The sequence below is a fragment of the Rissa tridactyla genome, chromosome 3, assembly GCF_028500815.1.
Source record: "Rissa tridactyla isolate bRisTri1 chromosome 3, bRisTri1.patW.cur.20221130, whole genome shotgun sequence".
NCBI lineage: Eukaryota > Metazoa > Chordata > Aves > Charadriiformes > Laridae > Rissa > Rissa tridactyla.
The window spans coordinates 7,757,628-7,964,609 of NC_071468.1; the positions used below are offsets into that span (position 1 = coordinate 7,757,628).

The 206,982-nt window shown below is 40.1% G+C and overlaps 2 protein-coding genes across 7 annotated transcripts; one reads left to right on the forward strand and one right to left on the reverse strand.

Annotated features, from left to right (window-relative positions):
* The first annotated feature begins 11,791 nt into the window (after positions 1 to 11,791).
* On the forward strand, positions 11,792 to 61,405 carry RTN4 (reticulon 4). Of its 6 annotated transcripts, XM_054194468.1 has the most exons (8): positions 11,792 to 12,367; positions 27,904 to 27,960; positions 46,111 to 46,318; positions 50,894 to 51,032; positions 57,767 to 57,836; positions 58,475 to 58,521; positions 59,782 to 59,840; positions 60,297 to 61,405. In XM_054194468.1, exons 1-8 carry the CDS (start codon positions 11,929 to 11,931, stop codon positions 60,337 to 60,339), a joined length of 1,062 nt encoding a protein of 353 aa, XP_054050443.1. In that variant the 5' UTR covers positions 11,792 to 11,928; the 3' UTR covers positions 60,340 to 61,405. The 6 variants fall into 6 exon arrangements, with proteins under 6 accessions (XP_054050443.1, XP_054050444.1, XP_054050442.1 ...); XM_054194469.1 differs by lacking the exon at positions 27,904 to 27,960 and having other exon boundaries at positions 11,793 to 12,367; XM_054194467.1 differs by lacking the exons at positions 11,792 to 12,367; positions 27,904 to 27,960 and adding an exon at positions 28,787 to 31,237.
* Positions 61,406 to 64,025: 2,620 nt separating this feature from the next.
* On the reverse strand, positions 64,026 to 199,926 carry EML6 (EMAP like 6). Its single transcript, XM_054194466.1, has 42 exons — positions 199,677 to 199,926; positions 198,307 to 198,987; positions 156,496 to 156,655; positions 151,418 to 151,516; positions 149,326 to 149,394; positions 146,373 to 146,558; positions 144,350 to 144,485; positions 141,902 to 142,103; positions 127,265 to 127,402; positions 124,346 to 124,602; positions 123,764 to 123,976; positions 122,686 to 122,853; positions 121,686 to 121,792; positions 118,688 to 118,806; positions 117,721 to 117,907; positions 116,910 to 117,015; positions 112,765 to 112,858; positions 109,310 to 109,410; positions 106,828 to 107,030; positions 105,334 to 105,445; positions 104,473 to 104,600; positions 102,730 to 102,871; positions 101,389 to 101,541; positions 100,983 to 101,114; positions 99,165 to 99,253; positions 98,351 to 98,527; positions 98,039 to 98,240; positions 97,686 to 97,812; positions 81,225 to 81,303; positions 79,858 to 79,987; positions 77,903 to 78,001; positions 76,094 to 76,267; positions 75,169 to 75,377; positions 73,066 to 73,223; positions 72,258 to 72,372; positions 70,814 to 71,002; positions 69,540 to 69,712; positions 68,791 to 68,953; positions 67,995 to 68,098; positions 66,672 to 66,825; positions 66,185 to 66,285; positions 64,026 to 64,356 (listed from the first exon to the last, which is right to left on the reverse strand). The coding sequence occupies exons 2-42, from the start codon at positions 198,501 to 198,503 to the stop codon at positions 64,332 to 64,334; spliced, it is 5,877 nt and encodes a 1,958-aa protein (XP_054050441.1). The 5' UTR covers positions 198,504 to 198,987; positions 199,677 to 199,926; the 3' UTR covers positions 64,026 to 64,331.
* Between the last annotated feature and the right edge of the window lie 7,056 nt (positions 199,927 to 206,982).

Sequence of the window (206,982 nt, forward strand, 5' to 3'; positions counted from 1 at the left end):
TTAGAATAAGGTTGTGCTCCTCAGGCTGCAGAGCTGCATAGAAGAAAAGCTCCCTCTGGAGAAACGAGGGGGAGATGATTTGTGCAGGGCTGCTGCGCGTTCAGAAAGTGGTCCACAATCCACAGTTCTCAAACGGATGGAGCAGGGTTTCAGATCTGTTCTTGTGGTACTTCAAACCCTCATGAGCATCGAGGATTATATTAATATTGGTAACCTTATGTTAGGACAATGACAGCTTCTTTGTAAGTGTCCTTTTTCTCCCCCTGCTATCTGTGGTTCATATTGCTTTCCCAAACTCTTGCCAGTTTAGCTCACTTGTGTTCCTCACTTCGCTGCACCAGTCCCTGGGTTCGAAATGTTTGTACTGGAGTCATACTTACTTCCGCTGAAGAAGTGATGAGTTAAATAGCTGCATCTCTTGCACTGTTCATTTCCAAGTTCGAACGCCTTTTGATTTTTTTTCCCCAGCTCTCGTGTGCTTTCTGGGTTTTAGGTGGAATCTTTCTAAAATGCTTTAATCGCACTAAAGGTTTAATCATAATAAAGGTTTTGCTTATCATTATACATTCTTTTCAGTCTTTTCAGCTTTTATTTGTGGCTGGGTTTTTTTGCTTAATAGTAATTTGAGGACGAATTCATAGTCTACAAGAAGTTTAATCCTAGTGGTACACATAAATGCAGAGATTCAAATTTGTTATTATCCATTAAATGAATGCATGGTTATTTCAGAATATTGCCTAACTTAGGGCAACACCTTCCTATTTTAATACATTTATATAATTAGAATGAGCAGAATGGAAGGTCAAGCTGTGCGGTGAGTCCTCATCATACTAAAAACACAGTAACAACTCCCTCTCGATTTATCTTGCACCAGATTTTAGTCCTCTTGCCTTCCGCTATCCATAAACAACGGCATTTTACTGTAGTAACACTAACATGCAACATGCACATGCCTGAATGAAAAATTGGTCATTCGAAATAAGTTTTGAATGAGAAGGGAGAATAAAGAAGAATATAGGCTTACATGCGTATCTAAAATAACTATAAATACATTCAGTGCAGCAAGGTAACTTGAAATTAGATTTTTCATTAGTTTTTTGTCTCATCTGTTTTTCTGCTTGGAAGGTGATTTTATGCCCTTTCCTTTCTTCTGTCTTCATTTCAAATAACAGAACTGAATCCAACTATTAATACATTCAGTGCAGCAAGGTAACCTGAAATTTCATTTTTCACTGTTTCTCTGCGTCATCTATTTTTCTGCTAGAAAAGGGGATTTCTTGCCCTTTCCTTTTTATCTTCATCTTTTACCATTTCTGTATATTGGGCTCATGATTCATTTAACTCTTTCTCTCCTACTCATCTCATCTCTGACCACAGACCTTTCTTTCAAAAACTTAGGGATACAGGTTCCGTTTTGTTCTATTTTCTTTCTTTTCCAGCTGCTGCTGACTGATACTGCTTGGCTGGTCCTCCCAACCAGGCTGCAAAGCACCGGGAACTTGCTCAGCTATCATTCACAGTTTCTGCGCACACATTCCCACCTTTCTCAATTGCCATGTGAAACTCTTCCCCACCTAACCATTGCCGACAAGCCCCAAAACTCCCGGCTTCAGTATTGCGTTGCTCTTCCTGAGAAAATGACTGCATTCAGAGACATGGACAGGAACAGCCAGCTGTTATTCACGCTTGCTATTTTAGATGGCCATTATTTTTGGAAGAGTACCACACAGCTTATGGCAGCGTCAGAGTTTCTGTGTAGTAGCGCTGAGAACACAAATACTCAACACTGTCTCTTGAAGTAATCTTGTGCGTTCCTTATCCGAGAATTGCCAAACCCCAAACTTGCCTATCTTGTCAAATCCCGTGTGAATTGCCCCAGGTGACATGGCTACAAACATTGCCTACACATATCCCACACATCTGTGTGTTGCCAATACTCAGAAAGGATTTTGAAGTCAGTCAGTCATGTGCTGACATGAAGCAGAATAAATGGAAATTGAATTGTTCTGTATATTGTGCCATTAACTTCATCGGCATGATGATTCTTCTAAACTTCCGCAGTGGGAGTTACCAGCGCGGGGTTCGGCAGTGCTTCCGGCTGACGCGTTTGGCCTGTCTGCAGCGTTGTGAGAAAGCTGATTGAAAAAGGAAAACATAAGCCCATCCTGGCAGGAGGTATTTATAATATCGATGCATCATACAGAGGCTGTGATCAGGGTTATGGGTTCGTGCTGTTACGCTCTGTAAATAGGAGATTATGTCGTCTCGCCTTAGAAGCTTACAACTGAGGAGAACTCACAGAAGTGTATGCCATTAGCTATAATAATATATATAGTGCCTGTATATGTTTGTTATATTCTGGTCTGCCTATGTATCTAAACTTAACATTATGGGACGCTATTCTTCGCTCACTGAAGATCAATTTTTTACCCCCTTTTTTTTTTTTTTTCTATGTAGGTATATATTTCCTTGCTTGCTTCTAGATCTATCTTTCAAATCCAAGCAAATCCAAAACATCTGCAAGAGAAATCAACTAACCAATAATGGTAGGTGGCAAACTGCCTGCTCTTTTTCCACTGACCTCTTTGGTTTGTTGTTACCTCGTTTTTCCAAAACACCCCTACGCAACATGTCTTTCATCCACCTGTTGTATTGTGGCTTATGAACTATGTGTAGGAGGAATTGACTTCGTAACATGCCAGTGTGTTGCATAATACAGTGAGCCTTGGTACTTGACCAGGAAGCCTAAGCACTCCACAGGGTAAACATGAACCTAATTAAACAAAGCCAAACAGCCGGTCAGGCTAGAGACAGTATATTTTGCTTTTTTGGTTCACACTTTGCATATGCTTTTATAAATACATACATATATATATGCCACACACAACCGTGAATGCATAAGTACTTAGGCTGAAGGAATATCCAAAATCTGAACTGAAATTTCCAAGCAGAGGAAGACAAAATCCCTAACACCGTGTGTTTAAAAACGACATATTGTTAGGAATGCAATAAAAATTTAAATGTCATCCAATTGCCATAAAATGATCTAAAATTGACCCAGTGTATCGTATACTATGTATTTATATGGGGGCACCTGATTTTATTGTTAAAGCAGTTAAAATAGCACTTGCTATTTCTGAAAAATATGGGAGATTGTATCCTGTACTATTTTTAGGAATGAGATGTTTATCTTTACTTGGTTGCAGTTAGATGGATGCTATATGAAGAAGTAAGAATTAACCAGTCCTGGGCTGTTTTAGTCTGAGGGAACTGCAGTTAATAGTTTCAGATTGTGCCAGTTGCCAGGGCTGATCTTTCTATTCCGTGTGTCAGCAGCTGGAGGTCTAGTCCATTTTAGCATCTCTTTTTGTCTGCTCCCAGCTGTCTTTCCTCTTATCCCACAGTGGGATACATAAATTACTTGTAAAAGTTCAGCATCCTGCGCCAGCCACAGAAATGGATTTGGAGAGGGGGCGGGGGGCAAAGTGCCTGAGATCAGGGCAGAGAAACTGAGTCTGCAGTGAGGCTGAGTCGGCAGAGGTAGTAACCATCACCCACTTCACAGGAAATCCAGGATAGAAGTTTTGATGAAGTATTACGTTTAGTTAGTATAAATTGCACATACATCTTGGTATCTCACGAGGTTGTAATGTGCTTCATCAGAGATATCTGCTCAACTTTACAATAGCACAATGCAAAATTTACAAGAACTCTGTTGAATCAATTTAGTTGGATAAATCTTAAAGATCCGCTAGTCCTAAATTCTGATTTTATTTTCTAATGCTTAAAGTGGGTAAGATTTTGATTAGAAACAAATAACATATAGCTAGCTGCCTCTAAAGCCAAACTGATTGTTTGTTTTTCTCAATTTACCCGGGCATTTCTGCCCAGGATATGGTCATGTTATCATTATTTCCAGGCTCATACATTAAAACTTGCACTGTTTAGCAACCTGATTCTACCTAATTGAATAAAACCAGTTAATCTTAGCTAGTAGCCTAGTAATTTAAGCAGCTGTTACATGGTATTCAAGTAGTCAGTTTTTACTGATATATGTTGGTTTTTCACAAGTTACAATGAGAAAATTAAAAACTATATTTGCACTGAAAAAAAGGCATTTGAAAATAGCTTAGAATAAATGATACATGCCAAACATCACACCCGAGAAAGTCTAAAGAACCTTGATTTTCTTTGGGGAATAAAGTAGCCCTATGTAACTTCTTTTTCATGTACTGTTTTTTCAAGATCTTTTCCTTTTGTTTCTGCTCCTTTTCACAGCATACATCAGAGAGAATTCAGCCTACAGGATTTATTTCCCTTCTTTTTTTCCTGTCCTTGCCAAAACTGTAGCTGCACCTAGGTAGCCTGCACCACAGTTCCACTGGCATGACTCACCTAAAATACATCCCTATCTACAACAGTCAGAAACTAGTTCCAAAACCAGTAAAACTAGTAAATTCAGGTTTCCTGTAGCTTCAGGTCTTACATTGTTTGCATCTCTATCCTGGAATATCTTCAGTCATTCTCACACCTCTCTCATCCTCCTTTTTTGGTTTTGCCATCTCGGTGAAAGACACACACGCTTGTAAAAACTACATACTAGCTGATGGCTCCCAAATGGAATGGGGTAACAACTGAATTCTCCTGGCTCCCTTTCCACAGGAGAGATTATCAGCTGTCTGTAATTTATCCAGCTGCTGATTTTTACAAAACTAGCAGGAATTTTATAACCTTGAATCTTCTGCCACTGCCATATTTAACGGAAATTGTTCAAAGTGTTCAAAAGCTGGAGCGTTCTACGTGGAGAAAGGTGAGGTAGATAAAGGGCTTCAGGTATGATCAGCTTGATGTGATACTGACAAAGCAGGGTAAGCGTGTTGAAAATTTTTTTAGCTGTCCTATCTTTGTCTGACCCAAATAAAAGGAAGAGCTCCCTAAACGCTTGTAAGACAGAAGCAGCGGTCACAGCCTTGGTGTTGTCTTCCAAAGCTGCCATACCTTCTGTCTTTGGAAGTCAAAAATGCACTGCGACCCCAAAACACCACCATAACTCCAGTGAAGACTCCAGCTGCTGTAGTCTAATGAAAGCAGTTACGAGGGGCAAGTTATTAAGCAGTGAGCAAAGTGCCGGAAGATGGTGGGCTGGTACCTTTCAAACGTGAGGCATTTAAAATCAGTACTGTTGCTTCCAGTGTAAACCTGGCTTGTATCTTCAAGTTTTATAATCCCAGTAGCAATGCCATCAACCTTCTCTATACTAATGGTGAAAATGTTGCTACTATCAATCTGTTTACTCCTTGGGCATATTTGGAGGCCAAGGGAATAACCCTGAATATTGGTAACTAGGCTGTTTCTTTTCCAAGTCAGTAAGTATAAGTGCATAAAAAGAGCAAAAATTGATTTCTAATTTAAATTATATGCACTTTTCCTTTAAAAAAGCAAACCATTTAAAATCCCAAATTATTATAACATTTATGAATTCCTAAGTTTTAAAAAAGACATTAAAATAATGTAGATAAAATACCATGATTTCAGGTAGTTCGTTCTTGCTGTTGGAGTTGTAAATTCTGGTCACCAAGATAGTAGCATCACTTGCTCTGCATCTGAAATCAGAACAGTGGTGCTGCCAGACCAGATATACCACCTGCACCTTCTCCTGAATACGCAGGGAATGTATTTTCCTCAGTTGGCTTGTTCAGCTAATTCAGCTCAGTCACTTGCTACATTCCAAGTTAAGAAACCAGGCGTTGAGCATCTCTGGTTTAGACAGAGGTTAGATACTCTGAGCGTGGAACGTGCCATCCAAATTCTGTTCCTGCTCTAAAACTACACCTGTAACTTGTAAAACTACTCTGTGCTCTAATTTGCAATGTAATGAATACTTTGTACTTCCTTCACTCCCTGGGAATTGAACGTCACGAATATGTCAGTCCAAATGACCTGAAAGGTACTGGGCATCAATGGACCTTCTTCCCTCCATTGAACCCCCAGACACACAGGGAACAAACACTGCTGGTTCATTACTTTAATTACCGTGTGCGGCATATTCACATAAACCAGAGCAGAACTGTAATAAAACCCTTAAAAAAAAAAAAAAAAAAGCCACGTATTCAGGCTGAAAAGTTTGATTTTAGACATGTCCGTGGGTATAGATTTAGGGATGCTGAGATCTAAACTTGATACTGATTTTAAGCATTCCTGTTTAAATGAAAAGTAAGAGGGGAGAACATGAATTAGAAAAAGTAATTATGATACTATCTTGATCCGTTTGCATGAGGTATTAATAGAGAATGGATTTTTTGTGTCTAGGTTCAATGAAGCTGGGGGTCCTTACGGTTCCTTGAGAGTGTGAAGTATTACGGCCAAGCTGGTAAGTGAATAATTTAGTTGTATTTATTAAAAGTGTGGAGGGCTGAAGAGTAGCAATATTAAACCTGAAGCGGGGAATTACCTGTATTCTGGATAATTTGAAAAATTTTCACCATTCATTCTGATTCCTTAGAAAAGTTTAGGAATGCTCACAGAGAGTCTCAGAAGACTTCACATTCTTGTACCTTTAAATTTTCTACAGTGACCTGATGGATTTAGAAAGTGGTATTAAAAATTGTTTAGCGTACATCATTCTGCCACATTCCCATGGCTTTGTTTTCCTAATATACTATTATTAACATGTGAATAGAAACATCTGATTCAATTTTGTTATTAATATATTGCATCATTGTAAGAATGAAAGGTAAGTCTTTAGTCTTAGTTTCCACCTAAGGACTTTTCTGATTGACTACACACTCCTACAAAGTGTCCAACCCTCACCCCTCTGACCAGGCAGAGAGGAAAGAACTTCAAGGAAAATATTTATTTTAAATCCACACTATCTGCTTGTTGGGAACTTGTTAGTCCTACAAGTTAGGCAGCCTTCACTGGGGTCAGTATTTAGATCGGAGGTTATCCAAGAACATGGAAGTGCCACAGGAAATGTTCGAGGTTTCGCACAGAAGTCTCATCTCTCTTCAGTGTAAACAATGTCTTCTTTGGGTGTGGATGGACCCCACTGCTCAGGGTCCTGAATGTCTGTAACATGTAAAATTGATAGCTTAACTGTGTATCATCTTTTTAAGACCTAATGGTTTTTTGCAAGGAAAGAGTAGTCACGGCAAAATCCAATTAACGCTGGATTCCTGTGCGGTTTTAGTGAGGTGAATTCCTCAAGTCATAGTCTCATTTGCTGGAGAGCATCGTGTATTATCAGTCGGTGCTTTGATTCACTTCAAATGCTGGTGTATTTTAATGGTGAGCAAATATATTCTTGTTCACTGTCGTAACATCATTTTTTGGTTCCTTTGAGTGAAAGCTTAAACATACCAAGTTGTGCCCTAGGAAGAAATTACCTGGATGTAGGAATTTAAAGCTACAGCTAAGGGCAACTTGGCACACATGGCAGTTGGTGTAATTGAGAGCTGTCCCTAAATCGCTCTAATTTATGCAGATGGACTGGCTCAGCACCCAGCTGGCTGACTGAAGAAGTTTTAAGGAATGTTTTGTGACAGATCTGAATCAGGGTATTGTATATTGACACGGTTATTAGGACATTTACTGTAGAAATAGACTGGTTTGATTTATCAAGATTATGTTGGGGGGATTTAAAAAAAAAAAAGTGGAAAAATTGGCTCCACCTAAGTCAGCCTATGGGGTGTTAGAAACAATTCCAGAATAGGAAGTGCCCATAACACTAAAGGACATAAAAGGTTTAAAAAGTGACTGTCAAGAAAATGTTAATTATTGCAGAAGACCAGGCTGAAAGGCAGGTCCCACAGAAGATCTGATAAAGCTGAACCTGACTGAGTTACCATCAAGAGATGGCAATCCATCTGTACTATTGCTTTAACACCTTTCCCTCCATATGCTGCATTTGTATTAATAAACTAAACAGTGATTTTGTCACGATATTGCACTACTGATCTTGAAAAGAAGTACAGCATGTTCAAATGAAGACAGGCTGAAGAAGGCACTGTAGCAAAGGCATAATCTGAAAACAAAAGAACGGGAGAGTTTTATCCTTCCAGAGATAAAGACATGATGCCTGGAACCTGGAGGATTGTACTTTGAGCGTAAAAGGAGGGACAGAAATCCAACCATCCCTGCAATTATAACTCCATCTTTTTAAATTGCTGACTGCTGTCTGAAACCAAACGTGTTTTTTCTGTTTGATGCTGCTGTGAAGCGATAACATTGTATTTGTCCCATCACAATTATTTTTCTAGTCTACAATACGCTGTGATCTCGTATTAGTTCTGTGTAAGATCAAGCAGACAGTGACAGCGGAAAGAAAAAACATCCAACTAGTACATAGCCATTGTCAGCACTGCTGTGGAAATTCAGAAACACACCAACTGGTGCTTCTCTTCCATGTACTGAATGCTTTTCTCCCTAAGCTTGCTAGATGAAAACACCTCATGGAAACTAAGTTTGTGAATTAACTTGCTGAATATCTGTGAAGTACTCCTACTTGCTGACAACTTTCATATAAGAATTGTAAAAATATTTTTCTAAAGAGCAAAAAGAAAGGGTGTTTTGCAGTACAGCCTACTGATTGGAGAGCTGTATTTTTCTCTTACTTGTTAATTTGACTGGCTTAGGCTACCTGGAACTCCCTTCCTGTTTCCCTTCAGGACCTTTAGTCACTTCCTTTCTCTAAATAAAAAACGCTTTCATTTGTCTTTAACTGATGATGGGATTCTCTTGCAAACATTCTGATAAAATCAGCCAAACTATGTATAGATTTTTGCTGCTTGCAGATGACCAAAAATCACTGCAGTTAGATATGTTAAAATTAGTTTCAGCACTGTGTCTGTGCTCAAAATTTTACAAAATTTTAAAGGTACCTTGTTGCCTTAGGGTATATTTTAATGGAATGTTAAAATTCCATTTTCTTGTTTAACCAAGAGATGCAAAAAAGATTGTCTGGTGAAATTATAAAGAACTTATTCAAAGTTTTTTTATTTGTTACACAAAAAAAGTGCAGATTTACAATACAAAAATAAATAAAACTCTATTTCCTTTCCTGGTATGTAATAAATTAGTGACAGATCTGAATCAGGGTATTGTATATTGACACGGTTATTAGGACCACACAGAAAACGTGAATTTTCCTTTTAGTAAAATATTTCAGGCCTGGTCATCTACTGTGAATGAGGTAAAATGCCACTGAAGATTACAGACTCTTATCCATCCATAAGGTTATTAAATCTGGCCTGTTTTGTTTGAGGTTTTTTTTTAGATAAAAGCCATCACCAGCTTGTTACTCAATTCTTAATGCAATTCAGTATATTAAGCTTCTTCAAAATGTAAAAATGTTATGAGAATTTACCTTACCCAGAACTGAGTGCTCTCCATTTTCCAAACTGACTAGCTGGTAGGAAAAGAGAGGGAGTATTGTTAAGATTTTCTTTGCATGCACTTACACGGTGGCAGCTGGTGTAAGACACTGGGTAGCAATAAATAAGTAAAAAGAAGACTCAGGTCAGTACTGGGACCAGTGCTGTTTAACATCTTTGTCGGAAACACGAACAGTGGGATGGAGCGCACCCTCAGCAAGTTTGCCGATGACACCAAGCTGTGTGGCGCAGTAGACACAATGGATGCCATCCAGAGGGACCTGAACAGGCTTGAGAGGTGGGCCTGTGTGAACCTCATGAAACTCAACCAGGCCAAGTGCAAGGTCCTGCACCTGGGTCGGGGCAATCCAGGGCACAAATACAGGTTGGGCAGAGAATGGCTTGAGAGCAGCCCTGAGGAAAAGGACTTGGGGGTCCTGGTGGATGAGAAGCTCAACATGACTCGTCAATGCGTGCTTGCAGCCCAGAAAGCCAACCACATCCTGGGCTGCATCAAAAGAAGTATGGCCAGCAGGTCCAGGGAGGTGATTCTGCCCCTCTACTGCGCTCTGGTGAGACCCCACCTGGAGTACTGCATGCAGCTCTGGAGCCCTCAGCACAAGAAGGACATGGGCCTGTTGGAACAGGTACAGCGGATAGCCATTGAAGATGATGCGAGGGCTGGAGCACCTCTGCTATGAGGACAGGCTGAGAGAGTTGGGGTTGTTCAGCCTGGAGAAGAGAAGGCTCCAGGGAGACCTTACAGCACCTTTCCAGCACCTAAAAAGGGGCCTACAGGAAATATGGGGAGGGACTCTTTGTCAGGGAGTGGAGCAATAGGATGAGGAGTAATGGTATTAAACTGAAAGAGGGGAGATTTAGATTAGATATTAGGAAGAAATTCTTTACTGTGAGGGTGGTGAGGCACTGGAACAGGTTACACGGGGAAGTTGTGGATGCCCCATCCCTGGAAGTGTTCAAGGCCAGGCTGGATGGGGCTTTGAGCAGCCTGGTCTAGTCGGAGGTGTCCCTGCCCACAGCAGGGCGGTTGAAACTAGGTGATATTTAAGGTCCCTTCCAACCCAAACCATTCTATGATTCTATGAACCAAATTAATTACTGGCTCAGTGAAGTGGAAGTGCTGATACTGGAGTTACAGCAGAGATCTTGGACTGTGATCCTCCAAGTCAAGACCCACCATTTCTACCAGATCAAAAATACCATTCAGGGATAACTGACATAATTCCATTTCTGTGTTGCCATCCTGTTTTTCATAAAGTCCCCGAATGCTGGAGATCTAACCCAAGTTTCATGCTAGAGACTCTTCCCTCTGCAGTATGAAATGCAGCCACCCTCCATGCATTTGGGTACGCTGAACAGAGCACACTCAGGAACCTCTCCTGTTGCCAGGGTGTCATCAGTCATTCTGCTTAATGGGACGTCCCACCTGAATATCCATCTTTGCATACGCTGTATCTGACATGGCCAAACGTAAGTGGCAGGAGAGTTGTTTCTTTTCCTTAAGGCCTTGTGTCGCACTGAGCTTGCAGTTTGCTTGCTGTCAGTGTTTCCATGAACTGATCCCTTTATACAGCCGCATGTGGGAGAACAAATCATCTGTGGGTTAAAAATCCATAATAATGTTGGAAGAATATTAAATATAGAATTGTAAGACCTTTTGGTCTTACTGTGGTAGCTGTGTGGGTGAAAATTGCATCAAAATATACACCATTTTAGTTAAAGTGTTACCCTCAGGGGCTCGGCCAATGTTCCGTCTCTGAGCAGAAAGCAAGAGACCACACCAGACCCTAGCACGGCGGCATACGCCAACTTTTGCTTTGTGAACAAGCTGCCATTTGCCTCCTGCACAAGTTGCCCAACTCACATTCTACAGAGATGGCTAGATCTGTTCAGATGGCCGATTTAAACCCATACGAGTGGTTAAACACGTTTGTCTCTGTTGAAAATGTCTCCCCTCCGGTCTATTTTTTTCAGACACAGTAAGTAGTTTTGCATGGCGTTCTGGTTAAAACTTCCATTGCCCTCGGAGGAAGGCGCCGACCGGCTCCACCCACCCAAGAGGTGAGGATCGGCGCGATGCCGGAGCGGCACAGGGAAGGAGCCTCACCCCCTGCGGTGCCCCGGGACCCTTCGGTCGCATCCACGGTGAGACAAACCGGGTTACAGCCGACGCGTACCCCGCAGCCCGACTCCCCGGGAAGCCCAAACGCGGGCCCCACCCCGCACTCTCCGCGCTGAACTTTACCCGACTTCGCCGTCCCCTCTCGCCCCGCCCACACGCTGCATATTCATGAGGCGGCCGCACCCCAGCGCCACGCCTCATTGGCCGTCCCGCTCCCTCCTCGCGTTCCTACTGGCCGTCGCCGCCGCCGCTCAGCGCCGCGGCGGCCGCGCCCCGCCGCCTCCCCCAGCGGTGACTCAACAGGGCGTGGGAGCCAGGTCCCGCAGCGGCGGCGCAACCCCAGCCCTCCCCCCACAGTCGGCAGAGGCACAGCCCTAGCGCCGCGCACTCATTGTTCCGCCAGCTCCAGGCACCATGGACGAGATGGACCAGTCGCCCTTGGTCTCCTCCTCCTCCGGGCCGGCGCGGCCGCAGCAGCCCCAGTTCAACTACCAGTTCGTGCTCGACGACGAGAAGGAGGAAGAGGAAGAGGAGGAAGAAGACGAAGACTTCGACGAGCAGCTGGAAGTGATGGAGAGGAAGCCCGCCGCGGCGCCCGCCGCAGCCCTGCAGGAGCGGCCGCCGCAGCTGCTGGACCTCGGCGGCCCCGCCGAGCCGCCCCGCCCCGCCGCCCCAGAGCCACCGCAGCCCGGCTGGAGCCCCCCGGGAGCCGTCTCCTCCTCCTCCTCCTCCGCCACCACGCCGTCCCCCGCGCAGGAGCAGCCCTCGGACCTCGCCCGGCCCGCTCAGCCCCAGCCGCCCGAGCCGGCCGCCGCCGCCCACCGGAGAAGAGGGTCCTCCTCCGGCTCGGCTGGTAAGTGCCTCCGCCCTGGGCAGGGGGGGGGAGGGCGGCAGCGGTCCTCCCAGCCGGGCGCATCCGCCCGAATCGCTCCGGTTCTGGCTCGTCGCGGCGCCGCCGTGAGGTTCCCTTTGTCTGCCGGCCTTCGGCCGCCTCCTGCGGCATCACTCCCTCTCCTCATCCGCGTCGGGACGCGGCCCCGCTCCCTGCGGCCCCGCCGCAGCTCGTGCGGAAAGAAGGGCTCCCCCTCCCCCTATTTTATTTTATTTTCTAAAAATTTCTTCTCTTTCCTTCCTCCTCCCCTCTGTGTTACGCTAATGGCGGGCGGGGCGAAGCGCCGCCTCGCACATGGGCCGCCGCCTGGCAACGGCCGCGTCGCGGTGGGGGGGGACGGGGCGGGGGGCGTCCGCCCGCCCGGTTCTCCCCCTCCCCACCCCACCCTGAGGCGCAGCTGCCGCTTCCCTGTCACCTGGCTGCGTTATCTCGGGCACGGTTCACCCCGGGGGGCGGCCCGACGCGTCGGGCTCCGGGGCTGGGCGTGGGGGGCGCCGGGCAGCCCTGCGGCTGGCGGGCGCGGGGGAGGAGGGGAAATACGGATGCCTGTAATCTTACTCATTTTTAAACAAATCACCTCGCTGGGAGGGGCGAGGGAGAGGAGTTCAAGAGCAGCGGCTGCCGCCTTTCCTAGGCCTGCCGTGGCGAGGCGGGGAGGCCGGAGGAAGGCGAGTGGGATGGGCGTCTCTGCGGGCCCGGGAGAGCCCGCAGCCCCGCGGCCAGCCCCGGTTTGTGGGGAGCGCCGCGCCCCGCCTCCGGACGGCGAGTCTGAATCCCCGAGAGGGAACGCTAAAGTGGTGGAGGGCGTGCGGGAGCACAAAAGGCGCGCAGGCTGCGCTCCGCTGTAGGCGTGGCAGCGCTGGGAGGAAAATGTCAGCCTCCCGTGTGCCTCCTGGGTGGCCGCAGCTACGGCCGTAGCTGCCACCTGAGGCTTGTCTGAGGGGATCACCCCTCAATGCCGGGGTACCTCGAGTTCAAAAAACGCTGCTGCCGGCGTGCCAAACCCCTTGCAAGGGCTATTGCAGGAGCTGACCCGGCGTGACTAACGTGTTGCATGCGGATTGCGATCGTGCCTTGGCTCCCCTTTTGCTCAGTGTAAAATACAGGAGCTAACGTGAGGTCATTAAAACAGCGGAAATTAACAAATCAAGGCGCCTCATTGTCATGATGGTGCTTTCTTATAGTCGTTGCTGTTGTCATATTTGTTATGTTGTGTATGGTTTAAAGATGCAGGATTTCAATAATAACTTGATGTCATGGTAAGAGTGAACATGATACTCGAGATGTAATTTACAAAAAAAAAAAGCATCTGGAACAATGAGAAAGCCTGTTGTTTAACCTGAACTTAATTTTATTTACATATGTGACATGACTTCATGGTTAGCTGAGCTTTCATGAAACCTGCTTTTTTTTTTCTGTTCTTCTGGTAGCTCTCCGTGTAGCAATATACCGAGGAGGTTTTTTTAAATTTTTATGTATTTCCACCATTTGGAGGGCAGATGCTGACAAAAACTTGCAACAGATTTAAGAGGAGGGATGCTATGTGATGGGTGAACAGATATTTTTCTAGGCAAGTTATTTGAGTGGAGCCATGGAAGGCTTGAGCAGAACAGAATGGAAGGAACAGGATCAACCAAATCTTACTGTTGCTTTGAAAAGTTGGGATAAAAGTGTGATTTCCAGAGCTGATTTGTTTTTCTTCTCCCTGATCCCTGAAGGGTAAGGCAAGGAGCACAATAATTCCTGAAATATATCTTGTCTAATAGAGTAGAGGAAACCTAACCATGTGAGAATTGGGTAGTGTAGCTGAGGAGTGGTGTCAAAGAGTTATTTTATAAGACCTAATTTGAGGGGACAGAACTTGTCAGTGATTAATTTAGAGCTTTGAAGTGAGGGCCGTCATCTCTGGGAGGCCTGGTTTCCAAAGACAAGGTGTTGTAACCCATAATGCTCATCTAATGATGGGCTGGGATATTAGAGGGTATGTCTCAAGTACTTGATACTACTAGATGAGAAGAAATTATTTTGATAAAAGCATCGTCTACTTCTGTCATGAATACTTCGGTCCTCTCAGATGCAGGAGTATTTAGTTTTGAGCGTGTTGAGCATCCATTTAAACATCTAGTATTTTTTTATTTTTGTATTTAGCAGGTGGTTAATACTGCTAATTACCAGCACTAGTAATACTGTTAAAACTATCTCAGTCAATATCTAACTTGGGTTCAAATTAGTTCACTTTCAGTCTTGCTGTGAAATTGGCAAAATCAGATTGATGCCCACAACTTGTGGCAGGGTGACTGTGGTGTGGATAGCCACGTGTTTGCAATGGTTCCCTCTCATCTGGAGAGTTAGGGTTTCATTTACTTCCAGCTGTTGTATGAGTTTAAGGTATAAGTGAAGAACTGCAGTTCACAATCCAGAAATTTTGAAAAGGTTCTGTTCCCTTCGTATTTAAAATTAAGGCTTTGCTTTAGTGAGGATTTGAGGTAAATAACTTTGGAATTCTATTTCCAAGAGGAGAAAATAGTACTGCCTGTAGCAAGTGAAGAATAGTAGGGATTCTTTTATGTGCAACAGTAGGCCATGATGCTGCTTTTTGTCAGTGTAACAATAGAGAAAATGCATGGACTACTTGATGGCCCATTACAATGTATTATTTGTATATCTGGAGGTGTTTTAAAAAGTAAATCTTTGTAATTACTATTAGTTACGTACTTCGGAGTATTCAGTATTATTGTTACAAGAGACTGTGACATAATTATCTGTAATGCAAGTCTCTGGCTGTGTATCAGCAGCCTGCCTTCTTAAGAGCTAATATAAATATTTGCTGGAGAAGAAAACAAGTAAGAGGACTGCAGTAAAACTTAGACTCTCCTGGACACTTTTTTTTGCTACTCACTGTTATGTGGATAGTAAAAACTACAGTTCTTCTTGAAAGATTGCTACTTTAATATTTCGATGGCCTAAATTTACATACAGTGCAAAGAAAAGTAAATTTGAGGTAGTTGTACATGGTAAAAACAATGCACTCTTTTTTCTTTTTTTTTTTTCTTTCTTTTCCTATCTGTCCAAAGTAAGATTACTCAGTAAATTATGATAAGGTGTTGCTTTCCATTTTTAAAGCCCTGGATCCTAGCAGCGCTAGATCCTGCTTTTAAAGGGAGGTCATATATCACTTCCCTGGAAGACACTGTTGTGTTTTGAAGTTCAACTGCACTTATAAGAAACCCGTATAATAAACCCACCGTATTGGCCACAGACTAGCATCCAAAGTGAACGAAGATTTCTCCGTATGTGTCAGTTGCCTGCAACTTGGCCACGGTTCGATACGTACACAAATGCTGTGAAGGGTCAGTTTATTAATTAGTCGTGTTTTTCCATTTAGTTTTATAGGAGTTGGTTTTAATTCATCGATGGTGAGGAGAGGTTTCATGAACAGTTTGCTTATGTGCCAGACAGTGTCAAGCAGAGGTCAGCAGGGATGGCCCAAGCTGTACCAGAAGCACACAGACTGTTCTGTATTAGAGTTGACCTTCACCAAGCTGATTAGATGGAGTGATCTATACCTGCTTCTGCTCACTCTATAGAGTGTACCTTTCGTCCCACAGTGGAGTTACGCAGATCCTGTAATTTGCGTTTTGTACAAATTCTAAAGCAGCATATATGCTCCTCAGATATTTTTTTTTTTTTTCCTGTGTTGCTGAGTTTTCTGGTGTGCTGCTATGTGTGCATAGACACATACAGAGGAGTTGTGTGGATTTTAAGGACAGAATGCAGCATGACTTGGTAAAATTATAGCTGTCCTTGAATACTACCGCTGGTGACTTTCATTTGCACCCTTCACTTATTAAAATATATTGCCGCTGATCTTCAGTGTTTCTTTGAGGTGCAAGATTTTTTCTCTTCCCAAATGTAGTCAGTAAAGCTGCAAAGGGAGGTGGTCATAACCTAGGTATATCAAAGGTAGAATGTAATTTTTTTTCTACTACACAGTTTCCGTTATAGTGACATATGTCGAGGAGAGTAACCAGCAATTTGACTGGTATAGTAAAGCTAGTATCTTCGGTTTTGTATTTTGTGTTCCCATCTAGGTGAGTTCAACAAGGGATCACTTTATTTATTTGGTTTTATTTATTGTTGCGTGCACGGGGGGCCTGCTTTGTAATTCAGCTAGTATAAGTTTCTAAGGCAAAACAGCTATTTCTTCTGTTAACCTGAAGTATGTGCAAGGATAGTCCTGCCATGTTTGATAGTGTATTTGCTTTGCATGTGTACCCTTTGACTTGCTTTCCAGGATAAAACCGCACAGCTTCCACCTACCGTATCATGATGTAGCCCTCAGGGAAGTTTTGAATTGTGTTGGGAGTTTTCCCCTTGGAGATGAAATCCTACAAACTGCAAGTTAGGAGCCACAAAGAACTACTGCTTGTTTGCCCTATTTTCCCTTCCTCCCTATTTGTACATAAGGAAGTTTGCAGTGTGTCTATGAAAGTGACGACTGTCTTGTCCACCCAGTTGCATCTCCATTGGTGAGCACTGAACCTCTTTCTTATCTCACAGATAACCAGTAACAAAACAACTCCTGTAAGTCGAGGACAACATTTAAGCCTCCCAGTCAGTGTTTTTGTCCTGCTGACTGGTACAAAATTGCCAGGAAAGTGTCAAGTCCTATTGTAACAGCTGATCGATAGATGGGTTAGAAATGAGCGGTTGTTGGACTATAAAGGCCTAAGGCCAAGTGACTCAAACCTTGCAGCTCACGAGGAGAGAAATAAGCTGTTGGCAATTGGCAGGGTGAAAAGGCAATCTTAAAGTAGATCTGTGATTGGCAAAAATATGATTTCTAAGTGGCTTGCAGATGCGTCTTGTGTTAGTTCAGCAATTTGCGGTGCACTTTTCTAGTATAACTTTCTGGTTGGTGTATTGTGAGGATGTTATTTTCACTTTTCCTTTCTCTTCCTCCACTGCCCAAGATGGGGAGGATGAGGATTTTGGAGAGCACTAAGTAGCACTGGCTACTTAGCAGAAGGCATATAGGCATCCTTCTTCTAACCCCGGAGACCGGTTTTCCCACGCTGTTAGAATCCTGTGGGGTCTTTGCTGCTTGACACCCAATTTTGAGGGAGGTTAGTGGCTTTGATTTCCTGTTTCAGTGTCCGTTTTGCCACACCCAACCGCTTGGTAGCTCTCATCAGAGTAGTCTGGCCTTGGTGAGCTGGGAAGGTACCAGAATAACAAAGGGCAGTTAACCTACAACTTGAGGCATGTCTTGGTGTGCTTGGGTTATGTTTTTCTTTTCCCTGTTAATATTTTGAATGAAATAAACTTTTTTTTTTTTGAGCTGGTGTGTTACTATAGCAACTACAAAGCTCAGATACAAAAATTAGCAATGCATAGTTCAATCTGAAAATGTCTTTCAGGTTCTAGATATTTTGTAAGCAAGGAAATAATTCTTGGTCTTTTGCTGGCTAGAAAATGTAAAGCAACATGTAGCTTACAGATAAATTGTCCTGAGATATTCTGAAACGCTTGTGCGTGAAGTAGGAGGAAAATTGTGTAACTATCAAGCTGCATTAGAAACGAAAGAAAAAAAGCTATTATTACCAAGTAAAAAAACAGTGAACTGTGAGACCTATTCTAAGTAGAACAGTCAAGTATGTTTTCAGGTGGGTTTTTTATTTCTTGTTTTATGATCTAAAATAGCAATTACTCCTGTTTATGCTTTGAAAACACTGCATAATGTTTTCTAAGACCGGCAGCACAGTACAGCTAGCACTGAGATCACTGAACTACAGCCCTATGACGTACATTTGGTGGATAGCTTTTAAAATTGGTATTTCCATCCGTAAGAGCTATTACAATAGCAATAAAATAATGGGCTTATTAATATTCACAAAGCCTGAAAGAGTAGAATTATCTCAGTAGAATGTTTGTATCTTTCAAGTGGAAATAATCAATCTGCTACTAACTGTAGCTGTCAAAATATGAAGATTTTAAGTTAGAGATGTTTTTAAATTAATATTCTTCCTCATGGTTTTTAATGGGTTCGTCTCCATTTATTGCCTTCTGATGTATGAAGACAGCATACTTTTTTTTTTTTTTTACTTGCTCACACGCACGTGGAATTGTTAGGAATACCAGTTTGACCCTCCCTGGTTTTGCTGGAAGGCTTGATTTGTGTCTTAGCAATGTACTGTGAACTTTTACTTGCAGTTTTTAATAAACGCGGCAATCATGTCATCAACTTCGTTGGCTAGGAAGAATACGTTAATGGAGAAGAAACAAGACTGAGATGCTGCTGGTCTAATGTCAAAATCCTACTGCTTATCCCGTCATTACTGGTTTGTGACAGTTTTTCTTGAACTCTGCTATTCCCTCTTTTCTGACAGAAGATAAAATTCCTTAATGCCTGTCCGTCTCTGTCCTTTATGTGTGAGATGGAAATGAATGCCACGTAAAACAGATGAAAGAGCATGTGCAAGGCCTTCAAAAGTAGGTTGTAGCTGCAGAACTGAAAGGAAAAGGAACAAGCAAGGTCGGAAGGAAGCAGAAAGATGCACGTGATAGAGGTTGAAGAAAGGTCACGTCATTCTTGCTCTTCAGCCTGGTCTTCAAGTATTCATGCCTTTGGCTTGAGAAACGCTGTTCAAAGGGCAAAGCAATTAATTTCTAGTGTTTTAAACACAAGTTTTCTTTAAAAGACCACATTGCTAGATAAGAAGCTCAGTTTTCCCGTGTGAGTTGTTTCAAAGTGACAGATTGAAGCAGATAGCTAAAACCTGTATTGACCAAAATCTGTTGCAACCCAGGAAGTGGTGCTGTTAAATATCTGATGATCTCTGTTGAAGAGGAGGGTATCAGGTATCATTTTTTCTCTTTTGAGATAAAGATATCTTATGCATCTACTTGTTTTTATTTTACAGACTATAAGCTCATATGTCAGAGGCTTGTCACGCAAGGTAATGTGTTGGGAATAGATGCTAAAAGAAATCAGTAGCATTTCTTCTATGTTCTTTAAAGATTAATTCCAATTTAAAGATTAATTTTAGTTTAAAGACTAAAATATATTCTTCCACAATGATAAAGTTGATAATCTAAATGCTGCTTGATTTGTTTAATTGTGGTGAAAGCAGAGAAAAATTCCATCTGTACAAATTGGTGAAAGGTAATCTTATGATTGGTATAGTCTCCAAAATTAAATTGGATAATGTCTGCATAATGATAGGATTTTCATGGCTCTTTAGACTTCCTGTCTTTGAATAAGTTCTGCTGTAATTATTATATTTTTCTGCTTCGTGGCACTGCCAGAACCCAAATTTCTGTTTGTTACTTCAACATATGGTTATAAAGAGTCTGGGTCTGAAGGAAGCCTTATTTAGTTTTTAGAGGAATTATCTAGTATTTGTTTTATTACAAATATTGTCCAAGACTGAATACTTATCTTTAAAGCCATATCTAGCTGGACACGTGTTTGCAGCTGACTAGATTGTTTCTTTCTGCTTCTTTCTTTTTAATTAATGTATCAAAATAAATTAAATTGGTGACTGTGAATGTGCATGTCTGACATTGTTCTAAATTCATTCTAAGCTTTGCTATTAAATATATTTGTGATTTATATATGAAATATAGTTGTATTTCAAGTCATCAGAGATGGGCTGTGGACAGCTGAAGTTGATTATTGTGGCCACCTGACTTTATTAATTGGAGGTATTTACCCACCACCTGATGTGAACTCTGTAAAGAGACAGAATTTAGGTGATTACTGTCAGTTGATACTCTTGGGGGAGAAGGCACGGGCCTTCAGGGCACCGTTAATCTATGTGGCACTTCCTCTTCTGTGAGCTTAGTTTATGCTCAGAAGCCAAATGGTTTATCTTTGTTCTTCAGAGGATTTAACTTTCCTCATGGTGAGCCACTGTGGACTGCTGGTCCGTGATAGGTATGTGTGTCTCATTTCGGAGAATTCCTTGTTCTCTTGTTATACTTGGTATAAGAATAATGAAGGCTTCTTTGGAGCTGATGTATGTGACTTTTTTTCTTTGTTCGTTTACTTTTAATAACAAAATATGCCAGATAAAATTCTGTCCCTGCTCTGAGGAGATAACGGTGGCACTCATACGGATGAGGGGCATTTGATAGGAAGTGGCATTATAGAGCCATCCTCTGAAATGCCTCTTGGATCCTGTCTATAGTGTTATCGATCAAAATGCTTGTTTGCAAGAGTGAGGTGAGGCTGGTGGTTACGTGTCTGAAGTATTTAATGGGGTCTTAAAAAAACCATGGTTGTAGTGCATACTTATTTTGACAATCTGGGAATTGTAATGGAAAGAGTTGTAGCAGAGCCAGAATTAATGTATCTTCCTTGTCCATCTGTTCTTGCTTTGGTTGGCAGTTGGGTATTGCAGGGGAGTGGTACCGTCTTTCTTGCTTTTTACTCTATAGCTGATCAAAAGAAGATGAAATGGCATATACCTTACCTCTGTCATTGTACACTTTACAGTATCTGCCTTGCTGAGCAACTCACCTCAAATGTAATTTTTCCAAAAGAGGAAAAGTTGCTGCAAGTTGGACCATGTAAAAATGATATTGGAAAAAAAACTTCCTTAAACCAGCTTGGTTATAGGTTTCTGCTTAGACAATAAAAAAGTACTTGCTTCTTGCTGGATACACGTATTTCCATAAACGGACTATTTAAAGCAGCAAGCATTGTTTGAAATGCTTGTTTTGAGTTTGTTTTCTCATTTCATGTTACTTGAAATAGATGGAAGAAATCTGCTGTGCAGCATAGTGCAACTCGCTCTGCAAGTGATGCATGATACCACTTTGCAGTAATTTCTGTGAAGACCTGAGACGACCTACAGCTGCCTCTGTTAATAATCAAAACTCTTGGATCCTTTTGTGATCCTAGCTCTGATACCCTCAAGATGTTAAAACTAGAGCTCCTGTTTTCACGTAAATCTTCAGCAGTCTCCATCTTGTGTAGCAGCTTGTGTACTTTCCTCAAAGATTTCCAAGCAGTTTACAGTCTGAGTTTCCTAAACTGGAAGAAACTTCTCTTTATAAACTTACATATAAAACTAAAAAGAGCCAAATGAGGAAACCTAATTATTTGCTGTGGCTCTGCAGCTTGATCTAATGATGTGAAAATATGCTATTGATAGTTAATGTTCTTTATCGTTAATGCCTTAAATATTTGGTGAAATACCATATTTAGAACAATTGCATCATAACAGGAGATGACTTAAATGGAGTTTGTGTAGGCAGCTGCTTTTCTCAGGAAATTCTTGTGAAGTTGTGTGCCCTTATTTACTCTGGAGTAGGAATTAGGCATCCAAGAACTTGACTCTCCTTGAAGTAATTTCATTTAACTTTTAAATGGCCAGGTGTGTTGTCTTTCACTCTTTATGCCAAGAGTTAACAATTTACTCGTAATAATTTGATATCGATGCACACAGGAGGGGAAAAAAAACCCCAACCATGGCAGTTCCTCCCCATGGTTATGAAGTGTGAGGGTGTACTGCATTGCTCTGCAAAAGCCCTGAGGTTTTTGTAGTTCTTGAATGTGTAAAAGAGTAAAACTTCATGGTAGTACTACGTATGTATGTTTCGCTTAGCTAACGGTTCGAGATTGAGAAACGCTGCTTGGGGCAGTCTCCACTGTGGACAAATCAACAACTCAGTGCATTGAAGAAGCAGGCAATTTCTCTTTCATATCTGTCCTAAAGGTATTGCTGCAAATGTTACTCTTACACTACGTATGAGTCTGGTCACAGATGCTGTTCCTTTGAGTACTAATTTTGCCCTGTTTTCTTCTATTTGTTAAATATTTATATTAACAGGAGAGGCCCTTCAGAATCAGTGTCCCATTGTGGTAGGTCTGTACGATAAAAGCAGTCCCTGTTGTGTTCGTTAGGCATTTTGCTCACTTTCTAAATATGCAAAGGTGAAGTGGATTCTTAAACTTTATTTTTGCCAACTGTTTTTTGTTTTAGAACAGCGTACATTTTCCAGTAAACTAATCTGGGAAATATTTTTTCATTTTTCTGAAGACTGAAACTGCCAACTAGCAGTCTCATACAATCTCCTACCAAAGCTGAACTGCATCAGGATGAAGTTTACTCTGTGTTTATATGTAGAAAATAAAATATTTAGAATTTTTTTTTCCCAATGCTAAGCTCATAGGTAAAAATAAGGAGAGTATCAGAACAGCAAACCTACCTTACCACAGACCTGATGCTTGGAAGGAGTCACATGCAAGAGCAGGTGGAAAGGTATCCAAAAATCCAGTGATGAAGGATAGAACGTGTTATTTCTGAGCTCTTATTTTCTGTGACTAAAGTCCTCTGCTTTCTGTTAGCAAGTATGGCTTTTTTGAGGGGGAAAGAAAAGGCAGTTTTTCGTAAATGCTTTTCTTGGAATTGTCAGTTGACTACTTTTTCATTTTACTACTAACTTTAGTACTTTCTAACTTTACTAACTTCTTTCTTAGTTGTCTGGGGGATCTCCCTCCATTTATTTCTCTGCCTTTTATCCAAAACTTTGATATTAAATTTAAAGTTTTATGTGGCTAATATCAGTATCTTGTAACAACACCAGTTAGTGGTGTTAGTGGACAGTCAGCAAAACTGAGTTCAAAAGGACACCTCTTTGTCATGCTGGTGTCAAGGTTTTTTTATTTTTAAACAAAACTGAAATCTATTTTTTGTTGGTGAAGCTCATGTTTTAGCTGAATCCATAAGATAAAGTTTTAAGTATGAAAGTCTGTGCTAATGAAAGGAGAAGCTACAGGGTTGTTTGTGTGTGGTTTTGTGGGTTTTTGTTTTGGTTTTTTGTTTTTTCTAGGGAATATTGAATTTGCAAAAAGTCAAGGTAAAATTTGAGAATGTTTTTGGTTAAAAATAGGACTGCAACCAGAATAAATCACTTTGTGCATCACTTTGTTCATTTGTTTCTTAAATGCTTTTCCTTTCACTTCAGGGGAATGTTCGTATATGTGGACATTGGAGTGTGTGCTAGTGAGCAAAACTGTTAACTTTCTTGTTAGGCACACTGTAGTCATGCGTTTGGTAATGCGTGGGTGTATATGTTTGAATACAATATTAGTATTTTACTGAATAAGATCACCTGAGCAAGGTTGAGTATGTCTATAAAGTTCTCTTTAAAAGCCATTGATGGGACTACTTCAGTAACTAATATAAAGTAGTACCATTCACAAATAGCAGATCTGCCTTTTTCTTAACTGTAATGCTGAGAGTAGGTTACTAACCTGCCTCCTTATGGATTTTTGGCAGATAAAATTTAGAGTAAAGACTCTCTTCTCCTGGAGACTTAGTGTTCACGCAGAATCACAGAAAGAGGTCATTTGGAGGTCTCATTCCTCTGTATTTCATGAAACAAAATCTGTCTTCTGATGGAAATAGTAATTGAGCAGTTTACCTTACTAATATTTTTTGTTGTTGTGATTTGTAAAAACTGAAGACTTGTTTACCTAGATTTTCTTTATATCTTTGGATGAAGCTTTGCTGTAGCGAAGGCCCACTTTGTAGGTCAAGAAAGGAGTTTTGGATATGCACCTTTACTTGAAAATAATCTTGCTTAAAGCTTGATACATTCTGAATTTTTTTACTTGATTCTAGGAGTAGTGTACTACTTTGTTTCAATTACCTAATTTCTGCCATTGATGTGCAAATAGGAAAAGCCACCCTCAGTGATCTGTCCACCTCACACTTCTTTTACAAGTGAAGTTATCCCACTAAACATAGTACTTTATTAGAAAACTTTATTACATCTGTAAGCTGTTACCAGCGCTACCTCTTGAGCCATGGGTGGGAAGAGGCAGCTGGTTTTCTAGACTTCTCTGCAAGTTTTGGATGAAGTACCGTGCAGGTCCTTGTGGTATGCCTTTCAGCCTGGCAGTCTTGCTGTGTGCCAGGCAACGGTCTGATAGATGCAGCTGCATTTTTATTTTTTTTTTTCCCTTGTCTACAAAAGCACCCACAGAGTTCTGTTTCTAAAAGGTTTCTACCTCCCAACATCAGAGGTTAAGACTTTTCAATGTGAATGTCATTGCTGAAAAAAAGCACCATTCCTTTCACCATGTCATTGGAATTACGATTAGAAGAGAACGGGTGGTTCACATGCTCTCAGCAGTTATGCTGATGTGAGAGTTGCAGAGGTTCTACTCTGTTCTCCCTGCTTGCCTGGAGGTGTTATGCAGGGCCTAGAGCAGGAAAAAGTCCTTGTATCTTCATCCTTTCAGCAGGAAGAAATGCCGTTCTGAGGTGGGCGGAGGGAAAGTGGGTGGTTCTCCTTGGCTGGTTAGGAAATACTGCTTTTATGTAATCACTTTTCACACTCCAGCTACGCGTGGAAAATAAAGTTTGGGTGTGGGCATAATATCCTTCCATTAAGAGGACCTGGGAATTCAGTGACTGGCATAGCTATTGTATGTTTTGGTGTTGAGTAAATGGAAGCCAAACCTGAGAAGGAGTTTCTGCATTGTTCTGTCTTAATGGAGCACTGAAAAAATCAGTGCCCATGTTCCTAAAACCAGTGTTCCTCATCAGAGGCCAAAACCTCTCTCTTCTGGGGTTGAGAAGTATTCAAAAGATTTTAAGTCTAGAATTTTTTGTAGAGATTGCTGCAAGTGTACTGCACCTTCAGGGGCTTGTTGTGTATTTTCCTCTTTGCCTCTTTTTCCCAGTGGGCTCTGTATTCTTTCTTTGCCCTTCTTTTATTTCCATGTTCTCAGCACCTCCACTCCATTGACTTGTTCTTGGTTTCCCTGTGAGACCCCTTTCTGTTGCGCTGTCTGGGCTCTCTGTCTTCATGCCGCACAATCGGGTCTTGAGAGGGGAGAGAAAGCATCAGGGACCTGACCTCTGCTCCAAAGTGTAGACCCTTTCCAGCAAACAGACGTTATGCTGCTTTGGCACAACCTGGAGGAGGTGACAGCACGTGGTTTCAGGGAAGGTACAGGCTGAGAAGTAGTCTCTGTTACCACCTTCCTGGTGAACTGCCACATCACAGGTCCCTTGAGGGTTTGGACATGGTGTCTGTGTGCAGTGCTCCAAGGGGATCATGCCACATGTGGGTAAGAGATGAGGTGATAGATTGACACAGGCTCAGGCGTGGAGTTTGTGGACGCTACTGCTCCCTTTAACCAACAAGTGATTAGGTATTTCAGCAGGATAAGCATCCAGTACACACGTAGAGGGACACAGTTCTACATTTGTGGTCAGGTGTTGCTTGCTTGGTCCATCTAGGCATAATGTTGAGAGAAGAGGAGAGTGTGCTGCTGCTTGGTGCAAACCCTAAGGCTCGCTAGCCTAAAATCTAAAGTCCAACTGTAGCCCTAGATGTAGCAGGCACACTAGAAACTGAAGGAAAAACTTCTGATATTACTGCTAAAAGCCTAATTTTGAGGAAGACAGAGCCACTCTGGACTGATTAGTCCCAAGCGGCACTCTCACCGAAGCCCCTTGTTTTGCTCTCCAAACCAGGTGACTTGCTGACTTGTCTCATGGGGTGGTGGGCCCCTAGTGAGCAATCCTCTTGCAGAAGAGATCCCACTGAGCCAGAGCATGCGAGTCGAGCTTCTTCTGAAATAAAAGCCATACGTCATGTCAGCGTACAGATGAACGTTGCAGTTTTGTGACTTAGTGTCACATATTGATCAGTTGTTCTCCAGTGTGGTTTTTGGCCTTAAAAGCTTTTGCTGCCACTGGTTTAATGTCTTCAGAATTGAGGTTTCTCTCTGTGTGGTCCTTAATGGGAAAATGTAATTTCTAGAAAATGGAACAGAAATCCTTTTGGCCTGGCAGGACTTGAGGAAGCTTCTAAATACTGAGTCCTACACTCCAACTTTATTACCAACTTTACCAACTTCATTTCTTATGTCTTGACATATTTTGTGGGTTATAAACATCACTTGAAGATAGCAATGGTCTGCAAAAGAAAACCAAACCAACCGACTGTATATTGTGATGGGAAATGTTGGTTGTGAGGAGACTTGAATTTTGGAAAACTGCTGGTGGGATTAACTTGAGCAAGCCAGACAGGTCATGAGTATCTCGAAGTGGCATTGCTTTTGCAGAAAGTCATGGTTCAACAAAAATTACCTTAATGCTTTGCTTTACTGAATTATTATGTAAGTGCTGCCAGGTCTACCATATTTCTCATTTTTTGTCTTTTAAAATCAATTGCTTCTATTTTTCTTTGCTTTTAATTTAAAAAAAAAAGTTCATATAGTCATTTTTGTCCAGGCAAATAGCAAAACTAAAGGTTGTTGATGTCTGTACTGTAAATTCATAATTTAATTGAAATGCTTTAATATAATTTTTGCATTCTAGTACAACTGATGTAAATTGCAAATATTTTTTAACAGCCTTAATTTGAAACATTTATGCACTCCTCAGAATGAAATATATTTACCTTAACGTAACGCCAACAAGCCACAATGGACCTGGGAAAAATACTGCTGCTGACACAGAAATCCAGAGATGGACTGGTTTTGATTTGGCCTGGTTCCTTAATGATGCCTGGTATTGGTGCTTCTAGGCTGTTTTTTCATTAAATGCTTCATGCAGCTTAGTAAAATGTCGCAGTTGTATGCTTTTACTTCAGATAATGTGCAATATGAAACTCTGGGATTGTCTGGCTTCTCACCATCATGCATTGGTGAAGGAGGGTGTCTTCCTTAGCTTAGGAGAAGGGTATTCTTTCTTAGATTTACTTAGTTCTCTGAGTGGAAATTGGAGAGCTGGGATTGTCTGGTGAAATATTAAGGTTAAAAAAAACCAACAAAAAACTACTCTGCAAAGCAAAATATGCCCCTTGGATCATGCCGAAGTAGGCTTTCAAAATAATGGCTTCATTTGGAAGCTTGTTTACGTTACAACACAAAAATAGTAAAGACATGAAGCAAATAGTGCAGTCTGTTACCAATTTGATTGAAGCAAATAGTGCAGTACTGTTACCAGTTTGATCAGTATCAGAATGCCTGATCAGTGCTCTGTTCGTGTGGAGTTTCTAAGCTTACTTTAATCACTTTAACTTTTCACAATTTTTCGTTGAGTCTCCTTATCGCTGCTGTTCTCGCACAAGTTAGTTGGCGTTAGGAGACCCTCTGGACAAAGTGAGCTGATTGACACTGACACACTGTCCTTAATGGCAGGTGTTCTTTCTGGTGCTGGAGACACTGTAGTTGCTCAGTACGCGTGGAAGTTTGAAGAATGAAAATAAAAAGCTGTGGTGTATCTTACCCTAAGACTGGTCCCTGGCTTGGAGCGTGCCTCAGTAAAGATCCCATTGTAAATAGAGAATTCTGGGCGTTCCCTCTCTCAAATTACCCGGCTTGTATTTAGTTCTGTGGTTCTCTGTGGGTGTAGATATTGGCTATGGATCTGTTTGATTGAGTGGGAACTGACTACTTGTGTGCTTTCTCCCCTCTTCAATCTAGCCTTTATTTCTGCTGAGGTTATTTATTTGTTTTTCAGATGAGACCCTTTTTGCTCTTCCCGCTACATCTGCGCCTCTGATGCACTCCTCTGCAGGCAAGTTCTTTCTGTTCACCTTTGTCTGAATACATCCTGCATTTCTGATCTGATCTCATTAACTCTTTCTGATTAGTCTGCCTTTACTAAAAGTCAGCATGGGTCCAAGAATAGCCTCTATTGCATTTTTCAGTTTTGACTTTTCAGTTGATCTATTCAAGATTTTAATATGCATTCATTTCTTTACATGGTAAACTGTTTTATAAACAAGCTACAGCCATCTGTGAATTCTTGGACCTTTGATCTAGGAGAGAAGTTATTAACAGGTTAACACATCAAAGCATAGTTGCTTTACTGATTTAGCAGAAAGATTTAATACATAGTAACTTTCTGCAGTAAAATTTGTACCTCTGTGATTTTTTTAGTGGTTTTTTGTTAGCTACGCTGTCCGCCAAGTTCCCGTTTAAAAAAAATGTTAAAAAAAGACTTCTTACTGGCATGCACGTTTGTGCATGTGTTTATGCACAAGCATATACACAAACCCTCTCTCTGTCTCTCCTTGCCACCTGACCCTCCCTCTCTCACTTAGTTAATATGGCCTGCTATGCTTGGATGCTCTGTACTTGTCTGGCATCTTCAGCTTTACTGTGATCTTTGCGCTGCATAAAGTTGCTGCTTCTCTAGCCTCTTGCATACTTCTCTGCTAGAAGTGGTGAAATAGAATAGCATACTTTAACTGATACTTTGTTTTAATGGCTAATAGTATTTATGATAGAACTTGGAAGAACCTCTTAATAACTAACATCATGTGAGCCTGTCATGAAAGTTTGCTTTGACTTTAAGAGCACTTGCATTCTCTAACTTTCCTTTCTGTCCACGGTCACAGAAAAAGTTATGGACTTGCAGGAGCAGCCAGTTAGCACTAAGTCGCTTGGTCAAGAGGATTTTACTGCAGTCCCACTTGATACTGCTCCTTCTCTTCACTCCTTCTCTCCTATCTCAGCTGATTCCTTTAAAGAGCATTCAGCCTTTGATACGCTCTCAGATGGATTACCTGCAAGAGGCATTTACAAAGAAAATGCAAGTGAGGTTTATAAAGAGAGTATGGAAAAGGCAAGAAATCCATTTCTTGCGGAGGGAAATGAAAAAGACATTTCAGAAATTAAATACTCGGAACCTGCATTTGCTAAAGCAGAAGCAGCCATTTTATCTCAAGCTAAAAATGAAATGCAGCTAGAGGGCCCTAAAGAATTACCTAATCTGGAGAAAATGCCTGCAGAGCAGCTGAAAATATCTCCAGAAACTCCTCAAGATTCGTTTGAGAAAAACGAGGAAGATCTCTTTTATAACAAAGACAAATACGGAGGTGGTGATGATGGCGAAAAAGGAGCATTGAAAGAAGACCCTCTTAGGAGAGAGGAATATGCATATTTTAAACCATTTGAGCCAATATGGGAAGTAAAAGGTGCTAGTCACGGACTGAGCAGCATGAGAGAGGATGCTGGAAGTAAGACAGATGCCAAACAAGAAAGCATTTTAGATGAGAAATATGCTGTAGATACGCTGGATGTGCATAAGGATTATGAAAGAGAGAGTGAAGGCAGTGCTAAAGATCTCTCTTTCCCAAGTACCCCAGAAGCTGTAAAAGAACCTTCGCAGAGTTACATCACTTGTACTAAATTTGAATCCTCTATAAGTCCTGATGGTAACAAAGTCAAACCTCTTTCTCCACTAGAGAAAGGCACTTCAGAAAATAGAACCGATGATGAGAAAAAAATTGCGGAAATGAAAGCTCAGACAAGCCCAGAACAAGGCGACTTTAGCACTGGAACAGTTGGCAAGCAGGAAGGCCAGGAAGCTGAGTATGCTAAAACAGAGAGTATATCAACAGTGCCATCTGACGCTGCAGCTAATATGCCTGAAGGTCTTACTCCTGATCTAGTACAAGAAGCATATGAAAGTGAAATGCATGATGCGGCGTGTACAAAACTTGCTTATGAAACAAAGATTGATTTAGTTCAAACCTCCGAGTCAGTACCAGAGACTCTGAAACCCGTGATGCAACTCTGTCCCTCATTTGAAGGGTCAGAAGCTGCTCCATCGCCAATATTGCCTGATATTGTTATGGAAGCCCCAGTGAGCACTGGGACTGCTGGTGCAGAAGCATCTGCTGTGCAGCTCGAAGCTTCCCCATTAGAAACATTTATTCCTACTGCTAATTATGAGAATGTAAAAGAAGAGGCTGAAAAACCTCCCTCATACCAAGAGGCTGCGAATGTACCACTGACACAAGCCCAAGAAGCAAAAGAGACGCTAGCATTTAAAAAACCTGATCATGAGAGTAGTGCCAGTCCTGAAGATATAGAGACTCCATATATATCTATTGCATGTGACTTAATTAAGGAAACAAAGGTCTCTGGTGAATCTGCTTCTCCATCCTTTACAGATGATTCAAAGATGCCAATAACAGAATGCATTTCTCAGGATGTGCCTGAACACAAGGAACTTGTTGAAAAACTGTCTCCGCAGTTTGGAAAATCGGACTTGTTTAATAGCCAGGTGATACCTGACTTTACTGAGAAAGTGAGTGAAGATCCATCCCTCATCTTAAAAAGTAAATCAACTGAGAATATTGTAACTGATGATGAACGTGAAGAACGACTGGTGGATTCAATAGCTGCCACAGGCAAGCCTTATCTGGAGTCTTTCCAACCTGAACTGGACTCTTCCAAAATTGTTGCTGCTGTGCCGTCTGAGCCAACACCTACAAAAATAGCCAAGGCAGAGAAGATTCCTCTTCAAATGGAAGAGCTGAAAGCTATGGCTTATTCAGCTGATGTATCTGTTGCTATGGAACCAAAACTAGGAGACAACAAAGCGCTCTCACCCATGGAGTCTTCCCCAGTCCCAATGGAAGAAGACTTTGTGATGTTAGCTCATCCTAAAACCGCTCCCGAGTTTGTGGCAGAAGCCACTGACAGAGAAGTAATGCATAAAGATGAAAGTGAAGAGATTGGTAAGGCGATCAAAGGTGAGAACAGGCAGCTGCCTTGCCCAGAGCTACCCTGTGATCTCTCTATAAAGAATGTAGAAGTAAAAGCTGAGGAAGATACTAATGCCTTGAAAAAGTCCTTGGAGGCTGTGGACAGAGAAGTGCCTGAAGTATCCATGATGTCCTTACCAGACACAGATACCTCACCTTTACCTGCTGAAAAAGAGATAGTCAGTCTAGTAAAACCAGAAACCTTTGAGAAGGAAGCTGAGCGAGAAGCTGCTTCTGTTAAAGAAAAGAAAAAACCTACTGCTGTATTTTCAGCAAAGCTGAATAAATCTTCAGGTAATCTGTGTATGCTGTCTTGCAGTTCAGTAATCTGCATAATTCTTTAGCTAAACTTAAGCATGTCATGACTTAACGCTTTTTAAGTCACTTTCTGTAAACTTCTCTATGTAGGCTGAGGGTAACAGAAAATGTTAGTGCCTGCACTTTTACCTTTTTGCATATTCTGATTGCTTTAGTACGCTTTTTTTTTTCTGTTTATCAGGAATGGTCTCACTGTCTCTAGTTTTCTCCTTCAGTTCTCCTGCTGGTGATCTGTTAATACAGAAATAAGTCAGAACTCACTACAGTCTCTTCTATGGTTGTCTACAGGCTGGGCATTAGGTGGCCTTCCAAACTTGCTCTTAGTAAGCCAAGGATGGTGTTTCAGTCTGCTGTGCGTACACGATTTGAAGAGGCATTTCTTTTCCACACGCAGTTCAGATATCAGACTTTGACACTTCGGAAGATACCCTTGCTGCTGCAGTATGTACAACTTGTGTCTGGGATCTGGAAAAGACCTGGCGCATTTCTGCTCACGTGAATTGCAGCTTGCACTAGATGAAGGCCAGGGTTTAAAATAAATAGTGCATGTGAGGGAGCTTAGTATTGAGGTTACTAGGAAAGTGGCCATTAAGAAGCTGAGTACCCTGTAGACATTAAAATTGGTTTGTACACAGCACAGATAATAACTTCCATTTTTCTTTTCAGGTGGGGCTTTCACTTCAGTGTTGTTTTTTTTCTGGTAAGGTGTAGTTAAAGTTGTGGAAAGTTGAAGGAAGGTTAAGATCATTGTTGCGTTGCATTCTGTTCTCTAAACTGAACGCCTCATGAAGTTAATGCTCTTTGTAGACTAGAGGAATATTTTGCTTTTTAATATCGCAGCACTCTGCTGCTACTTAAGTCTTGCACCGGAGGCATTCCTGCTAAAAAACAGTGACTGCAGAAAGCGCAATTGCTCTGTTCTAAACAGAAAATCAAATGTTAGTTTGACTCAGCAGTAGTGTATTTGTGCAGTAGCTGCAGTCTGCAGTTCATAAAATACTACATCCCTAATGTATGTCTTCTACATTGAATGTGTTTTGGAATGGAATAACACGGGAGCGTCAGGGTGTTGGTGCAACTGAAATAGGGTTAGGAAAATAAGGTAGATGTAGTTTTTATGTTTAACTTTGCATGATAGTTGCCATTCCTCCTGTGCCACCTTTTCTAGCCATACAGGTAGGCAGAGAGGAGAGAGTTTCCCTTTTCCCTTGTATTGAAATTTCAGCAATACCTGCACTGTTAAAACTCTGTGTTCTATGAAGACTTTGCTCCTTGCACTCAGGCTTCCAGCATATAGTACTATCTAGAGAACAGCTGCTGTGTATTTTATACTTTATGTCAACGGGCTAATTGTTTAGAGATCACACTACTTTAAAAAACAAACAAACAAAAAACCCACAAAAACAAAAAGCCCAAAACATTGCCCTTAGTATACTAGCTTTTTTGTTAGTTCTTTTAACAGGAAGCCTTTGCAGAGGTGTCTTTAATCATTGTATGGATGCAGCAGACTGGGGGTGGCACATCGCTGCTTTGGGAAGAAAGACTCTTTCTTTGGGTCTGACAAGGACACAGCTGCTGCTGTCCGTGTGAAATTGCCGGAGAAGCTGCATGTGAAACCATTTGCCATAGCAGGAGAGGAGAGAGCTGAGCTGTGTCTTCGTTCTCCCGTGTAGTGTCACAGCGCTGGGCCCGGGCACAGATGTGCCCAGCACGGGTGTTAGTTGAGGGCAGGGAGCTGGGCAGGCGCGGGGCTGGGCTGGTGTACAGGGAACTGGGGCACCGTCCACGCTGTTTCTGTCAGTGTTGTGCTCACTCTGTAAAGCAGTTGCAGTTTTACTTTTTGACATCCTGTGTTGCTTGGGAAGAAAGATACAGTTTTTTGCCTTACTCTGGAGGAGCACTTTCTTAAAGTCGAATAGATTGAGAATACTAACTCAAAAACATGGTCTGTTTTTTCTAGTTTGTTTCCGCTCCCCTCCCCCCCGCCAGTCTGTGCTATTTACTTTTTTTGCTCGCTTCTGCTGTATTATAGAATACAGAACTGGACTGCTGAGACCTGCCTGAAGAGTCTAATGTCAAGCCATGAACAAAATCGGTTGTCTGCTTTTAATACCACATCACTTCCGCACAATTTCATAGTAGCACCAAAGAACTAACAAATACTTGTCTTCCACGCTCTCAGAAAGGAGGGCTAATTCATCACAAGGCGAAGAAGTGGATCTGTGCATATGTTTGGCCTTCTAAGTCTACCTCTGTTGTGTGGGGTGTTTTCTGTCTTCCCGTCAGCAGAACTGAAATAGATTTTACTGTGCCTCAAGACTTCTGGAAATCAGCTGGTGTGATTGTATGACTGATCCTTGCTAAAACATTAATATGAACTGCCTTACTGCTACACTTAATTTGAGATTCTTGAATGCTTACTTAACAGCGTTATTGTTTTGAAAGCTAACCTAAATGCCAACATATCTATGTGTACCTGAAAGTGTAACTTCCAACAGTCCTAGTGGACTGCAGGGAGCTAAGAGAAACTCTAAAGGGTTGTGGATATAGTTTTGTGGTTGGTTGGTTGGTTGTTTTTTTTTTTTTTAAACTCCACCCCTCCAATAAAACAAATGTAAAGCTTTGAACAGCCTCCTGAGTAGAACGAGGTTTGTTTAATGCTGCATGGCAGACCCTTGGGTAACCTGTTTTGTTTTGTAATGAATCAGACCACAGGAACCTTGTACTTCATAGCTGTACAGGTTTTTAAAAAACAAATCAAAACCAATTCAAAACTGTAGTTAACTATTAAAAAAAAAAAAAAAGCCTCTCCTTGCAAGATGCTCCTACTGATAACAACTTCAACAGCAAATACCACTTATTTTCCCCCCTGCAACACCAAAAATTGCTACTGTCCTGGATACAGAGATCCTTTGTTTTGGTTTGTTTGGGTTTTTTTTTCCTTTTTCCTTCCCTTTCTTACTGCATGCTGTATTTAGCTTCCTAGCAGATAACCCTTCTGCTTCACTGTCACCAGACTCTAAAATACACGTTTCTGATCTCCATAAAAATACTGCGTATTAAGATGTGACTTCAGAGTGGCTCTCTCCCGATTGTTCGGATGCTGTGCCACAGCCGCCGCGGCTCCAGCTTCTGCCAGCTTGTGCTGGTGAGGTGTGTGGACGTCGGGACAGCATAGCAGGGACGAAGGAGTCCTTTTTTAAGGCATGCCCATAAGAGGGCTTTGATGCCATCTAGTGTTTGTAAAGGAACTGTAACTCCAGCACACTGTGCTTTTCCAAAGATTGCGTCCCAGGTTTTGAGAAACTCTGAACTGTGGAAATTAGTTTAATATTCTTAGAATTGAAAACTAAATATCCGTATTGCATATCTTAGCCCTTCTGTTGTACAGGCTTTCTTCACTGATAACCCATTATTTACTTTTGGATAGAGATCATTAATTGTCACAAATAGGCTAGAAGACCATTCTTTCTTTCCATAAACACTTTTTTGATTGGTGGAACACAGAGGATTTTATATTATTAAATTAAAAATTCAAAATATATTGTGGAGACTCCCAAAATCTGAACCTCTGACCATGACAGAAAGTTGTGTGCCAAAACGTAACCACAGTGACAGTTTAAATCTCTCTGTATATTCACGTAGAGCCTTACAATAAGATTGAAACATGGCTTTGAGGTCTTGACTACCAAAGCAATCGGTTTCACAGGAAACCCCTGTTGCATGGCACTTTTGAACATCAGGCTCTGTAGACATTCATCTCAGATTAAATCTTATGGGGTTTATGGATCTCTTGTTTTCATAAATGCCACAGGGCACTCTGTAACTGAATTACAGAAAGGCAGCTAATTACTAATATGTTACATTCCCCAGATTTTCTTGAGGGAGCAAATTCAAAGGTGAAGTCCAGGTGGGAAATCCACTTTGAGAAGGTGTCTGAGCAGTTGTAGTGGTGAAGCTTTTCTTTTTTACTCCTGAATCATGGGTGCAGAAATAAAATACATCTTGTGATTCTGTAACAGCAAATCAGGTCATTACAGTTGTGTGAAACTTAAAAGAAGTTAGAAATGGTGCCTTACGCCAGCCCTGTACCCACTTGGTTCATTTCTGGTAGTTTTCCATATTTGTACTTAGTCAAATAGAACTATTCAGCAGATGGGAAGTGTTTGCTTTGGTTTTGTTTGTTGTTTTTCACTGTTGGAAAAATACCTTGGAATACCTCTGGAGTTTGTTTCAGGAGCAGATTATTTGTAAAATAGAACTCAAAATCTCATTTTAATTTCATTTGATCATATTCTTAGATTCTTTGGTTGTTCAGGTCTTCCTTTCTGCTACCGGGTAAATAATAATAAATGGAGACTGCTGTTTCAGGCTGGAGAATTTGGGGAAGGGTAGGAGGAATTAGGAAAACAAACCAAAAAACCCAAAACCTTGAGTGAAATTTTTCTGAAGGAAAGACCTAGAGCTGCTGTATTTCATTAGAGCTCTCTTGTCACTCCTGTTGAGAGGCAAAGGCTGTTACCAGAGCAAGGCATTTGGGTAGTTACTTGCAGAGTGGCAGAATTTTGGAGAAAATGGAGCATTTGGGGTAAGTCATCAACTTTCCTAGAAGCACAGATAGGTGGCTAGCACTGAATGAGGCTTTGGGTGAGAGCAGAATTAGGTAGTCATCCAAAATGCTTTCCTGTGGGAAGTCAGGAACACTCTTCAGTACAAAAACGCTGTTGTTAGTCTGTCTGCTCAGGGTGATTCAACATCTACCTTGTGATTGAAGCACTCACCTGGCGGGCATGCAGCCCCTTCGAGCGTAGGTGCGGTAGAAAAACATATATAGAATCAATCGTCTGTTTTAGTTGTCTGGGTGATTTGATAATATCGTTTTGTAAGTAGCCTGTTAGTTGGATGGTTCTTGTTTAAATGTTGGTGTAGAAACAAGCATGCCATTTCCTTAATGGAACAATAAAGCTTACACAGAAGTTTGTTGATGGTGCTGCTACTCGGTTTATATGTAGAATAGCGTTACGTGGGTGTATCTTGCCTGAAATAACAAATGTGAGTACAGAGGGACAGAGACTTAATTTTAGGTATCATTTGCATGGAGCAGTAAGAGTGAATATTAAGTATGCAAAGAGGAGGATCTTGAGGACGGGGAGAAACTCCTGTGGAGGGAGTTAGTGGCTCATTTGAGGTGGGAGGATATGGACTGGTAATGCAGCCATTCTCACGGTCATCTTCTGGCTGCTGCCGATTTGCTGTGGCTGCACACATGGCTACAACAAAATGTCTGTTTAGGCATTTTGCATAAATGTACTATTTTAAGTATGTAATATAAAAATATGAAGAAGAAATTAAGAGGCTTTACTTGTGTATCTTGTAGAAATTTAACAATTAGTGGAAAGAACCTTCTGAAAGCACCATGGTTTTATGCAGCCATCCAAACAAATGTAGGGGGAAAAACACAGATTTTGGTGGTTTCTAGCTGATCTTAAGAATTTCAGCTCAAAGTCAGAAACAGATTTTTAGACACGTTTTGTACTTTTTTTGGTCTAGTGTAGCTTCACAAATTTTCTTGCGCTATGATGTCTGAATATACATTTCCTAATTCCCTCCTATAGTATGTGTTTTGATTTACCAGTTGAAATTGTGATCGAAATGCACATCTTTATATAAGTTAAAAATACACGTAACTGGTTTGCTGTCAAACAAGGCTTTAAATTTATTTAGCAACTGAAGTAACAGACAGGGCTTTCTGGTAACTTTGTGGTAATCTTCCTCCACTTAAGATTGTATCTTGTAATGAAAACTAAAACTGTCCATTTAAGGACTAAATAAGGATCTCCATCCCAGCTGGTCTACAGCATTTTTGTGGAAATGTGCGAATTCTAGTTCTTTAGAAAATGGTGTTTCAAATTTTTAAGAGGTTTTGGAGCAGTGCTGGGGAGCTTTTAGCATTTTATGGTCAGCCCCAGATATTACGAAGAGATTCCAAATTAGAAGAGTAGTTGTTTTTTCAGCAGGGATGGAAAATAGAATGACAACATCGTTCTCACAGCTCTTTCAGATTTTGAGTTTCTAGTTTATGCTTGTCTCAGGTCCGTACAATACTTTCTCTGTGTAACTTTCTATATGTTAGTAGTGTAAGCTTTCAGGCTATTTTTATTTAAATGAAGGGAGCATTTAATTGTCAGGTCTGTAGGTGAAAACGTAGGATGCTGTTTGGTTGTAGGAATTAGGTAAAAGGAGAGAGAAGCGTTCTTCTCAAACCTCCATTAAGATGAATAAATATGGCTGAGAAGTTCGTAAGGACTAAATATAACAGCAAAAAAAAGACTCCTTCTGTTCTTCAGGAGCTTCTTGCTTTTGTTACAGGCACAGAAAGGGTCCTATTCTGTTTTCCTTCAAGCTTTTTTTTAAAGGGAGAGGTGTGTTACAAAGATGTCTCTGTTAGTCATCCAGACAGGCAGACGTTTGCTTAAAAAAAACGAGGGGAAGGCATACATCTAGGAGACTTATAGATACGTTTTTAACCGTTGTTTGAAAAGCAATCTGTTTAAAGCTTGTCTGGTGACCACTTTTAGCTCAGCTTTGCTATGAAAAGCTGCTTAGGGCAGTTTGGCTTTTGTTAGCGTTCGCTGAGCCTTGCTGCGCTGGCGTTCCCCAGGCACTGCCGCTGCTCTGCGGGGAGAAGCCATCTCCCTTCGTGCCGGCGATTTTCCTTCTCTGCCTTGCGTTGTCTTTTCGGTTCTGTTGGCAAGCAGTAAGAAGCAAATGGCTGCGGTGGCTGAGGACGGCACGTTAGCCTTGGTGCCGGAGCATTAGCAGGCGGGTTAGCAGGCGGGTTACAGCTCGCACTGCGTCAGTGGCGCTCCACACCCCGCGCCGTCAGCTGACTGGCCTCCTGCAGCACCAGTGCAGCAGCAGCAGACTGCAGACGCTGCCGGGGAAGCCCATGTTTCCCATCCTGGGCTATAGGTTTCTTCTCTTGCAGCTGTCCTCTTGGTATGCATAATTGATAATCACAGCTGGAGGGCAGATCGTTTGTGAAGAGATGGACAGTCAGCCGAGCAGTTGGAAGGATAAGGGTATTTGTTCTTTCACCTTTTTTCCTTTTTTTATTTTTTTATTTTTTTTTAATATAAAGCTAAAAATGCCGCGGGTTGTTCTTGGCAAATGGTGTTTGTAGCCTGTATTTGATTGTGAAATGTATCTGAAGATGTAAGATATCTATTTGTACTATATGCAAAATTGTAAAAGTTGTAGGTTAAAATGGGTAAATATGAGCAATGCAGAATAAAAAATTACTCATGTGGGTGAAATAGCCTGAGTGACACTGCAGATATTTTTCAGTGCTACAGAGCATATTAAAGAACAGCTTTTTTTGGTATGTACTGCACAAATATCAGCATAGTCCGAATATAGTTGATGTTCCTTTGAAATTCCAAGGTTATTAATAATTTAATAATACTAACCATTAACTTGAAAGAATGTAGTGTATGCAGTTCATGCAGTTTAATAATTTTATAAGGAGAAATCTCATGCAGACTACAGAAGGGTATTTTCTCCCCTCCCCTTCAGCATAGCATGTTTGGAGTCTACCTTTAATGTGTTTACTTCGTATTTTTCATAATTCTGTTGGATTCTAGGTAAAACTGTATCTGATTTTTGCAGAATTTACAGCCATAATATCAAATTGTTTCAGGTAAATAAGTAGCTAATCTTAAATTAGTGTGGTTCTGACCTTTGTTCCTGTAACCGCCAATAGGAGATCACCAGTGTAAATCTCTGTGGATCATTATATTAGTGCTCAGTGTGTAAGAGTTTAAGCCTTATGTGAATACGTAATCTTCAAACTTTTATCGGCAAGGCAAGCTTAAAAAAAATTTTAATCATTTCTGTATACTTAAATATTTTCTTAAAGGGCCCTGTCATTGGTAGTTGTGAAGTCTTCCTCTTTTTCTACAACTGTTGTTCAAAATCTGTGTTTTCCCACTTGGACAAAATTGCCAGCTGTCTAGAATCCACAGAACGCTCTATCAGAACCTGAATATGTAGCAAAAAAGCCCTGCAGGGCAAAAACTTTTCCCCTGCAAAACAAGGTTCTGAAAGTTCTCATCTTTCATTAAAGGACTGTAAAATACTAGGAAAAAATATTCTGCAGTGTTTAGTAATATGTTCTTGATGTGTAACTAGTTTAAATGTTCAACAGTCCATATATCAGGCCTGAAATTCTTGGTGTTGGGGGGGGGGGGGGGGAAAGGGTGAGGTCAGAAGGTTTCTGTAAAAAAAAAAAAAAAAGGCAAGTTACCTTTGGGTATTCAGGCCCAGTTTCCAGATTTTCTTTTACAACTTGACAGGCAGGGTTGGTGGGTGGTCTGTGCCTCACTGCAACTGAAAGCAGACATTTCCAAGTCTGGAATTCGAGGCCTTGAGCGTAATGGCATCTTTCTTGGTTTAAAATTAATGACTTGCCAATCACGAGCGTGCCCATATGGCGCACCTGAGGGGAATACGCTAACCGGTGCGAGGCATGCTGTTACAGCTGCGTGGAGGCCAGTAACGTGGGGTCTGTGCACTTGGCTTCTTTGCAAAATGTAGGCCTCACTGGCGTGTAATGGAACTAGCCTCAAATGAACAAAGCAAACCTGAACCTGTCCTACGTGCGTGTTTTGTGCTGGTATAACTGCTTCATGCAGTGTTTTTAAATTCCCCCCTCCCCCTTTGCTTTTACACAGTGTCATCCCCCTAGGTGGAGGAAACTGATTTAGTGCCTGTTTCTCCCTCCAAGGAAGTCCCTACTGCCTGGAAGTTTAATTGCAATTTTACTTATAGAGATGGCATCTAATAGAAATTGGAAGCAGAACAAGAACAAGGTTTTCTGGGGTAGCAGAGGAGTCTGGTTCCTCTCCTTTTGCAGCTGTTCTTGAAGCCTGGTTTAGCGTGGTTTCTGGTAGCATTTGTTCATAACGAGAAGAAGATGCCTTGTTTCATTTGTTCTTCCTTTGTTAGGTCAGGCTGCCGTGGCACGGAAAATGATGGGTAAAGTTCAGGGACTGATTACACTATTCATCTTGCCCCAAAATAAATATAGAAGCAAATATTGCAACATGTTTCTTTCCATGCTAAAAAAAAAAAAAAAAAAAAAAAAAAAAAACACAACACCCTTAACAATAAAAGCAAGAATCAAATCTAAAACCAGAGAAGAGCCAAAAGTATGGTTCATAGCTAGACTTTCCAACTAAAGCACTACTTTGTAATTAATATAATCCTAAACTTGGTTTTGGTCTGTGTGTTTCTTGTGCTACGGCCATAGTAGTTGGGGAACCAGCATAGTGAAAGTGGTATAACCTGTTGTATTGATTAATACCTGTGGTATCGATCATGTAGATAGGCAGGATGAAATAGGTTTATCCTGGGGATGGCATGATTTTTATTTTTAGCAGTTTTAAAGACAGAGCCCCATGGAGTAATTGGTACTAATATGTCTAACATTTACTTATTTAATTTTTAATAATTTCAATGAATTGTCAGGTTTTAATGGCTGAATAATGCTAGTGGTAGGATGAACACCACAGCTATACTCCCAGACTATCCCAGGATTATTTTTTTTTTTTCTTTTTTTTAATTAATGTGCTGAAAATCTGTCTGAATTCTGGTTCAGATTAGTTAAATGGTGCAAAAGGTTGCCTAGGCTTCTGCAGCCCTTGAGCTTTTTAGATGTTTATCGTGAGTAATCAGGGCTTTGGAATGGTTTTCCCAGTTCATACCTTGTGCACACATGCACGCATATATCATTAAGTAGAAATTAAAGAAAAATACTGCTTAGACTAATTAATAATTGTTAGGTAGTATTTGCAGGTTTGGGGGGGACAGTCTGGTAGTGCTGGAGTTAGTGTTCGTACTAGCGGGTACTCCGTGAAATCTGTATCGCTTTTTCTTGCTAGGGATTGTGGGGCAGATGTGCCACGTCTGCAACACATGTGATGTAGACTTGTTTTCTGACTTTTGGGATCCAGTTGGACAAGCCTGTCAGTCCCGCTGGACATGCCACTTCTTTGTAACATTGGTCCCTAGGACAGGGAAAGCTCTGTCGGCTGAAGTCAGCTCCATGTGCTTGGCACCACGTGCGGCCATGCCATAACCCCCCAGTTCACCAGCCTGGGATTGTTTTGCTGTTGCTGACTTGCAGCAAGGCAGTCCAGGACCAAACTTGGGTTTCCAACATGTCTGATCAGGCTAAAAGGAGGCTTGAATTTAGTGGCCCAGTCTGTAACTGCTCCTGCTTAGGATGTCATCTGCGATTTTAAATGGTCATTCTGTTGTAGGAAATCTTGAAATGTCAAACCCCAGTCTACTCATGGTGTTTGCACTTTGACCACTTGATGAGTTCGTGGCCTGGTCTTGCTTCAGCTGTGGCTGCTCCACACCAGGCTCAACCGGGCTTTGAAAGTAAAGCCGCAGAGTCAGACCGTGCCTGCTCGATACTCTGTATGAAAAATCAGTGGAAGCCCCGAAGATCGCTGTCACATGTAAATGTGAACTTTATTTAGCATAACTGGAAAATGCCTCTCTAAACAGAAATTAACGGTAATTTGCCTGTTTGTCACGTATTCGCTGGTCTAGAGTTAAATTTTCTTCACAGCAGCCTGTCTGGTGCTATGGTGGTAGTTGTTGCCGTGTGCTTTAGACACATTTGAAAGCTGCCCATTCTCAACACTTCTGTTGCATTTCTGTATTAGTACAACGCTGGCTGTTCTTAAATTGGTCCCGACTTGTGCATCTTCACTATTTTTACTATTATTTGGATAATATAAAGAATTCCTGCTTACGTTTCAGATTACAGAAAGGTTCTAGTGTAATGGCCGTTGCTCATAACAACGTTTACAAATTGTACGCTGTTTGCATTTATTTTTTTTTTTAATCTTCTTCCCCTTTTACACAAGTCGCCTTTCTCTGGTGCTGAACCCCCCCCCCCCCTTTTTTTTTTTTGTTTGTTTGTTTCTAAACGCTGGATAGAGAGCAGTTGTTCATCGTGAGCGCAGTCCCCCGGCTCTCCCTCGGCAGCTGCATTCCAAGGACTCAGCTCAGGGGCAGCCATTGGCGGGGGCCGGCGGGATTTCATTTCGGCGGGCGATGGGGCGGAAGGCAGGCGGTTGCGTGGATCCGCCGACCTCTGACTGCCCTCGCAGGAAGTGAAAGGGCTCCGGGTAGTCAGCTGTGCCGAGGTCTGGGTGCATGCAGGCACACGCAAGATGGATGCCAAAATGGGTTAGTCCCTTTTTCTTGGTTTTCTTTAGTAGACGCGAATTGAAGTTGGTTGTAGATGCCGAGGCTTTTAATTTCTCAAAAAAGAGAGGGCTGCTTAGTTCAGCATTTCTTTTAAAAAGGATTATGAGGTTAGATATGTTAAACCACTTGGTTTTGCCATCAAAAAACAATATGAATCGTTCAGTTTTATGTTAAATGTCTGTGAAAGAAAGAAAAGACTTAAAAATACAGTGATAAACCTATCACGGCACTTGCTTTAAAAGCAAAATGTAATTGGATGAGTTTTGCATGTAAGGCACAGATGCTAGCAGTACTATTTTTAGACGTGCCAAGTGACAGTTCGTGCTTACCAAATGTAGGCAGCTGTTCTTGCTTTAGAATAGGCCTGGAATACTTGCATTAAATGCATAGATTATGTAGAAAATAGAGCTTAAAATGGTTTCTATGAGGAAAGATACTGCTTGGTAGGGCTGTTACTGAGCATTGGTTGGGGTTTTTGTTTTTCTGTTTGTTTCTTGGTTTGGTTTTTGGATTTTGTTTTTTTTTTTAAATCTGCTTGGAATATGTTCTGTGTAAGTTAAAGCCAGAAAGCTGCTTCTAGTAATGCTTTCAATATTTTCATCTACAGTAGAAAGAAATGCAAATACGAGTTTCTGATCAACTGGAGAATGTAAATCAATTTCATAGTGCATTCTCTTGGCCTGAAAATTACAATCAGGTTTTCGGTGACTTTATAACGTTGAATTTTCTTTCCTTGGAGGAATTTACAATGAAACCAGATACATATGTTAAGCTGAGGCTGATTTAGTAGCTCTCTAAATGGAGAGGAGACAGTGAGGAAGAATGCTTCATGCACAGCTTTACTCTCATCTGGGAGGTCCTGGCTTGGGGATTTTTCTTACTGATTACTGAGAACAAAAGACTTGAAGGTAGGTCGATAGAGGCCATTTGGCGTTTGTGCTGTGCTATAATTCCAGCCATTTACCTTTGCTTCTCTGTTTTGGAAACTCATACAAATGAATTACTTATAGCAGGATTGAGGTGTAATGTGTCACTGCTTGTAATGAGTGATTTCCTACGAAGTGGTAAACCCGCTATCAGGGGAGATGCTTTAAAAGTGTGTTGCAGAGAAGGGAGTAACTCATTTACAGAACTAATGCTGTCTGCAAGTGGAGAGGAGTAAGGCTCATACTTAGTGTGCCACGTGATACGGGAGCAGCACCCAAATTCGAATATATGGATGCTCATATTGCAGCACTTAAAAATAAACATAGTTTCAGTATTTGAACCAAATACTCTGAAAGAAATAAGTTTTCAAGGATTTCTTGCATCATTTAGCAGCACAAAATTCACCAACTTTTTTTTTTTTTTTTTTTTTTTTTTTTTTTTTTTTTTTTTGCAAGACTGCTTTTTACAGTCTCACCCAGGTGTTATGGTAACTTGCAGCTCAGTTCAGGTTTACAGTGATTTTTAGGTCAAGCTCACGGTTTCATTCGTAAGCTCCTTTTACATGCTAAACTTGCTAACATAAGATGTACGGAGACACTAATAGACACTTTTGTGATTGGAAGCAAAGCCAAAGAAACGAAAGAAAACGTTGTTAAATTTAGGAGTTACAGCCTATACAAAAGGAATTCTATGATGACTTGATTTTTTTTTTTTGTTGGTTGGTTGGTTTTTACAAATATTAAAGAAAAGTTTTCTTGCTTAGGGCTTGATTTGGTTGATAGGGCAAACAGAAGCGCAGCTCTGTAACATGAAGAGACCAAAAGGAATAACAGGTTGACAGGGTGCATGGATAGGTTGGGCTGCAATTTGACGAGGACTTAAAATTGGTGCTGTTCTGAGAGCAGGAGTGTCACCTCCGTCGGTTGGCTACTCTATCTCTCAGCCCATATGTTTGTGGAGTCACATGGTGAACACAACTAGAATCTGATCTGGCTGTCTGCTTTGTTTTTATTTTATTTTGGGGGGGCAGTAGCTGTGAGCAGCGTACGGAAAACCAGGCTGGTTCTGTCTGTGGCCGTGCTGAGGAAAGGAGTGGGGCTGAGTGGTGGTGGAGGGGTGAGGCCATTTCTTTCAACAGCAGTTTTGGTTTATGACAAATTTAAGGTGTTTATGCAACTCTAACCTGGTTCTGTCTGTAGAGCCTCAGGAAACTTCTACTGATATGTGAATTAAATATTTGGATAAAATAGTTTGCATTATGAAAATGATGGCTTTAAATTTCTGACCAGGGTTCTCATATTTCCAGTGCCTGCTGCTCAGTACGGTTTCCCTGTGGAAGTAATTAGAAAGGACTTCAGCTTCTGAAACACTGAAATTGCACCATAGCCCCAGTGGCATTTTCATACCTACAAAGGGTTTTTCCAGACTTTGGCCTATGGGGCTACTAAGTGTTTAATGTTGGTGCATTACCACATCTTCATCCTGTAAGAAATAATAGTCAAATACGATTTTTTAGATTTTCTTTTACAGTCATTCAGTGTAAGAATGTGTTCTGAATTGTGATAGGCTATTTTACAATTAAGTTTGGTCATGTTGAGGATGAGACAGGATTACTAAGCTTGTGGTGTAATAGTAATAATTTTTCTATAACTTATTTTGAGTTCAGTACGTAACAAGCAGTTTTGATGCAGAAGAGGAATTTGTTCTTGTGAAAACCTAATCAGCTGTGGAAGTAGAAATCATGAAGAGTGAGTTTTCTTGTGTCTCACCATGAAGTATAAAACTAGACTAGATGCCCCGGCCCAGTTCTGTACTCTGCAGTGGAGAAAGACATTTGACAGATTTCATGAGTTCAATAAGGTAATCAACTGGATGCAACAGCAGCTCTGCAATGGATGTACTAAGCCATTACTTAGGACTTGTGCAAGGCTGTAGTTTACTCAACAATGATGCTAAAAATGGCATAATATTGTGTTCTCTCACGAGGGTCACTTAAGGAAAAAATAAACTTGGTTTACAAATTAAGTATTTTGCATTGGAGCCCAGCAGATACAGCCTGGATTGAAATTTCAGTGAGATTATTCCCTCTTGATGGCCCAGTCTGTCACCCATAATCAACAGTATAAGCTCCCATGGGAATGTCTTCATTCAAAAGGAAACGAACTGTTAATGAATCTTGAGCAGTGCCTTTGCTCTACCAGACTTGCAAAGATATAATGGTTTAGAGATCTGTTAGTGTCTTGTAATTTGTCCTAACAGGGCATTGGAATCAATCTCTTCAGTGAGTGACAAAAATAAAATGAAATGAAGCACAAACTGCTGTGGTTGTGGTGCAAAACACAGCATAATAGTAGAAGAGATTGATTCTGACATTGCTTAAGGGCAGAATTGTTCTTAAATTTTAGCAATTACGTTTTGAGGTAATCCTAATAACAATAATACAAATAATCTGAAGCCCAATGCAGAATCAGTGCTAAAATAACCTATTTCTAGTTGTAATTTCAGCTCTGGTTTGACAGTGAGATCACAAGTTCCATTCTTGATGACTCCCAGGAGTCAAATGAATCGTGTTTTACTGTTTTCATATGGATGCAAAAGGTATCTTGTTCTAATTTCTTACCTTTTTTAAATTTTAGTTGTTGACCTCCTTTACTGGCGAGACATTAAGAAGACAGGAGTGGTGTTTGGTGCCAGCTTGTTCCTGCTGCTTTCATTAACAGTGTTCAGCATCGTGAGCGTGACAGCTTACATTGCCTTGGCCCTGCTTTCTGTGACGATCAGCTTTAGGATATACAAGGGAGTTATCCAGGCAATCCAAAAGTCCGATGAAGGCCACCCATTTAGGTGAGATTTTTCTTCTAATTAAGAAAAAGTGTGTTGTTTTGGGGAACAGCAATATCGGTGCTGTTAGAACCAGTAAATTACTTATGCCGTAATATGTTGCATAATAATGTAAATAGTCTCTGTACTGAAAAACCTGTTGCCCAGTCTATATCTTCTCTTCTTCCAGTTTTTCTCAGTAGGCATACACAGCGGTAGAGAAAATGAACCGAGCGTTTGGTACAGGGTATTTGCATGGGAATGCTAGAGTATCCTAAGTTACATTAAAAAAAATTAAACACTTCAATCTAGTGGAGTAATATGTACACTTTAAATGTTATAGTCTTCAGAATGTGAACCCGTGGCAGATGATGCACAAAATTTAAAGAATACCCAGGAGATGCAGCACTTTCAATTGAATATATTTAGAAAAGATCAGAATAAATGTAGCAGAGGATATTTTTATCTTTTTGGAACTTTTTTTTAAGAATACTCTTAAAATTTGTGTTTTGGTGTATAGCCGTGTTCTCCACACACAAGGCTGCCTTGTCTTCAGCAGAATCCAGGTTCATTGCAGCCTGCCCAGATCAGAAATCCAGAAACTTGGACTCTGAATTCTAAGGCTTGAGGAGTTGAATCACGCGATTAATTTAAGCCCTCAAAGTGAACCTCCAAGCTCTTTGCTTTAAGTGATGAGCTAAGTCCTTGGGGCATACCATGTGTGCACTTCCCTGCAATGTGGCAATACGGTATCCATGGTATGCATCCTTTCCTGTGTGGAGTACAGTGGTGCCCATTATTGCAGAGCTGCATCTTAAGAGAAATAAAATCTTACTAATGTGTTAGAGTAATTACTAAGAGTGCATGTTTCCTGTTTCCATACCAGCCCCATCCCACACTGCTCAGACTTGCTTCTCTCCTTTTTTTAATCAATGGAGTGGTTCGATCTCAATTTCCCTTGCACCTTTCAGAAACTCCTGTTTGTCCTCCTATTTACAGCTCTCTTACTAATTTTGTGATGTTTCCAATTATTCTTGTTTTCTTCCTCCCATCTTCAGTATGACAAACTAAAATGTTTTCTTGGGTTTTTACCTCCATTCCTCCCTGACTATGTGTAGTGGCTCATTTACCCACTTAAAGCCAGTCCGTGGCTAAAACAGCTGTGGGACAAAACTGGAAAAAAAGGGGTATTTGCTTTCAAGTTTAGATCTGATATAAAAAAATAGATCTGAACAATTGGCACCAACATTCATTATAGAATCATAGGATAGTTTGGCTGAGAAGGGACAGAATCGCAGAATGGTAGGGTTGGAAGGGACCTCTGGAGATCATCTAGTCCAACCCTCCTGCCAGAGCAGGGTCACCCAGAGCAGGTTGCACAGGAACGCGTCCAGGCGGGTTTTGAATGTCTCCAGAGAAGGAGACTCCACCACCTCTCCGGGCAGGCTGTTCCAGTGCTCTGCCACCCTCAGGGTAAAGAAGTTCCTCCTCATGTTTAGGTGGAACTTCCTATGTTCAAGTTTGTGCCCATTACCTCTTGTCCTGTCCCTGGACCCCACTGAAAAGAGCCTGGCCCCATCCTCCTGACACCCACCCTTTAAGTATTTGTAAGCGTTGATAAGATCCCCCCTCAGCCGTCTTTTTTCCAGACTGAAGAGACCCAAATCCTTCAGCCTTTCTTCATAAGAGAGGTGTTCCAATCCCCTAATCATCTTCGTAGCCCTTTGCTGTACGCTCTCCAGCAGTTCCCTGACCTTAAAGATCACCTAGTTTCAACTCCCCTGCCGTGGGCAGGGACACCTCCCAGTAGACCAGGCTGCTCAAAGCCCCATCCAGCCTGGTCTTAAACACTTCCAGGGATGGGGCATCCACAACTTCCCTGGGCAACCTGTTCCAGTGCCTCACCACCCTCACAGTAAAGAATTTCTTCCTAATATCTAATCTAAATCTCCCCTCTTTCAGTTTAAAACCATTACCCCTCATCCTATTGCTCCACTCCCTGATAAAGAGTCCCTCCCCATCTCTCCTGTAGGCCCCCTTTAGCTATTGGAAAGGTGCTGTAAGGTCTCCCTGGAGCCTTCTCTTCTCCAGGCTGAACAACCCCAACTCTCTCAGCCTGTCCTCATAGCAGAGGTGCTCCATCCCTCTGATCATCTTCGTGATCCTCCTCTGGACCCATTCCATCAGGTCCATGTCCTTCTTCAGCTGAGGACTCCAGAGCTGCATGCAGTACTCCAGGTGGGGTCTCACCAGAGCACAGTAGAGGGGCAGAATCACCTCCCTGGACCTGCTGGCCAGGCCATACTTCTTTTGATGCAGCCCAGGATGTGATTGGCTTTCTGGGCTGCAAGCTCACCCGCTCATGTGGAGCTTCTCGTCCACCAGCACCCCCAAGCCCTTCTCCTCAGGGCTGCTCTCAAGCTGTTCTCTGCCCAACCTGTATTTGTGCCTGGGATTGCCATGACCCAGGTGCAGGACCTTGCACTTGGCCTGGTTGAACTTCATGAGGTTCACACAGGCCCACCTCTCAAGCCTGTCCAGGTCCCTCTGGATGGCATCCTTTCCCTCCAGCATGTCGACCGCACCACACAGCTCAGTGTCATCGGCAAACTTGCTGAGGGTGTGCTCAATCCCACTGTCCATGTCTCTGACAAAGATGTTAAACAGCACTGTCCCAGTACTGACCCCTGAGGAATGCCACTCGTCACTGGTCTCCACTTGGACATTGAGCCATTGAGCCCTTTGAGTGCGACTGTCTAGCCAGTTCCTTATCCACCAAGTGGTCCATCCATCAAATCCATGCCTTTCCAATTTAGAGACCAGGATGTTATGCAGGACAGTGTCAAATGTTTTGCTTAAGTCCAGGTAGATGATGTTGGTTGCTCTCCCCTTATCTGCCAATGCTGTAGATAGCTGTAGACTGCTGTATAGCAGTATGAAGTCTATATTTTGTAAACTTAAATGTTTGGGGGGGGAGCTTTTTTTTTTTTTTTTAAACCATCAAGGCCTTGTATGGCCCTCCTTACTAGGGTGAATAGTTCCCAGCTGAAATCCTGTTTGCCTTGTCTGCCCAGTAGTGCTCTTCAGTATCCAAACAGCACTTCCACGTTCACCAGTTAATTCTTAGCAAGAACAAGCAAAACTTCTCCTACCTGTGCTCTTTCTGCAGTTTATTTCTAAAAATACTGATATTCATAAGAAGCTTCCAAACACTCTCGTCCACCATACTAGGTTGCATACTTTTTATCTGTATAGCTTCAACTACAAGAAGGATATTTTTAATTGAATTTAGTTTGACAGTGAAGAGCACATCCATGAGCTCAATTTAATTTTTGATTCAGGTATTTTGAATATCTTGCTGATGAGTCGTGAATGGCGTGCAGACTCAGGCCAAGTGTGGATAGCAGAATGAAGCCTTGAAATGGCCGCCCACTGTAGTTACCGTTTAAAGTATTTGAATTTGTTTTGAACGTGCCACAAGGCCATGTTTAGCTTTACCTTAAATGACATACGTAGGAGCCTCCACTGTGCATTTATTTTATTTTTTTTTAAATCAAACAAAACAACCCCAAAGCAGAATCCCCTCTTAAGTGAAAGTAAAAGTTTAACAACTGTAGTAAACGCAAAATGAGTGCTCTGTTACAGATATGCTGCATTGCTCCTTCTCCCTTCAACATGCAAATTAGATAAATTAGTCTCTATTTAAAGAGTCTAAATTGCCATAGCCACTGCAACTACAGATAAAAGTTGCAGTGTGGTGGAAAGAACACTTAACCAGATAGGAGCTTATATCTTTCTGTTAAAAGAACTGTTGTCACTAACTGAAAGAAGTTTTTTTTAGCAAGTGATGAAAAACTTGCTCATTTTGCTGTGCCTCAGTGTGTTTGTTACAGCTTAACGGTATGTGCCTTCAGCGGTATGAATGGATTTTGCAGGATTTTTTTCTGTTTGAGAAATGAAGGAATCTCAAGTCTCGTAGAAAATTAGGCTGTCTAATAGTACAACAGGAAAAACAAGCAACGATGCACACCCCACAGCCCCCCAGGCTGTCAGTGTCTCACTTTTTTAAATACACGTTGGCCTTATTGGTGTACCAGATTGCAGCATAAGCTGGGGAGTAGGAAGAGACTTCATAGATCAGGTCGCGTATGTGTCAGTGGTGCTGGACACGGTTTTGGCCGCTCAGTAGCCTTGTCTGTTCACACACACGTTAGCCAGCGCACCTTTTCTGCCTAGTCCAGGTGAGACTGTGTGTGGGTTAGTAAATGCCGTAGCACAGTAAGAAAGAAACAGTTTTTTCTTCTAAGGCGTTGTGGAGTTTTTTTTAAGGTTCACCTTTACCTTCTAAGAATAATTTATATTAGTTCTGTTCTGTCATTTTAGGATTCCTCATTTGGTGAGGGTTTTCTCTTTTTGTTGTCCCTGCCCAGGGCAGGGGGGTTGGAACTAGGTGATCTTTAAGGTCCCTTCCAACCCAAACCATTCTATGATAACGTAAGAAGGATGTATGTTGATATTGTATATGTAACATATAACGTGTGTTGATACTGTTGGGCAGCACTGTTGAAGTAAAGTTTCATAAGCTCTCCTTTCTTGCAGGGCTTACTTGGAGTCTGATGTAGCTGTGTCTGAAGAGCTTATTCAGAAATACAGTAATGTTGTGCTTGGTCACATTAATGGCACAGTTAAAGAGCTGAGACGTCTCTTCCTAGTCGACGACTTAGTTGATTCTCTGAAGGTAAGTCTGCTTCACCTGTAGATACAGCAGCTTTGGGTAAATGGATTCTTTGTTGACCTAGGTTAGCAAAGCCCACCAGTCCTTATAAAGATGAATGAACAATGGCATCTTTGGCTCTGTATAAGTAAATAATGAGTTTTAGTTTGCTTGTTAGAAGTCCTAAGCCTTTTTGGTTTTTTAAGAAGTACAGCTTTCTGATAGCCACACTGAATTGAACATAAAGTGCTGCATGCAGTAATAGAGTGGATAACTTTATCTGTATTTTGACAGTATAATAAAAAATAATGAAAAACTGAAATAAGCTCAGGCTGGGCTGTGTGCAGTTCAGCTGTTACACTTCCTTGCTGGTGCTTAACAGCAGAAATCTTTTAAGAAAACAATACATTGGGCGTTCAAAATTTGTCGCTAACATGTATCTCTCCCTCTTGAAAAATCTGTGTTTTGGGCACAGTCTGGTTTTGGTTTGTTTTTCTGTTTGTTTCTGTACTGAGACTACCAAGCGGTTAGTTACTTGCCTTAAACAGTAGGAGTTCTTGCGTACGCATTTTTGCTGGGAGAGCGAGGACTGGCTGCTGCCCTTGTTTTACTAGGAAAGTGGGAAGGTGGACACCTGTTCCAGTCCCTGGATTTGGCTGGGAATAGCTGTTTCTCATAGTGATGCAAATTACTGAAATGGGTTTTGCAAGTTACTCTACCTCAAGCATGCAATACTGTCTTAACAGATACATTGAATATGTCTAAGTAGTATTTAGTGGGGTCTATTGAAGGTGACAGAGCAAAACTGACAAAAAAGAATAATAATTTAAAAAAAAAAAACAATTGGCTGAAAATCTTTCAGTTTTGTTCTGTAAGAATTATATTCTCTTCTTTCAAGCTAATCGTCTTTCTTAATTTTTCAAACAATTGTTTCTTTTACTGAGTACAATGTGTTGTCCATTTCTTTTTCAGTTTGCTTAATCTTCTTGAACTAAAGTTGCATTTGTCCTCCAGTAAATCCCTTACTTAGTTCTTTGTAAAGTCCTTTGAGTTGTTGTGGCGTTGGGGAAAGGGGTTTCTAGTGAAACTTGGAGAAATACAGGAAGGCTGTAAAAGTCGTCGTTATATTTGTGGAACAGAAATCAGAGGCAGATCTCCGGATCTTACCCAGAGTTTCTAGATCCAGTTTCTCATTATGCTCCCACTTAAACACAGTGAAGAGTGTGTGCTGGAAATATTGCAGCTGATGTTGTGCAAGTCTCCTGCAGTAAGAGTCCTTTCCCTCTGGAGAAGGGAAAGATCATAACGCTGTCGGGTTGGTACCTGGGGTCTGCTGCTCATGGTAAAGATTCATTTTCTCAGAAGGGAAAGAGGAGATGGGATATTAGCCCAGGGATTTGTGTAATAATCTTCCTGCTCCTAAAAGGTTGTGCAATAAAAGTGGTTTTATGAGGTGGCTGTGCATTCTTATTTTCTGGTTGTTTTTTGAGGACATGATTGATACTACTGCCATGGGTTTACGGCAGAATAGCTTAAATAAGGCTGCTATCGTCTGTGCCTTGCAAGCGTTTCCACACAGGGACTGCATTTTGATGGCAAGATCCTCTCACCGCTGCCCATCGTTTGGCTGTAGGAAGCTGTGTCTCGCCTTTGTGCTTAAGTGACCAAGTACTTAGGGTTCATCTCTGCAGCATCTCAAGGCCACAGCCTTGACCAAAAGAATGACTGTCTAGTCATTCTAGGCTAGAAATGCATTTTGATAACTTAAACTTGGTGTGCAAGGAAGGGAGCGTATTCTTTGTTTGTTGTGTTTTTTAAGGGCATTGAGTTTCAGTGTTCAAAGAAAAGTTATTAAGTTGTGTTTGGATCTGATTAAACAACATCACAGAAAAACTTGTAGTCACAAGGCCACTTTATTTCTTTTAATAATTAAGCCCTTTGTGATATGTTCCTTCATATGAGTTATAAGAATTTCTACACCATTTGTTTAGAGATCACAATCCCTTGCAGTAAAGGAAAAGGAAGCAGTGAACAGCCAACTGCTGTTTCAGTTAACACTGTTTTAAAATTAGGCCTTTCAGAGGAATTATGTTAGAAATAGAATTAATTCCATTCAGAATGTCTTCGAGGCACTTTAATAACTTTTAAATTACTATGGTATATAGGAAAGACATGTTTATTCAGCTGAACTAATTCATTTCCCCTCTCTTCTTTTGACATTTAAAAGGTTTTATGTAGGTTAATTAGTCTTAATTTATGGTAGTTGGGAGCAACCCTTATATGTAACCAGTGAACGTCAGGACAGTTCACAAGCACAAGTAACTCATTTTGAAGTGCTTGAGGAGAACATTAAGATGCTGGGGTCTTATGTAATACAAGGGCCCTGGTTTTAAAAAAAATAAAAATATCTTGGCTTATGTACTTTAAACATCTTCACTGTAGGAAACAGCATGTTTGTGTATAATTAAAGTTACAGAGCTTTAATGTAGAAAATGTCTGCAGGTCAGTTTATTTTGTGTAGTAGTTCTGGCTGTAAAATCCGTCTTGTTAAAATTCTTTTCTTTCCTATTAAACAATGCTTCAGTCATGGAAGTCTTACAGTGGACTCTAAATGTTTATGCAGCACAAGAAGTTCCTCACAGCTCTTGAGGAGCAATTCCAGAGGAGTCCTTGCCAGAGAGTCCCAGGATAAACTGCACTTTGTCCTGATAACCAGCAATCTAGTGCTTCACCCTCAGCTGCGCAATGGCAGCTGCTCTGTTCTGACACTGGGGTACAGTTGCTTTCAATTTGTCATTGTTCAACTGATGTTTCGAGAAACAGAGCTCTCTGCTGCATTTGAACTATTTTATAGTAAAGAAACTGATATATGGACACTTCTGGATTTGCCATTAAATGTCTGCATGCTTTGGGTACTGGGGAGCCATTAAGCATCGGAATGAGGTAGGCAAAAACTCAACTTGGTCGGTCAGATATACTGGGGTTTTTACTGGTTGTCATTGTAACATTCAGGCTGAGCTTGGGCCCCGCGCTTTCCTTCTGTCCTGAGTGTGTGGAAAGAGCAATGTTATCTGTGTAGGTCAATCCTGGGTCGCCTTCTGCTTTTTTTATGTCTTAGAGCTTTAAATGTTTGGACGTATTTCATGTAAGCCTTTTTGCATTTTTAAGTTTCTCTGAGTTTGTCTCATTTCTAATGAAAAAGAAACCCCAGAGACCAATACATAAACGTGGGATTGAGATCAGCTCCACTTGTTCCTGGGCGTGTTGTTTTAACTGTCAGAAGAAGTGTGTGAAGAGAGAAGGTGTTGTGGGAGGGGGGCTCTGAGGTTTTTGCTGAACTTCATTTGCTTTAGTAGCCCCAGCTTTCAAAACAGCTGTCCCTTCCTGATGGGGCAGAGCGAGCGGGTGCTTTCACTGGGGTCAGTGGTTCCCTCTCCCTCACAGTATGTAGATTATAAACTGCACGCACAACGCAGTTCATTGTTGGACCCTGATGCTGCTCTGGACAGACTTTCAGAGAAGCAAAACCTGTGTCAGTCAAATGTTAACTCCTGGATTTTGACCTTTCTTGGGCTATAAATTCAGTGCTCACTAAGTAAGATGGGATAGTGGCAATAACTGTTGGACTCTGTGATTGATTCATATTGCTACCCCTCTGCTTACATAAACTCATGTTTTCTGACTTGGTCATAGTCTTCAGCAGTATTACTGAATGTTCACCTGACCAGGGCGGTGCTTAGTTAGCTTCAGTAATGGTGTTCACGCAGAGGAGATCTTGGAGACCTGTCAAGATGCTTTGCTGCGTGTGCTTGAAGCTAGCATGTGTAGTTTACCAAATGCACAGCCTGCGAGAGAATCATTCTGAATTATCACAAACGTGGGGGCTTTTTGCTATAGTGAAAGTTGTTGACTTCCTCTCTTCGCTGGGGAGGGGAATGTGCTGCGGCTACAGACTTGCTCTGACAAGAAAGTATTTGCTCTGTTAAAATGTCCTGTGCAGAGGCAGGCAGCCAGCGCTCACCCGGGCATTGCGGAGAGCAGAAGGTTTGAATGAATCATGAGGGAGTTTAGAGAAATCTGCTTTATTTTTCTTGATAAACCTGCCAAAATCCTTCAGTGGGAACGCTGTTGATGGTAACATTGCAGCCTTGTCTGAGGATTAACTTTCTGCCTCTAGTGCTGCTTGCATCACATCTACAAAGAAATGACAGATAAAGAACTGCATCGTTTGCAACTAATCCTACCGCATTTTGAATGGGATCGGCTGTGAACGAAGCTCTTGAAGTAAACTTTATTTTGTTACAGGGGTCATGCGATTAAACCTGTATTGATTGTCATGCCCTTACCTTATTGTTGCCTGTTGATTTTTTTTTGGTTTGTATATTTTGCCTCTTAACGATAAGCTAAAAATGGATGTTTGGGTACATAACTTCTGAGTAACTTGGCTGCAGGCTAGATCCTTGCCCACACCCACAGTCCTTTGACATGCTTTTTTTTTCTTTCCAGTGCTTTGTACCCATCTTTTCCGTGTGTGTATCTCCTGCTCATTGGAGTGCTTCACTTTCAGTTGTTAACTGTGCCCAGATCTTCCCTCTCCGATGGCAACAGCAGCCTCCACACCGTGTCTTTCCAGCTCTTCAGTGCTTTGCAGTGTCTTGCACAGAAGATAACCAGATGTGCTTAGTTGATTAAAGGGCTGGGGGTCTCATCTGTGTGCACTGCACAATGCAAAACATAATGCAGTGCTTAGCAAGAAAGAAGCACTGGTAAATCCGTATATCTGAATATCTGACATCCAGATCCTGGCTTTTGCTCAGTTCCTTATGGGCTGTGCAACACTAGAAGAAACTGGCTGATTTTCCTCGGGGAGGAATCCTACACAGAAATAGAGCTGGCAGCCTTCAACCCCGTCCCACCCCACTATAGGTCAGAGGTGTGCTTGGGACACTCTCCACCTGGCAGAAAGCTGAGGGGCTTGAACTTCTGCAGATCTTTGTGTAAAGCTAGTGAAGTGGAGCAGAGCCTCTACAGGACAGGGGAGCTGTACGTGTGCAGTTACCAGGGCAGTGGTGGAGGAGGAACAGCGTCTGGGTGCAAGCTGGGGGCCGATATACGAAGACAGACGTTATGGCAGATTAGGTGTTTGAAAACAGAAGGACGTCTTCGCTTCTGAATTTGTCTCTGACTTAGAGCCAGCTTCTTAGTATCCAAAGCTCCTTTTTTTTTTTTTTAAATGAAAAAAATTAGTCAAGCCAACCTTGCCATGTTACTTTCCAGTTAGTTTTTTTTCCCCTGATGTGACAGCAACCGTTGCCTAGTCTAGTGTCACGTCCCGCTCTGAGTAAAGAGGCGGGGTAAGTGACTTCAGATTCATAAAGTCTCAACGGCGCAGACTAAGGTGAGATAAATCTCAAGGTCCATATACAAACATTTATTAGCTTCCCCAAATGGTTAGTATAGGTCTTAACAAGTCCATGATAACTGGTGAGGTATATAACAAATTATGGCAAATGGTGAGGTATGCATTGTGTTACTTAACAATTCTAAAAGAAAAGAGAAACTGAGGGATAGAGAAAGGAAAAGACAGAGAAAAAGACAGAGAGAGATCATTGGTCCTGGTTCCAGCATCTTTCTCAGGGAACCTTCCCAGGCATAATCTTCTTCTTTCTTGGAAAAATCTTCCCAGGTACGGTCTTCTTTCTTGGGAAGAATCTTCCCAGGCACAATCTTCTTCTATTGTTTCTTCTTTTTCCCCCCTCCTAGGGGCACTTATTTTCCCCTTTTATGTTTGCTGAATTAGCATGGTCCACCCCCCTTGCCAAGGACAGCCTCGTCTCAGGTTTCTCCCTTCTCCCAGGTGATGTGTAGCATGATTCGGGTGGAGAGACGAGTGACATAGTCATACGTGTTTAGCATGATCTTCATTAGCATAGGCAGGGGTGTGTGCTTTCGTGTGCATTTCGTGGATAATGAAGCAACGGTCACGTCTCGGACACAATGGCCTCGAGAACTGAGAACTAGCAAGCTCATCGCACGAGTGGCAGAACTATCCTGTCTTCACAAGACAGTTCTCCCACACTTTCAGGTGCCAGAAGTGTTAGCCTTATCAGTTCTTTGAAGGCCAGGCCTGCATTATTTATTTCCTTGCAAGTGTTTGAGGCATTCCATTGAAGGCTTGGAGGGTCTTCTGCCCCTCGTCAGGGCGTTTAGTCTGTCCCTTACATCTAGCCGAGGGTTCATTGAGACCTTTGCGGAGCTGAAGTGTGGTTTTGATAGCTTGGTGCTGCCGATTGCGCTGCAGGCCTGGACTGGGTGCCCTCGTATGTTGCCTGCTGGGCTGCCACACAAAAAAATGACCTGCTTTCTTTCTGGCTGTGTCACCGAGTGCTGTGTCGTGTGCCAGCCCTTTAAGCTCTCACTTGCCTGTCTTGTTCCATCTGTTTGCAGGGTGGGAGGTAGGAGCTGTGTTTGCCCATTGGTATTAGATGTTGAGCAGCCACCGAGTACTAACAGCTTTTGGTTGCTGCTGACTTGGGATGAATTCAGCCTGATGACCTGGACACAGGAGGCCACGTATCCTATTACTGAACCCTTCAGCCATCTTGTCACTTACCTATAAATACATGAGATGTACAAGGATGGAGTTTGGGGCATTTTAGTTCCGTATGTGTGGTTAGAGAAATTCTTCCACTGCTCTAACTAGTATATTCTGGTAAGATAGACTGTGGGCTGACATGCTATTTTTTTTTCCTTTTTAGTTTGCAGTGTTGATGTGGGTATTCACTTATGTTGGTGCCTTGTTTAATGGTCTGACATTACTGATTCTGGGTAAGTGTTTTAAATTGTGTTAAATACCTGGCATATAAAATAACCTTTGAAAAGCACTGAAGTCTGTTTGGTACTGTGAGGCTATTCCTGTGTTCTTGGGAGTGTTTCAAGATGTTATAGTTGTGTGTCCTTCTCTAGGACGCTGATAACGCTGCAGAATGGATCATTTTGAATTGCAGTGTTGAATTCCTTGAGGTTGCTGTTTCCCCAGACATTGTACCATTTAAAAGCATGTTCTGTTGTGCTTGTCCCTTTCAGGGTTAGCCTCTCTTGAATATTATCATTGTATTGTGGCTTTGGAGGAGGTACAAAATTGACTCTGGCCATGTCCCACTGCAGATAGTTTGTTTCACTGGCAGAAGCCTAAGCATCCTTTTTGAAGAATTTGCATAACCCACAGTGAAAAAAATGAATTGTGACCAAACTTACTGCCCTGCTAATGAGACCTGGAGAACAGCCCAGCTTCTCCTTAAAAGGGATTGTTTAAATTACCAGCCATCAATTTTTGTATGTGGCTTAGCTATTGCCTTTTCTTGTACCGTTTTGAAAGAAATGTCAAGGTGTGAAAACCAGTCATTGTTTTACCTCAACACCATCCGTTTTGTCAATATTTATACCTTTGATGTGCTCTTTTCCAGCTTTGATTTCGCTCTTCAGTGTTCCTGTTATTTATGAGAGACATCAGGTGAGTGTTTAATACAATTCATTAAATGCTTCATAAAACTAGCTCCGTTGAAGCAAAACTACAAGCGAATACCACCAAAATTCATTTCAGTCTTCTAAAATTTTTAAAGCCTTTAAAAAAATAGGTCTTTAGCCAGGAGTTAGGGCCAGGGCCAAGGGAAGCAAGTCCACTCTGAAGTCTAGCATGTGCTTTCCCCTCCTTTTTGGTGGCAGTGTCAGAAGATTTCCCCAGCAAACAGGTGCAAAAAAGGCCCGATTGACCCGGAGACCTATGATCCAGATTTGGTCAGGACTAAAGCAGCAGTAGGCACGGTGCATTAATCCTCATGTAAGGACTTTTAAAACAACTTCTGAAGAAACCCCTTTGGAGCCTGATACTCAGGATTCATGTCCTGAAGCCCTGTAGAATTTGTAGCCCTGGCAAAAGCAAGAGGTGGGGGATGCTCAGCACAGTCCAGTGGTGCTCCTGCGGAGAGACTAATGTAAAAGAAAGAGGTAAGAGGGAGCCAAAATAAAATGCATATGATTAAATTGTAGCCAAGCTTGAGCAGGGACTGTCTTCAGGAGGTCATAGCGCAGGAGGGGGGGAAGCCAGCTCTGGCTTAGCAGTTCCTTCTCCTCTTTCAAAAACAACCCCGCTCGTGGAGGCCAGCCTGGGACTTAGGAAGGGAGGAAGAAAGGCACTGAGCAGATGGCAGAGCCTCTTGGGCCCTTCTTTGAGCTCCTAGGAAAGAACAAAACACAGTGCAGTGAAAGGAAATCCTGTAGCCCTGAGGAAAGATGATGGACAATTTGCATGGCTTAGCCCGGGCTCCTCAATCCCCTTGATGAGCTGAAGGCTGCTCTCCGAAGGCGTAAGCCGTTTAACAGGCCCGGCCCACCTAAGCAGCTTTCCTTCTGCCCCGTGCCCGGAGGAGCCAACTGCCTCTCGCCGAGGGCTCGGGTTGTGCACCCTGGCACTGGGGCGGCCTTGAGGAGAGGCAGGGGGAAACACTAGGGAGTGGTTTGACAGAATGTGCGGAAGCCAGGGATGAATTTACTTGGGTACTTAACCCGCTGTTCCCTGTCATTGTGTGTGTTCCCGGAGGCAAGCACTAGCATGTGCTGTGGCTGAACCCACGGGAGCCCTGGTATCAAACTGGGAAAGTAAATGCGTTTGAGCCCCTTCTGTCAGTGGTCTTTCAGGTAAAGCACGCCTCCCTGGCAGCAAAGCAACTGTGTGTAAGAGCTGGTCTGTAATGTCTGTCACCTTCAATTTCAGGCCCAAATTGACCATTATCTGGGACTCGTAAACAAGAATGTCAAAGATGCGATGGCCAAGTGAGTTGGGGTTTTTTTTGTTTGTTTTTTTTTTTTTTTAATTTATTTCACTTTATAAATAATGCTTACAGTTCTTGGTATGTGGGGTACACCTGTATATAATAAATGCATTACATGTACTAGTCCTGGAAGAAAAAAGTCCTTTGTTTAAATTTGGCATGGTTATGAAATTGGCTCCTTTCTTGCTGATGCTGTTGTTAAGTTAATCCTATATTATTTCTAACGGAAATCTGTGTAAACCAGAAAACCATTAGTGAAACATGAGGCCCTCAGCAGTTGCAGTTGAGGGGTGAATAAAGAAGAATTTAGCAGTTTCATTGATCTCTGAGTGTAATAGTTCTGTGTTGCTGTGGTAATTATCTTCACATGGTGCTGTTTTTAAGACTATGTTTACACTTCCTTTTTTTTTGTTTGTTACTCAAATGCTGTTCTTTTTCCTCTCCTGTTCCCTTGTAGGATCCAAGCAAAGATCCCTGGGTTGAAGCGCAAAACCGAGTAAAAAGCCTGAAGCAACTTATCGATAGGAAGTTCATCTTTTAAGGGGGAAAAAAAATACTCATTTGGATTTACATGGGGAGGGTCAGGGAATAGCAAAACCCTTGACATTGCAGTGCAATTTACAGATCTTTATTTTCTAGCAACGCAGTGTTTGAGGAAAAATAACTGTTTTGACTGCCATGTGTTTCATCATCTTAAGTATTGTAAGCTGCTATGTATGGATCTAAAACTAATCATCTTTCTTTATCCTGTGTGCAGCACTGTCTAATACAAAAGATCTGAGAAAGCTGTACATTTTGCTTCATCAGAGGTAGTCCCTGCTGCGTTCCAGAAGAGGTAGTGCAGGTGGAGCGGAGGATAACACTTCCCAGTTTGTGCACTGTGTATGGTCTGTGTAGATTGATGCAGATATTCTAAAATGAGATGTTTTAGAAGAATATACCATTTTAGCAAGTTTTGAAAAATCTTGCCTTTTTGGTATGAGTATAGCTGTATCGTGATTTTATTGTTTTATCAATTGCCTATATATATATATATATGTGTGTGTGTGTTTCACAAAGCTTAGATCTTTCAGCTGCTCCACAGTGCTTCATACGTCAGAGAATTGACTGATTTCTGGACTAGCTCCATAGCACACAAGCTTGAAAAACTAAAACGTCTCTGCAAACACTAGCATCTGTTTAGAAAAAGAACAACAAAAAAACAAAAGAGAAATGAACAAAGGACCCTCCACATATGTTAAATTATAGCATACACTTCGTTGCACAAATGTACAGTAGTTGATTTTGAGCAAGTAATTTTACAGTCTCTCAAACTCTGATAATCTGTGGACCGAATATCGAATGCTGCAAATGTTGTTTGGAAACTTAACACCTTGTTATGCAAGAAATGATAAATGAAAACTTATACACTTGCAGTTTAAGCTGTATTGAACTAAGTCTGTGGAATGCATTGTGAAATGTAAAAAAAACAAACAAAAAAAAAACCCAAAAAAACAAACACCAACAAAAAAGGAAAAAAAACCCCAAAACCCCCAAGTATCAATAAAGCTTATAGACATAAAATAATATCGGTATTCTGCTTTCTTGAGGCAAGTTTAATATATTTGTGTTTATTTTGTTTAAGTTCATTGTGATTAAATATCCATTGTACATGGTGGTGGAAATAGTTTGTCAAACGTATAGCAATGTGAGTAGATGGATTTTTCGTAATACCTTTTATTTCCATATGTGCAGTGCGAAGCAGTTTGTTCAGTTCCAGTTACAGATTTGATGTCCCAGATAGCTGTGTCAGCCGGTGATGCTCAGTTCCACGCATATTTCTTGTAGCGCAGATTCTTGCCTGCAGTGAGGAGGCCTCTGTGCTGAGTACTGAAGGCCCTGTTGTTACCATCGCCAGCTGCGCCGACAGCTCAGCGACATGGGGGTGACGGTGTCAGATGCCACTTAAGCGTTGTGAGTTGGTTGTTGAAAATAGTGACAGATGAAATTTTAGATTCTGCTAAACAGAAGTGAAGATCCTTGGGTTTATTTTTGAGACGATAATGTATGATGCCATATTCCAGTTTGAAGGGAACTGGAAAGCAAGTCCTAGTAATCTTTTCAGATCAAAATGTTGCATCTGATTTAAGAGCTGGACATTGAAAACTTGTATCGAAATTTATTTGAGACACAGATTTTAAATTAATGGTGTCTTGACCATTGAAAAATAAATTCATGCACTAATATTTTAGTTTACAGTATAATACATCATTATTTCTGAATATTTTATACATAAAGCCAAACCATATAAACATACAAATTTTAAGTGTTTTCCTGACAGACACTATTGCTTTAAGGTATTTTTCACATCACCATTTATTAATGCATTCTGCCACGCAACTGGATTTATTTGGGATACAATCAATGTGAAAGGAAGGCAAACATTTTTACAACGTAGGCAAAGAAGGTGCTTACTGACATCACCACCTAACATGATTACATTACTTGATCAAGAAGGTTTCTTTAAAAACAAGACTGCATAGGGACTTCTACTGTGTATCTGACAAACTGATCTTCTGTATAGTAATATAAGGCATTAATAAATTCAATTTTAAAAAAAGGTGATTCTTTGAGGTTGCTGAAGCACTTTTGTGTGTTAAATGTACATTGATCCACCCCTTTAAATGGATATTCATTGCATCCAACAGCTACCTTTTTATGCAGTGGGCATCAGAAGTGGTCTGGCAGGAAGTTTCCACAGTTCAAAACTATAATTTTCCTGAACTGGGACTAAAGCACTAGTTAACATGTATTTTTAAAGACTAAATGTAAGTCTAAATGTTTTATTTTGGCTCTTATTTCTTTTGATTAACAGTCTTTTTAAAAGCAAGGTAATTTCAAAATACAGATGTTGTTCCGTGCCAAAAATCTCAAAAAATCATTTGTTTTGACATTGCCCACGTTTTCTGTTCTTTTTTTAAACGGTTTAACTGGAAAAAGTTGAACTTACTTTTCTTTCTTCAAGTCCACTGTCCTTGTAGTTTTTTGTTTTGACAAATGTTCGTTAACAATTTTTGAACAGCTTTACTTGCCTTTTGTGAACATCTGCTCGTGGTCTCCACTTCCACGTGGAGGCAACTCTCCCTTCAACTCAGCTGCCTGCTGCCCTTCTGCCCCACGATCCCACAGCCCAGTCACAGACAAGGGGGCTGCACGAGAAGCGATGATGGGGAGAGGAGTCCAAATTTAGCAAAGATTCTGCTTTTCTTGAGGATAGGTAATTTTTCTGCTATCAGAGTGATTTGTTTTCTACTCATAAGCAGCATGGGACTAGCTGCCTGCTGGAGAGTACACGCAGTCCTCGCTAGTGATGTACCAGGCCTTCCTAGAGATCGCTTTGGATGTCTTCAGGAAGTCCCTCCGGAACGGGAAGAATGGGAAATAGCGATTGTGGGAGGCTTTCAAACCACTTCTTAAATACACTAAATGGCCACTGCCTGTGATAACAAAGCACAGTTTCCCACAAACAGCGAGAGTGCAGGAACACTTGGGAACAACTCCCTCGTATTTGTGTTTAAATCTCTTTATCCAAGTCTCTCCATACTCTCTGTCTCTACTCACCATTTGAGGTAAACTTCAAATTCCGGCTGCAGTTCAAGCTACCATCACAAACCAATTGTGAACAGTTTTATCAAGAGGTCTAATGCCATCAGGAATATGTCCTTATCACAGCACTTAACTTCTTGGTCTCAAAATATTTTTGAATTCAGTTGTGAAGGTATTAAAAAAAACAAAGCAGGAAACAGGGATAATGTAAGTACACATCTAGAAAAGGTGTTAATGGTTAGCCCTCCTCTGAGTGAAAGTTATAGCACCGTAAGTTGAAAGCAAGTGGTGGGAGGCAAGACTGTAGCCCATACTACTAGGAAATTATTCAAAGGCACTTCATGGATAGAAAATTTTGACAAATATCTATATTTTAAAATAAAATGGACTTAAAAAATGATAGTTTGCTCCCTTGATTACTGAAAGCTGAAGTGTGAACCCCAGCATGCTCATTAAAAGCTTGCAGTTTTACTCAGTTTACCAAATACGAGTTTTAAGCAGGTATGGTTAAAAACCCACCAACTTTCTTGAACAAATGTTCAAGGCATAAATTTTGAAATTATGCAAATTAAAGGGCCCAGCATTTTCTAAGTGTGCTCCCTTTTCAGACATGGTTTGAGTAACACAGTATTAGGCAAAAGCAGCTTTGTGAGTGAACTGTTCATCACTTTAGCCTATCCAGGTTACAAAACAATTCCCTTTCAAACTTCAGCTTCCTTCTCAAGCATACTGGTCTTTCAAATGCAAGATCACATTCGCGTTCAGTAAATTTGTGTGAGTAATCTGAAAATGTGTAATCCATGCAGCATCGTATGGAAATCACAGCAGCTGAAGGGGTAGAGGCATTCGTGGCTCATCCAGAGCAGTCACTTGGTGGTGACAGTAACAGCAGCAATAGAGTCTCCTTTCAAAGACATCGCCACACAAATACACTACAAAGAAATTAATTGAGAAGATAGTTATTTTACTGAGGAACTTAGTATGCTATGCTGAAGGTTGTCATCAAGAGAGACAGGCTCTGTTAAATATGGCCATAAAAGTAGATTTACCAGCAAGATGCTGGGTAAAGCAACGTTAAGCCGTGGAGTTACTCAACAAATAGCGGCACTTGAACGCGCTTCCTTTTCTCAGGCGATTGTTAAAGTATTGTAACTAGTGCGTGTGTGTTTTAGTGAAGGCCTAGAGGTTGTGAATGCTATTACTGTATAGTTGTAGTCAGTAGACATGACCTTGCGAATGGGGCCAATCGGGTGCAAGTGACCCCCAAAATACAGCTGTAACTCTATAGTTACACTGGAAATCCTCATCATAACTATACTGTCAAAATTAAGGCAGCTTTTCTGAGTTTATGTAACTCCAGCCTGCAGGCTGAGAACTGGGGTATGGGCAGCTTTTGTTCCTATGCAGCTGCTTTTTTGATCTGACAGCTTCCTGCTCTCCTGCAACCCCGTTCTAAAAGAAAAACACCTCCTTCCCCTATCCACCCCCCCCCCCCCGTCTTTTTCCCCCCCCGCGGAAAATGAAAACATCTGGGGGTGGGGGGGTGGGGAAGGGCTAAATTTGAAGAACAGCTCATCTCATGCAATGGGAGGAGCGTTAAATTGACTGCTGGGTCTCCCAACAAGCAGAACGTAGCACCAGTAGCTGTGCTGCAGGTGCTGCAGGCTTATTGAGGGGAGACAAGTGACATGAAACACACATCAGTATTTAGTTTTCTGCTTCTGGAAGAGATGTGCAGTCTCATTCACCGGCAGAAATGACTCAAATCCTGCAGTCTCTGGTTTGTGTTCTTCCTGCTGAGTAAGCAGTTGTAAATATCTGGTTCTTTACTGCAGCTTCCTGATACTTGCTGCCATGAGAATTCATGCCCTTTCATTTCCCACCTTGCTGCTTTTCGGTTTTTCTAGTTCTACGTAAAAGAAGTCTTTTACAGTTTGTGTTTAACCACATTTAGATTTTGTTCCTCACCGCTTCGCTCCCTGTTTTGCTTGGCATTAGTGTCCTCTCTGAGCAGTACTGGAAGCTCAAATAGACTTGGGAGCGATCTGGCAGGAATCACATGTGTGCGCACGCACACACGCTGGCTGTCCTGTGGGTTTTTTTTTAAATTTATTTATTTAGGTTAAAAAAAAAAAAAAGGCACAAAAACACTCCAACACAAACCTAAGGCACCTTTTGAGAAGCCTCCTGTTATTTCAAATGTCTTTCTAAATCTGTCTATCCTGTTCAGACAGAATTCCTGTCCTACCCTTTGCTGGGCTGGAGCAATTCAGTTATTTTTATGTGACTGACACCCTCGCCAGCTGTCTTTGTCTGATCTAAATGTTCTTCAGACACACGAGTGGTTCCTGTGCCAGCAGCTGGGGTTCCTTCAGCACCTCTTTGCACCCACAGTCTCAGAGGTCCCTGCTGGCCCACACAGCGATCGGTAAGGCCTGCCTAGTCTGCCCTCTCTCAGGGAGAGAGGCACGCCGAGGAGCTCCACGCAGATGCCTTGTACCCTGCTGGCACAGAAACCCAAGTGTAAGATGTTTTACCCGGTAGACATGACCTTGCGAATGGTGCCAAAGCGGCAGGGGCCAATCGGGTGCAAGCGACCCCCAAAATACAGCAATTCCACAGTAAGAAAAACAAGGTAAAACTATCACATGTCAGCAGGCTTCAGTGAATGCCGAGTGGGCTGAGAAAGCTGTTAAAGGCATTGCTGTGGGTTTGGCGTAGAAGCGTCCAAAGTTTTTGATCATCAGAAAAAGAAGTTACCTGCAGTCATAGCCTCCTGTACTTATAACGTACTTGTCATCATGAGAAAAGCGTATGTTGGTGACATGCGCAGAGTGCCCAAAATACCGCTTGTGTTTGGCCTGTTGGAAACAAGAACAGAAGTTCAGGAATTGGTCCAGCAGCATGGCATTGCAGAGTGACAAAGCTGCCTTGCAAGAATACACAAATCACCTCCCCAGCAGTACTGGTTTCTTCAAGCCCACGGTAACCCCAGCTCAGCACCTGATTCTGTGCCCTCCCCAGTGGCTGCACCACGACAGCGACCCTGTCATCTGTGAGCTATTCTCCCGGAGACAGCCTGTCTGCCACCCAACTAACCCCCACCCTCCTGCAGCCAGCACTGGCCAGGAGCAGCCTGGAGATGACCTGTTGGATCGTGCCATTTGGACGCCTTAAAATCGGATGCTAAGGAGTTTGAACATGGGGAAAAGCAAGCTGGTTAGATTAAAATAAAATATCCACTTACAAATTTTTCTGTGCATGGGAAATCAAACAGTTTCACCAGGCCAAAGTCATCTCCTGTGACTATATTTAGGCCAGCATGGGTCACACATGCACAATTGACATCTGCCTTTTCTGCATTTCGTGGCCAAATTCCAATGACTTCGTCTCCAAGAATGCTGTTCCAAAACCAAGTTTAAAAAAAAGAGTGTTAGCACGTAAGACTTACTTGCCACTGCTCTTGAGGATGGTGAGGCAACACAGGTTAATAAAAAGCTGCCACCTTTAAAAACAAGGCTCTTCCCTCTAAACCATTGAACTGAATGTGATCTCATCACAGAAAGCATCACAGGAACGTACCTTTTTTTTGTGTGTGTGTGACTCAAACTATCTATCCACAAATCCTGAGGTTTCTCTCCTGTGAAACCACTCGCATCATTTTATACAAGCAGCTTGTGCAGCTATGGTCTTCTCTTTTCCTTATGGACATGTGATTTTTGACAGCAGTGGTCTCTTCTCTTAGCCCTAAATTCTTGAATGAGGGGATGCTTGTTGGGATGTAGAGTATTTCTTAAAATAGCCGTTCTTCCCTTTGTTCCTTTATAAAGTTCCTTTATAAAGTTCCTTTATAATAATTTCTATTTACCCGCTTATTAACTGTCAGATGTATCATCTGCTGCACTTCCACAATCTCAAAAGTCCTTAGAAATTAGTAATTTGGGGCAGATTGTTATGTTTGATGATAGCAGAGCAGTAAAAATAGGAGGATTCTCACTTACCTTCTCCTAAAACCTCCTAAACCCACTGTTTAATGCCAGATTTGCTTTTGGCCTGTTCCACTTTCTACAGTAAGAGCCCAGCCATGGTTTTGTTATCATGGTGGGAGGGTCCTATGTGAATCCATGTCAGTAAATATATTCTAATGATACCCACAGTTCCTTCCTTAATGTAATCAGCTCGTGTTTCCATGCCTCCTATGCTGCTTGTGTTTGCTGCCAGCACGCCAATAAAAGTGAAGCTTTAAGTGGTACAGAGCCATGTGAGGGGTCATGCACCTGGGAAGCCTGGGACAAATGGCAACAAGCCACTGTGGATATATGACAGACAGCCCAAGCACTAATAATTACCACAGACACCGACCAGCTACAAACGTGTTTAAAAAAAAAAAAAAAAGCGTGTAAGAGAGAGCTCTGAGTAAGGGGAGCGTTTGTGTGCTCTCTTGCAGGTTTCCCAAACCCTGGGGACATTTCAAGCATTTGGTTTACACAATGTGATCTTGTGATCTGATCTTAGTTCTGTATTACACCTGTCCCTGATCATGCAGAATGTTGTTCTTTAGGTTTTTTACCTTGTCCACGTGGCCCACGTGATCTTTTCTATCAATGCAGGATCTGTTATTTGCTTTCCTAGTGGTACCTCGTGAACTTGCCGCTTATAAGCACCTGTTGATACCTGAAAGTAGGAAAGGAAAAAAGCAACTAACTTTGCCATAAATACATCATTTTCTTTATTTATAAGATTTCCAGCAGTAATAATCTCAACAGGTTTTATCAGGAAATAAAAATCTAGGATAAAATTTCTCTTTTTTCCAAATTAGCTAGAATTCATTATATGCAATATAAAGTAATAATGGTAACTGCGGTCTTCATATGCATACTGCATAGCTGATAGATTTCCATTTAGTTATATACTCTATGGTTGATCTCAACCCAATTTTACTAAATCAGGAAAATTTCAGAAGGAAACTTCTCATTCAGCTATCATGAGCATCTCATCCTAGGGAAAGAGAGGAGAACTGTTTCTATATTGTTATAATCCACAATTTCTTTCTCAGTGTTCTTTCTCTTGAAATAAGAGAATACTTTGCCTTTAGCAGACTACTAATCTTGTAAAGGAACTGCACTATGTTGTGATGGTCGGAGATGCGGGGGGGGAAGACCCCAGTCTTTAGAAAGAAAGAGGACTTTAAATAGAGCTCTGTCAACATCCTAAAGGCCTACCTTCGAAGATTTAGGGGCACCTTGAAATTCAGAATAACTTTAGAAAGCCTCCTTCACCCTTTTTTACCTCTATCTTGTTATTATGTCTGGTAACAGGTTAAGTCGCAATAAACACAAACAAACATGGGTCTACCTGAGACATACCTGAATGTACCTGCTGTCTGCAGAAAAATCCATCTGTATGACAAAACTTGCAATGTCTTTGCAGTAGCCTATTCGGTTTAGGGTTGTACCTTGAGTGAGATCATAAAAATCTACAGTATGTTCTTGTGAACCCACTGCCAAAAACCTGTTATCTGGGCTGATCCTAGACAGTAAAACATGGAATGGGGATATAATTTAATGTTTCTGTGACAGATTTTCTTTTGCTTCTCATTTTAACACAAAAGAACGGATTTCTTTCACTGGAAAATGAGAAAAACCTTCTATCAATAGCAATATTGAATCCAAACCAAACTTTGATGCTTAATAGATGAGGAAGACTGAGGATATTGTTAGTTAACTGATGATAATATTGCCCTTGCATAAAGTGCAGCATAACACTAATCCTCTTTGAGAAAATAACAGGAATTGCAATTTTAAAATGTACTATAATATTAATTCCCATAATCACGGTTATACTAACTATATTCAAGTGGATATAACTGAATTAATCACAGGGAAAAAGAGTGTGTGGTATGTAAGATATATAAGCTTTAGGTATATGTATATATAACCTTTAGGTATATGTAAAGCCATCGGTCAGCCAGTAAACGCATTTCATGATTTCATGCAGGTTTCAACAAACCTGGGAGTTACAAAAAAATCTGGAAATTAACTCTTGGAACTTGATGGACTTTTTCTTGAGTAAGGGCTGCGTATTTAGAGAACTTCCACTGAAATTTCGGACATACCTGATATCCTGAATTGCAGACTTCCTGTCTCGCTTTTTACCCCAAACCTTAAGGCTGTTTACAAGTAAAATAACAAATTCTCCATTCTTCATACCAATTGCAACCATTTCACCATCGGGACTATATGCGGCACATCTTGCTGGATGACCTAGATTCACTTTGTTCAGCAGTTTCTGTATTAACAAAAGCAATAGGCTCATACCTCCCCTGGAGAAAACTACCACGCAAATGGAAAGCTTCCAAACACAAAGTATGCAAGTCACTTATCAAAACCAAATTGTCTATAGTTTCCTCTAAATATAAATCTAAAATTTCACATCAAAAAAAATCACATCCCACCAGGCATACAAAACAGAGTTCAAAATATAGATGTAATTCAAATGGGAATTTCATGTTTGCATCTGTCTTGTTGCCGGGTGACTTCAAGTTTTACACCAGAAAGAATACTATTTAGCAGAAAAGGATGAAAAATCAATTTCCTTTTTTGTTTGAAAGATGATTTTGATAGCTCCTGCAACTGCTGATCAGGGTCGGATTTTTTCCATTTGATTTCCTATGTGAAAACATAACTAGAATGCTCTTGCATTTTCGCTTACTTGATTGTATTGGTAAGATATTAATTTCCCATATTTCAAATTATCCCTGTTAGGTAACTAACTTTTGAAAAGGTTTACGTAGGCCAGTTTAAGCAGAAAACTTTTTGTGAGTCTTTAAAATGTGTTATTTATTTTGTTATTTTTAAAGACAACTGTTATGCAATTTGACTTGGAAAAAAAATCCCCAAGAACACGTATATGCAACACGATCAGTTTAAAGAAAGGCTCTAGAAAAGGAGGGAGCCGTGCTTGCCAGTGAGGCAGGCTTACTGTCAGGGTCTGCATATTCATCAGTGACAGGACAATCTGTGTCACCCAGTCTGTCAGCAGGGAATTAAAACGCTTCCTTAATCCATACCAGCCTGGACTTTTAAATGCAAAGAAGCAATACACAACAAAAGGCAGTCCATCAGTACAAGTGCTTTTAAGTAACTGCATTTCTCTGCAAATTGCTTGCTTTTGGAAAGAGCTGCACGGTAACTCACTGAGGACTTACCTTTTCACATCGCCACATAGCAGGAAAAAAAGAACTGTACCAAACTAGAAGAAAAACACTGCTGTCTTTACATGGCTGCTCAAAGGTGCATACGTAGAGGGCACATTGTACAGTTGGAAAAATGCATCGCTGTATAAAATTATCATTTTTACTTGTATACTTCTCAATTTAGTGGTACTCACTTTGTCAGACAGGTCCCAGATTCTTGCTGTTCCATCATTACTTGCAGAAATAAATATGTCTTTTGAGGGGTGAGTTGCTAAGCCCCAGATTTCCCCTTCCATGTGACAGTCAATTAACAAGTTTGAAGCCGCATTTTTTTCTCCTACTTCAAGGATTTCCCCATCTTTTGTTCCCACTAAAATTTTCCCCTGTTTGTAGCCAAAAAAAAGTAATGAGAGATAGGTTGTCAATACAACAGACAGAATATGTCAATAGCAGTAAAGTACTGATGTATTGCAGATATCTGTGATAACTCATCCCGATTTATACTGCTGGTTCATGCAGCACCTTAAAAATGGGAGAGTAAACCACTGACACTTTCACATTTTGAGATCTGATACCATCTTCTGGTGTTACTGTTGAGTGACTGCGGTGGATTTCCATCTAGCCATTAAGGATTTTAATTCAGATCACAGTGTTTACATACAAGGTGGCAAAGCATGATTCTCATACCTCTGAGGTAACTAAATATAATATTTGGGCAAATAACCAAACAAAACAAAACAGGTTTGGGGCTCAGTTAGACTATTTAAGAGCACCTTGCATCTATTCTAGCCATACTGATATTGTCTAAACTGCAAGAGCTTTCTTCGCACATACTTGGAAAAAGCATAAATAGATACAGTTTGGAATTAGTTAATGGCTACTCGATTAGAAATATTAAAAAAACATTCCTCAGTGGTGGTATTAACAAAGAGCATGTCAAATTCCTGAGACTCGATACACAAAGTTAAATAGAGACCATTTCCCGCAGCGTTAGGTTGGACAGATACCCATCATATGAAGTAACACTCCCGCAGCATCCCACGCTCCTTTCACCACATTTACAAGCACAATTTAAACATGCGCAAGCGTGATTTTAGCATTTCAAATTACTCGGTAATTTCTATTGTTTTCCACTTTACCAAAACTTAAAGTCAATCAGTAATTCTCAGTGGCAACTTGTTTTATTTGTGACTTTAAAAAAAGAAAAAATAAAAAAGCTCGAAGCCATTCTGCCTAACTGAAGCGCCTACATTTCACTGGAAGCAAACCTTGTAAAGTAGGTACCTAAGTTCCTTTTGTCATTTGAAAAGAAAGGTGGGAGACAGGGTCCTACCATGGTGAAATATGTTCCTACACTTAGCACTGCCCTTTAGAGGCCTTCGAAGGCCTTTCCCTCTCCTTGCTGACTACAGGAAATGCAGGCACTAAGCGTCAGAAATGCAATCCTCATGCAATTTAAAGAAGTCCATCACGGGGCTCAGGAAGACAAGTAAGGAATTGTCACTAGGGAGGCCGACAAAGCCTCTTCCCATAACTTTACAAAAGTCTTCTCACATGTGTCTCCCACCCAACCTCCACCAAGAACAACATGCAGTGATGTGTGCCAAAGCGTAACATCTGCCGTATGAGCTCACTTACTTTTCCTCTGCAGACGGAGCGCACGCACTCAATGAGCTGGCCTGTCTCAAGCTGAAATGCTCGACACCGTTTCATCTCTTGATCCCATAGCTTTACAGCTCCCCCTTCTTTAGTGCTGAAAAGAAGTGTGTTGTGTTACCCAGATGTCTCCTGCATAGGCTACAACAAATCCCACATGTAAATCCCATCAGTATTTTCTTGATTAAATAATAAAACACACACTGAATCACTTTGCACAGTATTTAAAGACACCTCACTATTGTGCAATGGAAAATAAATAATAAAAATTTAAGTCTTATCACACTTCATGTTTTAAACAGTATCATGCCTAATTTGTAAAAAACAAATGTTCTCTTGTCACTTAATCTCAAATCTCTGTCACCAAAATAAACTCAACAAATATGTTACTCCTAGTAAAATGAAGAACTTCCTAATCACAGAGTCTCCACTGGGAGCGGCTGTCTGTAGTTTGACAGAATTAAAAAATTTTTAAAAAACCCCACTTATGCCAGGCTGGCAGGAGCTCATGCAACAAGGAGCTTATACAGGTGTTCATATCAATTGCTAATTTGAGGTTCAGTATGTCCTTTGCACATAATGTGCATTACTGTGACTCTTAAGCTCCCTACTTATTAGTCCTTTACTTACGAAGACACCTGGCCACATTATGTAAAATTTAGATTGAAACTGCTACAGTACAGCTACCATTTATCTCTGGGAAGCATTGTGTACGTCTAGGATATTGGATAAATATTAAAAAAAAAAAGAGACAGAAGTTGTGCACTTTAGAAAGATTGTTATGTCTTACGGTCTCTCCTTCCCTCCCGTAACAATGAGTCCATCTCGGAGAGTCGTGTACATTGTAAACACTGGCCCTGTGTGAGCTTTTGCCACAAGTCGAATCAGGAAATGATCCTTCCAGACGTAGACATCTCCATTTATGGCACCAGTAAATGTAAGGTTATTCTGCAATAAGTAGCAATAAATACCTTAGCAGTTTTGTTCAGCTGAATTAAAATTCTTTTAGCTACTGAGAAAAAGTATGCAATGAATGTAGGAATTAAAATCATCTGCATCAAGAGAATGAGTTTAATGAGTTTAATGACTGCACTCTAATGGTGTTTCTTTGAGTTGTTATAAATCATATGTGTAGGGCATGTTCACTTCATGCATCTCATCTTGAGATCTTTCAGATGTATGTATTTTTGCTGTGCATGTGCTACATCATGTCTCCTGCTGGCGAGACGGATAGCAGGTTACCACTGCTGAATTATACGTGACGTTTGTTTCTTCTTTGAGTATGTGTCAGTGAGAATGCCAGTATAGGTGACTGGCAAGCAGTATCTTCAAGATGTTGAAAAGAAAGTGTTTAAACTTAAATGCAGAACTAATTCAACCTGTTGCCTACTTTAGGCATCGCAGCAATGGCACGATGTCTCATAAAAGCTATGAAACTCTTCCATGGAACAAACTGGTCCAAGGTCTGGGACTCCCTGAGGAATGGGAAAAAGTAGCACATATTCTGCATTGCAAGCGCTCTCTGAAATAATAGATATCAGGAAAAATTGCAAGGGAACCCTTTTGCCAGGAGTTCAAAGGAAAGTCTCATGTTCTGCAATAAACAGCAATGGTGTCTGTTGAAGGAACTGGGGGAAAGCAGCCCCATAATGACTTTCCGCCATTGAGACAAAAACGTAGTGTGGCTGCATCCCAGCATGACCTGTTGACTTTGGCATTAGATGGACCTGGATGAAAGAGTGAGGTCCATGGATGCATGAAGAGGCAGAAGGTATGTGCACAGCTCCTACTCTATTAGGAGCAATTTACTCGTGCTCCTGTGTCAGGGACTCATACTTCCAGTGGGATTCAATGACACATACTTGAGGAAGAAAAAATCCATCCTGTACGAATGACATATGCTAATGGAGTAGAGTTCATCTGCTGGTTTTGAAGGTGCCCCTTACAAGGCATTAGTTTTATTATTTTAGAAAACAAAATGTCTGTTGGACTGTTTCTACTTGGAAGGTACAGACAAGCAATTTGTTCGTTCTAATATTGCATTCTGCTTCTTTCTTAAAATCACTTTTGGGGTCGTTAGCATCCATTCCATTACTGCTATTTTGTACTGGAATAATGCCATTGTAATAGAAAGAAATGTTTAGGATTAAGCAATTTTTGACAACAAACTCACTTGTTTTGGGCACAAGGACATGGATTTGGGAGCCTAATTTTATACATTCATATTTCACACACCCTGTGAAATGTCCAGGGTGATTGATTAGGAGCAAGAGGGTTTTTTTTTCAATTGGTGATTTGTATAATTTGTGCTTAACCTTTGTAAAGGTAATTTCTGTCGGGTTTCTGGATGAAGCAGAACCTATTTCAGACCTCAGCATCATAGCAGCACTGCTTTTTCACTGTTAATATGCATTTTTTTTCCTTAACTATGAAGTCTAAAGCACAGTGCTATGGTTCCTTAATGATCATACAGAGGAGTATTATATAATGTCACCATTAGTTGGATCACTAGCATATGTCAAACTAAATAATGTCAGTAGAAAAAAAGGTTGCAGAGCCCATACACAAAAGAACAGCGTTACATTTTTCTAAGTTAACCACTGAAGTGCTAAATAACTAGCAAAGGCAAAAAAAAAAGCCATGGCAGCTGATGCTGTAGGTATGCACAGATATTAATAAAAAATATTCACTGACAGAGAAACCCAACCCTGTTTAGAAAAGTTATATGAGGATCTAAAGGCGTACAAGTTTCAAATTAAATGTTTGACTAATAAGCAAGAGCTCCATGGTCTTGCACTGTCCACCCTCTACAGGATTTCAACAAAGGAAATTGACAGTTGCAGATTTAATAAAAATGTATTATAAAATTCTGTAGCAAGTAATTTGAACTCACTGCTCCGAAGGCAACAGAAAGCATGGTTTGCATTTTGGCATCTTCCATGGAACCAATGACTCCTTTCTTATAAAGCAAAGCACTGCCAGCTAATGTCCAGAACTTCATGTGTTTTACCCCAACAGACACAAACTGAGTGTCTGAATCTGGGCGGAACTCTACAACGAATATCCTCTCCAGGTGTCCTCCCCTGCTAGCAACTTTAGCCCCTGTTTTAATTAGGAAAGGATAAAAATAAAGTTAAATTTACCTGCAAAATTAAGCTCTGAAAATGACTTTACAAAATAAATTGACCTGGTATTGGATTAGAGAACTGTGTCCCAGATGCTGAAAACTAAGCAAATCCCAACATTATTTAGTGTATCAAATAACTTAATTCATGCAACCTGCAAGGTTATTCCATTGCATCAGACAGGTTTAGGAAATGCAGATTCAGGTCTTCATAGCGTGATTTGTCTCCTTGGTCAGTGAAATAGCAACACAAATATTCTGATTATCATCAATGAGTTACCATCTGGTGAAACGCAGAGGGAAACATCTAGTGAGCTGAGACACTTCTCTCCCCTCCACCATTTCTGAAGATGATAAGTCTTTTCTGGAAATTACTTCCCATAGGCTTATCTACAGCACAGAATTTCAAGTTCAAGTATTTTAGGAAGAGAAAGAAAATACTTTCCTTAATTTAATGGCATTTTACATTAAACAACATTCTTTCCTCAATTTACCTCTATTTATAATAGAAGTTTAAAACTTCTTTTCTTACCCATATTTTCTAGCACTTTGCTATTATCTCCTTTAACTGATTTTGTGACTTAGGGAGCCACAATACTCAGAGTAAGAACACAAAGTTATTCCAAAGACTTGAAAAGCGAATAACGGCACACCGTTCTGTTAGGCTGAAGGAACACGATTTTTCCAGAGTTACCTTCTTGCCACCTCCACACTGTGATGGTATGTTCTGGATCAATTCCCACGGAAACCAAAAGTTTGCCAGTTGCACTGAAGTTAACATAGTTGACCCCTTTGGTATGGAAGCAACGCAGCATTGAAATCGTTTGCTTACTCATAGCATCCCATATATGAATTGTAGGAGTCGTACCTATGTGCAAAAAGATGTATTAAAAAGAGAATTAATTCAGCATCTGTAAAGCTTCGGTACAAAATAGGCATTTTTCAAGAACATTTAACCTAAACAGACACTTATAAGTTGTGGATTTTTGTTTTGTTTTGTTTGAAGATTAACACCACTCAAAAAAAAAATCATAATAGCTTGCAAAACACAGGGGGGGAATCACTGTATTTCATGAAGTAAGACAAATTCTAAAAGAACAACATTTATGAATAACCTCATGCAAAAGAAATTGTCTGTAGATGTTTCACTTGTATCCGCAATTCACACAGATACAATGAGGTTACATGAAACTTTTACATAACTCTGCTGACTAAAATTCACAAACGAATCAGCCTTACCTGGAAATTCTGTCATATCACCTGCATTGTGAGAGCAATGGCAAATGAGGAAGCACCAAGGAAAAACAATAGGTGAAATAAGTCACGTTTCTAATGCTGAAGTGCCAGCATCAGCACCAGAAGGAAAAAAAAAAAAATTTGAAAATGGATATGGGTTAAAATCAACAAAACAAATAAGCAGGAATATTGTTGAACTTCTTTGGGTATATTGTTTTTTATACACAAATATCGCAACAATATTTAGTACTTTTGAGTTTTAAAAATGGTATTTAAATGAAATGCTAAAGACATGCAGTTTTTAAAAATTATTAAATTTAAAGGTGAAATGAATCTGTAGTTATACAGAATAGCAACAAAAATCAGAAACACTGATTTCATGGGCTGTTATTGCCAGACTAGGAAAAAAGGCCTTTAACAGTCATCTTTCCCGTGTCATAGAAATCAGAACTGGAGCTCTGACAATATATACAGATTTTTGTGTTTACTCAATGTTCAAATTGAAATGACAGCACTCGGTACCGGCAGCAAACGGTTTGTCAAGGGGTTAATCTACTACAGTTTTTCTGTCCTCTGTTAAGTTATTTGTTATAGAAGTTATGGACTTGAGTCTCCTTCTAGAATGATATGAACTGGATGACACCATTCTTTTTCATGATGTTAGTTATTCCAGTATTAAGCTGGTTTAAGTGAAAGGCAACAGATCCTTCTCAAGGCTCGGGACAAACGATCCTGCATTTCCCATGCAATGTTTACCGCTGCAAAAGGTACTAGGGAATCTAACAGGACTCTCCATGTAAATAATAAACACATAAATACATATGGTTTCACAATTGGCCCCTTACATATGTCGTAACTTCTGTTGAGATTTCTGTCTGTTTCCATATAGGTTTTGTACTTCTGCGTAGGAAAATTTTCATTGTATTTTCACTGCTAAGCATTTTACTGCTAAACAGTGCCTTGGATACAGGAAGGGAAGAGGGATTCTATAAATCGTATGATTAAAGACATGATTTAGTGCAGTTTATCAAAGCATGATTTCAAAAATACGATTGTAGTACAATTAACTCTAAAATCCACTCAGAGATGAAACTGAAATAATAAGAAAATCCTAAAGCTTTGATTACCTCTTTAAAAATCAAAGAAAAAATTTTGAGGACAGTAAAACTGGCACGTCCTGGTAAAATTCTTACACAGAAATGCCCAAAATAAATCAGTGCCCCTGATAATTTTTGAGTTAAACTCTGTTATATGGAGAGTCACCTACCGATCTGGCTGGTAGCCACAATGTTTTTATACTTTGGGTGCTGATTCACAGTTAGGCAGAGAATGTCATCAGTGTGCTCCAGGTAGAAACTCTGACTACCTAATAAAATTCAAACATGTTTTTATTGACAATGGTATCAAAGCAAAAACCATCACTGAAGCAAAGGCTATTCAAGCCGCTTGTTGCTACATTCATCCTGTACTCTCCAGGGAAAGGATGGGGGTAGGCCAATAACTATGTCGACAGCTGCTCCACTCATTCCCAGGCATGGTTACCAACTGCACTGTGAACATAACCATTAACATGTAGATATAAAAGCAATATTTGGTAAACCAGCTATCTCCAGGGAACCAGGAATCAGTCCAAGAATCATCCTGTAGCCTACCATGACTGCATGAAAAAGCAAAACTAGCAAATACAGGGCCCAGGTTTCCGGGTAAATTGAAGCAGTCAGTGGGAAGCAAAGTGGAGCGCAAAGCCCTGTGAAGTTTGTGCTTTGCAGTATCTTCCCAAGGGAAAGGACCCAAAAAGAACAGATGAGACAGTGCTTCCCAGCTCCATGGGTCAGAGGCCATGCTAGGACTGGAGTCCCCAAAGGTCACCAGATGTTACAGCTTTTCTATCTCCACCCCTTCTTGTCAGCAGATATGCTGAGCACACTGGGGCACCAAGAGGAAATGAAATAAAGCCAAAATTCCTTTTATTTCTGTTTTTGTTTCTTGAGATATATGAAGAACATGGAGATGCTGGTTCTACAACTTAGGGTCAGATAGATTTTTGGTGGTTTTCCTCCTCCCTTCATTACCCAAAAGACAGGGAATCTTTCTACCCCTTCCCCCTGTGAGCATCTTGCTCACAGCGTATTGCATCAAAATGTACCCTTCCCTGGAGTATGACTTCGTTAAAACAACTCAAAATGAAACAACAGATGTTACTGCTCCTAGCATTTTTGGGGGTACTAGTCATTTCATAACCCAGGCTCTCTTCTCTGAGAACGACATTCCTGTGACTTCAGCAGGGATTTTAGCAAGGCACAACTGCAGAAATAGAAGAGGTGTTTATTCCACTTCCTAGCTGTCATAGTTTGAGAAAACCCATAACAATTTATTGTCATTTAGATAATTATTCTATCACCTGATGACCCCTCCCCACCCAGAAAGGAGAATCAGGGAAAGGAAGGAAACATGAGTGTTAAAATGTAAATAGATTTAATTGGATAAGACTAAATAATTAACAATAATATTAAAGAACCAGTATTAATCCCAATACTAATATAAGATATACAAGAATTCTACTCAGGCCATCTCTCAGCAGGAAGCCATGCACTCCCAGCAGCGGACAGCAAATGTCGGACACCGCGAGTGCTACGGCTTCGGGAGGCAGGGAAGGGCTCAGGGGTCCAACACCAGGGCAAGGACTTCTCTGGACCGCTGCCATCAAAAGGGAGAGAGAGAGCTACGCAGCAAACTTTCTGATTTATATCGAATGTGGTGTTCACGGTATGAAATAATCCTGTTGGCCAGCTTGGGTCAAATGCCCAGGACTTGCTCCTCCTCATCGCTGCACCCGGCAAGGCTCAAAAACACTGAGACCTTGAATCCCACATAGCCTAGCTGTCTATAAAGTAAATATTTTCACAAATTCAGACACTAGAGTCTTCCAAAAGTGGAGTTTTCCCCAGCATTAGAAGAGAAATTAGTCTTGTATCACTCAACCCAGGACACTAGCAGAATCTCCTACTTGCCGAAAGGAAGAGGAGGGCTCTACGGGATGACCTGAACAGGAGAAACCGTCAATCTGATATAATAGCCATCTAAACTTTTTTTTGCATTATTTATCAAGATGCAAAATGAGAGACAGATACAGGAATGTAAAAATGTAAAAAGACTTTCAATCAGAAATATTTCACTTGTACAGCACTTTTTATCTCAAAGTAGTGTTTCAATTTGAATTACCAGTAGAAAGATTTTGAACTATGCCTGCTGCAGCTGTGTGGAAAATAATATCAGCACCATCATTTAGGTAATGAAGGTTGTTGCGACAATCAAATCCTCTGTATCCAAAAACATGGTCTAAAGCCAGCTCCTGGTCAAGTAAAACAAAAAGAAAGATAAAGAGTGAAATGAAAGAAGAACCAAGGAGATTACAGAGTTTGGATCACATAACCACAGTTCTAAAGTAATTATGCAACCTACCAATACCTTGTAGAGGCAATCCAATAATTAAACAACAATTAATCAATAATTAATCAGTAATCCCTGTTGTTCTGCTACTTTATTGAGGCATGACATTCTCACAGACTATCTACAACGCTTTAATCAGTCAACTCAGGCACTGCATTTATATTATTATTTCTTTAATAATTCAGTGGGCTAAGAATGTTTTGTTTCTGTAAATTTCCATTCAAAATATATACAACTTACAAAAAAAGGTCCAATTTTATTAATCTTCCCATCGCAGTTGAATAGCTATATAGGGTATCAGGTATTTGTGAATATCGTTACTTCTACTTTAAGGGTCTTCAAAAATCATTCTCATAAACTACCAAATTTTAACAAACCAAATTCTGACCTTAAAGTTCTTTTAAGAAGCAAAGGCAGGCTGTAACATAACTCTACAACTAAAACATTAATCAGAGGTGTAATTTCAGCTTGAAATAAGCAACTGCCAAGAAAATTTCCTCCAGAAAAACAGTGACGGTTAATGGATTGTTGTTAAACTTACTTTTTAGCCCAGAAAACAGACTTAATGAATCTGTCCCAAACACAATTACAGTTTACTAGGAACAATTTGAATTGACGGACCAAGCAATTTTTGCAAATTGTCCGCACAGATCACAGAATATTCCTTGTTCAGCATATTATGTGGAAATTCAAAAAAGTTGTTTGGCAGGCCCCACAGTTTGGGGAAAGAGGTATGTTTCCAAAGTAAATGATTAAATTCCATCATTCAAAATCACACACATGACTTTTCATGTGTGAAAGTGAAGTGCCGTTTCTGATTGTGTTTCCCTTGGGGTTATGTAGTGAGCGTGGGTTCTGCTGTGTACGTGCATACACTTTGGCTCTACCTGCCCTTCAAACGAAGAGAAAAATTTGGTGTTTGGAGAGATCTGATATTATAGGTAAGCTTTAACACCCTGAATCTGAGGTTCTTTCTGACAGGGATTGCTGTCTATCACATTTTCTGGTGTTTGCCACTAGAGATGAAAGCACTTTCTAGAAATTTCTTTCTCTTCTACCTATACATGCTTTTAGCTGCCCTTGAAATAGGGATGAATTTCACCCAGCACTAAAGCAAATGAAAAAGTATTAAGCCTGACCTCAACCAGTTTCTTTTTTTTGTTGATATTGTTCTTTTGCAGTTTTTCAGGTTGAGGAGCAGCTCTGCTAACTGGTGGCCTGAAATAAACATTTAAAAAAGACAATCAATATGTTGGAAAGCAAAACAAAACCTCCCAAACCATAGCATATATCTTGTATGTGAACAGGAAACGGCCAATTGCAAATATTTGAGCCTAATGTCTAGCTTCTTTTAGAGTTGTACAATAAACTGACTAAAATCATATGCATTTTGACGGAAAGAGCAGAAATAGCATTGATCTAGATTTTGTGAATGAGTGGTAAAGCAGACCACCACACAGTAATTTTATTTTTTTTAATCATAATGATTTAAATCCATGGGAAAACCCTTGAATACTAAATGATAGTAAATTGTTACTTTCAGAAATTATCTAAAAGATTTTCTACAGCTGGCAGTTGAGCTTTCCCCAACCTTGCTGCTTCTGAGAAACTCCATCACAAAACCTTGACAAGACTTTGTTAAAATCTTCTCCAAATCGTATTAGAGACAAAATGATTCCATTTTGAAATGTACAAGGAATTCGTCCGTGTGAATGTAACAGAGACTGAGGCCAGCAAAGCATTTTTATATAATTACAGTTGCTAAAAGTAGCTAAAAAGACAAATGTAGAACATAGGCGGAAACAAAATTTGATTTGTGCAAATGATGTTTAAAGACAGATAACCTTTACTGCTACTATTGATCCTGCCGAGAAGGAAGGGAGTAGAGGGAGCTCAGCCTCTAGAAGTTCATGACCTTAAGAAATCAAATGCCTGCCGCACAGGCTCCACTCTAGGTGACCATTGTGTTAATTTAAGCACAATGATTCTCTCTTTCTGTTAACAGAAGTTCATGAGGGCTAATTCTAACCCTGTCAACAGCAGAACAGAGCCATAAAAACCGCACTGGATTACTGGAGAAATGAGCCCATGGAAATCTCGCCTAGGTTCTTTACCATGTTTTATCATCTTTTACTTAGAAAATAGGTCTTGCTAGAAGGTTGAGGTAGAAGTGGTGACGGCAGAAGAATAAAACCAGATATTATGGTTAAATGTGTGCCCCACAACATCACTTGATGGCTGCTGTTTGTAATACAAAAACCACCCCACTGCATGCCTTTAAACTCCAACTGCAGATTCCGGAGATAGGGTTAAACAACAGCGGGGTTCTGCAAGTAAAAAACAAAAATGCCTGGCCTGAATTTAGTTAATAAACACTGGAATTTGGAAAGCATTTCCACAGTTTAAGATTTCAAAAAGGCGCGAACTTGATATACGTTATATATGCTGTGGAAATTAGATTGTTCTTGTCCTTATACTGTAATTACCATTAATTCTCACTTTGCAAAAAAAATAATTGCAGAAGAATGAAATGCCTTTTGCTTAGAGGGAGCTGATTTTTTCTGGAATTGTATTTTTTAATGGAAAGTATTAAAGGCAACAATTGACAAAATGCACAGCCAGAACACTTCTTGCTACACGGCTGGAATACTTCCTGCAGGAGTAAGTAGCATGAAAATCTGAGCTCTAAAAAAGACAGAACAAAGCTGGAAGTACACAAACTAACCCACTTCTTAAGCAAACAAGCAAACTCACTGAGTACCAGCAAAGTACATTAGCAGGTGATCTTGTGACATTGAAAGAGTGAAAGAGTTACCTTGATCCCCTTGTAAGCAGCAAACAAAGCAGCAAACAAAGCCAAGTAAGAAACTTAATACAGTTTTAGGTGTACTTCTGACCACTTTACTCATGCACAAGCATTTTTAGAGTTGATCAGTCATTCCTTTGTGTGGCACAAAACATGCTATCCAAGCATGCCAGCAAGAACTAAAACAGAAATTAAAGAGTGCACCAGTCTACAAATTCGGAAACATCGTCCCCTGGCATCCCTGGGTATACTCTGAACTAAAGATCCTACCGGACAGAGGGGGAAAAGGAAGCTACAGCCATGCTTCCTGCACGCTTTATACTGAAGGAGAACAAGATTCCACACGCGTGTTTATTTTCAGGTGCCTGACAGGGATGGAAACTGGTAGAGACTTAACAGTCTCCTAAGCACTGTTGAGAATTTCATACAATGGATGCTTGTTTTCTACCCTAGTCCAGCCTGCAATTTAGCCTCATAATTGTTCATTGGTAGGCCAACTTACTTACAGGGACAGCTTGTCCTTTTTTGTTCACGGGGAAACAAGTACCTTTATTTTCTCTGAAAGTGGTCAATCAAGTCATGTTACATAATCAGCAGCGGTAATTGGACCGAATAGCAGCACAGTCACCAGTAGAGAAGGGGTGGAGGAAATCATTACAAAACTTAATTCTCTTGCAAAATAAAATCTTTCTGAGACACTAGAACAGCAGAAGCCGTTTCAGCCCAGATTTACTAGGGCCTTTGAAGCAGCACTTATGAAAATAATAAATCGTTTTCTTGTATGCTTCCTGCTCTTTTTTCTGTTTTAGTGTAATTTTAAAATGGTTAATTTTTACGTTTCTTTACCTAGGAATGTTAGTTAAGTTTTACAACATGAACAAGCCAAAATTTTTTTAAGAAAGCAAGAGAACACTACGACTATGATATGGTTGATAACCACTAGATTGTAAACATGAGATTTAATCAGGAAACATACACATATACTTTTACATAAATCTAGTCACAGTACACACAAACACAGATGTTGTGTGCATTCATATATACATGTATATATACACATGTATGCATTCGTTGCCTTATTACCATCGTAAGAACACAAATGTAAAGCAGCATCAAATTCACTTTCATTTTAACAAGTCTGTAACTACACCTAATTTATTTTGATACATAAGATGGCAGTGTCAAGACAAGAAATTTGCACTGTAGCAAATGACATATATTTACCCTTTGTGACCTATGCAATCTGCATTGTACATTCACAGCAATCTGTACTTTTTCTGTGCTGTGTGTTGTTAGTACTTACTTGACAATTCCCTGCCTCCAAAGGAAAGCAAGTTAAAACATAATACAAGCATTAACGGTTTCTTTCCAGTAATTTAAAATAAATGTGCTTATATTACATTATGGGATGAATGAGTTCCGGGAAAGACAAGACACAGTCAGACATTAAAGGGCTTTCAGTTCTTCAGATACTGTGAATACAGCAAATAAAATTTCTGTTACTAATGATTATCTTGATGATATGCCTACACAAGTATGCCCGGTTATAAATCAGTGAGCTAACTCCAGATTTAAGCTGACAAAATTTTACTCCCTGTCTTTATGTGTCTTCAAGCAGAAATGTAAAATGGTGCAAGAGACAATTCATTCGCTCTCACCTAAACAAGAAGGCTATCTGAAATGGCCAAGGTGAGTGGAAAGAGGCGCCTAAATCACAGGTGGAGCGAACAGACAGCACTAGGATAGGGAACAGCAGATGGACATACTGAGAGCTGGGCAGGGGGGGAAGAGGGAAGGAGGGTTTGGAAGAGTGGGGCACGTGGAGGGAGAAAAGAGGTGCGATCTTAGAGAACAGGGCCAAAGTAAGGGGAACAAAAAAGTTAGAACCATTCAGACTGAAAATAAAGGAGAGAAAAGGCAGACCAAAAATTGCTATGATGAATTCTGTGGGACAGGGATAACCAGCTAATGTTTTTAGAGCACATGGCATAATTGCTCACTGATGAGAGACACTGTCGGCATCAGTAATAAATTGGTGAGAACACAAATATTCTGTTCTGAGACCAACGGGAACAGAACTGGATCTTCAGAAACAATGTTGCATGACAGTGTCAGTGAGGTTTGCAGCAGGGACAGATGGACAAAAATGTCCTGACACCCAGAAGGTGATGGGCTGGACCCAACAGAAATGGGTAAAGAAGCTGAGGAGAGTCCAAAGAGAGCATTTAGATGGCTGCAAACTTGAGAGGGAAAACACTTGGTTGCCACACAAAAATAAAAATGAGCAGGACTGCTCTCAACAAGAGAAGCCAAGGTTCAGAGAGGCAAGATGATCCACTGCTGGTAGGTTTGTTTGGACAACAGAACAAAAAGGTCCAAGATTTAAAAAAATATACTATTCATGTCAGAAAAAATGCAACAGCAGCTTTTAAAAGTACGCTTCCACTAGTTGACAGTTTGACTGCTGCAAAACTAGAGCTTTAAGAAGCAATTAAAAGATTTTTGTGAATTCTAAGCCCTTAGATTTTCCCATCCCAACATGCATAGGAGTTTTACATACTTTTCCTACTGTTATTTTTCCTTTGCATTTTGTAGAAAACACCAGACAACAAAAAAAGAACGGTATTTAATATTAAAATAACGTATTCTCTAATACAGTGGATCAAAGCAAAGCTGAAACAAAACTAGAAGGAAACATCAATTGTAATCTAAGTTATTTTTTAAAAGCGTAGCACTGAGAAAGCCTTAGCATGGTTACAATATTTATGATTTCACATGTATGCTGATGCACTCTTTAAAAAAAAAGAAACAAACCAAAACTAAAAGGTACTGCAGGATGTATGGTGGTGATAGCCATTTTCGTATTTTGTAAGGGAAGCTAGTCATTGCATTCGCGTGTCATTCTAGTTCAGTCTCCAAATGTGAAACAAGTAGAAAAGCAGATTAATAAGAAGGGTAATCAGTTCTGAATGAAATCTGAACGCCTGTATTTTTTAACAGGTTCATTGTTCTAAACATCTTGTACAGCTGTTAAGTTAAACAACTATTGTGAACAGGCTGGCCCTATGGCATACAGATCTGCCACATATAACAACGCTGTCCGGAAAATCCCTCAACCCCCTTTGCTAAAACCAGCTTCAAGGAACACATTATAACATGCCTTACGCAAAACCTAAATTTCTGCCTTTGAGCTAAAAAGTTTTGAATACCTCAGGTAATGAGACTTCAGGAGAACTCTCTCCATATACTACAAAGGCATCAGAATCAACCCAACTTTAGCTTATTTTGGAAGGTCTCTCTCTTTCCTTAAGCTTCTCTCAGGATTTGTGATCATGTTTGAGAGGATGAGTCTTTTCCATTTGTTTTGTTATTCCTTACATAAACTCTGACATATTTTGAAGCTGTGCATATTGTACAAGTAAAAATATTCAACCAATAGTATACGGAGAACTTTGGGGCTGGAGGTAAAATGTAACAGGCAGCTAAAATAGCATCCTTCCCCTGCATAACAAAACATATCAGAAACAACACTTCTTCTATCCTTCCTGGACTACAACCTACACCACAACCCTCAGAAAAAGCTGACTATTTCGCATCAGCCTCCATGCAAAGCACGCTCAAGTTCAGAGAGAGAAATGTTGGTAGTACGTTGTGCATTGTGACGGTATTGGCACCCCTCAGTTCCACACCCACTGTCACAGCACTGAAAAAGACCTTTGGGCCAGCTTTCTGCTGACCTGTGGAAAAAGTGAGATTGACTCTGAGTTCAGTCGGTTGGCAGGGACTGTAAAAATACCAGTCACAATGCGTTCAAGCCTTAGGGACAACTGTGATGAAACCAGCACGCTGCCAAATACGTTTAGGACGGATTAACTTGACATAATACTGCTGAGAAAGTACAAGTGGATATTCCAAAGGACGCTACTCATTCTTAAACAGTAGTCTTCTGCTGAAAAAAGTCCAAGGTTATTTTCTCCCCCCCCCACAGATGTGTTTTTCCAGATACATTTTGAATAGTTCCCACCTACACATAAATACAACACAGATTCACATTCAAAGCTTTTACTCTGCACCCACAGACATGTGCATGTAAAAGTGCATGAACAAATTTTGTAACCATATGTCTACTAATTCAGTTTATGGTACAAAGGCTTGTACTCGCCACTTGCGGGGGCTATTTTGAAAGCTTGTATAATTCAGCCCGTGCTGTTGTAAACAAATAATCAAAATAATAATATTTAAAGAGAGAAAATCCAAATATTTAACCTTCTTTAACTTCTCATCTTTATCAGAACATATGATTACAAATAATGCATAATAACATAACTGAGGACAGGCTCCAAGACAGGTAACTCGGGGGAAGTGAGACAAGCCAGTATGTTAAGAAAACAGAAAACCAGACAAACATGCTAATGCTGCTTGTTTTCTACACATTCAACCTGCGTTAAAGCGTTTTCCATCACCGGGTATATTACAAGAGTTTCCAGTTTATGTAGAGTCATGCAAATCAAACTAAATGAAAGCTGCAAACATAGGATATATGCTAGCGGTTAGTAGAATGCAAAATGCAAATATATCTTTGCCTTTCATATTAGTAACATAAATACAGTCTTCACGCAACTTGTTTTACTTCTTATTATATAAATTCTTTGCCAGTGAAAATGGTCCCAGTTCAAAAGTTAGCCTTTTTCTGAAATGGAGCACAATTCCTACATAACACACAGTGTAGCTTACAATTGTCCTGGATTGTCTGGGACAGTCCCACCAGTGACCAAGTGGTCCCGTGGTGTGGGAGCACTGCTCTTGGAGCTCCCACACCGTGAGACTGCTCCTGCAGCACCTCTCATTGGCACCCCACTTCTGTATCATACAGGCAGAGCAAAGAAGAGGATGCCAATCAGAGGAGCAAAAAAAGGAAGAAAAAAATAAGGGTGGGTGGGGAGGATAGGAGGACAGACATAGAAAGGGAAGAAGAAGAAAAACAAGAAGGTTGGGGAAAGGAGAGAGAAACAATCAGTTAATTATCTTAACCAAATGCACCAACTAATACAACTGCAAGATTTTTAAAAACTTTTCCTCAGCCACATCTCTCCTGTTATTTTTCCATCCTCAAGTTGTAACTGCTGACAGAGACAGTAAACCTTGGGCCCCCCAACAAAAATACCAGACCGTTATTTATTTCAAATCCTGCAAGTAAAATCTCTCATGTAACTTGTATGTTCTTCCAAGATAGTTGCAACATCATCATTATTTTCATTATGTACATAAATGAGACAGGAAAAGTACATTTGATAAAGGGCTTTAATTTTCTTTTCGAAGGAAAAAACCTTAATATTATCCTCCAGTTCATCATATATAATTTTTTTTCTCCTTTAGAATCATGAAATTTCTCTGCTCAGTTTGCTTAGGGGCCCAATACTCTGGAGATCTGGAGAAGGCCAGCGTAATACAGATTTCCTTTTGATCTTGCTGGATTATGTGAAACTCAAAGCATATGCTAGGTAGTAATAGAGGATACAGAGCAGCTGCTCAAAGTCACAGTTATCTCGTCTAGAGCATTGCCAGGTAGACCCTCCTCATAGGGAAGTCTGCTGCCTTCCCGGAGCCTGGGTTAAGGACATCACCAGGAAACGCCCTAATTTGATACAGTCCTCAGACTATTACCCGTTACTGATTTTCCATGTAGGTGGAGATGAAGCTGTGACTCGTAGACCAAGAGCAATCAAAGGGGACTTCAGGGCCTTGGGAAGGTTGGGAAGTCTGGGGCACAGGTTATTTTCTCCTCACTCCTTCCAGTTGCAGGCAGTGACATTGGAAGGACCAGACTAATCCAGTCTGTTAATACATGGCTCCATGGCTGATGTCACCACCACAGGTTTGGGTTTTTTGACAATGGGGTGGCCTACACGGCACTGGGCTTATTGGCATCAAATGGGAAACACCCTTCTCAAAGGGGGAAGAGGATCTTTGCTGAAGAGATTGTGGGGCTGATTGACAGGGCTTTAAACTAGATGTGAAGGGGGAGGGGGATAATAATATCAGGCTTGTCTGTGACTGGCTGTGGGATAACACATCAGGGTTAGAGGGACGGGGTGCTAGTAAGTGCCTTGGACCTGTTGCCCCGAGGCATGCTGGGGATGCTACATCACAGTCAAAGTCTTACGGAGACGAGCCAGGGGCTCCTGAGGTAGTCCGAGTCAACAGGGAAACACCCGTGAAACACCCCAAGGGGTGCTCCTCTAAGAAGGCGTCACAGCCAACGACCCAGCTAAAGTGTCTCTACACGAATGCACGCAGCATGGGCAACAAACAGGAGGAGCTGGAAGCTACCGTGCTGCTGGAAAACTATGACATAGTGGCCATTACTGAAACCTGGTGGGATGAATCCTATGACTGGAACATGACTATCGCTGGCTACAGGCTGTTCAGAAGGGACAGGCAAGGAAGGAGGGGCGGAGGTGTTGCCCTCTGTTAAGGAATGGATAGAGTGTGAAGACATGTCCCTAAAGAATAGCCAAGAGGAAGTCGAAAGCTTATGGGTAGGAATTAGAGACCGAGGCAACAAGGAGAACCTTCTGGTTGGTGTCTACTACAGGCCGCCTGATCAAGGGGAACCTACTGATGAAGCCTTCTTCCTCCAGCTACAGGAGGCATTGCGCTCAAAGGCTCTCGTCCTGCTGGGGGATTTCAATCACCCCGACATCTGCTGGATAAGTAACACGGTGAGCTGTAGACGATCCAGGAAGTTCCTGGAGTGCCTCGATGATAATTTCCTAAGACAGGAAATAGACAGCCCTACCCGGGGAGATGTGATACTGGACCTCACAGTCGCCAATGTGAGTAAGCTCATTGGGGATGTCAAGATGTCAAGCCTAGGCTGCGGTGACCATGCACTGGTGGAGTTCACACTCCTAAGGGATACGTGCCAGATGAGGAGTGTAGTCAGGACCCTGAATTTTAGGAAAGTAAACCTCTGTCTCTTCAAGGAGTTAGTCAATAGGACTCCCTGGGAAACGGTCCTCAGGGACAAGGGGGCAGAACAGAACTGGCAGATCTTCAAGGATGCTTTCCATAGAGCACAAGACCTGTCAATTCCCAGGTGTAAGAAATCAAGCAAGAAAGGGAAGAGACCGGCATGGCTGAGCTGGGACCTGCTGATCAAACTAAAAGGCAAGAAGGAACTGCACAGGCAGTTCAAGCAGGATCAGGTATCCTGGGAACAGTATAGGGATGCTGCCCAGTTATGTAGGGATGAAGCCAGGAAGCCCAAGGCGTGGCCGGAGCTGAACTTGGCAAGGGATGCTAAGAATAACAAGAAGGGCTTCTGCAGGTATGTCAACCAGAAAAGGAAGCTTAAAGAAAGTGTACCCCCCCGATGAGCAAGAATGGCAAACTGGTAACAGATAAGGAGAAGGCTGAGGTTCTCAACAACTTTTTTGCCTCAGTCTTCACTGCCAGCCTCTCTCCTCACACCTCCTGAGTTGAAGGACTGCAAGACAGGGACCTGCAGGACAAAGTCCCTCCCACTGTAAGTGAAGACAAGGTTCGTGACCACCTGAGGAACCTGAACATACACAAGTCCATGGGACCTGATGAGATGCACCTCAGAGTCCTGATGTAGTTGCCAAGCCACTCTCCATGATATCTGAAAAGTCATGGCAGTCAGGTGAAGTCCCTGGTGATTGGAAAAAGGGAAACATTACATCCATTTTTAAAAAGGGTAGAAAGGAGGACCCTGGGAACTACTGACCTGTCAGCCTCACCTCTTTGCCTGGGATGATCATGGAACAGATCCTCCTAGAAGCTATGCTAAGGCACATGGAGGACAGGGAGGTGATTCGAGACAGCCAGCATGGCTTCACCAGGGGCAAGTCCTGCCTGACCAACCTAGTGGCTTTCTACAATGGAGTGACTACATCAGTGGACAAGGGAGAGCTACGGATGCCATCTGTCTGGACTTCTGCAAGGCCTTTGACACGGTCCCCCACAACATCCTTCTCTCTAAGTTGGAGAGATATGGATTTGATGGGTGGACTCTTTGGTGGATAAGGAAGTGGCTGGATGGTCGCATCCAGAGGGTAGTGGTCAATGGCTTGATGTCCAGATGGAGAAGGGTGACACGTGGTGTCCCTCAGGGATCCATACTGGGACCGGTGCTGTTTAATATCTTCATCAGTGACATAGACAGTGGGATCAAGTGCACCCTCAGCAAGTTTGCCGATGACACCAAGCTGAGTGGTGCGGTCGATGTGCCAGAGGGACAGGGTGTCATCCAGAGGGACCTGGACGAGCTAGAGAGGTGGGAGTGAGCAAACGTCATGACGTTCAACGAGGCCAAGTCCAAGGTCCTACACTTGGGTCAGGACAATCCTCGTTATCAATACAGGCTGAGAGATGATGTGACAGAGAGCAGCCCTGCAGAAAAGGACTTGGGGGTACTGGTGCGTGAAAGGCTGGACATGAGCCAACAATGTGTGCTTGCAGCCCAGAAGGCCAATTGCATGGCCTGCATGATGGGCTGCATCAAAAGAAGCGTGGCCAGCAGGTCCAGGGAGGTGATTCTCCCCCTCTGCTCTGCTCTCGTGAGACCCCACCTGGAGTCCTGTGTCCAGCTCTGGAGCCCTCAGCACAAGAAGGACATGGACCTGTTGGAGTGGGTCCAGAGGATGATCCGAGGGCTGGAGCACATCTGCTGTGAAGATAGGCTGTGAAGAGAGTTGGGGTTGTTCAGTCTGGAGAAGAGAAGGCTCCGGGGAGACCTTATAGCGGCCTTCCGGTACCTAAAGGGGGCCTACAGGAGAGATGGGGAGGGGCTGTTTGCAAGGGCATGTAGCGATCGGAGGAGGGGCAATGGCTTTAAACTAGAGCAGGGCAGGTTTAGATTAGACATTCGGAAGAAGTTCTTTACAGTGAGGGTGGTGAGGCACTGGAACAGGTTGCCCAGAGAGGTGGTGGAGGCCCCATCCCTGGAGACATTCAAGGTCAGGCTTGATGAGGCTCTCAGCAATCTGATCTAGTTAAAGATGTCCCTGCTTACTGCAGGGCCGTTGGACTAGATGACATTTAAAGGTCCCTTCCAACCCAACACATTCTGTCATTCTATGATTCTATGATTACATCAAATCTATCCTCCTACTCTCTTTCCCATGATGGGGAGAGAAGGGACAAAAATTGCTGGCTCGTCTCTTTTGAGAAAAAGACAATAGAATAAGTCTTCAATAGAATAGACTTTTATATATATAAGTCTACATATATATATACTCTAGAATAAGTATTAATTTGAGGGGAGTCACTTGTGAATTGTTGACTTCTTTCCAGAAGGGTGGTGTTTGTTGCAAAGCTTTCCCCTCATAACCCAGCACTGCCTGTATCAGCTCTCAACCATATACTTGCAACCTCATCACAGTTCCTGAGATCAAACTCCTCCTGAATTGAACAATGAACTCTTATTTCTTAGAGAGGTTCACCACTCTTAATATTACAGAAGCATGGAGTCCTGCAAGCTTATTCTAGCAAACACAAAGGTTAAAAAGAGGGAAATGTAGCTACAGTAAAGAGGAAAATAAAATGGCCATCTTCTTGAATCAAAACTGTCTCCTAGGTGTCACATAGTACCTTTGGAACATGTTTGTATTATATAAGCAGGCAAATAACTTTTTAAGCGTCGGTTCACCTTATGAATATTACTATTTAAAGAAAGAAACACAGCAAGCTTAAAGTCCTTGCCCAAAGAAGCATCTCAGAGCAACAGCCTTAGCCATTCCTATCTCTTGCTTGATCTGGAAGCTTGGTTTTCTCTCTTTTTTTCTTTCCTTAATTTAAATTTACTTTGTTTAATTTGTGCTTTCTACCCTCTATACCTCACTATTTTTCCTTTCTCAGACACACAATGAAAATACACAATGAAAATACAGCAAGGAGGACATTTCTTCTTCTTAGATCCTCACTGCATTTTTCAGTGAAGTGGACCACCAGTTTCTCAGGTCTTGTGGTTAGCTCACTGCTTCTAACTTAAATGGGTTTTCCAACTTGTAACATAATCTTCAAAATTTACACAGTATGTAATCAGTCTCAGAGTATTCACAATATGCACGTCCCATCAGATGCACAATCCTTGGGGTCTTCATACAGACATAAAGCACAATTACAAAGAGGAAAGATTTGGGATTCGGAATATTTTCTCCAGACAATCTTCCCCCTCAAAAGACTACCAGGTTTTTCCACGTACCTGCCTGAAAGAGAATGGGATACATCCTCTTGGCTCCCTTCTTCATATCTGAAGGGACTGGGAGAGGCTACCTCAGCCGTGCCTTGTGCAGAAAATGTAAAGCTTTGTGAACTGGCTTCAGTATTACTCGTTGCCATCTCACTCAGCCTTGTGCACAGAGATCTCAAGACTCCAACGTCCTGAAGACTCACTGATTTAGAACTTCGGTTTTCCTGAACACTGACAGTTGAGTACTCATAAGCTTTTAATTTTGTCTGGTTTGATCAGCCATCACTTTGGACCCTTGTAGGTGCAAAGAAAAGTCAGCCCAGTGCTTTCAGGAAGCTTCAGACAAATCCTTCATTAGCTGTTACATGCTTTTGTATTCTCCGAAAAGATGTAATCTGGCACAGCTGTGAAGCTTGCTTGATAATTCATACGTCTTTGAGAGAAGTCAGCTTCACCTTGAAGCACTTGTAATTGGGAGTGTTGAGATTCTGCATATATTGTGTGCATATTGGCACAACTGTGGCCAAAAACTGGAGTCTTTGACAATTGCAGTAGCCAATACATTAATCTCATTTTACTGCATCCAAAACCCATTACCTTTCACAGCTTATGCTCCTATCCCAGCACAATACCCTCAAACTTCAGTTTTGCCTTACATTTCACCATAACATTTCTGCTTCTAATTTGACTATAAATTCTGGAAATTTACATTAATCCAGTGAAGAAAGAGAATTGAATATAACTTTGCCTAACAAGCTATATATGAAAAGTATGGGATCTGTTCACAAATTTCTGGGAACACAAATTCCAAATACCAAAGATATTAAAGCAGCTGTAATTGAAAGAGGACATATAAAAAATGTGAAGAATAGCTGTGACTCTTTAGCAGAAAAGATGGAAAGGACAGTTACAAGGGTTTATTTTTAAGGTATTTTAAAATGAAGTACAAAACTGTTGATTACATAGGGACAGTAAGAAGAAAAAAGATACAGAGAATGTTAAAAACTTCGTTTTGCTCTCTTCAGCCAACTTGTTATGGGATAGATTATTCCTTCACATAGGCTACAGTAGGCTATTTTCATGTACAGTCTAGACCTCCAGAGTCTAGTTGGAGGTCAGTGACGAGTGGTGTTCCCCAGGGGTCAGTACTGGGTCCAGTCCTCTTCAATATATTCATCAATGACCTGGATGAGGGGATAGAGTGCACCCTCAGCAAGTTTGACGATGACACAAAGCTGGGGGGGGGTGGCTGACACACCGGAAGGCTGTGCCGCCATACAGAGAGACCTGGACAGGCTCAAAGAGGAACCTTATGAAATTTAACAAGGGCAAGCGTAGGGTGCTGCACCTGGGGAGGAATAACCCCATGCACCAGTACAAGTTGGGGGCTGACCTGCTGGAGAGCAGCTCAGCAGAAAGAGACCTGGGAGTCCTGGTGGACAACAAGATGACCATGAGCCAGCAACGTGCCCTTGTGGCCAAGAAGGCCAATGGCATCCTGGGCTGCATCAAGAAGAGTGTGGCCAGCAGGTCGAGGGAGGTCATCCTCCCCCTCTACTCTGCCCTGGTGAGGCCGCACCTGGAGTACTGTGTCCAGTTCGGGGCTCCCCGGTTCAAGAAGGACAGGGAACTGCTGGAGAGGGTGCAGCAGAGAGCTACCAAGATGATTAGGGGACTGGAACACCTCTCTTATGAAGAAAGGCTGAGGGATTTGGGTCTCTTCAGTCTGGAAAAAAGACAACTGAGGGGGGATCTTATCAACGCTTACAAATACTTAAAGGGTGGGTGTCAGGAGGATGGGGCCAGGCTCTTTTCAGTGGGGCCCAGGAACAGGACAAGAGGTAATGGGCACAAACTTGAACATAGGAAGTTCCACCTAAACATGAGGAGGAACTTCTTTACCCTGAGGGTGGCAGAGCACTGGAACAGCCTGCCCAGAGAAATGAATGTCTCTGGAGACATTCAAAACCCACCTGGACGTGTTCCTGTGCAACCTGCTCTAGGTGACTCTGCTCTGGCAGGGGGGTTGGACTAGATGATCTCCAGAGGTCTCTTCCAACCCTACCATTCTGTGATTCTGTGATTCTGAAGAGAGTGTTATGGAAATCAGAGGCAACCTCACTGCAGAGGAGGTGTCTACCCATTTAATTAGGCCCACCAGCTGTAAACAGAATAGGTGGTGTGGAAACACTTGGGCATACTAGGGGGTCTTCCAGCTTCAGTGTTGCCTTGTAGTGGTGGATAGCAGAAAGCACATTTTCCATGCATTATGGATTATTATTAGTATTAGTGTGACAAAAAGGAAGCCTGCTTCATTTGTCTTGTTATGTGCTGCTTTGCAGGTACTATAAGTTTTGTTAAAAAGGTTGAAAAAAGGCAAACCGCCTGTTAATTTCAGGGGGTGCCTTCCTCCACAGCAACACATTAGGTTCAGCTGAATCAGCTTATGCAGTGTAGGGCTGTGAATGTGGAGAGACTCAAAAGTCAGGAAGCCTGAAGTGTACATGGCAGACTGAGACACTCCTCTGAGAAACAGGGTACATGCTTGCATCAGACACCAGACCCATGGCCAGGTTTGAGAGAAGGAAAGCTTCCTAGGCACCCAAAGGGACTGTGGTGATTTTCACTACTGGACTTAAAATAGTGCGGAAAAGCTGCAGAAGAGTTTGATGCTTATGCTCATATTGGTGCTTATTCACTAGTACAAAACAACTGTAAGCCCAGCTTAATCAGTCAATTAAACTCTGTCTACGGTTGCTTTTGCATCATCAAAGCAGAATAAAGCAGCTGTAAGTTACAAGGGCTTCTGGTGTAAATCATTTGGCCATTGTTTGTTGTTAGCACTTGTTATTTCATGTGTAATAACAATTTAGCAGTATCTGCCCAAAATAAAATAATTTTTTTTTTTAACTCAATCTCAAAACATTTACGTTTACTAGACAATACACTAAGCCTTTTAATAGAAAAATGGAGGAACAAAGACTTTATATGAGTAAATGAGAAAATTGAGAGAGATATTCTTAAAAGGGGAAAAGACATTGTTATGGTTCAACATTTTATTGAAAAAAATCACTAATCCTCCTGCTGCATGTTTTAGTTAAAACATTGTGATGAAAAAAAAAAAGGGTGCAACTTTTTTCTTCTCATTTTTCACACCCAACATTCGTTCTCCTATTCAAATACCAAGTGAAAAATTACTAATTTTTGTCCATGATGTTCAGCACTGCATTCTTTGAGAGCTTTAAAAACATGAACTAATTTATTTTTCGAAGATCAGCATTAGATTAGGAAGTATTGCTAACTCCATTTTGTATCTTGCAAAGCAGGACACCAAGAAGGTTTAAAGCCAAAAATCTTCAAAGTTGCCACTAGTTTTCAATAGTCAAGTAAGAGAACCTTAGGCTTTAATCCGTTCAATGTAATCAGGTGTTATGTTTGTTCAAAGAACTGCTTAAATGATCTCCACTTGCAGCTATGAGTGTGCTGTTTCTCTGCAAAGTCAGCCATACTTCTCTCTGACAGCAGGAAACAAGGTACACCGAGTTACAGGCTGCCTATAAAAATACTCTATTTGCCAACCATCACCAAGAAGCTCTGCGACAGAAGCAGGAACAGCAAGAATGCAGCTGTCCACAGGCTCCAGAGGGGTGTCTCCTTGCCATCCTAGCCTCTTTCTACACACAGATCTCCCATCTTTTGCAATACCTGCAGCAGGGACCCTACAGTGCTTACTTCTGCACCCACTGTATTCCCTGAGGGCTATTTATCCTGTTCTATAACTAGAGTAGGATCCCTGTGGGAAGAATATGCCATCACACTACTGGTATTGTTAGTGGTCATGTGTTCCGGGTAAACTGAGGGGAAGTAACTAAGCTTAAATTCTTTCTATCAAAAGAGACTGCAAGGATTCACAGTTGAGTCACCAACTGGATTCACGGGTGTAGTTTTCCCGTTCCAGATTACAAAGGGGAATGTACTTTACTGGTGACAGATACCCCTGTTCTGTCCCAACAGTCCTGTCCCAGTCAGAGTTTTTACTCACCCACTCCCCTAGGTCTGCGTTTCACTGGACCTCACCCTCTATGCTTAGCTCTTGCTTCTTTTATTTATTGTCCTCTCCACTACCTTTCTCCTCCCAGCTTATTTTTTTCAGACTAATTCAGCCTAAGGCCAACGTGTACCGTGGGAAATTTCAGCTCTGACAGTAACAACCTGACACAATTATAAACAACTGAAAATCTTTCAATGAAAATATCAACAAAAGCCTTAACTACAAAGTATTTACAAGCTCACCTTATCACAAACACCCTGCTGTAGACTTATCTATAGCTACACCTACTAATTAGGAAAGAATATAACTGCTTATGTGAGCAGCAGAAGAAAACACTCGCAGGTGTTTCACTTTACCTATCTTTCTTCATCATATTAACACGTTGTACCCTATGAACACCACTTTAAATGTTATCTTGTGAACTTTAAAATTCCTGTCTTATTTCTAAGGACTAACTTTAGTTGAATGAAAAGAGATTCCAAAGAGTGCAATGTACATTTGGAAATGAACGCCTTTGTGTAACATACCTCTCCTCTACTGAAACTTCCTTCAGCTGTTGATGTGGTTTTGTCCCTTCCATTTCTCGGATGCTTACAGCATAGATCTTAGTGGTATAGTCAATTGCCTTTTCTCTTGCAACATCACTATCATAACCTTAGAAAAATAAAACATACAATAAAACAAACTACCTTTGTTTCGTAGTGGAAGAGTAGAAAGCAAGATCTGCACCAATAAAAGGAAGGAAACAAATTCTACCAAGCTCTCCCCCCACAGAACTTTAGCACCTGAAAATTTCTTGCCCGCTTCAACTTAAACGCCTGTGTAAGTCTCTGTGGAATGAAGGCTAAATTAAAGACATGTTTTGTGCAATCCTTTTTACCTCCATCTTCTTCTGCATCTGTGTCTGATTCTTCACTATCAACCAGCTTACTCTCCTGAATGCCCAAAAATTCTCTGGTCCAGATCATCAAAGCTGTATCAGCACCACCTACAGTCAGCAGCACAGAATCATTGTGTAACCACCGCACATTGGTTACCTGTGCGCTGTGACCCACATACTTCTTGAATTTTGCATGTTGGCCCTGTAGCACAAAGAATCTGCATGTTAACAGTCTAACATATTGCAAACAGTGTCTTCCTTAATTCCTTTTCTTGCACAGTTTCTAATCACAGAAAGAAATACACTTATTACCTTCACTGGATATGAAAAAAGCTTCACAAAACCGAAGTCATCTCCTGTAGCTAATAGTGTTCCGTCTTTTGTAAGACTAGCTGCATTTACAATGGTGACATCACTGTGCATGGGCCAAATTCCTTCACAAGTAGGACCAAGAACACAGGTCCAGGTGTCCCACTCAATCTTCTCGATCTGCAATCAGAATTTCCCCCAAAGACGTCATCTTAACACATGGCCAATACACACTGGTTTCATGCGTACATTTGTCTATGTTTGCTATTCATTTTTTTTAGCGTTTTTAGAAAGCGTTCACTGTTTCCAGCTAGTTAATACAAATTGCACATCTTCATCAAAAGGCTTCAAACTATAAACATTCCTGCTTTCCCAATGGAGAGCATTGTTTGGATATAATTCTCCTTAAAGATTTTCTGAGGTGATAAACATTGGCAATTTTATAGAAGAATTATGTGTCACAAATAATCAACATCCTTAAAAGCCAGTTCATACTGTTTAAAGATGGTTTATAACCTGCATGCACACTGATCCCACAGAAAACAGGTGATTGTTCAGGAAATGGGACGATGGGGAATGACTGCTATCAAACAAACAACAGTAAATTTAGAGATACAAACAGAAACTTGCAAGTTCTACCATTAGAAATGCTAGGAAAGACACTATACAGAATGATTAAATAATTCTAATTTACAACCACTGTAAATATAGTGGTTTAAAAATAAAAAATATACCATTTGAAGACAAATTATGGTAATTTTCAACAGTCCAGAAAAATAACTTTCACAGTAAAAAATTAAGTAAGCGTAATTCGTACCTCAGCAATTCTTATAACATGCCTTTTCCCCCTTGGTGCTTCAAAAAATAGTTGTTCTTTGGCACCAGAATTGACTTGCAATAACTTTCCTGGATACGAAATAAGAGTTTATTATGAATTTTGTTCATTATTATGAATATTATGAACTTTCTTTTGATTGAATGAAGAGATTTCTGGGGGTAAGCTAAGAAATTATCCTCCAGAGAGTTTTTCATAGCAAAAGTAAAACAGATGCTTAGAGTCACTCTCGTAAGAATCCTGTACCCCTGATTCACTGCAGAAGTAATATTTTAAATATCATTCAACATCCTTAAAAAATCACTTTCTTCTGATAAGAAATATTTTGCTTGTGTTTTCATCATCATGATAATGGAAAGTAAAAAAAAAAATTAAAACGTGCATGTTATTTTCATAACAATTTTGCAAGACAGCTCTGACAGAAATTAAAAACATCATAAACTCCTCTCTATTTCGCACTGCCTAAGTGGCATATTGTCCGGCTACACACTGAGCTGTCCTTGGCGTTCAAGGCCAGGTTGGATGGGCCTTTGAGTAACCTGGTCTAGTGGGAGGTGTCCCTGCCCATGGCAGGAAGGCTGGAAGTAGATGATCATTGAGGTCCCTTCCAACCCAAACCATTCTATGATTCTATGGATATGAAGTTTACCATATCCATACAAATACTGTGATACTAGCAAGATAATTCTGGATGCAATTGGTAGTTAGCAAGTGTTTGCGCAGTTCTACGATATTGAAACTGTATAACTGCCGGGGAAAGCACTCTTCTACCGAGAAACGCTGGATTAGATTATCAACTGATATGAACTAGTGCAGTTCCCGTGTTGCTATATCTTGACTGGGCATCTTGCCCTTTGTCACATGAGCTATATTCAGTCTTTTGGAATCACTGACAAGAAGAAGTGCAACATTGGACTATAGTAGTATTATGCCCTTCTTATGACCTGTATAAAACAGGTTATACAATTTAGTATATTATTCCTTTACATCTAGAAGTTCAGTTAGACTTTCCAATAAACACCATTAAGGACACAAAGAATTTTCAGTTTTCTTACACTTTATGTCTGCACATGTAATACATCCAAGAAATGGCTACTACAGATATACTGGTAGTATCAGACAAATTGCTATTATTGTGTGTACACCTATCAGTAGTCAGATTATCAGGGTTGTAAAGGAGCACACAGTGCCAGCTCAGTTGCAGCATGGCTTACTAGCTCAAGAATGGCACCCAGACCTGAACAGGTTCCGAAAGGAGCTTAGCTCCTGTTGTTGTCAGTGAGCGTGCACCACATTTTGGGGCACCACAGGGGAAGCAGGGCTCAGACACACAGGTGGTTCTGCACAGAATCATATTAGGTCCAGGGAGTCTTATTTGTGTGAGCTCATTATCAATCCTGCTAGACTTAATTAGTTGTGACAATAAGGCTCTCTAACTTCATTGCTGTGATTGCCATGTAATGCTCAGCAAAGAAGAAAGGAAACTGGACATAAAAGGTGGAAAAGAAAAATATGCCACACACTACAAAACTATAAAAGAACAGGGCAAAGAAAAGCAATATTATGTTCGTAAGTGACATTTTAGTCATATGTTGTCAGCAGTGAAGTACCATGTACTCTGGTACAAATGCTACAAGGGAGGCCAACAAATGTAGTTGCGCTGAACCCATATGGTGCTTCATGTTGAAAAATCACTTGCATTAGTAGTTACAGTTTATCTTAGTAACTGGTATGTGAACAGTTTTCTGATATTCCATTTTATAGGCATTTTAAATCTGTATCTCTGGTCAAACATTTTACCTCTTGAGTCCCAGTCAATGTGTGTGATATAGCTAGATGCACCTTTACAAATGCCAACTCTTTTGCTGGTAAGTACATTGTAAATATCTACAAAATTATCATGGGAAGCCACAGCCAGGTACTTTCCTGATTCTGTAAAGAAGAGACACTGAGGTTATTAAAGGTTTACATGTTATAATTATTATTGTTATGCAATTTCACTACTGTAGTGCATCCAAATGCACCAGTTAGGGGTGGGCCCCATTATACGAAGCTGCATACATCCATACGGAATTGTAAAGTATTTAAATGCATGGAGCGCATGCTCCCATCTCTATCTTCGTTCGGAACATTCAATCTTTTGTCTAGACGTAAAAAACAAACTCCAAGATAAACACCGCCCTTTCACCTTATCATCTGATTATACCTCGTGAAAACTTTATATCTGAGATCATTTCCTTTCTGTGGTGAAAAGAGACCATATCTTCAACAGTGTCAGCGTTTACCACCAGAAAACTGCCATCATTCAATCCTACAGCCAAGGCTTTGCCATCAGGAGAAAAGGCACAGCATCGTCCACCTACAAAAGAAAATGGAAAGGAGAAAACCGTGAACAAACTGCAACTGAAAAGTTTTTACATCGAGCGTATAATTTTAAAATAGATTAGTTATTTATTAAACCAAATATATTATGTGATAGGAGGGCTATGAATAATGTTTTACTAAGTGAGAATATACCCTCTGTATAGGCTGTTCTTGAATTGACAATGGCGATTTGATGAGTCTTGAAATGGGTTTAGGTGAAAATATCACCTTCCAACTACGTTCTAAACACGCCAATGATAGAAATAAAATTAATTAAAAAAAAAAAAAGAAAAACACAGAAAACATACAGAAGGGAAATCCAATTGGAAAATTCAAAGACTCATTATGGACAGCATAACTACATGTCTTTCAGGGATACTGAACTTGAAAGCTTCTTCATTATATGACTATTATTTAATATGATTCTTTTCAGGTGGAACACATTTAAAACAGAGATGTACTACACTTCCTCCACTTACTTTTTGCCTCAACATTATTTCTGACCATACTCTCTCATACAGCTATCCTCATCCATCCCTGAGTTCACCTCTCCAAAACATTTGACTCTGTTTTCCCTCAGCCAGTTAAGAGTTTTTGTGCTCTGGATCTGTCACTGAAAATGAAGCATGTTGAATTTACACCATAAAATTTCCTGAAGGACATAAGTGAATAAATGAAATAAGAGTAATTTTGAGAAAGCGGAATTACAACACAGCTCATCTAATGGTATACAGAGGAGAAAACCTGTTCATTTTCAGAGAAGTTGGTATGACATGCAAAGTTCGTGTTGCCACTGAAAGCTGGTTGTACTCAACATGCAGAAAATTTTACATTTGTCTTTCGAAAGAAACTTTTTAATGTCAGCAACAAATATGCTGATCTTAAGTATTCTTATGAAGGAAAATGATCCTGAGGTCAACTTATTCCCTTGGAATCAGAGGAAGATTAAAGTTAATTTCTTTATTACTCATTACAATAGATTATAATCCTTTTTCTTTCTATCCTTTTCATTGACTTGACACATGCCAAAGACAATTTAGTTCCTGTGCTTCCAATTTCTTAATGACTGTCTCCTCTTCCTACGTAATTAATGCCTGTGATGTGCACCAAAAGCAAAGATGTAACTGTTACTGAAACAGAGTAGTATCATTACTATCACAGTGTGTCGCCAAATGAGAATTACCTTTTTTGAGTTTCCTCACTGCCAGCATGCGATGCTGGGATGAAAGTTCCCAGATTCGTAGTGTTTTATCATCACTCACTGTTGCACAGACTGGCAAGAGAGGATGAGCTGCCAAGCCCCAAACTTCTCCTTCCATATGCCCCTAAAGGAAACCATTTAATGTAAGAGAAAATAACGCATTTGGGTTTATGTAAAAAGTTCTAGCACTTGCCTTGCCTCCTTTTACAAGTCTCAGGCAATAAAGATCTCCTCTCAAAAATGTTCCACATTCAAACAGACCTGAATGTCTGGTCTGTTTCCTCTGATAACCATCTAAAAGATACTTTTCCATAGTCTCCTCTACTATTACCAGCTGTAATTCCTTTTCCTCCAGTGCTCTCTCTTCCAGACTTGAGCAGGAAATACTTACTCCCCAAACAGGACTTCTTCCTGAAATCCTAATATGGGCTAATCTCTCTTCAAGGTTTATGTAATTTTTTAGATCCTGGAGAACTTGTTTTCCCAAAATACACGTATTTAGTTCTTTTAATCTTACCTCAGAACTCAGTTTTAAAACTTTTTAATCACTCTTCCTGCTTTTTCTAGATTTGCTTCAATTTGCATACATCTTGCTGGCACAACATTTCAAGATTATATAATTTTTTACTATTCTCGATCCGTATTTCAGTTTAGTAACTGGCATTTTTGTTCAGATGGAAAAATACCGTTAAAAGAAAAAAGGGAGGAACTGTCATGACATCTTAATTACACTTTATGTATTTTCTATTTTAGCTCAACTTGATGCATGCAAGCATGTAATTTAAGATGGATGACAATTATGACACTTCTCTTTATCAGAAAACTCAAAGCAATCGGGTAATTCTACTCTCTTGCAACCCTAGTATTCATATGAAGGCAACTATGTTAGGAAGAGACTGCAATTCCAAAGTAGTAAATGAGTTACATAATTTATGAAATACAGCTTTGCACATTTAGGTTAGTGAGGCTGTGATGCAGGCAATACAAATTTCAAAGATTACTTTATGTGGTCGGAGCTAACTGGAAAGAAAAAGACCAAGGAAACCATATTTTTGTCATTTTTGTCAATTAAGTCATTTTTAGAAAACAAAAAATAAAAACTTGACGAATTATAACTCAGTAAATTATACAATTTTCTACATATAGACATTAGGGTTATTCAAGCAACATCAAATACGTCAGTGGACATATGTATGAAAAATTTTTAACGAAACATTGCAAAATACTTTGTCTTGCAAAAAGAGATCTCTCTATGCTTTGTAACACATGCAGTGACAACTGCATGTCACTGAAGAAAGTTGTCATAACTCTAAAACAATTTTTCACTAATTAAAATATAGCATCCTTTAGAATACGCTAGATTCCCAATAAAATACGCTAGATTCCCAGTAAAACCAATAAATGGAACCATACTGTCAGAAACTGTGTTAGCTCTACTCTTCATTTTTCATTTTTATGTTGGGTCCTGAACTAAAATGGCTAAAGAATTCATAAAAACTCTCATCAGCGTTTGAACTTAATAGACTGCTTGTTTCACTTTCAGAATTCTGGAATCTTCAGTGAATCTCAAAGTCATTTACATAAGAAAGCATCAACTTCTGCCTGAGCAAGGAAAACAACATTGATCAACAGGATTAATGAAAACAGAAAGAAATGACTGGGAAAATCTTATAATGTCTTGTATTTCTACAGGGAATATTTTCACATGGAAGAGCCATACACTACCTGAACAAGTAGAGTCATAGGGCCACTTTTATCAATTTCAAGTATCTCTCCATTTTTAGTTCCCACTAGTATATGCCCATGTCCTAGACTGATGGCTCGAATAGAAGGATTGTCTTCTAAAAGTAAACCTGAAGAATACAAAAATATTAATTTTAGGATAATTGCGAAATCAAAAAGAGACTCGTATCACCTATAATTCACACAGCTTACATCACCTATAATTAAAATCTATTTAAAATAATGAAACATGAGATACACTTGCCTGATCAAACTACACGATAATCCATGGATGTAATTAATAGTTCAAAGGAGGGAAGCTTGTGCTAGTCTATATTGTGGCAATATCAAGATCGGTATTTTACTGCGTTAACAGTGACAGTATATAAGGGATTCAGATGCTCCAGCAACATGGACATTAATTCTGTGATTATCTATGAATACCACTTTACAGACTTCCACACTGATGCCTGGGGAAGTAGAATTTAACAGGTCTATCCAACTCATAGGGACCCTGGTCTCACTACATGAAATTTGGCCACTTGAGGAAGATAGCTGCTAAACCGAATGGATCTTGGAAGAGCCAAGACTCGCAGGCTTGTGACATTTCTTTTAAAAATAATTTCTTCAGTGAAAACAAAGCCAAACGTCACGGAATAGAGGAAGAAATAGCAGAACAAACTATAAATGGCAAAGACTGTGGAAAATAAAACTTAAATCAATCAAAACAGAAAATTCCAGCACAGAGTAGTAAGTAGTATATTAATGTTCTTTTTGTGTTCTGGTAAGATTTGACACCTATTACTGCCATTTTACCAGCCTTCATGCATATAGTCCTTATTAAAACACAGTAAAAAATAATACCTTTAGAACTAGCAGATAGTGCTGCTCTTTTAATAGCGTACGTCTTCAGACATCTTTCAAACATATCATCCCAAAGTGCCACAATTCCATCTTTTCCACCAGTTGCAAAACCCTGTACAATGACAGTATGAAAACACACACAAATGTCAGCAGTCATGTGAATAGTTTAATATTTTAAAAGACATGTCCAAAGGCAGCATAAATTATCCCCTGCATTTTATTCATGTGTCGAATTAAAAATACTTCAGCCTATACCTATGAAGAAAACAATAAGGGGAGAAAATCTAGAGAGCTGCTTTTCTAGGGTTATAAAGACTTACAATGATGCAGAGTACTCTAACTAGTAATACTGGACCATAACATTTTTCTGCATGTGGAAATAAGCTATGGAAAAATATGTGCTTCATCCTTAGAAGAGGCAGTAGTTGGTAATAATAGCTTCTCAAAGTATTCCAAATTCAATGGACTCAGCAGATGGTTCAAACTGAGTCCTAATAACGCAAAGGGACCAATTCTTTGGTTAATTCCCTTGGTAGATACTCTTTATCTGTGCCAAGCAAGTGCAAAACACAGCATAAAGAACTAACAAACAAAAATGTAATTGAAGGGGATGTTCAGAAGATAGAGCGTCAAGAACAAATAATAGAAAAATTGATGGAAAAGCTAGAAACAATCAATTACGGACAGAAAGGACTGAGCCACAGGGATTTTAACTGACCGACCTTGATATATAAAAATATTATTATCTAATATTCTTCTTCTCATGCTATACTTTTAAAGTTGAAACTATCATGTCAAAAAGGATATTCCATTAACAACATCTTCAACTTGCCAGTGGGTTTCAACTGGCAAAACTTTGCCCCAACCTCATTTATGTGATGTCAATAATATATTTTGTAATAGTTTCTTTTAAAGATTTATTGATGCAACTGAAGGAAAATACTTTTGATATCTGGAATAATTAACTCAGAAAAACAAGACTTTTGGATATTTGAAGTCTTGCTTGCCTAAGACAGAGTGATAATATTATTAAAAATATCCCGTTTCGTATTTTGGAAACTGATAATGCAAAAATGCTTTTGGAACCATGTTGAAGAGGCAATGAATGTTACCTGTTACTCTTCTGTGGTTTACAAATATGAAAATGACATGCATGAGCACAGTGAGAAATAAATTCTGCATATTTGGATGTCAGAAAGCTATTGGTCAGGTAACGAGGACATATAAAGTGGTGCTTACAAATACAGGTCTACCAAATAACAGAACTCATTAATATTGGTTTCATGATTTGAATCACATTCAGATTCATCCAGGGCAACTTGTTTTCTGTTATGGTTTTGTTTATTAAAGCACCTTCAATGTTAGTGCAATGTAGAACAATGTACATACACGTGTACACACACATGTACAAAACCTGAGTAACTTCATTGGGAGATAGTTAGTTATACACTTCTAAAATCCAGTATTGCAACAAAAATAATAAAGACGAAATACCTTATCCAATGCGTGCATGGCAAATACAGGTCCATCGTGGGCTTTCACTGTCTTAAGCAACAGAGTATCCTTCCAGATATAAATGTCTCCAGTAGCGGCGCCAGAGAAAACTATGTCTTCTATTCGCCCGTATGAAACGCTCATCATAGTTTCCAATTTTCCAGTAGTTCCAAATGTTCCTCGTTTTGATGTAAAGCCTCCACCTGCAATATAAATAAAAGTAAGTCTTTTTATATTTTGGTTTCTAGTCATAGTGCTATAAAAGAACAAATGTAAAGGACAAAACCCCATCATCTCTTGTGATTGCCTAAGACATAGTAGATAATAGAAATACTGAAAACACTGTGCAGAGGGAAAAAACATAATAAAAGAAAGTCAATCTAGTAATGGCAGTTTTGAAGCAGTAGAGGCTCTGTTTTTCAGATTGCTATTTCCAGGCAAATGATAAATTTTGGTGAGGAATTGTGTAAAAAGAATTAATACAATGGCTGGCAGAACATTTTTTGCACAGAACAGCCTGACGAGTTTCTACCAAGCTTTCTCTCTTTCGAGGTGACCATAACTGCACATGAGATACTAGAGGTTTGGTTTAGTTGTCCACTGGCAAGTTGACAATTTGACAGCAGTTTTGCAGAATAAATGGTAGATTTGCTCCTCTTCTGATTGCCAGAGAACCAAACTGCCACCACCTTACTTTGGTTCAGAAAGCAGGAAGTAGCCATATGCGCCCATGAACTGAGTGCTCATAGACAAAAATACACAAAGAATTACAAAATAATATAGGCGTCGGTGTCCTTGCTTCAAGTCATCATGTATTTCGCAGTTAACACCAGACTGGAAGTCCCAATTCCACTGAGCAAATCTTAATTCGAAAGACACCATTTTTATTCCAAAGGGATTATTCTTCAAGTAAGATACTACTTAATGCAAATTTCCCGTAGCAGAATTTGGCAAACAGCAATGCAAGTCTATGTCTTTACTACAAAAATAACCTAAACATGAAGTGCAGGGGAAAAAAAAAAAGTAATTTTTACATGAGAGCACCTGAACCACTTGACCGCTGTAAAGTACAGTGTAAGTATAGGAACTTCTTAAAACTATCTGATTTTGCCCGTGTCCTGGTTCCGGTGGGGATAGGGTTAATTTTTCCTGGTATTCCATGCCATGTGAGCCACGCCCACCCTGAGCTGCCGGGGGAGGGGGCAGGAAGTTGCTGCTTAAAAGCCGGCTGGGGCGTCCGGGGTCCGGCCGGCGAGCGGCGGGGAGCGGCGGTTCCGTAATCGTGTTTGTATATTCCCCTATCCGTGTTGTTGTTGTTGTTTGCCTGTTCCCTTTGCTGTTCTGTTAAACTGCCTTTGTCTCAACCCAAGAGTCTTGCCTTTTCTTACGATTCTTCCTGTATCGGGAAGGCCCGAGCGAGCGGCCCGTGGTTCTTTGTTGCCGTCCGAGGCTAAACCACGACAGCCTGAAAAACTGATTTTGCCCTGAGTTCCCTTGAATTCTATTTTTAGCTGCCCTTGTGCTGCCTACCTTTACTGAATTTTACACATGGAAGATGCTCTCTGGGACCTTGTGTAGTGTGTATATGATTAAAAGTCGTGAACGACAAAATATCCAGTCCTGAATAAAAAATATACTCAAACAGAAGTCAGTTTTGCTGTCTTCTTCGGTTTGACAGAACATGCTAGACTGATAGCTACTTCCCATTCTGAATATTTTGCTTATTGGTTTGCAGAATCTTACCCTGGTTTCAAATAATGGAAAACACGTTTTCATCTTTCATTATTTAGAAAAGGAAACAAAACTCCTGTGTCATATGAAAAATGTATTACCTTGATATCTTGATTCTTGTGATATCATATCATGATTTTTAGCCTAATGGATAAAACATAAATTACTATAAATGAACTTCTGCAAAACACGTGATTCTTTATTTCTTTTTTTTTGTTTTGCCCAGGCACGCCTATTAAGGCCCATCCTCCAGCCTACCTTTACAGCCTGGCACTTTGAAAAATGTGCTTCCATCTCTGAAAGTCATCTCCGATGACTGAAAACCAGCTCTATCTTGAAACTGAAGGGTTGCTGAAGTGTTATGTCAGTAACTGAGGTGCAAACACTACCATTTTTAGCAGTGTGCCAGAGGTACCTAAGATTCTTGGCTACCAGCTGGCATTTTCACAAGGGTCCTAATCTGCCTAAGTGAATTACAGGACTGCATGTTTTCTGAAAGCCAAGGATGCTTATTCAGGAGAAATCCGTAATAGTATGACTTGAGTTAAAAAACAATTAGCTGGAAATGACTTCCAAAGAGAAAGGAATATTGTGACATTTGCAGATTCGGAGGCAGGTTTTCCCCTTTTTACTATTTTGGTAACTAGAAAATTGCTTTATAAATAAAGTCTTAAACTGAGAACGTGATGTTCCTGTATTAAAAATACATGCATTTTCAAATGAAATAAATATAAAATATTCAATACAGTACCTGTTTGCTGCCAAAATTTGATATGCTTCATCCCAACTGTGACTAGTTTGTCTACATGATGCGGATTACACTTCACCACAAATATTTTATCTTTATGGCCCCTGCAATAAAAATAAAAACGAAAAAACACTCTAAGGGATGAAATTTCAAACTAATTTGTTTTAAACAGGCATTTCATCATATTGGACTAACCAAACAGAGTCTTTAACAATGACGGTCTAATCACCATGACTGTGGTACTCTTGGTGCAAAAACAACAGCATGGATCTACAACACTATAAGGATTGGGGGACTAGTCACAGAGGCTACGTCTATATTATTTCTACCATCATTACCCTAGCTAACAAAAAGTAGAGAGCCATATTTCTAACCTGCAAGAGCTTAGCCTTGGAAGCTGACTCAAAGTTGGCTTACAGAAGAATTAGACTACAGAAATGTGGTGAATAAAAATTACCTCCCACTGAATTTCAGTTCAGTTAAGTCATAATGAAGAAGCAAGCAACAAAGGTCAATGCAATTAAGAAAAGGTATAAAGGGCAGCATAAATATTTAAATGGTAAGAACTCAATTAAAAAATATTTAAATCCTCTGTCAAGAAAAACGAGGAAGTCTTTAACCTACTGCTTCAAGGGGGAAAAATAAAATAAGAAATTATAAAATTATAATTTAGGAAACAGTTCGTTCAGCAGTACATACACCTTCAAATTTAGTTCTCAGGTAATTATTCTGTTGGAGTATGTATTTATGGAAATGTGTAAGTTTAACCATTGCAAAAAATATTCCCAGATGCAAAGTAGTAATTATTCCTATTTCAGTGTTTTATAAAAAGCAAAAATCACTAGCCTTTCAGTTTGAATTTTCCGGTTTTGTACTATGAGAATGTCACCTTCATCTGACAGGTTTAGCAGATCTGAAAAATCACACGGTTCTGATAAGCCTCTTGGTTTCAGTATTTTCTTCTGCTTAATCAGTCTAAAAGATGAAAACCAGTCCTTTACACCTTTGATGTCTGAAGTATATCCTCCTGCAGTTTCTCCTTCTCCTGTTCCTCTACTTTGCTATAATGATGCCCACCCAGCCTTTCAGTTCAGGCCAGTTACACTGCTTCTTCTGGAAGCATCTATCACATCGGCAAAGTGTACCGCCGTGAGTCCAAAATCAAACTAATTGCATCCCAGTGCAGGTGTCCCCTGTAAAATGACAAGAGTATGTCTGCCCATGTGATAGGATGAACAGTGTTGACACACGACTGTATGGCCCAATTTCCTGCAACGGTCAGACCAAAACACATATACAAACCTGCATAGTTTTTGCGTCCTCGTGTTCCAAAGAACCGGCACAAGACATTTGCTCTTACAGGATGAAGAAAGTAAAGAACATAATGTTCCCTGATTGCGATTGTAAATAAATTTGACGATGCCCCTCTCTTAGGGATTGCAGCGCACCAATACAAAACACTAGGATCAAACAGGACCAGCACCGCGTCAGCACGTACGGCATGAGAAGCTAGTGAAAGAAGCTCAGATATATTTTGATTCTAACAGCGTACACTGACTCAATAAGGATTTTAATGAAACTAGACAGAAGACTGCAGAGCCAAGATAGGGAAACAAGCTGTATAATTTATCTAGTGAGCAATTAAAACAAGAGTATATTCTGAACACTGTGACAAGAAAACTGAGAAGTCATGCTAAAATAAATCGTCCTAAGAAGATTAAGCAAAAGGGATAGTCACAATAAAAAAACCACCAACCTACAGAATAAACATAATGAATGTTTGTACGTAGTGAACGTACACTTCTTTTTTCAGGTTTAGTCGTTTGGTTGAATTCCTCGTGTGGGTCTACATGATTGTAAGGAGATGCCCTTCTATTTTTCTTGTCTGCTAAGCCCACATGAGGGTCATGTCTAAAATTTGGATGTAAACTCTCCTGACTTGATACTTGTCTCTCTCTTTACGTGTCCTACTGTGCTTACCAGCATGGGGGACTTGCCTTTAGGCACTGCTAAAATATAAACAATAACTTAAATTGGAACTTTTCAGATGATAAACTCTTTTATTGTGCTCTCTGTGAGGACCCTGCATATTTTCAAAATAATAGATTAGCAATAATAGTAGATACATTTGGTACATAATAGTATTATACACTGAAAAGGACCCGAGTACTTAATCTTGTATCTCTCCTGCGAGCAGCAAGAGACAGGTAGCCATATAGCCCATCGTTATCTTGTTAAAAGCTTAAAAGATCTCTATGGGAATATATAAGGTACTTCTTCACTCGTGAGTCTGAAGCACAATCTGAGACAGTAAAACTAGGACTGGAAAGCAAATGAAAATGTCACGTTTTACAACACAGACGACACTGTCAATAAGCAAGATTTAAAATCTTGCTGCCTAATAATCTGGATGTCCGAGACAAATTTATATAGCTAATATAGATTATGGTACCCACACGCTTGAATCAAAACATTTGTTTCTTCCATAATGGTATACTACTAACAGATAATGTTGCCAGGAGAAAATCTTATAATTTCTTCTGGAATATGTCACCATATAATAATAGAAGTAAATTATCTTTCACAGGCACTTTTTTGTAGTCCTACTAATAATTTCTACTGATCAATGCCAGATGTTACACGGTTGCAGACAGGATTTGAAATGAATTCCTCCTGTTTCTGGTACATAAGTCTGTGCTTACATAAATTCTACACGATTCTAGTGTCTTGACCTCAGAGGTACATTTGATTTGCCTGAGGGTAAGACAGAAATCAGGTTCTCAAGCAGTTTGGTTCTTCTATCATGTACAACTAGTATAGTAGAAAGAAAATACTGCAATTCGATATTTTCTAGAAGAAAAAAAGCAAACATGTAAACTGTAATCCAGTTCTCCTCCCACCACTGGTCTCTTCAAGCAATTGCAAAAGCTTCTTCACTACAGGGTGATTAGCTAAGCTTTCTGTTAGTAACTGCAAAGAGCAAATATCTCAGAAAAAAGCTGACTCAGAAAGCAAGATTAGCAGACCATGAAAAATCTATTTATATGAGAAGGAACACTTTTTTCTTTTTAGAAAAGTGATCTGCATACGTACACTGAATGGAACGCAGCATATTACCTAATGCATAAAGGAAAATATGACAACTCTGATACTTCTGCCATGAATCGGGAAATAAAACTGGGAGAAAATATTCACTTAACTTGAAAATCACTAAATGAGCTATAATATTAACATAGCTATCCTAACAGGAAAGCTAGGGAACTCTTGACAGAAATAGTTCACGGGATTTCCAAACACTAAACTGTACATCCCAAGGTTTTTAATCTGGATATATTGCTCTGAAACACCATTCTGTTTTCAGAGATGTGTTTTTTCCTATAAAGAAAGAAATACACATGGATGATATTATTCAGAAAAATGTAATCACAAGGCACATTTACACCAAGATGTATTCTCACCTGGTTGTTGCTAGCTTTTCTCCTTTTTTCCAATCCCAAAAAACAATGGCATGATTATCATCTAGCCCAACAGATGCCAAACATTTTCCATCAGCTGTACAGAAGCAATACTTAATGTTAAAGGTGGTAATGTTTAGTTGAAAATACAACAGGCAACGAACACAACAAATACATTGTAAACTGAATTTCAAATGACGTATTATAAATGAAGCAAAAAAAAAAAAAAGGAACTAATACTTTGAGAGATTAGGGGTCAGATTCACTGATGGCCCTCAGTTCCTAAAGTAGACTGTGTAGAAAATTAGACAAATGAACTGAAGGAGCGAGTCAACCTGCCCAATCTGTTAACATAACAGAAGTCTATACCTGCTGAAGGTTTTACCCACAAGGAGGATTCATACTGCAATACTGAGCACCGAAATTAATACCTACTGGCTGATGACGCATCAGCTTTCACAGAGATTTCACAGAGCACTTTCCTAATCCATGACCTAGCCTTCCTCTTCTTAACTAAGGTGACTTTAAATATGGCAGCACCCTTATCAGAGACAGAACAGGTTGTGTTATAGGTCACAATAAGATTTTTCTGCTTAACTTTTAACTGGATGATTGCAAGTCATTCTTTTGACTTCATTATCTTCTATTATGTTTGTATGTCTGACCTATTTTAGGGTTTTTTTTTATATTTGTATACCTTATCAAACCACTGATCTTTCCCAAAGGCAGAAACAAAAGATTCTTTTGTGTAAATACAAGGAATCAGGATCAAACTGATCAACTGTAGGTAGGATCAAACAAGACAATGAAAGTCAATTTAATAAAGTCCAAGTACTCCAAAATCACATTACATTTTATTTGAAATATTTCTGATCAGATGATGTTCCTTTTCTTTTGCTTGAAATGGTGACAAGAATTCCTAGTGTATAATGAAACGGCTGGTTAAAAGTTAATAGTCAATATAATGAAACTATAAATATGGTAGAAAATTCTAAGGCTAAAATTAACTGCCAGCTTTCATCTCTTGTACTGCAGGAAAGACACAGCACTGCTGAAAATGAGAGGATGAAAAGCAAGAACAGAATATCATACATAATTCAACAGTACCTAGGCATTCTTGCTACTTGTATCAAATAAAAATAAACAAGAACATTGTTAACAAACTTCTAGACACAAACTACTGTCACAAAATTTTGAAAATTTTTAAAAACTAAACCGTAATTGCTGAAGTATATGATAAGGGAATTGAACTTTATAGGTTGTAGCAGGAGCCGATCACCTGATTATTTTTTTAAATGCAGAAAAGTTAAAGGTGGAGGAGCAACTGGTGAGACGCCCAAAAAAGTGAATGAAAGCAATGATTTGACGATGTTACTTCACGTAGAAGTTAACAGATGTTAAGGGCTCTGTGCTTAAGCATATTTGACTTCAAGAATAGACAGAGTGCTGCTGGTATAAATTACTCCATTAGCACTACTTCATAAGGGTGAACGGGTCCTCACAGCTAGACAGGTCTCAGTATTTAGCAACTGAGTTCTATGAGAAGCAAGTCAAGAAGGAGAAGGGGAATTACAGAAAGAAGAGTTCCCAGTTGAGTGAAACAGGCCTAGATGGAAGGAATGTACGTAGGCAGGAAAGAATGAAGTTGAAAAAAAGGATAGGAACCAAAATGGAGTTTATTAAATTAAAAAAAAAAAAAAAGTAAGTACACAAACAAGGAGACACAAAAAGTTAATGAGAAAGGAAAGGAAAGCAAAGGAGACAGTAAGAACCATTCTATAATAGTTTTAGTGAGATAATATGCTATGAAGATAGCTGATATGAAAGGTAAATATCCATTATGTAATATGTATTATTTAAGAAAGAGGTATATTTGTTTATTTGGATGGCAATAATTATTTTTAGGGGTAACTCCTCAATTGTGTAAACAAAACATGGGTAACCAAATTTTCTTTGTAAGAATACTATTTAAACTTTAGTCACTTGAAACAGGAGGTTTTATGCATTAATACAGGGTATACACGCCAATTAATATCCAAAATTATAGATGTTAAATTAGCCACCAGAGGGCACAACCAAACACTGCATGAATGCAATTATAATCTTCGATTCATAACATCATCCGCATGGTCCTACAAAACTGACCCAGCTCTGTACACTGTTTTCAGTAATGGCCAATAGCAGATGCTTTAGAAAGCGAGTAGGAGCATAGAGAACGGGTAGTATAGAGTCAGCTGCCAGATAAGTACAGCCAAAAAAGGTATCTTTGGAGTTTTAGGTTTCTTTCTGTAAGCTTCAAGTACTGTGACCTCAACCTGTTGGACCAGCTCCAGAGAAGGGCCACAAAAATTGATGAGAGAGCTGGAACACCTCTCCTGTGAGGACAGGCTGACAGAATTGGGGTTATTCAGCCTGGAGAAGAGAAGGCTCAGGGGAGACCTTAGTGGCCTTTCAGGACTTAAAGGGCGCTTATAAGAAAGATGGGGCCAAACTTTTTAGCGGGGCCTGTTGCAATAGAACAAGGGTAATGGCTTTAAACTGAAAGAGGGAAGATTTAGACTAGAGACAAGGAAGAAATTTTTTACTAAGAGGGTGGTGAAACACTGGAACAGGCTGCCCAGAGAGGTGGTAGATACCCCATCCCTGGAAACATTCAAGGTCAGGTTGGATGGGGATCTGAGTAACCTGATCTAGTTGAAAATGTCCCTATTCATTGCAGGGGGGTTGGACTAGATGACCTTCAAAGGTCCCTTCCAACCCAAACTGTTCTACGATTCTATGATTTAGAAATATTTATTATTAACACAATCAAAACTCCCTACAAAGTAGACCCTAGTAGCACTCTGATATTGTAGTGAGGTGCATATTTGCACAACTATCTGTTCCTCTCTATGCCAAGAACCTTAGCGAAAGACAGTTAGGAATGCAATATGTGCATACTCAGGATCAGGTCCTAAAGCAACGTTGTAATGATGCCAGTGATTGCTACTTTTAAAAAGAGCTTTAATATTTTTGTACAGATTTATGTCCACAGAATATGTGGCCAGGTTGTTCTTGAGGCTTTTACAGAAGTACGTGGATTCTAATACAGGGAGTGCTACTGTCTTGTACAGGAATCTAATCTTTGTTGAAAATATAAACCACAAAGTAAGTATTTTCTAAATATATGAATGTTTGTTCTACTACAGATTGTAATGAGAAGTTTTTTAACATCTATGCACACTATGTCAATTAGATCATCCTTATCCATTTTCTCTTCTTCTGGTACCATATCTCTTTTCAGAGCTAGGTTACACACCACAATGGATCACCAATTTCACATTTGAATTCCAGCTCTTGGATGAACACCAAGGCTCCTCTTCCGATAATGGAATATGATTTGGTTCCACAAACTTATCTTTGTGGAAGTAAAACTTCTTTCATATACGCCTATCTCATAAATATGATCTATGTCCTAATGAATTCTTACCACATTTCTAGAGAGGAGAATATGAAATAAATTATGTTTAATTGAAAAAAAATCAGACTAAGAAAAGGATACTTCAGCTAAAGTATTTTATTTTTAATGGAAAAAGGGAGAATGAATTTGTAAGCACTTTTATAAAGATGCAAAAGTATATAAGTCACCATCATATGCATGTTTTTCAGTGCTGAAAACAGGAATTACCCTTTGAGAACTGAGACAACTTAGGTTGTCATCTCATCTCATCTCAGAAAGACAAGTAGGAGAAATAGCAGGTAACTGCTGGTTGTATTTGCTTCTTCTGGAAAGCCACTGAAAAATTTGGGAATTGTTAGCAAATTTGAAGAATTGCATGAGCCTACAGATCATGTTCCCATTTCGTTTATACACTTCAAGTCACCATTCTGCCTGCTTTTAAATTATTATACCACCATGTAGACAGCCACCAGAGTCCCAGCTGTACACTTGGTATTATGTATTAGACATCACAAAAATCAATTATTGATCGCCTGACAAAAGGCCCGTGACTGACTTCACACTACGCACGCTATTCTTATCAAAACTGTTGCAGACTTTTATGTAAAATTTGTATTGTTTGTAAAATTGGCTAGCTATTCAAATTAAGATTTCATCATAAGGATTGCTTTTTAATTAATCATTTAGATAAATATAGGTTGTGGCTTACCTGAAAAATCCAGTGCGCACACTCCTCTTTGATGCTGGCCTTTGAGCAATGATAAACATTTCAGTGTCTGTGTGTCCCAAACATGGATAGCAGCATCTCTTCCAACCTAAATCAGAGCATTAACCAGAATATCTGCTCACAGAAGTTCAAAGCACACCAATATCAGTAACTAGGATAATCATATCTTCAAAACACTCCAGAGGTAACTGCTCTTCCACTTGCCCCGTTTTATCTGTTTTCAAGATCAATTTTCTCCTTTAGAGAAATATCAGTAATTATTCTCTAAAACATCAGTATTCAGTATCATATTAATGATATCATTTATCGTGATATATGAATATATATAAACATACGGAATATATCATATTCAGTACCTGATATCAGCAGACTGCCCAACATGAAATAGCCTTTATCTGAAGAAGGCTTTTGAATGCTACTACAGTACAAAACCACTGAGACTGAATAACAAAACCCCCAAACCTCCTAGGATGTAGATAAAATACAGCTCCTGCATTTACACAGATGAAAGCAGAGGTTCAAAGTGAATATAAGATTTTTTGCAAGGCCACAGCATAGGATTGGCGGGGTTTTTTTGTTACGCAGGAATGATTTAATAATCACCTCGAACAGTTTCCAGTCCAGCAAACTCCCCAGCAGTTTGGCAGGGGTATAGGAAGCATCATGCAGCTTACCCATACGTAGGAGGAAACACTCTACTGAAGGACAGAGAGAACCACATTTTTCCTAATTATATATTGTAAAGGGACTTTATTTCCACGTTTTGCTAAGATCATCACTTATAAATACCCACCTGCCCAGTTGCAACATAGTCTTTCACTGGGTGAATGCTTAGGCTGAGGATGTCATCATCGTGACCAAGATACAACCTTTGAGTGTGTTGTTGCCTATTATATACAACTGCTACAGCAGCAATGTGATACACCACTTCTCCAGTTTGTGTGTAGAACAAGTTATTTCGACAGTCATAGCCTCTGTAACTGAAGTAAATACAAAACAAGTTATATTCTGTTTCAAAACTCTTCCGGTACTTTGTCTAACAAATTGTGCTAATAGTTGGTACATTAACTTGAAAAGAGTACATCTGTGGTGTCAGCTTTAGCTCAGAAATATCACAGCGTCCAGGCAGAGAGACTAATCCCACCAGGAGCATCCATGAATCTTGTCGTGGTTTACTTTGCAACTACCTCCTAAATTAGTACTTAGTAGTAATATAATAAAAATAAATTAGTACTTACTAGTATAATAAAAATAAATTAGTACTTATTAGTAGTATAATAAAAATAAATTAGTACTTACTGGTATAATAAAAGTAAATTAGTACTTATTATTAGTATAATTCACATGGAATTGTGTCCAGGTAAGTTTTACAGGGACTCGGGTTCAAGCAGAAATCTATCAGGCATTTTTACAAATCACAGCTATGATCAATTTAACTTTACAAATCACATCACGATCAACTTAACAGAGAAACTTTGCTTCAGGAAACACAAGGTGTAGTCAACAGCTAGTTTCAAATTTTGTAAAATGCAATGCTGATTTATTATATGGCTACAGTATTACAACCTTCTCTTGTTCCTCAACAAATACAAGGAAGGAAAAGAAAATCTATGGCTAATATTCCAAAAATTACCCACAGTAATAATGACAAACAAATTAATTGTGGGTAAGCACTGAAAAATGCTTTGCTAAATGCTCTGATGTGACTTGATTAACATTGTTAGGATGTTTTAACAGTCAGGGAAAAAATATTACTCTACCCATGTATAAACTGCAACTTTAAACTGTCCTCGGGCGCTCGTTCTCTTTTAAGGAAGGGCACAGAATGGTTTTTCTCTTTACTTTGCTGTTTCAGCTGAGGTAGGTCTTCTTTGTAAACCTGAAGAATAATTGTTAAAGTTAATTGCACATCTCCAGTCTTCTAAATATTCGTATATATGAAAGTGACGTTCTTTTAAGTATTAAATTCAATACATGTTAATGTGATGTTCAGTAGTTACAACACAGAGTAAGTCACTATTGCTCCCTACAGAACTTCAAATAATAATAAATATTTTCTAGACAATGAAGTCCCGTAACATGGGAGTGGCCCAGAACGTTAGTCTGGAGTAGCAGTAGCAGAGTGTATTTTTTCTAGAAGATTCCAGTGTCACTTATTGAAAAGGAATTTAAATGTTGACTGGAACTCTTTAAGTGTCTTTTAACTTCATATGTGCTTCAGTGTACATACTCAAAGCTGAACATAACTAATTCATTCTATCTAGGGATTACAGCGAAATATACAGTAACCAACAGCACTTAAGTGATTTGCCCATGTGTCCAGAATCCCAAAGTAGAACCACAGCTCTGTAAATATACTAAAGACACAAAACAGTATACATTTAAATCTTTCAGAAATGCTGAAACTCCGTGGGGCTGCTGAAGATGTTTGAAGCTTCTTCAAAGCTGTGGCACCAAACAAAATCCTTTATAATGGTGAAATAGAGCTACGGTTTGTTTTCTGTGCCTACATTTCTTGGATGTTGCAAAAGGACAATGAAATTGCCATTCCCACAGAAAGCTACACAACTGCAAAGATGGAATATTGGATTTTTGCAAGGAAGGTGTTCATATAACAAGATGAGCTTTCGAAATGGTAGGAAAACACAGTCTTCACATATTGTATCTGTCACTTGTATGTATTGTACTTCATCCTGAGTGTTCACATCCATTTACTCTTACTCCTCAGTGAATGCTACCAAATAAACAGAATATAGGATCATCATTTTCTACTGCATCTCAAAATCCAGAACCCTCTTCACTCATAACATTAAAAAAACCCCCAACAACACAAACCCAAACCCAATTCTCAAAATAAGATTAATGGTTTTGTTTCCATGTGCTTTTGGTACATTATTTCCTTTAACAAAATGTCAAGTGCAGCTTATGCTTGAGGTAGTCTCACACTTCCTGTATAAGATTCTATTTTAAGTTGCTTCTAGCTTTTTCATGTATAACCTGCCTGGAATATTGCTGTTTAACTGCCTACAACTATTTTTTCACTTTTAGTTTTTAAACCCAGACATCCTTTTTGATGCATAGGCAGCGTGGAGGAGGATGCTGTCTGATTTGAATACAGACAGAAAATCAGGAGGAGGAAAAGAGGAGGATGGGACAAGCACTCCAGTAAGACCTGGAGTAAAAGAGAGGGGAGGGAGAAAATTTGACAAAAACTTCATTTAATTTAGCAAACGAGATCGATCTCTGTAATGAAGAGGTAAAATAAGCTGTTGTCACAAGAACCTATGTAATTTATTGCAGAATCTAGAAAGTGAGGTGAAAAGACAAAGAATGGTCCTTGGCTAAAGCATGGAACCTTGGAGGTGATCCTTCCACATTCTAGAAAGCAGCTCTATGTCAGCCATTAAATCACTCAAACCAACCTGTAACAAGCTTATTGCGTATTTTTCATGCTTAATACAAGATCCCAGTTCTGGTCTGAGGAAGTTCTGACCTTTTACAATTGCAACTGATCAGGTACCAGGACAAGGTGAAAATAATTCTGTCTTCAGAGATAGGTTTGAGCAACGTGCAATAAAGGCGGACATGGAAGGGCCTGATGAATGCAAAAGGATTGAATAGTTTCTTGTTAGGTAAGAACTAAATAGCCCATACACCAAATGAAGCAGAAGTCCTGCAGAAATACGTAATCATAATCCATGCCCCTAAAAAGGGCAAAACTATGTTTTATTATGGCATTTTCTAAACTTCCTGTAACTTTGTGACTTCAATAATGTTTTCTAACATAGTGGTGCGAGTGCAAATTGTGATGATGCAGGTTGGATGAAACCTCACATCACAGGGGGCAGCAAGGTAAAACTGCTTTGTGAAAGAAGAGGAGCCAAGAGCTGGGCACAGTAACAAGGCCAGGCCAGGCCAGACCAGACAGTGCCCTCACGGAGAGGGGTGCAGTCCCGCAGTGCCCAAGTGACGGGAGCACAGCGGACTTGGTGACTGTAGCCAAGTTCACGCAAGAGTCCTGATCACCAGGCATGCCCACAGTGACAAAGCATAAATCGACATCGAAAAAACAGACTTAGGAGTGGAATGGCACACTGTCGTTCGTGAAAAAAATCAATGCAGTAAAGAATACTTATTTGATTTGTTTTCTTCTTGCACGGAAGCAACGTATCTTAATTTATCTCAGAACACAGTTCTACTAAAAACAGGAAAAAAAATTAAGTGTATTAAGTGATTATTAGAGACCATTTCTACTTGGTTCCCATAAACTAGGCCAATTGTAATTCTTAGACATTGTTGCCCTCGGCAATAAAAAAGAATCTGTCACAGATAAATCTATTATACAAGCTTCATGCTCATTAAGAGTATTCTGTTTTGAATATACAGAAGAGATACAAAAACTCCATGAGCTGTATTCTGCACATTGGGATACTAAATTGATACGACTGAAGTCTTCCCCGACACCTATAATGAGAATGGGAATAGCAATAAGTTTAAATTTGTGCTTTTTAAGATAGATTCTTTATTCGAACATATAACTGTATATACACCAATGCTTTTTTTTTAAACCCTTTTAAATTCCCATCTCCAGCTAAAGTAAACTCTGTTTTATATAGGTTGGGTAATCAGTTGAATACTGTCAAAACAATCTTCCTAGAGCAGTCTGATGAATTAGCTGCAAACTTCTTTTGCTTATCTTTACTGAATAGCCACAATAAAATGTCAATTAATTGGCACAGTGTATTAATTTTTACTCACCTGGCGATCATAGTTGATTTGAGCTTCCTGCTCAATGTCAGAATCTAACTCTGGCACATCAGATAAATCTGAATCTGATTCTTCACTGTAGGAATCAACGCCACCCTCTGCACAGAAAAAAAAGAAAAAAAATCAACATATATCTAATCGCGAGCAAATAGTATGTGTTTTTTTTATATAATTTAGAGTACATGCAAAGAAGTATTCAACGGCTTTGGAAGCTTAAGCAATTTGTAAAAATCATGCAGGCTGACTGAACGTGTCAGGTTTCGTTTCTGTTTCTCCTGTTTCACTGCCTGGGGCAGGAGGGTGGCAGAGGGAAGGAGAACAACTGAGTAGTTGCTAGTGTATTTCCATCATCTGAGAGAACACTGGTTTTTTAACAGGCTTTGGAGTGAAAACATACAGAAACAGTAAATAAAAACTTCCAGTGTGATCTCTGTGTTTAAAAAGATTTGCTGTATAACATAGGTTACGGCACGGAGCTCCGCAGGCACGGAGTGAGTTTTTTGCCCTTTTGCTGAAGGAAATCCAGTTTTCAGCAGTTGCCACTGTTTTTGTAGAATATTGTCAGTATCATGTATATAACAAAAAAAAAATTCTAACGTACAGTTATCACATATATATGTCAATTTGCATTGAAAAGAAAATTAATTCAACATGTGTAGTCAGGTTTCTGAATACAAGTTAGATGGCTAATTTTGAAAATTTAGTGTGATTTAGTAATCTGCCTCTAAATATCCTTTTCATATGCTTTGACAAATACTACTTGTATATTCCCAAACATACAATATAGCAGACTGCAGAAGAAATTTTAATGGACCTTGCGTGAAACAAATTGTTGTCTATGAAAAGTAAACATCACAAATGTGCTGAGCATACGTAATTCCAGGGAATTATAATAAAAATATTTTCTGTTAATTCAATAAAAGCTTTTCCAACAGTGCTGCATTCTCTGTTGATTTTACTGAATAAGTAATTAAGAAGAGATCATTTTTACCTTGCGGAGATGTTTCAAGGATGCCATTTGTTATCCCTTCTGGAATAAATCGCCACTGAAAAACAGAGTGATCGGCACCTCCTGTACTTAAAACCCACTGAAAATCATGGGACCAACAGACATTGGTTACGTGTGCTGAATGGCCAACGTATTTTCTAAATTTAGCTCCTAAAAAAAACCAAAAATAAAACTGTTAGTATGTAAGAAGAAATTAACATTGTAAACTAATAAGGTTATGCTTTTAATGGAAACATTGTCTAAACACTCTTATGAAAATTGGAAAAAAAATACTTAAATGCTTTTTGATATTCTGATACTAATAGTAATTATAAAATAAAAATAAATGGCATAAAATAATATGAATGATACGTTCACTTCAGTTTTCTGAAAAGCACTTAAATCTTGTCAGGAAGTACAAGCTACACATAGGGTTTAATTTTCACCTTTACGGCCATTACCGCTCATGCAAATTATACGCATGCATTCCGTATTGTACTACACACGTAAATCCAAATTCACTATCAGAAAATATACCGATACGATATCAAATTAAACACTGAAGATCGTGGACAGCCGAAAGGTTTTATTTAGTTTTGCGGTCTTTGTGCACGGCACAGCGCAAATACTGAAGAAACCATCTGTGCTAAAAGCCTACCGTAGATACGAAGCAAATAGCTCACGCGGAGCTACACTGACACACGCTAACAGACAGTGAAACTCTCGGGAGGTTTCTGAATTCGCTACTGGCATACGTTTAGACAAATTACAGTAACGCATATAGCTGATACAATCTTGTTGTGATGTAAAGTCTTACTCAATTAGTTTCTGAAAATGTAATATCAGAATAAGCACACTATAAACTATACATTCCCAACAGTGCTAAAAACAAGTACGTAAACATTGGCAGGAAATCACTAGATACATAGAGGGTTAAGGTCTCATCTTTATGTCCATTAATGCTAACACGAATTGTGCACACACTAATTTGAATTATACACAAGAATCAAAAGCTACCATTAAAAAATCTACTGATATCAGGTAATACTGCATTCTTCAGACATACAAAATACTGTCTTACCTTTCTTTAGGCATGGAAATCTAAACAATTTAACCAGTCCAAAATCATCTCCAGTTACGAGCACTGAGCTGTTGTAATTTCCATCCACAGAGTTGACATCTGTAACATTTGTATATTTTGGCCAAATTCCATTCACTTCAGATCCTATCACACAGGTCCATGAGGCCCAGTGAATTCCTTTGATCTCATCTTTGCTAGTTAGATGCTTTCCAGCTGAAAATATGCAAGTGAATAATCTGTTTAATCATTTGGTTTTCAATAAACTCCGTTTCTTTTCATCACATTTATCTGTGTATTCTTCTTGGGATTAATTTTTTCACCTGAATAAAGATTCGCAATTATACTTTAAATTATAATCTCACATTTGTGGTATTTGACAACATCGCACATCTTACAAGTTCTAATGCAGCTGCACGTAAACATGCTAAAAACATATAGAAGTGGAAAGACATGAGATATTTATGTAAGTTCCAGTCAAGAAACTCCACTTGCAGATGTACTATTTATATCACACTTTTGTTATTTTCTTCAAATCAACACTGAAGTTTGCTTGTTCATAACACAAGCCACTTGTAAACTTACACGGCATCTTGTAGAACAGTCTCTCTCCTGCACCATCATTGGTTTGCAAGAATTTACTATCCACAGACCAGTCAATATGAGTAATAAAACTAGTAGATTTGTTGCATTCTCCTATTTTTTTGTATCGCTGAGCAACGGCATAGATATCCACTGGGCCATCATTAGAACCCACAGCAAGGTAAGAGCCATCTGGTGAAAATTTCATTTCATGGATTACTTCTTTGCGGTCTTTAATATGAACTACCTCCGTCATATCTCTGCAAGAACCAATAGTGAAAACGTGAACTGTAAACGTGTGAACATGCAATCCACAAATACTTAAGACAAATATGAAGATAGATGCACTGCATAATTTGTACAACAAAAACCAAATTTCACTAAAACCCCCTTTTTTTTGAGGAGTTCCTATTGATTTCATAGGTTATAAGCACACTTTTAAAGCAAAACATAGAAACAACTTTACCTACCTACAATACTCTTCATTCTATTCACCTAATTTTAACCGTAAAACAGTTAGCTGTCTAGTCTAAGCTAGAACAGAAAATTTTTTTTTTTTTAATCTTTATTTGTTTCATAGAGAATGGAAAACGAATTCCATCGAAAGAGCAATTACCCTGTCTCTCACAAGACTGTGCTGAAATGGTCTTTGGGAGAGACCCATTTCTCCACATTGACTCTTTTGGGGAGACAGGCAAACAGTTTAGAGTAGAGGCTAACGATTAGACTGGTAAAGTTAGATATGATTAATCCCATATGCCAGGACCAGTTAGCTACAGTTTCGGGGGTTCCAGCAGCACCACCACCACCACCATCCACTAGTGGAAGAACAGTATTGATAATACTTTGCATGTACCTTTAAAAAAAAGAAAAAAAAAATCAAGACAGCCATACGGCGTAGTTTTCAAAAAAATATTGAATTCTTCCCTTTGATATAAATCCCTTTCCTGTCCTATCAAGGAACCAAAAACTGCAGTGCTAGTGAACGCAGACAAGATTTTTGCAAGTAGGTTTCCCCAAATTCTTTGGCTATGAGGAAATAATTAAAACTAAATTAAAAAGAAATCTTCCCGAGTTGACTGAACAGTGAGGCAAGTCTCTGTGCCATTAATTTTGTATTTACAAAGACAATCCGTACCAGATTATATGTTTGGGCTGTAAGGAAATTTTGTGAGGAGGACTCGTCTGCAGACATCACAGTTCTGTTACTCTCCATTTTAAGCTTTTTAATTATTTTTCCTGATTTCTGCTTTTATTAATCACTGCTAGTAGCATCAAATTTACTAAAAGACTCAAATTTATTTAAAAAACAATGATTTTTGTTAATATATCTTAAAAATGCTGATACATAGAACTGTAAAAGCAGAGTCGTGAAAGGATTATCATCTGTAACTGAAGACAGAGATTTCTGGGAGAGGCCGATATGAATGGAAAGGTTAATGTTACAGACAATCAGGATCTTAAACAAACAGAAGCATTTTGTTAGAGATTTCTCTTAAAATGGTGAAACTCTAAAATGTCAATAACAGTAGAAATTCTGTTGGGAAAGTTCTTATTTATTCATAGCCATTTTTTCCTTCAAAAAGTGTTTTGAAAAAAAAAATAAAAATTCTTAGCTCTGCTTTATTACTGAAAACTGGTGCTGTAACTATTCCGTAGTGTTAAATATGGCTACTGAGAAGAGCAGCTAATTCTCTGGATTACTTCATAGGTCCAGATCCTTCATGACCAAAAAAAAGAACAAAGAACAAAGATTCATGTTGCTGACTACATGATACAAAAAAATGCCAACAAAACGCACTGCCATTGACCAATTTTTCTGGATCAGGGGCTGCAGATTTGTTACCCCGTCAGAAGACCTGTCACAGAAAAGGGACAGGTGGAGAAGCAATTGCATTCAGGGCCTTTACACAAACGTAAAGGTGTACACAAAGGTGTTGCCACCCCTTCAGAAATAATGCTGGGTTTATCATTATCAGCCTCCGTCAGCTGAATCATGAACAATGTCAGCTATCGGGCAAATTAGTAAAGACAAGATTACTGTGAGACAAAGAAGATTAACCTCTTTAGAAAAATACTAGTCTTTTAAATGGATTTTAAATTAATGTGATCAGATCACTTAAGTTTTGTGAAAGTCATTAATGCAGTACATTACGGGGGTTTTCACAGACCTTCCGTCGATTACAGGATTTTCCCTCCTATCAGCTAGTAGTTCAAAGTACTTTAAATATATGCTTACCAAATATGTCAGGTAATATTAAGGAAGAGGTAAACTCTTCCAAGTATCAATTAAAATAGCTTATGTGTTTTGAAATCACACTGTTTTATTTGGCTATTTCACTCTACGCCCAGTTTTATGTTTCGCCTGCTTTTGTGTGTCTTCTATAACAGTATTCCACAGAGAAAATGCCTACTGCATACAATGCATTCATGCAAAAAAATGTTTGTCATCTAATATAAAAAGCAGAATTCACATATATCACGCAAATGCTTAAAAATGTCTTTCAATCACTCATTATTTTGCATAGTATCCATTATTGTATATGGCAGGAAACGAACCAGGGAGATTCCTTTCAAAACTGTCTCTGTTATTATCTCTCTTATGCACATTTCTTTTCACAAAATATCTGTATAATTTCAGAATAAATAAAGAAAAAAAGACAAACTTGAAAATGTCAAATTTTATCAACATTATTACGAAGAGCTAATATTTTGAATTAAATAAAGCATAATTGACAAACTACCACCTTTTAAAACATCAAGTGATATTATGGAAGCACGTGCTCAATTTTTAATCTGTTTCTGATAAAATACCCACGTATTTTTTCTTCTTATAGGAATAAAAGAATTTATGATATGGTCTTGAGTTACTCAGGGGGGAAAAAGCTAATAACCTTAGAAACTAATGTAAGATTTTCTCACCGTACTCGAAGAACAATGAAGGAGCCATCCTTCATTCCAAGTGCTAACTGTGATCCATCAGGACTGAAAGACACACTCCGCACTGCTTCTTCCATATTGCAACGAGCAATCAAGGCATGGTCAGCAAGACTCCATAATCTGCATCAAAGGAAATTTAAAGCAGGAGGAGATTTTTCTTGACTGCACAATGTTTCAATATCATCAAGATCAAAACCAAAAAGTCTAACTCAGTTGGCAAAGGCCCATTTGCATGCGCACTTTATATTAAGATCTTATAATGTATTGAGTTCCTTTCCAGCCATGGAACGAAGATAATTTCACTGACTTGAGCTTAGAGACTTACAGAAATTTAGTTTTGAAAACTCAAAACTGCTTATCAATCTAGAAGAGAAAGGGTCTGTACAACGACTGCCTGAATCATTACATAAACACAGCATTTTCCAACAGTGGCACTGGATGTCTTGGCAAATAATATCAAGTGAAGCTTTGAGACACCTTCAAGTGAAGCTTCTGGTTCAAATTTCTTTCAAAATCAAGGAGTCTTTACTGTTCCCGGTTCTAGCAGGGATGGCACCTCAGACCTGAACACATATCTGTGATACCAGAAGAGAAAACAGGGTGAAACTAAATTACATAATCATTTGGTGTTATCTCCGGACTTTACTTATTGGATGTAATAGAATTCCCCTAGATGAGTAACAAAAAAAAATGCCGTTTCTGTAGGCGGAAAGGATCAATGCAGATCAGACTGAAATTTTCACTGAAAGTGAAAGCAATACTCAGAGAGCACAAACATTCCAACCAGGGGGAAATTTTTCTTGTCATAACCCTGAATGAGCTAGTAGACAAAACAGCATGCTGATTTGCTCATTTACATCTTTTTAAATAAAAATAATCAACAGAAAAAACATGCCATAAGATAGAAAAAAGCAAATAATGTACCAAAATTTTTAAGAAGGAATGGAGGGAATTTCCCAGATCACTACAAGCTGGTTAATCAGATCCGAGTAGTACGCAAGATTTAGGAAAAAAATTAAAGAAAAGAATAATTTAAATTATGGAAGAAAATGCATAAAAGACCTCTTGGGCTAGAAAAATTAAGTCAGCAATACCTAGCTATCTTTATTTTGAGGACAGTGTTGTAAACTTGATGCATTCGTAAAAGATTTATAAAACGTTCAGTAAAATATTTGCATATTAGCATATGTAATTATTGGCTCAAGAAAATGACAATTTGTACAAGAACTGTAATGTGATACTGTATGGAGTTTTACAGCAAGCTTTACAGAAAGAAACAATTAGGCTGGATGGAAGATACTACTGGGATTTCTAGGTACAAGCTTTGGGATAGTAACATTTAATATTTTCACTAAAGACACTGGCACAAAAGATGAGAATGAGATTTGCTACGGACAGTAAGCCGGGAGGCACTGTGAACCCAGAGACGGATTTATCATATTGGAAGAAACAGAGGTTTCTTGATGATGAAACAAATAGACATGGAATGAAACTTAACCAAAGCCCACACTTTCAGAGCCTTGCGTCTAGCACTGTGCTGTAAGCTTAAAACATGAGTGGCACCAGCAAAAAGAGTAAGATCTCACACTATTTTTCAATTATAGAATGGCTATGATCCATGAGTGAATTCCAGACAGGAAAAAGGAAATTTTATCCTAACGTATATCCTGGGTGCTATTCCAGAAGGTACACAAAAACAACACATAGTGACCTCATCTGGCATGTTCTTTATAAGTTATTTTGAGAAATCAGAATAAAAACAGGAACATATGCAGTGAAAGATTATTAGTATGATTAAGAGAATGAAGACTGTGTCACAATAAAGAAGACCAAAAGAGTTTAACTTTTATACCTTAGTGAAACAAAGGCCGGGAAGGGACAGTATTGCTTCCAAAAATACATCAGTAGGATAAACGTCAAAGAAGGAGAAAAAGTTATGTTGAAGGACCATGTTGGCACTAGAACAAATAGCATAAACAGAACATTGAGTATAGTCTGAAAAGAAGGACGTTTCTGACCACCCCAGCAGTAACATTTAGATACAGCCCTGAAATAGAGTAACAGGAAGAAAAAAATAGAGTTCGATAAATTTAAGAAAAGGATTTGACTGCCTGCATTGAGTAAGAAACCCTTTGGGCCTTGTCAGGTTAATGTTATTAGGATCAGTCTAGAATCAGTAACCCCGAATGATGCTGGTTTCCTCTTAGGCTGAAAGAATTCAAGGATGTGAAAGAACTTGAAAAGGCTTCTCTCTGATAAAATTACAAGTACCACTTCCTGGCGAAAAAATTGAATGTGGGATGCTAAAACTGTTTTCAAAGACAAAACACAGGTAGATAAGATGCAAGATTCTTAGCAGCCTTGCTAGGTAGAAGCTATAAGCCCAATACAATAAAGAATGAACCAGAAAGAATTTGGAAAGATTTCAAAGGAAATATCAGGATAAAATTTGCCTCCAAAATGTTGCTTTCACATGGATTACTTTGACCAGTACATTAGAAGTGTAATTGCAATACATGGCAGTGCAAGCAGAATAATTCCATTTTCTTTAAAAAAAGAATTTCTTGAATTGATAGATGGGTAATTCCAAATACAGGCTTTTAAACAGAAAAAAAAAACCCCAAAAACATTTTGCATACATACAGGCATTTGTACATACAACTGACAAAATAAAAGTCTGGCTTTCCTTATGAAAATAGAAAAAGTAACTCTTCTGGCAAAATACTTAGAATCATAGAATAGAATCATAGAATGTGTTGGGTTAGAAGGGACATTTGAAGGTCATCTAGTCCAACCCCCCTGCAGTAAGCAGGGACATCTTTAACTAGATCAGGTTGCTCAGAGCCTCATCAAGCCTGGCCTTGAATGTCTCCAGGGATGGGGCCTCCACCACCTCTCTGGGCAACCTGTTCCAGTGCCTCACCACCCTCACTGTAAAGAACTTTTTCCGAATGTCTAATCTAAACCTGCCCTGCTCTAGTTTAAAGCCATTGCCCCTCGTCCTATCGCTACATGCCCTTGCAAACAGCCCCTCCCCATCTCTCCTGTAGGCCCCCTTTAGGTACTGGAAGGCTGCTATGTGTCCCTGGAGCCTTCTCTTCTCCAGGCTGAAAAACCCCAACTCTCTCAGCCTGTCCTCACAGCAGAGGTGCTCCAGCCCTCGCATCATCCTCTGGACCCACTCCAACAGGTCCATGTCCTTCTTGTGCTGAGGGCTCCAGGGCTGGACACAGGACTCCAGGTGGGGTCTCACGAGAGCAGAGCAGAGGGGGAGAATCACCTTCCTGGACCTGCTGGCCATGCTTCTTTTGATGCAGCCCAGGATGCAATTGGCCTTCTGGGCTGCAAGCACACATTGCTGGCTCATGTCCAGCCTTTCACGCACCAGTACCCTCCAAGTCCCTTTCTGCAGGGCTGCTCTCTGTCACATCATCCCCCAGCCTGAATTGATAACGAGGGTTGTCCCGACCCAAGTGTAGGACCTTGCACTTGGCCTGGTTGAACTTCATGAGGTTTGCTCACGCCCACCTCTCTATCTCGTCCAGGTCCCTCTGGATGACATCCCGTCCCTCTGGCACATCGACCGCACCACTCAGCTTGGTGTCATCGGCAAACTTGCTGAGGGTGCATTTGATCCCACTGTCTATGTCACTGATGAAGATATTAAACAGCACCGGTCCCAGTACGGATCCCTGAAGGACACCACTTGTCACTCCTCTCCATCTGGACATCAAGCCATTGACCACTACCCTCTGGATGCGACCATCCAGCCACTTCCTTATCCACCAAAGAGTCCACCCACCAAATCTGTATCTGTGCAACTTAGAGAGAAGGATGTTGTGGGGGAACGTGCCAAAGGTCTTGCAGAAGTCCAGACAGATGGTATCCGTAGCTCTCCCCTTGTCCACTGATGTAGTCACTCCATTGTAGAAAGCCACTAGGTTGGTCAGGCAGGACTTGCCCCTGGTGAAGCCATGCTGGCTGTCTCGAATCACCTCCCTGTCCTCCATGTTGTTTTTGGAAAACAACACTGCATGTTGTACTTATGCATGTTGGTTTTGGAAAAGCCAGATAACTAAACTATTTCTGTATAAACAGAGTATGTATTTGCAAATAAGGCAAAGATATATTTTTACCATTCTTTGGCAACTTTCCTGTGCGTTTGTTTAAATGACTGAGTTTAAAAAAAGCCTAAACAGGCTCATGAAACTTTATTTTATTAGTCAACATTCCAGTCTTTTCTGTCATATACCTGACAGATGAGTTTATTTAGTGGAGCACATACTGATTACAGCCCCCCAAGAGGTTTACTAGCAACCACTCCGTTTGCAGAAAAAGCCATGGCTCATGGCAGAAGCTTTACTGCTGCTTTGTTTCGTTGAATTGGCAGAACGATGCTCCACATCATAAAAAAATCAGAGATATAAATATTCAAACGGATTCATATAAAAACAGGTTCTAATCAATCTTCTTATAAATGCAGGAATACAGAAAGAGATCATTCAAGAAGACAGACAGTGTAGTGAAGATGTTCTGCCAGAACAGCAGTTACTTGTGGTCCTGCAGCTAGATGTTCCCACATGACATTACAAAAAGACATGTGAGTTCCATTGAACAAATGTAATAAATAATTCTGTATGCCTATTAGCATTCAGATGGGAATGATGCTTTTTTCCTGTTCCTGTTGTAAGAGACAGGAAGCGGGCAGCTTTCCTAGTCGACGCTGTTTTGAAGTTTAAAATGTAGGAAACCTACATTCGGCTGGAGCCTTCTCTCAGCTGTGCTAGGGAAAATCTACAGTAATTCCCCTTAACTCTACAGAGGGCCTTTTCATTTAGACGTGTCACTTAAACATGAGAATATAATCTGGCCCACTAAATACTTTTATTTGAAAAACAATTTAATTTATACTATACAGCCACTCTTTTCAAAATAACGCGATAACCAAATACAGAGAAAAATTACACAATGAAGAGCAATATAGAAACATTCCTGTCGATGCAATTTTATTATTGAAAAAAAATTGTTAAGAAAATTTTTTGTGTACTTTTTTATCTAAATGAAAATATTTATATATTCCACTGGAATTCCTCACATGAAGCATTAGTATATAAAAAAAAAAAGCACAGTCTGAACTAGAATTCAGATCCCACATTCTGTAGTGCCTAAACAGCTAAACAGATGTGCGACGTAGTGCAGTAAAATACCTGTAACGTTAGCAAATGCACATTTTATAGAATGGCAATGTTCAAAGGCATCAGTAATAGAATAATCATTATAACTGATAATAACCATGAGAGCACCACAAATTAAGGCCGTACGTGCACAAAGAGCATGCTTGAGCAGTCTTTCATAGAGGCGCACAAGTTTGTTCCACGCACACTTTGAGTCATCAGTACATGATCCAGTTCCATGCCAGAGCTGAATTACCATATGTCCTGTTTCCAGCAGGGATAGGGTTAATTCTGCCCAGGCTCTGGCAGGGACACAGGTATTCCATCCCATGTGAGTCATGCCCAGTCTGTAGCCGGGAGCTGCCGGGGGAGGGGGAAGGAAGTCCCACTGGGAGCGGGCTGGGGCATCCTGGGTCCAGTCAGTGAGCCGTGGTTCCGTATCGTGTTTGTACATTCCTCTGTCCGTGTTATTGTTGTTGTTTTCTTGTTCCCTTTGCTGTTCTGTTTCACTGCCTTTGTCTCAACCCACAAGTTTTGCCTTTTTCTGCTGATTCTCCCCCCGTGGGGGGAGTTTGAGAGAGCGGCCACATGGTTCTTTGTTGCTGTCTGAGCCTAAACCACGACAGTCCTTTCTGGCGCCCAATGTGGGGCTCGAAGGGTTGAGATAATGACAAATCCAACTAGAGCTTGTTAAAATGAATTTGTTGTGTGCATTTATTGTATTAGTTAAATAGTCGCTGATCACCATGTTGCTTTGTTCTCATGGCTGTGTTATGTAAATTCCTATGTGGTTTATGTACTTCCCGCAATGCGGTTTATCACCTCTGGGAGAGGGATCAGGATTGCCTGATATTGTGTAATATCAGTTTATGATATGATAACATCACTGTTCAGACAGTTATTTTGCGGTGTTTATGTGGTATTGCTGTCCTGCCCATACCTTGGGCACTGTCTCTCGGAATTTATTAATAATCACACTATAGGGGAAACAGGGGGACACACTTTCCCCAGCTCTTCTGTCTCCCTTTTCTCCTTCAGGCCAGGTACAAGAGCTTTTGAGAATTTTTAATATCCTTGGGATGCTCAAACCAGCATGTTCCTATTGTTATGTCTCCTGAATGTGTTCCAGGTGTTATTTATGGTTAAACAACTATTTAAGCCCTGAGGCTGGATAGTCATGGGTGGCATGGCACGTGGGAGAATACAGGCAGGTATCATCCAGAGAACTTCTCACCTACAATGGTCTGGGACTTCACTCCTGAACAATTACAGGACTCTGATGAAGTGATAGAGTATTTGAAAGGAAAATGCTGTTGCTATTCCAGAGAGGCACAACTCACCGCACTGTGCTGGACCCTGGCCAGTATCTACCAAACACTGCTCAATATTATGCAGCACCCTCAGGGGAAAGGGATGGAAACCAGACCAACAGACGCTGTCACTATTCCAATCCTTGCAACAGACACTGCGGCTACTCCCACCCCTGCAACAGACACTGCAGTTACTCCAACCCCGCTGGCAGCCACAGCAGCTGAATCAGGAAACCAACCCCTGCCAGTAACAGTTGTCCCCATACAGAAGAAAAAGTACAGAAAGAAATTAGTTCACTTAGTAAGGGGTGACAATGAACCAGGGCCATCACGAGAACAGGAAGAAGAGGCAGAACCAGAGATAATCACCCGATCTCTATTCCCTGAGCGACATGCGGGATATGTGAAAAGATTTCAGCCAACTTCCAGGCGAGCACATTGTCACCTGGCCGCTCCAGTGCTGAGATAACGGGGCCAGCAGGCTGGAATTAGAGGGTAGGGAAGCCAGGCAGCTGGGATCCTTGTCTAGGGAAGGAGGCATTGACAAAGTGATTGGGAAAAAGACAGAAGCCCTCAGCCTCTGGAGGCGACTCCTGTTACACGTGAGGGAAAGGTACCCCTTCAGTGAGGATGTTGTATGTCACCCAAGCAAGTGGACCACCATGGAAACAGGTATCCAGTACCTGAGAGAATGAGCCATGTGGGAGATGATTTATTATGACTTGGACAATGCAGACTTACCCACAGACCCCGATGAGGTGCAATGCACAAGGCCCATGTGGTGGAAGTTTGTACGAAGCGCACCATCATCATATGCCAACTCACTGGCAGGAATAGAATGGAAAGGCAAAGAGGGACAAACAGTGGATGAGGTGTCTGGCCGGCTCTGGCAATATGAAGAAAGTCTCTCTTCCCCCCTTGTCTCAGCTGTGGAGAAACTGTCCCAGAAGTTCCAGCAACTTGAAGAGCATGTGTCCTACTCCCCACCTGTATGGGCTAGCATCTCAGCTATTACAGCAGGTGTTTCCCCACTCAAGAGAGAGACTACAGAGGGTACACACCACAAAGCACCCTGGGTTCTACCTGCGTGACCACAGAGAGGACATGAGGGAGTGGGATGGACATCCTGCTTTGATCCTGCAGGCACAGGTACAGCAGCTGCAAAGGAGAACAACAACAAAAGGGGATCCCTCCAGGAAAAGTGCCACCACAGTTTCCAGCGGGCAGTTCCCCCAGCAGAGTAGAAGGCCTGATCTTACTTCTGATCCTCTTGAAGGAACTTCCAAGTCATTTCTGCAAGAAGTGAGTAATGGATACTATGACCAGGATTAGAGGGGCCCTGCCTCCGGCCAGGTGGGGGAAAGGGACAACTTGGTTTATTGGACGGTGTGGATTCAATGGCCTGGCACATCAGATCCACAGGAGTATAAGGCTCTCGTGGACACAGGTGCACAGTGTACCCTAATACCATTAAGCTACAGAGGGGCAGAACCCATTTTTCTGGAGTGACAGGGTCATCCCAAGAGTTGACTGTACTGGAGGCGGAAGTGAACCTAACTGGGAATGAGTGGCAAAAGCATCCCATTGTGACTGGCCTAGAGGCTCCATGCATCCTTGGTATAGATTACCTCAGGAGAGGGTATTTTAAAGACCCAAAAGGGTACCAGTGGGCTTTTGGCATAGCTGCCTTGAAGATGGAGCAAGTTAAACAGTTGTCTACCTTGCCTGGTCTCTCAGAGGACCCTTCTGTTGTGGGGTTGTTGAGGGTCGAAGAACAACAGGTGCCGATTGCTACCACAACGGTGCATCAGCAGCAATATCACACTAACTGAAACTCTGATTCCCATCCATAAACTGGTGCATTAACTAGAAGTTCAAGGAGTGATCAGCAGGACTCCCTCACCCTTTAACAGTCCTATACAGCCGGTGCAAGAATCTATTGGTGAGTGGAGGCTAACTGTAGACTATCATGGCCTGAATGAAGTCACGCCACCGCTGAGTGTTGCCATGCTGGACATGCTAGAACTCCAGTACGAACTGGAGTCAAAGGCAGCCAAGTAGTATGCCACAACTGATACAGCTAATGCATTCTTCTCAATCTCTTTGGTGGCAGAGTGCAGGCCACAGTTTGCTTTCACTTGGAAGGGTATCCAGTGCACCTGGCATTGACCACCCCAGGGGTGGAAACACAGCCCCACCATTTGCCATGGACCAATCCAAGCTGCACTGGAAGAGGGTGAAGCTCCGGAACATCTGCTAAACATTGATGACATCATTCTGTGGGGCAACACAGCAGAAGAAGTTTTTGAGAAAGGGAATAAAATAGTTCAAATTCTTCTGAAAGCTGGCTTTGCCATAAAACAAAGTAAGGTCAAGGGACCTGCGCAGGAGATCCAGTTTTTAGGAATAAAATGTCAAGATGGATGCTGTCAGATCCCAATGATGTGATCAATAAAATAGCAGCTATGTTTCCACCAACCAGTAAAAAGGAAACACAAGCCTTCTTAGGCACTGTGGATTTTTGGAGGATGCATATCCCAGATTACAGTCTAATTGTAAGCCCTCTATATCAAGTGACCCAGAAGGAGAATGATTTTAAATGGGTTCCTGAGCAACGACAAACTTTTGAACAAATCAAACAAGAATAGTCCATGCAGTGGCCCTGGGGCCAGTCCGGGCAGGACAAGATGTTAAAAATGTGCTCTACACCACAGCCGGGGAGAACAGCCCTGCTTGGAGCCTCTGGCAGAAAGCACCAGGGGAGACTTGAGGTCAACCCCTAGGGTTTTGGAGTCAGGGATACAGAGGATCTGAAGCCCGCTACACTCCAACAGAAAAAGAGATATTGGCAGCATATGAAGGGGTTCGAGCTGCTTCGGAAGCGGTTGGTACAGAAGCACAGCTCCTCTTAGCACCTCGACTGCTGGTGCTGGGCTGGATGTTCAAAGACAGGGTCCCCACCACACATCATGCAACTGATGGTACACGGAGTAAGTGGATTGCACTGATCACACAGTGAACTCGAATGGGAAACCCCAGTCGCCCAGGAATTCTGGAATTGATCATGGACTAGCCAGAAGGCAAGGATTTCGGAATGTCACCAGAGGAGGAGGTGACGTGCACGGAAGAGGCCCCACCATATAATAAACTACCAGAGAAATGGGAACAAATATGCCCTGTTCACTGATGGGTCCTGCCGGATTGTAGGAAAGTTTTGAAAGTGGAAGGCTGTTGTGTGGAGTCCTACACGACAAGTTGCAGAAGCCAGTGAAGGACAAGGTGAATTAAGCCAGTTTGCAGAGGTGAAAGCCATTCAGCTGGCCTTGGACATTGCCGAGTGAGAAAAATGGACAGTACTTTATACTGATTCGTGGATGGTGGCAAATGCTCTGTTGGGGTGCTACAGCAGTGGAAGCAGGGCAACTGGCAGCGCAGAGGCAAACCCATCTATGGCAAAATATTGCTGCCCAGATAGAGAATCTGGTTGTGAAAGTACATCACGTAGATGCCCAGGTACCTAAGAGTCGGGCCACTGAGGAACATCAGAACAACCGGCAGGTGGATCAGGCTGCTAAGACTGAAGTGACTCAGGTGGATCTGGACTGGCAACATAAGGGTGAACTATTCATAGCTCGACAGGCCCATGACACCTCAGGCCATCAAGGAAGAGATGTGACATATAGATGGGCTCGTGACCGAGGGGTGGACTTGACCACGGACACTATTGCGCAGGTCATCCATGAATGTGAGATATGTGCTGCAATCAAGCAAGCCAAGCGGTTAAAGCCTCTTTGGTATGGAGGGCGATGGCTGAAATATAAATATCGGGAGGCCTGGCAGATTGGTTATATCACACTGCCACAAACCTGTCAAGATATGCTCACAATGGTGGAAGCAACCACCGGATGGCTGGAAACATACCCTGTGCCCCATGCTACTGCCCAGAACACTATCCTGGGCCTTGAAAAACAAGTCCTGTGGCAACATGGCACCCCAGAGAGAAATGAGTCAGACAACGGGACCCATTTCCAAAACAGCCTCATAGACACCTCGGCCAAAGAGCATGGTATCGAGTGGGTATATCACATCCCCTATCACGCACCAGCCTCTGGGAAGATAGAACGATACAATGGACTGTTAAAAACTACACTGAGAGCAATGGGTGGTGGGACTTTAAAACATTGGGATACACATTTATCAAAAGCTACCTGGCTAGTTAACACCAGGGGATCTATCAATCGAGCTGGCCCTGCCCAATCAAAACTTCCATGTACTGTAGAAGGGGATAAAGTCTCCGTAGTGCACATGAAGAATATGCTAGGGAAGACAGTCTGGGTTAGTCCTGCCTCAGGCAAAGGCAAACCCATCCGTGGGATTGCTTTTGCTCAAGGACCTGGGTGCACTTGGTGGGTGATGTGGAAGGATGGGGAAGTCCAGTGCATACCTCATGGGGATCTCATTTTGTATAAGAATAGCCAATGAATCAAATTGTATGATGTTAACTGCTAAATAACCCTGCCACTGTATGTCCTCATTACTATAATTGCTATCAGTTGTACTACAGTAAGAATCACCCAAATTAAGGGCAGATGGACTTTGATGAAAAACTGAGTAAAGCACAGCAGTGATGGGATCAGAACCGACCTCAGCAGCTGGTGGCCAGCAACTTCCTCAAGATCTACATCATCAACCCATGGACCATGGGCATGAGCCACAGCGGGTACACCAGCCACATGCTCCGAAACTACAGCATGCAACAGTCCAGCACCACACAGCATCTCACCTGCCCTGAGAGACTGTTCTAACAGATGTACCCCAAAGTCATGGATTAAATGAACTCAACAGACATTTTATAGGGATGGCCAACAGACTAAGGGCATTATATCTGTATGGATATATATGTATACATATATAGATATATATATAAAAGACAGTGGACAGTGGTGGCAATTCATTGGAACCTGTAAGATCTGGGCATGACATAGATGGTATGGAATAAGGGATGGATAATGTCCTGGTTCTGCCAGGGATAGGGTTAATGCTCTCCAGGCTCTGGCAGGGACACAGGTATTCCATCCCATGTGAGTCATGCCCAGTCTGTAGCTGGGAGCTGCCAGAGGAGGGGGAAGGAAGTCACCACTGGGAGCGGGCTGGGGTGTCCCAGGTCCAGTCAGTGAGTGGTCGTTCATAATCGTGTTTGTACATTCCTCTGTCTGTGTTAATGTTGTTTTCTTGTTCCCGTCTCAACCCACGAGTTTTGCCTTTTTCTTCCGATTCCTCCCCATGTGTGGGGGAGCTCGAGAGAGCAGCCATGTGGTTCTTTGTTGCTGTCTGAGGCTAAACCACACCACCATGTTAACCAACAGATGAGTCCAAGATAACAAATCCAAAGTCTTAGCATGGCTTATTAGCTTGAGGGCAGTACAATGCTAAACCCAGCTTTGCAGCTCTTGTTTCAGAACTGGTTTGCATCCTACCAGAATGCAGGCAGTGTGAATTTGTGCCTGTCTACACAACTGTGTAGACCAACCCAAGCAGAAGAGACTATCCATGCATTTTATAAACTGAAAGAAATAACTGCAGTAGTAATAATACTAATGTGTAGGAAACAGGGAGAGAACATGACTGTAGTGAACAACTGGTAGTTTTGTTAGTTTCACAATTTGGATTTTAATAATGGTTAGAAGAGATGAGGGGTGGCAGGAATAGGAAACCAGTGCAAGTAAAAAGATAGAAAGGAAAGGGAAAAAGATATTCCAACTGACAATGAAGCTTCAAGGCAGAGGTGAATCATAATGTGGAGTCTGAAGCAACATAAATGAGAAGCTGTATGTATGGTAGGAGATTGATTCTTCCCCTTGAAATATGGCCAAATGGTAAAATCCCCATGTATGTTTCTGAAATAAGTTGACTAGTAGTCCATAAAAACTGAAAAACTGTTTGGTAACTGCCTGGGGTTGATTTGAAAATATAGAATCATAAAATCATAGAATGATTCAGGTTAGAAGGGACCTTAAAGATCATCTAGTTCCAAGCCCCTGCCATGGGCAGGGACACCTCCCACTAGACCAGGCTGCTCAAAGCCCCATCCAGCCTGGTCTTGAGCACCTCCAGGGATGGGGCATCCACAACTTCCCTGGGCCACCTGTTCCAGTGTCTCACCACCCTCACAGTAAAGAATTTCTTCTTGATATCCAATCTAAATCTACCCTCCTTCAGTTTGAAACCGTTACCCCTCGTCCTACCATTACATTCCCTGATAAAGAGTCCCTCCCCACCTCTCCTGTAGGCCCCCTTTAGGTACTGGAAGGCTGCTATAAGGTCTCCCTGGAGCCTTCTCTTCTCCAGGCTGAACAGGCCCAACTCTCTCACTCTGTCCTCATAGCAGAGGTGCTCCAACCCTCGCATCATCTTCATGGCCCTCCTCTGGACCCGTTCCAACAGGTCCATGTCCTTCTTGTGCTGAGGGCTCCAGAGCTGCATGCAGTACTCCAGGTGGGGTCTCACCAGAGCACAGTAGAGGGGTAGAATCACCTCCCTGAACCTGCTGGACATACTTCTTTTGATGCAGCCCAGGATCCGGTTGGCTTTCTGGGCTGCAAGCGCGCATTGCCGCTCATTTTGAGCTTCTCCTCAACCAACACCCCCAAGTCCTTCTCCTCAGGGCTGCTCTCAAGCCATTCTCCACCCAACCTGTATTTGTGCCCTGGATTGCCCCGACCCAGGTGCAGGACCTTGCACTTGGCCTGGTTGAACTTCATGAGGTTCACACGGGCCCACGTCTCTAGCTTGTCCAGGTCCCTCTGGATGGCATCCCTTCCCTCCAGTATGTTGACTGCACCACACAGCTCAGTGTCATCGGCAAACTTGCTGAGGGTGCACTCAGTCCCACTGTCCGTGTCTCCGACGAAGATGTTAAACAGCACTGAGGAACGCCTGAGGAACACCACTTGTCACTGGCCTCCACTTGGACATTGAGCCAATCAATCAAGTAATCAAATTATCTATATAGGATGAAAAGCAGTCATCATCCACCTGGCATAGGGTTGGAGAAAAACCCAATGGATGGGTTAGAAATTAGGATAGTAGGGTCAGGAGAAACCGCTAAAGGAGGACATTAGGGGATTCAGAGCTTGGGAAACCAAGATGTCATGAACCCTGTTCTATGTGCTGTTCTGAAACGGGCAGGGCTTCAGGGTAAGAGCAGAATCTTAATCTGAGGAAAGACTCATGAGACTGCCATAAAAAACCTCAGTCTTCCAAAAATCTCTCCGGTCCCCATGATCGCTTTGGTGATCAGGAAAATCTCAATCTCTTTAATAGCAGGTAAATAGTGACAATGGGGCATTATCCATGTCCAGTTGAGATAAGACATAACAGCTGTGTGGGTATGGGAGTACATCCACTACAATGAGAATCTTAGCTTAACTTCCAAAGTTTACAGTAAAGTCTTATTAAGCATATTAAAAATGCTTCATTTTTTTCAGAGGCTTACCAATTTGCCAAATTTTAAGAGGGACAGGAAAAGTAACACCCTTGACTTTGTGACAAATTCCACAAATATATGTACAAAGCTTCAAATCTCTGCTGCAAAGGCCCGAGGCACAAATGCTACAACTACACACCTGAAGGATCTTTCTCACTAGAGTAAACCAGTGCATTTTCAGTAATCTAATTTTCTGGCATTTTAACTGAATTGGTTTTAGATCAGATTTTCTAAACGCTCATGGCCGAGTCAGACACCTGCTGTGTAAAACATTGGTCAAAGGTATTTAGGTTTTAGGCTTGTCGTATATTATTAACAGAAGGGAAATACGAGGTGACCATTCTCCATTTAGATACCTACACCTGCTGTTCAGAAAAGTAATGAGTTAGTACTTAAAGCAGAGCATATAAATCCAGCACGTTTTGAACACAAACACCAATTACTTTTACATGGTGCGTGAAGCCCAAATGTGAGGGCTGAAGAGAGAAAGTATTAGCTGCTAAGAAAAACACGGGGGAAAAAATGTTGTCTTAATGGAGTCTTAACATAAGGCCAGAAAATAAATTACAACTATGTCAAATTGACATTGGTTAAAAATGACGTGTACATGAATGAATGGACTAAAAAAGTAAATAAGATCTAGCCTTACCGTACAGATCGATCATCACTGCCTGTGACTGCTAAAGGCTTCTTTGGATGGACTGCCAGGGCCCAGAGTTCCCCTTCACAATGACCCTGCATAATCAGCATGGGTTTATCTCTCTCTCTTACTAGCACCTCAAATATTTCACTGTCCTGTGTCCCAGCTAAAAGTCTGTCTGCTTTCCAACAGACACTTCGGATGGATAAACCTGACAGGGGACAAAATAATCTTAGATTAATAGCAACGAAAAGATAAAGTGATAGTCAGTACAGTGAAGACCATTAAGACTTCAAGAGTTAATTTTTAACAACTTTTAAGCTTTGACAGTGAAGTTTAATAATACATCACAGCCGATTAAATCTCAAAACAGTTCTATTAAATTATCTCCATTTGTCAGAAAAACAGAAGGCTCAAGCCTGGGAAAATGCTGAGTATCTAACATTTTTGCTGCCAGTTTCTCAAGAGATCAAGCTCTTATTCTTTGAGTAGACCTTGGGAATTTACTTAGAAAAAAAACAATTCAATTTCACATGATTTGAAGATCTAAATTTTCAATTAGGCAAGGTTCCGGTGACTGAAGATGGTTTTATTCCTCTTTTCAGTACTTCACTTTTTTGCACATTTAAATAAAATGTTGAATGAAATTTTCATGGTTTGAGCCCATGTTATCACAATTCTCTACTTTTGTCCCAATTGGTAGATAAGAGAGATGGTAGAAATAATGGCATCAAGTTTGAATCACTCCATAGCAGGTAGTCTAATGAGAATTCACCTTCAATAAGCCCTTCCTTGATTTAACTTCCACGAAGACCAAAATCTCTTCTTTGTCAGCCTGTAGAAGGATAGCTAGGTGCTTTCTACAAACAATGTGCTAGAAGAAGATACCCTGATGAATATTACAGCTCTGGAATGTAAGTTATAATTCTGAAGTAATAATTTTCCACAGCAGATAACTACAGTCAATTAAAAGTAACTGAAGTCAGAGAAAGTCTGTTTTGCATTGAGTGTGGACACATCCCAGGCAGCAGTAAGAGCAAAATAATGGCTTCTATTCTGGTTTCACAAATATGTGGGATAAAGCTCCCTCCCAGAATCACTTTCCAAAGAACCAAGGAGGTTGAAGATGCTTGTTTCATGTGTAAATCCTGCTTTCTCTGTGCCGCCCTTCATAGATGTTATTCTGACTTTTATGAGGAATGGCCTGCCTGCAAGACTGGTATTAGCCAGACTGATCTGTCTAACCCACATGTACAGGCTTATTTCTCCACAATTTTTAGAAAGTCTTTCTAAATTGATCAGAACTGCTGTAAATGGTCATAAGGTCATTGTTTTCTAGAAATGAATGCTAAACATTATGATTCTGGCGGCAAAAACCTACATAAAGCCGGAACTACAGAGCAAAGGGACTACAGGTTGGGTGTATTTGACAACTTTTTTGAGGGCTAAATTCCATGAGCTGACACTACAGTAAGGCACACTGGTGGAGAGCAGTGTTCATCTAAGCCTGCTGGCAGCTTGCTTGTTGGATAAGCCTAGATATTGCAAACCTATGCATTTTACAAGTATTAGAACCATCAGCTGATCTGGTTTAATTAAGATGAAAAATAAACAGAACGAGCTTGTTACCAGAACACATGCCAAAATAACCATAATTGCGAAAGAAAATTTTATCCTTCTTAGGTGCCTCTTGACCATTCCAGTGGTAATTTTAATATGAAAACTAGGTCTAAAAACATAAGCTAAAAAGCAGGGGAAGTTAACACTAACCATTACAAAGTTGGCTGCCAGAAGGGTATAAAACCTACTTCAAACCAGCAAACGGACTGCACGTTTCTCTCAATTCAAAGGGATGTGTAGAATTCCCAGAAGACTAAGATCTTGATATATATATAGCATGCGTTATGATCTATGGAGATTATAAGCGCCCTGAGACTCTAATCATAAAATAAAGGGATGACGAAGCTCATAGGAAGCATGATTAGATTCAGCAAATATGATGGTCAAGAATTTGATAGCATTCTCTCTATTAAATATGCCAAGCGCTACCATTCCAAATGAACCTAATGGAGTGCTCAGGTTCTCAGCATCTTTGAATATCAGGTTCTGGAAATCTCAATTAATTAAATGAATTGCAAGTAATTAATTAAGTTAAAGATTGGCTAACTTAATTCTCTTATTTTTTTTGTTTAATTAGTTTTTCCTTATTTTCTTGTATTTGCATGGTGGGGAGCAGAAACTATAAGCACTCCTCTGTTTATACTACGAAACATGGAAATCTCTTCAGGCTACATCATTGTCAGAGAAAAAAGGGAATACAGTCATTAAGAAAAAAAACAACAACGGTACATTTGTTGTTGTTAAACAGGAGAGACATTTATGCTTCAAATTAAATTGTGTCATAATGCATTATCTAGATGGATTATGTGAAAAAACATTAAAGTAATAGCTCATTACCTTTGTATCCTTGTTCAGTCTCCCTTAGGTCAATTTTAGTAATTGGTTTGAAATCAGTGTCCCATAACCGAATGCAACCATCTCTCCCTCCAGTGGCAAAACCTTCCTCACAAGCATACATACTAAAAATTCCAGCCTGTTAATCAATAGTATAACAAGTTTTAAAGTTCTTTACAATTGATTTAAACACACAAAGGAAATGGTTTTGAACAGACTCTTGTTAAAGGCTAGAAACTGCTAGGCAGTAAAACGTTGTCCATCCAGAAAGCAAACCAGCAAGCACAGGGGGATACTTTTATTTCAAGTGCTCCCACTTTAGTGATTTATGAAATTTTTGTACGAATAGCAGTGACACAGCCTATTTGCAGAACTTTAAATTTGGGTTAGTTAATATTATTATGAGGATTATTAAAAAAAATAATAGAACACTTAAAATAAATAGTTACCCAGAATAAACAAAAACAAGCAAACAAGCAATACAAATAATCTTACAGGTGTGGAGATGATTGAGACATTCTTTCATGAATTCAGTTCAGACATCATTTGGAATCTGACAGGAACTGAAAGAGTGTCAATTCATTCTCTTTGTCGAAAGACAAGTTTCTACTACAGTTTGAATTTCTTCTTCTATTTTTGAAAACGCCTCATTATTGACGACTGTGCTGTACTACCTTGGAACAGCTCATGGAATGCCTGCTGATTCAGTGTTTTATTAGGAGAACCTCTCAATTAAGAGACAAGTTGAACTGCATGGAAATCAATACAATGAAGAGAGGACCTCTTAAAAGTGGCCTTGTTCAATGTCTTAATAAATTAATATTTCTAATAATTAATTACATAAAGATTAGAAACTGGTCAAGAGAACACGGATTAGCCATGGCAAACCCCATAATTGATGAGGATGAAACAGAACACATTATATAGAAAGAGATTGTATTTAATCATTCTAATGAATCTAAATAAAACTCTGCAAACAAAACTCTGCAAATACACTACAGGGTTTTATTGTTTGCCAAAGATATTTCCATGTTATTGCAGCTGCATATAACCACAACCTGGCAATTACACGGTAGTTCTGCAGGGACGATGTCCCGCTGACTTCAGTCTGACTGTTTCATAAATTAGGGATTACTTCTATAAATAACGATTACTCTCTTGAACACTTAGATCTAATCTGAAAAGCTACTATGAATCTTGATGGACTAGCAACATAACTAACACTGTTAGGTTTGCATTGCTCTTTCTAGAAAGCTGCCAGAAGAAAACTATAGTGACGACTGTTAGATTTCATATCACTCTTCTAAGAAAAATACTTGTTTCCTTCTGTTCAAAAAACCCATGCTAGAATGCCATTAGCCACAATCATATTCAAAAGAGGAGCAGTTCTCAAATACATTAGAAACAAGACATGAAAATCCTACTGTGCCTTTACTGCAGGAACATGAGAGACATAAATTTATATTAGACTGGTTAGAAATCTAACATGATCCTATACATCGCCTTTCTCTCTGTAATTAGAAGTCTTCCAAAGTAGGGGGGTTGTTATGAAGCCAACTGGAGTAAACTGTCTTCGGAATATGGTCAGAGTGCAATTCACAGATTAAACAGCCTTACTGCACTTGGAAGCTTTGATGAAGAGTCGGTCTACAGTGCTGGGAATTATAGCAGTAAAACTCTATGTGAAACAAGATCATTTGGTTACGAACCATTTTTAGGTAAACTGATCATAACTGAAGCTACTCAATCTGTGAAACTTTAGATTTAGAAACTTCACTTTAGATTTATTCTTGGTTAAACCAATGCTATAAATATCAGTAGTTCTGTCAATATCAGTTCAGCAGCTACCATCTGCTGACAATTTATAAACAAAGTATAAGATTACATGTAAATTCTTAACTGATGAACAGTCTTAGACAATCTTCTAACCTGAAACAGAAGAAAATCTTCATATATAAGCCTTCAAGAAGTTTTTCAATTCAATGAACAACTCATTTCAGAAACCGACGTTAAAAACACAACTTACACTATGTGCTCCTTGAATTGTGCGGACTAAGTTTAGCCCTTTCCAAACATAGATGTCTCCATTTAAAGCACCAGAGTACGTGATATCTTCTTTTGCACATGCTAAACAAAGGATAGTTTGGAGATCTCCTGTTTTACCAAATATTCCTCTCTTTGCTGTCAGCGCGTTTCCACACAACGTCCAAAACTGTGAAATGTAAATGGCGTATTAGGAAAAATTTCTGCAGCATTTCTGTTTTTTTCATATTACTGTGCAGATCTCACAGATGTACATCCTTACAGAACACTGTCTGGACAGACACTTAAATGATTCCTGTTCTCCTATCAGAATGCCCATGACTCCAAAAACTGCCCACTTACCAAGGAAATCCCCAGGCAAATGCTGTTCAGTCTAAAAACAAAACAAAATGATCAAACTGTTTGAGAAAGTGAGGCACAATTCTGATTCACTATTGCTACACTACCCTTTCTCATTATTTCACTGTCTTTTATCATGTTGTGCTGGGTGACATCTGTCAATGTGAATGAACACTTTTTAAAGGCAGGAACGTCCCATTTTTTCTTGTCTGCAAAACTTAAAACACACCTGTGGTTCTGAAGTAATAAAATACCTGATCTTAAAGAAATTATGTGCCCGGAGTAGACATTTCTGCCCTTTTCCAGTGCACTGAAAGAGATATGCCCTTCAAATATAGATACATTTACTGAGAAACCATCTGCTGGACGGAGACTGCGCATGCTTGTACATGAAACAACTCTCTGACTATGATAGTGGTAGGTTCTCTAAGTGTGGAACGGTGACTTTCTTGACTTCTACACAGACATAGTAACATTCTGCAAAAAACAACGCAAGACCGACTGGGGAAAAGAGTCAAGAGAACATGAAGTTTGTCTTAGAAGGGTGTCTTTAGTGGCTGGCTATAAATAACATATTCTTTCTTTTTGAATCAGAGTGCTTTTTTTTTTTTTTTCCTAAATAAACACAATTTTATCAAGCAGAGAGGATAGTCAGTGCATTCAGTTTCCCCTGAAGGATCAGACCTTCCAGGGTAGGCGGACTAAAGAGAATTTCAATTAGATGCATAAGAGAAGTGCTGAAATATCCAGGCCTGCCAGCACTAGAAGTTCTGGACACGTGTGGAAACAGAACACTGAATCATAGTCCTGAATGGATTTGCCAACTCAGGTCTTTATTAGCTGAGGTGTCTACGTTCTGTGGTCCATTGCACACTGAAAAGAGACTTTCAGAGACTGGACAGGAATATTGAAGTGTTTGACATAGATGCATAACGTCTATCTCATTCCCACTTTACGTGCTTACATCTCTTCATGGCTCTAAGCTGAATTTTTAGGTCTTTCTCTTTGTACTCACTCCTATGAAATTCCTCTAAAGCTGAATTCCAGAGAATCCTTGGATCAAGGATTTTTATTTCAGATCCTTCTCTATTTCTAATTCGATTAAATTTTCCCATTGCCTCTTAACATGAGCCAATTTACAAGAAGGCAGCAGGAACACTTCCCCCAGGGCTTTGATGCTGTGAGTAAAACGTATACTCTCCTTACTTCTGGTTCACTGTAGAAAGGCAAGAAAACTGGTAGCAGTGTTAGGAAACGGGTGGAGGGAGGATCCTAAGCTCAGTGAGAGATTCCTTAGCACCTAGGCTTTACCGCCTCTTCTAATATCTGCTCAGCCAAATAAGCCAAATAGAACCGAAACACTAAAGGAAGAGATGGCACTATTCCCAAGCATTCGTCTCGATTCTCAAAGTGATACAATTACTTTAGAGCTGTTCTTTTTCTTTGTTTCAAGTTAAAGTAATTATCACATTCCCACAGCCTTATAATGAATGGCAAGTATACAGACTGCTGTTTGAGCATCACTGTATGGAAATATCTAACCATCACACACACTCCCCTTTTTTTTATGTGCCTGTATCGATATCTATTTACTTTGCCTGGTATTATGCATGTTCAGGGTAATTACAACCATTTTAAAAAGAATACAGGTGCCAAACAAAGACAGGTTTTGGAAAACAGCTCGCAGAATACAACAGATGGTACCACTTCTGCCAAAACCACCCACAGTTTGAAAGCAGTGGTGGTTTTAAGGGCACAAGCTTCTCAGTAACCAGAACTAGAGATATTAACTGGTTTCCTAAACTTCTAGTTAAAGCTCTTCCCACTCCAATCATGTGAAATAATTGCCATCTGTTAGGAATGCTTTTGATGAGACAGGAGAAAAATAGAAACCCGCACGGAATATTGGCAAGCAGGATTTCTTTCTAAGCTTTTTACAAGCACGAGAATGTTTTGTCCTAAACTTACAGTATGTATCTAGGTTCATATGTAAATCGCCTCCAGAAAAGAGAGCAAATAGTGAGGCCCTAGAGTTTTCATCTGTTCATCTCTGCAGGTCTTGCAAACCTTCCCTGCAGTGTTCCTACCAATGCTGGTAGCGTGAAAGAACCTGGTCTCGTGGGAGGTGTCCCTGCCCACGGCAGGAGGGTTGGAACTAGATGATCTTTAGGGTCCCTTCCAACCCAAACCATTCCATGATAGGCCAAACAGCAGGTCATTCAATTCATGCTTTTAACTTAGTTCATCCTTAGTTCAGTGACCCTTTGTGATGCTTGATGAGAGAAATCACTAAAGGCTGAGACAATTTTCAAACAATTGGGGTGGAATGGAGAAGGCAGAGAACCCCAAAATTACAAGTGCATAATGATGAAAATTACACCAAATGATCTTCCCACTTTGTTTGTTAAGTGGGTCTGCCTCTCAGTCGCTGCTGAATGGCTAAATTGGCTTCAAACTAAAAGTTTTGCTAAAATGTTCACAGAGAAAAGAGAAAAATATAAACTGCCTTATATTTAAAGCTCTCATCACATAAGAGGAAAAATTTCTTTTGTGACATTTATTTACTTTTTATCAAGTAAACAATAAAAGCTATTTACCTTTATGTGTTTTACTCCACAGCTGACGATTCTATTTGCTTGATACTGATCCCAGGAAATATCGAATATCTGTTAAGAAATACAGTAAGCTGATATTTAAAATTATACAGTAATCGCATTCAGGCTCAGTTTGCTTTTACTAATTTTTAGGCATCATTTCTATTGCAACACGCTATTAAAAATGAAAGAATGCTATTTAGGTAAATTTGGGACTCTCTGTAAACAAAGATGAAGGCAAATAAGCAGGCTTCCTCACATAGTTCTGTCAACGCACCTCGTTCCTGCCTTCACACTATCAATCTGTTCTAGCTCCAAGATATTACTGAATAATCAATATTTACTGTTTCAAATAAAATGGGAATTATGGTGTAAGCTAATGTTCCTTAGTTTAGGAAAGAAAGAGCGGTACATTCCTCTTTATTCGTTATTTTAGGTAAAAGGTACAGTACCTAATTTAACCTGATTACCAAAAGACCTCGGTGACAAATTGGCGAATATCATTCATCTGACCTAATCTACAAAGTTAAAATTGATTTTTTCATTTTGACCAAACTTACAGTGTATTCTATGACTACATGAATATGTCAAATGGAAAATATTGTATGAAGTTTGGAAGCAAAAAGCTTGTATTTTGGCCCAGATTTTCAACAATATGTTATTTTTAGATTTTTCACCTCTGGCATTCAGCTTTTCAGTGCCCAAGCTGAGAACCAACGAAGTTACCACAATCATCAGTTACTTCAGCAAACGTATGTCTGTAGACAAAGACAATGAGACTTTTTGCTGCTTTTAGATCTTTAGCTGTTAAGTATAAATCACAAGAGAATTTCAATCAGTTTACAGGAACGTATTATCTTAAGCCTACCCATAATTCATTTTATATGAAAGGAAGCACTGCCTTCCTACAAAATATTTATCTTCTTTATAAACACCAGGACTTACAGTAGTTCAAGTACTATTTTATTTAAGTGTTGCTAAAACGCACAAGATGTTTCACCTTCAGAAATGCTTTATGACTCCTGCACATTAAATCATCAGAATTTGCGGTCTAATTAGATATGCATTCTTTCCCACTCCCTCTTCAGTGCCAAATCTCCTTTTTCTGGTTGTGAAAGCCTATTTAGGCTAAGATTTTAGTACTTCCTGCTTGTCCTGGAGTCTTCTGCTAATTCAGAACCTGATCTTGTACCTACTGAGGTCAGTAGCAAAACATCCACTGACGTAACTGGAAAGTGAATCAGTTCTGAGAAAGAAATTCAAATAAGGACTAAGATTCTGTTGTGTTGGGAATATGGTAAGTAAAAATGAAGTACCAGATTTATTCAGATGACACACAATCTATCTATGCAGATAGACTGTATGTACACACAAACTGTAAGGAAGGGTTTAGTCTGCTGCTTTGCAGATATAAATACTCCATCATGTGTAGTAAAACATTATAATACCTCAAAATTATAACATTCTAACATGTTATAATATCATACTATGGATAAGAGAAAAGTTGTCAGAATGTGTCCATAATTTATTTTAATGTATGCATCCTTGTGCTTATATATCTTGGGGAGATATTTTGCTTATGCTAAATCTGCTTGAACATTTCCTATCCCGAATAATATTCTAAACTCAGACTTTATCTTTTATATAGATATAAAAGGGATATTTATTCTAAGTATATTTCTCCTACAGGTAACTGTCTTAAGCAAAAATGAAAGGGAGATTATTAAACTTTCCTTCAGAATAAATTGTCTTTTCGACATGTTCAGACAGAACATTATCTTTGTCCACTGGGCTGGCTTTTCACATCTTATATAAAGAGCTATAAATCACCCCAATCAGTGCGTAATTAGAAAGTATTTTCTCCCTAGGCTTCCTAGACAGTCAGCTCAAGAATCCATCATGTGCCTCATTTATTAACACAGTGCTTTATGCTATGTCTGGCACAAAGATAAGAAATAAATACCTTGTTCAGTGTTTTAAAAGCCAGGCAGAATGAACAAAATTATCTTTGAATTAACCTAGCATAAACAAAAATTATTTTTAATAGACTTTCGTAACTCCCAGACAAAATTCAGTAAACCCTTCATATGATTACCCTGTCTGAATGTCCTGTAGCTGTTGCCAGTAGTTTTCCTCTCTTCCAGTCCCAAATACACACTGTATTTTTGGCATCCAGTCCCACTGAAGCTAAACGCTAAGGAAAAACAACAGTAATCCAGTTAACAGAAAATAAACTCAAAAATCAGTTTACTGTAGTTCAGATTATTGTGTGTACAAATGGATTTTCCCATATGTGACTTGTGTTTGAATTACGTTACTAAAGGCACCATCAAGATATTCACATATCATTTACTCACTGGAGAAAACACTGAAACGTCTCATCTTTTCCAAAAAGTCAGGTTATTAATTTCAGGTGACCAATGTCTCAAGAACAATTCTTATCATGAAAGATTTGAGGTGCTTGTTTCAGGTGCACACCATTCGATCATTTTGATCTATTAGCCTGATAATAAAAGCAAATGGGAAATAAAAGCTCTATTTCCAAATAAAATTTTGTTCATTATGTTCATTTTGTTGAGCTTTAGAATCAGAATTGGATATATTTTTAATAATTGCCTTTTACATAGCTTAGTATATCCAATAACCAATTACAACAACTAATAATTTTAATACATTTAAATCTCAATAATGCAAGAAAGAAAAAGAACAACGTAAAATGGAAGGGAAAAATCTTCCTGTCCATCTTGAATTTATTGATAGCAAAAAGTTCAGGTAGGCCTGAATCTCAGTTTCTTTGCACCCTGGTATTGACAATGACTATTTGAATAATTAGGGAAGCGGGGAGAGAAGGTGGATCACACACATCTGCAACATATCCAGAAGATCAGTGGTTCTTGTTTCCCTTCCAGTGACTTTGCTAATGATGTCCAACTTGATGTGAATTCCGTCAGAGTTTCTCTCAAGTGAATAATGCTCTATCTAGTGAATAACGCATAGCTCAACCAATATCCTACCAAGAAATGTACTAAGCAATATGGTATTGATGAGTCACCACCACCACCCCAAAAAAACCCAAAACAACGCATCTAAAACCACCAAAAAACTATTTACAGATTTATACTACAAGTGCCTCTGAGCCCAGGCTACTTTTCTATTGTCTTTCAATGAAATAAAAATACCTGAGGTCTTGTTAATCAAACTGTGAAAGAACCTACTGCAGGAACTTGCAAGACACCAAGTAGTCAGAAGACTTGATTATGATATATTACGTGAAAATCTGTTTGAAAACTCTCCATATATGAGTCTTTGAAATGGCAGATAAAGGTAGGTTCAAAATTTGGGGTTCTGTTGCTAGATGTGATAGAAAAGATTTGGGGTTCAATCTCAGATGTGCACTGAATATCTGCATTTAACCTAGGACAACATGCTTGATTATTAGATATATGGTAATGAAGGAAAAAGAAAATCAAATATGGGAAAGAACAAACATGCTCCTGCCAGTTACCATCATAAAAATATTTATTTTGAGAAAGGACTATTATTGTAGCAAAAATAAGTTTTATTTGTCCTTGAGCAAACTACACCTACCCAGGGATTTGGATGTACTGGTCAAAACACAAGATATTTTTCATGGACCCTTCACTGATTTCCAACTTTTTCTCACCTCTTTTATAGTCTTCTCTTCACCATGGAAACCATGGCAGTACTTATGGTATCTTTTAGATTCATGATGTAAACAGCATCAGACCTGAACTGTAACTACCAGCCAGGAAATTACCATTAGTGGGGTACATGGACAGTGAAAGTACTAGGGAAAATTAAGAAATATTTTATATTTTCTTTTGACATAGGTCTACCGAGGAAGGTCTCCTGCTGGCAGAAAAGTAAAGTGACAAATGCTGAATTTCCTTTTTAGTTGAAACATTAACACTTTTAGTCCTCCTCCTTCTGGAAGAGAATTTGATGGAATTCTGTTCAGAGAATGCACAGAACTACCAGAAGAAAATATCTGCCAAGGAGTTTATGCACATAATTAAACTATTTTTAAATCTACACAGATTTAGAAGATCTGGCTAAAGAAGCCTACTGCTACCGAATGCCAAATTTAGAAATGTATGTATGTATTACGGCAGTGCCCTCCCCACTCCATTAAAAAAAAAAAATAATAATTTTTTAGAAAGTACACAAAAAGGGTTCATCTAAAATAACTCAGAACAGAAATTGAACTGTAGAGTATTGGTGAAATACTTCACTTCAGTATAAAAGACATCAGCTTGGTAGGTAATTCTATGGAGGGTAGATGTTAGTACTTTTAAGGAGAAACTGCAGTTAATTCCTTATTCAAGAAAAGACATTTTTAATTATAGGCAAAGTGACAGCTCTTCATTAAACATTTGAACAAAGTGCAGCTTCCCTCCCATCAAATGTCATCTCCTGGTCATACAGAAAAAGCCCAAACTAAAATATGTATTTTTAAATAGCAACAGTTCTGCAAGATACTCGGCTCCCATAAGTACTTTTAAAATACAGTATTAATTACGGATAATGTACAAAATAGGAAATTTACTCAAAATATATTTGTCTCCAAATTGAAAGCTATATTGAAGGTACATAAAATAAAGAAAGCATATAAGCTATCCTCTGATTTAAGTTGCATAATGATCTTCTCCGTATATTATGAAAGATAACAAATCCTGTTTATTCTCCATTACCCAGTTTGTGGTAAAGTATGAGAGGGAAGCACTGCAGACACAACTGAGCTGTCTCCACGCAGTGTCAGCTGAAGTCCAGCAGGACGTAATGTTTCACAACTAGTTCATTTGAATGCCTGAGACAGACACCCCAGAGTTTCTGGTCCAAGAAGAGCTAATTAACTTGGCTAAAATACAGATACACGGCGTCAATATTTTGGGAGCGCAGTAAATCCACGTACTGGAGCTGTGCAGCTCTCAACACAGCGGCTATGCTTGGAACCAGCAGCTGTGCACAGCGGAGCGGGAGGAAGCCAAGCCGATTTTATGGGGATCCAGCTCAGGTAGAGAAGCAGAATTATCTGGGCTTTTCCCCAGTCTACTTTTATTTAGAAAGTGGACAGCTGACAGAGGTAGCAGAGAAAATAATACATTGCTTATTGCGTCTATACCTTATGCGACTCTGAATTTATTGGTGTTTTGGGGCTAAAATACAAATCTTTTTTGGATATTAATAGACATTCAATATAAAAGAATGAAAGGTATGCACTAGAAGGAAAGCTGCAAGCAATGTATGTGAAGTCTGTTTTGTCCCATCACAAGATGCCAGCTCCCTTGGGTGTGCTGACTAAATAACCTGGAACTGCTAGAAGCTCTGAATTCCAAATACTCAAAGTCTTTCTAACACGCCCTTTAGTTTTGGCTCACCACAGCAGCTTCTTCTGCAAAGGCAGAAAGAGCAGCAAAAAGCCAAGATACATTATCCATATTTATGTCTTCCAGCATTGGTCTTTCTCCAGACATAAAAGCGTTCTGTGCGCATTTTTATTTCCAGAATAAACTGCAGCTTCTCCAGCACTTCCAGAAAAAGAACGTTACTGTTCTGCAAGGTCATCACAGCAGGAAATTCAGTTTTTAATTACAGGAAGACACTCAGCAGGATTTTCAGAGAAGCCTCCACCTTTAACTCATACTGACCGGGCTCTTTGGTGAGTCTTTATTCCCATCAGGTGCTTAAATAGATTTTTTTAAATGTTTATCCACCAGTCTTACGAGGTTAAAAATAAGAAAAAAATTAAGAAGAGGTATTTCTGAATTAACAATATCTTAAAAAATTTTATAGCATTAGAAGTTTTGTTCTGTTGACTTGAGGGTTTTCTCAAGTGATTTTTTTATTCCACAATTCCCATGAACACCTTTTTCTTCAATTAGAATTGGCACAGGAGATGTCAGAGAAAATGGCTTTACTTTAAGAAGACTGGAGGAAGATGGTTGAAAACTAGGCTTAAAATAGAAAGCTAGTTCCAAATTTTAAGGAGGAAATATAATCCATAGTGCTGTTCAGTAATTCAAGTTACTCAATGCTTTTTAGTTAGTGTTCTTCATTTCAGACTAACCTTTAAACTGAATATACACAAGATAATGCACAATAAAAACTACTTTTGCTTCATGTGAGAATACATCTTATGCATTGTATGGCCAGTTCTGAGTAATAAAAAGAGTAATAAAAGCACTGTGTGGACAGTGGCAGAGTAGCTAGGCATATGATGATAAAGCACTTCTCAACAGACAGCTAGCCATCTAGTACGTGATTTTAAGAAAATTATCTAAAGGCAGTTCTGCCCTATTAGTATGCAAGTCTGAGGTACAGAAGCAAATAAAAAAACCAACTCGGATCTGTGCAAGAAGCCAGGTATCGGCTTATCTAAGCATTCCTAAAAATATTTTAGCAACCAACTATAAAGTATGACGACAGTGTTAGACCAGAAAACTCACGTGGACATCAATAATGATAAAATTGCACAGATAGATATTTATAAAATTATGAATGTGAAATATTTATCAGGTTTACGCAAATCATAGATCTATTTTCGTCCTACTTCATTCACAACCGAATGTTTTTAACAGTTCACCTCCAGGGGAAAAAAAAATAAATCAATGAGTTTAGCTGTGAATAGCCCACATTTACTTATAATTTAAATTTTGTCTCAAGATATCATATAATCATATAATCTAATAACATTGCACAAAGCCACACACTGTGTCCTAACCCCATTATTCAATTAAATTGACTGTGCACTGCAGCCAATAAGACTCTCCTAACAGTGACGTTACTGAAGTTCCTCTGACAAAAAAGCTGCAGGATTGTGAGGACTCTGCCAGGAACTGATCTCTTTGAACAGCAGGTGACAAGTATGCGGTGAAGCTATTACATCTGAGCCACAGAGGGCCATTTCTTCTACGGATATTTGTCCAACACGCAACGCCTCTGCTTAACTTGAATGCTAGGCTGTGATTTTCGTCTCAAAACCATCTTCTTTGAAAGAGCTGTATTTGCAGTCCTTGCATTCAAAATTTAATTGCAATAAGAGTTTCAGTACTACAGCCGTATATCTAAAGATGTAAAATACTTTAACATGTATATCTTCCAGAATCAGAAATCAAACTAAATTCAAAACACAGAGAAAGAAGACATACAAACCTGGCCATCTGAATCAAAAGCTAAGCAGGCAACTCCATGTGTATGTGCATCCTTAAGAACAGACACAGTCTGTACATGGTAGGAATCCCAGATGCAGATGTAAGGGTCCTTCCCAACCTGCCCTGTAGCTACTAAAGTTTTATCCGGGTGAACTGCAAGGCTGAAATAGAACACAGTTTAAGTTACAATACACTTTTTGAATCAGTAAAATACTACTAAAAATGTTAAATATACTACTACTATAGTTAAAATACTACTAAAAATGTAAAATACTACTAAAATTCACTTTATGTTTTTTTTTTTTAGTTCTCAGAAACTTCAGCTCCTTTTGCTTTATTGGAAGGGTTATATCAAGTGTTTTCAAAACTCAGTCTATCCCATTATTTGCTGCTGTCTTAAAATAACATTTAACCGAGACTCACATGGATAATGCAGAATACAATTTATCATATTTTAACTGGAAAATTCAAGGAAAACATAACCAGAGAATTTTTGAATACTTTTGATTGATAAGCTGAATCCTCTCATCTTTACGTGTTTAAAGATGGCAGCCTCAGAACAGAGAAATCAATTGTTTCTCCTATATTTGCAGAACAATGATATATGTATTTTAAGATCTACTTTTAGTTACTGCTGCCTAAGGAGAGGTAAAATTTACTGTATTAATTTACCTCATTTTCTCTAACAGCCAATTAGAAATAGTACTTTGCACAAAAACTGACGCATCAAGCAGTATTTCTACTACTTAATTCCAAGAAAGGTGCCAACGTTCCGAAAACTCTTTCCTGGTTTTCAGTGATTAACTCCAGTGGTGTTCAGAAGACTTGCTTTGGCCAAGTCTTTCTTATATATTTATTAAACATAGATCACTCAACTTTTTTACCCGCTAGTATTTGTACAGAGGTATGTTATCACAACCTGCATTCTAATGCAGGCTCTGTTAGCAGAATCAAGCTATATTTCTGTTCACAACCCTTCAGAGAGGAAGATCTCCACAGCATCCTTCTCTCTCACCCCTGCCCAAGTGTGAACATTAACATGTACTTTCATTTTGTCGTTTTGGGAGCACTTCTCTTAGATGTCAAACGTTTTCTGGACCCAAACAGTAGCATCATTAAAATAAAAGAAAAACATTCCTGATTGCACATAACAGATTTTCGTTGTAACACAAAAGACAAAAGGCTGCCATTTAGCAAACTTCATCCCACATTAACAAGAGGAATGCAGGCTATCAGTAGTGACACAGTACCAGAAGCTGCTCTTTGCCATCAATCTGAGCTATTGTCAAGCTATCGTTCAACCCTTGAGGTATTCTCTTTGACAAAAGCCAGAGGACCTAGTTTTAAAACCTAGCTTGGGGATGTTAATAATAAAAAACCCTCCCTAAAGTAATATGACTACAAAGACAGTTTTACACTGTTATCCAGGAAACAAATTTGAACAATGACTGAGCACATAAGCTACAGACGGAATAAGGAAAAATATCCTATTAATAAACTGACATTCAAGAGATGGCTTAGGGCAGCTCAATGTTTCTTCTATCCCAGGAGTAGGTAATACTAATTTTTAAGAAGAATTCATCAAAAAACTTAAGGAAGTTTCAAAAACTGACGTATTCATTTTTTTTCACTTTAAAGAACAATTGACACAAAAAGAACAATTTTAGCACAATGCTCAGTAAAACTGTTTTATCTGCTCCTGCTTATTCCTCCTTTCCTTCATAGACTTGGATTCTACATGATACTGTGTGTCACCTAGTTCATCTCAATATTAATCCTAGAAGGGGAATAAGGGATGACTCCACCATACTTAAGCTGTGATACCTATAATTAAGTTAGAATGCTATTTCTTCAATGATAAAAACCAGATGGAAAGGATGTAATTGGGCTAAATCTATCTCACTGCTAGAACAGAACTGCAGCTTGATTACATCTACCACTGTTTTGTACCGTTCGGTTTTCACATAGTAGAACTTCCTATTTACATTGTGTATTTTACATTGTGTATTTTACATTTTGTACTTCTGGATATAAGGTTAAGAACAAGAACACATTTCCTACAACCTAAATATGTCTGTACTGAATGTATCGGTTATTTGTTTTATCCTTTTTGACGCATGAAGCCAACGAGTGAAGGAACTAAAATCAGGAACTAATATAATTTTTTGGCACCTAAATAAGTAGTCTGATTTTTGAGACCCGCTAAGGACATTCATCCCCCGTTAACAGCCTTTACAATGCACTATAGCTGCCTACGTTCAGTCTGGCTGTTAGATAACTATGTGTCTATTTTGGGCAGAGAGAACAGTGGGTTACAGAGTAAGGAAATGGAGTCCAATTTCAAGAACAAATCTTAGCAATGGATAACTGTATATATGATCTATATGTTTGTTGTGAATTAAAATATAAGAATTGTATGCGCAACTGTAAAATATATATGCAGTATGAATCTGTCATGGTTTTGGTTGGGATGGAGTTAACTTTCTTGCTAGCAGCTGGTGTAGCGCTACGTTTTGGATCTGGGATGAGAAATACTGTTGATAGCGCACTAATGTTTTTGGCTGTTGCTAACTACTCGAGGCCTTTTCCGCTCCTCACATCACCCCGCTGGCAAGTGGAGTGGGAGCGCACAAAAAAGGTGGGAGGCGACACATCTTGAACAGCTGACCCTGACTAAAGGGACGTCCATGCCATACGATGTCATGCTCAGTACAGAAGGCTGGGAAGGAAGAAGTACAGAAGGGCAGGGAAGTTCAGAGTTATGGCGTTTGTCTTCCAAAATAACCATTATGTGTGATGGAGCCCTGCTTTCCTGGAGACGACCGAACACCTGCCTGCTGACTGGAAGCAGTGAATTAACTCCTTGTTTTGCTCTGCCTGCGTGTGCAGCTTTTGCTCTACCTATTAAACTGTCTTTAACTCAACCCAGGGGTTTCTTTCCTCACTTTTACTCTTCTGATTCTCTCCCCCGTTGCAACTGTGGCCAGTAAGTGCGAGTGGCTGCGTGGTCCTAGCTGACAGCCGGAGTTAAACCATGAAGGGTCACTCCCTGTCTTCAGATTGTAAGATTTCCTGGTGGCACGGGTTCTGTGTCCTTTCCCTGCCTTTTAAAATGAGCGTAAACTTCATTGCTTGTGTTTTGAACAATTAGGTGCATTTCTTCAACCTTTCTAAGCAAACACCCTAATCTGTATCTAAAGCACTTACAAAGATACCACATTACCGTTTGCACCACTGTGAAATACTGAAATACTGTGATAATCAGTGCAATATAAAAATATGATTAGAATAGATTAGGCATTCAAACAACAGCAATTTATGGTATAGAAAAATTACATTAGGGAACTACTTCCTATTCCTTCCAACAGGAAGAACATCTAGAAATACAAGTGTCTTTATTATGCAATCAGGCAATTTTCTGCAAGTCCCAGGCAACAGGTCCGCAGAGAGCTGTCTGAGATTCATTAGGGTATGTCAGAGATGTTCGACTAAAGCGAATGGTTGGATCACTGAAGATTTAACACCTCTAAGCAAGTCATGAATTTCTTCACTCCCGCACTTTCTGCTACATGACTTTACCTCCCTAAGCTTGTGCTCCCTTGCTCTGCTCGTCCACCAGAGTTTGCACGCTCTTACCGGTGGACATCCATTTGCATACCTACTCTCAGGATTGAGACTACATAACAGTTCCAGTACCTAATAACAAAAATAAATAAACTGTGAAAACAAAATCAAGATTTATCTCTTAAATTGATGAACATTTCTCTTAAATGCAATTCAGGTAATTCCCATGCTTTTCTCGTCAGCACGATGCGCAAATTATACTAGCAAAGGCTTTACCATCAATGATCAGTGAGAACAGGGTTCTTCCATGAGGAAGGATGATCAGGGAAGCAAGGGCAGCTGTGGCACGTGCAATGCTGACCAGGGTGTAGTTCCCACAAGATCTAAGCGTCTGGGCAGAAGAAATTTCACAAGAAAATTTCTCCCTGCTTTCCAGGCTTGGGGGAAAAGGAACTGGACGCTCTCTTGCTAAAGAGTTGGGGTGGAAACGGAAAGGATAAAAGCAGCAGCAATTGCTGCTGGTACTGCTTGCTGGTAGTGGCAGTCACTTCCCCATATGCCTCGACCTTCTCTCTGTGGGAACAGTAACAGGAGCAGGTACACGTGCAGGGTAAGAGGCAGAGATCAACTGCTTTGGAAGTGCACATTCACTTCCTTCCAGGGAAGGCAAAGCAAGCAAGGGGATTCCTGTCAGTCTGCTCTTGTGAGCAGCTGAATGCTTTTGTGTATGAATAAAGCTGTGAATTCCAAAAGCACTCTGATGTGTTTGCAAAAAAAAAAATATCGTTAATGAAAGTGCCTTAACATTACACCTTATTAATAAAAAGGTCTATTAGGAAGAACAGATTTCAGGGAACATTTCCCTTTGCCTCCCTCCCAAGATCAACAATTCTGAATCTAGCATCCAAGGCTGGAACCCTGTTCATTTAGGATAATTAAAGATGCCAGTCATGTGTTCCGGCAGGGTCTGATGAAATGCTTTATAAAAGTCATTAGTGGATCCATCTGGTCTGGGGGCCTTGCCAGATGGTAAACTCTTACTACCTCTGCAATTTCTGTTGCAATAATATCCCACTCCAAGATTTTCTTTTTTCTTGTAGAACTACATCAGAATTTTAAGGGACTGAAAGTATTTGTTTCTTGTCTATATTGTATTTTTTTGGTTTTCTGTACTAGGTTCCATACACTTATATACACATAATACAGAACTCAAGTTTAAAACCAAGATGGAACTAAGTAGAAAAGTTTAGATATGGAATGCAAACTACTTCAAGTAATTGAATTGAATGTTAAATTGTTTAATTGAGTATTACATTGTAATTTATGGATTTAAATTGTCCCCAAACTGTGCATAAAACACTTTTTTCTTTGCAAAGGACGCAGTCAAGGAACTAGAGAATTACAGGTGGTAGAAAGAATGGATGACTGGGAAGAACAGAAAGGGGTGAGGAAATTGATGAAGGTTGAGGAAGAGAAGTTTCAAGGAGAGAAGAGACGGCTCAGGGTGGGTTTAACGACACATCCCGAACATCAAAAGCAGTTATAGAGAAGGTGGAAGTACTCTTTTCACAAGGATGTGCAGGGAGGGGACAAAAGCCAAGAGATACAAGCTGCTTCATGGGAAATTCTGTCTGGATACAAGAAAAACATTCTTCACCATAAGAAGAATTAAAGATTGGGATAAGTTGCCTAGAGAAGTGGTAGAATTGCCCTCGCTGGAAATGATTCAAGACTTACTTGGCTTGACAGGACCCTGGATAACCTAATCTAAGGCCATGCTCTCAAAAGAAAGTTGGACTCGATGATCTCTGGAGGGCCAAAACTGGACTTTTCTATTATTCCAAATACAGAAATACATCAAGAAAGCCTAAAGGAATCAAAGTAAAAATGCATTTTGGCTCACAGTGGTTCACTTGCATTAGATAATTGCTCCTTGATCCTGCAAAAAGAAAGCAACTCCTGTTATCTTTAATACATAACACACAGAATTGATAGGTTTGTTGAGATCTTGAAATTGGTGAATTAGATAAGAGATAGGAGATTAACACTCACTATTCTGGGTCTTTTGAATATATCACTACACTATCCTATTTATCAGGTAGTCAAAACACTTTCACTGCAGCAGCCAAAGGCTAAACATTTGCTTTTATAGTTTTGAGCGTATAATTGTTCAAGGTACGTTTTCTATTTATGAATGCCATGTTAAATTGAATGTTTTTATAACCATCCTCTTAAATATTCTTTGATTAACATGAATCAAGCAAATACATTCTTCATACAAACTAAAACTAGTTTCCAGAACATCCCACCTGACAAACAAGAACTGATTTTTGAAAGAGGAAGTAAACATCTACAGTTCTGAATGAAGTCAATGCAGACTGTGATTGAAAATCCCTGTGTTAGATGGACTTGTCATCCATCTCTTGACAATACAATTCATTATCAGTGCTAGGGGCATTCTGCACCTTAAAGCAGCATTCAAATTTGATGCTACCCTAAAATAACTCTAGACAGTTAGACACTGATAAAATATTCCCTACTTCAAATCCATCCTGCTTTAAATTTGGAATAACTTCCATTTTTAGACAAACCTTTACAGAATTATGCAGTTGTATGTAACACAATGCTATACGAGGATTATGAAGGCTTGGGGAGAAACATGAGGTACATTTAAAATCAAATTCCATAGCAATGCAGATACTTTCTGTATATGTTTAATTCTTTTCAGAAATAAATGAAAGAATTTATGCTTTCTTGCTCAAAATCTGCGACAAACCCTACAGTTTAACAGCACAGAGAGCACAGCAGGTCTTTCCTCAGAATTTAGGTCAAACTTGTTGCTAAGTACTTAAGGCACTGACTGTGCTGTGCTTGAATGACAGACAGATAAATAACACAGCTACTTTTTTTTTCTTAAGCCTTCTTCTCTGTAGCAAAAAATATCTCTGAAGAAAAAAAATATTTCCAAGAAGCTCCAAGCCTGCCCTGAAACATGCCATTACGTGCCAGTAGGTATTTTCTTCCCGATTGCCGCCTCCTGCTCTGCACTGTTAGTTAGTCCGGAAAGAAGGCACACTTTCAAGATCCCTACAGGCCAGCAGGCATGTCTGAAGACCAGGGATCTTTTTTCAGCTACATTTTACTACTCACACAGTGCTGAGGACAGAGCTGTCCTCACACATCAGTGAAAAATGCAAACGCTCTTTCAGGAATTCTTCATTTCACAGAACGAAAGGAGTTCCTATCCTCAGTTGTGGGGTCAAAAGTGAAAACTATAACTCACTATATAGACCAGAAGAATATGATTAGAAAAACAAGGCGAGATGCAGCCTGATCCTATTTCTGAATACAACACAAAACATAACCAAGCCTAATTAAAAGGAGCAATGGAAAAAAAGACCAGCAGTTAAGCGGAAGCAAATACAGGGACCTGCAGGAGGAAGGGAAAAACAGGAAGGAAAGTGGAGCTAGGAAAAAGGAAGGGGAAAAAGGAAAGACCAAAACAACATGCACAAAACCCACTAGATCATGCTGTAAAAATGGAGAGGAATTTTAGGAACAATACTCCAGGAATATGACAGGCTAATTCTGTGTATAATCTCCTCCCAGATAACTTCTGAAACACAAACACCACAACTATCACTTGAGGAAAGTCAATCTCTTGATAACGAAGGAGATTACCATCTCCAATCAAAGAGATTGCCTCACTCAACTGAAGGAGGTTGGGATACACAGCTCCCAACCTTTTGCTCTGCCAGTGCACGCTTGTGACGCCCACAAGCAGGGAAGAACTGGCAGGCAGATCACTCACCGGGATGACCAATGTTGTTTGGCATGTACCACAGTGCGGGTGGCGGAGGCTATAGGAATGCACTGCAGGCATACGAAACAAGCCTCACGGGGAGAATCGAGCCAACAGCTCCGACACTTGCAGACCCTCTGTGTGTGCACATACATACACGTGTATAATACAATTAATGCACACATGCAGACAACTGAATTACTTTTTACACGTGAACATCTAGCTGTAATAATACTTTTAAATACACAAAATATTGCCACCCACTCGTTGCAAACAACTCGAGTACAGAGCGTATTTGCCCTGAAAAAATAAGAGTATAAATGGTGATGGAAACACCACTGGGTAAGGGCAACGACAAAATTTTAATTTACTGGCTTGCTTTTTATATGGTAATAGCTTGCTTATTGATAGTACAGAACAGTACTGGTATATAGACCATTTGACAATAAGGCATTTTTTATGTCTAAGTTCTTACTAACTATTCTACTGCTTGCTTTCCCCTTCCATATTCCATGTCTAGGAAGAAGAGCGATGCAGTTAGAGGTTCTAGCATGTATTCATCATTCTGCACTAGCTTCCTACCTAGAACAAGTCATTGCAGGCTAACTTTCTCAGCAGCAATTTCTGAATTTGGTGGCCTGTCTCAGACAGCTACCACCTGGTTGTCAGAGGAAGCAAACACCTACAGTTCTGAATGAAGTCATTGCAGACCGTGACTGAAAATCACTGTGTTTGGCTTGGCACTCATAACTGGTCCTGGCCGCAAACCGAGTCTAAGTTTAATCATTTATGAAGTGGATGTGCAGCTCAGCTGTGCTTAATAAAGGTCTTTGAAGCACACACATTAATAGCCGTTGTTACGCTAAACTATACTTAAAGTGTCCTGGGAACGTGAGGGGCATTTTGACAAGGATTTTATTTCTGACGATTTTCCAGAACTCATGTCAGGGTAGAATGGTGGCAGAAGCATACTAAGTTATAACCATACCCGCCACTCTCAAATTACTTCTCTTCGTCCTTGAGAAATTACTGCTGACCTACTCCCTGTGCCAGTGTTTGTTATTCAAACCTATGGAGTTATTCCACCACATTTCAATAAAGCTTGTTCGGCTGCTCAGCGCTTATTACAAGTCTTGATAGATCAGGCCCACAAGGCTGTGTAAATAACATAGCAAAACATGGAATTTATGGTTGCACCGCAGAGCTACAGAGGTGTCACGGAGCAAGGCCAGATGTAAAGACTGAATTGCATTTGATCAAGTGATTAAAATTTCCCCAATAACAGAAGGGAAAGAAGTAAGAGGAAAAAACCCTCTTGAAACATAATGTTTTGAGCAAAAATGTTCTGCACTCTAATTAAAGCCAGCTCTGATTTACGCTCGTATCTATTTGTGCAGAGAAAAATTTGGCAGATTTAATAAAAAAAAAAATAAAGGCACTGCAGCACAGTCCTACAGCACCGTGGTTCCTTATCACACATGGCTGCAGAAATACAAATGTCACACAGTTCTCTAACGATGTATTTTTCTCATGCATATTTATTTCATATCTATCTCATGGATATTTTGCAACTCTGAGCTTCTGCCAGTGAAAAGAAGTCCTAGGAGATTTTATCCAAAGCCCATTGAATGACATTGAAAGGTGAGTATAAACAACTGTTGATGTCCTCATCATGTTTTTTGAGCAACAAGTGATCAAGGAAAAATATGCAGCATTTGTCATTAGCTTCACTACACTGAACAGACCCTACTGTGTAATTCTGAAATTAAACTACCATATACCAATTTTCCCCTTCAGCTTTCACGTGTACGCAGAGTTTCCACCTGAGTCTAATTATATTTGCATTCACGATGACGGTTGCAGTGTGCTGGAACATATGAAGGTAACCCCCAAAATGACACAACTATGAAATTTTCAGGACTTTTCATATGTAGCATGATATGATGATTTTTTTCCAAGAAAGACCTAAAGATATATTGGAAAGAGAGGGCCTTGACCCATGCCAAGAGAAGTACAGAGATGCTGTTAATCAAACATGAGCTCAATAAAGTTGTGTTGATGTCTGAGGTTTAGACAAAACAGCTATAGTATTTTTTCTGGTCTGAAATAAAACTTACTTCTTTTTTTTTTTTTTTTTGAAACAGAGCAGCAAGCTACCAAAGGTATAAATTAGAAAAGAGAGGGAACAGGCTTTACAGATACCTGAAGGATTTCTGGATAACCTCTTGCTGCATCGCTTCATTCTTTGCCCTGCTTGAAAATTATAGGTATGCAAGTCTGAAAATCATAGCAACCACTAAAAAAATGAGAGGTAATGAGACTGTAAAGATTTTGCCTAAAAGACCTGTAAATAAATACCCAGAACAGATACAGCTGGCACTGCTTGATTTAAGCATTGTGATTTGACAAAATCAGTAAGATGGAGCTGAATCAATCAGTTGTAAAGAAAAACGTAGAATTGGAGATTAAAAACAAAGGGTCAGGAAAAGCTATATTTAGTTCAGCATTATATTTGCCTCATAACCTATTCTATTCTATATTTATGATAGTTAAATGGACAGTGTAAAATGTTTTGAAGTAAAACGCACGGTCAAGAAGGTACTTGGTCTATGATGTTGAGATAAAAACAGTAACATAAATAATATCAGGTTAACTCAATGATTTTTCAATACATGGAAAACTGATTATACACTGCTGTAAATTTAGCATTGCTCAACAGAAATTAGCAAAACTTTCATGTTCATCTGGTATAAAGAATAGTGTGGTTGAAAATACAATTTATGCATCAGATAAAAATCTGTAAGTTAAGAAATCATGCCCACTGTCACATGCTGTAGTCTCCTTTATTTCCTGTGTTCACCCTATTTCCATCTGACTCCGTTGAAATACCAGATTCAAAGTACAGTCAAAACAGATGACACCAACCGTGCACTGCTGCTAGTAATCAAACTGTTTATTTTTCTGATTTCATCATGCTCTAGGGCTAAAGCAGCTAAAAATGGACTGGATGTAGCTGTGCCTTTTCTCCCAAAGCAGAGACGTGATCATAATTCAGGCAAAGATTAAGGCCAACGGTTCTAAAACTTCTGGTCACAACGAACAGCAAATATCTGTGCACTAATTAATTGCCTACAGCATGAAGATGTCGATCAAGTTGTACTAGTGTTGCTGCAGATAGGTCCTATGCTTGATAGCACTGCTGAAGGTATTCTTTCCCAAGGCTGATCCAGTAATTAACTGCTTTAGGATTTCCTGGATCTGCTCTACCTTTTGTATAGCTAACAGTCATCAGTGAATATAGCTATAACTACGCAGATAACTCAAAACACAACCCAAGTCAAAACATTTGCAGAAACACTTGAGAAAAAGGAGAGACGAAATGGGAGGAAAATCCGGGAAATGGGCCAGACAATATATATAGCAAAGAAAAAGAGGACTCAAGAGAGAGCTACAAAATGCATAAAGCGTAGAAGACATGATAAAAATAACCAAAAAGCCCAGAGAAGAACAGTCAAAGAGAAATGTGAAATACTGTAGAGAACAAGTTAAAAAACCCCAGCCACTGTCATAACTTTTCTGGATCACTCCCGCTTTAATTTTTAGTTTAAGAGATTTGATCTCATCCTGTTGAAAATCCCTGGGTATATTCACATGCAGGACAAGTTGTATGATCTGACAAAACTTCTTGTTAAAACATTCACACTGGGATAATAATATTGTTTGCATAGGTTCGCTTTCAACTGATTAGGGAAACAGTTCTTACTTCAAGTGCAATGAAATGTGTGGTGTTACAGCTGTGTCCTACTAGGAGTTCTTCTCATGATAATCCTGTCACACAACATTTTGAGTTTAAGCACTTTAATGGAAAGAGGTAGGGAACAGCATGAGCTTGATTCAATAACGTATCAAATGAACGCATGCCAAGCTGCCCTTGATCGGTCAGAAGCAGACGATGACTCTTTTTACTCAGAAAGTCTACAGATGTCTACAGAAATGATAAATGTGGCAATACTAAATGGAGCTAGAGAAAAACATTAATTTTTAGATGCCCTAGACGATGGGGAGTTTTCAGTGCTACTAAGAATGCTTTTTTGCTCCTTTGAACGCTGCCAGCTGACATTTCTCATTATGTCACAGAAATGCAAAGCCAAGACCAGCAATCCTGTTACTTTTCAAAAACATGGTATTGTACATCAGATGATCATGGGATCATCCTGAGGGAGATAAAAGAATTTTCCTGCGGTGAAGAAGGGATTAGATTTAAGTTTACTTTTGTACTTTCTGAATGACAACAGCCTATATTCTGTGGCCACTTATACCTACAGAAGCCAGCAGACTTCTAGGCATAGCAATGGGCAGAATCTTGCACAGTGCATAGGAACTGGAAGTATCTACATTAGCCAACTGCTGCAAAAAACAGTTAATCTTTGTTGGCCATGCTGTAGTAGAAGACACGTAACATAGTGAAGCATTGGCTACATATATGGGTATAGTCCAGTTTTAGAACTTCTACTAGGCAGCAATAAAATTTCATCAAACTTCTAAGTCGGTGTAGTTAAGTGCATGAGATCAGCTATGCTCTGTTGTAATTACAAGTTGTACTTCTACTTCGCCTAAACCGAGACACCTTGCTCTCTAAGAACTGCAAAGAAGACAGAGTTGTTAATGGCGTTTTGTAGCAGTCAGTGGAAAGCTCATGTTTGCTTTGGTTCTCAGCGAAACCATCTTTCCCTGTACTTTAGAGCTTGAAAAATAGCAGAAACACGAAAGCAACTCTTGTAGGACCGTATAGAAATCCTGCTCCCTGTTTGGCATGCTGAAGTGAGTAACTACAAAGATTACATTGGAGCAGAAAACATTGCAGAGTACACGGAAACCATATTTAACATTAAAACAGGTCTATACTCTAAGTTTCTAGTTACAGTGCACCACTGGCAAGGTCACGAATATCAGTTTTATGAGGACTCTTGCCAGGCTTCTGAAATTCTGTTTCACCAGCTGTGTAGAACACAAATACAAACACTATTCCTAAAAATTCAACAATCACTTTTAATAAGTACATATTATAAATCCATTTTCCCTTTTTCTAGCAATTAAAAACCCCACAAGTTTCTATACAATAATCCATGAAATAATTTTATTTTTTCAGATGTGCACTTACAAAAATAAATATGACAGTTTTTAGTTTGCTTTGTATTGTCTGTCACAACCTGAAGATTATCTTTAAATTGGTCTCTAAATTGGAAAGGCATGGATTTGACGGATGGACCACTTGGTGGATAAGGAACTGGCTAGACGGCCGCACTCAAAGGGTTGGGGTCAATGGCTCAATGTCCAAGTGGAGACAAGTGACAAGCAGCGTTCCTCAGGGGTCAGTACTGGGACAGTGCTGTTTAACATCTTTGTCAGAGACACGGACAGTGGGATTGAGCGCACCCTCAGCAAGTTTGCCGATGACACCAAGCTGTGTGGTGCGGTCGACACACTGGAGGGAAGGGATGCCATCTAGAGGGACCTGGACAGGCTGGAGAGGTGGGCCTGTGTGAACCTCATGAAGTTCAACCAGGCCAAGTGCAAGGTCCTGCACCTGGGTTGGGGCAATCCCAGGAACAAATACAGGTTGGGCAGGGAATGGCTTGAGAGCAGCCCCGAGGAGAAGGACTTGGGGGTGTTGGTTGAGGAAAAGCTCAACATGAGCCAGCAATGCACACCTGCAGCCCAGAAAGCCAACCGCATCCTGGGCTGCATCAAAAGAAGTATGGCCTGGCCAGCAGGTCCAGGGAGGTGATTCTGCCCCTCTACTCCACTCTGGTGAAACCCCCACCTGGAATACTGTGTCCAGTCCTGGAGCCCCCAACATAAGAAGGACATGGACGTGTTGGAACAGGTCCAGCGGAGGGCCGTGAAGATGATCAGAGGGCTGAGGACAAGCTGAGAGAGTTGGGGTTGTTCAGCCTGGAGAAGAGAAGGTTTCGGGGAGACCTCATAGCACCCTCCCAGTACCTAAAGGGGGCCTACAGGAAAGATGGGGAGGGACTCTTTGTCAGGGAGTGGAGCGATAGGACAAGTGGTAACAATTTTAAACTGAAAGAGGGTCGATTTAGATTAGATATCAGGAAGAAATTTTTTACTGTGAGGGTGGTGAGACACTGGAACAGGTTGCCCAGAGAAGCTGTGGCTGCCCCATCCCTGGAGGTGTTCAAGACCAGGCTGGATGGGGCTTTGAGCAGCCTGGTCTAGTGGGAGGTGTCCCTGCCCATGGCAGGGGGTTGGAACTAGATGATCTTTAAGGTCCCTTCTAACCTGAACCATTCTACGATTCTATGATAATAAGTATCCAGTGTCTCTTTTGTACGCAATAGATTATAGAAAGATTCTACATCTTGGTTTCCAATTACCATGATAAGATGCTGCTTACAGGACATCTAGCAGAGAACTCACATGCTAAACTTCTTACATAACCGAATTTATCTAGTTTCCCATAGCCTATTCTAGCTGCCATATACAAAAGGCATGTCACCCAGCTACAGCCTATTATTTAACAAAAAGCAGCTAAGTATAATTATTTTTTAAAAACAAAATCGAAAATAATTAAGGATTATTAGAAACCAAGAAAGCCTTGGTTTCAGCGTACTCTGCTATACTTGTCATGATGAAGTTATGCAGCATCATGATAAAACCAACAAATTGGTTCACCAATAACATGTCAATATTCTGCACATAAAATCCAGAAAGGTAAGCAGTAAAAACTCACTTAGAAATTAATGCTGATCAGAGTTTTCCACTACTTCACCTGCGGTAGAAAGGAGAAAAGGCTAAAAGGTTTCTCAGTCATCAGCTGATTTCAGCTACTGCTAATTTGAAACTTAGTAGAATGTTGCTTTTGACCACAAGTTAACCATGCTAAATTTGAACCACTAGGTAGGAAAATATTTTAATTTAAATGTAAAAAATACTAAAGGATTTGAGGAATTATTTTTCAATTTCTTCATCAAATGAAACTGGAAAATATTTTAAGGTTTAGGTTATTGTTTGGAAAAGCATAAATAAGTGCTTATCAAGTCTTCTGAGCAGCTTCTGTAAATCCAGTTAAACAACTGAATTCTGCATCTAAGCCACAACTGTTTTCCCCTCCCTCTTCCAGCTGATCCACATTTGTTACAAATTGACAACTCTGGCAAGTCCAGGTGCAGATGTTTTAATTGTCCATTGCTATTTGCAACTTCTGACTTCTATTTTTTCCAAGTTCAGCAGATTAAGTAGAGGTGAAAAACTCACCTGAGAAAAACGTGTGCTTAACTGGTGTTAGACCACAGAAAATCCTCACAGGACAGAGCTGGTTTTTGATCCGAAAAAGACAAAATTCAAGTCCACATAAATTTGATATCACAGAATTCATTCTAAGGTGTTTTTCCCAGTGGAATCTCTAGTGCCTAAACCACAGACATTACACTAAACATCTCACGTAGTTAAGGCGTTCAGTTTGCCAAGTGGAAGTTTTCCAATGTCTAGGAAAAGAAAGCTCATTTTGAAGACTATTACTGAAATAAAATCCTTGTTAAACAAAAGTAATCAAAGGACACAATTTTAATGGAAATACGGCTTATGACACTGCCTGTAGTTACTTAAAATATTTCCAAAACTCCATTGCTCAAGCTGAAGGATGGTATGTATATTGCTCCACTTGTGAAAACATGCCTAAATATGGCCAACACATGTGTCAGAGAAAATCAGCATTGAGACATACCTATTTGCTAGTGGAATCCTCTCAAGATCCTGGATGCAAGCATCAGGACTTCAGCTACAATTGCTCCACCTCCAACTGTTACACGGGGTGCAGGAACTGGGAACGGGGCCACTGGAAGTGAAAACGTCTAAAGACGTTAGAGTTCCTGAATCTAGCAGGAACAGAAATCTATGGGACTACCAAGATCCGTTTCTTCTCAGAAACTGGAAGTGAACTCATCTCCAGCTCCACATTACTGCTACGAACTAGATGGAAGCTTACTAGCAAAAGATTGATCTCACCTCCTTCTAGCTGTTATTCACACAGAGGCACCGTGAAGGTTAAAGGCTGTAAAAGCCTATGTAAAAGATAGCCAAAGTATGGTTTGCTTAGCGCCTCCCTCTTCATCACGATAATAAAGGAAGCACCCTTTTTTCTTGAAGGCAGTACATATAACTATATCCACTACAAACAAGGGTAGATACCAAATATATCTGGGAAAGGAAATCTAAAGATATTTCTTCACAAACTGTAGGTGACTACATCTAGGCTACATAACCTGTGGCCTTTGTCAATTTGAAAATCATTAACTCAAAGTATTTCAATAAACTGTCATTTTCCCAAATTTATTTAAGAGTAAAATTCTGCCAAGTTTTCTAACAGTTATATTTTAGGATACTGTCTAACATGAGACACCTACCTTTCCTATTAAAACTACTAACAATACTGTACGAACTAGATAAATGCATTAAAAGACCTTAAAAATGCTCCTTGGCTCAACACATACAAATATTGTTGAGTTTATCTATACAGAAATCAATAAAAGAGTATGAAAATATTACCCTTTACCATACAAGCATAAAACCCCAAAACTATGTGAATTAAACAAGTTTCTCTCACCTATATCTGGTGAAAGAGAGAAATTAACTTTGGTCAGTTTTAGAACTTAACTGTGTATAGAAATCACAATCAGAAAAAGGTTTATTTTATTTTTTTTATATCTTTCCTGGTTCATTGATCATTTTTATGTGTTAGAATAATTCTATGATGCTTAATATTCAAATAAATTTTGTATAGTCACTCAAAAAGTGTTTTATTTTTTCCACTTTTAATTTCTTTTTAACCCTTGCTATTTCCCTGTGATATTGAATATTTCCTCTGTCACTTATGCCATGTTATGTATGTAATTTTTATGCTTTCCTTAAAAAAAAAAAAAAAGAAAAACATGAAATTAGAAATCAAGGAGAAAAAAAAGTAAATGGCTTTATTGGTTCCTCAGTACATCAAGCTCACCCTAGTGCAGTGCTCCATACAAAAGCAAAGCAGACTGCCTGAGGAGTTACAAAGTCCATTAGAAAGTCGATTATATTATTCCATCAATGCACTGTCTAACCAAGTAAAACAAAGAAGCAGCTTCAAATGTAAACGTTAGTACTAATTACACAAGCCAAAGTACAATCTTTCCTTGCTTTTGCCTTTTCGAATCTCACAGAAGACTGTATAAGCTCTAAAAATGTATTTTTTCAGGCTAATGTGGGTATGAGCAGTGCTTTCAGATGAGAAACTGTAGTTCATCAGGACCAAAAAATCAAAATACCTCTTAGACTTCTATGATATAAAATCTTAATTCTCGAGAGAATAATTCCAAGAACCAGGAGTTAATACCAACCTAGTATTTTTATGATATTTAGGAAGAATACACAGACTTCCTTGAATCTTTGTGTAATTGTTTGAAAGCATATTAAGGCTATATATATGTGCAAAATAATGTATATACAACATAAAGAGTATGCACATTCAAGCCAGTAGAGAGTCTATATCTAAGAAAGCCCATGGTATGTATACAGGGTGCTGTATAAAACACAAGATGCAGGTGCGTCAGACACCCTGTGTCTCTGCCAGCAAGATTCACCCGCTCCTCTGCTGCCTGCGACAGCAGAATCTACTTCTCCCAAATGTCTCTCTCCTACAAAGGGAGGCATCGTAAATTAATATTGCTCAATGCAACAGAAATGATAAGGTTCAGAGGCTCAAGTTGTCTACCTTAATTGCAGTTAACGTTCTGTAAATTCTTAGGTCATACTTTACCAGAACAAGTCAAACAGCAGCATGAGGGTGCCCAGTGCGTCTTCTCAATAAGCAAGCCAAACGTATTATTTCCCGCTACATTCATAAATGTGAAATTCCATAATGGAGAAGGCCACACAACAAAGTTGTCTTACTTAATATGTTCCAAGTTTTGGCTGCAACGCTAGAAGAACTATATACAGATTTAATTCTTCATTAGTTTCAGAACAGAAGTGTATGACAGCAAATACAACCACTAGAAGTGAAATAAATCAAATGCCGGTTTCCCAATAATTATTTACACAATCACAATGTTTTAAGCACACATTAAAATGTAACTTAAGATCTGAATACAACAAAAACGCCTAATTCAAATCACAGCATCTACAGGGTCTATGGAATATACCATATATACGGCATACTCAGGGTATAGCTTTTAAAAATCTGTGTTGCAAAACAGCTTTAGAGCTCATTTGGGTATTCCTATCTTGTTTTGTGCTCTCAGTACAGGCAAATGGATAAAACGGGAAACAGACATATTTTAACTAAGAGAGCACTGGAGGAATTCCCAGATTTGCCACAGAAGGAATATTAAAGTAAGGATAATTTTGCCCTTTTTGAGTTCCATGCTAGCGTTACCTAAGCTAGCTGTTTTAAAATATCTCCAGGAACACCATAGTCTGCAGTACGAATAGAATTGCAGCTCAGACAACAATACAGCCGTTAATATTTTCTGATTACACTTGCATTTTTGAAAGCAAAAGATTAATACATCCAACTGATGCATGACACATTATCCACATTCTTCTTCTCTCTCTTGCAAAAATACCCGACTAGTTGAGAAACAACTAGAATTTTAATATATGTTAATTTGTGCAATGCATTTTGCATAAATTTGCTTTTATTGTTGTATTATAAAGGCAGCTGGAATAAGTAAAAAAAGATCTTTAATCATCTCAGAATTAAAAAAAATTGAAAGTGTTATTCCATAGTCATGATTTAAATATTAAAATAGTAAAATTATATATTTTGGCTTTTATGATCTTATAACAAAGTCATAAATTTAGAAAATTTAGAAAATTTAGAAATGTTTGTACTTTTACTTTAGAAGCAAGCTTCATAACCTGCCTGCAACACACCTTAAAAAAACCAAAACAAACTGTTTTATTTTCACATGGCATTAGATAATCATATCTTTTTTATTTAATTGGAAAATGACTGAAATGACTGCATTTGAATTTAATACTATTCATGTTATCTTAGCTGAAAATATGGCTTATGGACCTTTTTTTTTAAAAAAAAAATTTTTTTAAACTATATGTGATGGCCTATCAACATTAAAGCAAGTCGGTGCTCCACATTTAAGAAAGATTAGAAACTGAGATTAATTAAATGAAAAGCATGTAACAGACTAGTGGTAGCAATACGTATCAAATGCTAATACAGGTCATTCTGCCAAGAAGATCCCTGAAAAGGGCAAATTCTGCTCTCCTGAAATTAGGGTCTGTGATCACAAGATCACAGTTGACTTGCTGCCATCTCTCAGGATCCTGAATTCCACCACCTCACGGTTGCTGCAGCCAAGTCTGCTCCCAACCTTAACATCCCTGACCAGTACTTGTTTGTAAATACAAGGTCCAACAGGATGTCACCCCTTGTTGGTTTCTTGAACACAACAGAATAAATCACAGAATGGTTTAAATTCGAAGGGACTTTAAAGATTATCTAGTTCCAACCCCCCTGCCATGGGCGGGGACACCTCCCACTAGACCAGGCTGCTCAAAGCCCCATCCAGCCTGGTCTTGAACACCTCCAGGGATGGGGCAGCCACAGCTTCTCTGGGCAACCTGTTCCAGTGTCTCACCACCCTCACAGTAAAAAATTTCTTCCTGATATCTAATCTAAATCGACCCTCTTTCAGTTTAAAATTGTTACCACTCGTCCTATCACTCCACTCCCTAATAAAGAGTCCCTCCCTGTCTCTCCTGTAGGGCCCCCTTTAGGTACTGGGAGGGTGCTATGAGGTCTCCCCAAAACCTTCTCTTCTCCAGGCTGAACAACCCCAACTCTCTCAGCCTGTCCTCAGCCCTCTGATCATCTTCACGGCCCTCCGCTGGACCTGTTCCAACACGTCCATGTCCTTCTTATGTTGGGGGCTCCAGCACTGGACACAGTATTGCAGGTGGGGTCTCACCAGAGCGCAGCAGAGGGGCAGAATCACCTCCCTGGACCTGCTGGCCGTACTTCTTTTGATGCAGCCCAGGATGCGGTTGGCTTTCTGGGCTGCAAGCGCGCATTGCTGGCTCATGTTGAGCTTTTCCTCAACCAACACCCCCAAGTCCTTCTCCTCAGGGCTGCTCTCAAGCCATTCCCTGCCCAACCTGTATTTGTGCCTGGGATTGCCCCAACCCAGGTGCAGGACCTTGCACTTGGCCTGGTTGAACTTCATGAGGTTCACATGGGCCCACCTCTCCAGCCTGTCCAGGTCCCTCTGGATGGCATCCCTTCCCTCCAGTGTGTCGACTGCACCACACAGCTTGGTGTCACCGGCAAACTTGCTGAGGGTGCGCTCAGTCTCACTGTCCATATTGTTGACAAAGACAAAAACGGTGCCAGTCCCAATACTGACCCCGGAGGAACGCTGCTTGTCACTGGTCTCCACTAGGACATCAAGCTGTCGACTGCAACTCCCTGAGTGTGACAATCCAGCCAATTCCTTTTCACCGAGTGGTCCCATCCATCAAATCCATGTCTCTCCAATTCAGAGATAAGGATATCGTGCAAGACAGCGTCAAATGCTTTGCACAAGTTCAGGCAGACGATATCAGTTACTCTTCCCTTACCCACCAACACTGTAACCCCATCATAGAAGGCCATCAAATTTGTCAGACACGAATTGCCCTTAGAGAAGCCATACTGTCTGCAACTGATCACCTCCTTATTTACTATATATTTGCTATCTATATATTCAGCTATTTTATACACATTGGGAACAAACCTAAATACCCCTTCAGACACAGTTCAACAGTGTTAAACAAAAAAAGAAAAACTGAAGATTGCCATACATTTTTCCAGCGATTCCTCATTTTAAAACCACCATCATATCTATATGGTAAGACTTGGAAAAGGATTCTTTGTACCGTTGCATTTAATCTCTTTACAGCTAATACGCACATTTGAGTCACAGTTCCTCCCAGCCAGATGGAAATAGCTTATTACTTAGGTTTCAGTTTAGTATTTTGGAAACAATCCCCCAAAAAAACAAAGTGCCTCCTTCAGGAGTGTTGTGGTTTAGCCTCAGAGGCAACCAAGAACCACGCGGCCGCTCTCTCAAACCACCCCAAACCCCCTAACCCCCCCCACCACAGCCGTGGGGGGAGAATCGGAAGAAAAAGGCAAAACCCATGGGTTGAGACAAAGGCAGTTTAACAGAACAGCGAAGGGAACACTAAGACAACAACAATGACACTGACAGAGGAAGGTACAAACACGATTATGGTACCACAGCTCACCGACCCCAAGCAGGGCCTTCCTGACCCCTCCCCCAGCAGCTCCCAGCTGCAGGCTGAGCGTGGCTCTCATGGCATGGAATACCTGCGTCCCTGCCAGAGCACGGGGAAAATCAACCCTATCCCTGCCAGAACCAGGACATGGAGAAACACTTCTATTGATGAACAAGGTAAACATTTCACTAGCTTCTGATACACAACTGAATTTAAGCTACACTGAAACTGCAAAAGACTGTGGACACGTATAGAAAATAAAAATATTAACAAATGGAGAAGATGTTCCATTATTTCTTTGTGTTTTATACTAGTCTGGGCAGTTTGGACAAAACAGTTCAGCCACCAAAGTGTGGGAGTGATTAATGACAATAGTTGCTGCCATGCTTCAGGAAAGCCATCTTTCCTGGAAGTCTGCATAATAGTACTGCATGCAAACAACTTTCAAAGGAAATTATTTTCAGAGATACTTACATTAAGTTTGTATGAGAGCAGAGATGATGAGAAAGGGAAATTATTACATTCTGATGGGCTTTATTTTACGTACTTCTACAAATGTGAAGATACTGAGACGCATAGCACGATCCTAAGAGCTTCTACAGTGACAGAGTTCTGGAGTGGCTGATAGTCCTGTATCCGTCTCGGCTTGTCACACCTCCAGGACCTCTAGTAGTGTGGCCTGACATGAATCTACCATCACGCCAGCATTCCTTCAAGAGAAGGTCTGCAAATTCTCAGATACATTTGTTAGCAATTTCCTGATTGGCTTTTGTTACTTAGAGTTGGATATTTAATTGTCAAGCCCTCGGCACCAACTGTGCTAATAGATATGTCTATACTAGCAAATTAACCACTGCCAGAACATGGACTCAACACTGACCCACTATCATCTATGCTCTTTAAATAGTAGCAGTATTGGCCTGTGGTATTTATTCTCAGACAATGCCTGGACAAGGTTTGTAAGAAAAAAAAAACACGGCATGGACATTTCCTATGTCCTGGACACTGTCACCCTCTTTTGAGGAAGAAAACCAGACAAGCGTATGAATGCAAGTTGTACCATGCTATTTGTTCTCAAGGCTGGAGAACCAAATGCCTTCACTGTTTTATTTAGAAGTAAAGTAGTAATCAGTTGTCCCATAGCCCAATGTTACTCCTGGCGTTGAAAGGTTACAAACAACTGAACCTCAGTTTAGAGATATAAATACTCTTGGCTATGTAAATCAGCATCTAACTCTCACAGATTTGGTGAAATGATGTAGATTCATAACGAATTATTGTTTTACCTAAGGGGTATCATCTTGTGTTGACTGAAAGGAACCAAAACATAAATATCTAGATTAACACAGACAGTGAAAATAGAACAAGCAAACAAAACGAAAGAAAAAAAAACAACAACAAAAAAGGATGCACACTGAACAAAATTAAGAGGAAATAAGACAGCAAGGAAACTTTCCACATATTAGTCAAAGAATGTCTCTGAGTTGGTTTAGAGAAGAGAGACCTTTAGCCAGCCTTTAGGGAGGTGACTATTGGGTCATCAGTCAAAGCAGATTGTTGCAGCTGCGTGGGAGTTTGATTGATAACTATGAAGTCATCTCCCTGAAGACTAGCCAAAAGCACTAATTTTTATGCACTGTCTCAGCTGAGCTTTCTTTTTACAACAATGTAAGAGGTATACATTTGAGAAAAAAAAAATTTAATCAAGAAGTATACTTTAATATAAATGAAGATTCTCATTAAGAAAAATAAAGATTAAATGCCTTACAACAAAATGATGTTCAAAACTTAAGATATGCTGCCAACTTTTTCTATGAACTAAATACCTCAGGGTTTTTTTACTGTTTCCTGAAACAGCTGATCAAAGACATATGGTAAAATTTTCAAAATATAGTAGGTAAAATATGTTGGCAGACTGTATGAACAATTGAGTCTCAGAAGTCCCATATCAGTGAGCAATCCAAGAACAAAATAGGAGAGAGACAAATATACTTTAGTGTCAGTTCCATCAAAGCTATTCCATTTGGGGTGGTGGATGCCAAAGGTAACAGGAAACTAGTTCTAGCTAACCGACTCAAGGCAGCCCAAAGAAAAACAGAAATATAACATGTTAGAAAGAATATGCTAACATTCCCACAGGAATAACCAGCACAGAAGATAACTCGAAATGACATGTGATCTTCTTCAGAAAGAAATGAAGAGCTAAAAATCACCATGATCCTCTGAGCAGAATGTAAAGTCTTATGCTCATGCCTTAAATTTATGTTGAAATATAGCAAAGCTCTTCTGTTTTTGATTTATAGAGGATGTATGCTATTGCCAATAAACTAAATTTGGACATGTTGTTACAAGCCACTAGATCACACCACAAAGAACAAATCATGGTTGCGACTATCACTTTTTTTTTGGTGATTATAACTTTTTTCTCTTTTTTTTTTTTTTAATTTCTATCATATACCAGCACCAAAAAATACCCTCCTGTCACAATGCAAGAGCTTATTTTTTTTTTTACTGGTAAGGTTTTCTAAGAGCCTAAAATTATGACACAATTCAGAAAAATCTGATTTGCCAATATTGAACTCCAGCTGCTTAGCAATTCCAGGTTTAAGTCCAGTACATTCGTAAACTGAATGAATGACAGCATCACTCTTCACTACTACCACAGTGACAGAAGGGAAAGTGTCCAGAAGTTAAAGGAGTAATCCAGGGGTGGCCACAATCAGTGTAAGTTCATTGTCAAGAGTTCTAATACTATTGAACTGAAATTATGGTGAAAAAGACTTTTTGGAAAGCTGAAGGGAGGCTCGTTTCCAAATTTGTTGCTGTACGAACACACATCTTTCTGGGAAAGACATATTCCTATGTATCTAGAGATAACTCACAATTGCATAGACTGTGGCTGTAATCAGCTCAATCATCCGTAAATTCAAAGCACGCAAGATGCTGTAACATGAAATAGAGGTGTGGGGCTTTTTTAATATTGAACATTTATGTTAAACATTTAGTCAACAATTCATTTGATGGCAAAATATATATCTTATTATATGTGTATATATTATATAATTATATAATAATTTTTATATACCTACACACACATATATGTGTGTGTGTCTGTGTGTGTGTATAAAAAAAATACATTAAAAAAAATAACAACACTATCCTCACAAATCAATGAGATGGATCACTACACAGACACTACAGCTCAACTGGTAGTAACCTGTGACAGCTGCAGAAAATGCTCAATTTCGAGGGAGTTAGGCTGATTAAATAGTTAGATCCGATATGGAGGAAGAAAGCAGGAAAAAAAACAACTGTGCAGTGCACTTAACTGTCATCATGCATAAAGTAATTCATACCAAACTAAATGACAAGGTAAAAGAACATTTACCTCTGGGCAGTAGGGAGTTGCATAGATTCAAAATGAAAAATAACGGATACCACAGGGAAAACGTGAAATGCAATACACTGGGTACAGAGCACATTCAGAATAATTCCATCAAATAACTATTTAATAGAGCAAGAAATGGTGCATTCTACAGAGCTGTCTTACCTAACAGCAGGGTATTCATACTTAATTTAATCTCTCCTCTGTTGAAAAACAAAACACTATGGTTATTCCGAATTTAAACTATTTTATGACCCATCACCAGGTCTAATAGTTAACTGAAATATAACTGTAAAACCATACTGATGTAGACACAAACTGCAAAACATTCCTTGCTCAGATAAACAGACACTGCTCTCTCAGCTCTCCTACAGAAAAATCATATTATATCTCACATTATGTCAACTCGCAGAGAAAAATACTATCTATTCTGGTTTAAAATAGCTTACACCCATCTTCTATGTAGATCTAAGATTTCTTCACACGATTAGTCACAATCCTGTATTCACCAGATTTTGGAAAGTGAATCTCTCCTAGCATGCTGATTTACAGAACTTGGAAGTCTGTTTCACTTGTTTTGAACTCGGTCTAACGAGCCCACTCTAAGAACAGCACAAGTCACACGCAAATAGAGTCGGTGCTATCATTGCTAGCAAACACATGAAGAGCTATATAACATAAAGATAGTTAAAACAGGAGTCTTTACGTATACCAGGATTCCTAGCATCTCTCACAATTGTTATGTTCATGACTGACACAGTCTAATTTGAATGACATTTCAGGCTGAAGATTTAAAGGAGAGAAGCTTCGTCATCAATATTAAAATCATGCCAGTCAGAGCCAGGTTCAATGTCCACTGAATCACAGAAATCTGCACAAAAATTTCAGCAGTTACATTAGTAAACTGTAAAAATTTTGGGAAAGCGTAAAGATTTTAGATTTCTTGTGTTAGTATTTTACAGTTAAAAGATATACATCCTCGTTCCCATCATAGTATGCAAATAAGCCCTGGAAATTCAAGTATCTTCTAAAAATTTTAGACATCAAAGATTAATTTACTTCCAAACTTTTAAAATGGTCCATCTGTGTTAATAGAACAATTCATATGTTAGCACATAAGGTAATGCCCACAGAGCCATCATGATAGCTGAAAAGGAAATTAGGACTGTGGTAACTCTACAGAAAGATAAGAGAAATAGCAAAAAACGAAGACAGAGTTTGGAAATTTAGCATGTCCTTTGAATCAGACAACTTCTCTTGTGTGCTGGCTACAAAATGGATAGTTGGAAAAAACTTATGAAGGGAAATCATTCAGTATCTCTATTCAAGATTATTGTAGGCAAGAAACTTGGTAGAGGTTTGAATTGCCTGCCTGGGAACGGTTCTCCTTTGACAACCAAATAAACTTAGGCTCCTAGCTTTAGTTTCTCAGGTAGCACTTAAGCTAGATAACTGAAAGAAACTACGTAAATAGTTGCCACAGTGTTCAAAGCCCACAGGCTAAATGCACAATCTGACTTAAGTTAAGTAATGTTGTCAGGATTGCTTTTCGGTTGCTTAAAAATTGTTATAAAATGTAAATGTAGTAATCTTCAAATAAAAAGTAAAGCCATGTAATTAAATTAATATTTTACATGAGCAACAGTAGATTAAATTTTCAGTATTAAATTTCTGAGGAACCAGAGTGTCATTGGAAGGGTTCCTTAATCTTCATATTCTAGGGAATGACTGATCGTGTATTTTGAAAAGATAGTAATAAACTGCTTCAGCTTATTTTTTTCTTCAGTAGAACTGGCTGCACTGGGCACCCTCCTAATACAGGACCCCCTCTATTATTCAAAACACATGTATCTCTTTATGCGATGCACAGTTATTAATTATCCACAGTTATTAATTTTACCTGTGTTTTAGCAGATGTGCAGCCAGTCACAGACACAAATAGGAAAGAGCAGGTGTTGTAAAGTTATCACATTATCAAAATCCATCAACTACTGTATTTGAGAGAGTTTACAGTTATCCAAAGAATGCCTTTTAAACTCTTTTTTTTTATACCAATACCAGGAGTTACATAAACAAACACAGAATTATGACTTTTTATGTGAGCATTATGACTTGTTCTCTTGTCTATTACTATTTCTCTTTTTCTCTTGATTTCTTAGCAAACTATTCAAAGTGGAGATTCCGAACCTGGAGTTCTGTGAAATCTCAGACAGCAGGTCTCATTGGAGACCTTTTTGCTGTATTTTTGGTTCAGTCCTGCAGTGGAGACTTCGGAGTTTCAATGCAATTACATAACGGCCCGGCAGCGTGTCGTTCAGCAGTTATAATCTGGTCTACTGCTTGTCATTTTCTAATACTCCGTTTTTTTCTAGCTTATGGATCCTTGATGTCATAGGGCTTTTGCCTTCTACATCACAGTAGGAGAGAAAGCAGGCTTCATACCACAACTGCCAGGTTCATCTGAAGAACGAAATACATCTTCCTCTTCATACCATCTTTCCACTTCTGCCTCAGTAGACAAAGCATTATGCTCCCCCCGTACACAGAGACGTGGATTTTGCTAATAGCATAAACTCAATTTAAGATTAGGGGAGTACTGTTTCAATAAAATGAGCTAATCAACTGCATTCCGTTTGGTTTAGCGGACTTCCAGATTTAACCATATGATGTCAGACAGCCAGGAGCGTGAAACAGAATCACAGAATGGTTCGGGTTGGAAGGGACCTTAAAGATCATCTATTTCCAACCCCCCTGCCCTGGGCAGGGACACCTCCCACTAGACCAGGCTGCTGAAAACCCCATCCAGCCTGGTCTTGAGCACCTCCAGGGATGGGGCATCCACAGCCTCCCTGGGCAACCTGTTACAGTGTCTCATCACACTCACAGTAAAGAATTTCTTCCTAATATCTAATCTAAATCTATCCTCCTTCAGTTTGCAACTGTTACCCCTTGTCCTATCACAGGTTTCCTCAGCAAAACATCCTCTCTCCATGAAAGAATTTTGAGAATGAAACTGCATCCATGCTAGACATTTATTAAAAAAAAAAATGTACCATGCCTAATTCTTCAGTATAAACCTAAGCTAAAAAATACAATGGACAAGCTCTCCAAAAACATATCCCATTCCTGGCATTTATTGTTAATGCAAGCCATAGATTTTCTGTACAATGCATAATATTATTATTTATAATTTCTCTGGTAATTCATTATCTATACTGCAATAAAAATTGTTAAAATGTACACTGACATTTACATTTATACAGTTTGGCGCAAGAATCAAAAACTGTAGGCACTGGTATATGTGCTTTTGAAGATTTATTATTCTAGAATTCTTGTCTATATCTACAGAGCAGACAATAAAACAATAGCTCATATTCTGCTATGAGCCTCGAGAGAGTACCAGCATTTATCAACTTATGGATTTTCTTATACATGAAGAGAGGAATTATTTTCCCTACATTCTACTATAACAATATTGCTGGCTGCTTATAACGACTCTTTATTGCCTCCTTCCTAGCTTTGTAATACAGCAGTGATGCCTCGGAGGTGAGTAACCAAAAATCAGTATGAGACCTCCAGTAGCGCAGTTAGTCGCAGGCGCTCCACTCGCTCTGCAAACAAAACTAAAACAATATGATATGCTTTCATACTGTATTTTATTTCTCTCTCCGACAAATTCATCTTAAAAGGAGAAAAACAACAAAATTTTCTAAATCTGAAAATGTGATAGAAACCCAGAGAAAAGTAAATATGAAAACGAAACAAACAAAAAATGCAACTGAATTTATGAAAGGTAATTTTTAAAAGGATATAAGGATAACTTAAAAGGATAAAGTAATAATTTTTAAAAGGCAGTAAGTCATTTTAGGCTGCCATACGGACTGGGACATTAATCATAAAATAAATATTTTAGTATCAAAAGTGATTTTGTTACTAGTTCATCTTCAGCTAAAATACCATTAATGGAAGCAGCGTTGTACAAGAGCAGCTAAGTAGCGTGCAATCTATAAGCAACAGGAATATCAGAATAGTCCAAAAACTGTATACCAGTGATATAAATTTGTGATATGAAGTGCATGGGGATATAAATTTGCTGCTCAATTAAACAGAATGCAACTGTGATAATTCAGTGCCTCTATACTCCTTCCAGTAATTAAAATGTACCTTGTAGTTGGCTACGTAAAATTGCAGATACAGGCCAATACATTTTGCTCACAGCAAAAAACGAAAGTTTTGATCCTATTCTATCTTGAAAAGCAAGTTTCATTAAAACGTCAGTATCTGGAGTTCATTATATCAAAAATCTTTAGCACCTCAGTTTTTCTTAAAACAATATTTACTCATTGTGTGTGTGTGTGTGCGTGCGCATGCTTTATTACTGTCTTTTAATTTTGTCCTTTGCATTACAGGGATTTATGATGGAGGTCACTGAACATTTTCTTGTCTTAGTTCCATTTCTGAATTAATAATTTCACTCAAACAGAAATATTAGCATGTACGGCAATAAAAAAAAACACAAACCAAAACAAAAACATTTAGCTAAACAAATTTAGCATCACAATCCTTAGTTCGTAAAGGTGTATGTAAGTTTTAAAGACCTACTGAAATCTACTTTAGCAAGGAATAAAGTACCTCCGCCAATCCATTGTGTAAGTTTAAACTAGAGACTATGGAGGATACTTGCATGGATTAATCTAGTTATCAAAATCCAATGGCTATAGTTATACAGTGTGGATTAAACTAGGCTACCTTTTTTCATCTGTTTCTCAAAATACATTTTATAACAGAAATGTAAAAGCCTTCACGCTTTTAGCTGGATTCCAAGTAATGATTTGCTACTGCCAATAATAAATGCACGCATCTGATACACGAGTCATCCTGCCTAGTCTCAAATTACAAAATAGTGTATTTTTAAATATGGCAATTACAGCTACCTCAGCTTTTCCAGACCTCTGTTGTCAAAAGAGGTGTACTCTTTAACATACTTTGCAACTACTGCCACTTTGTCAAAAACCAGCGTTCACTGTCAGTCTTGACTGCACCAACCTCACACCAAGTCAAAAAGAGACGTTAACGTTTAGAAGACCAAAATTGTAAATATCAAACCCATTTACACAGATCTATAGTATGACCTACCCGCTTGCTCTGAAGTTTCCAGCCTGAAATAAAGTATTTAGCACCTGCACAGCTGCTTCTTAGGAGAACTCTTCTGAACTGCTAACAATGCACCAGCAAAAATTTTGTTATTGAGTAGATTAAGTAGGTTTCACTTGGAACAAAGTGATAGCTGTTTAATATTCCTAAATTGAGAAAAAATCATGTGATCAGCATGCTGTCCAGAAGGTAACAAAATACAGAAACTAATGGCTAACACATAAGCCTTATTCCAAAATCACTTTGTTGTTCTTCACCTTAATCATCAAAACATTTTATGAATGCAGAAGGCTATCGGTGGCAAATTGGCTACTGGGCCAATTTAACAATATCCAGAGGTAAAGTTTACGCGTTGATGCATAGGAAATAGATACAAACTGCTTGATAGCCTCTTCATTACTGGTCTATCCGCTTAAGAATCTTAACTATCCTCGTCAGGGCTCCCAGCCCATTTTCCGTTTATCCCGAGGTCACTTATATAGTGGTCATATCTCAAACGATACATCATACAGGCTCCAGCAACGTTCACAAAGGCCAGCTTTAGTCTAGCAAGCTTCACCATCTCCCAGCTTCTCTCTGGCAGAGAGAAGGAAGCTCCTCTGAAGTGGGTGGAAGAGAGATGAGCCTAACGCAGATGTGCACATTTCTGAAAAAGCTGTTTTCCCTCCACCTAATAGAAGGGAAATAAAGAGAATTAGCTCTCCTGATTGAAACTGATTCTTTGTTAAATTTTTCTGTCTCGATATGAAATGGCAAATTTTCATTTGAAATTAATTTGAAATCTTCATAGAATAAACAACTTTAAAAAAAAAAAGAGGGAAATATTACACTGTATCCTGAATTCTTCAGAAGTTCAGCTCATATTGCGTGAAACTGTTATAAACACCCTTATTTTGCAATTAATATTTGCAAGTAATAAGTTACTACTAAAGACAGCGTAAGAGTATATGACACTTGCAGTGTTTATCTCTGCATAGGGAAGACAATTTCTGAAGATGACAAAGCAGACGTTTTGCATAAATACATGCCCAATTTTGATGTGGATGCATCAATATTAGAATGACTATATATAAACTCTATTACTAGTCAGCAACTCTCATGTAGGATTATCCCTTAAACATTCAGGTCTGTTGAAAATAACAGTGTCACTCAAAATTCCCAATAAAAAAAATCAGTAAAACCTTTTGTAACAAGGAGTGTTAGGCAACCAAAATAAAAGGGTTGCTATCTCTCTCTCAGAGTATAGTTTATTCCGTATTCTATTTTTATTACCATAGTTTCAGTGTATTACAATCCATCTGTCACAAAAGAAAGAACGGACTTAACGCCAGCATCAACAGAAATTACATCAGTAAGATACAATGTACCAAAGTTCATTATACTGTTAGACTGTTTAAAGAAACTTGATGTATTTTATATTAAAACTGCATTAGTACTCGCAAAACACCTCAGCAGTAATTCTAAAATCCGAATGTGTACAGCGACGCAACACATTTATTGAAATTTGGAATCAACAAGTCTGCGTGTGACTGCTGAGCTGATTCACTATGCTGTTAGTCCTGTCTGGTAAGCGCAAAAAAACTCAAGCGGTTGCAAAAGCAAATGTACAACATCATCTCCACTACGCAAAGTCACACAAATAGCAATGCCCCTTTGTTTCGGTTGACTAATGCCTCGTTATTAAGCTGTTCTTAACAACTCTCACAATTTTGTTCAGAATGTAAGATGGAAACGATGTGAAAACTAAAGCAGTAACTTTTATTTCCAGTATATACGCATAACATATTACAGCCCTTTCCCTGCAATACCAGACAAAAAGCACTGCGATGTTCCTCCCTGGATGCATCCAATGCTACCGTCCCTGAAGATGCAGCAGGGTTGAATGAGACGTTTCCTTCAGAGATCTCCTGGGTTGGTTCATTGTGTCAGTCTTCAAGACAGACATAAACATATGGTCTATACTTGGCCTGAAGTTCAGGCTTACCTAAAGCTTTGGAGGTCTCATTCCAAGCCTTTTATAAATACTACCTCTAAAGAAGAATTTAAATTCAAAATGTCTGTTAGGCAGAAACTCCAGACATGTTTCTACCCCAAGAACATTTAGTTATCTCATGAAAAACAAGCTGCTATTCCAAAGAAGTCTTTAAGTGGGGAAAATATGCATTTTTGCTGTTCACCAAAGCTCCTTAAAAAACTGAGCAGTAGGCAAGCGAGCAGAATACTTTTTTAAAGACCTTAAAATCCCTCATACTTTTCCAGAGAAGCATTCAAATACTTGGAGACATAGAAAGCATATGGATAAACTAGATTTGAAGGGGGGTGGGGACGGTACTGGGCTTGCTGGTGAGGTGCCAGGCCGTAGTTGCTGAGCACTTGTGGGGGAGTGTGCCAGTATTTCTGAGAGCCAGAAGGCACACCACATCTCAAGGGTCAAAACTACACACACAACTCCCTCTCTGAAATGCTTATACACCAATGCACGCAGCATGGGGAATAAGCAGGAAGAGCTGGAGATCTGTGTGCGGTCGCAGGGCCACGATCTCATTGCAATTACTGAGACGTGGTGGGACAGCTCGCATGACTGCAATGGTGTCATGGATGGCTACGTCCTTTTCAGGAAAGACAGACCAGTGAGGCGTGGTGGTGGAATTGCACTCTATGTGAGAGAGCATTTGGAATGCATCGAGCTCTCACTAGGGGCGGATGAAGAGAGGGTCGAGAGCTTATGGGTAAGGATTAAGGGGCAGGCAAATATGAGGGACACTGTTGTGGGTGTTTACTACAGGCCACCTGATCAGGATGGGGAAGCTGATGAGGCTTTCTACAGACAGCTGAAGGTAGCCTCGCACTCGCAGGCCTTGGTTCTCATGGGGGACTTCAGTCACCCTGATATCTGCTGGGAAGACCACACAGCCAGGCACGCACAGTCCAGGAGGCTCCTCCAGTGCATTGATGATAACTTTTTGACACAGGTGGTGCAGGAGCCAACAAGGAGAGGAGCACTCCTGGACCTGGTACTGACAAACACAGAGGGACTGGTGGAGGACATTAAGGTTGGGGGCACCCTAGGTTGCAGTGATCATGAAATGATAGAGTTCAGGATCATGGGTACTACGCACAAAAACCAAGAAGTAAAATTACAACCTTGGATTTCAGGAGGGCTAACTTCGACCTCTTCAAGAAACTGCTTGGAGAGATCCCGTGGGCTAGGGCTGCGGAAGGCAAAGGGGTTCAAGAAAGCTGGTTGGTATTCAAAGACCACTTTCTCCAAGCTCAGGATCGGTGCATCCCTAAGAGCAAGAAATCGGCTAAGGGACACAGGAGACCTGCATGGTTGAGCAGGGAGCTTCCGAAAAAGCTCAAGTGGAAGAAGGAAGTCTACAATAAGTGGAAGAAGGGACTGACCCCTTGGGAGGATTACAAGGATGCCTCCAGAGAGTGCACGGATGAAACAAGGAAAGCCAAGGCCGCCTTGGAATTAAACCTGGCAAGGGACGTCAAGCTCAACAGGAAGGGCTTCTACAAGTATACTGGAAGCAAAAGGAAGACGAGAGAAGTTGTGGGCCCACTGTTGAATGAAACAGGAGCCATGGTGACGGAGGATACAGAGAAGGCGGAGTTACTGAATGCCTTCTTTGCGTTGGCCTTTACTGCTCAGCCCAGCCCTCAGGAGTCCCAGGCATTGGGGGAAGTAACAGGGAAAGACGACCACTTCCCTTGGGCTGAGGAGGATTGAGTGAGGGATCAATTAAATATTCACAAGCCCATGGGGCCTGATGGGATGCACCTGAGAGTGCTGAGGGAGCTGGCAGAAGTCATTGCTGGGCCACTCTCCATCATCTTTGAAAGGTCCTGGAGAACAGGCGAGGTGCCTGAGGACTGGAGGAAAGCCAATGTCACTCCAGTCTTCAAAAAGGGCAAGAAGGAGGAGTCGGGGAACTACAGGCCAGTCAGCCTCACCTCCATCCCTGGAAAGATGATGGAACAGCTCATTCTGGGCGTCATCTCAAGGCATGTGGAGGAAAAGAAAGCTATCGGAAGTACTCAACATGGATTCACCAAGGGGAAATCATGCCTGACTAATCTGATAGCCTTCTATGATGGCATGACTGGATGGATAGATGAGGGGAGGGCAGTAGATGTGGTCTACCTTGACTTAAGCAAGGCATTCGACATGGTCTCCCACAGCATCCTCATAGGGAAGCTCAGGAAGAGTGGGCTTGATGAATGGACAGTAAGGTGGACAGATAACTGGTTGAAAGACAGAGCTCAGAGGGTCGTGATTAGGGGCACAGAGTCTAGTTGGAGGTCAGTGACGAGTGGTGTTCCACAGGGGTCAGTACTGGGTCCAGTCCTCTTCAACATTCATCAATGACCTGGATGGGGGGATAGAGTGCACCCTCAGCAAGCTTGCCATTGTCACAAAGCTGGGGGGGAGGTGGCTGACACACCGGAAGGCTGTGCCGCCATACAGAGAGACCCGGACAGGCTGGAGATCTGGGCAGAGAGATTCTATATGAATGACTAAAGTCATTGAGAATATTTCCTAGAAGTATTTACAGTACCTGAAAACTGTTCCAGCAGTTTATCCTTCTACAGAGATATATCAGAAGTATTGCTACAAATATTGCTGCACAGAATCACAGAATGGTAGGGTTGGAAGGGACCTCTGGAGACCATCTAGTTCAACCCCCCTGCCAGAGCAGGGTCATGTTAGAGCAGGTTGCACAGGAACACGTCCAGGAGGGTTTTGAATGTCTCCAGAGTTGGAGACTCCACCACCTCTCTGGGCAGCCTGTGCCAGTGTTCTGACACCCTCAAAGTAAAGAAGTTCCTCCCCATGTTTAGGTGGAACTTCCTATGCTCAAGTTTGTGCCCTTTACCTCTTGTCCTGTTCCCGGGCACCACTGAAAAGAGCCTGGCCCCATCCTCCTGACACCCACCCTTGAAGTATTTACAAGTGTTGATAAGGTCCCCCCTCAGCCGTCTTTTTTCCAGACTGGAGACCCAAATCCCTCAGCCTTTCTTCATAAGAGAGGTGTTCCAGTCCCCTCATCATCTTGGTAGCCCTTTGCTGCACCCTCTCCAGCAGTTCCCTGTCCTTCTTGAACCGGGGAGCCCAGAACTGGACACAGTACTCCAGGTGCGGCCTCACCAGGGCAGAGTAGAGGGGGAGGATGACCTCCCTCGACCTGCTGGCCACACTCTTCTTGATGCAGCCCAGGATGCCACTGGCCTTCTTGGCCACGAGGGCACATTGCTGGCTCATGGTCATCCTGTTGTCTACCAGGACTCCCAGGTCTCTTTCCACCAAGCTGCTCTTCAGCAGGTCAGCCCCCAACCTGGACTGGTGCATGGGGTTATTCCTCCCCAGCTGCAGCACCCTATACTTGCCCTTGTTGAATTTCATAAGGTTTCTTCTCTCCGCCCAACTCTCCAGCCTGTCCAGGTCTCTCTGTATGGCGGCACAGCCTTCCGGTGTGTCAGCCACCACCCCCAGCTTTGTGTCATCAGCAAACTTCATCAGCTGTATCAGCAAACTATCATCAGCTGCAGTTCCTTCTCACCTAAGACTTTTTTTTTTAAAATAAATAGTGATCTCCATCAAACTGAAAACCCTATTTCTGCTATAGTATCTATTTTGGAGTAGAGGAGCTTTCTTCTGCAATGCATTACAAAACCAGTAAACTCCCTTTTCCATTTTTACCAAAGGAAGTGCAGCCGTTGCATCCTTGAGGAAAAACCAAAGCACGGACTACAGCAACTTACACCTCCTCATCTGAAAAAATCTCAGTTGCCAGTCTGCGTGATGAAAATGCTGGAAGGACATTTGTAACCCCTACCAGACAAAGTTTTTTCTTGAGATACTCAGTTACAAACAAGTTAGCATGGGCAAAAGTATGAATTTTTAATACTAATTGCTGAAATAGATACTATTATTTTTCTATTAAGTGTTAAAGATGCAATTCTTTCAGCAAAAGCCTAATCAAGACTTAGAAGAAAGACAACAAGTAGCTGGAAATTGCCTAGATAAAACTATCTGGCATCCATTTAGTCAGTAAGAAATATAGTTATAATAGTTCACAGAGGTTGATCTCTTCTGTCCTACAAGATGCAGTTTATAAACTTCTGTAAAAATTAGAATTTGTTTACTTTTGCAGGAAGTTTTATAGTAGAAAATGGTAATACAAAACTGTCACATAAGTTTCCCCCCATTCTTCGAACTAAAAAGACAAACTGAAATTAAGGTTGTTCATATCAAAACATTTTCTATGAGTTTTCATCCTGTTAAACAGTGATTACGCACCACTAGCTGATGATTCCTAGTCATATTAAAATCAAACTGAAATAAAACAAAACAAGTAAAAGAGTTGCAGAGTTAATGCAGAGCAAATGCAAAAAAAAAAAGTTAAGCTTAGTTTATTTTTTTTAATATACTGTAAGCAGTGGGGAAAAAAGGTAAAATAACTCAACAGAGAAATCTCTAACTGCAAAATTCCAATATAGGACTAATGCATACCAAAAGCTTGATATTTAATACGCTGGATACTCAGTTCTCTGTGATGAGTTGCTTCACATAAATCCAATTAAAAATGTCATATATTACCTGATACAGACTTAAACATTTGACTTTTTTTCAGCTGTGAAAAGACAAAAACATAATAAAGATCCAGACATTTTCTACAGAGTGCTTCCCATTTTGTTGGACATGTTTTATTTCTTTTCCATTTTGACAATGAGTTAAATCAATCTGATTTAAACACTCAAAACTCCACTTGTGATTTTTAGTAATAAAAAAATCTTTTCACTTGTCCAAATAAGCAAGCGCGCTGTGACTGGACAAGCAATAAATCTTACTTATTGTTCTGCTACCATACCTGACACATCACTGGGATTTATATGGACTGATCTGTTTAAATACTGTAGTTAAATGATAGCAGTTCTCAGACATATTGCCACAAATGCCTACTGAGTTTCTCTGCATTTTAAACTGATCTGCGTATTTTTAAAATCACATTCAATAAGATACTGTAACTATATATTCCAACATGTCTGATGCATTAATATGGATATTTAAGAAACAAATATTAATAGCAGCTCATGCCCCAGTAAAGACTTAAAATCTCAATGCAGCACAGCAATCAAGCAGAGCAAAAAGAGTGGCCACCAGAACTTCATGAAATAAATGGCATTTCCCCCTGGGTTTTTTTGAGATTGAAAGCAAAAGAAACAATAAACTGATTAGATGAGTTTTTATGGGGGATTAATTTCTTTAATATGAAACTTCTTTAAGAACCTGTAGTCTCAAAACAGATCCCAAGGCATACTAAGATACACAGATCTCAGATTCTGCTTCACCCTAGCTGTTCCAAAGTCATGTCTTTGAAGTTTTAATGGCTCTGCATAGGAACTTGCATAGCATTTGCATAAGAAACAGGTCTGTAATTTCTGTTGCTGAAAATTTCGGATGGTTTCATTGCTATTTTGCTGTCTTTTAGGTCACTACATTTCAGCAGTCCTGCATGTGCACCTTCTGTGACTAAAGTCAAGTTTACCACAAGCTACAGACAGTACAGTCTTCTATGCACTTATGATAAGAAATAACCACAATAACTTGAACATCATTCTATAGCAAATAGGTACTGTCACTTACCATCCAAATGGTGGCAACTAAACATAAAATTGAAGTATTTTATATGCCTTCAAATAAGCACCACCCTATACATTTAAATAAAAATATTAAAGTACAATGTAGATATTTTAAATCTGGGGTTTTGATTTGCATACCTTTGCCACCAATTTACTTATTCCAAAATTACATTTACTACAGTCAACAATATATGACGTTGCTTCAAGCATCATATTTCTTTTTTCCCAACTGCAGAAAGATGAGAAAATGTGCAGTCATGTTCCAATACGCATCCTGTCTCCTGAAATAATCACTTTAAAGAACAAACCAGGCCTCTAGTCACTCTCACAGCCTAGTAAATCTCACCACCACTGGCACATCCACATTTTTAATCTCAATCTGTCAGCACAGTGGAACACACACACCAGCATACTTACAGCAATATTCTGATAAATCCGACATTGCTATTGCATTGTAAGCAGCCTTACATAAACGACATGCTTTGGTATCTATAGATAATAGGCTGGCTTTCCAGGCAACATGCCCAGGCAGTAAATACCGCAGAGAGACCTGAGAAAGGGAGCAGTCTCTTGTGGCACTCTGCCTCACAAATGACATGCTTGAAGGCAGGTGGAATGCAAAATGTGCTTTTGTAAATGCATAATACTACAACATATCAGATACAACAGGAAACTAGGATATATAAAAAGTGGAGGTGAAGCCTTCAATATGCTGTCAAAGGTGTTCTCTCAGTTAATTTTGACATATTCAGGAAAACTTCAGTACTGCAGAAATTCTTTGAAATGCAAGAACAGGGAGACATAACAACTTTATTACTACACCATCAGAAAAATTTCTCAAAGTTAAAAACCTCTGCTTACAAATGAATTCCGTAAAAACAAACAAAATCAACTGTATTTTAAATTACAATGAGAAGTATCTCAACCGATTATATTTTTATTTTCGCTGTTTTCTGTGGCAAGCTTTTTTGGCTTTCACATGCATACATTGCAGAAAAAAAATATAGGAAAGAACTGCCTCCAACATTCCATCAAGAAAAAAAAAAAGAGTGATCTAATTGCTTGCTGTTATACAAGTAATGCACAATACAAAAGTAAGAAAACCTTCTGTTCTTTTGAAAGTGTTCAATTACTGTCAAAACTAATGATCCAGTCTTGCAAGTGGTTACACTAAACATAAATCCTACACTTGTATGAATTTCACTGAAGGCAGTGATGCTGCAAGATTCTCATTAATACATTAACTAGCAGCCATTACAATTAGCTACTGCAAAAACTCACTTTTAAATTACTCACGAAGGAAAACAATCCCCATATGTTAATATTACAGCTCCTGAAACCTAATCCTGCACGGTACAAATAACTGAATTCAGCGAAAATCAGTTATGTGTGTAATGATATATCTACACAACTCTTTCTACATTAAAGTGTTGCAAAAGCTGCAACATTTTAATGTAGAAAGAGTTGCGGTAATAGCTATTACACGTTATCTGTGATGCTTCAGCTAGTTCACACTTCAAGAACAATCAAACGTAGAGCTACCATGCAAGACATTTCATGATCGCTTCATGGTGTGTAACACAGACCTTAGGGCAAACCACAGGGCTGACAGCTCAGAGAAAGGATGAGTATTCTGACCTTCACCACCCCTGAGCTGCTAGGCTGTATTCAATAATCGAAGGTTTCATTTTTTTTAAAAAAGACAGAGGGAGAAGAATAGGGTCTATTTCATGCTCTTTGATTATAAAGTAAACTTCATAAATGACGTGTCTTTTTAGTCTCCAAACAAAACGCATCGGTAGTTTTCAGAGACCAGAACTAACGCTATTCATTTCAACCACGTGTTGATTCTCTTTTATAATGACAGTACTTGTTAATCCATAGTATTAACTGTTCCACAGCTAAAGAACACGGCAGAAGAACCGCATTGTACAACTGGTCGTAACAAAAGAATCACAGAATACTTCAGTTTAGGAGGAGAGCTCTGGAGGTCACCCCATTCAATCCCTCCACAAAGCGGGGCTCACTTCAAAATTACATCAGGTAGTTCAGGACCTCGTCTCATCGTGAATTTAAAAGGAGGAAGAGCTTGGAAGCACAGCACCTTGTAGCGGCTTTGCACAGCAAACAGAACACTTCAGAGCTCACTTGTTCATACTCTGAACATCTGCCTTATTAGCCAAGTGCAGTATGTTAAGTTTCTTACACAAACAGAACTTATTTTTCAAATATGAATCTTGGAAAAAATGGCATATCTCCACTAATCCGATAGAGTCTGGTGTACTTTAGCTCAAACTAAATTCTGTCCAACCGCATTATCTTGATAGAAAACAAGAGGCAGAACTATTAAACTTACGAAAACACATTAAACATACACTTTTAAGCATCTAACCTTTTCACCAAGGACAAATACCCACTTTCATATACCTTTCACTTCAAGGTAATTTCAACCCTCTGAATCACGGGTTTATCAATATTTTTTTTCCACAAAATAGTATTCACTGAAACCTTCCAACACAGAAGGAGCTAACAGCAATCCTCAGAAGCTGATGATCTTCCCACTCCAAGGTCTTCCAGTCTTAGTGATTTTGCAGTATTTTCCAAAATCTGCAAGTTTTCTTTTTTTATTATTGTGTTTCCAATCTCTTCAGAAATTACAACCTGTTGGACTACAAATGTATGCCCTGCTGTTTAGAAGGTGATCTCAGGCAAGTAAACACTAACAAAACCAGAAAAATTGGGTAAGTACATTTATCCCATTCATCTCAATTGGATGACAGTTGTGAAGCCTAAAATGTGAGAATGTAAATTCCTGCATTTATTAGCCATATCAGTGACAACCACACAAGGAACCAAAAGCACTTACAGGGATGGGATATTACATCAATAAGGACTGCAAAGTGCCTCAAAAGCAAAGGAGGCAACTATTACTAGGTGCAACCAGAAGCATTTTGGAGATTCTCTGCTTATTTAAACCCCATGTGACAGCAACATTTCTCAGCCACTAGAAGCTGAAATTAACTGTTATTTGGATCCTGCTCATGCTTTCTGGACCCAAATGTTTCATCCTTTGTTCAGACTACATTTGTCCTACAGAATTCTGATTTTGTTGCAGATCAGAAACAAAACTCATCTTTCCAAAACTTTAGTCAGACATATAGTGAGTCCCTCAAAATACCTGCTAATTTGAACAGGTGGTCGCTAGTTTTCTTTAAAGAGCAGAACAGACATAGGCAGTGTCAAAATACCAATATCAGAGACTCAGAATCTTTCTATTCCCATTGTACATTCTAAATACGATGCTGACAAAAGCAGTCTCCTAACATGAGATGCCTTAAAACAAAGGGCACAGAAGCTGTGCAATACAGTTGGTTTTGGGAGGGAGGTTTTGTCAAGTATAATAAACAGGACAGTTTTTCCTCATCTGATGGAATATTAAGAAAAAAAAAAGAGAACCAAAGCATCACTGTCCAACCAAATACCAGTGGATATATGTAGTTGTGTCTTGACAAATTATATTTCTAGTATTTAATGAGAATTCAAATATAAACTCAGAAATATAGAACTCTGTACATGGATTACACTTCATACTTCATAGAGTATCAAAATTTTTGTCCATACAATAAGGAAAACTTCAGTTTCATGACACTCCACATGCATCTAAAATACTCATTCTTTTCTGAAGGATCTGAGCAGCAAAACGTCTATTTAAACAGCCTTTTGGAACTGATAATACCTTTGAAACCAGGATAAACTTTTATGCAGACCCACTGTAATTCATGAAATGCTACTGCTTTAACACATTATAAAGGAGAGGAGAAGAACGCTTCTAGGGTATACAGCAGCCAAAAGCTCTCACTGGGAAAAACGGATGGTTTTCTGTAAACAAGGCTCCAGAATGGTTACATGACAATTATGTGATTTTGCTACTGAGTGTCAAAACTCTAACTTCAGCAAATGTTTCCACAGTACTACCACACCACCAGTCACCCGGGACTATTCTGGTTTCACATCATCAAGAAAATGCTTCATTCATGCTGAATTAGGTGAAGAGGGAGGGCAGCAGTTAGCTGTGCTCAGAAGTATGTCATTACCATGCAACATCCTTTATAAGGATATTCTAGGTTCAGATTTCTGTCATGAAGTAGTAGAGACAACATTAATTTTCTGTTTTACTGATGTAAATTTCTGTATTTTTGACAGATTTTTTTTTAAAAGGCTACCTTGAACTCCATAACCACATTTTTATTCTGTTATTTTGTGAGGCACGGGAAAATTAATATTTCTGTAGGACAACATCATCAATTAAACCCACTTCTTAAGCAGTATTTGAAAGAAAGAGACAAAAATATTGGTCAGACGAGGCGCAAGACCTATGCTTCTGTAGCCATCTTGCACCAGCACACTTGGGATTTTTTTGGCTGCAGTACAAAATTTTGAGTGAAATTTTTCAGATGATATTAAAAAAAAAAAAAACAAAACCAAAAACAGTTTAACCTATACGCAAGAGTTATGGCACTCGTGTACTGGGATGTAGTGAATGTAAAGAAAGCTACACCTGCCTTCTAGAAGACATGAGAATTGGTGAGCGAGGGTCCCAGCTCTGGAAAGATCAAGGTGCTGGATCCACAATTTTGCAGCACTGTTGCACTAAAATATTCCCAGTGGGTTTCTGTACTGAAAGGAAGTGCTTTGCTTTTGGTGCAGTGCAATAGAAAACTTGCCTTCTCTCTTATTATTGCAACATTTTGAAGCTTTGCTACAAAAATAATAATAATCAACACTATGTAGAAACCCAGCCTTCACCCAGACTGCTGGTAACAAATCTGAGCTGCTTTAAAACGACAGGTACAAGCTGAGCTGTAAGAAGCAAGGAGGGGGGTATTCTGCCAGCCCTACATTCTCCTCCCTTCCCTCGAAACCCCACCCCACCCCACCACCAGAAAAGTCAGCCCCCTTACCTGATAATATCATCGTTGTGCCCGAGGAAGAATTTCTGGCTGTGCTCTCTGGTGTTATAAATCACGCCGACTCCAGCCACAAAGTAAACCACCTCTTTGCCTGCCGTGTAGTACAGGTTGTTGCGGCACTGGTGACCCCTGTACCCGTAAACCCACTCAAGACGGAGCTGGCATGCAGGAGCCGTCCGATCCGCCATGATAACCAATCCCCTCTCCCCACAAGCACACACAAAACCGAGCGCTGCCCCTCCTCCCCTTAACTCCTTCCCCTTGCAGGGTTTTCCCCTTTAAAACGTTAGTGATCCCTGCCCAGCTGCTGAAGCTTCAGGTGGCACTTTCAAGCGACGATCTTAAATGGAAACGCATTCGCGGATCAGGTCTGCTGCCGCTCTTACCGCTGCGCTGCCACCATAATCTGCTGCTGTTGCTTCCCAGGACGAGCAGCTGCCGCTTCCCTGCTGCTGCGTGACCCAGGCAACTTCTTGGGGGATATCACCAAAAACACACCTACGTAAGCTGCAGAGAGGGCTTTTTCTTTCCGAAGGCAAAATAGCTCCCAAGCATCAACACCGCCACTTGCCAAGGGCTCCCTGCAGCATCTCCTGTATTGCACCTTCTTGGCTTCCTGCAGAATGCTTCCTGGGTGCTCTTCTTTTTAAGATATATATCTTTGGGTCAAAACTGAAGGAGAGAAAAAAATAAAAACCCTGGTTTTGAATTGCATGGGTATTTAAAATGCAAAGGGACTACTTTTCTTGGGGGGGAGCACTGTTTGGACCCATGTTGTGGCTGTTCTAAGTGGTCTAGGGTCTTCTAAGCCTTTTCAGCAGGATCCAATGCTCGGAGTCTTTATGCGAGATACTGTTGAAAGAGAGGACTTGTATACAACATCCAGCATAAATATGGTAATATTACCCCATCTTTCCTTATCCCCAGCAACCCCAAACTTCCTCCTTTTGGAGTCTATGGCAACTATGCAATTAAAACAATTTTACCATCCCAATTAGCCGGGGGGGGGGGGGGGGGGGGGGAGCCTTGTGTTTTTGCTTTCTTTAATGTCATTCTTTAGAACGATATTCCCAAGGAACACACTTCCTTGCTTCTCTTCTGCTTTTTCCAAGGCAAGATTTGTATTGCCGTTTTCAGCCGAGCGTGGTTGCTGCATGTTGTTTGTGATAAGACATCCACCACTCTACAGGATCACTGAACAAGAGCCCAAACCCAGCCCCCCAGAAACTCGGCCACCACCGCAGCAAAGAGAACGCCGAAATCAGAGGAGCAAACCCGAAGACTCATTTAGTGGGCACAGTGCCAGATGGAAGGGAAGAATAAACTACCCGCTACCCTTTACCTTTCCCCACACAACACACCTTACATTCACTATCTGCCCAAACTGAAGAGCAGCGCGTTGACACCGGCTTACACAAACGGTTAAGCGCCGGTAGTGCTCCCCGGGACACAGGCAGTAGAACCCGCAAGCGATACGAACCGCCCTCAATGCATTGCGCTCCACGCTTGAAGCAAACCTTAGGGTAAAACCTGGCATCACACCCAAAGCAACAGCCTCCAGAGGGAGTATCGTCTCTCACGGCCCCCAGTCCCTATGGCGGTCTGCCTGGCGCTGCCCCGCAGGCGGGCTCGCCGGCCGCCGGAGCAACCTCCCCGCCGGGGCGGGTCGGGCGGGAGGCCTCCCGTGGAGGGCGGCCCTGCCTCCCCCGGGGCCGGGCACAGCCCTCTCTCCCCCTGGCACCCTGAGCGTGTGCGAGGGGCGGAGGCACGTCCCTCCCTCAGCGAGGTGGAGCCGGGGGCGGGGGAGGGGCGCGTAGCGGAGGCTCGGCTGGAGCAGCGGCTCCCTCGGCACACAACAGCAGCCCCTTTCCCCGTCCGCACCGGAGGAGGGAGACAGCGAAAAGGACAGCGTTCTCCCCGCGCCTCTGAATCCCGACCTCGGTTGGCGGCGGCTGCGCTCCGCCGTCCCGCCCCCGCCCCGACCCCCGCGGCGCCTCATGGGGACGCGAGTTCTAGCGGGCCGGCGCCCGCCGCGCGGTGAAGGCGGCAGCGGGCGGGAGGAGAACTACAATTCCCAGCGTGCCCTGCGGCGACGGGCCGACTCGCCGTGCGGTTGCCGTGGCGACGGCCCTGCGCCGGGGGGGGCGGGGCGGTGGTGCAACGGTCGCGGCGCGAGCGGGGCCGGCGGCCGCTCTTCCCGCCTTTCTGAGGGGGCTCTGAGGCGGCCCTCACGCGAGGGGCTGCCCGGCTTTCGAGGCGCAGCTCGCTGTGTGTCGTGAAGGGAGGTACCTCGGTTTCCATTTATGATCACAGTGTGGGTTACCTCATTCACGCATTTCCATCAGCGATCTGAAAAAAGAGCGTGAAACGTTGAATAAAAGTTCACCCAAGTCTTTCCCTGTAACGTCATGGCTTGCCACACAAGCCGTCTGGAAATTTACACAATAAAACCCATCTTTCTGCTTTTCTCATTCACAGCTGTATCCACAAGTCTCACGATAACTTAGAAAAACGAAGATACAACAAAATTAGCCCACCGTTTGTTCACAGGTTTTTACTGCATTTGATTGTTGTTTTTTTTCCAGCAGTTAACCTGGCAAATCTTATTAGCAGTCACAGACCAAAATACACATCTCGTTTTGTCCAGACGTATACAGCCATTAAAGAGACTGTGTCCTTACCAAGCACAAAACCCATTACTACAAAAGCCCTTTTCAAAAGCAATGATAACTCAACGTAGAAAGCAGCAAATATATTTACACCTGTGCGTGGATCTCTGTGGTTTAAAATCTGCTGGGATGAGTCCTCTGCCTTGAATTAATTTCCCTTTGGTAACACATCAGGTCTACAGAACAGAATGCGTGGTACACCTGAGTAAAAATACCTTCTCTTCCAGTGGTCTTTGAGGAATGCAGTTGCAAAGACTTTCACCGCTGTTATTTACTCATGTTAAAGTCAGTTCTGCATGTAATTGGAATGCTTGTAAAAGCTATTTAAAATGTTCCAAATTCATAGATGGTGTAGCACTTTCATGAGTGCCTTTGTGACTATCTCCCACTCATTTAGATAAATAAACTTAGGGACTTGGAAATGTAATTGTTAAATCAACCCTCTCTCCTGACTCCTTTTAGGTAACTGTTTAGAAAATATGTTTAAAGTACTGAAAATATATTTAACTTTTATCATAAAGAAGCTCTTAAGCGTTCCAAGATACTTAATTTTCTTATATTTTCTTATATTATGGTGTTACAAAATTTATTCTTGGAAGAACCTTGTGATGCCCCTGAATAAACAAGTTAATGTTTCTTTTCTTAGGAACAAATAGCTCTTTAATATTGAGCATAAGTTTCTCTCCAATAAGGCTTGGCTTGAAAGATTTCTGGGATCAACAGCATTAATAATAAGGTGATGTATTATCTTTGAATGTCAAACTGCTAAGCTACACTGTAATTAGGAAAAAATATTTGCAGTCAGAGCATTAATTCAAGAAAACGGAGTTGCGACATAAATACACTATTTTGTCACCCGTGGCATTGTCCACTACGTATGCTATGGTAGTGTTTTAGTTATCCAGCATATGGGTAATTATTGACACTATTCTCTTAGTGTTGCTTTCCTTCCAGCACCAAAAACCCGCTAATAAAATACAGCTAGCCTTTTGTTGACTTTTAATCTGCTCACCTCTCTCCCTTGGGTCACATAACGGACTTGGGTGGTCCCACTGATGATGCTGCCACAGTGATCTACACGTAGGCAGGAGCTTTTTCTCCTAGAAGAGAAACTTAATACAACCTCTCACGTTCTTGGATATTCATACTCTTCACATAGCCTCAAAAGGACAGGAGCAAGGATAGTTTTAAAGCAGCTGTGTGTTGCGTTACCCTCTGCCACACAAATCCACTTGTGCTGGAAACCTGGGTGAAGTATCTTCATGTAGCTATGGAACAATTTCAACCTCATGATTTTATTTCTGTCTGCTCTGAAATACCAGAATGCGGAAAATTGTTTTGTCAACTAGCGGATGTAGGTATCTAATAAGACTTCCAATGAATTAGGAATTCTTCATCCTTTCTCATTTCAGTACTACCCAATGGATAAAATCCCACGCAATCTTATCTTTCTATGATTTTTTTTGTTACATTATATAATTCTCATAAAAAAATTAATACATTGGCTCTTCCCCTGCTCAGCAAGGACAAACACATAAACTAATTTCAAGTCTCTGCTTGTACAGCTGTCACCTTTCTGTGAGCAACAACAGCCTAGTTGAATTTTGTATTCCATCCTTCAGTAAAACCTTGGCATATTCTTTTTTATTTGTGATTTTTAGTATGGTCAAACTGTGAAGGTGTTAAACAATAATGCATTGTTGTACTACAAATATATCCTCAGTTTTAGAAAAAATGATTTGTTATAAATCATTATCGTTATTGTAGCAATGAAGTATACTTGCCATGAACCAATACCCCAAAAAACCTTAAAGGAAAACCTTAAAACTAAACATGTGGAACTACAAGTTCAGTTTCGCTTATTCTCCTATAATCTGTACTCTCAAGGATTTTGTGATTTTTTTTTTTTTGATTGAATTACCTTTCATGGTGAGTTTTTTACATATTTTTTTCCAATTTAAAAAAAACCCAACCCAAAAGCATTATCGCTTTCGTATTAGGAGCTGTCACGTTGCTAAATCTGTTCCTCGATACTGCAACCTCCTGTTCATTGTCGGTACAACAGAAACATCAGTGATACTTTCACGTTTTCTTTTTAGTCTCGATACTGGGTATAAATCTAACAGAACGCAATTCTTGAGACAGAGGCCTAATAACATAAGCTTTACTTCAGATTAGCTGCTGTAAAAAGTACACAGGGAGCCCTGGAGACTTCAGTATCACGAATATGAGGAAGGCTGGGAGGCAGCAACACAAACCAAGACAGAGCACGAACCTCAGTAAAAAAGGGCATTTACGTTCAAAAGAGAGTAGTCCGAATGTATTTCAAATTTAACGTAGCTCTTGTAAAAATAAATACTTTAAAATATATTTAAGAACATAATGAAAAGATAACATAAAAATTTGCAATAGCACCGTCATTTTTCCTCCTCACTGTGGCAAGGAGCCTGTCAGCCCAGCCTAGAACACATATCCCATGACATTTACTCCTTCCTTTGTTTTAAACGTAAACCCAAACTAATATAGCACCTTGTATGAGTAGCACCTGAATGACAGTTATCACACTCTCTGCTGAAGGGACCCCGGACTGCTGCTAGGGTTTTTGAGGAGTTCGGATTTTTTTGTGTGTTTTGTTGTCGTTGTTTTGTTTCCTCGTTTGTTTTAAAGCATGCCTTGTATAGAAGATGCCAAAAAGCACCACATCTCAAACTACCTCCAATCCTCTGTTATGTATCCTACCCGCTCTATAGATATCTAAGAGCTGTGATTAACAGCGAACACAGAGACTTCTCCCTCCCAGAAACATCCGTGTTATGTCCCAGATCTTTGCTACACAAAATACCATTTATAACTCGTATTTTTATGGATGAGAATGTATGGCAGATGCAATGAGATGTCATATTATTGAGATTTCAAAATAGGTACCTCTTATTTGAGCTGAAAATATTTTTAAAAACTATATAAAATCTGTAAGAACTTGGGGGGAGGGATCAGAAGCAGGACCTGTCATCTAGTTCTGTTTGTTTGTTGCCTGGCATTACATTAATCCAATCCTGATTGATGCCTCTCAGCGATTTTACAATTTAACTACAAAATAATAACAGGGGAATTGGCTCTAAGCTTTTATTCCTTGTGGGAGGAAATACTGATTTGCAGTGATGAAATGCTAGGACCTGGCCGGAAATAGCGTTAGGAAAAGAAAAAATAAGAGTCTTTTCCATCCTCAAATGCAAAGCAAGCCCATTTCTGAATGATCAGACATACCTTATCCTTTCAAGTCCTAGCCTGGAGAGAAAGTCCTTCTGACCAACCGTAATACATTTGTTTCGCTGAATGTCTAAGCACAGTCCAGGACTGCCATGGACAGCAGGAGACTGATAAAAACCATCTGTCTTAGTCCACTGTGCTCACTCCTGCTCAGAGCCCGGAGGTACAGAGTAAACAGCACGGTCCGCAGAGATCCAGCCTGGTTGAGCGCATGGTGCAGCTGTGGGACCTTGGCATTGCTAACACAGTGCAATTCACTGCTGCGCCTCCTGCCCGAAGGGTCTCCCAGACCTAACCTCTAACGGGTTACTGCCAGCCTTTACCCAGACATGCATGTGGGGCTGTCCTTCTGTATATTTTCCACGGGATCTCAGTGATCAATTTAAAATTATCGTCACCATTGCAGAGAACTTGATCTTCCCACAGAAACATCTCTCATTTTTTCTGCCACAGCAAGGATGGTGGTGTTCCTCGCCTTTCAGCTAAGTGTCTTGGCTGCCATACTTGACTCAGCTTCCTTCCTATGGTGATTCATCTGAGACACGTCTAAATCTTACCACGAGTTTACATATTCTTTTAAAATCTGACTTTTCCAAGTTAAGAGAACTTTCATCCAAGCTCTTAATTCCCGAGTGCACAAATAATACTTGATTGTTCCGTTGGTAGCGGATGTATTGTAGCTAAGCATCTCTCTGGACAGAGTGACCTCTCATGGATAATGCCGGTACTCTTGCGAAGGAGGGAAATTTTTTCTCAGCGAGGTGTGAGAGTAAAAGAATAGCAGTATTAATAAGAAACTAGTAACAAAATTAATGTTAGGCCCAAATAATGTCTACCGTTATAACACAACGAACCACCACAGCACCTCCTTTAACAGTTGAAGATTATTATGTGAAACTCATTACTATGAAAAGTAAACGGTACTTCAAACATAGAATGACACGTGTAATTAAATTGCATTGTAGATCTGATGTTCACTATCACCAGGCTAATCCGCACGCTGAGCTTAGGAAGCAAGGGAGGATTCATTGTGAAATATATACTTATGCACAAAATCCTTCATTTCATACTTTACAGAATAAATTGGCATGTTATTGCAAAGTAGACCATTTCAGGTCTCCTGATCCCCTGCTCTCGGACTCTCCTGCAGGTGTGACGACTAGGCTCTCCCCCTCGGCTGCTCCGTGCTCTGGTTGCGCGCTGCATATGCTGCATTATGACACACTGCAGATGTGACCACATGGGCTTGCTGAGCGACTCTGCTGCCTCGGCTACACGCAGTGACTCAGACAGCAGGTGATGGCACACGCAAGTCATCTAGATTTGCTTCAACAGCATCAGCACATGTTGTAAGACATCCCAGCCTGCTAGGCTGTCGCTAGAATGCAGAGCAACAAAGGCTACAAGCTGAATTAGAAGCCAAATCTTTAACTCGTGCTTTTTGCATTTAATCGCTGTAGGTTTTAATATATTTCTCTTTATTCTCACTATTCGCCCTGCCTACTGCACTATTTACAGTACTGCATTGTGGGTTTGGTTTCTGCCTTACCTTAATCTTGTTTAAAATCCTCTGAAACAAAACCCAATAATCCACCAGAACCAGAATATTCATTGAATTGCTGTCACAAGTCTAGAGAAAAATGCTTGACAACAGGGGATAAATTACACTCATCATTAAGGAAGAAAACAGATTAAGGTCTCAAGCGCTGAATACTGACTCCTCAACTAGGTGGCCGTGGGGACAACTCAAATCCTGATGCATTGAGAACACAGGGCATTATTACCCGAGTTTTGTTCTGCTTGACCTCAAAGCATACCTTCTTGAGACCGGGACACACAAAAGCAAGCTGAATCCTTCTTCCACTTTTGCTGGCTGACAGCTCCCATTCCTCCTGTTGTCAGGACGTAGCCTCGATTGTCCAGTACACAGGTAGAGCTGTAGTGTCAGAGAGCTGAATTTGGCTTTTTCCAGTAATTTAACTCTTAACGTTACGTCAGGCATTTAGTACAGCCTGATTTTCTAAGGTTGAGTTTTGTTTAGTGTTTGGGTTTTTTTCCAACTCATTATGATTTAAGTTTCTATATTTATTCAGTCATGTGTGATTAGCCAAGGTAGAAAAAAACCCAAAATATCCACAAAAAAAAAAAAAGAAAGCAAAACTGTATTATACCTGCAAATTATTTATTACAAAAATATATTCTTAAAGACCCTCCACATTTAAAGTCCATTCTCTGTGAACTCTATAGAAGAGAGCATGGTGAAGTGAAAAACTCTCTAAAACAGTGTTTCACAGGAACAGAGATTAATCATACATTTCTTTTACTTCACCATTAATCTTCCTTGCACAGAGTACAACCCTACAATTGAACATATTCTCTATGCAGAACAGATGGGTTAACAGATAATTTGCATCCATCTAAAAGAAAACCCTCCCACCCAACACATGCTTCACTCCCGTAGCTAATGAGTTTTGGGTTTTTTTACCCTCGTTGTACTTAATTCTTCAGGATATGGAAAGGACCCTTCAGGTGCAGCTCTCCGATACCTCCTCTCAGCTTAGTGTGCAATATGAGGCTCCCACCAAACAGAAAAAGGACGGCAGACTGACCTGACTAGAGGGCGATTTCTCTTCTTCATAACAACGATAGTAATGTACCTGAAAAGTGGTTGGCTTTAATTAATTTCCTTTGAAAATTTTAAGGTTCAAGTTCTGTATTACTTTTACAACAT

Coding starts and splice junctions, on each gene's coding strand:
- EML6 (XM_054194466.1), bottom strand. CDS start 198,503: ATGGCGGATCGGACGGCTCCTGCATGCCAGCTCCGTCTTGAGTGGGTT. Junction 144,486..146,372: donor CAATTCAAGGAGCACATAGT/GTAAGTTGTGTT, acceptor ATTGATTAACAG/GCTGGAATTTTTAGTATGTA. Junction 99,254..100,982: donor CATTGACTGGGACTCAAGAG/GTAAAATGTTTG, acceptor TTTCGTATCCAG/GAAAGTTATTGCAAGTCAAT.
- RTN4 (XM_054194467.1), top strand. CDS start 28,795: ATGGACTTGCAGGAGCAGCCAGTTAGCACTAAGTCGCTTGGTCAAGAG. Junction 57,837..58,474: donor TCTGACATTACTGATTCTGG/GTAAGTGTTTTA, acceptor GCTCTTTTCCAG/CTTTGATTTCGCTCTTCAGT. Junction 59,841..60,296: donor GTCAAAGATGCGATGGCCAA/GTGAGTTGGGGT, acceptor GTTCCCTTGTAG/GATCCAAGCAAAGATCCCTG.